This window comes from Bombina bombina, chromosome 2 (genome assembly GCF_027579735.1).
Source record: "Bombina bombina isolate aBomBom1 chromosome 2, aBomBom1.pri, whole genome shotgun sequence".
In the NCBI taxonomy this organism is placed as follows: Eukaryota; Metazoa; Chordata; class Amphibia; order Anura; family Bombinatoridae; genus Bombina; species Bombina bombina.
Window position 1 is genome coordinate 102964049 of NC_069500.1, and position 288358 is coordinate 103252406.

Consider the following 288358-nt stretch of genomic DNA (forward strand, 5'->3'; position numbering starts at 1 on the left):
AATCTGGAAAAAAGCTCCCTCTCCCCTGTTACAAGAGTAGTGTTCTTAGGGTCCATAATAGATTCTCTATTGATGAAGATTTTTCTGACAGAGGTCAGGAAAAACAAAATAATTTCCTCTTGCCTCTCTCTTCAGGCTACTGCTCATCCTTCAGTGGCTCAATGTATGGAGGTAATCGGTCTTATAGTGGCTTCCATGGACATCATTCCTTTTGCTCGATTCCAAGAGTTCTCCAGTTTTGCATGCTCAGACAATGGAATGGCAATAATGCAAATCTATCTCAGAGAAAAGAGGTAGATCAGTCATCAAGGGACTCTCTCCCATGGTGGATTTCTCAGGAACATCTATCTCAGGGCACATGCTTTCGGAGACCTTCCTGGGTGACCATGACCATGGACGCCAGACTGCCAAGTTTATTAGGTTCCAGTCAGACAACATAACCTCTGTGGCTTACATCAATCATCAGGGAGGAACTCGCAGTTCCTTAGCCATGAAGAAGGTTACTCGGGTTCTTAAGTGGGCAGAGATCCACATATAACCTCAGGCACCTCTATATCTTGTATTACTCCTTTTTCTCAATTTCCCTATGGTCAAATGACTAGGGGTTGTGGGTAAGGGAGTGAAACTTAGCAGTTTAACTGTGGTGCTCTTTGCCTCCTCCTGCTGACCAGGGGAGATATTCCCAACAGTAATTACTCAAGCCGTGGACTCACCATATCCAGAAATAAATGTATCAGGTAAGCATAAATTTAGTTTTTTAACCGTCACCCGCATTTTTCACTCCCATAAACTAACATAGAACTGGTACGCAATTTGGTATTCAATATACAGCGCAAGGACTTACATGCGCAGAATTGAGAAAATCTACTCCATTTTTATCACGCCACACATGGCAGGCGCAGCAACCCTTGCACTGACTAAACAAGCAACGTAACTCCATGGAAGCCTTAACAAACACATACATTTAAGCAGCATCTCAAATAGTTAAAGGGACAGTATACTATAAAATTGTTTTTCTCTTTCCAATTACTTCTTTTACTAGCTGCAGAATATAACATGTATGAGATTTGCTTTTTAAGGTTTATTTGTGTATTTGAAATAGCTGATTTTGTGTTTTGAAGTCACAATCTAATAAAATGGGTTTAGTTTGTAGGTATCAGCTCTCATAACTTTATCACATTGTGTACATATACTTGCTTCTTTATTTTATATCTGTTCATAAACCAATCACCAATACTTGGAGAGAATAATGGACAATTATCATTTTATTATCTTATCTCTTCTAAAACCCACTGGGAGTGTAATTTATTCTACTGGCTTTGTTAACACAGCTTGGCCTTGAGGGCAAAATATTTAAGGATGGGTAAGGATACCACAGGCTAAATAAAATATTTAAAATGCAATCATAAGGGTAAAGGAAGTACTTGTAAACAATGTAATACACTCCAGCAGGTAAAGTGGATCATTGGGAACAAATTAAAGGGAAGAACATTTTTGAGTAAACTGTCCCTTTAAACCTTGCTGCCTACTTAATTATTAAAATCAATTTTCCTCCTCTGCAATTGTGTCAAACCAATCACAAACAGCACATCCTCTCACCTGCAGCCTTTGAACACCTGACAATGCACACCCTATCAGTAACATCAGTATTATATATACCCATGTGTCAATTTATATTGGATGTAAGATACATTGATTTACATCTTAGTGAATATTACTATATGTACCCTTCATACACAACTATGTGGATGTGAGTTATAGTACAAAAATATATCATAATAATAATATTACCTGGTTTTTATTACCATTTCAACACAGGTCATATTATATGTTTTAACAATAATAGTGTAATAAAACACACCTCATATGGATGTGTATGACAATTACATGGTAAATAACAGAGGACAAGGTTTATGGTGAACTACAATAATATTTATTTATTTTTTGGCTTCTTGGATGAGGGAGCTGAGGTGCCTGTAGTGGATTGCCTTTTTCTCCTTGTTCTAGCAGATTCTGGTGTTCCTGCTGGTGCGCTGGCCACAGATGATAGGCTGGAGGCAGTGTCCTGCTGATGTGTAAAGTGCTCAACCAACGCACCCAAAAGTTGATTTTGTTCTCTCCATCTATTGTCCATCTGCATATCAGACAGAATTTGCTTAATCTGTGACTGGTTTTGAACGCTTGCCCTTAACGATGCTGAAATTTCCCTCTGCAGCTCTATGCTAGGTTTGTGTAACCCCTCTTGGTCCCTGAAGAATCTCTCGTGGCCCCTGAAGAACCTCTCTTGCCCTCTTTGTATACTCTCAGTGCTTGTGACGAGCCTCCTCTGGAGTGTAATGTATTCCTCACCCAGGGGAGAATACAATGTATCTACAGGCTCTTGAGCAACAGGGCTGGCAGTTGCTTGAGGGCCACAATGTTGGAGAAGAGATGATGCTTGTTGATGTGCTTCTGTTGCTTGAGGGGCAGCTGTAGTTCCTGCTGGTGGTGCTGCTGGTGCTGATGGTGGAGCTCGTCCTAGGGAAGAGGATGGTGGAGCTCGTCCGAGTGAATAAGATTGTGGAGCTCGTCCCAGTGAATAAGATGGTGGAGCTCTCATAGATGATTGGTATTCCCACTGATGACCAGTGTGTGACCACTCATCCTCTACAATAGGCACATCCTGTGACATAGTCTGTGGGTAATATCCATGACTGACATGAGACTGTGATTGTGTTGTGGGGGGTATAAACAGGAATGTTGCCAGGGGTCATATGGCAATGCCGGTGGCATCACTCCTGGGTCCTCAACTGAAGCCATCCAACCAGGCTCATGCCTGGGAGCACACTGTTCATGCAGCTGCCTTAAGGCTTGTGGTGGTGGTGGTGGTTGTGGTGGTGGCATGGCTGTCTGTATCCTTGTGACAGGTGGTTCTGTGGAGGAGATAAAGGATGAGAGGGATTAGTACAGTCAGATATATGTCCATGTGGGCATACAATGTACATTGATACATGTTAGGGCCTATACTGATTCACATCAAACTCTATAACATGCATGTGCACATTGTGAGTTGGTCTATGAGGGATTTGAATATGAGCAGTATTCAGGGATGTGTTTCATACAATAGTTATGTGTACATGTCAATGAAATGTGATATAAGATTAAAAGAAATGGCAGAAAAATTTAAAAGAAGAGGATACCCAGAAGAACTAATCACAAAACAATTAGAGTACTGTAAAGATGAGGAAGATTGTAATACGAAAAACAAAACAAAAGAAAACAGAATGGTTTTTGTAACTCAATACAATATTTTAGGATCTAAAATTTCACATATTATTAATAAACACTGGCACATACTTCGTGAATGCAATCCCCAAGTTGAAGAACTAAAAAATATACCTATTGTAGCTTACAAAAAAACCAAGAACCTGAGAGATTTATTAGTAAGAGCAGATATTGGTAGCAAAAAGAAAAGCATTCAAACATCTATAGGACCTGACAATAGAGGTTGTTATCCTTGCCTACATTGCAGCCATTGTAGCTCCATAATAAAGGGGAAAGAATTTTTCCACCCTATTAAGGGGACTAAATATCCAATCAAAAAATATCTAACATGTAGAAGCACATACTCTATATACCTCATTAAATGTCCGTGTGCCAGGATTTATATAGGTGAAACTAGTAGGGAGGTAAGAACAAGAATCACTGAACACAAATCCAACATCAGGAATAAAAATACAGAGGCACCTGTTTCCTGTCACTTCCTCTCCATGGGTCATAACATCAGTCAACTGAGATTTCAAGTCATTGAACAAGTTGACAGACCCAGGAGGGGAGGTGACAGAGACCAATTGCTCAAAAGAAGAGAGATGTTTTGGATTAATAAGTTAAATACCATGATACCTGAAGGCTTGAACAAAGATTTTGAATGGTCATTATTTTTCTAATACATAACTGTAGCATTTATCTGTAGTAGCTAATATGATTCTAATATCTTATGTGTATAGGTTTTATTTGTAAATATAGAAAAATTTGGTTTTAATGTTGCATGTGATAATCATACAAAAATTAAGAAAAAGAGGGTAACTAGCTTAAAAAATTCAATCTAAAGATGTACAAGAAGCTGAATAACTCAAGTTTTTTATTTATCGCTTGTAATTTTAAATTTTGACCACATGATGGCACTGTTGTGTAATCTTATAGGAAATGGACAGGTATAAAAGACACACCTGTACACTATTCTATAAACATGATTAAGAACCTGGTATAGGTTCGAAACGTCGTTGTTACAATGGACCCTGTAAAAAACTAATAAAGGTCTTTTAAAAATCTACTGGAGGCTGGAAAATTACCTTTTTGAAATTGACATTGGGGTTTGGCTAACCCTTTCCTGTGCCCCTGTTTGAAAAGGAGCTGTCTCTCATCACTTATTTACATGTCAATGATGAAATGATGTGTTCTTTATGTGACACTATGGTCACGAGCCACTGGAAGTCCACAGACTGCTGTGATACTCAGGAACCTGCTTATCATCTCCTGCCAGGTGTTGTACTCCATTTCCAGGGCTGCCCCACAGCTTGTTCCCTTCTGGTGGATAGCTTCCTGCCCCATCTTCTCTTTGACCCGCCTCTTACAATCATTTTGTCTCTTTATAAAGCCCTCTATGGTCCTCATAATAAAGGTAATGTGTGAGAGATTAGATTACCAATAAATGTCTCCAAAAATAGAGAATTGAGGAGAGTGCTCAGTGTAAAAATTAAAGTAGTAATATTATGTACAGGAAAGATACACCATAAAGAGCACTCGCTTAAATACAATCGGCTAGATTTAGAGCTTTGCGGCCAAAGGGGTGCGTTAGCTACGCGTGTTTCCCCCCCTCCCGCACCTTTTAAACAAAGCTGGTATTTAGAGTTCTCTGAAGGGCTGCGTTAGGCTCCAAAAAGGGAGCGTAGAGCATAATTTACCGCCACTTCAACTCTCAATACCAGCGTTGCTTATGGACGCGGCCAGCTTCAAAAACGTGCTCATGCACGATTCCCCCAAAGGAAACAATGGGGCAGTTTGAGCTGGAAAAAAACCTAACACCTGCAAAAAAGCAGCGTTCAGCTCCTAAAAACACCCCTAACCTTACACTTATTAACCCCTAATCTGCCACCCCCGCTATCGCTGACCCCTGCATTTTATTATTAACCCCTAATCTGCCGCTCCGTACACCGCCACAACGTACATTATACCTATGTACCCCTAATCTTCTGCCCCTAACATCGCCGACCCCTATATTATATTTATTAACCCCTAATCTGCCCCCCCCCAACGTCGCCGCTACCTACCTACACTTATTAACCCCTAATCTGTCGACTGGACCTTGCTGCTACTCTAATAAATGTATTAACCCCTAAAGCTAAGTCTAACCCTAACCCTAACACCCCCCTAACTTAAAGGGACAGTCTAGGCCAAAATAAACTTTCATGATTCAGATAGAGCATGTAATTTTAAACAATTTTCCAATTTACTTTTATCACCAATTTTGCTTTGTTCTCTTGGTATTCTTAGTTGAAAGCTTAACCTAGGAGGTTCATATGTTAATTTCTTAGACCTTGAAGCCCACCTCTTTCAGATTGCATTTTAACAGTTTTTCACCACTAGAGGGTGTTAGTTCACGTATTTCATATAGATAACACTGTGCTCGTGCACGTAAAATTATCTGGGAGCAGGCACTGATTGGCTAGACTGCAATTCAGATTCAAGTTCAATCCGATTGGCTGATCCAATCAGCCAATCAGATTGAGCTTGCATTCTATTGGCTGATCGGAACAGCCAATAGAATGCGAGCTCAATCTGATTGGCTGATCAAATCAGCCAATTGGATTGAACTTGAATCTGATTGGCTGATTCAATCAGTCAATCAGATTTTTCCTACCTTAATTCCGATTGGCTGATAGAATCCTATCAGCCAATCGGAATTCGAGGGGCGCCATCTTGGATGACGTCACTTAAAGGAACCTTCATTCGTCGGGAGTCGTCGGAAGAAGAGGATGGATCCGCGTCGGCTGCTTCAAGATGGTCCCGCTCCGCGCCGGATGGATGAAGATAGAAGACGCCGCCTGGATGAACATGTCTACCGGTCCGGATGTCCTCTTCTTGCCAGATAGGATGAAGACTTCGGACCCTCTTCTGGACCTCTTCTTGCCGGATAGGATGAAGACTTCGGACCCTCTTCTGTATGGATCGGTGATACCCGGCGTGGTGAAGATAAGGTAGGGAGATCTTCAGGGGCTTAGTGTTAGGTTTTTTAAGGGGGGTTTGGGTTAGATTAGGGGTATGTGGGTGGTTGGTTGTAATGTTGGGGGGGTATTGTATGTTTTTTTTAAATGCAAAAGAGCTGTTTACTTTGGGGCATGCCCCGCAAAAGGCCCTTTTAAGGGCTGGTAAGGTAAAAGAGCTGTTAACTTTTTTTTTTTTTTCAAAAGCTTTATTGAACATAAAATCATTGCATACAAAGCAGAATTAAAACAGTTACATATGCAACAGTGTGGTAACAATGATTCCATATACATGATACATTTTTTCGACATATATGAGTTGTGGGTATATTTCAATGGACAAATTTAGATTGCATAAGTGAGTTATTTAAACTAGATAAGAAAAAAAATTAATGCAATTAAGTGAATGAGAAAATATAATGAACAATTCAAATGGATGTATAAAATATATATTCATACATACATGGTTCCTGCAGAGGCGTAAATTGTTGTCAGTGATTATCGGGCACTTAAATTGACCTTCTGTTCAAGTTAAGGTAATAGAAGAAGACGTCCAGTCTGTCAGCTAAGGGTGGTCAGTGGATATGAGTTTAAGAAGTGGATGTTCGGGTGGTGGTTTTGAGTGTGGGGGGTGTCTGATTAAAGTATTCCTCCCACAAAAAGTATATTGAGTGATAGTCGGCTATTCGTTTGTTACGAGTGAAGCGATATTTTTCTAGTTGGAGAGACTGAGTGGTTGTTTCTCTCCAGACCTGGATAGATGGAAGTGTATTACTTTTCCAGTTTTTGGGAATTAGTCGTTTTGCTGAGTTTGTCATGATAGTCAGTAAAGCTAGTCGGAGTTTACAAGTTATTTTGGTAAATTTATTAAAGATGAAGAACCAGATGTCAAGTTTGAGACTTAGAGATAGAACTTTTTCGAATTCGACTCTGATAGCTTCCCAATATGTTTGGGCTGTTGGGCACGTCCACCAGATGTGTGTGGGGGTGCCAATGTTTTGGCAACCTCTCCAACACTCCGGCGAGTGTGTAGGGAAAATGGTGTGAAGCCGGTGGGGTGTGTAGTACCATCTATATAGTAACTTAACATTCATTTCCATTACATATATGGATGAGGAAGATTTTGTCATGCAGGAGAAGATTTTTTGCCATTCCTTAGGGGTTTGTGTAATGCCAATCTCTGTTTCCCACTTTTGTGTGTACGAGGGGAGGGACGTGCTGCTCGGCTGCATAAGTAATCGGTATGTAAAAGATAGAAAGCCCCTGTGCAGGGTCTCATAAATACAGCTGCTTTCGAAACCCGTATGGGAGCGAAAAAGTTGTTGCTTATGTGGATGTTTGGTAAGGAAGTCTGTTAGTTGATGGTATTTAAGCCATTCTATATGTATTTTGTCCAGGATGGGGGCGAGTTCGGTTAAGGGTTTGATTTTCCCGTTTTGAATGACTGTAAGGCAGGGAGAGGAGTTTATAATGTGAGGTGTTTGAGTTGTGTGGGTGGGGAATGGTATTGGAGAATCTGGGTTTTCACAAAGGGGTGTTAGTGGGGAGGGTACAGTTGAGATATGGTTATATTGTTTTATGGACGTGTCCCATAATTTTAATGTTTCTCTAGTGATTGTTGGTAGATAAGTAGGTAAGTTTCTTTTAGAGGGATGTAGCCAGCATTTGCTGCCCAGATGTGAAGTATGTGACAACGAGTGTTCTAGAAGAACCCATTCTTTGTGAACTGAATGTCTGCACCAGTGTATTATTCTGGTGTAGAAGCTAGCCAGTCTATATTGGGTAAGATTTGGGATCCCGAGGCCGCCCAACTCTTTGGAGCGATAGAGAGTGGCAGTAGCTATCCGAGGTCTTTTGTGTTGCCATATATAGGAGATTAAGGATTTTTGAAGGTTGTGTATCACGGATTTGGGGATTGGGATCGGTAGTGTTTGGAAGAGGTATAGTAATTTGGGGAGAAGAGTCATTTTGACCGAATTAATTCTGCCCAACCAGGAGATTGGTTTATTGTTCCAGGAGCGCAGTGTATTTTGGATTGAGTCGGTTATGGCTTTATAATTGGTGTCCAGTGTGACTTGTGTATGGTGGGAAATATACACACCAAGGTATTTTATAGCGCGCGGTTGTATGCGAAAGTGTGCGAGTGCTTGTATTGCAGTGATTACCCCCGCCTGCAGTCCAAGTGGGAGCAGTTCTGATTTGGTAATATTTATTTTGAAGTTTGAAAATTTGCCGTATAGGTGTAGTGTTTGAATGAGGGGGGGAAGTGAGTTATGGGGTCGTGTCAATGTGAGAAAGAGGTCATCAGCGTATAAGGTAGCTTTATATTCCTGATGAGCAATTGTGAACCCCTGTATGTCTGTATTGTGTCGAATATGTGATGCTAGGACTTCCATTGCAAGGATAAATAATATAGGGGAAAGGGGGCATCCCTGTCTCGTTCCGTTTGTGATTGAAAATGGTTGGGACAAGGTATCGTTCAGCTTTATTTTGGCTTGGGGGCTGTTATAAAGGGAGAATATTTTTCCAGTGAAGTTTGAGTCGAAGCCGAATTGTGTAAGTGTCTCCTTCAGAAATTGCCAGTTCAGCCTATCAAAGGCTTTCTCCGCGTCCATAGAAATGAACACGGAGGGGATGTGGTTGTGAACTGCGTGTTCCATTAGTAATAGAATCTTGGTCGTATTATCTTTAGCTTCTCTAAGAGGAGTGAAGCTGGCCTGATTAATATGTACAATTGTTGGGAGTATTAAGTTAATGCGGGTGGCCAATATTTTAGCATAAAGTTTGATGTCTATGTTAAGTAGGGAGATTGGGCGAAAGTTAGCGGGCGTTGTAGGGGGTTTACCTGGCTTTGGGATCACTACTACTTGTGCTTCTAGCATTGATTGGGGGAACGGGTTAGTGTCTGTTACCTCGTTGAATAATTGAGTGAGATAAGGGGAGAGGTGCGAAGAGAAGGTGTGATAATACTTTCCAGTGAAACCATCCGGCCCTGGGCTTTTCCCGTTGTTGAGTGATTTTATGGCCGTGAGGAGTTCCGTTTGGGTAATGGGTTTGTTAAGGGTGTTAAGTTGATCAGTTGTGATAGTGGGCAGATGTGCATTGGAGATATAAGAAATCAGATCTGGGGTAGGGTCTTGAGAAGGTGCATTTCTATGAATATTATATAGGGTGGAATAATAGTCATGGAAGGATTGTAGAATTTCTTTAGTAGTTTTTAGGGTGTGGGGACAATTAGGTGTTTGTATTTCGTTAATATAAGATTTCAATCTCTTTTTTTTCAAAGCTCTAGCTAATAACTTGCCCGATCTGTTGCTTTCGTAATAAAACATGCTGTTAGTTTTTGCGCGAAGCGTCTGGTATTCTATTTGTAGGAAACCGTCCAATGCTTGTTTAGCGTTTTGTAAGTCAGTCAGTATATCAGGGTTTGTAGGGGATTGTTTATGGGCCAAATCCATTCGGGCAAAGGTGTCTAATAGCTCATTATATTGTTGTCGGTGCAGTTTTTGGAAATGAGCCTTTAATTTAATTAATTCGCCCCTGAGCACGCACTTATGTGCTTCCCATATTGTTTATTTGTTGCCCGTTGACGGGTGATATTCAATCTAAAATATTCTTCAATGGTGCTAGTGAGTTTCTTAATTGTGTCTGGATTGTTAAGAAGGGAGTTATCTAATTTCCATTTATATGATGTTAGTGGGGTAATTGTCCATGATATGTTTAGTTTTACTGCTGAATGGTCTGACCATGATGTGGGGGAAATAACGCATCTGTTGACTAAAGCTAGGGCTGGTTGATTTGTGAAGATGTAGTCTATACGACTATATGTTCTGTTAGGATGGGAGAAAAAGGTGTAGTCCCGGGTGTCCTGGTGGATAAAACGCCAGGTGTCATGAAGGTTAAGGTTTCTCAAACCTGTCCATAGTACATTAGTGACCTTTTTTGGTATCGTTATTGTGGGATTGGAGCTGTCCTTAGTGGGGTGAATGGGGACATTAAAATCTCCCGCTACAAAGATAGGTCCTTTTGCGATGTCTACAATGCGGTTAAATATTTGTTTAACCCCTTAATGACCACAGCACTTTTCCATTTTCTGTCCGTTTGGGACCAAGGCTATTTTTACATTTCTGCGGTGTTTGTGTTTAGCTGTAATTTTCCTCTTACTCATTTACTGTACCCACACATATTATATACCGTTTTTCTCGCCATTAAATGGACTTTCTAAAGATACCATTATTTTCATCATATCTTATAATTTACTATAAAAAAAAATATAAAATATGAGGAAAAAATTGAAAAAAACACACTTTTTCTAACTATGACCCCCAAAATCTGTTACACATCTACAACTACCAAAAAACACCCATGCTAAATAGTTTCTAAATTTTGTCCTGAGTTTAGAAATACCCAATGTTTACATGTTCTTTGCTTTTTTTGTAAGTTATAGGGCCATAAATACAAGTAGCACTTTGCTATTTCCAAACCATTATTTTTCAAAATTAGCGCTAGTTACATTAGAACACTAATATCTTTCAGGAATCTCTGAATATCCATTGACATGTATATATTTTTTTTTAGTAGACATCCCAAAGTATTCATCTAGGCCCATTTTGGTATATTTCATGCCACCATTTCACTGCCAAATTCGATTAAATACAAAAAATCGTTCACTTTTTTACTAATTTTTTCACAAACTTTTGGTTTCTCACTGAAATTATTTACAAACAGCTTGTGTAATTATGGCTTAAATGGTTGTAAATGCTTCTCTGGGATCCCCTTTGTTCAGAAATAGCAGACATATATGGCTTTGGCGTTGCTTTTTAGTAATTAGAAGGCTGCTAAATGCCACTGCGCACTACACGTGTATTATGCCCAGCAGTGAAGGGGTTATTATGGAGCATGTAGGGAGCTTTTAGGGATAATTTTAGCTTTAGTGTAGTGTAGTAGACAACCCCAAGTATTGATCTAGGCACATTTTGGTATATTTCATGCCACCATTTCACCACCAAATGCGATCAAATTAAAAAAAACGTTAAATTTTTCACAATTTTAGGTTTCTCACTGAAATTATTTACAAACAGCTTATGCAATTATGGCACAAATGGTTGTAAATGCTTCTCTGGGATCCCCTTTGTTCAGAAATAGCAGACATATATGGCTTTGGTGTTGCTTTTTGGTAATTAGAAGGCCGCCAAATGCCGCTGCATTTCACACGTGTATTATGGCTAGCAGTGAAGGGGTTAATTATGTAGCTTGTAGGGAGCTTGCTTAATTTTAGCTTTAGTGTAGAGCTCAGCCTCCCACCTGAAACATGAGACCCCCTGATCCCTCCCAAACAGCTCTCTTCCCTCCCCCACCCCACAATTGTCCCCGCAATCTTAAGTACTGGCAGAAACTCTGCCAGTACTAAAATAAAAGCTATATTTGGGCTTTTTTGTGTGTTTTTTAGCATATTTACATATGCTGCTGTGTAGGATCCCCCTTAGCTCCCAGCCTCACTGATCCCCCACCAAACAGCTCTCTAACCCTCCCCCTCTGCCTTAATGGGCGCCATCTTGGGTACTGGCAGCTGTCTGCCAGTACCCAGTTTAGTAAAAAAATGTGCCTTTTTATTAAAAAAAATACCCTTTTCTGTAGTGTAGCTTCCCCCCCCACAAGATCAAGCCCCCACCCCTTCCAGGTCCCTTAGCTGTTTATTTACAGCTTTTAAAACTTTTTTTTTTTTAACTTTTCCCAGTTTATTTTTCTGTAGTGCAGCGGTTCCTTCCCGCTCCCGCCCCGTGCACGCGCCCGCCCGCCGCCCCCCGTGCACGCGCGCGATCCCATGCGTGCTCCCGCCCCCCCCCGCTCCCGATCCCGCCCCCCTCCACTCCATTCGGCACATCGATGGCCGCCCACCCGCCTCCCAGACTTGCTCCCACCCACCAACGTTACCGGCCACCGATGTCCGGTGCAGGGAGGGCCACAGAGTGGCTCTCTCTGCATCGGATGGCCAAGGGGGGTTATTGCAGGATGCCTCGATATCGAGGCATCACTGCAATAACCGGAAAGCAGCTGGAAGCGTGCAGGATCGCTTCCAGCTGCTTTCCAGACCAAGGACGTACGCCACACGTCCTCGGTCATTAACTGTATTTTTTTTGAGGACGTGTGGCGTACGTCCTTGGTCATTAAGGGGTTAAAGAAAGGGGCTTGCTTTGCATTTGGGGCGTAAATATTTATCAGGGTGATGGGTCTACCATAAAGTAGACCCACTAGGCCTAGAAATCGGCCTTCAGTGTCTCTAGAGGTTTGGATATGTGTGAAGGGAAGAGACTTATGCAGTAAAATACTGACTCCACCTCTTTTTGAGGTGTTGGAGCTGTGATAGTGAGTGGTGAATGTTTTCCCAAGATATTTGGGTTCCTTGCTTTTCTTAAAATGAGTCTCTTGTAGGAATAATATGTCTACCTGTCTTTTTGAAAGGTCTAAAAGGGCTTTAGATCGTTTGTGGGGTGAGCTGAGTCCCTTAGCATTTTGTGTGAGAAGGGTCAGTTTACGAGTTTCATCGTTCCTAATTTTGGGCGACATGATATGTTTGCTGGGGTATGTTGTTTGGTTGTGTGTATGAGGTCATAAAGGGCCCATTACATATATGTATCTTACAAATGGGTGGGTACACCTCTGCAGGAGAAAGACATTCATTTGACAGGTGATAACGTAAACAGTATCTCATTACAAACATTATAACATTGTAAACCGTGAAAAACATTAACATATTAACAAAAAACAAAAAGTCTCTCTGCCTATCATAGGTCATAACTGAGAGTAAATTGGGGGCAGTACCATAAAGTGCCCTATAAATTTGACATATTTTAAATGATATTAAGTAGGAATCCTGAAATGGGGAAGATGAGGGAGGTAGGTAGGTTGGAGAGGTGGGTAGGGAGGAGAAAGGATGGGTGGGAAGGGGGAAGAGGATGAGTTAGGCATGGTAGGAGAGGGGTTATCTAAATCTGTCTTTGCTCACATTCTGATAATAGCAGAAGGTTCTAAATTGCTGAGTTGCAAGAAGACAAGACTAATTAATGATGACCTGTACTTGCCTGTCCCAAGGGGGCTACATTCACCAAAGTGGCAATCTATTTGTTCAGTATTACTGAATTAGATGTAAAAGAGTTCACAAAGGTGAATTTTCAGAGGAGGTCAAGCTGGTAGTGGGTTGCCTTATTGTGGTGGCTTCTTTTGACTTGGCTTTCTTAGGAAGGGCTGTATGCCAGAACTCATTTGGATTGAATCGTCTCTTGGAGATTTGGGAGTTCTGTGGCTCAGGTAGAGTTTCCGTTGGTGGTTCAAGTCCAAGTGCTGTACAAAAGGTTTGAGTGTCCTCTGGAGTTTTGCAGATCACACGGGTGTTATTGCTTATGGTCCAAAGATGTGTTGGAAAACCCCATCTGTAAGGGATTCTCTTATTTCTTAACATGGTAGTAAGTGGTGAAAATTCCATTCTGCGTTGTAAGGTGCGGGTTGATAAGTCCTGGAAGAACTGTAAGACATTACCTCTAAATCTTACAGGCTGAAGTTTGCGGGATTGTCGTAAGAGCATTTCTTTTTCTTGAAAGTTCTTTAAACGGATCACAATATCCCGTGGAGGAGCTGAGTCAGGGGGTTTTGGTCTCAAAGTTCTATGGGCTCTGACCCATAGGATATCCTCAGTGTAGGAAGATTCTTTCAGATGTCGAAATAAATCCTGCAAATAAACCGGGAAATCCCTGGGTAAGACTGACTCTGGTACTCCTCTGATATGCATGTTTTTGCGCCTGCTTCGATTCTCGAGGTCGTCGAGCTTATCTTGGAGAGAAAGTATGGTCTCCTGTTGAGAGGTTACTTGGTCAGTTAGTTGCTGTACATCTTCTTTAATGGTTTCTTGGTTACTTTCAAGAGATTCAACTTGAAAACCTAAGGTGTGGATGTCCTGTTTTAATTCAGCCAGTTCCTCTCTAATACAGGAATGGACTACAGGGAGTGCAGAATTATTTGGCAAATTAGTATTTTGACCACATCATCCTCTTTATGCATGTTGTCTTACTCCAAGCTGTATAGGCTCAAAAGCCTACTACCAATTAAGCATATTAGGTGATGTGCATCTCTGTAATGAGAAGGGGTGTGGTCTAATGACATCAACACCCTATATCAGGTGTGCATAATTATTAGGCAACTTCCTTTCCTTTGGCAAAATGGGTCAAAAGAAGGACTTGACAGGCTCAGAAAAGTCAAAAATAGTGAGATATCTTGCAGAGGGATGCAGTACTCTTAAAATTGCAAAGCTTCTGAAGCGTGATCATCGAACAATCAAGCGTTTCATTCAAAATAGTCAACAGGGTCGCAAGAAGCGTGTGGAAAAACCAAGGCGCAAAATAACTGCCCATGAACTGAGAAAAGTCAAGCGTGCAGCTGCCAAGATGCCACTTGCCACCAGTTTGGCCATATTTCAGAGCTGCAACATCACTGGAGTGCCCAAAAGCACAAGGTGTGCAATACTCAGAGACATGGCCAAGGTAAGAAAGGCTGAAAGACGACCACCACTGAACAAGACACACAAGCTAAAACGTCAAGACTGGGCCAAGAAATATCTCAAGACTGATTTTTCTAAGGTTTTATGGACTGATGAAATGAGAGTGAGTCTTGATGGGCCAGATGGATGGGCCCGTGGCTGGATTGGTAAAGGGCAGAGAGCTCCAGTCCGACTCAGACGCCAGCAAGGTGGAGGTGGAGTACTGGTTTGGGCTGGTATCATCAAAGATGAGCTTGTGGGGCCTTTTCGGGTTGAGGATGGAGTCAAGCTCAACTCCCAGTCCTACTGCCAGTTTCTGGAAGACACCTTCTTCAAGCAGTGGTACAGGAAGAAGTCTGCATCCTTCAAGAAAAACATGATTTTCATGCAGGACAATGCTCCATCACACGCGTCCAAGTACTCCACAGCGTGGCTGGCAAGAAAGGGTATAAAAGAAGAAAATCTAATGACATGGCCTCCTTGTTCACCTGATCTGAACCCCATTGAGAACCTGTGGTCCATCATCAAATGTGAGATTTACAAGGAGGGAAAACAGTACACCTCTCTGAACAGTGTCTGGGAGGCTGTGGTTGCTGCTGCACGCAATGTTGATGGTGAACAGATCAAAATACTGACAGAATCCATGGATGGCAGGCTTTTGAGTGTCCTTGCAAAGAAAGGTGGCTATATTGGTCACTGATTTGTTTTTGTTTTGTTTTTGAATGTCAGAAATGTATATTTGTGAATGTTGAGATGTTATATTGGTTTCACTGGTAAAAATAAATAATTGAAATGGGTATATATTTGTTTTTTGTTAAGTTGCCTAATAATTATGCACAGTAATAGTCACCTGCACACACAGCTATCCCCCTAAAATAGCTATAACTAAAAACAAACTAAAAACTACTTCCAAAACTATTCAGCTTTGATATTAATGAGTTTTTTGGGTTCATTGAGAACATGGTTGTTGTTCAATAATAAAATTAATCCTCAAAAATACAACTTGCCTAATAATTCTGCACTCCCTGTATGTCCGCAATGTCCTTTTTCGATGGTAAATTTTGTAAAAATGAAGGAGAGAGCTGGCTTTCAGCCGGTAAAGTTCTGTTTGGTTGAGATTCCTGTGACAGGGTTTGAGGAGTTTTGTCACCAGTTTTAAGGGAGGCAGGAGAGGTATTCGTTGTGTATGAACTATGTAAAAAAGAGGACATAAGGCTTGATTTCCCTGTGATAGACTTTGACATTTTGTCGTGTTTGACATTGCGTTTAGTCGTCATGTTGGGCCAGGGATACACGTGGCGTGACTCTTGGGTTTCTTGTGACAAAATTTTCTTATGTCGAGTAATACTTATGAGGTATATGGAGGTGTAAGATCTAGCCCCCAAAACAGGCAAAAGAATCTTATAATCACTGGCAGTAAATAAAAGATGCACAGCGGTGGTATTTTACAGATGGAGGGGTTAAGGTCTGCACTTGAATCACAGCAACGAATTATGGAAAGAATGGTTGTATCTCCAGGCTGGGTTTAAAAGCCAAGCAGTGAATGTTATTGAGGATTTATGTTTCAAAAGAGCTTTAGTGTCAGTAGTTAAAGGCAGCAAAACTGTTATTTATTTCCTCTGATGGACATAAAGATATTTGAAATATTAGAGCTGCAGATCCTGTTTCATTAATTAGGCATGGAAATTAGATTAGATAGTGCAGCTGGTCTGTATCTGGAGCTGTTCCTGTAGTAGGCCTAATCCCTAGGATCAAGTGTGGCAGAAGCTTGCACAGGCCATGCAGTTGCTGATTATTTGTTGTGGCCAGGTTACAGTTAGGGAATGTACCTGTCTCTGTATAGTATAGTAGGGTATATGAAAAGTTCTTACCCTGAAGAAAGTGGAGTTCCGGTGTAGGCCCAATCCCCGGGCTAAATTTATTTTCCGGTCCGACTCGAAAATCGGGTGTTATTTTTCAGTCCTGGGGCCCTTCATTTTAGATTGTGGGCCTTCCTGGGAGCTTAGTTGTGGCCCCTGATGACCAGCAAGGGGAAATAGTTGTGGCTTGATGGTAGATGCGGCCTTAATTCGGTCCGGAGTGCTGGGTATCTCTGGTTCAGGGGGAGATGAAAGGATTATCCCCCTAAGTTGTTGTCACAGGCTCTAAAGGTGCTGGGGAATGTTGTAGGAGAGTTTAGGAGCAAGGATGATGAGGATTCCTAATGATATAAGGGCCTTTACAGTGGAGCTCCGGAGTTATGCTGCCATCTCTGCAGCTGCCGGCTCCGCCCCGCCTAAAAGAGCTGTTAACTTTTTATTTTAGAATAGGGTAGGGCATTTTTTTATTTTGGGGGGCTTTGTTATTTTTTTAGGGGGCTTAGAGTAGGTGTAATTAGTTTAAAATTCTTGTAATCTTTTTTTATTTTTTGTAATTTAGTTTAGTTGATTTAATTGTAGATAATTGTAGGTAGTTTATTTAATTAATATATTGATAGTGTAGTGTTAGGATTAATTGTAAATTAGGGGTGCGTTAGCTACGCGTGTTTTTCCCCCCCGCACCTTTTAAACAACGCTGGTGTAATTAGTTTAAAATTCTTGTAATCTTTTTTTATTTTTTGTAATTTAGTGTTTGTTTGTTTTTTGTAATTTAGTTTAGTTGATTTAATTGTAGATAATTGTAGGTAGTTTATTTAATTAATTTATTGATAGTGTAGTGTTAGGTTTAATGGTAACTTAGGTTAGGATTTATTTTACAGGTAGTTTTGTAATTATTTTAACTAGGTAGCTATTAAATAGTTATTAACTTTTTAATAGCTATTGTACCTAGTTAAAATAAATACAAAGTTGCCTGTAAAATAAATATAAATCCTAAAATAGCTACAATATAATTATTCGTTATATTGTAGCTATATTAGGGTTTATTTTACAGGAAAATATTTAGCTTTAAATAGGATTAATTTATTTAATAAGATTTATTTTATTTCGTTAGATTTAAATTATATTTAACTTAGGGGGTGTTAGGGTTAGAGTTAGCTTTAGGGGTTAAGTGTAGGTAGGTAGCGGTGACGTTGGGGGGCAGATTAGGGGTTAATAAATATAATATAGGGGTCGGCGATGTTAGGGGCAGCAGATTAGGGGTACATAGGGATAATGTAGGTTGCGGCGGTGTGCGGTCGGCAGATTAGGGGTTAAAAAATGTAATTATAGTGGCGGTGATGTGGGGGGACCTCGGTTTAGGGGTGCATAGGTAGTTTATGGGTGTTAGTGTACTTTAGAGCACAGTAGTTAAGAGCTTTATGAACCGGCGTTAGCCCAGAAAGCTCTTAACTCCTGACTTTTTTCTGCGGCTGGAGTTTTGTCGTTAGAGTTCTACCGCTCACTTCAGCCAAGACTCTAAATACCAGCGTTAGGAAGATCCCATTGAAAAGATAGGATATGCAATTGGCGTAAGGGGATCTGCGGTATGGAAAAGTTGCGGCTGGAAAGTGAGCGTTAGACCCTTTCCTGACTGACTCTAAATACCAGCGGGCGGCCAAAACAGCGTTAGGACCCCTTAACGCTGGTTTGGACGGCTAACGTTAAACTCTAAATCTAGGTGTATTGTAATGTAAAGGAGTCAATGACATACAACATAATAGGGATGGAGGTATAAAATATAACTTTTATTAATATGAAAAATAAAATAGGGAATTATCCCTCAAACAAAAAATAAAACATGTTTAAAAATAGGTGTATAACGATAATCTGTAGTGAATACAATATGGGTGGGGAACCCAAATCAATATCAGTAAGGAGACTGGGCCATATATGTACTATCAATATCGAAATAGGGGCACAGTCCCACTAATTCAAAGCTACAGTACCACTCAGATATAAACAGTATTGAGGCTAGAGAAATTTTAAATTCACAAATAGTAAATCACTATGGAACATATTTCACACAGCATACTTAAGCATAGGGTAATAACCCCAACACAATATAGTAAACTTGCTAGCAAAGGGTAAAAGACCAAGACCGTTAAGTCAATATATATCATACGGTTGTAGGACCCAGTACCATAAAGTAAGTTACCAGAGAGAGCAATAGTAATTTAGATAGGGGACACAGTCCCAGATACGGTAACAATAACCTAAGACCCAGTCCCCAAAGAGGCAATAAAATTATACCATGATTATCGCTAAGTATATGTGGAACATCGCCTTGATGCGCATTTCACCTGGTGTAAGTTACTTGCGACTACAGAAATGTGTATTTGTGTACATTTTTGAAGATCACCAGTTTGTCCTACTTACGCCAGTCTAGCATCTAACGGCACCGTATATGTAATACCCCGATGTGCAAGGTGAAATTACGGGGGGAGTGGGTTTCAGGGCTTGCGCTGAAGCCTGTGCCGTATATGTAATCTCGCCCCTGGAGTGCGTTTAGCCATTGATTAGTAAGTTTGTTTGCATGAATGAGCTTTATTCACCGAGAAGAAAGAACATGCACATACAAAAGAATCAACAGTTGCTTATGACAATGTGTAATGCACAATATGCATGAAAAAAACAACAGCCATTTTAATGCATATATATTGCCAATATAATTAAAACAGCATATTTCTCAAATGTCAAAATATTTAAAGAGACAGTAAACGTTTCCTTCTTTTCATGTAATTTACCTTTGAAATATATGGAATTTCTAATTCTCATAACTTTTCAAGGCAAACCTTCACTAATTGACCTGAGCAGAAAAACACTGCGAAGCTAAGTGCTTTTTTTTTTTTTTTTTTTTTTAAATTCTCTTTATTGGGGGTGAAGCTGAAAAAAATACATTACATTCCAAAAGCAAAACCTAATACATCTAGCTCTAATACAATCAGTATGAGATTACATCTTAAATGCTATACATAAACACATTCCCGGTTTACTTGCACTTTACAAATCTTTCTAAATATTACAAATCAAATTTGCTAGAATATCTTAGCTTCTCGCTCCATTCCCATTTTTCTCTTCTCTCACATTCTTTATAGAAACACCTATTTGCACACAAATACACCTCAAATGATTTAAGCTGTTCCTTAACCAATTTCTTGAGTTCTCCTGTTCTGTATTTGTCTTATTTATCTCATTTTCCTACAGGGATGCTAGTCGTAGCCTTCCTGTCATGTGTTGAATCTTACACAGGAATCACCCAAAAGAAATAAAAAATGTTAAAAAAAATACCGGGGGGGGTAAGGGGGAGGAGGAAAAAAAATAAAAAATGTCCCTTCCTTTACTTCCTTTCATTGTAAAACTACCAATAAATTCCTTCTAATATCGCGCCTATTTTTACTCATGCCATATTAGCAACGTATCCAGTTTGAAGGTAATGAACCATCGAAAATTAATTCTAGGAAGGGTATAGAATCATAAGATGTGATATTGGACTGTTGTAGGTAATCCATAGATATACTTTTTCCACTTCTTAAAAAATGTTATAACCTGTTTCTCTGCCCCTTTATCCAGTCCTGTGGTCTCTATCATAATCTGACTTCTCATGTGATTTACGAATTTAGTTAGAGACGGAGAATTTCTGTGCTTCCACATTTTACATATGTCATTTCTTTCAAAATCGCTATATTTATAAATAATCTGACTCCTATGTTATGTGTTGGGTGCAAAAAAAATACATGCTTTGCATCCAATTCTATCGTGTCCCTTACATTTCTATTTATCCAATATTGGATTTTACTCCAAAATTGCGCGATCTTTGGACAGCTCCAAAAATAGTGCAACAGATCCGCATTTGCCTTATGACATTAAGGACAAACCGTATAGAGTTGAGACCATTTAGCCATTCTGGCTGGGGTTAGATAGAAATTGTTAATTTACCTTGTATTGAGACTCTCTTAGATTAATTCTATCCGTTGCTTCTACTGTTCTCCTTAGACTATCTGTTATGTCTTTATCTTGCAGTTGTGGAAAGTAATTTACATATTTCTGTTTAATCTGATTAATATGAGATTCTCCTTCCTGGATCATGATGTACTGATATCAGATTGATATTGATCGGTTGCCCGCTTTATGTAATCTAATGCCTGACTCAATGTTTGTGCCCAGTTCTCACCAAACCTTTTTTCATAATCATTTATAAGATGGCGAACCTGCAGATATGCATAAAAATGTTTAGATGGCAAATTGTATTCACTTGCCAGGTTTGCAAACGATCTGATTGGCCCTATTTGTGAGTTTTTCAGTTGTGATACATATATCAGCCCTTTGCTTTTCCATACATAGAATAACTCATTGCTGTACCCAGGTAAAAAAGCTGGGCTACCACAGATCAGGAGCAGGCTGGAGATCTGAAATTCTATCCCCAATAATTTGCAATATTTCTGCCACGCGATTGTAGTTAATCTGCTTACATTGCTTGGTAGTTGTTTATATGGATAGTGAAGAATAGCCTGCAGGTTAAATGGTTTTATTAATTCCGTTTCCTGATCGTAATAGGTAACGTAATCTGTTCTACTGAGCCAATCTATCCCAAATTTGACCAAAGACATTATATTATAATACTTTATATTAGGACACGATAAACCCCCAAACTGCTTCTCCTGGGCCAACAAAGCAAAGTGCTTAATGCTAACATAAAAACTGTAGCCTTGTTGTCTGCATACTCAACAACAGATTGGCTCCTCCCTTTAAAAACTATCTGCTAGATTACGAGTTTTTGTCAGTAAGGCTTGCGGGGCTAACAAGCCTTTTTTACCCACCGCTCCTTTAAGACAACGCTGGTATTACAGGTTTTTTTAAACCTGGCGTTAGCTGCAAAAAGGTGAGCGTAGAGCAGAATTTAGCTCTACATCTCACCTCAATACCAGCGTTGCTTACGGTAGCGGTAAGCTGGCTAAACGTGTTCGTGCACAATTTCCCCATAGGAAACAATGGGGCTGAGCCGGCTGAAAAAAAACCTAACACCTGCAAAAAAGCAGCGTCCAGCTTCTAACACAGCTCCATTGTTTCCTATGGGAAAGTAAAAAATATGTATACACCTAACACCCTAACATGAACCCCGAGTCTAAACACCCCTAATCTTACACTTATTAACCCTTAATCTGCCGCCCCCGACATCGTCGCCACCTGCATTATACTAATTAACCCCTAATCTGCCGCTCCGGACACCGCCGCCACCTACATTATAATTATGAACCCCTAATCTGCTGCCCCCAACATCGCTGACACCTACATTATAGTTATTAACCCCTAATCTACCCCCCAATGTCGCCGCAACTATATTAAATTAATTAATCCCTAATCTGCCGCCGCCAATGTCGCCACCACTATAATAAAGTTATTAACCCCTAAACCTAAGTCTAACCCTAAGTCTAACACCCCTCTAACTTAAATATAATTTAAATACATATAAATAAAATAACTACAATTAAATAAATTATTCCTATTTAAAACTAAATACTTACCTGTAAAATAAACCCTAAAATAGCTACAACATAACTAATAGTTACATTGCAGCTATTTTAGGATTTATATGTATTTTACTGGCAACTTTGTATTTATTTTAACATTTTAACTAGGTACAATAGTTATTAAATAGTTATTAACTATTTAATAACTACCTAGCTAAAATAAGTACAAAATTACCTGTAAAATAAACCCTAACCTAAATTACAATTACACCTTACACTACACTATCATTAAATAAATTACCTAAACTACCTACAATTAAATACAATTAAATTAAATAAACTAAATTACGAAAAAAACAACAACACTAAATTACAGAAAATAAAAAAAGAATTACAAGAATTTTAAACTAATTACACTTAATCTAATCCCCCTAATAAAATAAAAAAGCCCCCCAAAATAATAAAATTTCCCTACCCTATACTAAATTACAAATAGCCCTTAAAAGGGCCTTTTGCGGGGCATTGCCCCAAAGTAATCAGCTCTTTCACCTGTAAAAAAAAATACAATACCCCCAATATTACAACCCACCACCCACACACCCCTACTCTAAAACCCACCCAATCCCCCCCTTAAAAAACCTAACACTAACCCCCTGAAGATCAACCTACCGTTAGCCGTCTTCACCCAGCCGGGCACAAGTGGTCCTCCATACGGCAGAAGTCTTCATCCGATTGAAGTCCTAACGAAGAATGAAGGTTCCTTTAAATGACGTCATCCAAGATGGCATCCCTTGAATTCCGATTGGCTGATAGAATCCTATCAATCGGATTGAGCTGGCATTCTATTGGCAGATCGGAACAGCCAACAGAATCCGAGCTCAATCCAATTGGCTGATTGGATCAGCAAATCGGATTGAACTACAATCAATTGGCTGATTACATCAGCCAATAGGATTTTTCCTACCTTAATTCCGATTGGCTGATAGGAAGCTATCAGCCAATCGGAATTCAAGGGACACCATCTTGGATGACATCATTTAAAGGAACCTTCATTCTTTGTTAGGACTTCGTTTGAAGAGGATGCTCAGCGTCGGCTGGATTGAAGATGGACCCGCTCCGCTCCGGAAGGATAAAGATAGAAGATGCCGCCTGGATGAAGCCTTCTGCCATCTGGAGGACCTCTTCTGCCCCGATCGGATGAAGCCTTCTGTCGTATGGAGGACCACTTGTGCCCGGCTGGGTGAAGACGGCTCATGGTAGGGTGATCTTCAGGGGGTTAGTGTTATGTTTTTTTAAGGGGGGATTGGGTGGGATTTAGAGTAGGGGTGTGTGGGTGGTGGGTTGTAATGTTGGGGGGGTATTGTATTTTTTTTTACAGGTGAAAGAGCTGATTACTTTGGGGCAATATTCCGCAAAAGGCCCTTTTAAGGGCTATTTGTAATTTAGTATAGGGTAGGGAAATTTTATTATTTTGGGGGGCTTTTTTATTTTATTAGGGGAATTAGATTAGGTGTAATTAGTTTAAAGTTCTTGTAATTCTTTTTTTATTTTCTGTAATTTAGTGGTTTTTTTCGTAATTTAGTTTATTTAATTGTATTTAATTGTAGGTAGTTTAGGTAATTTATTTAATGATAGTGTAGTGTTAGGTGTAATTGTAATTTAGGTTAGGGTTTATTTTACAGGTAATTTTGTACTTATTTTAGCTAGGTAGTTATTAAATTGTTAATAACTATTTAATAACTATTGTACCTAGTTAAAATAAATACAAAGTTGCCTGTAAAATAAATATAAATCCTAAGCTAGCTACAATGTAACTATTAGTTATGTTGTAGCTATCTTAGGGTTTATTTTACAGGTAAGTATTTAGTTTTAAATAGGAATAATTTATTTAATTATGTTAAATTTATTTTGTTTAATTTAAATTATATTTAAGTTAGGGGGGTGTTAGGGTTAGGTTTAGACTTAGGTTTAGGGGTTAATAAATGTAATATAGTAGCGGCGACGGGGATGGCAGATTAGGGGTTAATAAATGTAAGTAGGTGTCAGCAATGTTAGGGACGGCAGATTAGGGGTTAATAAAATTGAACTAGTGTTTGCAAGGTGGGAGTGCGGCGGTTTAGGGGTTAATATATTTATTACAGTGGCGGCGATGTCCGGTCGGCAGATTAGGGGTTAATATATTTATTTAAGTGTTTCCGATGTGGGGGGGGGCTCGGTTTAGGGGTTAATAGGTAGTTTATGGGTGTTAGTGTACTTTTAGCACTTTAGTTAAAGGGACAGTCAACACTTCCGTTAACATTATTTGATATTGAAAAATAAAAAATGAAGATCCGCCTGCACTATACCCCTTCTGCCTTGCCGCCTTGCTTCTGTACTAATCACTGTCGCTAACTTCTCTAATACCGGGAAATATGGCAGCCAAACTCCCCCCACCGTTACGTAACTGCCTTCCTCTTCAAATGATCAGCAAATCAGAATCCAATCCTCGGTCAGAAATTGTGCGCGCTTGCAATTTCTGACCAAGGATTGGATTCTGATTTGCTGATCATTTGAAGAGGAAGGCAGCTACGTAACGGTGGGGGGAGTTCGGCTGCCATATTTACCCGGTATTAGAGAAGTTAGCGACAGTGATTAGTACAGAAGCAAGGCGGCAAGGCAGAAGGGGTATAGTGCAGGCGGATCTTCGGTTTTTATTTTTCAATATCAAATAATGTTAACGGAAGTGTTGATTGTCCCTTCAAGAGTTTTATGTTCCGGCGTTAGCCCATAAAACTCTTAACTACTGACTTTTAAATGCGGTAGAAGTCTTGACAGGAGAGGGTCTACCGCTCACTTCTTCCAAGACTTGTAATACCAGCGTTAGGCAAATCCCATTAAAAAGATAGGATACGCAATTGATGTAAGGGGATTTGCGGTAGCTTCGAGTCGCGGAAGAAAAGTGAGCGGTAGACCCTTTCCTGCCTGACTCGTAATACCAGCGGCCATTAAAAAGCAGCGTTGGGACCTCTCAACGCTGCTTTTTAAGGCTAACGCCAAACTCGTAATCTCGGTGTATGGTTTGTATTTGTTTTGTCTCCATATATACAGTAACATGTTTAGTCAGTGCAGTTATGAGAATACAATTTATAAACTGTGTGAATGTATATTTCTATTTTATAATATTGCATACGATAGTATAACTCTGTAATTATGCATGTGCTTGGCAGAAAGTAGACATGGTTTGGGAATAAGAAACCATGAATAGCTGAAGTGCAAAACCTGTCCCAGTGTCTTCAGGATTTTAAACTTATAGAAGCTATAACCTTTGAAATTCTGCCAGGTTGTCAGACAACTGCACAGTGACAGGGGTCAGACAACACAATATTAGTGAACATAATTACCTACCTATTGTTAAAAGATTTTTACTGAATTACAGTAACACCACAAAATGGTACAGAACAGGAGTTTTCTTACTTTATTAAAAGATAGACGCAACATTCCATAGTTCAATCCCAGTGCATAGTGACATATTGTGCTCTCCAAGTTATGTAATATCATGTCAACAAAGACTGGAAATTGAATCTAAACAGATGACAAACTCAAATAGCATTTAAAGAACTATACAGTGAGCAAATGGTCTCCAAATGGTATTTTATCCTACAGGGCTGATTCATTAATAAATCAAGGGCTAGCAAGGCAAGTTTTAGTGAATTACCTCCATAGGATGTTATAAGCATTAGAGATATTTTCTCACAGGAGAATGAGACCATTGTAGCTTTAATTTATAAACATATTTACTATATTAATTTATTTTTATATCATTTGTCTCAAATTTTTGCTTTGATTATTTTATCAATTATTTTATGTTTTTGTTTCTCTTTTTGACAAAAATTGAATAATTATAATAATAACAATAATATAAACTCAGAAGGTAAAAAAAACCTGTGAAAGTGTAAAGTTCTATTGAAAAATAGATTGCAGTAAAAATGTCAGATACATTATCTGTGGACTGTTAAATGTTTTATTTAACGGGATAGTAAAGTCCAAATTAAACTTTCATGATTCAGATAGGTCATGTCATTTTAAACAACTTTCTATTTTACTTACAAATTTGCTTTGTTCTTTTGGTATTTTCTGTTAAAAGCTTAAATCTAGGTAGGCTCATATGCTAATTTCTAAGCCCTTTCACTGCTAGTGGGTGTTAGTTCATGTATTTCATATAAATAACATTGTGCTCATGCATGTGGAGTAATTTAAGAGTCAGCACTGATTGCCTGAAATTCAAGTCTGTCAAAAGATCTGAGATAAGGAGGCTGTCAGCATAAGGTAAAAAGTATATTTCTATTATCTATCATTTTAAACAATAGCATTTTTGGTGTTTACTATCCCTAAGGTATGCAAATACTTTAAAATATTATCATGTACTCTTTTATAATACAGCACCTACATATAAATAAATACAATAGATAATTTCAAGTGCAGATTCTGTCAAGAGAAGTGTAGTAAGCTTGATCATGTCAATCTTTTTTCCAAGCACTAAGCATGAAGCACTGAGCAGATGTTTCAAACGTGTCAATGGGATTTATTTTGCAGCATTCAAATGTGTTTTTATCACATAACATTCCTCTCAATTATATACGTGGGTCGAAAAGACTAGTCAACTATAGGATGCCTTTTCAAACTGCCTTGTAAGCATAACATATCCAAGGGCTTTACTATATTGAACAGAACCTGTTATCTCATTCTCTACCTGTTGATTGGCAGGTTGTGGTGAGATGCCACAGTATGCATTTATGAATCTTCTTTATCTTCTTTGCAATACTATTTTTGAAAGTAAACATATAAAGCAAAGTATTCTATATAAATAAAAAAAATAGATGAACTTTATTATTTTTATAAAGAAGCAAAGAAAAAAGTATATTATTTATATGGGCAAAGGAAATAGAATATTTATTTGGTCCCTGAATTTCTTTTTGATAGTGATGGTCGCTTTCATGCAGCCTGAGTAAAATCCACTGCATTGTTAGAGCCTGTAATAGGATATAATGTTACTCCATATGTGTGTTGACCAATTTTCTCATTTTAAAACTATACAGACAGAGATAATATAAAGAAGCATGTGTATGTACAGAAAGTAATAAAATAAGGTGATTTGATTTTCCTGCAAGATCAACCCCTTTTAAAAAGGTTGCGGTTTCAAAGAATAAAACCAGCTATTTTATATGCACAAATAAACCTAAAGACACAACTCTTCATACATTTTATAACCTGCAGCTTGTACAAGTTATTGGAAAAACATTAAGGAAAAAACTATTTTACAGTACACTGTCCCTTTAAAGAACAGTTTCTGTTTTGTGTGAACCCACTGTCCTAGGAGACCCTTAAATGAGATTGTGCCTTCAGGACAGTTCGTTTCAAAATGCTTCTACATTATTCAACTTAATGAACATATGGTATGGTCATGATGGTGCGTCCCAGCTTACAAGTTCAATAATGTAGATGCAAGAATTTTGAAACGCACTATTGTGATGCTGTTAGGACTTAGCACGCATGCCCCCTTTAAAAACCCAATCACATAGGGCTGATTATATTTCAGGGTCTCCTAGGCAGACACAATGTTGCAAAACAGCGGATTCACACATTCAAGTTTACAGTAAGTCATTTTAAAATCCTGTATAAGAAAATATTATGTCCTTTTAATAGAAACTCATAGGTGCCATCTTGTTTTCAACTCACCGCAAAATGGTTCTTTACGAAACATTAAAAAAATGGTGCCAAGTCTGCCCATCATGACAACATAAAAGAAGCATTCAGTGTTGCGATGGAAACGGATTGCCATAGGCTCCTATGAAAGTCGCAATTGCATGATCCCCTTTTAAACCCTAATTTTAAAGATGCCATTTCTATTAGAATCACGACAGTGCGAGTGTGATTTCTAAGTTTGAATCAAATATTAAAAAAATAAAAACACACCATTTGTAGATATTGGGGTCCTGGAGTGAATTTTCCTGCAGATCCTCTTAGCTGCACTGGATATCAACACATATACATATGTAAATGTGTGCCCTGCCCACAGTATACAGCCTCTATACTTAAGATGATTGGAGCTTTAATGAATCTATACCATTTATGTTAATAGACCTATCTTTGCCTTCTGTTGCCATTTTAGAGAGTTTAGCACAAGTACAAGATAACAAACTTTTCCCAAATAGCTTTGAAATCATTTTAAAAATGTCCAAAATGCCCTTTCAAGGACTAGAATGACTAAAGGTGTCAAATTAAAAAAAAAAAGAAAATTGGCCTCAAAAAGATGTTGAAAATTGACTCAAAAATGAATTGTGATTATCAAGATTTTTTTTGGCCACATAGGTTAACTAGTTCTAGTGATCCGAAAACATTTTTGAAAGTGCAGGAAAGAGTCAAAAAGGCACTATTGGGATTGCTTCAAATCGAATTGCAGCCAATAGATTCTGATAGTTAAAGGGACAGTCAAGTCCAAAAAATAACTTTAATGATTTAAATAGGGAATGTAATTTTAAACAACTTTCCAATTTACTTTATCACCAATTTTGCTTTGTTCTCTTGGTATTCTAAAATGAAAGCTAAACCTAGGAGGTTCATGTGCTAATTTCTTAGACCTTGAAGACTGCCTCTAATCGGAATGCATTTTGACCACTAGAGGGCATTAGTTCATGTGTTTCATATAAATAACATTGAGCTCATGCACATGAAGTTACCCTGGAGTGAGCACTGATTGGCTAAAATACAAGTCTGTCAAAAGAACTGAAACAAGGGGGCAGTTTGCAGAGGCTTAGATACAAGATAATCACAGAGGTAAAAAGTGTATTTCTATAACAGTGTTGGTTATGCAAAACTGGGGAATTGGTAATAAAGGGATTATCTATATTTTTAAACAACAAAAAATCTGGTGTTTACTGTCCCTTTAAAGTCATCTCCAGAACAGCAATACACTACTTGGAGCTAGCTGAACACATCTGATGAGCCAATGACAAGAGGCTTATGTGGGGACCACCAACTACCAGTTAGCTCTCCGTAGTGCATAGCTGCAGCTGAGCATGTGAACATATACTTTTCAACAAAGTATACCAATAGAACAAAGTCAATTTGATTAAAGAAGTGAATTAAAAGTGTATCAAAATGACATGCTCTGGATAATGAAACATTTATATTGACTTTCATGATCCTTTAAAGCCAGCATGTTTAGGCCCCTCTGTATGAACTTTCTATTGGGACATGTATGTTCTATAACGTCTGCATGAGCGTTCTATTGGGACATGTGACCCTGTTCATTGTGCGTTTTTATGAAACGTTTTGCTAAAGAGAAGCATAGATTGTCACATCTTATATCTATGAAGGGTTCTCTAATTCAAGTACAATTGTGCCTAGTGGTGCATCCACTGCATTTTACAAAGGGTACAAGTAATCAGGTTATGAAAGAAGATGAGGAAATAATGTAGCAATCAATTATTTAAAGGACATAAAATGAATTATTTTGTCTTTCATGATTCCTACAATTTTAAACAACTCTCTTATTTACTTATTTTATCTACTTTACTTTGTTTACTTCATATCCTTTGTTAAAAAGTATACCTAGGTAGGCTCAGAAGCTGCAGGCTAGCGGCTGATTGGTGGCTGCACATAGGAAATATATATAAAGTTTTCAGTTTACTTCTATTAGCAAATTTGCTTTCTTCCCCTGATATTCTGTGTTAAAGAGATACCTAGGTAGCATCTGGAGCGCTACATGACAGGAATCAGTGCTGCCATCTAGTGCTCCTGCAAATGGATAACATTCTTGAAAAACTGCTGCCGTACAGTGCTCCAGAAATGGGCCAGCTCCTAAGCTTATGTCCCTGCTTTTCAACAAAATTAACCAAAAGAACAAAGAAAAAGTAATAATAGAAGTAAATTAGAAATTTGTTTAAAATCGCATGCTCTGTCTGAATAATGAAAAAAAATGTTGGACTTCATATCCCTTTAAGTTTCACATCAGCTGCCAGTGTGAAATTCTGTCAAGCTCTTCCCTTGCCCTTTTTATGACTTATGCCCCCTCCCCTTTGCCTTATGTCTCTCTGTCATATCTTTTGATTGCAATAGACAAGTCTGTCCCTTTGCCACCACGTGGGGACGGAAATCAGATACTTGCATGCATTAGAGTAATATATATAATCAGTTCACGATAAGTCAAAGGCTCAGCTGTTCTCTTAAACATGCCTGTGAGGGTAAAATAAATATATAGATTTTTTTTTATTGCTAAACTTAAATGGAGGGGGGGGGGGGGGGTTTAAAAATACGGCTTGTTTAATGCATGGATAAATTCTATAGTATGTTGTTCATTAAGAAAAGTTATCAGATTAGCATTTATACATAGCAGCATTTCCTTTGACACAATGTTTCCCCAATTAAAATATAGGTTACTCCCATGGAGAGCCTATCAAACTCCCACGGAGCGCCAATTTATACGTCATATCTTGCTAATAAAGACAAAAAACAAAACCTTCCTATTAAACCTTTTGGAAATCAGCTCTCAACATAATTCCATTCTCTCACCCCCTCAAATCCTCTCAATCGACCACAACCCATATAACCATAAACTTAGCTCATTCTCCCCTGTTACTGAGGAAGAAGTTTCGGCACTTATACTGCGCTCTCACCTCACTACCTGCCCCTTGACCCTATCCCCTCCCAGCTACTCCCCTCCCTCTCTGCTACCATTACCCCTATACTCACACACATTTTCAACCTCTCCCTCAGCACCGGTATATTTCCCTCATTTCTTAAACATGCACTAGTCACACCTATCCTCAAAAAAACCTTCCCTTGATCCTACCTCCCAATCCAACTTCTGCCCTATTTCCCTCCTCCCTCTTGCCTCAAAGCTTCTTGAAAAACTAGTATATGCACACCTATCCCATTTCCTTACATTAAACTCCCTCCTTGACCCACTGCAATTTGGATTTCGTCCCCATCACTCCACAGAGACAACAATTGTTAAGGTTTCCAACAACCTACTTAAAGCAAAATCAAAAGGCCACTTTTCTCTGCTTATCCTCCTTGATCTGTCTGCAGCCTTTGACACCCTCTTTTGCTCCAAACCCTCCAATCCTTTGGCATCTGTGACACAGCCCTCTCGTGGCTCTCTTCCTACCTGTCAAACCGTACCTTTAGTGTAGCCTTCTCTGGGGCCTCCTCTGCCCCGTCACCACTTTCCGTCGGAGTACCGGAAAGGCTCTGTCCTCGGCCCCCTTCTCTTCTCAATCTACACGTCATCATTAGGTTCTCTAATAAAGTCCCACGGTTTCCAATATCATTTTTATGCCCACGACACCCAAATCTACTTCTCTGCACGAGACATATCTCCTTCTTTGCTAACCCGTGTCACTAACTGCCTTTCTAACATCTCTTCCTGGATGTCCTCTCACTACCTCAAGCTAAATCTCTCCAAAACTGCCCTCAATGTCACTGCCACCTAAATTACAGTTATTAACCCCTAATCTGCTGCCCCCAAAATCGCTGCAACCTGCATTACTGTTATTTAACCCTAATCTGCTGCCCCCAAAATCGCTGCAAACTAACTACACTTATTAACCCCTAATTTGTTGCCCTCAATGTTGCCGCCACTATACTAAAATTATTAACCCCTAAACCTAGCTCTAAGTCTAACCCTAACCCTAAAGTAACCCTAACACCAACTAACTTTAACATAATTAAAATAATTCCAAATAAATATTACAATTAATACCTAAATTATTCCTATTTAAAACTAAATACTACTAATAGTTATATTTTATCTAGCTTATGTTTTATTTTTATTTCACAGGTAAGTTTGTATTTATTTTAACTAGGTAGACTAGTTATTAAATATTTCTTAACTATTTACTAACTACCTAGTTAAAATAAATACAAAGTTACCTGTAAAATAAAACCTAACCTGTCTTACAGTAAAACCTAACATTACACTAAAATTAAATAAATTACATTAATCAAATACAATTAACTAAATTACAAAAAAATTAAACACTAAATTACACAAAAAAAAAAGAAATGATCAAATATTTAAACTAATTACTCCTAATCTAATAGCCTTATCAAAATAAAAAAGCCCCCCAAAATAAAAGAAAACCCTAGCCTAAACTAAACTGCCAATAGCCCTTAAAAGGCCTTTTGCGGGGCATTGCCCCAAATATATCAGCTCTTTTACCTGGCAAATATAAATACAAACATACCCCCCAAACGTTAACCCACCACCCACACAACCAACCCCCCCAAATAAAATTCTATCTTAAAAACCTAAGCTACTCATTGCCCTGATAAGGGCATTTGGATGGGCATTGCCCTTAAAAGGGCATTCAGCTCTTTTACATGCCCAAAACCCTAAGCTAAAAATAAAACCCACCCAATAAACCCTTAATAAAACCTAACACTAACCCCTGAAGATCCACTTACAGTTTTGGAAGACCGGACATCCATCCTCATCCAGCCGGCGAAGTCCTCATCCACGCGGCAAAAGTCCTCAATGAAGCCGGCAGAAGTCTTCATCCAAGCAGCAAGAAGTCCTAAACAAAGCCAGGAGAAGTCTTCATCCAAGCGGCAATATGTCATCATCCAGTAGGGCAGAAGTCTTCATCCAGACGGCATCTTCTATCTTCATCCTTTCCGTCACGGAGCGGGTCCATCTTCAAGACATCCGGCGTGGAGCATCCTCTTCATATGGTCCCAGCCGTACACTGAAGGTTCCCTTTAAGGGACGTCATCCAAGATGGCGTCCCTTGAATTCCGATTGGCTAATAGAATTCTATCAATCTATCTATGGGATTGAGCTCGCATTCTATTGGCTGTTTCCAGTCAGCCAATAGAATGCAAGCTCAATCCTATTGGCTGATTGGATCAGCCAATAGAATTAAAGATCAATCATATTGGCTTGGATGACATTGGGGGCAGCAGATTAGGGGTTAATAAGTGTAGTTAAATTGCGGCGATTTTGGGGGCAGCAGATTAGGGGTTAATAACAGTAATGTAGGTTGCAGAGATGTTAGGGACAGCAGATTAGGGGTTCATAAGTGTATGTAGGTGGCGATGACATTGGGGGCAGCAGATTAGGGGTTAATAATATTTAACTAGTGTTTGCGATGCGGGAGTGCGGTGGTTTAGGGGTTAATATTTTTATTATAGTGGAGGCGATGTCTGGAGCGGCAGATAGGGGTTAATAATTTTATTTTAGTGTTTGCGATGCGGGAGGGCCTCTGCTTAGGGGTTAATCGGTATTTTATGGGTGTTAGTGTACTTTGTAGCACTTTAGTTATGAGTTTTATGCTACAGCTTTGTAATGTAAAACTCATAAATACTGACTTTCGATGGCGGTACCGATCTTGTAGTTATAGGCTGTTCCGCTCACTTTTTGGCCTCCCAGACAAAACTCGTAATACCGGTTCTGTGGAAGTCCCATTGAAGAAGGACTTTTTAAAAAGTGCGGTACTTACGTTGCGTGACAGCCAAAAAGGTGTGCGGTACAGCTATACCTACAACACCTGTAATACCAGCGGTAGTGAAAAAGAGCCATAACGATGCTTTTTCACTCATAACGCACAACTCGTAATCTAGCTGTGTATTTTTTTTTTATATATTGCAAAGATAAAGAAATGCAGTTACGTAAAACTAGAAAGTCACGGATACTGTCTTCTATGACATATTAAAACCACGAAAAATAGAGCCCTAAAACTTTACACTTATTTTGTCAATATTGAAACAGCTTATTTAACTTTAAAAAAATACATCTACATATTATTCTTTTTTTAATGCATCAATCTATCTTGCATTTATTAAGGGCTAAATTACAAGTGGAGCACTAATTTATTGTGCACCCGCAAACAGCAAATTTGTCCGTTTGTGGAGTGGCGATAAATAACCAGGCTTGTGGTAGCAATTAGCATTCTGAAAAGTAACCAGAGGTCAGACCCCCAATTTCCCCCAAAATAAAGTATATTCTTTTTTTATACATTTAGACTAATAACCCCTAAACCGCCACTACCCAATCACAATAATCCCCTACTCTACTTAATGCCTATGCCTCCACTACCCTCATCATAATAACCCCTACTCTATTAACTTCTAAACCACCACTAACCTCACTGCAATAAACCCTACTCTATTAACCCCCTAACAGCTAACCCCCCAAGACCCATAACCTAAGACCCCCCATAAGTTACAAAAAATAAAAAACACTACCAGTAAAAAATAAACATTTTGCAAAAATAAAAAAAAACAATCAGTAAAAGCTCTATCCTCAAAAATGGCCTGAAAAGGGCATAAGTGATTTTATCTCTTTTGCTAAAAAAAAAAAATGCCCCCCCTCCTTTGGGGGCAGCGACGGCCCACCCAATCTGTCTTCATGCTGTTACCTCTCCAAACTGAAGATTGAATTATATAGGGGTGTCCTTGCTTTTATTTTGGCTGATTTTTGTATTCTAATTCAAAATAGAAAAAGCCAATAGAAAAGCAAGTGCACCCCAATATAAAGAGGGAACCTTCAATTCAATCTTCAGTGTGTGGCATTGACCGCAATGAAGAAGCATCGGGTTGAAGAAAAGAAGAGGATTGAATGTAAGAAACGAAAGGACAGCCCCAACGCCTTGAATGAAGACGACCAAAGAGGAGCGCCACCATGGAACCACAATTGCCCCCTTAAGGAGCCAGATTCAAGTTAGTGAGTTCAAACATTTGGGGTTAAAATGTAGTTTTTTTTGGGGGGGACAGGTTAGTTGCAAAGAGCTAAATCACTTATGCCATTTTCAGGGCATTTTTTTAGGAAAGTTTTATTTAAGTTTAGTTTTTTTTTAGGATAGGTTTTTATATTTTAATGTAAAATAAATAAATCACTTATTTTTATTTAGGATAGGTTTTTATATTTTAATGTAAAATAAATAAATCACTTATTTTTATTTAGGATAGGTTTTTATATTTTAATGTAAAATAAATAAATCACTTATTTTTATTTAGGATAGGGTTTTTAGATTAGATTTTTTTAGATTGTAATTTTAGATAGTTTTTTTATTTTAGCACAAACGAGCTGTGATTACTTCAGGCATTGCCCGACAAATGCCTTTTTCAGGGCAATTTTTAAATATAGTTTTTTTGGGACGAGGGGGGCTACTTTGGTTTTAGGATAGGGTTTGTTGTTGCAAAGGGGCTGTGATAACTTCAACTAGGGCACTGATCGACAAATGCCTTTATAGTAGGTTTTAGCATATATTTTTTTTTTTAGTGAGGGGCTTTTTTAAAGGGACAGTCTAGTAAAAATTAAATTTTCATTAATCAGATAGTGCATGCAATTTAAATAAAACTTTTCAATATACTTTTATCATCAAATTTGCTTTGTTCTCTTTATATTGAAAGCTAAATCTAGGTAGGCTCATATGCTAATTTCAAAGCCTCTTATCTGAATGCATTTGACAGTCTAGAAGGCATTAGTTCATATGTGCCATATAGATAACATTGTTCTCACGCTCATGGAGTTACCTAGAAGTCAACACTAATTGTTTAAAATGTTAGTCTGTCAAAAGGACTGAAATAAGGAGGCAGTCTACAGAGGCTTAGATACAAGGTAACCACAGAGGTAAAAAGAATATTACATAACCGTGTTAGTTAAGCAAAACTGGGGAATGGGTAATAAAGGGATTATCTATCTGTTTAAAACAATAAAAATTCTGGAGTAAACTGTTCCTTTAAGGGGACTTTACTTTTAGGATAGGACTTGGTAGTATATATATATATATATATATATATACACATACATACTAATGGTAGTGTTTATTTTATTTTTTGGATCTTAGTGGGTATTAGGTTAGGGGTCTTGGGGAGTTAGTTTTTAGGGGGTTAATAGGTTAGGGGGTTTGCAATGGCGTTGTGATGGCTTAATGGTTAAAAGAGTATGGGTTATTATGGTGGGGGTAATGGGGGTTCATTCATGTAGTGAGGTAGTTTGCATTGGGGATGTGCTGGTTTAGGGGTTAATAGTGTAGTAGGGTTCAAATAGTAGGGGGGGTGTCAGTTTGGGGTTATTAGAGTAGAGGAGTATTGTGATGAAGGTTAATGCACAAGTATAGTTGCTTTTTAACATCGCTTTTCTATTGAATTCAATGGGGTGAATATGATAACGGAAATACGATATCCTCTGTTTAACTTTTCGAGTGCGTAAGGGTTCGTGCAAGCACAACATTTTTATTTTCAATAACATTTTTACTTTCAATACCAACTCTACCCTTCTAGCGATGTTAACTCACTATAATTACCGCTCCACTTGTTATCTAGCCTTTTACCAGGTTCTTGATGTGAAGGAGAAACACCTACATTGTAATTTAATGCCAAATGGCACATATATTTTGCGCGGTTTCTTGCAATGTCAGTGATATCTAGATCACCAGGCCTTACAAGATAAACAATACATAAATCTAATTATATCCTTTGATCTTATTGTCTACGTAATCATTTATATACTAGTTAATTTTTTCGGAAAGACAAATAATGGAACTGAATAGTTCTTGTCTTAGTAAATAACTTATAAAACTTATTGTGGCTCAAAACTCCTCTCAAAAGTTCTCTGTAACTTAGATAATGTTAGAAAAGTGCTTCCTAAAATGAAGAAATGTAATGTAATAAGACTCAGCAACCCACACACAAATGCACATTACCAGAGAAGTATCATGTAATCAAAAACTCATCCAGAAGATAATATTTCAAAATTGAATTAATTGAAAAGACGCTTCATCATCATTGCCATCTGTAACATGAAAACATCTTCACATCATTTTGCTAAATAATAGCATAACCTTTACTGAGATAATAAGTCACTTAACCTTCATAGGTAATAGCAACCCCGCAATTGTAGATAAATACACATGTAGTTAAATGAATATATTTATTCTGTGGCTTAAATACATTTTCCTGAATCGAAAATGTTCTCCATTAAGTCATCAATTAAAATCAACAAATCACTTAAAAATTCTTTAAACTTAAAGGGACACTGTACACTAGATTTTAATTTGCATAACTGTTTTGTAGATTATCCATTTATATAGCTCATTTGGGAGTATTTTTGTAACAATGTATAGTTTTGCTTATTTTTTAATAACATTGTGCTGATTTTCAGTCTCCTAACCAAGCCCCAAAGTATCAGATGAAGACCAAAGTCTACAGACTCCTGCTTGCTCTTATTTGTGTAATGGGTATTTTCATATGCAGGGGATGGGGGAGAGGGGGAGGCTCTGCTCTTCCTGCTTTCTCACCCCCTTTCAGTGAGTGTACCAGCCTTACCCCATCAACAGTGGGAGCTTCTAAGTAAGTTTTTAAAAGGTTTTATACTGTATTTTTCTATCAGTATCTGTGCATATTCTTCTTTATAGTAGTGTCTATTACATGCAGATATATGAAAATTGATTCATATGTTCCCTTTAAACTATAAGCTATACTAGGAAAATGTTGTCACAGATAGCCATTACATTTTTAGAATAGATGACAATTGTGTCATCTATCTATCTATCTATCTATCTATCATTTACATATATAAACATGTGTGTATGGTAGGCAAATCATAATTTCAGGCAAATAGTTATTTTATCTTTAAAAACCATTTGCCTAACTAGTACTCAGGAAAATAGTTTTGCACATTTCTTTCAGTTTTTTTTCAGGTTTCAAAGCCATTTCCCTAGGAAATAGGTGCCCAGGATACTTAGGAAAATGGCCCATGCTCACCAATAGCTGCCCGTGCATTCCATTAAAGTGGCCCTGCTCACCAATAACTACCTGCCTATGAACCCTCAAGTAAAGTGGCTCCGGCTCATTTACAATATTTGCCGAAACACCCAGGGAAATGGCCCCTGCTCACCCATAGGTCCCTAGGTACTACTGGATAGTGCTCATGCTTGCCAATAGGCAGTGACGTGACAGTGGACCCTGCTCACCAACAGACACCCAGATACCCCTGGAAAGTGGCCCCTGCTTGTCAATATGCACCTAGTTACCCAAGTAGAATGGCTTACCAATAGTTACCCAGGCACCCTGGGAAAGTGGCCCCTGCTCACTAATAGCCAAATAAGAACCCTCAAGGAAAATGGTCCATGCTCACCAATAAACTCCCAGGCACTACGAGAAAGTGTCTCCTTGCCAATTAACACCAAGGTACTCCTGGAAAGTTGTCCCTGCTTACTAATATACAGTGGCAGGGGCCCTGATCAACAACAGATGGCCATATACCCCAGGAAAGTGAGGTGCATGGGAGCCTATTGGCAGGCAGGCGGTGCATTTTGGTGAGCAAGGGCACCTTTTGTTTAATGCCTGGGAGCCTATTCGGAGCAGGGGACACTTTCTCAGGGTGCCTGGGAGCATTTTGGGTGTTCCTAATTGGAGTTCCTGTGTACCTGGCGAGCAGAGGCCACATTCCTGGGGTGCCTAATCTTGAGTAGGGGTCACTTTCCCAGTGTGCTTGGGTGAGTTTTGGCGATCAGGGGTCACATTTCTTAGGTTCCTAGGAGCCTATTAGCAATGACCAGTTTCCCAGGGTGCCTGTGAAATTATTAGCGAGCAGAGGCAAGTTTCCGGTGCCTGTAAGCCTATTGACAAGCAGGGGCCACTTTCTTGGGGTGCTTGGGTGCCTATTGGCAAGAAGGGGCAACTTCCCGGGTTATCGAATGGTGAGCAGGGACCACATTCCTGGGGTGACTGTGTGCCTATTGGCAAGCAGGTACAACTTTCCTGGGGTACATGGGTGCCTATTGGGGAGCAGGTATCACTTTCCCGGGGTGCCTGGGTGCCTATAGGCAAGTAGGTACTACTTTACCGGGGTGCATGTGTGCCTATTGGCAAGCAGGGGCCAATTTTCCTGGGGTTTCTGGACATCTATTGCCAAACAAGGGCCACCTTCCTATGGTGTCCTGGTGCCTAATACAGAGCAGGGGCCACTTTCTTAGGGTGCTTGGGTGTGTTTTGGTGAGCTGGGGACACTTTCCCAGGATTCTGGGGAGCCTTTTGGTGAGCAGAGGCTACTTTCCAAGAGTGCCATGGCTTTGAAAGCTGAAAATAAGTCGCACAGATAATTTGAATTTCTGAAATCTATTTTCCTGGCTACTAATTAGGCAAAAGGCTTTTGCCTAGCCAATTTTATTATTCATTTCCAATCTTTTTGAAATTCTCTTACTATGAGTCAGATTACAAGTTTGCGCTAATGCAAGTGCAGGATGCTATAAGCAGTATCGCTGGACTGCGCTAATATTACAAGCCCATGGTAAATCAGATTTACCAAATATTTGCTTTCTGTTCATTTCAAGGCCGCACAAAATAGTCTTGATATTACAAGATGATAGATTTGGGTTACACTCAAGCGAAAGAATTAGCGCAACCTGAGACCTGATGTGTAGCGGTTACAGTTTTATTCTCACAAAGCATTTATGCTGAGTATAATGTTTTAAAAGGGTTAACAATGGATATGGTATATGATGCATATATATATATATATATATATATATACTATATATATATATATATATATATATATATATATATATATACAGTATATATATATATATATATATATATATATATATATATAAGTAAGATATCCAGATGCACACTTAGCCTCAGTGTTTAGAAGTATCCGGAAAGAAGCAGGCAACACAGGAATTTCATTCAAAGAAAAAGGCTTTATTCCAATCCTTGGAACAAACAGCAGGGCCTTAACCCATAACGTTTCGCTCTCACATGGGCTCCATTTGATAAAGGTCTAGGTGTAGACCGAAACGTTATGGGTTAAGGCCCTGCTGTTTGTTCCAAGGATTGGAATAAAGCCTTTTTCTTTTGAATGAAATTCCTGTGTTGCCTGCTTCTTTCCAGATACTTCTAAACACTGAGGCTAAGTGTGCATCTGGATATCTTACCTACATACTACATTCTATTTGCAGTGCACCGGGTAGTTGCTATAGTAGTGTGTGCCACTTTTTTGCATTTGTATATATATATATATATATATATATATATATATATATATATAAAGTGTATATATACAGATATATATGTCTAAATATGTGTATGTGTGTAAAAACAGTGTATAAATTTGTATTTATATTTTTAGATGTGTAAAAATGTATGTAAATACATTTATACACACACACATATACTGTAAATAAATATATATATATATATATATATATATATATATATATATATATAACACAGAGAGGAACTTTGGCACTCACTTGCAAGCACTCAGCTAAGATTAAAAGCAAAACTGGAAGCGTTAGTTACCACACCTGGTCAAATAGGTATATATTTTATCAGGGTTAAAAATTTCAAGCCCTAAGCTACTTTCCAGCACAAAATGTTACTCTCCACATTTTATTCCACCCACTTCCCCACCCACACCACACCCATTAACCCCCTCCCCCGTCTTTGCATCTGTTTAGCCAATGTGAAACACCTTATTGTACAGTAATTTTTTACTATTGTTTTTGTTTTATACCATACATTAAATAATACTACATACAGTACTAAATTAACAAAAATAAGTGCATAGCAGTTAGCAACATCAACTAGAGGTTCTGGAGAAGACAACAGCTGGACAGAAAAAAATAGTTGTTGAACTGAGAAAAAGCAGACAGTGTGGATATTAATGTGAGTTCATAGCAGACCTGGAAAAATCTCTCATATTTCTTTCTCCACTCCTGCCTCTCTTTAATCTCTAAACAGAACAGATAATAAAAAAAAGCTAGCTCAACTATAATAATATATAATTCATACTAAAATATATACTAAGGGAGGTGCAACCTGGAAAAAGTATATGCATAAAATGTAGAAGAAAAGTGGATATGCCAAAATAAGGTATATCCAAAAGTCCAGGTGTACAGCACTCTCACTATCTAAAAAGATTTACAAAAACAAAGACAGTAGACAGTAGGGTAATGTGAAAAAAGTAATCATTTTATGTGGTTATAAATACATATAACATTATGTTACCAACATTAGTAAAAACAACAATATGGCCAAACACATGGAGAAAAACAGACGAACCAACATATATGACACATGGGCCCCTCACATAAAAACAAAGAGCAAAGCTGGTCACTCAGCTGATAAAGTTTATATGGTGCACCATAAATATTAAAGCAAGTCAGCGTTAGAATGCAGAAAGCAATGATCAATGGATAGTTCTGCTGAACAGAAATAACAAATGCCAAAGCTGAATGCCAAATGTTAATTATTCCCAAAATCTGTTGACAAATATCCCACGCAGACCAGAAATGCTCAATATAATAGTTCCATATACACCAATGGTGAAGTTCCTTATCAGCACTAGCAAGGTATACACAATACGGACCCTCGTCAGCTTTTGCCGACTCCAAAGGTCAGACCACCGTCAGCACCACAGCCGGCTCCTCCGGTCTATGAGATTTTACCTTTTCTTCCTTATTGTGGGATATTTCTTCTACATTTTATGCATCTCTTTAATCTCTCTTTTTACCGCCTCCCTTCTCTCAGGCCACATCTTCTCTTTACACTCTCTCTTCTCTCTCAAATCTCTTTGCTCTTTTTTTTCTCTCCACTTTTTCTAAAAAATATCTTTTTCTCCACTTCACTTCTCCTCTCCACATATAGTGCTCAAGTAACATGCATGCTCCTGAGACTACCTAGGTATGGTTTCATGACAAGGATACGTTGAGAAAAATAAAATTTAATAAAGTAAGTCAATTAAAAAGATATATTTTTTAATGCCCACTCTATGGTATATAAATTAAGAAAATTACATTTCTGCTTTTATGTCCCATTTAAGTCTTTGGGGCCTATCTATCAAGCTCTGTACGGAGCTTGATGCCCTGTGTTTCTGGTGAGCCTGCGGGCTCACCAGGAACACTAGTTATGAAGCAGCGGTCTAAAGACATCGCTGAATGCGGAGAAAGACCGCTGCTCCATAACCCTGTCCGCCTGCTCTGAATTGCCGGAATTCAACACGATTGAGTACGATCGGGTTGATTGACAATCGCGATTGGCCGCGAGTCTGCAGGGGGCGGCATTGCACCATCAGCTCACAAGAGCTGCTGGTGCAATGCTGAATACGGAGAGTGTATTGCTCTCCGCATTCAGCGATGTCTGTCGGACCTGATCCGCACTGTCGGATCAGATCCGACAGACATATGAAAAATAGGCCTCAGTGTAACTGAATTTATGTTTTCAAGATCATTACTTTTTAAACATTGTGTATGATAATCTATTTGACAGTGGTTATATGCTGTTAATAAGAATTATTTACCCAAGTTATGTGAAAATTGATAATATTCATAAAATACATTTTCACATAGAGCTTAAAGGACCAGTCAACACATTAGATTTGCATAATCAACAAATGCAAGATAACAAGACAATGCAATAGCACATAGTCTCAACTTCAAATGAGTAGTAGATTTTTTTATAACAAATTTCTAAGTTATGTATATTTCCACTCCCCTTCTACCATGTGATAGCAATCAGCCAATCACAAATGCATATACGTATAGTCTGTGAATTCTTGCACATGCTCAGTAGGATCTGGTGACTCAAAAATTGTAAATATAAAAGACTGTGCACATTTTTTTTAATGGAAGTAAATTGGAAAGTTGTTTAAAATTACATGCTGTATCTGAATCATGAAAATTTAATTTAACCTGAGTGTTCCTTTAATTAGTGGCATATAGTTAATATTTATTTTTAGAGAAATTATGCCCATTTATAATGGTAAACAAAGGTTAAAAACATAAAGGTTAATTACTGAGTGATGTTGACAATGTTGTAAACGATATATATGAAACATAAATAAGCAGTAATTTTAAATAGTGATGAAAAATGTGTAGAATATATCTTAAAAAAAGTTGTAGCAGACTTATGAAATAAATCAAGATCATAAATCACCATATTTAGAAAACAACATGAATCTATTAAAATGTTGCAATACATGTTTATTAAAACTCATGATTTGAATATATTAATTAAAAAGTTTGCTATCTAGTTATAAGTAAATGCAGAGACTTGTCTCTCTCAGTTCAATTGTTATTAAAACTGATTTTAGAAAGAATGATACAATTAAATTGTATTGTTCTATTACGCCCTTTTGGAAATTATTATTTACTTATTTCATAGAACTGAATAGGCTTGACAATTCAAAGAAATATAGATAGATTGATAGAGGATTGATAGATAGATAGATAGATAGATAGATAATTCACTTAATAGATTAAACATTCAGGATGAAGGACAAAGAATTTAGGATTAGCACCAAGCATAAAATGCCGAATAGAAAAAATGTTCTGCCTCTGGGGAAGGCAGAAGCACTTGTAATTTATATTGAGCACTTTATTGGTATAGAAGGTAGGGACTGAGGATTAGTGATGTCGCAAACCTAAAAATTTGAGTTCGCGAACTGCGAACGCGAACTCCCGCAAACGTTCGCGAACCGGCAAACCGGGCAAACCCCCATTGACTTCAATGGGCAGGCAAATTTTAAAACCCACAGGGACTCTTTCTGGCCACAATAGTGATAATAAGTTTTAGTTTTTGTTTTTTAAAAGCATTCTCTATAGTGATGTCACAAACCTAAAAATTTGGGTTCGCGAACTGCGAACGCAAACTCCCGCAAAAGTTTGCGAACCGGCAAACCGGGCAAACCCCCATAGACTTCAATGGGCAGGCGAATTTTAAAACCCACAGGGACTCTTTCTGGCCACAATAGTGATGGGAAAGTTTTTTCAAGGGGACTAACACCTGGACTGTGGTGTGCCGGAGTGGGATCCATGGCAAAACTCCCATGGAAAATTACATAGTTGATGCAGAGTCTGGTTTTAATCCATAAAGGGCATAAATCACCTAACATTCCTAAATTGTTTGGAATAACGTGCTTTAAAACATCAGGTATGATGTTGTATCGATCAGGTAGTGTAAGGGTTATGCCCGCTTAACAGTGACAGACCAAACTCCCGCAGCGGGTACAACATCATCATCATCACACCGTACGTCCATGTGTGTAATGCTGCCTGACTGAGACATATCCCTGTTATCTACATCCTCTGGCAATAATGGTTGCGCATCACTCATTTCTTCCAACTGATGTGTAAATAACTCCTCTGACAGATCAAGTGAAGCGGCTGTGGTGCTAGTGTTGGTGGTGGTGGAAGGCGGGCGAGTGGTAACTTGAGAGGTGCTGCCCGAAGATAAGCTAGAGGAGGATGGTGCATCAAGGTTCGGAGTGGAAGCTATAGAAGATTGGGTGTCCTGTGTTAAAAAGTCAACTATGTCCTCAGAACTTTTCGATTTCATGTTACATGGCCTCTGAACACTGGGCATTATTCTAGGGCCAAAGGGAATCACAGCACCACGACCATGACGGCACCTGCGGGGTGGCCTGCCTCTGCCTGTAATTTTTTTTTTAATGTACACTTATACTACTATTAAACAAGATATGAGTGGTGCCACTGGGCAAGTGGGCACAGTATACGCTGTGAGCCTGACACAAAAAAGCAGACTGATGTTTCACAGTCCAAAAAGTTTTTCTTTTTTTAAATGTACACTTACACTACTATTAAACAAGATATGAATGGTGGCACTCGGCAAGTGGGCACAGTATACGCTGTGAGCCTGACACAAAAAAGCAGACTGATGTTTCACAGTCCAAAACTTTTTTTTTTTTTTAAATGTACACTTACACTACTATTAAACAAGATATGAGTGGTGGCACTGAGCAAGTGGGCACAGTATACGCTGTGAGCCTGACACAAAAAAGCAGACTGATGTTTCACAGTCCAAAAAGTTTTTATTTTTTTAAATTTACACTTACACTACTATTAAACAAGATATGAGTGGTGGCACTGGGCAAGTGGGCACAGTATATGCTGTCAGCCTGGCACACACGCTGGCAGGCAGGCAACTGCAATTAGATTACACTAGCATACTGATGTTTCACAGTCAAAAAAGTTTGTTTTTTTTAATTTACACTACTGTTACACCAGATATGAGTGGTGGCACTGGGCAAGTGGGCCTTGCACACACGCTGTCAGGCAGGCAACTGCAATTAGATTACACAAGCAGACTGATATTTCACAGTCAAAAAAGTTTTTTTTTTTTAATTTACACTACTGTTACACCAGATATGAGTGGTGGCACTGGGCAAGTGGGCCTGGCACACACGCTGGCAGGCAGGCAACTGCAATTAGATTACACTAGCATACTGATGTTTCACAGTCAAAAAAGTTTTTTATTTTTTTTTAATTTACACTACTGTTACACCAGATATGAGTTGTGGCACTGGGCAAGTGGGCCTTGCACACACGCTGTCAGGCAGGCAACTGCAATTAGATTACACAAGCAGACTGATATTTCACAGTCAAAAAAGTTTTTTTTTTTTAATTTACACTACTGTTACACCAGATATGAGTGGTGGCACTGGGCAAGTGGGCCTGGCACACAGGCTGGCAGGCAGGCAACTGCAATTAGATTACACTAGCATACTGATGTTTCACAGTCAAAAAAGTTTTTTTTTTTTTAAATTTACACTACTGTTACACCAGATATGAGTTGTGGCACTGGGCAAGTGGGCCTTGCACACACGCTGTCAGGCAGGCAACTGCAATTAGATTACACAAGCAGACTGATATTTCACAGTCAAAAAAGTTTATTTTTTTTAATTTACACTACTGTTACACCAGATATGAGTGGTGGCACTGGGCAAGTGGGCCTGGCACACAGGCTGGCAGGCAGGCAACTGCAATTAGATTACACAAGCAGACTGGTGTTCCACAGTCAAAAAAGTTTTTTTTTTAAATTTACACTACTGTTACACCAGATATGAGTGGTGGCACTGGGCAAGTGGGCCTAGCACACACTCTGGCAGGCAGGCAACTGAAATTAAATTACACTAGCAGACTGATGTTTCACAGTCAAAAAAGTTTTTTTTTTTTTAAATTTACGCTACTGTTATACCAGATATGAGTGGTGGCACTGGGCAAGTGGGCCTGGCACACATGCTGGCAGGCAGGCAACTGCAATTAGATTACACAAGCAGACTGATGTTTCACAGTCAAAAAAGTTTTTTTTTTAAATTTACACTACTGTTACACCAGATATGAGTGGTGGCACTGGGCAAGTGGGCCTGGCACACACGCTGGCAGGCAACTGCAATTAGATTACACAAGCAGACTGATGTTTCACAGTCAAAAAGTTTTTTTTTTTTAAATTTACACTACTGTTACAACAGATATGAGTGGTGGCACTGGGCAAGTGGGCACAGTATACGCTGTAAGCCTGGCACACACGATGGCAGGCAGGCAACTGCAATTAGATTACACTAGCAGACTGATGTTTCACAGGCAAAAAAGTTTTTTTTTTAAATTTACACTACTGTTACACCAGATATGAGTGGTGGCACTGGGCAAGTGGGCCTGGCAAACACGCTGCCAGGCAGGCAACTGCAATTAGATTACACTAGCAGACTGATGTTTCACAGTCAAAAAAGTTTTTTTTTTTTAAATTTACACTACTGTTACACCAGATATGAGTGGTGGCACTGGGCAAGTGGGCCTGGCACACACGCTGGCAGGCAGGCAACTGCAATTAGATTACCCTAGCAGACTGATGTTTCACAGTCAAAAAAGTTTTTTTTTTTATAATTTACACTACTGTTACACCAGATATGAGTGGTGGCACTGGGCAACTGGCTTGGCAGGCAGGCAACTGCAATTAGATTACACAGGAAAAAAAAAGAAAAAAACAGACTGATGTTCTAGCCCTAAAAAGGCCTTTTGGGGTGCTGTCCTTACAGCAGAGATCAAATGAGTCCTTCAGGACTGTAGTGGACACTGAATACACTAGCCTAGCTATCAATTTCCCTATTAAATCAGCAGCAGCTACACTGTCCCTCCTCTCACTAAGGCCTAGATTTGGAGTTCGGCGGTAAAAGGGCTGTTAACGCTCCGCGGGCTTTTTTCTGGCCGCACCATAAAAATAACTCTGGTATCGAGAGTTCAAACAAATGCTGCGTTAGGCTCCAAAAAAGGAGCGTAGAGCATTTTTACCGCAAATGCAACTCTCGATACCAGAGTTGCTTACGGACGCGGCCGGCCTCAAAAACGTGCTCGTGCACGATTCCCCCATAGGAAACAATGGGGCTGTTTGAGCTGAAAAAAAACCTAACACCTGCAAAAAAGCAGCGTTCAGCTCCTAACGCAGCCCCATTGTTTCCTATGGGGAAACACTTCCTACGTCTGCACCTAACACTCTAACATGTACCCCGAGTCTAAACACCCCTAACCTTACACTTATTAACCCCTAATCTGCCGCCCCCGCTATCGCTGACCCCTGCATATTTTTTTAAACCCCTAATCTGCCGCTCCGTAAACCGCCGCCACCTACGTTATCCCTATGTACCCCTAATCTGCTACCCCTAACACCGCCGACCCCTATATTATATTTATTAACCCCTAACCTGCCCCCCACAACGTCGCCGACACCTGCCTACACTTATTAACCCCTAATCTGCCGAGCGGACCTGAGCGCTACTATAATAAAGTTATTAACCCCTAATCCGCCTCACTAACCCTATCATAAATAGTATTAACCCCTAATCTGCCCTCCCTAACATCGCCGACACCTAACTTCAATTATTAACCCCTAATCTTCCGATCGGAGCTCACCGCTATTCTAATAAATGGATTAACCCCTAAAGCTAAGTCTAACCCTAACACTAACACCCCCCTAAGTTAAATATAATATTTATCTAACGAAATAAATTAACTCTTATTAAATAACTTATTTCTATTTAAAGCTAAATACTTACCTGTAAAATAAACCCTAATATAGCTACAATATAAATTATAATTATATTATAGCTATTTTAGGATTAATATTTATTTTACAGGCAACTTTGTAATTATTTTAACCAGGTACAATAGCTATTAAATAGTTAAGAACTATTTAATAGTTACCTAGTTAAAATAATAACAAATTTACCTGTAAAATAAATCATAACCTAAGTTATAATTAAACCTAACACTACACTATCAATAAATTAATTAAATAAACTACCTACAATTACCTACAATTAACCTAACACTACACTATCAATAAATTAATTAAACACAATTCCTACAAATAAATACAATTAAATAAACTAGCTAAAGTACAAAAAATAAAAAAGAACTAAGTTACAGAAAATAAAAAAATATTTACAAACATAAGAAAAATATTACAACAATTTTAAACTAATTACACCTACTCTAAGCCCCCTAATAAAATAACAAAGCCCCCCAAAATAAAAAATTCCCTACCCTATTCTAAATTAAAAAAGTTACAAGCTCTTTTACCTTACCAGCCCTGAACAGGGCCCTTTGCGGGGCATGCCCCAAGAAGTTCAGCTCTTTTGCCTGTAAAAAAAAACATACAATACCCCCCCCCCTAACATTACAACCCACCACCCACATACCCCTAATCTAACCCAAACCCCCCTTAAATAAACCTAACACTAAGCCCCTGAAGATCTTCCTACCTTGTCTTCACCATCCAGGTATCACCGATCCGTCCTGGCTCCAACATCTTCATCCAACCCAAGCGGGGGTTGGCGATCCATAATCCGGTCCAGAAGAGGCTCCAAAGTCTTCCTCCTATCCGGCAAGAAGAGGACATCCGGACCGGCAAACATCTTCTCCAAGCGGCATCTTCGATCTTCTTCCATCCGGAGCGAAGCGGCAGGATCCTGAAGACATCCAGCGCGGAACATCCATCCGGACCGACGACTGAACGACGAATGACTGTTCCTTTAAGGGACGTCATCCAAGATGGCGTCCCTCGAATTCCGATTGGCTGATAGGATTCTATCAGCCAATCGGAATTAAGGAAGGAATTTTCTGATTGGCTGATGGAATCAGCCAATCAGAATCTAGTTCAATCCGATTGGCCGATCCAATCAGCCAATCAGATTGAGCTCGCATTCTATTGGCTGATCGCTTGGGTTGGATGAAGATGTTGGAGCCAGGACGGATCGGTGAACCTGGTATGGTGAAGACAAGGTAGGAAGATCTTCAGGGGCTTAGTGTTAGGTTTCTTTAAGGGGGTTTGGGTTAGATTAGGGGTATGTGGGTGGTGGGTTGTAATTTTGGGGGGGGGGTATTGTATGTTTTTTTTTACAGGCAAAAGAGCTGAAATTCTTGGGGCATGCCCTGCAAAGGGCCCTGTTCAGGGCTGGTAAGGTAAAAGAGCTTGTAACTTTTTTAATTTAGAATAGGGTAGGGAATTTTTTATTTTGGGGGGCTTTGTTATTTTATTAGGGGGCTTAGAGTAGGTGTAATTAGTTTAAAATTGTTGTAATATTTTTCTTATGTTTGTAAATATTTTTTTATTTTCTGTAACTTAGTTCTTTTTTATTTTTTGTACTTTAGCTAGTTTATTTAATTGTATTTATTTGTAGGAATTGTGTTTAATTAATTTATTGATAGTGTAGTGTTAGGTTAATTGTAGGTAATTGTAGGTAGTTTATTTAATTATTTTATTGATAGGGTAGTGTTAGGTTTAATTATAACTTAGGTTAGGATTTATTTTACAGGTAAATTTGTTATTATTTTAACTAGGTAACTATTAAATAGTTCTTAACTATTTAATAGCTATTGTACCTGGTTAAAATAATTACAAAGTTGCCTGTAAAATAAATATTAATCCTAAAATAGCTATAATATAATTATAATTTATATTGTAGCTATATTAGGATTTATTTTACAGGTAAGTATTTAGCTTTAAATAGGAATAATTTATTTAATAAGAGTTAATTTATTTCGTTAGATTTAAATTATATTTAACTTAGGGGGGTGTTAGTGTTAGGGTTAGACTTAGCTTTAGGGGTTAATCCATTTATTAGAATAGCGGTGAGCTCCGATCGGAAGATTAGGGGTTAATAATTGAAGTTAGGTGTCGGCGATGTTAGGGAGGGCAGATTAGGGGTTAATACTATTTATGATAGGGTTAGTGAGGCGGATTAGGGGTTAATAACTTTATTATAGTAGCGCTCAGGTCCGCTCGGCAGATTAGGGGTTAATAAGTGTAGGCAGGTGTCGGCGACGTTGAGGGGGGCAGATTAGGGGTTAATAAATATAATATAGGGGTCGGCGATGTTAGGGGCAGCAGATTAGGGGTACATAGGGATAACGTAGGTGGCGGCGATTTGCGGTCGGAAGATTAGGGGTTAATTATTTTAAGTAGCTGGCGGCGACGTTGTGGGGGGCAAGTTAGGGGTTAATAAATGTAATACAGGGGTCGGCGGGGTTAGGGGCAGCAGATTAGGGGTACATAAATATAACGTAGGTGGCGGTCGGCAGATTAGGGGTTAAAAATTTTAATCGAGTGGCGGCGGTGTGGGGGGACCTCGGTTTAGGGGTACATAGGTAGTTTATGGGTGTTAGTGTACTTTAGGGTACAGTAGTTAAGAGCTTTATGAACCGGCGTTAGCCAGAAAGCTCTTAACTCCTGCTATTTTCAGGCGGCTGGAATCTTGTCGTTAGAGCTCTAACGCTCACTTCGGAAACGACTCTAAATACCGGCGTTAGAAAGATCCCATTGAAAAGATAGGCTACGCAAATGGCGTAGGGGGATCTGCGGTATGGAAAAGTCGCGGCTGAAAAGTGAGCGTTAGACCCTTTAATCACTGACTCCAAATACCAGCGGGCGGCCAAAACCAGCGTTAGGAGCCTCTAACGCTGGTTTTGACGTCTACCGCCGAACTCCAAATCTAGGCCTTAGAATGCAGCTTCCAAATGAATCTAAAATGGATGCTGTCCAGGAGGTGGGAAGGTCTGGGAGGGAGTGTCTGCTGCTGATTGGCTGTAATGTGTCTGCTGACTGTGAGGTAGAGGGTCAAAGTTTACTCAATGATGACGAATAGGGGGCGATTCAAACATCGCATATGTTGGTGAACGCGAACATGCTATGTTCGCCGGGAACTATTCTCCGGCGAACTATTCGCGACATCACTACTGAGGATCTGTCATGCTCCTTGAGGGAGCAGGTTCTGGGTCTGGGAGCTGTTGTGCGGAGGTGTCAGGTTCTGGAGCTAACAAAATGTGTGATGTCTACGTGAGCATAATGAATCAAGTGCAATGCACTAAAATTAAAGGTACAGGGTTGATTAATTATTAGCAATGCAGATACTGGAGGTAAGACAAGAGACAGTGCAGAAAAGTATAAAAGACAGGTAACAAAGTTCAGACAGTCGCAAAGCTGGCAGGCAGGACATGAAGGCAAAAGGCCCAATATATAGAAGACTCAGTATTGGTAAATTTTGAACTTCTAATCAGGATGCGTAGACAGATGGTACAGGAATATATTTGGGAATGCAACAATGAGAAATTCAGATGCAGATAGGACTTGGCAAACAGGACACTTGCAGTACTGTAGACAGGATACAAGATGCAGGTAGGAAATGTAGACACTTGACAATCAGGATAGGTTAGTAGGCTACAACAAGGAGTGTTGAGCTCCACAGCTTCCAGGACAAGTATTAATAGAGCAGCTAAGGTTAACCAACAGTACACAAGCAAGTATAAAGCAGAGCAGTCCCGGGTAATACTTGCTGTGCCGCACAGATAGCAGATGCAGGCAAGATTGCAGCATAAATCAAGCAATCCGTCATCTGGCCAAAGGTCAGTACCAGGAATGCGGAGAAGAAACAAGCTATAGTACCTAAAACAGTCCTTAGAGATTATCAGGAAACTAGCCAGGGTCAAATGCCAAATCAAATCAAAGCCACAGTGCCAAGGGGATAATCTAGCAGATAAGTCACAAACAAAGCAGAAGTCAGGCACCAGGAAATCCAACAGATCAGCAGACAAGGTAACTGGCACAGCAGCTCAGACATAGTAGAACTCCTTATGTCAGGACACAGGACCAGGCCTGGATTGGTCATAGGGCACACCGGGCAAATGCCCGGTAGACCGACCAGGTTTTAAGCCCTGCCCACAAGGACAATGATATGCCACAAAGTTCCTTGCACTTCTTTTTTTTTTTTTCAAATCTTTTTATTTGAGTTTCAAAGAAATAGGTTCAATACATACAGAAAATAGGAATGACCCGTTAAACACTCAACATAAAATAATACAATATAACCTTGAAAATTACCATACATCTTTTACCTTTCCTAGCTTTGCACCTTACTCATCATTATTCCATTTAGTCTTCTGAAGGGTAATGTAAATTTAATATATATAAGCACAAAAATTGGACAGTCTGGTTCTGTGCCCATGAAATCTATGAACCCTGAGCTTAGACCTTTGTCCAAATACACCCATTCTATTGTTTATCTAACAGAATTAATTTCCTATTGAATTTTCTTCCTATTTAAGCATGTCTTGCTATGCTTAGGGAAATCTTAGGATTCTACCTGCTTTAAGAAAACCTGCGGGGTCTTGTGCTCCCCCCCCCCCCCCATTCCCCCGTATTTCAATGTTCATTCTCCCACTGTATGCCATTTTTTATCTCGCTTATGATTATATTATGCTATTTCTATCCTGGACACAAATCCTGGACACCAATATTTATATAATTGTTGCACTTCTTACTAGGAACAGAGTGGACTGACATCAATGAGGACAAATTGGGGCAGTCTGGACAGGAAGTGTGCACCAGTGTTTGCACACCTATTGTTTTCATCCAATATATAATATATTGCAATGCACAGCCGCATCCTTACACATCCTGGGATGGGAGTGGCAGCACAGTGCTTCTTACGCAAGTGACCTGCTGGGGCTGGACTGCACAGACTGAGTTTTCCTCTGCGTGCGGCAAATAACATGTGGAACATGCAGGTCCATGCTATGGGTGAGTGACTTCAGCAGTAGCAGAATGTAAAGTTTGCATTTATCCCACTCAGAAAAACAAAAACTGCAGTTGTGCACTATCTGCCTGCTACTCTTCAAGGGAAATCTCAGTTCTGTGAAATGTGGGGCCCCAGCTGACACTTCCCCCTGCAACAGTGGCGTCACTAGGGTTGGTGTCACCCGGTGCGGTAAGTTATGGTGTCACCCCCCCCCCAGAAAGCAGACACACACAAAAACACAGGCAAACACACATACAAACACTCAGACACACTTAAAACATACTCAGATGCACACACAAACACTCGGAAACACACTCAGACACACACACAAAAACACACACACAAAAACACTGAGACACACACACACACACAAAAACTCAGACACACACGTACAAAATATGTAAACTGCACTGCATTAATTATAAAGCTCATGCCTAGAGCTGCTCCCTGGCTCAGCAGAGCATCAAATGAAAGATAAACAGAGCACTCTAAAAATAAATCACTAAAGAAAAGTTTTAGGTGCAAACTATGAAAATTCTGCTCTCTGACTCTGTTCCAAGTCTGTCAGTGCACAGCCCCGGGCCGCGTGCCTACCACTTCTTATGGCCAATCACCTCTGCACTCTGCCCACCCCCAGACCCCCGCCCGCCCTCCTACCTGTTCAGTGTGCACTTAGTGTACCATAACCGTAATGGTCTGGTGGGCATCATACGTGGCTCCTTCACATTAAAGACAGTGTCAAACAGTCATGCGGTCAGGTGCAAGGCATCCCCTCATGATTTGCCAGTTCCCGTTTAGAGAGACAGCACAGCAGTGAGTGACTCCACTGCTCCACATGTCACTGAGCAGTGAGCACAGATAGGCAGGCAGGTTTAGGCTAGCAGCGCAACTTTGCAAGCCCCACGGCATGCCCACAACATTCATAGCGAAATTGGGCAGGGGAGAAGCAAAGTACAAACAAGCAAAAGCAGCCGGGAAAACTATTTGTTGAAATTGCAGCACTGGCTCAAGGGGCAAAAAAATTGTGTGTCTACATCTTCCCCAGTCCCACCAATGTTCACAAATGCCAGCCCCTCTAATAAAAAAAAATCCATGCATATCAACATTGTATTTCCTTGAATTTCAATAAAATTTAAAAAAAAAAAAAAAAAAAAAATTTTTTTTTTTGGTGTCACCCCCTGGTGGGTGTCACCCGGGTGCGGCCCGCCCCCCCCCGCCCCCCCCTAGTGACGCCACTGCCCTGCAATGGACTAAGAAAAAAAACATTGTAACAGGCAGATCACAATTTAACTCATTAGCTCCCATAAAGGACTGCAGTTATTCTCAAGCAGTGTATTGCAGCCCTTTTTGGTAGCCATTGGGTTAAATTGTGCTCTGAAAGCTATCTTGTTTTATGTACACTGCAGGGCAGGAAATTATTTTGGAGGGGCTGATCAGTGTTTAGTTTGTCCGTGAGATGCTACCAGTTAAGATTACAACTCTCAGCAGGGCACTTAAACTCACAGACAAACTTCAGATTGTTGAAGTCACTTAAATTCTCTAGAAAAATTTGTAGTAGTGTGTGTGTATATATATATATATAGTGTGACAGGGTGAGAGAAGGAGTGTATATTAGCAGGAGATTGGAAAGGTCACTTTTGACCCTCTAACAAAGTGTTAATTTGTTAGTGTCACTACAGCTGATTCTGGTTAAATAATTTGGATCCTTTATAAGCAGTTTTGTAGAGGAAATCAGTGTCTTATTGTGCAGGCTACTCCAGAGAGGCCTCTGATGAAGCGCACATGCGCATGCGTGAAACTCATCAGGCGTTCTTTGACTGTTTACCTGATACCTAAGCAACATTGTTGAATAAACTACTTGAATTCAAGCTTTTTGGCTCAGTTTGTTGCTCCTTGCCCTTTTGGAATTATTTATACATGTAGCCGATGGGAATACCACTTTCCTGCTTACCGAAGCCTCAAGTCCTGCTCACAGCTGATTGGTGCACCCCACTTTTGATTTTTGCCTACCCCATGATCCGGTGCCTATCGTAGGTGTGCACGCTCGGACGTCAGAACAGGTGGAGAGCCAACCCAGAAGAAAGACGTGTTTGTACATCGTGGACATTCCCTGCTGATGAGACCAGAGGGATTAATCGCTTTGCTGGAATCGCCAACAGAAGTTGTCCAGAGCATATTAAATGGCACATACCAGGCAGACATAAAAAGGGGAATAACGGCTGACACACATGCTACTGAAGCGTATCAACAGCACCTGCATCCAGCTGGAGGGATATGATAAGTACTTACACTGTCTGTATGCAAACTCTGCCTCACTATTTGTGACTCTTGGCTTTTGCATATTATATGCCAGGCATCTACTGGTCTGATTAAATGAATAAGAGCAGAGGCCACTAAGAGGTGGGTATGCTCAAAAAAAGCTTTACTTTTATGTACTATCTGTAAATACTAGAGAAATGGTAAATAAAAATGTAACTTTTAATTGAATTTTCAAATTAAAAAAGCAGCAAAAACTGGAAAGAGCTGCTTGTTTCTCTCACACACACTTATAAACACACCACCAGTGTAAGTATATAGAAAAATTAATAAATTATACTGTAACTAGTGTGCTATTAGAATGAATTGCTAGAGAGAGAAAGTACTTGTGTCTCTAAGTAACTGATCAATCGCTCAGTGTTAGCTTTGTTTTACAAATTTAAATCAACACAGTAACAACACTTGGAGTGTTATCAATCCTAGCTGTACTAGGAGAGTACCGATTAGTCCACCCTTCTCTAATGGAAAAGTATTTTCCAATATTTTATCTTTTTAAACTAGTTCAACATTTTAACAAATAGTCATATTGCAACAACTAGAGGACAATTAAATATAAAGAATCCCCTGAGGCGGTCGCGTTTCACATACGCTTCCTCAGAGGGGTATGCGTGGCTGCAAGGTGATCTCTTTTATGACATAGTAAGTACATGCCCCTAAATGCTGATAGGTTACCAGCATGTGTGTTCATAGGCTGTTAAAGATGTCAGTCACCGTTTTAATGATGTCATATTTCCTGATTGTTCAATACAAAGAAAAATACTGTTTGTTACTTGTCATATTAAGTTCTATGTAATGAACCTACCTGACCTTAAAGGCTTTAACTCAGATCTGTGGTTACCTAATATGACTTTTTGATGGATCTTGGTATATTAGACATATCATATGAATGAGACGCCCACTGTGTTTACATATTAATAGCCTGGTTTCTGCACACACGCCTCTTTTCAGTTGAAAAAGTGTAAGATCTTTATCTAATACACTATGTGGCGAAAAAAACTATAGCTACACAATGGCAATATAATCATTACATATAATGTACTCTGTCAGCTCGCAGTTTGTGAAAGTATTATTGTTTTAAAACTGCTTGTCATAATAACGTGTATGATTAACCAATGTACACAAAAAAGTGAAATTATAGTTATAATAATAATAGTGAAACTAAGTGGCTTTTCATTTGCTTTAGTTGAATACCACTGAATGCACTGAATCTGATGTGATATTGGGGCATATTTATCAAGCTCCGTATGGAGTTTGAAGCCCCGTGTTTCTGACGAGCCTTCAGGCTCATCAAAAAACAAAACAAATTATGAAGCAGCGGTCGATCGGGTTGACTGACACTCAATACGATCGGGTTGATTGACACCCCCTGCTATTGGCCGATTGGCCGTGAACCTGCAGGGGGCGGCATTGAACCAGCAGCTCACCAGAACTGCTTGTGCAATGCTGAATGTGGAGAGCGTATGCTGTCCACATTCAGGGATGTCTGCCAGACAAGATCTGCTGATCGGATCATGTCAGACAGACATTTGATCAATAGCCCCCATTGTGTTTTCGATGTGTTGTTTTTTTTTTTTTATATATAATACTTTTTATTGAGAAATAAATATCAATACAGTGTATAAATAACACAGTTAATTCACACATATATTCCACATGAGCCCACAATAAGTAAACATCAGAATTGACAAACAAAGGCATTCTGCCTTGAACAATTGAGCTTCAAAAATGCAGCAGATCCCCCCTAGGCAGAACACCAGGGGGTTTAAAGCCACCCGTCACCTTTTAAGATTGAGAGAATTGTTTTCTCACCCAATAGGTCCCAGGGCTCCCATGCCAGAGTGTACAAGTCTGTTTGTTGACGAGAGCTGTAGACATAACTTTCCATGGAATGAAAATAGGAAATGAGATGAACCAAGTGGGGCAGTCAGATTTCTTCCAATTCATTGCAAGTGATAATTTGGTAGCCATCATGATTGTTATTAGCAGAATGCGGTTTGGCGTGGGGAAAGAACGTAGACCTTCATGGACAAGAGCCATCACTGGGGTTAAGGAGCTAATCAGCCCCAATCGTTGGCACAGTCTCTCAACCCTGCCTGCATCACAGCGGGGCAATTGCGGGTCACGACCACCATATATGATGAGGGTCGCCCACCCGCTGACAACCTCTCCAGCAAAGGGATGAACTGCTTGGAAATATTTTGTGCAGCTTAGAAGGGACATAAAGCCATCTGGTCAGAAGCTTGTAAAACAACTCGAAGAGTGTAATACAATGGATAGATGATTTAGTGTGTAGTATCGCGTCCGACCATCTATTGGTAGAGCCACTCCCCATTCTCTCTCCCACTCCTCCATATGCCTCGTTTTAGTGAGTTCCGTGACATCTTGGAGTATTTGGTAGTGGAAGGACAAGGGGTATATTTGCTGTGAATCTGTGGATAATCTATTCTCCCAAGGAGTCAATGATCTAAGGGGAGCATTGAGAAAACCCCATGATTTCAGTATGGAGGAAAGTCTAAGCAAATCAAATCTAAATTTGGGGGAGATGTTACAATTCTGGGCCAGAACATCTAATGCTACTTGTTTGTCTCCTGAGATAAAGCCTGTGATTTGTACAGTGGACAGAGCACGACAGGCTGCTAGACCTGTAGAGGGGAGACCAAGTAAGAGACACGACATTGAATGGCAAGGTGAAGAATGTGGAGAGACTTGTTTATGGTGACGGAGGCGCAGCCAAGAGTTTCTGCCGTGCAGTATTATTTTATTGTGGATCGGATATTCCGAATGGCAGTGGGCCGGAGTCCAAATCAAGTCCAGTAGCTTTATATTGGCCGGTAAGGAAGCCTGTTCCAACTCCATCCAGCAAGGGAGGGCTTCCTTTGTGTTCCATTCTGAGATATGGGTTAAAAGGGTGGCTTCATAATAGAGTCTAATGTTCGGGAGGCCCAGGCCCCCCCACTAAAACTGGGCGTTGTAACAAGGAAGCAGTGATACACGGCCTCTTCCTGTTCCATATATATCTGTTGATCACCGCCAGAAATTTATTCAGCAGTGAGAGTGGAACTTTTACCGGTAAGCATCGGAAAAGGTATGTTAATTTGTGGAGCTGCATCATCTTGACTGCTGCTATTCTCCCAAACCAGGAGATTTCATCATATTTTCTAGAACACAGATCTGCCTGGAGTTGGGAAAGGAATGTGTGAAAATTTTTCGTTAAGACTGTGCCTATCTCATGGGACAGATACACTCCGAGGTGCTTTAGGCCAGTTATGGACCAACGAAAATGATACTTCTTCTAGAGTGAGTTCAATTCATGGTAGTTCTGAATATAACTGGGCTAAGGGTTTGCCCGAGAGCTTACGTTTCAAGGACGCCTGTTTCATGAAGTGACCCCTCATAAATGCCTTCAGGGTAGCCCATAACACCGAATCGTCAGTCGAATCGTTATCATTAATGGTTAGGAATTCTGAGAGAACCCTAGAGGCTTCGACTCCGGCCGGTCCAGAAATCAGTGATGGGTGCAGTCTCCAACAAAAGGGCGGGAGCCCTTGAAACTGAGGATCCGGCAGAGTAATGGAGACCATGTCATGGTCTGACCAGGGACAAATCCGTATGGTGGGGTGGGACAGCTTATCCAAGAGGGGGGAACGGCACCGCAGATAGTCTTCTGGTGTAACATAAGTGTGGGTTTGAATAGAAGGTGAAATCCTTCTCAGAGGGAGACAAACGCTGCCAGGCATCATACAGGTCGTATTGGTACATTAGTGATCTTATCTGGTTTGAGACCCGCTTGACTGCAGGGTCCCGGGGCTTGTGCTTGGGGGATTTCCTATCTAGAATCGGATCCCAGACTAAGTTAAGTCCCCCCCTATTAAGAGTGTGCTTCTGCAGAGTTGTTCAACGAGAGGGAGAACCCTTTTAAGGAAGGCCAGTTGACCAACATTAGGTGCATATAAAGAGACAAGGGTGTATTGAACACCTTCCAGGGTGCAGATCACTATCAAGAATCACCTCTCCACGTCCTGCACCGCAAATGCAATTGACTTATGAACCATGATGGCAACACCACTTTTTTTTTTTTGTAGAATGAGAGGCAGATATAAAGCCCTTCTGTAGTCAGACAGTTCGTAATAGAAGTTTGCAGAATCTGCCCTGAAAAAACCTAACTTAAAAACAAAAAAGCTGAGACTTTTTACTGAGCTCTTTCACTGTGCTACCTTCTAGCTAGGCAGTTAGCTCTGCCCCCTTGTTTTCGATGTGTTTAATCAAATACTATAAAGAATTTCAAATATATTTAATATATTTGAAATTCTTTTTAGTATTTGATTGCCATACTTTATGATGTTGTGCAGCGTATTACTGATCAGGAAAGTGAAACTGCTAAAAATGTTCCCTGTGAACTAGACATTATTAACAGTAGCCTTGGGTGTGAACAAGCTAATGATCCCTTGCTACACCATGCAAGGAGCAGGGTAGTAGAGGTTAAACACCTGTAGAAGGTAAAACAAAAAGTGTATACCCCTATTTAATGGTTAAAAATTACCTTCTGTACCAAGTAATATCACAGGAAAATTAAGAGCTAGAAAAGCTAGTTGTGCCTTTCTCTCATACTAGAAAGGTGTTAGAGTTTGCCCATTCACATCTTTTGGGTGGACATCTGGGGTAGAGAAAACTCAGGAAAGGGTCCTAAGGAGGTTCTTTTGGCCAGGGGTTTACAAAGAAATAAAGAGATATTTTGCTTCCTGCCTAGAGTGCCAACTGTCATCCTCAAAACCCAAGTTAAGGGCTCCACTTATACCCTTCCCAATTATTGATGTACCATTTGATAGAATTTGGATGGACTTAGTAGGCGCATTAAAGAAATCAGCTCGTGGTCACCAATACGTTCTTGTTATTGTCGATTATGCAACTCGATACCCTGAGGCCATTCCGCTAATGCTAAAAATATAGCAAAAGAATTGGCACAAGTATTTTCATGGGTTGGGATCCCAAAGGAAGTTTTAACTGACCAAGGTACTCCTTTTGTTTCCTGTCTCATGAAAGAGTTATGCCAATTATTCAAAATACAGGCTTTGAAAAACTCGGTATATCACCCACAGACAGATAGGCTAGTAGAGAGGTTTAACCACACACTTAAGGGGATGTTAAAGAAAGTTGTTGGTAGAGATGGGAAGGATTGGGATCAACTGCTTTCTTACTTATTGTTTGCAGTCCGAGAAATTCCCCAGAGCTCAACTATTTTTTCTCCTTTTGAACTTCTGTATGGTTGAAATCAGAGACGTATGTTGGACATACTAAAGGAAACTCGGGAGGAACAGGGAGTACCAGGTACTAATGTGGTGCAGTATATAGAGAAAATGCAGGAGCGAATGGCTCATGTTTTTTCCCCTGGTTTGCCAATATATGGGAAAAGCTCAGGATGCAACTAACAAACACAACTTAGTCAATGGTAAGGAAGGTTTATATGAGTTTAAATTCATACATCTTTAGCACAAAATAATGCAGTGATACAAAAACAAACTATGGAAACGGAAGAAAAGAAGCAGTGGTCATAAGACCGCTGCTCCTTAACTAGTCCGCCACTGTTATGATCAGGATGATTAACAGCCCCTGCTAGTGGCTGATTGGCTGCCAGTTAGCAGGGGGCAGCATTGCACAAGCATTTAACTAGAAATGAACTACCCCCAAATGTTCCCACGGAAATAGGGTCTTCAATTCCTCCTCTATTTGTTCGATAAATTTTGTCCTATCTCATAAAAATATTGTATCATTTTTGTACTTTTATCTTTTGTACTAATAATAATATTATATAAAAAAATAATAATAATATATACAGTATATATATGGAGCAGCTAACAAAATCTTATTCATATCACTAAAATCACAGTTAATATATTTTAGATGGCTTTGAATATAAGGCCTAGATTTGGAGTTTGGCGTTAGCCGTGAAAACCAGCGTTAGAGGCTCCTAACGCTGGTTTTAGGCTACCTCCGGTATTTGGAGTCACTCAAAATAGGGTCTAACGCTCACTTTTCAGCCGCGACTTTTCCATACAGCAGATCCCCTTACGTAAATTGCGTATCCTATCTTTTCAATGGGATTTTTCTAACTCCGGTATTTAGAGTCGTGTCTGAAGTGAGCGTTAGACATCTAACGACAAAACTCCAGCCGCAGGAAAAAAGTCAGTAGTTAAGAGCTTTCTGGGCTAACGCCGGTTTATAAAGCTCTTAACTACTGTACTCTAAAGTACACTAACACCTATAAACTACCTATGTACCCCTAAACCGAGGTCCCCCCACATCGCCGACACTCTATTAAATTTTTTTAACCCCTAATCTGCCGACCGCCACCTACGTTATACTTATGTACCCCTAATCTGCTGCCCCTAACACCGCCGACCCCTATATTATATTTATTAACCCCTAATCTGCCCCCCACAACGTCGCCGCCAGCTACCTACACTTATTAACCCTAATCTGCCGACCGCAAAGCGCCGCCACCTACGTTATCCTTATGTACCCCTAATCTGCTGCCCCTAACACCGCCGACCCCTATATTATATTTATTAACCCCTAATCTGCCCCCTCAACGTCGCCTCCACCTGCCTACACTAATTAACCCCTAATCTGCCGAGCGGACCGCACCGCTACTATAATAAAGTTATTAACCCCTAATCCGCCTCACTAACCCTATAATAAATAGTATTAACCCCTTATCTGCCCTCCCTAACATCGCCGAACCTAACTTCAATTATTAACCCCTAATCTGCCGACTGGAGCTCACCGCTATTCTAATAAATGTATTAACCCCTAAAGCTAAGTCTAACCCTAACACTAACACCCCCCTAAGTTAAATATAATTTACATCTAACGAAATTAATTATCTCTTATTAAATAAATTATTCCTATTTAAAGCTAAATACTTACCTGTAAAATAAATCCTAATATAGCTACAATATAAATTATAATTATATTATAGCTATTTTAGGATTAATATTTATTTTACAGGCAATTTTGTAATTATTTTAACCATGTACAATAGCTATTAAATAGTTAAGAACTATTTAATAGTTACCTAGTTAAAATAATTACAAAATTACCTGTAAAATAAATCCTAACCTAAGTTACAATTAAACCTAACACTATACTATCATTAAATTAATTAAATAAAATACCTACAATTACCTACAATTAAAGCTAACACTACACTATCAATAAATAAATTAAATACAATTCCTACAAATAACTACAATGAAATAAACTAACTAAAGAACAAAAAATAAAAAAGAATTAAGTTACAAAAAATAAAAAAATATTTGCAAACATATGAAAAATATTACAACAATTTTAAACTAATTACACCTACTCTAAGCCCCCTAATAAAATAACAAAGACCCCCAAAATAAAAAATGCCCTACCCTATTCTAAATTACTAAAGTTCAAAGCTCTTTTACCTTACCAGCCCTGAACAGGGCCCTTTGCGGGGCATGCCCCAAGAAGTTCAGCTCTTTTGCCTGTAAAAAAAAACATACAATACCCCCCCAACATTACAACCCACCACCCACATACCCCTAATCTAACCCAAACCCCCCCTTAAATAAACCTAACACTAAGCCCCTGAAGATCATCCTACCTTGTCTTCACCTCACCAGGTATCACCGATCCGTCCTGGCTCCAAAATCTTCATCCAACCCAAGCGGGGGCTGGCGATCCATCATCCGGTGGCTGAAGAGGTCCAGAAGAGGCTCCAAAGTCTTCATCCTATCCGGGAAGAAGAGGCGATCCGGACCGGCAACCATCTTGATCCAAGCGGCATCTTCTATCTTCATCCGATGACGACCGGCTCCATCCTGAAGACCTCCACCGCGGACCCATCTTCTTCCGGCGACGTCCAACTGAAGAATGACGGTTCCTTTCAGGGACGTCATCCAAGATGGCATCCCTCGAATTCCGATTGGCTGATAGGATTCTATCAGCCAATCGGAATTAAGGTAGGAATATTCTGATTGGCTGATGGAATCAGCCAATCAGAATCAAGTTTAATCCGATTGGCTGATCCAATCAGCCAATCAGATTGAGCTTGCATTCTATTGGCTGATCGGAACAGCCAATAGAATGCAAGCTCAATCTGATTGGCTGATTGGATCAGCCAATCGGATTGAACTTGATTCTGATTGGCTGATTCCATCAGCCAATCAGAATATTCCTACCTTAATTCTGATTGGCTGATAGAATCCTATCAGCCAATCGGAATTCGAGGGACGCCATCTTGGATGACGTCATTTAAAGGAACCGTCATTCGTCGTTCAGTCGTCGGCCAGGATGGATGTTCCACGTCGGAGGTCTTCAGGATCCTGCCGCTCCGCTCCGGACGGATGACCATAGAAGATCCCGCTTGGATGAAGACTTCAATCGGATGGAAGACCTCTTCTGCCCCGCTTGGATGAAGACTTCAGCCGGATCATGGACCTCTTCAGCCCCCCGCTTGGGCTTGGATCAGGACATCGGAGGAGCTCTTCTGGATCGATCGGTGAACCTGGTATGGTGAAGATAAGGTAGGAAGATCTTCAGGGGCTTAGTGTTAGGTTTATTTAAGGGGGGTTTGGGTTAGATTAGGGGTATGTGGGTGGTGGGTTGTAATGTTGGGGGGGGGTATTGTATGTTTTTTTTTACAGGCAAAAGAGCTGAACTTCTTGGGGCAAGCCCCGCAAAGGGCCCTGTTCAGGGCTGGTAAGGTAAAAGAGCTTTGAACTTTAGTAATTTAGAATAGGGTAGGGCATTTTTTTATTTTGGGGGGCTTTGTTATTTTATTAGGGGGCTTAGAGTAGGTGTAATTAGTTTAAAATTGTTGTAATATTTTTCTTATGTTTGTAAATATTTTTTATTTTTTGTAACTTAGTTCTTTTTTATTTTTTGTACTTTAGATACTTTATTTCATTGTAGTTATTTGTAGGTATTGTATTTAATTTATTTATTGATAGTGTAGTGTTAGGTTTAATTGTAGATAATTATAGGTATTTTATTTAATTAATTTATTGATAGTGTAGTGTTAGGTTTAATTGTAACTTAGGTTAGGATTTATTTTACAGGTAATTCTGTAATTATTTTCACTATTTTAGCTATTAAATAGTTCTTAACTATTTAATAGCTATTGTACCTGGTTAAAATAAATGCAAAGTTACCTGTAAAATAAATATTAATCCTAAAATAGCTATAATATAATTATAATTTATATTGTAGCTATATTAGGATTTATTTTACAGGTAAGTATTTAGCTTTAAATAGGAATAATTTATTTAATAAGAGTTAATTAATTTCGTTAGATTCAAATTATATTTAACTTAGTGGGGTGTTAGTGTTAGGGTTAGACTTAGCTTTAGGGGTTAATACATTTATTAGAATAGCGGTGAGCTCCAGTCGGCAGATTAGGGGTTAATAATTGAAGTTAGGTGTCGGCGATGTTAGGGAGGGCAGATTAGGGGTTAATACTATTTATTATAGGGTTAGTGAGGCGGATTAGGGGTTAATAACTTTATAATAATAGCGGTGTGGTCCGGTCGGCAGATTAGGGGTTAGTAAGTGTAGGCAGGTGGAGGCGACGTTGTGGGGGGCAGATTAGGGGTTAATAAATATAATATAGGGGTCGGCGATGTTAGGGCAGCAGATTAGGGGTACATAGGGATAATGTAAGTAGCGGCAGTTTACGGAGTGGCAGATTAGGGGTTAATAATAATATGCAGTGGTCAGCGATAGCGGGGGCAGCAGATTAGGGGTTAATAAGTGTAAGGTTAGGGGTGTTTAGACTCGGGGTACATGTTAGAGTGTTAGGTGCAGACGTAGGAAGTGTTTCCGCATAGCAAACAATGGGGCTGCGTTAGGAGCTGAACGCGGCTTTTTTGCAGGTGTTAGGTTTTTTTTCAGCTCAAACAGCCCCATTGTTTTCTATGGGGGAATTGTGCATGAGCACGTTTTTGAGGCTGGCCGCTTGCGTAAGCAACTCTGGTATCGAGAGTTGAAGCTGCGTTAAAAATGCTCTACGCTCCTTTTTTGGAGCCTAACGCAGCCTTTATGTGGACTCTCAATACCAGAGTTATTTTTATGGTGCGGCCAGAAAAAAGCCGGCGTTAGCTACGCGGGTCGTTACCGACAAAACTCCAAATCTAGGCCATAGTGTTTTGCAACCTATTACTAAGAAACGGACGTTTAGGGGTCAATTTATCATGTCCGCTGCACAGCATACATTGTCGGCATTTATCATTCCACCAGCAGTTCTTGTGAACTGCTGGTGCAATACCGCCCTCTGCAGATTTGCAGCCGCTAGCAGGGGTGTCAATAATCCCGATCGCATTCGATCGGGTTGATTTCTGTCTGAGCAGTACGGTTCTTGATAAATTGACCCCATTATGTCATCTGATTACTGTTTAAAATTAAAAATAGTACTGAATGTGTTAGACAATAGAATCTAGGCACAGTCTGGTGTTATAGAATTAAATGTAATTTTAATTTTGTATAATAATACACATATAATATCATATACATTGTTTTATATTATCACAAAAGGTTCAGTTTATCAATGTATCTAAGAAGCAATATATTTTAATTATTTATCCTGATCGACGGACTTGCAACTGCTGGAAGTATGAAGATGAATTACTTATAAGATTCCTACAAGTTAGTTATTACTAAAATGAGCAAACAAATTGTTCAACAGAATTGTTCAACAGAACAGTCTATAATTTAGAGACACGATACATTACTGAGTGGAAAATAATTCCAATGAATGCGGGGGTGACAAGATTGGTGGATCTATATAAATGGTTCCAATATGTGCTCATGCCAAAATTTGATTTAAAAAAAAAAAATGGCATCAATTACCTCTGCACGCCGTCCCTTATTGTTGGTTGCCTGTAGACTATGGCCTGCAATCTTTAAACATGACGAAATATATAGCAAAGTGTTACTATTTTTTAAAAGATAGGTTTATTTAGCGCCGCATTATAAATGGCATAGGCAATATTGCTTATTAAAGCAATAGTATTTAAGCAGTAATATTAACACTGCCTATCATAGTCTTAAATAGTTATAGCTAGATTACAAGTGGAGTTTAAAAGGATTCATGCAATGTTGCTTTAACATAGCTAGAGCGCAATTAATATTGCATTTAGGGCGAGCATACAATTAATTGAGAACAATGTAGAAACATTATTGCGGCTACATTAACACACAAATCACAAGTTGAAAGAAAAAGTTAGCACAAGAGCAAAAAAAAATAATAAACTGGAGGTTGTAACCCGAGCGCTAGTAAATACGCCTTAAGCTCACTTTCAAAAGTCCCCTAGCAGACTTAAAGGTAACATATGCGATATGGGTGAGGAAGGGAGCGCTAAAAGCTAAAAAGGCTAAAGTGACTAAAAGCAGTACAATTTATTATGATGATTCAAATATATAAAAAATACAATAGCGCAATAAAACAGTGGCTAAAACCTACATGGATCCATGATTTGTCTAAAAGAATATGATAAACCACGTGCTATACCATAGGTGATAGTGTACAAAGAGTTTATGCACAGCAAGTATATAACACAGCAAAGGTAAAATACAAATGTAGGTTAATAACCACTCGAGTGATGTATGTGGCAATTACAATAATTTAAGAGGAGGTGAGTAAAAAACCACAAAGTTCACAAAAATGTAAAAGTGTCCAATATAAATAAATAAAGTCTAAAGTGTCCAATGATAAATATCCAAACGCTGATGTGTAGTAGTCAATCCACTTTCAGGCCCCTATGTATCAAGCCGTCAACTTACCTGCATTCGACGGCCCCAATACGCTCGCCTAACATCGCCGCTGTGGACCTGAATACGTTCGCCAAAGTTATCAAAAAAGCTGTCAAGAAGTCGCGCACCAAGTATGGTGCGATGAGCAGGGGACTGTTGTTAACTAACAGTCATCGATCTCGCTGCTCATCGGCTTCTTCGCAGCTTTCTTGCTAGCCTGTCACTAAGCACCCATACTATACTATACAGTTTTATATATAAAATATATAAAAAATACAATAGCGCAATAAAACAGTGGCTAAAACCTACATGGATCCATGATTTGTCTAAAAGAATATGATAAACCACGTGCTATACCATAGGTGATAGTGTACAAAGAGTTTATGCACAGCAAGTGTATAACACAGCAAAGGTAAAATACAAATGTAGGTTAATAACCACTCGAGTGATGTATGTGGCAATTACAATAATTTAAGTGGAGGTGAGTAAAAAACCACAAAGTTCACAAAAATGTAAAAGTGTCCAATATAAATAAATAAAGTCTAAAGTGTCCAATGATAAATATCCAAACGCTGATGTGTAGTAGTCAATCCACTTTCAGGCCCCTATGTATCAAGCCGTCAACTTACCTGCATTCGACGGCCCCAATACGCTCAACTAACATCGCCGCTGTGGACCTGAATACGTTCGCCAAAGTTATCAAAAAAGCTGTCAAGAAGCCGCGCACCAAGTACGGTGCGATGAGCAGGGGACTGTTGTTAACTAACAGTCATCGATCTCGCTGCTCATCGGCTTCTTCGCAGCTTTCTTGCTAGCCTGTCACTAAGCACCCACACTATACTATACAGTTTTACCCCCTAAACCGCCACTCCGGGAGCCCCCCGCAACTAAATAAACTTATTAACCCCTAAACCGCCGCTCCCGGACCCCGCCGCAACTCTAATAAATATATTAAACCCTAAACCGCTGCTCCCAGATCCCGCCTCCACTATAATAAATATATGAACCCCTAAACCGCCGCTCCCGGACCCCACCGCCACCTACATTATACCTTATTACCCCTAATCTGTCACCCCCTATACCGCCGCCACCTACATAAAGTTATTAACCCCTATCCTGCCGATCCCAGACCCCGCCGCAAATAAATTAATTGTTTAACCCCTAAACCGCCGCACCCGGAGCCCTCCGCCACCTACATTATATTTATTAACCCCTATTCTGCCCCCCCTACACCGCCGCCACCTACAGTACATTTATTAACCCCTAATCTACCCCCTACACCGCCCCCACTATATTAAATGAATTAACCCCAAAACCTAAGTCTAACCCTAACCCTAACACCCCCCTAACTTAAATATTATTTAAATTAATCTAAATAAATATTCCTATAATTAAATAAATTAATCCTATATAAAACTAAATACTTACCTATAAAATAACCCTAAGATAGCTACAATATAATTAATAATTACATTATAGCTATTTTAGGGTTTATTTTTATTTTACAGGCAACTTTGTATTTATTTTAACTAGGTACAATAACTATTAAATAGTTAATAACTATTTAATAGCTACCTAGTTAAAATAATTACAAAATTACCTGTAAAATAAATCCTAACCTAAGTTACAAATACACCTTACACTACACTATCAATAAATTAATTAAATAAATTAACTACAATGATCTAAAATAAAATACAATTAAATAAGGGCCTTTTGCGGGGCATTGCCAAAAGTAATCAACTTTTTTACCAGCCCTTAAAAGGACCTTTTGCGGGGCATTGCCCCAAAGTAATCAGCTCTTTTACCTGTAAAAATAAATAAATACAATACCCCCCCAACATTACAACCCACCACCCACAAACCTCTACTCTAAAACCCACCCGATCCCCCCTTAGAAAAACCTAACACTACCCCATTGAAGATCACCCTACCTGAGCCGTCTTCATCCAGCCGGGCCGAACTCTTCATCCGATCCGGGCACAAGTGGTCCTCCAGCCGGGCAGAAGTCTTCATCAAAGCGGCATCTTCTATCTTCATCCTTCCGGCGATGAGCGGCTCCATCTTGAAGACCTCCGGCGCGGAGCATCCTTCCAGCACGACGGACTAACGATGAATGACGGTTCCTATAAATGATGTCATCCAAGATGGCGTCCCTAGAATTCCGATTGGCTGATAGGATTCTATCAGCCAATCGGAATTAAGGTAGGAAAAATTTGATTGGCTGATGTAATCAGCCAATCGGATTGAAGTTCAATCCGATTGGCTGATTAAATCAACCAATCGGATTTTTCCTACCTTATTTCCGATTGGCTGATAGAATCCTAACAGCCAATCGGTATTTGAGGGACACCATCTTGGATGACGTCACTTAAAGGACCAGTCATTCGTCGTGTAATCGTCGGCCGAGGAGGATGTTCCGCGCCGGAGGTCTTCAAGATGGAGCCGCTCATCGCCGGAAGGATGAAGATAGAAGATGCCGCTTGGATGAAGACCTCTGCTGGAAGAAGGACCTCTTCTGCCCCAATCGGATGAAGACTTCTGCCCAGCTGGAGGACAACTTGTGCCCTGATCGGATGAAGAGTTCGGCCCGGCTGGGTGAAGACGGCTCAAGGTAGGGTGAGCTTCAATGGGGTAGTGTTAGTTTTTTTTAAGGGGGGGATTGGGTGGGATTTAGAGTAGGGGTTTGTGGGTGGTGGGTTGTAATGTTGGGGGGGTATTGTATTTATTTTTTTACAGGTAAAAGAGCCGATTACTTTGGGGCAATGCCCCGCAAAAAGCCCTTTTAATGGCTGGTAAAATAGCTGATTACTTTGGGGCAATGCCCCACAAAAGGCCCTTTTAAGGGCTATTTGTAATTTAGTTTAGGGTAGGGAATTATATTATTTTGGGGGGCTTTTTATTTTATTAGGGGGCTTAGATTAGGTGTAATTAGATTAAACTTCTTGTAATATTTTTTTATTTTTTGTAATTTAGTGTTTTTTTTTTTTTACATATAGCTTAGTTTATTTAACCCCTTAAGGACAAGGCCATTTTTCAATTTCTTTCCCTTAAGGACCAAGGCTATTTTTACATTTCCGCGGTGTTTGTGTTTAGCTGCAATTTTCCTCTTACTAATTTACTGTACCCACACATATTATATACTGTTTTTCTCGCCATTAAATGGACTTTCTAAAGACACCATTATTTTCATCATATTTTATAATTTACCATAAATTTTTTTATAAAACATGATGAAAAAATGGAAAAAAACACACGTTTTCTAACATTGACCCAAAAAATCTGTTGCACATCTACAACCACCAAAAAACACCCATGCTAAATAGTTTCTAAATTTTGTCCCGAGTTTAGAAATACCCAATATTTACATGTTCTTTGCTTTTTTTGTAAGTTATAGGGCAATAAGTACAAATAGCACTTTGCTATTTCCAAACCATTTTTTTTTTCAAAATAAGCGATAGTTATACAGGGAGTGCAGAATTATTAGGCAAATTAGTATTTTGACCACATCATCCTCTTTATGCATGTTGTCTTACTCCAAGCTGTATAGGCTCGAAAGCCTACTACCAATTAAGAATATTAGGTGATGTGCATCTCTGTAATGAGAAGGGGTGTGGTCTAATGACATCAACACCCTATATCAGGTGTGCATAATTATTAGGCAACTTCCTTTCCTTTGGCAAAATGGATCAAAAGAAGGACTTGACAGGCTCAGAAAAGTAAAAAATAGTGAGATATCTTGCAGAGGGATGCAGCACTCTTAAAATTGCAAAGCTTCTGAAGCGTGATCATCGAACAATCAAGCGTTTCATTCAAAATAGTCAACAGGGTCGCAAGAAGCGTGTGGAAAAACCAAGGCGCAAAATAACTGCCCATGAACTGAGAAAAGTCAAGCGTGCAGCTGCCAAGATGCCACTTGCCACCAGTTTGGCCATATTTCAGAGCTGCAACATCACTGGAGTGCCCAAAAGCACAAGGTGTGCAATACTCAGAGACATGGCCAAGGTAAGAAAGGCTGAAAGACGACCACCACTGAACAAGACACACAAGCTGAAACGTCAAGACTGGGCCAAGAAATATCTCAAGACTGATTTTTCTAAGGTTTTATGGACTGATGAAATGAGAGTGAGTCTTGATGGGCCAGATGGATGGGCCCGTGACTGGATTGGTAAAGGGCAGAGAGCTCCAGTCCGACTCAGATGCCAGCAAGGTGGAGGTGGAGTACTTGTTTGGGCTGGTATCATCAAAGATGAGCTTGTGGGGCCTTTTCGGGTTGAGGATGGAGTCAAGCTCAACTCCCAGTCCTACTGCCAGTTTCTGGAAGACACCTTCTTCAAGCAGTGGTACAGGAAGAAGTCTGCATCCTTCAAGAAAAACATGATTTTCATGCAGGACAATGCTCCATCACACGCGTCCAAGTACTCCACAGCGTGGCTGGCAAGAAAGGGTATAAAAGAAGAAAATCTAATGACATGGCCTCCTTGTTCACCTGATCTGAACCCCATTGAGAACCTGTGGTCCATCATCAAATGTGAGATTTACAAGGAGGGAAAACAGTACACCTCTCTGAACAGTGTCTGGGAGGCTGTGGTTGCTGCTGCACGCAATGTTGATGGTGAACAGATCAAAACACTGACAGAATCCATGGATGGCAGGCTTTTGAGTGTCCTTGCAAAGAAAGGTGGCTATATTGGTCACTGATTTGTTTTTGTTTTGTTTTTGAATGTCAGAAATTTATATTTGTGAATGTTGAGATGTTATATTGGTTTCACTGGTAAAAATAAATAATTGAAATGGGTATATATTTGTTTTTTGTTAAGTTGCCTAATAATTATGCACAGTAATAGTCACCTGCACACACAGATATCCCCCTAAAATAGCTATAGCTAAAAACAAACTAAATGAGTTTTTTGGGTTTTGGGTTCATTGAGAACATGGTTGTTGTTCAATAATAAAATTAATCCTCAAAAATACAACTTGCCTAATAATTCTGCACTCCCTGTATTGGAACACTGATATCTGTCTGGAATCCCTGAATATCCCTTGACATGTATATTTTTTTTTTTAGTAGACATCCCAAAGTATTGATCTAGGCCCATTTTGGTCTATTACATGCCACCATTTCACCGCCAAATGCGATCAAATAAATAAAATTGTTCACTTTTTCACAAATATCAGGTTTCTCACTGAAATTGTTTACAAACAACTTGTGCAATTATGGCACAAATGGTTGTAAATGCTTCTCTGGGATCCCCTTTGTTTAGAAATAGCAGACATATATGGCTTTGGCGTTGCTTTTTGGTAATTAGAAGGCCGCTAAATGCCGCTGCGCACCACATTTGTATTAGGCCCAATATGGAGCTTGTAGGGTTAATTTTAGCTTTAGGGCAGTGTAGTAGACAACCCAAAGTATTGATCTAGGCCAATTTTGATATATTTCATGCCACCATTTCACCGCCGAATGCGATCAAATAAAAAAAATTGTTCACTTTTTCACTAACTTTGGGTTTCTCACTGGAATTATTTACAAACAGCTTGTGCAATTATGGCACAAATGGTTGTAAATGCTTCTCTGGGATCCCCTTTGTTCAGAAATAGCAGACATATATGGCTTTAGCATTGCTTTTTGGTAATTAGAAGGCCGCTAAATGCCGCTGCGCACCAAACTTGTATTATGCCCAACAGTTATTTAGGTAGCTTGTAGGGAGCTTGAAGGGTTAATTTTAGCTTTAGTGTAGAAATCAGCCTCCCACCTGACACATCCCACCCCCTGATCCCTCCCAAACAGCTCTCTTCCCTCCCCCACCCCACAATTTTCCCCGCCATCTTAAGTACTGGCAGAAAGTCTGCCAGTACTAAAATAAAAGTTTTAATTTGTTTTTTTTTTATTATTTAAAAAAATAATAATCATATTCTGCTGTGTAGGATCCCCCCCTTAGCCCCCAACCTGCCTGATCCCCCCCAAAGAGCTCTCTAACCCTCCCCCCACTAACTATTAGTCACCATTTTGGGTACTGGCAGCTGTCTGCCAGTACCCACTTTGCAAAATAACTTTTTTTTTTTAAACCTAACATTTTCTGTAGTGTAGCTGCCCCCCTCCATACCCTACACCATCCCCCTCCCAGATCACCCCCAGATCACTCTTTGATCACCCCTCCTCTGTACCCACCATCCCTCTTCCAGCAAAAAAAATTCACAACACAATTGACTTAGATCGTGATCGCGATCGCGCACGCGCCCCTCACCTCCAGAGCGCGCTCCCGCGTGCACCCGGCATAGTAAACAGCCGGAAGGAAGTTCCCCAGTGATGGGCCACCCACCTCCCGGCAAAGGCTCCCACCCACCAACGATCGGCACCATCACTGGCCGATGCAGAGAGGGCCACAGAGTGGCTCTCTCTGCATCAGTGTGCCTAAAAAGGTATTGCAGTGATGCCTCAATATCGAGGCATCACTGCAATACCTTGAAAGTGTCTGCAAGCGATCAGGATCACTTCCAGTCACTTGAAACCCTTAACGACGTACAGGGTACGTCGCTGGTCTTTAAAGACCAGCTTGTGTAAGACGTACCCTGTATGACATGCGTCGTTAAGGGGTTAATTGTATTTTATTTTAGATCACTGTAGTTAATTTAATAAATTAATTTATTGATAGTGTAGTGTTAGGTGTATTTGTAACGTAGGTTAGGATTTATTTTACAGGTAATTTTGTAATTATTTTAACTAGGTGGCTATTAAATAGTTATTAACTATTTAATAGCTATTGTACCTAGTTAAAATAAATACAAAGTTGCCTGTAAAATAAAAATAAACCCTAAAATAGCTATAATGTAATTATTAATTATATTGTAGCTATCTTAGGCCTAGATTTGGAGTTTGGCGGTAAAAGGGTTGTTAACGCTCCGCTGGCTTTTTTCTGGCCGCACCATAAAATTAACTCTGGTATCGAGAGTTCAAACAAATGCTGCGTTAGGCTCCAAAAAAGGAGCGTAGAGCATTTTTACCGCAAATGCAACTCTCGATACCAGAGTTGCTTACGGACGCGGCCGGCCTCAAAAACGTGCTCGTGCACGATATCCCCATAGGAAACAATGGGGCTGTTTGAGATGGAAAAAAACCTAACACCTGCAAAAAAGCAGCGTTCAGCTCCTAACGCAGCCCCATTGTTTCCTATGGGGAAACACTTCCTACGTCTGCACCTAACACTCTAACATGTACCCCGAGTCTAAACACCCCTAACCTTACACTTATTAACCCCTAATCTGCCGCCCCCGCTATCGCTGACCCCTGCATATTTTTTTAACCCCTAATCTGCCGCTCCGTAAACCGCCGCCACCTACGTTATCCCTATGTACCCCTAATCTGCTGCCCTAACATCGCCGACCCCTATATTATATTTATTAACCCCTAATCTGCCCCCCTCAACGTCGCCGACACCTGCCTACACTTATTAACCCCTAATCTGCCGAGCGGACCTGAGCGCTACTATAATAAAGTTATGAACCCCTAACCCGCCTCACTAACCCTATCATAAATAGTATTAACCCCTAATCTGCCCTCCCTAACATCGCCGACACCTAACTTCAATTATTAACCCCTAATCTGCCGACCGGAGCTCACCGCTATTCTAATAAATGTATTAACCCCTAAAGCTAAGTCTAACCCTAACACTAACACCCCCCTAAGTTAAATATAATTTTTATCTAACGAAATAAATTAACTCTTATTAAATAAATGATTCCTATTTAAAGCTAAATACTTACCTGTAAAATAAATCCTAATATAGCTACAATATAAATTATAATTATATTATAGCTATTTTAGGATTAATATTTATTTTACAGGCAACTTTGTAATTATTTTAACCAGGTACAATAGCTATTAAATAGTTAAGAACTATTTAATAGTTACCTAGTTAAAATAATAACAAATTTACCTGTAAAATAAATCCTAACCTAAGATATAATTAAACCTAACACTACCCTATCAATAAAATAATTAAATAAACTACCTACAATTACCTACAATTAACCTAACACTACACTATCAATAAATTAATTAAACACAATTCCTACAAATAAATACAATTAAATAAACTAGCTAAAGTACAAAAAATAAAAAAGAACTAAGTTACAGAAAATAAAAAAATATTTACAAACATAAGAAAAATATTACAACAATTTTAAACTAATTACACCTACTCTAAGCCCCCTAATAAAATAACAAAGCCCCCCAAAATAAAAAATTCCCTACCCTATTCTAAATTAAAAAAGTTACAAGCTCTTTTACCTTACCAGCCCTGAACAGGGCCCTTTGCGGGGCATGCCCCAAGAATTTCAGCTCTTTTGCCTGTAAAAGAATAAATACAATACCCCCCCCCAACATTACAACCCACCACCCACATACCCCTAATCTAACCCAAACCCCCCTTAAATAAACCTAACACTAAGCCCCTGAAGATCTTCCTACCTTGTCTTCACCATACCAGGTTCACCGATCCGTCCTGAAGAGCTCCTCCGATGTCCTGATCCAAGCCCAAGCGGGGGCTGAAGAGGTCCATGATCCGGTCAAAGTCTTCATCCAAGCGGGGCAGAAGAGGATCTTCCATCCGATTGAAGTCATCATCCAGGCGGCATCTTCTATGGTCTTCCATCCGGAGCGAAGCGGCAGGATCCTGAAGACCTCCAGCGCGGAACATCCATCCGGACCGACGACTGAACGACGAATGACTGTTCCTTTAAGGGACGTCATCCAAGATGGCGTCCCTCGAATTCCGATTGGCTGATAGGATTCTATCAGCCAATCGGAATTAAGGTAGGAATTTTCTGATTGGCTGATGGAATCAGCCAATCAGAATCAAGTTCAATCCGATTGGCTGATCCAATCAGCCAATCAGATTGAGCTCGCATTCTATTGGCTGTTCCGATCAGGATATCCCCTTATTTTGTTGTCTATTTCAACTTTAAAGTGTTCCCGGTAATGTGCCTCACTTCCGGTATTTTATGTCACTTCCGGTTCCGGTTTATGTGTGTATTATGTCACTTCCGGTTTCGGTATGGCCGGATGTTATGTCACTTCCGGTTTCGGTATAGCCGGATGATGACATCTGTCAGACTTCAAATTATAGGATCTGAGAATTCAGTTTTATCAAAGTGTATGAATGGCCAACCTATTGGGATATCGACCATCTAAGGGTATATTCAAATAGGTGGTATGCAAATATATGATACTTGCTCATGTATGAATACTGCAAAGGGGTATATGTGTACAGATGTAATTTATCAAACCATTTATATGTATATGACTCGTGATATTACAATAAATACAATCTAAAAAGCAGTTTAAAACAATAACACTGTCGTAAATATCGCTGTCATAAAAGCCAGACATTTACACAAAAGTATGCATCAGGGTGTATATGAGCATATAAAAAAGGGTTATAAGTTATTTTGAAAAAATTTAAAATATTCTAAAATATTTTAAAATATTAAAAATGTCAATTAAAAACTATAAAAAGATGGTAACATTTATATCAAAAATCTATACAGACCAATGTTGTTCATCATAAATATAATCTATATTTTGTATATATATAAAAATCTACACACTTTGCACATTTCAACTAATCTGCCATCCCTAACATCGCCGCCACCTACCTACATTTATTAACCCCTAATCTGACATCCCCAACGTCGCCGCCACTATACTAAATGTATTAACCCTTAAACCTAAGTCTAACCCTAACCCTAACACCCCCTAACTTAAATATAATTAAAATAAATCTAACTAAAAATTCCTATCATTACCTAAATAATTCCTATTTAAAACTAACTACTTACCTATAAAATAAACCCTAAGCTAGCTACAATATAACTAATAGTTACATTGTAGCTAGCTTAGGGTTTATTTTTATTTTACATGCAAGTTTGTATTTATTTTAACTAGGTAGAATAGTTATTAAATAGTTATTAACTATTTAATAACTACCTAGCTAAAATAAATACAAAAGTACCTGTAAAATAAAACCTAACCTAAGTTACAATAACACCTAACACTACACTATAATTAAATAAATTAACTAAATTAAATACAATTACCTAAATTAAATTAGCTAAAGTACAACCCCCCCCCACTAAATTATGGAAAATAATAAACAAATTACAAGATATTTAAATTAATTACACCTAATCTAATACCCCTATCAAAATAAAAAAAATCCCCCCAAAATAAAAAAAAAACCTAGCCTAAACTAAACTACCAATAGCCCTTAAAAGGGCCTTTTGCGGGGCATTGCCCCAAAGTAATCAGCTCTTTTACCTGTAAAAAAAAATACAAACAACCCCCCGAACAGTAAAACCCACCATCCGCATAACCAACCCCCAAATAAAATACTATCTAAAAAAAACCCTAAGCTCCCCATTGCCCTGAAAGGGCATTTGGATGGGCATTGCCCTTAAAAGGGCATTTAGCTCTTTTGTGGCCCAAAGTCCCTAACCTAAAAATAAAACCCACCCAATACACCCTTAAAAAAAACCTAACACAAACCCCAAGAAGATCGACTTACTGTTCTGAAGATTCAACATCCATCCTCAAGGAAGCGGCAGAAGTCTTCATCCAACTGGGTCGAAGTCCTCAACGAAGCCGGGCGAAGTGGTCCTCCAGATGGGCAGAAGTCTTCATCCAGACGGCATCTTCTATATTCATCCATTCGATGCGGAGCATCCTCTTCATCTGACGACTAAAGACGAATGAAGGTACCTTTAAGTGACGTCATCCAAGATGGCGTCCCTTAGACTCCAATTGGCTGATAGAATTCTATCAGCCAATCGGAATTAAGGTAGAAAAAAATCAGCAAATAGGATTGAGCTTGCATTCTATTGGCTGATTGGAACAGCCAATAGAATGTGAGCTTAATCCTATTGGCTGATTGCATAGGATTTTCTCTACCTTAATTCCAATTGGCTGATAGAATTCTATCAGTCATTCGGAATCTAAGGGATGCCATCTTGGATGACATCACTTAAAGGTACCTTCATTCATCTTTAGTCGTCAGATGAAGAGGATGCTCCGCGTTGGATGTCTTGAAGATGGAGCCGCTCTGCGTCGGATGGATGAAGATAGAAGATGCCGTCTGGATGAAGACTTCTGCCCGTCTGGAGGACCACTTCACCCGGCTTAAATGAAGACTTCTCCCGGCTTCGTTGAGAACTTCGGCCGGGTTGGATTAAGACTTCTGCCGCTTCCTTGAGGAAGGATGTCGGATCTTCAGAACAGTAAGTCGATCTTCAGGGGGTTAGTGTTAGGTTTTTTTAAGGGTGTATTGGGTTGGTTTTATTTTTAGGTTAGGGACTTTGGGCCGCAAAAGAGCTAAATGCCCTTTTAAGGGCAATGCCCATCCAAATGCCATTTTCAGGGCAATGGGGAGCTTAGGTTTTTTTAGATAGTATTTTATTTGGGGGGTTGGTTGTGTGGGTGGTGGGTTTTACTGTTGGGGGGGTTGTTTTTTTTTTTTTTTTTTTTTTTACAGGTAAAAGAGCTGTTTACTTTGGGGCAATGCCCCGTAAAAAAGACCCTTTTAAGGGCTATTGGTAGTTTAGTTTAGGCTAGGGCTTTTTTTACTTGGGGGGGGGGGGTTATTTTGATAGGGCTATTAGATTAGGTGTAATTAGTTTAAATATCTTGTAATTTGTTTATTATTTTCTGTAATTTAGTGGGGGGGGGGGGTTGTACTTTAGCTAATTTAATTTAATTTAGGTAATTGTATTTAATTTAGTTAATTTATTTAATTATAGTGTAGTGTTAGGTGTTATTGTAATTTAGGTTAGTTTTTATTTTACAGGTATGTTTGTATTTATTTTAGCTAGGTAGTTATTAAATAGTTAATAACTATTTAATAACTATTCTACCTAATTAAAATAAATACAAACTTGCCTTTAAAATAAAAATAAACCCTAAGATAGCTACAATGTAACTATTAGTTATATTGTAGCTATCTTAGGGTTTATTTTATAGGTAAGTATTTAGTTTTAAATAGGAATTATTTAGCTAATTATAGTAATTTTAGTTTGATTTATGGTGCAAGGTTAGGCTTAGACTTAGGTTTAGGGGTTAATACATTTAGTATATTGGCAGCGACGTTTGGGGCGGCAGATTAGGGGTTAATAAATGTAGGTAGGTGGCAGTGATGTTAGGGATGGCAGATTAGGGGTTAATAATATTTAAATAATGTTTGCGAGGCGGGAGTGTGGCAGTTTAGGGGTTAATATGTTTCTTATAGTGGTGGCGACATTGGGGTGGCAGATTAGGGGTTAATAAGTATAGGTAGGTGGCGGCGACATTGGGGGCGGCAGATTAGGGGTTTATAAAAATAATGTAGGTGTTGGCAATGTTGGGGGTAGCAGATTAGGGGTTCATAAGTATAATGTAGGTGGCGGCGGTGTCCGGAGTGGCAGATTAGGGGTTAATAAATATAATGTAGGTGTCGGCGATGTCGGGCGGCAGATTAGGGGTTAATAAGTGTAAGATTAGGGGTGTTTAGACTTGGGGTTCATGTTAGGGTGTTAGGTGGTTCATGTTAGGGTGTTAGGTGTAGACATAAATTTTATTTCCCCATAGGAATCAATGGGGCTGCGTTAGGGAGCTTTACGCTGCTTTTTTGCAGGTGTTAGACTTTTTCTCAGCCAGCTCTCCCCGTTTATTCCTATGGGGAAATAGTGCACGAGCGTGTACAACCAGCTCACTGATGACTTAAGCAGCGCTGGTATTGGAGTGTGGTAAGGAACAAAATTTTGTTCAACGCTCACTTCTTGCCTTTTAACGCCAGGTTTGTAAAAACCTGTAATACCAGTGCTGTAGGTAAGTGAGCGGTGAGAGAAAACTGCTCGTTAGCCACGCACAGCCTCTAACGCAAAAATCGTAATCTAGACGTATATTTGCTAACCACTCAATATAAGGTTTTTCTAAAAAATCGTAATTGACATGTTTTCAGTATAAATAATACCTGATGAGATATATAATACAATTTGCATTCATGGTAACACTTTGGCTTGATATTCACTTTAAAAATACCTTTTAGTATATTTTAGAATATGTGGTCACAATATGGTGATTTTGTATATAATAGCATTGGTCACAATGTCTGGGTTGGATAGTTTGTTATTTGTTTAGGTATCTGTTGATGATATATCATGTTTATATGTATTATGATTTTAGATTGTCTTGAGAAAGGCTACTTGTGTAGCTGAAACGTCAATTTACACACTGTTTTATGATGAATATTTGAAATAATGAAAGTTTTTCTACAGTCAAGCCCTGTGAGTGCCCTTTCTTGCAGTTTCTTATATATATATACATAAATATATATTTATTTTAAATAGTAAAAACTAGCGTGGGAATTAGCATACAGGTAAAAGCAAAATAAGCACGGTATAATCCCCAATCTGATGCATTTCGGGATTAACCCGTACTCATAGAAAACAAAAAATCAACACATAAATTAATTGCAGCAGCATAAATAACCATCTTTTTCACATGATTATTCACAAGCAATCTAATCAATAACTGATCCATAACATAGGCTAAATGTGCTTATTTCTGACATGAAATATAAGCAGAATGGCAATTTCTGAAATCAGTTCACACAACTTGTTGAAGCCTCTTGTAGCCCATAATAATACATTTTATAATATATAGATATTTAACCACTATTAGCGACAAAAAGGTTTTGCTGATAGTGAAATGAAGATACCCTGCAAACTCAGGCTTATTAATTGTATCCTCTGTTATAGATGTCTGACAGAGGAGTCTAACAGTGTGTATATGGTGTTTTCAGCATTTTTCTGTGCTTGTAGCAAGAATGCACTGTATTTAGTAACTAGTACAGCAGAATAAAACACATATTGCTGGTTAATAGAGACAAACAAGTGATCTTGTTTGATGCCAGCATAGTGACATATTACTCTTAAACCACAGTGCAGCTTAGAGTGCTGAGCAATCATTGCTCTGTCTAAATCAAAAGTGCCCAAAATATAGATCATGGTCTGTCACCGCATATTTTATAGCTGACTCACATCACAAAATTGAAGTGCTCAACACAGCTGAATAAAAAGAATAAAAAAAACAGCTGCTGAAAATGATGTTTTCTGATGGAATATTGCTGTTAATTGTTTCAGTGCAACATTCATTTCACAAATGCATTTGAAAAAAATGTGGGTCCTGGTGGTGTTTTTATTGGGTTGGCTTCCCATATTCTTTAGAAACCATATGAAAAATATTGACTCTAACCTATAAAGCTCACATCCACCAATATTTCCTCACTAATCTACAAGACCTCCCAAAATTGTCATTTTTGACCAATCCGACCTACATCAATCTGCTTCTGTCATAACTAGATGGTATTTTACCTAGCAAGCTTCAAATGGTTTATATTAATCCACCTCTTATTACCTATTCTGTGGAATTCATCTTCATCATAACTCCAAAATAAATCTTCAACCACCTTGGATCACTTTGGCAACTACATTCCACATGACAATAATGATCCCATACTTTCTGTTTAATCTTTTAAATTGTAGAATTAGAGCAATTAATTGGTTTGCTTAGACTTTTTTATGTATCTGTATTTCTATTTTAACATGAAACAGTGTTAATGTAGAGATGGTGTCATAAAAGGGACATTAAAGTATAAAAAGAAAATTGCCTAATGTCTTAGAACATTTTATTATTGCACTATTACTTCACGTATTCCCCATAGCATTCACGTATTCCCCATAGCAGTCAATGGAGCAAAAAAAGTGGATGAAACACATTACTCTTCTGCAAACCTGATCGAAGTTCTCATGTACACTAACCCAACATGAAAATATAAATATTTCACATTCTAATATTCTTCACATAGCAGAATATGTTCTATTTATTCATTATGAATTATGTTTTTTTGGTACAGTTTATATCTATACCCAGTGCTTTTTTTGTAAAAGAAAAGGTGCCGGTACTCAAAAAAAAGAATGCGGGACCTGCGTCACTTCTGGTGACGTGACATCAGCTGTGCATGTGCATGCACCAGAGGCCCAACCTCCTAAAATCAGCTGTTGAAGCCTACGCAATGGGTCGAGCAATTGTATGGGCAATATACTGAATTGTGCAGGCGCACAGAATTACCACGCATACGCACATGGCCTGACTCCTCACGTGGCCTAGACAAGCGTTACATTTTGTGGGGCCACATGACACTGTACATGAAAGTGTTGAATATAATCCACCATATACAGTAAAAGTTTAAAATTTGGGCTTCTCATATTTATTTTATTTTTAATAGTTGTGTTTGTTTTTTACCCCCAGTTTACGACAGTGCGCGCATGCACACTGAAGGCAAATCACCTGTAGAAATTATGGACCCTCTGATGCGTGAGGAGTCGAGTCGTGTGCGCATGCGCAGTATTCTGCTTGCATGCGCAATGAAGTATACTGTCCATAGAATTCCTTGTCCCATTACGTAGGCTTCCACAGATGATTTTAGGGGGTTGGGTCTCTTGCGCATGCGCAGTGACCGCCACACACCTTCAACAGCTGATGTCTTGTCCCGCATTCTTATAAGTCGAGAGTAATTTTAGAACACCGGTACTCACTGATTATTGATTGATAAATTCTGCTCAGTAACTTTGAGAAAAACAAAGGGACAACATTATTTACCATTTATGATGTATTTTGCAGCCCCCTCTTATGAAAACTATTAAAATAGTATTTAAATGATGATTACAAATATTACCTGTTATGAGTCAGTACCGGTGAGTACCCCCCAAAAAAAGCCTAGGGGGCCTATTTATCAAAGGTCTTGCAGACCTGATCCGACAGTGCGGATCAGGTCCGCAAGACCTCGCTGAATGTAGAGAGCAATACGCTCTCCACATATAACATTGCACCAGCAGCTAACAAGAGCTGCTGGTGCAACGTTGCCCCCTGCTGACTCGCGGCCAATCGTCCGCCAGCAGGGAGGTGTCAATCAACCCGATCGTACTCGATCGGGTTGATTTCCGGCGATTCCTGTCCGCCTCATCAGAGCAGACGGACAAGGTTATGGAGCATTGGTCTTTAGACCGCTGCTTCATAACTGGTGTTTCTGGCGAGTCTGAAGATTTGCCAGAAACACGGCCCTTCAAGCTCCCCCTAGGTCTATACACATATATATATAGCGATGATTAAATATAGGTATAAATATATACACATCTATATAGGACTATCTATTTATAAATAGTATTATAAAAATATTTATAAATACTATTATAAACAAATTCTGCTATGTGCAGAACATTGGAATGTAAAATATCTACATAAAAAGATAGTTAAAATCTTTGTTAAAAATGAATAATGCATAAATATGATTTTACATGTTTTTATATAAAAGTTGGATGTTTTAACCTAAGCCTGCCTGGAGATCCTTTCTCATTTACTTTCTTCATATGGTGATTTTGGACGTCTATGGACTGAGCGCTATCTCCTTTTGTATTATCTATATAGACATATACATACATATACATCTTTAGAGCTGTATATGTATGGATCTCTTTCCTTTGCCTGCCTTTCTCTTCTTCTAACACCTGAGACCTCATATCTTTGAGCCGTTATAACTTTTTTTTTGTGCAATATTTTTTTGTAATAATTTGTATTAGTTAATGTTATTATGAGTGCAACTGTACTTTGTAATGCATTTTTTATGTGCTTTGTGCAACCTTTTAGTTTAGCAAAACAGTACAAAGAGCTCTGAAGTTGTAATCATTCTAGCGTAAATGGTGATTGTGCTCAATCGATCGACAAGCGCAAACCCCCAAGATAAACCCCTTATCACTCCCGCAAATGTTTGTGCTCTACTCGTTATCTAGCCCATTATGTTTTATTTTCATACAAAACAATTTCTTTTCTTGACAGAGTTCAATGCACAAACTCTTTCATTCTAATTTTGTTATTTTGCTCTTTGTTGCTGTAAGGAAAGTAATCCTTGCATATATAGACTTTAGCTAAAGTCGGTATATCATTTGAGTATTAGTTGAAGTGTTGAACGTCTGCATGGTAACAGCATTATTTATGTCCGTCTCCTTTTTTAATCCTGTTAATGTCTAAGCAAGGCTGCTTTCCTTTCTTGCGATATGTCTCCTGCTTTTACAGCCTATTTGTTGGATGGATATTTTATATTCTTTGGGTAAAATTATGGTTGTCAGCTTATTAAATTATTGCAGCATAGCTTTATGATACCCTCTGTGTTTCATGGGTTCTTCTGTAATTCAAAGCCATCAATACTTTTCTAATTCTCTCACTGTGGCTCTTAAGGTTTATTTTTTTTTTATTTGTGATTGGGTTTGGTGGGGTGAGTACTGTGTCATTAATGCTCTCACTTTCATTAACTGGCTCAGCCATTTATTGCAACTGGGTCATGCACTTAAAAGGATTGCAGCTAGGATTAATTACAGTGCAACATGGTAACACTTTTATTTTATTGTGTTGGGACAATGTGTTGGATAGGGTTAATGAGCTATAACACTGCAACCTATGTAATAGTAGCAGAGGTCAGAAGCTCTTTGGAAACTGGTCATAGTGACCAGCTGTAAGGAGTCATTATATAATGACTTAATAAAGGTTTGTTTCACTGAATAGCTATCTGGATATAAAACTTGCTAAAATAAAAGTTGCTGAGAAAATCTGCTGTAGCTAATATTTCAATAAAAACCCGTAGTAGTCATCTTGTTTTCAGATTACGCTAAAATGGAAATGTTCTTTAGCAAACAATCAGCAAGATTAAAAGTTTTGGGGTACAGCTATACCGCTGAAAAATTGGCCATTGTGCACGGAATATGCAGGTCTCCCGTATTACAAGTCGCGGCAGTACGGCTATACCACTAGAATTTTAGCCTTTACGCAACTCTCCATTCTGCACTCAAAAAATGGCTTTTGAGTGCAGGATTTTCATTGCGCCCGTATTACAGGTTGTGCGGTCCAATAGAATTCAAGCAGCTCTCATCCTATTGACTGATTTGAATATTTCAGCCAATAGGAATGCAATGGTACCCCAATATAAAAGGTGTACCTTGTATTCAAGCTTGAGTGTGTGAAGACCTCCGACTACGGAAGAGGACCCGCGCTCCAGATGACGACCATCGCTCCGGATCTGCGCATCGCAGAAGACCACTCTGCACCTCCGGGAAGATAGAATGTGGTGCTGCCCTAGAAGAAGATCTTCACCGCCTGGGTGAAGACTTTGCTCAGCCTGGACTTGTGGACTTCAGGAACGGTGAGTACATTTTCAGGGGCTAATGTTAGAAGTTTTTTTTTTGTTTTTTGGGGGGTGTTTTTTTTGTTTTGTAGATTAGGGCTTTTTTTATTTTAATGGGCACACATGAGCTGAATGCCCTTTTAAGGGCAATGCCCATACAAATGCCCCTTTAGGGGCAATGGGTAGCTTAGGTTTTTTTCTAGACTTTTAGGGAGGAATTTGTCATTTTTGTAGGTAAAAGAGTTGTTTAACTTAGGGCAATGCCCTACAAAAGGCACTTTTAAGAGCTATTGGTAGTTTATTGGTAATTTATTGTTAGGGGGGGGGTTTATTTTGGGGTGGCTTTTTTGTATAGAGCTATTAAATTAGGTTTAATTTTTATTATTTTGGATCATTTCGGTTATTATTTTTTGTAATCAGTGTTTTTTGTTATTTTTTTACTTTTTAGTGTTTGTTTATTTTGGTAATGTTAGATTTTTTTTATTTTTTCATAGTGTTAGGTTTTTTAATTTTGCAATTTAGGTTTTTTATTTTTAGTTTATTTTATTTTCTTAAAATAGTTATGTTTGGTTTATTTATAGTTTAATCTTATTTTTTTTTATTTATAAGATTGTAATGTAAAATAGTTTTATTATCTCCATAGTTAAAGGGACACTGAACCCAATTATTTTCTTTTGTGATTCAGATAGAGCATGACATTTTAAGAAACTTTCTAATTTACTCCTATTATCAAATTTTCTTAATTCTTTTGGTATCTTTATTTGAATTGCAAGAATGTAAGTTTAGATGCCGGCCCATTTTTGGTGAACAACCTGGGTTGTCCTTGCTGATTGGTGGATAAATTCATCCACCCCTAAAAAAAATGCTGTTCAGAGTTCTGAACCAAACAAAAAGTTTAGATGCCTTCTTTTTCAAATAAAGATAGCAAAAGAACTAAAAAAAATTGATAATAGGAGTAAATTAGAAGGTTGCTTAAAATTCCATGCTCTATCTGAATCACTAAAGACAACATTTGGGTTCAGTGTCCCTTTAAACATATCTATATACATATAAATCCATGTTTCCCTATGTATGTGTATATATGTCAATGTATGTAAAATCCCTTCATCTGCTTTTTGATAGCTTATGGGGAGCGTTGGCAGACAGGTTCCCTGTCTCCGAACCTTGCACATCCACAGCTACTCAAAAGGAGTCCATTGTGTGCAAAAGTCAGCTTGGAAGCCAGAATGCTTTGCTGGACCTTAGCTGAACAGATATATTTGTTGTGAGAGAATTTATTTAAAGGGACAGTCTAGGCCAAAATAAACTTTCATGATTCAGATAGGGCATGTAATTTTAAACAATTTTCCAATTTACTTTCATCACCAATTTTGCTTTGTTCTCCTGGTATTCTTAGTTGAAAGCTTAACCTAGGAGGTTCATATGCTAATTTATTAGACCTTGAAGCCCACCTCTTTCAGATTGCATTTTAACAGTTTTTCACCACTAGAGGGTGTTAGTTCACAAATTTCATATAGATAACACTGTGCTCGTGCGAGTGAAGTAATCTGGGAGCAGGCACTGATTGGCTAGACTGAAGTCTGTCAAAAGAACTGAAAAAAGGGGCAGTTTGCAAAGGCTTAGATACAAGATAATCACAGAGGTTAAAAGTATATTATTATAACTGTGTTGGTTATGCAAAACTGGGACATGGGTAATAAAGGGATCATCTATCTTTTAAAACAATAAAAATTCTGGTGTAGACTGTCCCTTTAATGCACTGTTATGACACAGGTAGTCTTACATACGTTTACCAAGCCCTGGCTAAGATTTTGGAATATGTAACAAATTTTATATGCATGATCAGTTAAATTTAAAAAAAGGAAATAAAAAATTGTATTACTTGCAAGGAGTTAAAAACAACAAAAAAACAAACAAACTGTTGTTTTAATAATCGTGTATGACAGATGCACTCAAATTAATAGATGGCAAAATTCAGAAAACAAATTAGTACCACTTCCTTGACCGATCAGTGAGACAGATTTATCTGTATTCATTGGCCTTGTAATGCATGGGCTGAAAAACTGCCCTTTATGATTTACTGGAACAGGAGGCTGTAAATGAGAGCAGTGATGAATTACTTTAAAATAATAATTTATTCAGCACAAGAGTCTCTCAATGAATAAAATCAGCATCCAATCTAGCTTTGGCAATAGCCCATGACGGATTACCCTTGGTCTTTTAGAGACATGCCTTGCAAACTGCAGCTTTATCACACAAATATGACCTAGTTTCACTCATTTTCGTTTAGTTCATTATCACATTGAAAAATCCTATTCCCACACCTTCAGCAGCGGATCTTATTAACAGAGGGTTCTAGTGCATATTTTTTTTTTTTTTTGGTCCATCCGCTTTAATCAATAGTAATAATCTAGAGATAGATAGATGATGGATAGATAGATAGATAGATAGATAGGCATCCCCCTGCATTAGGATTGTACACATTCTGCACACACCTATAGTATAGGCTGGCAGCTAAGGCCCCCCAGCACTTGGATCCTAATGCCACTGCACGTTCTGTACCAATGGTAGTAACTTCTGCCCCTTCACACCTTTCAGTACCTTTTAGTAAGCATTCTTTATCTACTGTATATAGAGCAAAGAATATGTGCAAAATGTTCCCATACCAGAATGCACTTTTCTCTGAAACTGAAGGGCCAGATTATGAGTGGAGTGCAAATTAACACTCCCGCTTGAACGTTAAGTGCGCTAGAAGTAAGATTTTTGAAAGTAAACTGTTTTTGCTCTCGCTGTAACCCAACTAGCACAAAAATAAGGTTAGAATATTGAGTGCGCGTTCACTTATCCCCCCATAGAAGTCAATGAAGAGAAAAAAAGTGGAAAAAAACACTCCACTCTTGTGCAAACACGATTGCACTGTCATTCACACTAACCCAACACGCTTCACATTCCAATGTAGGGTGACAGCAGAAGTAGGAAGGCAGTCTCAGCAATTGGCACTTAGACTATCTGGTCCCTCATCCTAGCGGTGGATGAAGGAGTGAATTAAATATGTGTAGAGTGTAGTATCTTTAACAAACTCATGGTGTGGAAGGCAGGTAGCTTGTGGACACAGGAGCATAATAGTACTATCGTCAAAGTTTCAGTAATTAGTGCTGAGACCTTGGATCCTTCACCCTAGCAGTGAGCAAAGGATTGAATTAAATGTATGTTTGTTAAACAGAAGCAGACAGTCACAACAAGAGTGTAGTAGCTTCTTCCTCTTCTAAAGTGAAAGCTTTGTCCGTACATATTTGGGCAGTGGTGGGAGTGACACTGGCATCTAACACTTGCTTAGAGTTGCGCATGCGCATTGCATCAAGATTAGTGAGTTCAGAGCACGGGAGCATGCAGGCTCAGTTTTACATGGGGCGCATGGTGAGGCTATGATTGGATAGAACGTATGTCACTCAAAGCAGTACCTTCGAAAATTTAAGAGAGACACTGAATATAAAAGTGTAACATTACAGGACAAAAATTTAAAGGGACACTGAACCCAAATTTTTTCTTTTGTAATTCAGAAAGAGCATGCAATTTTAAGCAACTTTGTAATTTACTCCTATTATCAATTTTTCTTCGTTCTCTTGCTATCATTATTTGAAAAATAAGGCATCTAAGCTTTTTTTTGTTTCAGTACTCTGGACAGCACTTTTTTATTGGTGGATGAATTTATCCACCAATCAGCAAGGACAACCCAGGTTGTTCACCAAAAATGGGCCGGCATCTAAACTTACATTCTTGGATTTCAAATAAAGATACCAAGAGAATGAAGACAATTTGATAATAGAAGTAAATTAGAAAGTTGCTTAAAATTTCATGCTCAATCTGAATCACGAAAGAAAAATTTTGGATACAGTGTCCCTTTAAGTTATTCAGTATACTGATGTTTTTAATAATAAAAAAGCATATCGATATGCTAGTTAGGATAAGAGCTTTTAAAATATGTTGAGCAGTTGGGCTGAATTTACATAGTAACATAGTAACATAGTAGATGAGGTTGAAGAAAGACCGAAGTCCATCAAGTTCAACCTATACAAATCTAAAATATATACAAAAAGCTCCAGTTAAGCTTAAATAATCCATCACCTTAACTCGAAACAAATATGTCCCTTTAAGAGACACAACCAGTCCACCAGCAACCGCTAGCAGCAATGCAACAAAAGGTAAGAAGGACTTTTTCAATTTACAAGTAATATAGCATAGTAAAAAAAAAAAAAAAAAAAATTAACTATAAATTTAGTGCTGAAAACAAATATGTCCCTTTAAGAGACACAACCAGTCTACCAGCAGTCGCTAGCAGCAATGTAAGAATAACTTACAAGTAATATAACTTAGTAAAAAAAAAATGAGAACTTGTTTTTTTAATTAATAATTTACTTCGTATAGATTATATTCTTCTAATCTAATATCTCTTTAAAGCAAGCAGTGGCATAAGCATTAGTATATTATATATTATTAGCATACGCTGTCAGCATTTATCATTGCACCAGCAGTTCTCTGGTGCAATGCCGCCCCCTGCAGATTTGCGGCCAATCAGCCACTAGCAGGGGGTGTCAATCAACCCAATAGTATTCGATCGGGTTTATTTCTGTCCGCCACATCAGAGCAGACAGACAGGTTATGGATCAGCGGTCTTCTGTTTCCGGCGAGCCTGAATATTTTAGAAATATTACAAATAATATATTTTATCATGTTACCTTTTTGTAAGAAAGTAATCTCTCAAGCAAGGAAGGTCTATCATCATTATCCTGTTGTCAATATTCTTATTCATAATTGTAGTTCATGTATGAAAAAATGCATTCATATAGAAAACAGCAGTAATTATTTCTATTGAGTACCCATGATGAAAATTATTTATTGCATACACTGCAATTCCATTCATAGGGGATAATGCATTGTGACTGAATCTAGGACATGCTTAAGCAGAAACACAGCGGCATCTTTATTAAAGCCGTATTTCATGCTGAATCTTATGGAAGCTAATAATTTGTTAATGAAGAAGGTTCATTTATTAGTGATGTGAATGTATTATCTATTCTATGAATAGAAAATAATGAATCAACTCAGTTTTCTTTTATAGAATTCTACAAAGATCTGCATAAACAGGAAAAAACAGCATGTAATAAAAAGTCAAATTTTCTGTGCCAACTAAGGGCTAGATAATGTTTACGAGTGGTGCACTGTAGCGTACGAGGGATATGGGGTATTTCCCGGCTCTTTGCACGCAATATAATAGAGCACGTATTACAGGTTAAAAACTAAGCGCATTTACTTGAGCGCAATCAACTTTAATGCTCATTGGGTTAGCACAACTTCAGAGCTCTGGTTCTGTTACACGAAACTAAAAGTTTCACAAAACACATCAAAAATACATTTAACAGTACAGTTACACACATATTAACAATGTCTGAATGAAAAAACAATTTTATAAAATGGCATTAAAAAGTTATAAGGGCTCATAGATATGAGGGCCTCTATTTAATAAGCTCCGTACTTACCTGCGTTCGCCGGCCCCAATACGCCTGCCTAAGTTTGCCTAACCTCGCTGCCGCGGACCTGAATACGCTCGCCAAATTTATCAATAAAGCTGTCAAAAAGCCGCGCACCAAGTACGGAGCGATGAGCAGCGGACTGTGTTATTTATCAGTCATCGATCTCGCTGCTCTTCGGCTTTTTTCCCAGCTTTATTGATACCCCTGTCACTAAGCACTCACACTATCATATACTGTTTTACCCGCTATACCGCCGCTCCCGGAGCCCCCCGCAACTAAATAAAGTTCTTAACCCCTAAACCGCCGCTCCCAGACCCAGCCGCAACTATAATAATATATTAACCCCTAAACCGCCTCTCCTGGACCCCGCCGCAACTATAATAAATATATTAACCCCTAAACTGCCTCTCCCGGACCCCGCCGCAACTATAATAAATATATTAACCCAAAACCGCCTCTCCTGGACCCCGCCGCAACTAACTATCATAAATATATTAACCCCTAAACCGCCGCTCCCAGACCCCGCTGCAACTATAATAAATATATTAACCCCTAAACCGCCGCTCCCGGGCCCCGCCATCACCTATATTATACTTATTAACCCCTAATCTGCCGCCCCCTATACCGCCGCCACCTACATAAATTTATTAACCCCTATCCTGCGGATCCCGGATCCCGCCGCAACTAAATAAATTGTTTAACCCCTAAACTCCTGGAGCCCCCCGCCACCTATATTAAACTTATTAACCCCTATCCTGCCCCCCTATACAGCCGCCACCTATATTAAACTTATTAACCCCTATCCTGCCCCCCCTACACCGCCGCCACTATATTAAACTTATTAACCCCTAAACCTAATTCTAACCCTAACACCCCCTAACTTAAATATTATTTAAATAAATCTAAATAAAAATTACTAATTTTAACTAAATTATTCCTATTTAAAAATAAATACTTACCTATAAAATAAACCCTAAGATAGCTACAATATAACTAATAGTTATATTGTAGCTATTTTAGGATTTATTTTTATTTTACAGGCAACTTTGTATTTATTTTAACCAGGTACAATAGTTATTAAATAGTTATTAACTATTTAATAACTACGTAGCTAAAATACTTACAAAATTACCTGTAAAATAAATCCTAATCTAAGTTACAATTAAACCTAACACTACACTATAATTCAATTAATTAAATAAATTAACTACAATTACCTAAAATTAAATACAATTAAATAAACTAAACTATAGTACAAAAAACCCCCACTAAATTACAGAAAATAAAAATAAATTACAAGAAGTTTAAACTAATTACACCTAATCTAAGCCCCCTAATAAAATAATAAAGCCCCCCAAAATAATAAAATGCCCTACCCTATCCTAAATTACAAAGTAATCAGCTCTTTTACCAGCCCTTAAAAGGTCTTTTATCGGGGCATTGCCCCAAAGTAATCAGCTCTTTTACCTGTAAAAAAAATACAAACCCCCCAACATTACAACCCACCACCCACATACCCCTACTCTAAAACCCACCCAAACCCCCCTTAAAAAAACCTAACATTAACCCCCTGAAGAGCCGTCTTCACCCAACCGGGCCGAACTCTTCATCCAAGCGGGGCAGAAGAGGTCCTCCATCCAGTAGAAGTCTTCATCCAAGCGATGTCTTTTATCTTCATCCATCTGGAGCGGAGCCATCTTCCATCCAGCCGACGCGGAGCCATCCTCTTCAACCGACGGACTAACGACGAATGAAGGTTCCTTTAAATTACGTCATCCAAGATGGCGTCCCTCGAATTCCGATTCCGCGGGAGGTTTCTGTCCTCCCTGAGCTCTCCTTAGGACACCTGCGTTACGGTTTGACAGGTGTACCGCCCCAGTCAAACTCCCCACCTGCCACTGTCCTCGGAGCGGGTCGGAACAGCCAATCGGAACAGCCAATAGAATCCAAGCTCAATCCAATTGGCTGATTGGATTAGCCAATCGGATTGAACTTCAATCCGATTGGCTGATTGAATCAGCCAATCTTGGATGACGTCATTTAAAGGAACCTTCATTCGTCGTTAGTCCGTCGGTTGAAGAGGATGGCTCCGCGTCGGCTGGATGGAAGATGGCTCCGCTCCGGATGGATGAAGATAGAAGACGCCGCTTGGATGAAGACTTCTACCGGATGGAGGACCTCTTCTGCCCCACTTGGATGAAGAGTTCGGCCCGGTTGGGTGAAGACGGCTCAAGGTATGGTGATCTTCAGGGGGTTAGTGTTAGGTTTTTTTAAGGGGGGTTTGGGTGGGTTTTAGAGTAGGGGTATGTGGGTGGTGGGTTGTAATGTTGGGGGGGTTGTATTTTTTTTTACAGGTAAAAGAGCTGATTACTTTGGGGCAATGCCCCGCAAAAAGCCCTTTTAAGGGCTGGTAAAAGAGCTGATTACTTTGTAATTTAGGATAGGGTAGGGCATTTTATTATTTTGGGGGGCTTTATTATTTTATTAGGGGGCTTAGATTAGGTATAATTAGTTTAAACTTCTTGTAATTTTTTTTATTTTCTGTAATTTAGTGGGGGGTTTTTTGTACTATAGTTTAGTTTATTTAATTGTATTTAATTTTAGGTAATTGTAGTTAATTTATGTAATTAATTTAATGATAGTGTAGTGTTAGGTTTAATTGTATCTTAGGTTAGGATTTATTTTACAGGTAATTTTGTAATTATTTTAGCTAGGTAGTTATTAAATAGTTAATAACTATTTAATAACTATTGTACCTGGTTAAAATAAATATAAAGTTGCCTGTAAAATAAAAATAAATCCTAAAATAGCTACAATATAATTATTAGTTATATTGTTGCTATCTTAGGGTTTATTTTACAGGTAAGTATTTAGTTTTAAATAGGATTAATTTAGTTAATACGAGTAATATTATTTAGATTTATTAAAATAATATTTAAGCTAGGGGGGTGTTAGGGTTAGGGTTAGACTTAGGTTTAGGGGTTAATAAGTTTAATTTAGGTGGCGGCGGTGTAGGGGGGGGGCAGATTAGGGGTGTTTAGACTCGGGGTACAAGTTAGGGTGTTAGGTGCAGACATCTTCCATAGAAATCAATGGGATATCGGGCAGCAGCGAACATGAGCCTTCGCTGCTGTCAGACTCCCATTGATTCCTATGGGATCCGCCACCTCCAGGGCGGCGGGTTGAAAACCAGGTATGCTGGGCCGGAAAAGTGCCGAGCGTACCTGCTAGGAATTTGATAAATTCCAAAAGTAGTCAGAGTGTGCTGAACTTGCGTTCGGCACATCTGGAGTGACGTAAGAATCGATCTGTGTCGGACTGAGTCCGGTGGATCGTAGCTTAAGTCACAATATTCTACTTTTGCCGGTCTGTAGGGCTTGATAACTACGGCGAATCAGCCTCGCCACAAATACGCTGCGGAATTCCAGGGTATTTGTGGTTGACGGCTTGATAAATAGAGGCCGAGGTCTCAGGTGTTAGAAAAAAAAAGGCAGGTAAAGTGCTTTAAAGGGACATGAAACACAATTTCTTTCTTTCATAGTTCAGATAGAGAATACAATTTTAAACAAAATTCCAGTTTATTATCTAATTTGATTAATTCTTTAGATATCCTTTGTTGAAGAAATAGCAATTCAGATGGTTGAGCCAATCACACGAGGCATTTCTACGCGTAATATGGATCTTACTTTATACATGTAGTGTGATTCTGACTTTATATATTTAAGGGTCGATTTATCAAGCTGCGGCGGACAGAGGAGCACATACCCGCCCCTGTTCACCGCAGCTCGCCTCTGGCGGGCTGAATTCTGCTGCCTGAATTCAGCATTGCACACGAGTGGTATTTTGCGCTTGCGTGCAATCTCGCGCACAGCCAATTACTTGTGGACAGGAGCTGTCAATCTCCCGATTCAGACAAGACCAGAGAGATTGAAATGATGACTGCTTGTTAAATGTGGACTGTAGGTTCTCTTGTTAGAACCTGCAGCTGTAGCGGGGCGAAGGGGTCGATAAATCGACCCCTATATATGATTCTGACTTTATCTGTGTAATATGATTCTGACTTTAAACATGTAAAATGATTCTGAATTTACATGTGTAATATGATTCTGATTTCTTACTTGCAATCGACACTTTATATGTGTAATATGATTCTGACTTTATACAATGATTCTGACTTTATATGTAATATGATTCTGACTTTCTATGTGTAATATGATTCTGACTTTATACGTGTAATATGATTCTGACTTTTTACTTTTTAATATGATTCTGACTTTATGTGTAATATGATTCTGACTTTATATATGTAATGTAATTCTGACTTTATATGAGTAAGATGATATGACTTTGAAAATGTACATTTAATTTACTTTTAAATACTTTATTGAGCACTAACTACCCTATATGTATATATCTCACATCACAGAAATGTAGTTTATACATTTAGCAACTAGTGATGTCGCGAACCTAAAAATTTGGGTTCGCGAACAGCGAACGCGAACTTCCCCAAAAGTTTGCAAACCGGCGAACCGGGCAAACCCCCATTGACTTCAATGGGCAGGCAAATTTTTAAACCCACAGGGACTCTTTCTGGCCACAATAGTGATGGAAAAGTTGTTTCAAGGGGACTAACACCTGGACTGTGGCATGCCGGAGGGGGATCCATGGCAAAACTCCCATGGAAAATTACATAGTTGATGCAGAGTCTGGTTTTAAGCCATAAAGGGCATAAATCACCTAACATTCCTAAATTCTTTGGAATAACGTGCATTAAAACATCAGGTATGATGTTGTATCGATCAGGTAGTGTAAGGGTTACGCCCGCTTCACAGTGACAGACCAAACTCCCGCAGCGGGTACAACATCATCATCATCACACCGTACGTCCATGTGTCTAATGCTGCATGACTGAGACATATCCCTGTTATCTACATCCTCTGGCAATAATGGTTGCGCATCACTCATTTCTTCCAACTGATGTGTAAATAACTCCTCTGACAGATCAAGTGAAGCGGCTGTGGTGCTAGTGTTGGTGGTGGCGGCAGGCGGGCGAGTGGTAACTTGAGAGGTGCCCGAAGCTAAGCTGGAGGAGGATGGTGCGTCAAGGTTCCGAGCGGAAGCTGTAGAAGATTGGGTGTCCTGTGTTAGCCAGTCAACTATGTCCTCAGAAATGTTCGAGTTCGGGGTACGTGGCCTCTGAACACTGGGCATTATTCTAGGGCCAAAGGGAATCACAGCACCACGAACACGACGGCCCCTGCGGGGTGGCCTGCCTCTGCCTGTCATTTTTTTCCGATTAGTGGTACTATGCGTGCAAGCTACTGTGACAACAGATATGAGTAGCACTGTGCACTGGCAGAAGTTGGCAAATCTATTACAGTCAAAATTGTATTTTTTTTTTTTTTTTTAAATGTACACTACTGTTACACCAGATATGAGTTGCACTGTTGTGACACTGTGCCCTGGCAGGCACTGAAACGCACACGTGTGAAGGAAACTGACTGCTATTATTTAACACAGTCAAAAAAGTGTTTTTTTTTTTTAAATCTACACTACTGTTACACCAGATATGAGTTGCACGGGGTGACACTGTGCCCTGGCAGGCACTGAAAGGCACACGTGTGAAGGAAACTGACTGCTATTATTTAAGACAGTCAAAAAAGTGTTGTTTTTTTTAAATCTACACTAATGTTACACCAGATATGAGTTGCACTGGGGTTACACTGTGCCCTGGCAGGCAGGCCCTGAAACGCACACGTGTGAAGGAAACTGACTGCTATTATTTAACACAGTCAAAAAAGTGTTGTTGTTTTTTAAATGTACACTACTGTTACACCAGATATGAGTGGTGGCACTGGGCAAGTGGGCACAGTATACGCTGTGAGCCTGAGCTGGCAGGCAGGCTGCAATTAGATTACACAGGAAAAAAAAAAAAAAAGCGGACTGATGTTCTAGCCCTAAAAAGGGCTTTTTGGGGTGCTGTCCTTACAGCAGAGATCAGATGAGTCCTTCAGGACTGTAGTGGACACTGAATACACTAGCCTAGCTATCAATTTCCCTATTAAATCAGCAGCAGCTACACTGTCCCTCCTCTCACTAACAATGCAGCTTCCGAATTAATCTAAAATGGATGCTGTGCAGGAGGTGGGAGGGTCTGAGAGGGAGTGTCTGCTGCTGATTGGCTGGAATGTGTCTTCTGACTGTGAGGTACAGGGTCAAAGTATTACTCAATGATGACGAATAGGGGGCGGATCGAACATCGCATATGTTGGCCCGCCGCGGTGAACGCGAACATGCTATGTTCGCCGGGAACTATTCGCCGGCGAACTATTCGCGACATCACTATTAGTAACATATACAGTTCACAGTATAAAATGTGTCTTACTAAAAATATTATACTACTTCACTTATTTTGGGTCTTGAAAAAGAATATGGGCTCTATTTAACAAGCTCCGTATGGAACTTGATGGCCCCTGAAACAGCAGTTATGAAGCAGCGGTCACAAAGAGCAGGTGGACAGACATCGCCAGATCGGGTTGATTGACACCCCCTGCTGGCGGCCGATTGGCCACAAGTCTGCAGGGGGCGGCGTTGCACCAGAGTATTGCTCTCCGCATTCAGAGAGGTCTGGCGGACCTGATCCGCACTGTCGGATCAGGTCCGCCAGACTTTGATAAATATAGGCCAATGACTTCAGATTTTTTTTATTAGTTCTAGTTTTTGAGATACACATGTGCTTAAGTAATATAGTCATAGTGAAAAGCAATGTTACAACAATTTGATGATTTCTTGATACAACATAAATGAAAGTTGTTTTCATTCAATCAATTGCAAATAACAACACAAAACAAAAAAACATACAATTGAAAGTACTGTCTGAAATAGTGGCATCTCTCCTCACTGTCCAAACGTAGTCAGCAAGCATAGAAGTGTTCTACCTACCCTGATATCTTTGTTCCATTGCTGAAATGTCTTGGTGGAACCGCTCACCGTGCTCATCACTCACTGCACCGCAGTTGTCAGGGAAGAAGTCCAGATGAGAGTTGAGAAAGTGGATTTTGAGTGACATGTTGCAGCCTAATTAATATTTTTTCTAGAAGGTTGTTCGCAAAACAAGCTCAATATAGTTTCCTGCTCTTCGGTTACCCAAGAAGCCATGAACAACACCATTAAAGGCTTCCTAAGCCGCTTTCTCATTACCCTTTGCTATATCTTGTAACTAAGAGCTAACTGGGAGATCCAAATGTCATTCATTTTTTGCATTTTCAAGTCAGAAACATTTTAATTATTGAGCAGTGATCAATTATCAGCATGTACACATGTTCCTAAAACACCAATATTCTGATCTACAGGTTTTTTTACGTTATATGTTTTATACACAGACTGATTATATATTATCTTACCACTGATAACTGCTGGATTTTTTTTTCATATTTAGAATAAATCTCTTGAAACATACTGAGGTTATTACATACATTATCAGCTTGTATATACAATTTTCTATATCTGACAGTATAAGGAAGATTTAACATTTCCACAAGTCATTTGAATTCATTTTTTCAGTAACCAATGTGGAAGTAGCTTGTTTAAGGTCAAATTCAGTGTTTGTAAAACGTTGAAAATGAAGCACACTGAGATAAAGTTTGTTATAGAGGGGCCTATTTATTAATGTGTGAGTGGGCATAATCCGATATTGCGGATCATGTCCGCTGCACACCGATAAATGCCGACAGCATACGCTCTCTGCATTTATCATTGCACCAGCAGTTTTTGTGAACTGTTGGTGCAATACCGCCCCCTGCAAATTCGCTGCCAATCGGCCGCTAACAGTGGGTGTCAATCAACCCGATCGTATTCGATTGGGTTGATTTCTGTCCGCCGCCTCAGAGCAGGCAGGCAGGGTTTGGAGACCGCTGCTTCATAACTTCTGTTTATAAATATGCCCCTTAAAGTGATGGTAGTGATGAAGTTGCAACGTTTTGTGCGCTTATCTAGTTAGCCTATTTGTTTATGAACAAAGTCGCTAAGTTTGTTTTGTTTTTTTGTATGGTTTCTAAATAATAAATGACTAATCTAAAAAATCTGTGTTTCTGTACCTTGCTCCTCCCTGCTCTAATATATATATAATGTAGAGAGCGGTCCCACCTGCTCTCTACATCAGCATCTAGGCTCGCTCCCAAGACAGTAAGCTGTGCGCATGCGCAAGTCTTATCTCTCCATCACAATGTAAACAATGAAGCACGCTATTCATTCTTTACTATTGTGCTACAGAGCTGCGTTGCATATCGTTGCGCTGTAATCGTGATCCCCTTGACCAAACGAGCGTTCAAAATAAAGTATTAGATGGGATTCCTAGTATGAGTGACGCGCATGCGTCACACGGGAGCGCACTTTTACTTTGCAAGGCAGAAAAATAGCTTGCACATGCGCTATAGATAAAGTTGGCGGATTAGCTAAAGTCCTGGTCACCTAACGGCCAGGATTTCAACTGGAGGAAAAAGAAAACAATGACACAGAGCCGGGTGGAAAATGGTAAGAACTTCAATGTCATTGCTAAAAAAGAGAGGAAAAATATTTTTGTATGGTATATCATTCATAGGGGTAAATTTCTAAATGTCTGCCCGCCATCGCTAAATGCCGGCAGTATACGCTGTTGGCATTTATCATTGCACAAGCATTCCTGGTGAAATGCTTGTGCAATGCCGCCCACTGCTCACTGGTGGCTAATCAGCCACTATCAGGGGCTGTCAATCATCCCGATTGGATCATCAGAATTTTAATCTGCAAATATCACAAATTTGCAAATCCAGTGGAGTTCAGGGATCAACCCCTTGAAAACACTCTTATGTATGTTTACTTGACATCATTTGATCTGGCCAAACAGGGAGCAAATACAATTAGTTCCTGTACTGATCTATGCAGTGGGTAGTATGTAGCAAGACTTATGCACACTGGGTGTTCCTTAGTCTTTCTGGGGAAGTGGAATAAAGCGTAGTTGGAATTATAAAGAAAATCAGGCAAAGTAAATAATAAATGTATACTGCATTGTCTCTTTATTATTAATAATGCTTAAGATAGAGTTTTCCTTGAGATTTAATTTTAAGTTCACTCTTTTATTGAAAGCTTACTTAGGCATTTTATGTTAAAGAGACATTAAAGAGTTTTTTTGTTTTTTTTTTTAATCAGGAATGTGCATTACAAAAGATCTGGATACAAATATAGCAACATTTATATTGTTGTGCAGTCCAGGGACATACCCCTTAAAAAATGTATCTCATGATGTTTACTAGATGTTCATTTCATACTCTTAACATTTTCAATATTTAGAAATAGATGTATTTTTTTTATTTATTGGGAAATAAACTCAAAATTGCATCACTCACAAAATGTTTAAAGGGGCAGTCTACTCCAGAATTGTTATTGTTTAAAAAGATAGATAATCCCTTTATTACCCATTCCCCAGTTTTGCATAACCAGCACGGTTATATTAATATACTTTTAACCTCTGTGATTACCTTGTATCTAAGGGGCCCATTTAACAAGCTCCGTACGGAGCTTGTGGGCCCCTGTTTCTGGCGAGTCTTCAGACTCGCCAGAAACAGCAGTTATGAAGCAGCGGTCACAAAGACTGCTGCTCTATAACGCTGTCCGTCTGCTCTGAGCAGGCGGACAGACATCGCCGGAAATCAACCCGATCGAGTACGATCCGGTTGATTGACACCCCCTACTGGTGGCCCCCCTGCACAGCTCTTGTGAGCTGCTGGTGCAATGGTAAATGCGGAGAGCGTATTGCTCTCCGCATTCAGCGAGGTCTGGCGGACCTGATCCGCACTGTCGGATCAGGTCCGCCAGACCTTGTTAAATAGGGGGCCTAAGCCTCTTTTGACAGCCACCTGGTCACATGGCTATTTATTTATTATCTATTGACTTGCATTTTAGCCAATTACTCATAAATAACTCCACGGGCATGAGCATAATGTAATCTATATGGCCCATATGAACTAGCAGTCTCCTGTTGTGAAAAGCAAATAAAAAAGCATGTGATAAGAGGCTGGCTTAGAAACAGGCAGAAATTTAGAGGTTTAAATGTTATAAAGTATATTAATATAACAATGTTGGTTGTGCAACGCTGGGAAATGGGTAGTAAAGGCGTTATCTATCTTTTTTAAACAATAACAATTTTGTTGTTGACTGTTCCGTTAATTAAGGAAAATAAACATTATTTTAGTATACATTCATTGTCTAGATTCATTAAAATCGCTTTGTTAAACTAATATTTTACTGAATAAAAAGTTCACACTTCTCAATGCATAGAATGTGTTTCATTGTGAAAGATACAGGTATCATAAAAAAAGCTTTCAAAACATTATAAAACAAGTGATTTCAAGAAAAATAAACGGCAGCAACAGCACCTTCTATAAAACAATTGTCTCTAATATAAGTAAAACATGAAAAAGTTAAACAAAAACAAGAAAACCTCAGCTTTGAATTGGACGCAAACGCTAGACGCCTTGAGAACATCTAAGAACACCCCGAACAGTGCATTTTCAGCCCCTCTTGGTGTATGTGAAATTGCTTAGACATATTTCATTCTATCTAGTGAGATTACCATAAAAAAATAGATACACATATATTTAATTATTACAGGCATTTACAGAATCTGTATTTCCAAAGTCTTGCAGTTATAAATATTTTACTCATATGATGTGCAAGACATGAATTATTGGGCACATCATGCAGTTATACATGTTAATGTCAGTAACACCAAGAGTTTATAGACTTTAAAAGATAGATCAACTGGGGCTTAATGAATGTCAAACATGATCTTATCTGAACAAGATCACTCAGCTGTCTATCAAGTGTCCATGAACCTAATCCATTATTTATTTTGCAATTATATCTTTTTAAATATATATATATATGATTTTTTTTGTAAAATATATATCTGTACTTATATATCTATATGAATATATACATGTATAGATATATACATATACAGTATATATATATATATATATATATATATATATACATATATATGTACAGCAAATGCTGATGCCTATCATGGATTACGGGGACGTAGTATATGCACCTGCACCACAAACTCACCTTAATAAACTTAATACAATGTATAACTCGTTCTGCCGCTTTGTGCTACAATGTAACTACAGGACCCACCATTGTGACATGCTAAAATAACTAAACTGTCTGTCACTGGAATCCAGGCGCACCCTCAATCTTTCCTGCCTTGTGTTTAAGAGCCTTTGTGGGAAGCTCCCACCCTACCTGAGCAGAATGCTCTCCCCGGCTATTCCCACCTCCTATAACCTCCGATCCAGTACCAGCACATTATTTAGCTTGCCTCAATACAAAAAGAGAGCAGCTCGAACCTCTTTTTCCTACCGAGCGCCACAATTAGGGAATGACCCCCCGCACACTTTTAAACCTTCCAAAAGCCTAATATCCTTAAAGAGATCCCTCTCTACATATCTCAAAACAGAATGCTCCTGTCATTGTTGATTATATATTTCCTACCTGTTCTATGTTAAATTGTTGCATATATTGTATCAATGCAATGTTTTGTGGACCCTGGACATACTTGAAAACGAGAGAAATCTCAATGTATCCTTCCTAGTAAAATATTTTATAAATAAATAAATAAATATATATTTTGTACAAATGAAGGATTATAAGTAGATTATAGCCAGCACAAACTTATTTCCAGCTAATTACTCCACATACTGTGTCATAATAAGGAGAGACATACCCAGATAGTGTTCAAAATCAAATTATTTTATGTAGCAAACACCAGACACATTTGACAGTCTGCTTTTTATAAATACAAAGAAGCAAGGACTAAGTGCAAATAATGGGGTACCCCAAGACCTAGTTCCATATATTAATCATGCATTAAACTTACAATAAGAATGCAATACAACATGGTATATGGGGGGTATAACCATAACCAAAATTTAAAGAACATATGAGCTGAGTATAGAGATATGTTAGTTCAGCGTCCCAAATTGACGGTGAAATCAAGCAACCGCTCAGAATACAGTCCTATGGACATACAGTTAAGAAGCTCATTATCAGATATCCACAGTCCCGTAAGGAAAAGTAGCCAGTTAGGGAGTCATCAGAATAACAGTTTGTCTCACCAATGTGTCAGTAGATCTCCTCTGATTCTGTAGCCTCCGGCTACTCTTACCACACTTTGTTAGTGCACACCTCCGGATCCTTGTGCTGCAGTCGGCTATGCCTGCCGTCAACCTAATAGTTGGATACTGCACACTGATCTCCTTTTTTACGCAGTCGGCTCAACACGCCGTTCACCAAAAATCTTGGATGCTGCTAGATGCTGCTGGCGTTTCAAAGTAGATGTGACCGGGCGGGATTCTGTGTTCAGCGGTTAGTATATCCCATATACTTTGCAACAAAGTTACCAAGCTTCAAAAATCAAGGTGCTACTGCCCACATTGAGTTTCCAGTGGGCGTAGCAATTGCTGTGGATATCTGATAATGAGCTTCTGAACTGTATGTCCATAGGACTGTATTCTGAGCGGTTGCTTGATTGCACCGTCAATTTAGGACGCTGAACTAACATATCTCTATACTCAGCTCATATGTTATTTAAATTTTGGTTATGGTTATACCCCCCATATACCATGTTGTATTGCATTCTTATTGTATGATTAATATATGGAACTAGGTCTTGGGGTACCCCATTATTTGCACTTAGTCCTTGCTTCTTTGTATTTATAAAAAGCAGACTGTCAAATTTCTCTGGTGTTTGCTATATAAAATTATTTGATTTTGAACACTATCTGGGTATGTCTCTCCTTATTATGACACAATATGTGGAGTAATTAGCTGGAAATAAGTTTGTGCTGGCTATAATCTATTTATAATCCTTCATTTGTACAAATTATCAATTTTAAATTACCGTGCACTAATTGGGTCACATCCTCAAACAAAAGTGTGGAAAACAGCACCAAGAGATATGTGGCTTGTGGGGCACGGAACCCAGGATCTGCCTTATCCTGCAAGCACTCCAAACAATGAAATAATTTGTTTCAGCCACCAGTAGTAAAAAGACCTTTATTCTTTCATCAGCTAGGGTCTTAGACAAACATACAACGTTTCAGGCCTGCTATAGGCCCTTAGTCATGTATTGGGTCACCACATGATTCATAAAGGGGTCCAATTAATACTTAGTAGCAAAGACACTATTACCTTAAGCTGGCAACCTATTTAAACAAATATATATATATATATATATATATATATATATATATATATATATATACACAAAAGATTCCAAGAAAGGGCACTTACAGGACTTGACAGTAGAAAAAAATATTTTTTTCATATATTCACCATAGAAAAGTGTGTCAGTCGACAGCATTTCCCAGCGCCATTACATGACAGTGTATCACATGATACACTGTTTTGTAATGGCACTGGGAGACACTGAGTTGTTGCTATAATTGATTAACATTGTCTTGAAAAAGGCTAGATGTATAGCCGAAACGTCGACTGACACACTTTTCTATGATGAAAATATGAAATAAAGATTTTTTTCTACTGTCAAGTCCTGTGAGTGCCCTTTCTTGGAATCTTTTGTACATATGTTTTGAGGAGTCACCCAGGCGCTGGATGAGCTACGGCTAAGGGAGTGAGTGTGTATGTATATATATATATATATATATATATATATATATATATATATATATATATACACTATGTGAAGAACATTGGAATGTAAAATATTCACATTATATACACAGTAAAATCATATCTTGTCATATACCATATACCTTTTAAACCTTATAAGAACATTTTAATAATATAATTTTAAATGAATATTTTTTTATCAGATAGCGTATATATGAGTGTAACACTTAGGGGTAGATTCATAAAGCAGCAGATGCTGCTTTCTACCCCTGAAGTTTCCAGCTCGTAAGAACACTGCTCCTTAACTTGAAAGGTGAAGAACGGAAATCACCCCGATCCGATAAGGATGATTGACACCCCATGCTAGTGGCCGATTGGCTGCGAATGTGCAGGGGGCAGCATTGCACAAGCATTTTGATAGAAATGCTTGTGCAATGTTAAATGTCAACAGTGTATGTTAAATTGACCCCTAAATGTCAATGTATCTATGTTGTGTTTGGTGCACATTTTTTTAATCCTTTGTGGCCGATTTATTATAGTGCGAGTGGACATGGGGGCATATTTATCAATGTGCGAGCGGAGATGATACGAAGTAGCGTATCATGTCCGCCGGAGATCGATAAATGCAGACAGCATACACTGTCGGCATTTATTATTGCTCCAGCAGTTCTTGTAAACTGCTGGTGCAATGCAGCCCCCTATAGATACACGGCCACTAGCAGGGGTGTCAATCAACCCAATCGTATTCGATCGGGTTGATTTCTGTCCGCCACCTCAGAGCAGGCGGGCAAGTTATGAAGCACTGGTCTTTAGACCGCAGCTTCATAACTTCTGTTTCCGGCAAGCTTGATAAATATGCCCCATGATCCACTCGATAAATGCCGACAGCATACTCTGTCGGCATTTATCATTGCACAAGCATTTTTCATGAATGGCGCCCTCTACACATTCACGGCCCCTAGCATGGGGTGTCAATCAACCCGATTGAATCCTATCTGGCTGATTACTGTTCGACGCTTAGAGGTGGCGGACGAGTTAAGGAGCAGCGGTCTTATCCGCTTCAGGCGGACCTGAAGCAGAGTGGGTCAGAAGCAGCATCTGCTGCTTCATAAATCGACACCTTAGACTTTACACTAGGGGGTACATTTATTATGCAGCGAATGCTGCATTCTATACTCATCGTTTCAGGCTAGCCTGAAACGGAAGTTAAGACGCAGTGGTCGTAAGACACCTTTTAGGTGGTGGACTGAAATCATCCTGATACGATCAGGATGATTGACATCACCTGCTAGCGGCCGATTGGTCGTGAGTGAGCAGGGAGCAGCATTGCAAAAGCATTTCACTAGAAATGCTTGTGCAATGTTCAATGCCGCATAAGCTGCATTTAGCGAGGTCGAGCAGACATGATTCGCTACAGTGAATCATGTCTGCTCGACTATAGATAAATCTACCCTTTGGTCTTCACTTGAGCAAACCTGACGTGTGCTAGTTTAGTTTGCATTTGATAAAATGCTTTTACTTTCAAATTGTATTGTACACGAAAGTTTGCATGGTCGCAATATTGCTTATCGCAACTCGTGCTAACCAATGCCGTGCAACTTGTAATCTAGCCCTATGCAGTGGAGGCTCCTCTATAGGAGCACAGGCGCATGTGAACTCACTCAGAGAGGAAAAAAAAAAATTGGCTTGATAAATATAATTTTTCCAATTGCCCCCTATTGGAAAATTTATATTTATACAGACAAAAAAGTTCCAGTCCTGTTTTGTTTTAAAAAAAAAAAGCCCTTATTATTTCAAAGTGCCGGCAGCGCCCCCCACAACCCAGCCCTATACCTTGTTAATCACACCGTTTTTGATGTGCAAGTAGAGGCGCCTCTCCAGATGGAGCTAAACAAAACAGCCAATCGGTGGTGCCTCTCTTGTCTTGGGAGGCGTGGCCAAGGGCAGACAAGTTTGTGCAGTAGAGGGCTGGGGGACATTGTCGGGTGATGTCAGGGCAGTTTTTAGGTGCGGCAAAGCGGGCAGCTGCCCGGGGCACCAAAGGTAATGCTGGAGAACACATAGCACGGCTTAAAAACCCCACATGACTGGTGTGAATTAAAAGAGCCTGGCTTGCTGTGAAACTACAGTTCCCATGCAGCCACACAGCACTTATTTATGGTTGTTATAGCGCCACCTAGGAGCACACCGGATGGATCAGGGAAGCTGGGATCCTACAGGCTGCAAATGCTGTCAAATAATAATCCCCTCCTAACAGCTAGGATGCATATAGGCAGCAAATGCAGACGGAGAAAAGAGGCGACATAAAGCAGACTCCTTTTGAACTCTGTGTGTATCAGGTACAATAAATTTCCAGAGGCTATTTGTCCACACACGTGTCTGCAGTAATTGCTGTCACTCACTTACATTGGGTCGGGTGTTGAGGCTAAGAGGAGTACTTTGAATTCTTTTACTTTTTTCTGCTTGAGTGCATAACTCCCTCCTTTTGAAGTTCTCAATACAGCCAATAAATTCACATCTCTGCTCCAAATGAAATCCTAAACTTTTTATATGCATTTTATTACAGACACATTTTTTACTTCAACAGGGAAGTTGTGTACTCAAGTAAAACAAAAATAAGAAATTAATGCAGGGGTGCAGCCTATTATAGGGAAATTATGATGTTTCCAGTGTAAAACTATTTTGAGTTTAGTCTTATAAAATTATATGGTGTTTTTGTAAAAAATGAAACTCCAAAATATTACATAATATTGCTGTAAAATATGTTGAATTGTATATCACATAAGACAGTGCTATGTAGCACTCACTGGCAGCCATAAACTAATGTAATAGAATGCTGTTATGAGGGCCCAAGAACTTCTGGCATCTAGATCTCAAAGAAATTTGTCAAGCCCTGACTGAGCCATATATTTATGCTCATGGGGCTAAAAAGTGAGCATGCAAGGTGAGAAAAAAACCTGGTTGTGATTGTTAAACATATTCACTTAGTACTGCACATTTTAACTACTCCACATTGAGAGGGAAATGACTGTGTTGTAAAATAGTGGTCAGAGCATTGGCACTGCAGCACAAGAAGCTAGAGATAATAACTAACACAATTCTGTATTTGTTATTTAAATTTGGAGGCATTCATTTTAGGGATTCCTTCACACACTTCTGATAGGGTTTAGGGTTTGCATTTCTGATTACATAATTAAGGGGGGAATTAAAAGATGCACTGAGGGATAATAATGTAGAATGCTAATTATGTTGCAGTTGACCCCATGATATATGAAATATATGTATGTGTATATATACAGTTGTATGCAAAAGTCCTGACAATTTCCATGATTTTTATTTATAAATAATTGGGTGTTTGGATCAGCAATTTCATTTTGATCTATCAAATAACTGAAGGACACAGTAATATTTCAGTATTGAAATGAGGTGTATTGGATTAACAGAAAATGTGCAATAAATTAGACAGGTGCATAAATTTGGGTACCCTTGTAATTTTGTTGATTTGAATACCTGTAACTAACTAACACTGATTAATTGGAACACACAATTGGTTTGGTGAGCCCATTAAGCCTTAAATTTCATAGACAGGTGCATCCAATCATGAGAAAAGGTATTTAAGGTGGCCAGTTGCAAGTTGTTGTTGTTCTCTTTGACTCTCCTCTTAAGAGTGGCAACATGGGGCCTCAAAACAACTCTTAAATGACCTGAAAACAAAGATTGTTCAACATTATGGTTTAGGGGAAGGCTACAAAAAGCTATTGCAGAGATTTAAGCTGTTAGTGTCCACTGTGAGGAACATAGTGAGAAAATGGAAGACCACAGGCACAGTTCTTGTTAAGGCCAGAAGTAAAATATTGGAGAGGCAAAGGATGGTGAGAACGGTCAACAGCCAACAGACCACCTCCAAAGACCAAAAACATCATCTTGCTGCAGATGGTGTTAATGTGCATTGTTCAACAATTCAGGGTATGGGAGAGTGATGCGGAAGAAGCCTTCTCTGCACACATGCCACAAACAGAGTCACTTGAGGTATGCAAACGCACATTTGGACAAGTCAGCTTAATTTTGGAAGAAGGTGCTGTGGACTGATGAAACAAAGATTGAGTTATTTGGTCATAACAAGGGGCGTTTTACTCACTGGAGTTAGCTCCTTTACCTTTATTTTGTCATTTGAAGTAGTTGTTTTTGCCTGTAAAAGCCACCACCTATACAGATAACATGAATACTGCTATATTGCTCTATCGCCACTGCTATAGTTGAAACTAATTATAAAATACTTGCTAGGTGGTATTTAGCCCCAGTTCATGTATTGTAAACCCCCATTTGAAGAACCCACGAGCCGCCACTGGCCCTATGTATCCAGTTTAAAAACTAGGTGATTTTTATTATTGAAACCTCTTTCTCTGTTACAAAAAAGAAGTAACAGAGAGTTTCCTTGATAGATTGGTAGTGCGTGAAGTTGCAGGTAGATATAGGAGGGAGTTAAAGATTGAAAACAGTCTCTTGGTACATGGTCTAAAAAATAGAACTTACAACAAAAGATTTCATGATGTTAAAGGGGCATAGAGGTACACATGGAGATTTCTCTAAGGTATTAGAGTATTTTCTAATCACAGTATTTGTTATACAGAACAATGAAGTTGATCAGTCTATCATTTGATAATTATCTGCATGGTAATGGTTGTCAAAGAGCCTTTTTGATGTTGAAATTATTACAAACAGTTATTATCATTCTATTTCTGTAGCACTTTTTTCACTAGAGGTTCTGGGAAAAATGGTCCTATACTTAACATACTTAACAACACATTTACAGGTCCAATTTCCCCAGTTAAAAGGACTTGGGTAACACACAGACAACAATTCTCAATTTTTTTTCAAATGTAACACTTGTTTTATGCATGTACAAAACACTTTAGAAAACAATAAATACTAACTGCTTATTATTAATACGTTATTTTAAACTAATAAAAATTAGCCACATAACCCAACAAAAACACTTGCCCACTATTTTGATAATGCCCCATTTTCAAATCCCTTAGAGAAAAATACACACATATCATTATGGTTTAGGAGCACAAGTTAATTGCACACATCACCTGTTAGTATCGCTACACACATATAAAAGGATCAATCAACACATAGGCCCTATAACCTGAGATGTAGTCTCTAAACCACCAAAATCGATTATGTAGATTTAGGGCTAGATTACAAGTGGAGCGATAATTTATCGTGCACCAATAAACTGGCAAATTTACCCGTTTACGGGCGCACAATAAATAACCAGCCATTACAATGGCTGGTTAACACTATCGTGAGCTTGCAGTAGCAATTAGTGCTCCGAAAAATAACCAGATCTCTAAAAATGTCCCCCAATTGCCCCAAAATAGGTGTATTGTTTATTTAATTAAATAAAAATTATGATCATCTTTATTTTATTTATTTTTTTAAATAACTGCACAAAGCAGTTTTAATGTGTTAAAGTGTGCGGATGTGGGGTCTTTAGAAAAAAGAAAGGTTTTTACATTGTGGTCTATGGGGACTGTGTTATTACACTTAATATATATGAAAATGCTTATATGCATATAAATATATATGTATATAATCATATACATATATATTTAACCTTTGCTGCCCATCGCTGCGCAACTTACCCCCTTTGCTGCGCTAGATTCTCTGTCATGACTACCGGCATGAGAACAAGGCTCCCATTAGAGCCTATGGAAGCGTGCTCGCATTCGCATTGCGCTAAAACTTGTAATACCAGTTTAATGCAAGTCAATGCAAGTCAATAGACACGTTATTTGAGCATACTACTGGTAATCCAACTTTACATACGACTCTATTCAACCAAATTTAAATTTATGAAACACTCAACTGGTACTTTTGCGTCTTGATTGACGCCGCAAACCTGCTTTTGCACCACGTTTGAGAATGCAAATGCCATAGGAGTCAAAGGGATGTTACAAGACTATAAAAGATTGTGTCTTCGAATACAGAAAGGTTTAGTTATATGTTACTTGTCCTCTCATACAGTCATTAACAATGAACATAATTAATGTGCTTTACATTTGCAATAAACCTTCAAGCAAAACAATAATTACAAAAAATTATATATATGTATATATATATATATATATATATATTCTGCACTCCATGCACTCCAGCCTTTCTTCTCTTTCTGTAATGCCTGGGTGACTCCTCAATCACTCTTTATACGTATCCATATGAAAAATAGAGGGCACTCACAGGTCTTTTTATAGTTGATTCTTTATTTATTCAGTAAAAAATGACATAATTCAGGTCGACGTTTTGGCTCCACAATTGAGCCTTTTTCAAGACAATCTACAATGTAAATATTTATACATAAGTAAACATATCATATTTGTTAAAATACAAAATGTGAAATACAAAAAACAAAAATAAAAAACAAAAAAACACTGTTTTATTCCCTTTACTATCACCATTATAGTGCTCACAATCGCCTAGATTTAGAGTTCTGCGGCCAAAGGGGTGCGTTAGCTACGTGTGCTTTTTTCCCCCCGCACCTTTTAAATACCGCTGGTATTTAGAGTTCACAGAAGGGCTGCGTTAGGCTCCAAAAAGGGAGCATATAGCATAATTTACCGCCACTGCAACTCTCAATACCAGCGGTGCTTACGGACGCGGCCAGCTTCAAAAATGTGCTCGTGCACGATTCCCCCATAGGAAGCAATTGGGCCGTTTGAGCTGAAAAAAAAACTAACACCTGCAAAAAAGCAGCGTTCTGCTCCTAACGCAGCCCCATTGTTTCCTATGGGGAAACACTTCCTAAGTCTGCACCTAACACCCTAACATGTACCCCGAGTCTAAACACCCCTAACCTTACAGTTATTAACCCCTAATCCGCCTCACTCCACTATCAATAAATTAATTACATACAAATACCTACAAATAAATATAATTAAATAAACTAACTAAAGTACAAAAAATAAAAAAAGAACTAAGTTACAAAAAATAAAAAAATAATTTACAAACATTATAAAAATATTACAACAATTTTAAGCTAATTACACCTACTCTAAGCCCCCTAATAAAATAACAAAGCCGCCCCAAAATAAAAAAATGCCCTACCCTATTCTAAAATAAAAATTAAAAAGCTCTTTTACCTTACCAGCCCTTAAAAGGGCCTTTTGCAGGGCATGCCCCAAAGAATTCTGCTCTTTTGCCTGTAAAAAAAACCATACAATACTCCCCCAACATTACAACTCACCACCCACATACCCCTAATCTAACCCAAACCCCCCTTAAATAAACCTAACACTAAGCCCCTGAAGATCTTCCTACCTTATCTTCATAACGCTGGGTATCACCGATCCGTCCAGAAGAGGCTCCGAAGTCTTCATCCAAGCACAAGTGGGGGCTGAAGAGGTCCATCATCCGGCTGAAGTCTTGATCCAAGCGGGGGCTGAAGAGGTCCATCATCTGGCTGAAGTCTTGATCCAAGCGGGGGCTGAAGAGGTCCATCATCCGGCTGAAGTCTTGATCCAAGCGGGGGGCTGAAGAGGTCCATCATCCGGCTGAAGTCTTCTATCAAGCGGCATCTTCAATCTTCTTTCTTCCGGCTGCATCTTCATTCCATCCTGGCCGACGACTTCCCAACGAATGACGGTTCCTTTAAGGGACGTCATCCAAGATGGGTCCCTTGAATTCCGATTGGCTGATCAGATTGAGCTCGCATTCTATTGGCTGATCAGAACAGCCAATAGAATGCGAGCTCGATCTGATTGGCTGATTGGATCAGCCAATCGGACTGAACTTGAATCTGATTGGCTGATTCCATCAGCCAATCAGAATTTTCCAACCTTAATTCCGATTGGCTGATAGAATCCTATCAGCCAATCGGAATTCGAGGGACGCCATCTTGGATGACGTCCCTTAAAGGAACCGTCATTCATCGGGAAGTCGTCGGCCAGGATGGATGTTCCGCGTTGGCGGAATGAAGATGGAGCTGGAAGAAAGAAGATTGAAGATGCCCCTTGATAGAAGACTTCAGCTGGATGATGGACCTCTTCAGCCCCCGCTTGGATCAAGACTTCAGCCGGATGATGGACCTCTTCAGCCCCCGCTTGGGCTTGGATGAAGACTTTGGAGCCTCTTCTGGATGGATCAGTGATACCCGGCGTGGTGAAGATAAGGTAGGAAGATCTTCGGGGGCTTAGTGTTAGGTTTATTTAAGGGGGGTTGGGTTAGATAAGGGGTATGGGGGTGGTGGGTTGTAATGTTGGGTGGGGGGTATTGTATGTTTTTTTTTTACAGGCAAAAGAGCAGAATTCTTTGGGGCATGCCCCGCAAAAGGCCCTTTTAAGGGCTGGTAAGGTAAAAGAGCTTTTCAATTTTTATTGTAGAATAGGGTAGGGCATTTTTTTATTTTGGGGGGCTTTGTTATTTTATTAGGGGGCTTAGAGTAGGTGTAATAAGCTTAAAATTGTTGTAATATTTTTAGAATGTTTGTAAATTATTTTTTTATTTTTTGTAACTTAGTTCTTTTTTTTTTTTTTTTTAGTTAGTTTATTTAATTGTATTTATTTGTAGGTATTTATATGTAATAAATTTATTGATAGTGTAGTGTTAGGTTTAATTGTAGATAATTGTAGGTATTTTATTTAATTAATTTATTGATAGTGTAGTGTTAGGTTTAATTGTAATTTAGGTTAGGATTTATTTTACAGGTAATTTTGTAATTATTTTAACTAGGTAGCTATTAAATAGTTATTAACTATTTAATAGCTATTGTACCTGGTTAAAATAAATACAAAGTTGCCTGTAAAATAAATATTAATCCTAAAATAGCTACAATATAATTATTATTTATATTGTAGCTATATTAGGGTTTATTTTACAGGTAAGTATTTAGCTTTAAATAGGAATAATTTATTTAATAAGAAATAATTTATTTCGTTAGATAAAAATTATATTTAACTTAGGGGGGTGTTAGGGTTAGACTTAGCTTTAGGGGTTAATACATTTATTAGAGTAGCAGCGAGGTCCGGTCGGCAGATTAGGGGTTAATACTTGAAGTTAGGTGTCAGTGATGTTAGGGAGGGCAGATTAGGGGTTAATACTATTTATTATAGGGTTTTTGAGGCGGGAGTGAGGCGGATTAGGGGTTAATAACTTTATTATAGTAGCGGTGAGGTCCGGTCGGCAGATTAGGGGTTAATAATTGTAGGTAGGTGGCGGCGACGTTGGAGGCAGCAGATTAGGGGTTAATAAATATAATATAGGGGTGGTGGTGTTAGGGGCAGCAGATTAGGGGTACATAGGGATAATGTAGGCTGCGGTGGTGTGCGGTCGGCAGATTAGGGGTTAAAAAAATGTATTATAGTGGCGGCGATGTGGGGGGACCTCGGTTTAGGGGGTGCATAGGTAGTTTATGGGTGTTAGTGTACTTTAGAGCACAGTAGTTAAGAGCTTTATGAACCGGCGTTAGCCCAGAAAGCTCTTAACTCCTGGCTTTTCTCTGCGGCTGGAGTCTTGTCGTTAGATTTCTAATGCTCACTTCTAGCGAAGACTCTAAATACCGGCGTTAGAAAGATCCCATTGAAAAGATAGGATACTCAATTGACGTAAGGGGATCTGCGGTATGGAAAAGTCGCGGCTGGAAAGTGAGCATTAGACCCTTACCTACACGACTCTAAATACCAGCAGTAGCCCAAAACCAGCGTTAGGAGCCCCTAAAGCTGGTTTTGACGGCTAACGCAGAACTCTAAATCTAGGCGAATATTTGCAAAACTTTTTTAAAAAAGCTAATTTTTAAACTTACAATGAAAAAGTTTCCCTATTATATGGATTGAGTTTTACTGGTTATTGAGTAAGTTACACATTTGAAAAAATCTACAAAAATTTAAATTGATAAAATAGAGTCAGAAAAGCTACGTTGTTTAACAAATGACACCAATGAAGATTGGGTGACAAAACTCAAGGTGCCGGTTGATAAATACAAACAAGAGCTGATTAATTTCAAAAATAAAAATATAAACTCAGTTGGATTAGACTATAAGGAAAAGCGAGTATACCCATGGCTAAGCGGGAAACCAATACACTATAGAAGGAGATTCCAAGACAAACGAACCAAGCAAAACATGTTAACAATAAACACTAGCGGTGGTGAGTCCAGTGGTTCAGAGCATAACAGTATAGAGACTAACACTAACAGGGAAACAAAACAAAGTACAAACCAGGTCCCAAAATAAACCACCTCTGTATTCAAAAAAGGAATTAGGCAAAGACACAGAAACCATGCCAGAAGGGGTGGGTGAAGTAAAAACAAAAGCAAAAACGTAGATGAATGTGTGGTCATCAATCTTAGTCAGAAAGTACTAAGTGATGATGAAATATCTCTACTCAGTAAAGGACTTAATTATGTACCTACACCAAAAATTGATGATTTTTCCAATCAAGTAGATTTACATAGATTACAAAGACATTTAAAACTCAAGGACTTATTTCAGAAAACTAATACAAATCAAACTACATCTCAAGTAAAATTTAAAACCAAATCCAAATTTGAGCCCCCTAATACTCATCCAGCTATTAAGACTAACACAAACATATGTAGTAGAGAAATACAACAGGAATGTAAAGAAATCCCTAGACAATTTAGAAACATCAGTAGCAAAGAATGGGTTGCATTAAAACATTTAAAAGATGATACTTCTATAGTCATTTGCAGTGCAGACAAAGGTGGCGCTGTTGTTATTCTAGACCATAAGTATTAACGTACTGAATTATTACAACTTAGCAGCACATACTTAACTTTACCAAACAACCCCACTAGAGAATATAAGAAAGCATTAGATTATACTCTTAATTTAGCATTACATAATAGGTTTATTGATGATGAACATATATTTAAGTTTTTGATGACAGAATTCCCTAAATATCCATTTATATATACTGTTTCAAAAGTACATAAGGATGCAAAAAAGAAAACAGGGTGTCCGATTGTTTCGGCAATAGGTTCCCTATACCAGAGTGTGGCACAGTATGTGGATTACCATCTACAGGATACTGTTAAAAAAACAAGCTTATTTACTTGACTCAGTGGAACTGCCGTCCTTAACATCGCCGCCACCTACCTACATTTCTTAACCCCTAATTTGCTGCTCCCAACGTCGCCACCACTATACTAAAATTATTAACCCCGAATCCTAAGTCTAACCCTAACCCTCACACCCCCTAACTTTAATATAATTAAAATAAGTCTAAATAAAACATATTATTAATAACTAAATAATTCCTATTTAAAACTAAATACTTACCTATAAAATAAACCCTAAGCTAGCTACAATATAACTAATAGTTATATTGTATCTAGCTTAGGGTTTATTTTTATTTTACAGGCAAGTTTGTATTTATTTTAACTAGGTAGAACAGTTACTAAATAGTTATTAACTATTTATTAACTACCTAGCTAAAATAAATACAAATTTACCTGTAAAATAAAACCTAACCTGTCTTACACTAACACCTAACATTACACTACAATTAAATAAATTAAATTAATAAAATACAATTACCTAAATTACAAAAAACAAAAAACACTAAATTACACAAAATAAAAAAAGAAATGATCAGATATTTAAGCTAATTACACCTAATCTAATAGCACTATCAAAATAACCCCCCCCCCAAAATAAAAAAACCCTAGCCTAAACTAAACTACCAATAGCCCTTAAAAGGGGCTTTTGCGGGGCATTGCCCCAAAGAAATCAGCTCTTTTACCTGTAACAAAAAAAATACAAAACCACCCCCCACCAGTAAAACCCACCACCCACACAACCAACCGCCCAAATAAAATTCTAACTAAAAAGCCTAAGTTTCCCATTGCCCTGAAAAGGGCATTTGTATGGGCATTGCCTTTAAAAGGGCATTTAGCTCTTTTTCAGCCCAAAAGCTCTAATCTAAAAATAAAATTCACCCAAAAAACCCTTAAAAAAACCTAACACTAACCCCCGAAGATCCACTTACAGTTTTGAAGACCAGACATCCATCCTCAACAAAGCCGGGAGAAGTCTTCATCCAAGCGACAAGAAGTCCTCAACAAATCCAGGAGAAGTCTTCATCCAAGCCGGCAGAAGTGGTCCTCCAGACGGGCAGAAGTCTTCATCCAGACGGCATCTTCCATCTTCAAAACATCGGGCGCGGAGCATCCTCTTCTTCCGACGACTAACGACAAATGAAGGTTCCTTTAAATGACTTCATCCAAGATGGCGTCCCTTTCATTCCGATTGGCTGATAGAATTCTATCAGCCAATCGGAATTAAAGGTGAAAAAATTCTATTGGCTGATGCAATCAGCCAATAGGATTGAGCTTCAATCCTATTGGCTGATCCGATCAGCCAATAGGATTGAGCTCACATTCTATTGGCTGTTCCAATCAGCCAATAGAATGCAAGCTCAATCCTATTGGCTGATTGGATCAGCCAATAGGATTGAAGCTCAATCCTATTGGCTGATTGCAACAGCCAATAGGATTTTTTCACCTTTCATTCCGATTTGCTGATAGAATTCTATCAGCCAATCAGAATTAAAGGGACGCCATCTTGGATGACATCATTTAAAGGAACCTTCATTCGTCGTTAGTCGTCGGAAGAAGAAGATGATCCGCGCCCAATGTCTTGAAGATGGAGCCGCTCCACGCCGGATGGATGAAGATAGAAGATGCCGTCTGGATGAAGACTTCTGCCTGTCTGGAGGACCACTTCTGCTGGCTTGGATGAAGACCTCTCCTGACTTCGTTGAGGACTTCTTGCTGCTTGGATGAAGAATTCTCCCGGCTTCATTGAGGATGGATGTCCAGTCTTCAAAACTGTAAGCGGATCTTCGGGGGTTAGTGTTAGGTTTTTTAAGGGTTTATTGGGTGGATTTTATTTTTAGATTAGGGGTTTGGGCAGTTTAAAAAGAGCTAAATGCCCTTTTAAGGGCAATGCCCATCCAAATGCCCTTTTCAGGGCAATGGGGAGCTTAGGTTTTTTTAGTTAGGTTTTTATTTGGGGGGTTGGTTGTGTGGGTGGTGGGTTTTACTGTTGGGGGGTTGTTTATATTTTTTTTACAGGTAAAAGATCTGATTTCTTTGGGGCAATGCCCTGCAAAAGGCCCCTTTTAAGGACTATTGGTAGTTTAGTTTAGGCTAGGGTTTTTTATTTTGGGGGGGCTTTTTTATTTTGATAAGGCTATTAGATTAGGTGTAATTAGTTTAAATATCTGATCATTTCTATTTTTATTTTGTGTAATTTAGTGGGGGGTGGGTTTAATTTAGGTAATCGTATTTAATTTAGGTAATTGATTTAATTGTAGTGTAAGGTTAGGAGTTAGTGTAAGACAGGTTAGGTTTTATTTTACAGGTAAATTTGTATTTATTTTAGCTAGGTAGTTAGTAAATAGTTAATAACTATTTAGTAACTATTCTACCTAGTTAAAATAAATATAAACTTGCCTGTAAAATAAAAATAAACCCTAAGCTAGATACAATGTAACTATAAGTTATATTGTAGCTAGCTTGGGTTTTATTTTACAGGTAAGTATTTAGTTTTAAATAGGAATTATTTAGTTAATGATAGGAATTTTTATTTAGATTTATTTTAATTATATTTAATTTATGAGGTGTTAGGGTTAGGGTTAGACTTAGGTTTAGGGGTTAATATGTTTATTATAGTGGTGGCGACGTTGGGGGCAGCAGATTAGGGGTTAATAACATTATGTAGGTGTCAGCGATGTTGGGGGCAGCATATTAAGGGTTAATAAGTATAAGATTAGGGGTGTTTAGACTCGGGGTTCATGTTAGGGTGTTAGGTGTAAACATACATTTAGTTTCCCCATGGGAATCAATGGGGCTGTGTTACGTAGCTTTACACTGCTTTTTTGCAGGTGTTAGGCTTTTTTTCAGACGGCTCTCCCCATTAATGTCTATTGGGAAATCGTGCACGAGCACGTAAAACCAGCTAACCGTGGCTTTTAGCAGCGCTGGTATTGGAGTACGGTATGGAGCACAATTTTGCTCTACGCTCACTTCTTGCCTAATAACGCCGGGTTTATGTAAACCTGTAATACCAGCACTGTAGGGAAGTGAGCGGTGACAATAACGTGCAAATTAGCACCGCACCTCTCTTACCACAAAACTCGTAATCTAGCCATAAGGTATTTAATAGTGAACTATTGGATAATTGTAAGCTAAGTGTAAACTTAATACTTTGTAAAAACTTAACATAAAACTCATAACTTAAGTGCTAAAAAGTACACTAACACCCTGTCAGGATGCCAGAAATCAGACTGAGACGAGAAGTGCAAAAATAATCACACTTTTATTAATAGCAAAAAATAATAAAAGTCCACTAATCAAATAACAAGCCAGGAATCAAAACCAGAGCTGGTAGTCAGACGAGCTAAGTCATGGGCCCAAAGCAAATAGTCAGACGAGCCGAGTCAGGAGCCAAAGCAAGTAGTCAGACGAACCGGAATCAGGAAAAAGGAGAACAGCAGAGTCAGGAACAAGCCAGGGATCAGAAACCAGGAGGGACGTCAGACAGCCAGGTAATACACAGGAGCTCTCACAAACAGGTATGAGACAACGCAAGGGCAAAGCATACTGAACAGAGGCCTTTAAATAATAAGTGATGACATCACAATTCTGAGACTGCATCCTGTCTCACACGGATGATGTACAACAGTCTGGCCATAAAAGGAGGTGCAGGAAATGAGCAGCATCACACAGTATGCACCAGAGTCAGCAAGAGAGGTGAGTAAAATGGCTGCCAGCAGCACATGGCAAACATAACAGAGAAAAAACCCTGACAGTACCCTCCCATTAACGACCCCTCCCCCGCGGGAGGACAAAAAACTTATTGGGGAAACGGGCATGGAAGGCACGGAGGAGGGTGGGAGCATGAACATCAGAGGAGGGAACTCATGAATGCTCCTCCGGACCGTAGCCCCTCCAGTGAACCAAATACTGTACGAGGCCCCTGGACATACGAGAGTCAATAATGCTGCTGACCTCATACTCCTCATGGTTGTCAACAAAGATAGGACAGGGACGAGGCAACACAGTGGTAAACCAATTACAAACCAATGGTTTCAAGAGGGAGACATGAAAAACATTGGAGATGCGCATTGCAGGAGGAAGGTCAAGAGCATAGGCCACAGGATTGACCCATCGGAGTATTCGAAAAGGACCAACATAACGGGAGACAGTTTATTGGAAGGCACATGAAGGTTCAAGTTGCGGGAGGACAGCCAAACTCTCTCACCAACCTGGTAGGAAGGCGCGGGCAGACGCCTACGATCAGCCTGGAACTTTTGGTGCTGCATAGAACGATGAAGGCAATCCTGAATCTGCACCCACGTGGAACAGAGTTGGCGGAGATGCTCCTCCAAAGCCGGAATATCCAGAGACATGAATTAATCGGGCAACAAAGATGGTTGAAACCCATAATTCGCCATGAACGGGGATAACTTGGAGGAAGCATTAATAGCACTATTATGAGCAAACTCTGCCCAAGGTAACAGTTCAGACCAATTATTGTGGTGATCTGAGACATAGCAACGGAGGAACTGTTCCAGAGCTTGATTAGACCGTTCCACAGCCCCATTGGATTGAGGGTGATATGCCGAAGAGAAGGAAAGCTGGATCCCCATTTGAGCACAAAAGGAATGCCAAAATCTGGAGACAAACTGGCTACCCCAGTCCGACACTATCTCCTTGGGTAACCCATGTAAACGGAAGACCTCCCGGGCAAAAATTGAAGCAAGCTCCTGAGCGGTAGGCAACTTCTTCAAGGGAATGCAATGTGACATTTTAGAAAAACGGTCAACCACCATATCTACGTTTTTTTCTTAACACCTTAGACCTCATATCTTTGAGCACTTGCAATGTTAGGGGGTGTTAGGCTTAGACTTAGGTTTAGGGGTTAATAAATTGAGTATAGTGGTGGCAACGTTGGGGGTGGCAGATTAGGGGTTAATAAATGTAGGTAGGTTGCGGCAACATTGAGGACGGGAGATTAGGGGTTAATAAATATAATGTAGGTGTCGGTGATGTTGGAGGCAGCAGATTAGGGGTTAATAAGTATAATGTAGGTGTCGGCGATGCTAGGGGCGGCAGATTAGGGGTTAATAATATTTAACTAGTGTTTGCGATGCAGGAGTTAATATGTTTATTATAGTGGCGGCGACGTTGGGGGTGGCAGATTAGGGGTTAATAAGTGTAGGTAGGTTGCAGGGACATTGAGGACGGGAGATTAGGGGTTAATAAATATAATGTAGGTGTCGGCGATGTTGGGAGCAGCAGATTATGGGTTAATAAGTATAATGTAGGTGTCGGCGATGTTGGGGGCAGCAGATTAGGGGTTAATAAGTATAATGTAGGTGTCGGCGATGTCAGGGGCGGCATATTAGGGGTTAATAAGTATAATGTAGGTGTCGGCGATGTCGGGGGTGGCAGATTAGGGGTTAATAAATATAATGTAGGTGTCGGCGATGTCGGGGATGGCAGATTAGGGGTTAATAAGTGTAAGATTAGGGGTGTTTAGAGTAAGGGTTCATGTTAGGGTGTTAGGTGTAAACATAAATTTAGTTTCCCCATAGGAATCAATGGGGCTGCGTTACGGAGCTTTACGCTGCTTTTTGCGGTATGGAGCACAATTTTGCTCTATGTTCACTTCTTGCCTGATAACGCCAGGTTTCTGAAAACCTGTAATACCAGCGCTGTAGGGAAGTGAGCGGTTACAATAACGTGCAAGTTAGCACCGCACCCCTCATAACGCAAAACTTGTAATCTAGCCGTTTGTTAGTAGATTATAATTTAATTTTTATACAAATAAGCATGCAGAACTGTGTTAGTAGAATGAAATATAAATGCTTGCTTTAAAAAATACTATTAATAAAATTGGAGTAGCATGCATAATTTACAATTTTTAAGATTTTTGTTTAACATTTTTCAATGTTAATTCTTTTTTGAAGTTTTGATAAAAATTTTTAAATTTATATCTTTATAGATATGCGAAGTAAGAAAAGAAAGGGTAAACAGCCACCACGCTACCTTCGGTCAATGTTGGTGGAAACACCCAGGAGTGAAGCTTTATCTCCACCTATGCCACTAACACTATTGGATATTTAATTATCTCCCAATCCATATCAAGGTTTTCAACAAATGAGTGTAAACACAGACAAGTAATGGTTAGATGACATCTAATTTATATTTTTAAAATATTTGTTGGCTTCATAGTTGTTTATGTATCTCTTTTGTAACATAGATATTACCATGGAAGACCTAGAAAATATGGATGAAATAGATAGGGTGCCATTAGGTGAAGGGTTGAGTTCAGATGATAGTCAGCCAATAATTTTTTTTTTAAGAACAATTATGGAAGATAAAGGTATGTTTCATACTTATTACTCATAAAACAAAAAACAAAAAAAAAGTGTACAAAAGTGTAGAAGCCAATATAGTCGTTGATACAGATAATACACTAGCAGGAGGTAATAACTGTGAACAGATAATCATATTACAAATTCAATATGGATATGTAAAGTTAAATACTCATTGTTTTGTTTTTGTTATTCTACAGATGTATCTTCAACATCCACTACTGAAACTGAAGACAAAAGCACTCAGAGTTGTCTTGAAGATAATGTTAAACTTAAAATCTCTAAAATTAGGGCAACTTTGGGAATGTTATTGAAGCAAGTCGATTTACTGTACTGAAAATATGCTATTTGATTTTATTCTGTTTCTTTGTTTATAAAAAATTATTGAATATAATTTTCATAAGAAAATTGTTGGGCATCTCCAAATTCATCTAGAAAATCTGGAGTCTGACTTCCATCCTGACGTCCGGTATTTTCTTCTGAATTTGGATTTTCTTCTCTTATTGGTAATAGATTTATGGTTATCTCCCTTGATGAGTTTTTTTCCTCTAGATCAAAGAATATAAAATTTAAGAAAATTGTAAAATAAAAGCATTAACAGACGATTTAATAGATGGAATTGAAAGAGAGAGAGATTATAATACAGTCATCGCAAAAAATGTACATATTAACCAATGTAAAAAATAAATAAATAGGTAAATGAGAAATAACAGATATATCATTGATACATACCATCAAATAATGGCGATGAATGTCCAGTCAAACTATGGAACAAACATCCCAAATCAGCTATAAAAAAAAAAAAATTGGGCTTCTCTTGCCGCCTGACATACAATTACCGACATACACCGACGCATGGAATAGAGACCTTAACAATGTGGTTGGAGAGGAAGAATGGCTCAAGTCATTTAGATTGATTAAGCACTGCTCTGTTTCCGCAGTGGTTCAAGAGATACAACTTAAATTACACACTAGATGGTACTATACTCCTTCCCGGTTACGCCGATTCTTTCCGACTGCCTCAGCGGCATGTTGGAGAGGATGCGGCGAGATAGGAACACTCTCACATATATGGTGGTCCTGCCCTAAGTTGACGACATATTGGACAATAGTCATAGAGGAGATGTCTAGAATTTTGAATGTACACATATCAAACTCCCTTGAGACCATTTTGTTTTTGCATTTACCGGACTCCATGGGCAGGCAGGGTCGGGCCCTTCTTTTGATCATGCTAACAGGAGCGAAAAGATTGATCCCCAGATTATGGAAATCGGGGGAGTTACCTACTCTCGCAGAGTGGAGATCTGCCGTGAATGAATTGCTAATACTAGAAAAATTACATTATCTCCAGAGCAATCAAATTGACGTTTATGAATCCCTGAAGGCTATGTGGAAATCCCCCCTTCCTGATTAAACTATTTGCTGATCTCCGAGCATGTAAACAGTCTACCACTGAATAACTTGGGTTTCATCCTGGGAATCCTTCTTCCCCCTCTTCCCCCCTTCACAAATTCTCCTTTGGTTTATTTTTTTTTTTTTTTCTCTCTCTCCTTACTCTCTTTCTTTATGGGCCTGGTGTATATGGGCTTCTCCGATTGGAGCTTTTTTCTTTTTGTTATTATTTTTTTATTTTCTTTACTAATGCTAAAGGTTCTAATATCTCCACATGTTACGCAATATTGTTACAAAAAACCAAGCTTTGATCCCCCAACATATATGGACAGTTGAACTTGTAATTGAGCATCTAGTACGCCCTTAGGAGCGGGCAGGAATCATATATGAAGACTTGAGAGAACTTTTGAACTGCCACACTGATGTAGATGTTATTTTGACCTAATTGTAAGACAAATTACATTTCAAAAGCGATACTTATATCCCTAAATGTATGTTTTCGGTTTATACATTGTCCATGGATTGTAATTGCATATCTTTAAATAAAGCTTGTTTGAAAAAAAAAAAAAAATTGGATAATTAAAATTGAATTCATTTTAATAATTGACATCCTATAATATAAAAGGCCAGGTATGTTTGTCCGATGCAGTCATGCGCAGTACAGACTGCACCGCAAGACAAACATTCCTGGCCAGAGGAAGGATCAGCAGTGACCGCCGTGAGGATCAGACAGCAGAGAGGGTGGGGGATGCAGGGGCATGGCCGGGCTTGATTATATTCCCTTTAAATTAATTTTAAAATTACATTTATTATCAATTAATTTTGAGATTAATGACAAGCTCAGCTCATTAGTATATGTCATTCACCTGCCATTCCTATCTCTAAACTATATCGAAGTAGATTTAATGTAATGTCAATACTATAATTGTTGTACCTTTAATTTTTTTTCAACCATTTTTTTTATACATAGATAAATGATAGTGCTAATTTGTGATTTTGTTAGAAAGAATAATTTACTTACCAGTTCCTCTTCCAACACCGGTATCTGGAGTGCTGGTCCTTACATCAAGGAGTGTATCCGCAGATGAAGAACTGTGTGTGACAGTATATTTCGACCTTATAAATTGACCATGAGCTGCACTTGTAGATGGTCTCGAAACAGCTGCAGAAGATCTTGAAGAAGTGGGCGCTTCATTGGTACTCCTCCCTGGCTGTGGTTGTGGTGTCGGTGTAGCTTTAAAATTTAAAAAAAAAATGAATATTGTTATTAATCAATTGTTTTTTTCTTTTTTCTTTTTTTTAATTTACAGTTCAATAAGAAAGCTAATACTGGTAATACTCTGATCACACCAGTGGCTGTTGGCACAATCATTAAAGGGACATGAAAACAAACTTTTTCTCTTTCATGATTTACAAAGAACATGCAATTTTTTATTTTGTTATTTACTTCTATTATCTATTTTGCTTCATTCCATTGATATACTTTGCTGAAATTTTTAGGATAAGTGTACCTTTAATTGTGTAAAATGAAAGTCAATAGATAATAAATAAAAAAAGGCATGTGATCATGGGGCGGTCAGAATATGCTGAGATCAAAGTAAATATCATATTATTTACTTGTATCTAAGTATATTAGAAAATAAACATGGTCACATGGCATTTAATTACATCACAATTACAATTAAATTGGGCCTATTCTTTAAATTTTTTGACAAATTTTTATTGCAAAGGCACGGCATGAGCACAATTTTATCTTTAGGGATCACATTACATAGTTCTCCCCTATATTTATAATAAACTAATAAAAAAAGGTTTATATGCGTCATAAAAAGGTCTTTTACTATCGAGTAAGAATTTATTGCTTAGCTTTTGAATAAACTATTGTATGCATGAATAATACAGTAGATTTATATCCAAATTTTTCTTATATTCCCGTTATAGCTTCATACAACAGATAATTAGAGAAACCCGGTTATTGTTTAAACACATATTTTTAAAAATGTATTTGTATTATATATATATTTATTTAAAAAATCGATAGTAATACATTTTTTTAATAATGCGTCATAATTTATATGAATCAAAATCGTTGGGGCCTATGTGCGACTTAACGTACGTAAGCAGCTAATTTTTCATCCATAATATTGGACAAATAGAACTATCGTTATTTCACAAGCATTTGGCGTCAATTATTACGATAATACATTTACCTCTCAAATCACTGTCACAGTCGTCCATTATGCTGGTGATGATCTCAGGCCCTAGATGCTGAACAAGCTTCTGCTCATAGTCATTTAAGTCGGCCACATATGCTGGTCCACCCCCCGGTAGCATGTGCAGAATTTTTTTCTCTGGCCAATTTTGCCTTGGCGAAACGTTTGATGTTGTTATAACGTTTCTTGAGCTGTTCAACATCCTTTTTTCCAGGAGCCTGGGCACTAACTGCATCGCTTATCCGTTGCCAGATTATCTTCCTCCTTGAAAAATTGGTCTGTTTGACACAACATCCAAATAAATAATCATAAAGAGTCAATAATCATATCAATCAAAACTACGTTTTGCTGATGAGAAAAGTGAGGATTATTGGATTTTGAAGTGGTATCTGATCCAGATGAAGCCATATCAAATTTGTAAATAAATATTACAAAAATAACGCACTGTATGAACTGATCAAAAAATATTGAACAATAATAAAGTTGTTAAGAAAAGTTGCACTTTTATAGTAGACAAATTCTGTTCCTGCGACTACTATGACGTTTCTGACACCTTGCATGTCACGTGTTAATAATTGTCCATACAATTCTACTGACATTTAAGTACATTAGCTTAGTTGTGGCGAGCGAGGCATCAAATGTATCAATAATCCTCCACTGCTCACAGCGTGCTAGACGCCTCTATTTCTGGGTGGATTTTTAGTACATAATGACAGTGGACATCATTTCGCCCGCGGCGAGTAACAACAAGTTTATCCGCGTCTATAATGTCGAATTAGTTGACGGCTTAGTATATGGAGCCCTAAATCTCCACTCCTCTAGCCTTCAATTGTGACCTCTTATAACAAGCATTTTCTTGCAATAAACAGAGCTTCTGCCATCTCTGTATACGGGCCTTGAATATATTTATATAAAGTAATCATGTCACCTCTCAAGCTCTTCTCTGAACTTGTTGTAAGTCTGCAATGTACTTATTTAAGATTGGTCCCCAGAACAACACAGGTGAGGTCTTACCAGGAATTTATATAGTGACAAAATTATACTTTCCTCCCTTACATTAATGCCTCTTTTAACACATGCTAGTATCTTATTAGCCTTAGAAGCTGCTACTTTGCATTATGCACCCATCTTTAGCTTGTTATCTAGAAGTACTCCAAAATACCAATCCTCCTTTGTTATGCTAACTTAGTCCCATTTAAATAATTTGTTGTCTGCTTATTTTTACTTCCAAAATGTAGAACCTTGCATTTTTCCTTATTTAATTTTCCATTTACCTGCCAATTCTTCTATCTTTTTTTGTACATCCCCTAGTAAAGCAAGTTTATCCTGCAATGACCTTATAATACTTTGTATTATCTGCAAAAATAGAGATGTTGCTAATCAATCCTTGCTCCATGTCATTAATAACAATATAAAAAGAAAAGTACTGATCCATGGGGGACTCATCTGATACCTTTTAGTTTTGAATTGCTTTTAGGGAAGGTATATTAATGCAAAATGCGGAACTTTACACATTTCATTGCTACACTACAAAGATAATCAACACTATGTGCATGTTTTAATTAAAACCATTTTTTCTTGTTTGCCTTTGGTTATTGGCTTTTTGTCATTTCTGTACACTAAGGGCATTTGCTGAATGTACATGGTACGGTACGCTAAAACACAGCAGTACATGGTTTATGTAAGTAGTAAGTTAATGGAAATAAAACACTTAACTTAAAAACACTCGGCCAGATTATGAGTGGAGCACTAATTAACGCTCCCGCTCAAGCGTTAATTGGGCTACAAGCAGGGGCGGTTCTACACAGGGGCCCACAGGGGCCAGTGCCCCTATAAAAATGTCCCTGGCCCCCCCTGTGGCCCCCCTGAGCTGGCCACTGCGCTGACTGAAAAATACCGGAGAAGATCAAGGCTATTTATCTGCTTCCCTGTCCCTGAAACGCTGTCTAGTCACAGCGTGGGGTTAACAAAGTGAAGTAAAACGTGTGCAAACTAACCTAACGAGTGCAAAAAGCTGAACTTAGAATACTGCATGCACATTCATGTATTCCCCATAGAAGTCAATGGGGAAAAAAAGTGCATAAAAACACCTTACTCTCGTGCAAACCCTATTGCATATTCTCGTGTGCTAATCAGACATGAAAATATGAATATTTCACATGCCAATGTTCTGCACATAGCATTTATTCTGGAATACATTGTTCTTTATATATATATATATATATATATATATATATATATATATATATATATATAAATGATGTGTTTTTTGGTACAATATATATTTATAGAGGATTTAGGTATATATATATATATATATATATATATATATAGGTATGTATATATATAAATACATAGAAATGAAGGGGAACTGAAGGAAGGAAAGGCAAATGAAGTTCAAAGTATGTGTTATTGCATAATTAGACGTGCACAGACATACTGTACGTCATGAACACATGATTCATTCCTGGGTTATTTCTGTTTTTGCTAAATTTGACAACATTATTCATTCATTAATGGAAATTTGTTAACCACTTCTTGCCTCCAGGGAAAATCTTCAGGGCAGCTAGATAGCAACTTAAAGGGACAGTCTAGTCCAAATGAAACATTCATGATTCAGATAGGGCATGTCATTTTAAACAACTTTTATCATCAAATGTGCTTTGTTCTCTTGGTATTCGTAGTTGAAAGTTAAACCTAGGTAGGCTCATATACTTATTTCAAAGCCCTTGAAGGCTGCCTCTTTTCTGAATGCATTTGACAGTTTTTTACAGCTAGAGGGCATTAGTTGACATGTACCATATCGATAACATTGTGCTCATGCCCATGGAGTTACTGACAATGAAATTGATGGATATAGTTATTCAATAGTATGTATTTTAACCTTTGAAACCTTTCCTACCTGAATAGTGTAAAGCTAAACTTTGGAATGGTTTCTTGCCAGCATAAAGCCTTTTTTTGCCTTTAAAGTAATGGCACAAACAAAGGAACTAATGTTTTGCTGCACTATCATTTGTTCCTAGTTTTGTTCCTTAGTTAATTAACCTATTAACTCCTAAACCACCAACCCTTACATCACAATAAACCTAATTAACCTATTAACCTCTAAACCGCCAAACCCCCACATCATAATAAACCTAATAAACCTAATTAACCTATTAACTCCTATACCACCAACCCCCACAACGCAAATAACTAATTACTAAGCCCCCTATCCTAACACCCCCTAAATTAACCCCAATACTAAGTTACACTTAAAATAATAAAACCTAACATTAAAGGGACAGTCTACACCAGAATTGTTATTGTTTTAAAAGATAGATAATCCCTTTATTACCCATTCCTCAGTTTTGCATAACCAACACAGTTATAATAATATACTTTTAACCTCTGTGATTATCTTGCATCTAAGCCTCTGCAAACTGCCCCTTTATTTCAGTTCTTTAGACAGACCTGAAGTTTAGCCAATCACTGCCTGCTCCCAGATAACTTCACGTGCACGAGCACAGTGTTATCTATATGAAATACGTGAACTAACACCCTCTAATGGTGAAAAACTGTTAAAATGCATTCTGAAAAGTGGTGGCCTTCGAGGTCTAAGAAATTAGCATATGAACCTCCTAGGTTAAGCTTTCAACTAAGAATACCAAGAGAACAAAGCAAAATTGGTGATAAAAGTAAATTGGAAAATTGTTTAAAATTACATGCTCTAACTGAATCATGAAAGTTTATTTTGGCCTAGACTGTCCCTTTAAGTTACAAAAACAAAATCTAAAATTACAAAAAATTAAAAACTTTAAAATTACAGAAAAAAATAAACAAAATGATCAAAAATAAAAAAAAATTAAACCTAATCCCTATGAAAATAAAAAAGCCCTTCCAAAATAAAAACACCCCCAATTTAAACTAACTTAAAAGGGCCTTTTGTAGGGCATTGCCCTAAGTTAAACAGCTCTTTTACATTTAAAGGGACAGTCAACACCAGAATTTTTGTTGTTTAAAAAGACAGATAATCTCTTTATTACCCATTCCCCAGTTTTGCATAACCAACACAGTTATAATAATACACATTTTACCTCTGTAATTATCTTGTATCTAAGATTCTGCTGACTGCCCCCTTATTTCAGTTCTTTTGACAGACATGCAGTTTAGCCAATCAGTGTTCACTCCTAGGTCACTTTACGTGCATGAGCTCTATGTTATCTATAGGAAACACGTGAACTAATGCTCTCTAGTGGTCAAAATGTATTCAGATTAGAGGCAGTCTTCAAGGTCTAAGAAATTAGCATATGAACCTCCTAGGTTTAGCTTTTAACTAAGAATACCAAGAGAACAAAGCAAAATTGGTGATAAAAGTAAATTGGGAAATTGTTTAAAATTCCATGCCCTATTTAAATCATGAAAGTTTTTTTGGACTTGACTGTCCCTTTAAAAAAAGAAGTCCCCCTAACAGAACACTAAAAAAACCTAAAGGCGCATTTATATGGGCATTCAGCTCTTTTGCTGCTCTTAAAAGGGCTATCAGCTCTTTTACAGCCCATTAAAGCCCTAATCTTAAAAAAAAAAAATATATCTAAAACTAAGCCCCAAATAGGTACTCACCGTTCCTGAAGTCCAGTGGAGAAGTTCTTCTTCCAGTGGCGCGGAGCGGAGGTGCTGGCTTCCCCGATGCACGGATCCTCAGCGGCGTACCTTGCCTTCATATCAGCCAATAGGATGAGAGCTACTGAAATCTTATTGGCTGATTTGAACAGCCAATAGGATTTCAGTAGCTCTAATCCTATTTGTTGATTTAAAAATTTCAGCCAATAGGAATGGAAAATACCCCAAATTTAATGCGGTACCTTGCATTCAATCTTCAATGTACGACAGACATCAGATGATGAGGAGCCTCCACGCCACCAAGGAATGCCGCCACCGAGTACCGCTGCCATTGAGGACCACCGCTGAGGACCCATGCATCGGAGAAGACAGCTCCACACCTCCGCTCTGCACCGCCATTGTTCCAAATGAAGATAGAAGATGATTGAGCCGCCTGGAAGAAGACCTTCTCCGCCGGACTTCAGTAACGGTGAGTACCTATTTGGGGCTTTGTCTAGGCTTTTTTTATTTTTTGGGGTGGCTTTTTTTTCTTAGATTAGGGTTTTTTGTGCTGGAAAAGAGCTGATTGCCCTTTTAAGGGCAGTAAAAAAGCTGAATGCCCATTTAATGGCAATGCCCATACAAATGCCCCTTTAGGGGCAATGGGTAATTTAGTTTTTTATGAGTGTTAGTTTTTTTTATTTTGGGGGGTTTGGTGGGTGGGGGTTTTACTGTTAGGGGGTAATTGGTAATTTTTTTAGGTAAAAGAGCTGTTTAACTTCGGGCAATGCCCTTCAAAAGCCATTTTAAGGGCTATTGATAGTTTAGTATTAGATTAGGGGGTGTTTTTATTTGTGGGGGGATTTTTTTTTATAGGGGTATTAGTTTAGGTTTACATTTTTTATTTTGGATAGATTTGTTTATTTTTTTCTGTAATTTTACATTTTTTATTTTGTGTAATTTTAGCTTTGGGGTTTGTAGTTCTTTTAAATAGACTATATAGAGGGGCAAAAAAGTATTTAGTCAGCCACCAATTGTGCAAGTTCTCCCACTTAAGAAGATAAGAGAGGCCTGTAATTTTCATCATAGGTATACCTCAACTATGAGAGACAAAATGTGGAAACAAATCCAGACAATCACATTGTCTGATTTGGAAAGAATTTATTTGCATATTATGGTGGAAAATAAGTATTTGGCCACCTACAAACAAGCAAGATTTCTGGCTCTCACAGACCTGTATCTTCTTCTTTAAGAGGCTCCTCTGTCCTCCACTTATTACCTATATTAATGGCACCTGTTTGAACTTGTTATCAGTATAAAACACACCTGTCCACAACCTTAAACAGTCACACTCCAAACTCCACTATGGTGAAGACCAAAGAGCTGTCGAAGGACACCAGAAACAAAATTGTAGACCTGTACCAGGCTAGGAAGACTGAATCTGCAATAGGCAAGCAGCTTGGTGTGAAGAAATCAACTGTGGGAGCAATAATTAGAAAATGGAAGACATACAAGACCACTGATAATCTCCCTCGATCTGGGGCTCCACGCAAGATCTCACCCTGTGGGGTCAAAATGATCACAAGAACGGTGAGCAAACATCCCAGAACCACACGGGGGGACCTAGTGAAAGATTTGCAGAGAGCTGGGACCAATGTAACAAAGGCTACCATCAGTAACACACTATGCCGCCAGGGACTCAGATCCTGCAGTGCCAGACATGTCCCCCTGCTTAAGCCAGTACATGTCCGGACCCGTCTGAAGTATGCTAGAGAGCATTTGGATGATACAGAAGTGGATTGGGAGAATGTCATATGGTCAGATGAAACCAAAGTAGAGCTGTTTGATAGAAACACAACTCGTCGTGTTTGGAGGAGAGAGAATGCTGAGTTGCAACCAAAGAACACCATACCTACTGTGAAGCATGGGGGTGGCATGCTTTGGGGATGTTTCTCTGCAAAGGGAACAGGACGACTGATCCATGTACATGAAAGAATGAATGGGGCCATGTATCGTGAGATTTTGAGTGCAAACCTCCTTCCATCAGCAAGGGCATTGAAGATGAAACGTGGATGTGTCTTTAAGCATGACAATGATCCCAAACACACCACCCGGGCAATGAAGGAGTGGCTTCGTAAGAAGCATTTCAAGGTCCTGGAGTGGCCTAGCCAGTCTCCAGATCTCAACCCCATAGAAAACCTTTGGAGGGAGTTGAAAGTCTGTGTTGCCCAGCGACAGTCCCAAAACATCACTGCTCTAGAGGAGATCTGCATGCAGGAATGGGCCAACATACCAGCAACAGTGTGTGACTACCTTGTGAAGACTTACAGAAAATGTTTGACCTCTGTCATTGCCAACAAAGGATATATAACAAAGTATTGAGATTATCTTTTGATATTGACCAAATACTTATTTTCCACCATAATTTGCAAATAAATTCTTTCCAAATCAGACAATGTGATTGTCTGGATTTGTTTCCACATTTTGTCTCTCCTAAGTGGGAGAACTTGCACAATTGGTGGCTGACTAAATACTTGTTTGCCCCAATGTATATATATATATATTTATTTATATATATATATATATATATATAAAGGGCTCAAAATTTCCACTCGACCACTCAACCTGGGAGATTAGAAATTTAAAAAGGGGAGAGTTATATTGTCAGAAGGAGAGACTATATATCTTATTTTAAAATGTTACTTTTATCTGCACATAATAAAAAACACCACTGTGGTTGGTAAATTATACTAATAAGATATTCATATATTTGCACTTTCAACCTTAATTAAAAACACATTGCTCCAGCATATATAATTTGTTTGTATATTCATTAGTAAACTATTTGTTCTTTGAACATTTGAGCTATTACTCAGTGTTTGATTGTGAATAATAATAATAAATAATAACGCCTGGACTAAGGCTAAGATCCTACAATCCAGGTGCTGATTTACATTTATCACTGTCAAATGGGTAATATTATACAGCAAAACTATAGTAAATAATACATTTCATAGGTTGTAAATTATCACATGCTAGTGAAAGCAGATGGTAATGGAGACATAGCTCTGGCATTATACCCTTGACACGCGTTTCGCAAGCACTTCTTCAGAGGGGGTGCAATGTGTTTTTAATTTAAGTGCAAATATATAAATATCTTAATAGTGTAAGTTACCAAGAACACAAGTGCTTTTTTTATTATGTATAATAAAAGTTACATTTTAGAATAAGCCATTTAAGATGCGCAATAAAATAGTATTGTGTTTAGACTTACTAACAAGTCTCTCTTTCAGACTTAGTCTAATACACACCTCCACTTGCTATAGCTAAGTGAAGAGAATAACTATTTGTAACAATTCATTATACCTTTATTAATACACTTTGGTCTAGATTACAAATGGAGCGCAATAGCGATAAGGGTTATATTGCGAGGGTTTGTACTTATCAGGTTTACCTGAAGGTACATTTCTTTGCTGTCTTTTAAATATAACATAATACAAGTTACTTTTTATGTCTGATTATAACTACTGATCATCATATTTCTAAATTGTGCAGAAAAGTATTTTTTTTGAGTAAACCTATATGTTAGTAGGTGAACCATATTTGTTCATTTAATGCTCATGCTTTTAGCACAACTATATGTATTGACCTAAGTACAAATCTGAATCAAGGTCTACACGTAGATAATAGCATTCATATATATATTTATTCCCTCTTTCTTTTTTTAATATATACAAGTGCATTTGAGCCTTTTGCTGTTAAGTAGTTGAAAACATGTAAAAAACATATTTATACAATATTCATATTTAATAAAGGTTTCAACAATGTATTTACTGTAAATATTTCACATTCCAATGTTCTGTACATAGCATAATATGTTCTTTGTATTATTAAATAGATATTCCTATATATATCTGTAAAAATCTATACCTATATATAATCATCTATATACTTAGGTAAATATATATATATATTTGTTTAAAAAAACATCAGATATATGTAGAAATATTTATTTATGAATAAATAGCTAATATTCTCTTACGTAAAAAACATTTGAATATGAAATATTCATAATTTCATGCTGGGTTAGCACTAGTAATGAGCATATGTGATGGTGTTTGCGTGAGAGTGGTGTGTTTTTTTTTACTTTTTTCTCCATTGACTTCTATTGGGGAATATGTGAAAGTGAACGCGGTATTCTTATGATTTTTACGATATACAGGTTACCGCTAGAGCAGTTTACTTTCCACTTGTAATATGAGCGCAACCCCACTAGCGCCAAAATCTTAATTCTAGCAAAGTTATCGCTATATGGGAAACGCAAAATACATCTCCACTTGTGATCTAGCCCTTTATGTATCAATATAAATGCTGTGTATACACTGTGCAAAATGACCAGCAAAATATATATATTTGTAATAATTGTATTAAAAGGACTTAATTTGTTGTTATTAAAATAAAAAAAAAATATGAAAAGCTACTGCACAATAAGGTTTTTCCTAATGGCTAAACATAGGCAAAGAGGAGGTGGGGTAGTGGGTGTGGTGTGGCTGAGTGATTGGTGGGATCAGAAGTGGCGAATGACATCTTTGCTTGGCTAGTATTTTATGACTAGGGATGGCCGAACGTTTTGCAAAATTCAAAAAATTAAACTAATTTTAACACATTGTTCATTTTGAAATTTGAATGTTTGCACAACATTCTAACATTTGTTTATGTAATAGTATTTCTAAAGCTATCTTTAAATATAATACTCAAATTATGCAATATTCAAAATAGAAAAAATTAAATTGATATATTGTGTTTGATTTATTAAATGCCTGGCGGGTAATAATTCGCTGTAGCGAATCATGTCCGCCCGACATCGCTAAATGCTGACAGCATACGCTGTCTGCATTTACCATTGCACAAGTATTTCTTGTGAAATGCTTGTGCAATGCTGCCCCATGCACATTCGCGGCCACTAGCAGGAGGTGTCAATCATTTCTTGTGAAATGCTTGTGCAATGCTGCCCTCTGCACATTCATGGCTGCTAGTAAGAGGTGTCAACCATCCTGATCGGCTCGAGATGATTGCAGTTCACCACCTAAAAGGTGGCGGACAAGTTAAGGAGCAGCGGTCGTATGACCGCTGCTTCTTAACTTCCGTTTCCGCATCCGCTGCTTGTTGTATCTATTATGTATCAATTTACTAAATTCCCTACCACATAAACTATTGCACTTCTGAATAGTATTTGTTAAATGTTACATTTTAAATTTTGAATGTGGATATTCGATCTAATTATGAACATTTGAAAACTAAAGTAACATTTTGAAAACCGGAAATAACATTTGATTACCGAATTTTAATGGATTTTCATTCTTAACATTCATAGAAACATAGAAACATAGAATTTCACCATAGATAAGAACCAAAAAAGCCCATCAAGTCTAACCATATTGCATGTTACTTTTTCCTTAGGATAGCCTTATGCTTGTCCCAGGCATTTTTTAATGACTTTACAGTTTTTGTGTACCTCAAATGGAAGTTTAATGTCAATGTACAATTGAGACTATAATTGGCCTTTGGGTTTTTGGATCCTATATGCATAATTTTGCTCTTGGTAATATTAAATTTCAGATCGCATTTATTTGATCAGTCCTCTAGTTTTTTAATATCACAGTTCATTTGATCAACCCCTCCTGTAACATCTACCCTGTTACAAATTTTTGTATCATCAGCAAACAAGAAAACCTTCCCCTTAAGCCAACATTCTACCCACTTAACAATCTTAGCATATATTCCAAGGCAATACATTTTGTGAATAAGTTTGTTGTGTTGGAGAGTGTCAAATGCTTTGCTAAAGTCTAGATATGCGTCATCTATGTCTCCTCCCTAGTTCATAATTTTAGTTACATGGTCAAAGAAATCAATTAGATTAGTCTGACATGATCTTCCAGCAGTGAAGCCATGCTTTCCTTTGTCTTCTAAATTGTTTGTCTGAAGGAAAGATACAAGTCTTTCCTTTAAAAGAGTTTCCATTAATTTCTCTGTATATACACACATTTTGTGTTTGCTCATATATGAATTCATGTTTAATAAATTAACTAAGCAGGACCAGTGCTAGGTATTCTACCCTCTATAACACCATACACATGTGCAAAGGTTGCATTCCTACACAGCATCCAGTTTTTGTTTAATGCCCCTTTAAAATAATTCTACATGATACATTTTCAAACAGGTGAATGCTGCTCAGCATATGCTGCAAAAATGGTCTGTAAATAGCAGCTTCCGCAATGGATGCTATCTACGTGCCCCAAAACTACCGTTTAAACCAAAGGCCTGCAAGTAAATGTACCTCCCCCTGCAGATAAAATTCTTTAGGACCTTTTGTTGTGCTTCAACAACAACCAACAATCAATGCACCACAACTTTATCCATAGAGAGGTAAAAGGACAAAGCCTGCATTACTCCATGGTTTAAATATTGCATTTGTTTATTCATTTAGTGACAAGCTTGTGACAGTGTCTAGTAGGCAGCACTCCAGCTTTCCTTCTATGAAGTTATATTGCAGTTTGATCATTAACCCTTTATGCCTCGAAGAACATTTAACTTTTTTTTTTTTTTTTTAAATTGTACACTTCATCATGAAAGTTAAACTTTGACGTCTATGTCCCTTGATATGTCAGTTTAATATTTAAATAATTTATGTGGATCATGGGGGTGCGGAGGAATCTGTCTATGGATACCTTTGGCTATAAATCTGGCATTATATCAAATTTTCTTTGCTCTAAATAAATTTGTCCTACTCAAGGTTTTCCTATGATCATTAAATCATTCATTTATTTTAACCTATGACAACCTTTAAAGGCACACTGTACTGTACAGTTTGTTTCTCCCTAATGTGTTACCTGTTACTCCATTTGAGATGTCACGTGTGACGCTCCTCATCATGGTCTTGTGTTCCAGAGGGTGTGTTTGAGTCAGCCGAGCAGCTCTGAAGGCTCGGCTTGCGCTATATTGCACTGGATGTGTAAGGACGTTTGTGAGTATTCTGCAAATCTTTAATCATCGTTTTTTTCTTGTTTTCCCACGATATCACACCATGAGGCGTCTCTTTCATCTTGTCTTATAGGATATCGCTGCTGATCTTCCCATCATTTTAGGAGTGCTGCCTGCCGTTTTTCACTGTTTTATGGACTCACTAAGACCTGTATCACAAAGTTTGGACTTATCACCAAGTTTGAATTCACAATTATTTTATTTTTTATTTTTTATTTTTTTTTAAATATTAATTTTTTTCTTAAATTTACAAAGCTTTCATTTTTATAGTATAAGTTATATATACTGTCTTGTAGCATATCACATTTTATCACATTTATATACACATTCTAACACACTTATACACACACTAATACAGGCACAGCCTGATTGTTATATTACGTATATACATTGGCTACATATAATAATTCGTATATGCTGCTTTGTGCACTTTATTGAGTCTAGAGTCTCTCACTTTTTGCCGCACCTCCCTCACACAACTAGGGATGGGCGAATGTTTCTAAAAATTTAAAATTAATTTTTATACATTTCGTTCAAATCGAATTTCGAATGTTTATATAACATTCTAACATTCTATTTTCGAATTTTCATTTTCGAATTTTTCAATAATATTCGAAAATATTCGTTAGAATAATAGAATGTTTAGCTATGTATTCATTCAATTTCGAAATGTAATATTCAAATTCGAATGCAACATTCAAATTCGAAATAGTATTTCTAGTCTACAACTGTGTTTAATAAATGTAATATTCGAATTCGAATGCTACATTTGAATTTAAAATAGAATTTCTAGTCTAATACTATGTTTTAAATGTAATATTTGAATTTGAATGTGACATTCGAATTCGAATGTCACATTCGAAATTCGAATGTCACATTCGAATTCGAAATAGTATTTCTAGTCTAATACTCTGTTTTTTAAATGTAATATTCAAATTTGAATGTGATATTCGAATTCGAATGTCACATTCGATATAGTATTTCTAGTTTACAACTGTGTTTAATAAATGTGATATTCGATTCAAATGTGATATTGGATTCAAATGTGACATTCAAATTCGAACTAGTATTTCTAGTCTAATACAGTGTTTTATAAGTGTAATATTCAAATTTGAATGTGATATTCGATTCGAATGTGATATTTGATTTGAATGTGATATTCGATTTGAATGTGATATTCGATTTGAATGTGACATTTAAATTCGAAATAGTGTTTCTAGTCTACAATTGTGTTTTATAAATGTAATATTCGAATTTGAAAGTGACATTCGAATTTGAATGTGACATTCGAAAATCAAATTTTTAAGAATATTCGTTCTTATCAACATTCTATTACGTAAATCAAATTTCTACAATAACATTTGTTCTAACATTCGAATTTGAATATAAACACATTCGCCATCCCTACACACAATACTGTATTGTGGTATTTCTTTTGATCTGTATTTAAAATAGCTGTTTTTGCTAATTAAAACCATAATCCATTGATCTCATGGACATGTCAGTTCAGATGAGTTGATCCTGTAAAACCAGCAGGCCTGCTTATGTTATATCTCTATATATACACAAATCCCAATAGTAAGGTTTGAAATAGTAATTAGCGGGGGAGGGGGGCAATGAGCAAAACAATCTATTTCAGATATTAAAAATCTCCCCCCCCCACTGAGAGGTTAATTTATGCTGCTGGATCAGGGCAAACACCATAAAAGGAAGAACGTTTTACTGTACAAGGTCCCTTTAATATCTCTTAACCTATGAAAACCATTAACATATTTCCTGCCAATATTTAGAGTTAAATTTAAAGGGACAGTAAGGTCAAGCTTAAATATTTATGATTTAGACAGATCAGGCAATTTTAAGCAACTTTATTTCTATTATTAATTTTGCTTAGTTCCTTGAAATCTTTTGAGAGTAATCCTAGGTGAGCTCAGGAGCATGCATGTGTCTTTAGTCATCTGGCAACATTGTTTGTAAAAATGTTTATAGCAATGTTATACATAGTTACAAACTCTGCTGCCTTGGAGTGTCTGCTGCATTGTATGGCAGCAGTGTTTCTAACTATGGCCTAGATTATGAGTTTTGCATTAGCCTTAAAAAGCAGCGTTAAGAGGTCCTAACGCTGCTTTTTAATGCCCGCTGGTATTACGAGTCTTACAAGTACAGGTGTACCGCTCACTTTTTTGGCCAGACTCGGAAATACCCCAAATACACTTACGTCAATTGCGTATCCTATATTTTCAATGGGACTTGCATAACGCCGGTATTACGAGTCTGACCAAAATATATACACACACACATACATAAATACAAAAGTAGCAGGGGAGGCACTTTCCGTTTTCAATAACTTTTATTTGAGTGGAGGTAAGATAAAATAAATTAAGGTGTTTTGTGTCATTATGTAAGTGGTCTGAGAATGGGGGAGACCCTGAAAACGTTTACCCAAATAAAAGTTATTGAAAACGGAAAAAAAAAAAACAATTAAAAGTTATTGAAAATGTAGAGTGCCTCCCCTGTTACTTTTGAATATTAATGTTATTGGAAGTGCACCCCGGAGGTTGGTGTGTATGGAGTGCTGGTTCCCTTTCTTTATTACATTATATATATATATATATATATATATATATATATATATATATATAATAACTCATTGTGTAGTTCATTAACAAATCTAGACAGGCCCAGAGGCTTGTTTTCCCACAGAAAACCTCTGAATTACATTGTTTCCAATGCAGCAAAGGATTCTGGGTAAGATATGCAAATCAAGTACACAATGACACACCTTTTTACTTCAGTCTGCTTTTCAGCAGGTTCCCTTTACGCCAAAGTATCGCTGTTCACACAGCTTATAAACTTAGCTAGGGTTAGTGCAGTGATTCATAACCATCCCAGGACAGACTGTTTCGTGGTTTTTGCCACTCATCAGCTGAGAGAAGGTTAGAATCTCTGCTAGGTGAAGTTGATTCCAGGCAGAATACAACAACAGCAATATTTTGGCGTAAAGGGAACCTGCTGAAAAGCAGACTGAAGTAAAAAGGTGTGTCATTGTGTACTTGATTTGCATTTCTTACCCAAAATCCTTTGCTGCATTGGAAACAATGTAATTCAGAGGTTTTCTGTGGGAAAACAAGCCTCTGGACCTGTCTAGATTTGTTAATGAACTACACAATGAGTTATTTTTTCTATATTTTGTGCGTAGTGGAGTATTTTAAACTCGCCTTTTATCTCCACCTAATTTAAAATGTTGTTGTATTCTGCCTGGAATCAACTTCACCTAGCAGAGATTCTAACCTTCTCCCAGCTGATGAATGGCAAAAACCACGAAACAGTCTGTCCTGGGATAGTTATGAATCACTGCACTAACCCTAGCTAAGTTTATAAGCTGTGTGAACAGCGATAATTTGGCGTAAAGGGAACCTGCTGAAAAGCAGACTGAAGTAAAAAGGTGTTTCATTGTGTACTTGATTTGCATATCTTACCCAGAATCCTTTGCTGCATTGGAAACAATGTAAATCAGAGGTTTTCTGTGGGAAAACAAGCCTCTGGGCCTGTCTAGATTTGTTAATGAACTACACAATGAGTTATTTTTTCTATATTTTGTGCGTAGTGGAGGATTTTAAACTCGCCTTTTATCTCCCCCTAATTTAAAATGTTGTTGTATTCTGCCTGGAATCAACTTCACCTAGCAGAGATTTTAATCTTCTCCCAGCTGATGAGTGGCAAAAACCACGAAACAGTCTGTCCTGGGATGGTTATGAATCACTGCACTAACCCTAGCTAAGTTTATTAGCTGTGTGAACAGCGATACTTTGGCGTAAAGGGAACCTGCTGAAAAGCAGACTGAAGTAAAAAGGTGTGTCATTGTGTAGTTGATTTGCATATCTTACCCAGAATCCTTTGCTGCATTGGAAACAATGTAATTCAGAGGTTTTTTGTGGGAAATCAAGCCTCTGGGCCTGTCTAGGTTTGTTAATGAACTACACAATGAGTTAATTTTTCTATATTTTGTGCGTAGTGGAGGATTTTAAACTCGCCTTTTATCTCCCCCTAATTTAAAATGTTGTTGTATTCTGCCTGGAATCAACTTCACCTAGCAGAGATTCTAACCTTCTCCCAGCTGATGAGTGGCAAAAATCACGAAACAGTCTGTCCTGGGATGGTTATGAATCACTGCACTAACCCTAGCTAAGTTTATAAGCTGTGTGAACAGCGATACTTTGGCGTAAAGGGAACCTGCTGAAAAGCAGACTGAAGTAAAAAGGTGTGTCATTGTGTACTTGATTTGCATATCTTACCCAGAATCCTTTGCTGCATTGGAAACAATGTAATTCAGAGGTTTTCTGTGGGAAAACAAGCCTCTGGGCCTGTCTAGATTTGTTAATGAACTACACAATGAGTTATTTTTTCTATATTTTGTGCGTAGTGGAGAATTTTAAACTCGCCTTTTATCTCCCCCTAATTTAAAATGTTGTTTTATATATATATATATATATATATATATATATATACATACACACATACACACACAGCTGCCAAAATATTTTACATAACATTCAAATGTGGAATTATAGTGCAAAAATTGCATGGTCTAATTCATTTATTGCACTACTTATAATAAAACTTTATTTGCTTGGCCCCTGCAAAGAGCTTAAGCACTTAAATAAAGTCCTGCTCAGTTGCCACAAAGAGTTGCTGGTCTAAGCAGGAAACAGCCGCCTAGTCAATCGGGAGTCACATGACCCTTAAATCCAAAGAGCCTTTACATACTTAATCCCCTTTGTTGAGGTTAAACAAATAGAATTTCCCAGAAATATAGTATGCAATTTGTGTGCTACAGTGTCCCTTCAAATCTTCTTTTTTTTACTAATATGCTATTTTACTAAATGACCTCAGGGTGTTCTCCATGAAGTTTTGTTTTTTTTTACGCCAGAGACGAGGATAATTTGTCAGCTTGGCTACTGAGTCTATAATCACAATAATATGTTTATACAGTGGCATTGTGTCACAATTATTCCACAGCTATGATCTTACTAGTCCTTCTAGAATGTTTCCTGTCCACTTACAAAAACTGTTTGTGACCTTGGTTGCCTTAATGACATCCTCTCATGGAACGAGCTTTGAGTGGTTTAGCCGGTGTTGTTTCGCCCTATTTCTTTAATATTTTGGAGGTGTGTTAAGCCATGAATTGAGAAATACTAATTCATTGTGTAATTCCACACCAAAAAAAAATAAAATTGCTGCCTAAGAGACTTGAAAATATGTCAGATAGTAAAATGTTTTATAGACATGTTTCTCTGGGTCATTAACTCCCAGGAAGAGAAAAATAAGCTGAGTCTGTCTAGTATATATAAAAACTGCTGGGTGGTTAGTGACCTATGAATTGCATTAGCAGTACTTTTTTTAAAGGGGCAGAATACAGAGCGTTTATATGTAAAATGTTAAGTAAAAGATGTGTGTTTTAATTTATTTTTGTTTAATTGCATTAGTGGTAGATGGTGACATACCTCAAACCCTTACATTTTTTTTATTTCAACATATGTATGTGTGCGTGTGTATGTATGTGTCTGTGACTGTGTGAATGTGTGTGTGCATGTGTGTTAGTGTGATTGTGTGTATGTGTGCATGTGGTAATGTGTGTGTGTGTGTGTGTATGTATGTGTCTGTGAGTGTGTGAATGTGTGTGTGTGTTAGTGTGAGTGTGTGTATGTATGTGTTAATGTGTGTGCGTGTGTGTATGTATGTGTCTGTGTGTGTGTGTATGTGTTAATGTTTGTGCATGGGTGCGTTTGTATGTGTGTGTGTGTGCATGTGTTAGTGTGTGTGCGTGTGTTAGTGTGTGTGTATTAGTGTGTGTATTAGTGTGTGCTTGCATGTGTGTGCATATGTGTATGTGTGTGAACCGTGCATGTGTGTGTGTGTGTGTGAGTCGAAGTATATTCCAACAAAGGATACAAAGAGAACAAAAATAGATTTGATAATAGAAGAAAATAATATTTTTTTTTCATTGGTACGTTCTATCTGACCCATGGATGTTTAATTTTGATTTCCATGTCCCTTTAAAGCATAGCTACATTTCCTGTTAACAAATTAAACAATTTTAACTTAAAGGGACATAAAACCCAAAAGTTTCATGATTCAGATAGAGAATACAATTTTAAACAACTTTCTAATTTACTTCTATTATCTAATGTGTTTTATTCTCTTGGTATCATTTGCTGAAGTAACAGCAATGCACTACTGGTTTCTAACTGCTGACATGGGTGCACAAATGACACTCGGTATACAGGGAGTGCAGAATTATTAGGCAAGTTGTATTTTTGAGGATTCATTTTATTATTGAACAACAACCATGTTCTCAATGAACCCAAAAAACTCATTAATATCAAAGCTGAATATTTTTGGAAGTAGTTTTTAGTTTGTTTTTAGTTTTAGCTATTTTAGGGGGATATCTGTGTGTGCAGGTGACTATTACTGTGCATAATTATTAGGCAACTTAACAAAAAACAAATGTATACCCATTTCAATTATTTATTTTTACCAGTGAAACCAATATAACATCTCAACATTCACACATATACATTTCTGACTTTCAAAAACAAAACAAAAACAAATCAGTGACCAATATAGCCACCTTTCTTTGCAAGGACACTCAAAAGCCTGCCATCCATGGATTCTGTCAGTGTTTTGATCTGTTCACCATCAACATTGCGTGCAGCAGCAACCACAGCCTCCCAGACACTGTTCAGAGAGGTGTACTGTTTTCCCTCCTTGTAAATCTCACATTTGATGATGGACCACAGGTTCTCAACGGGGTTCAGATCAGGTGAACAAGGAGGCCATGTCATTAGATTTTCTTCTTTTATACCCTTTCTTGCCAGCCACGCTGTGGAGTACTTGGACGCGTGTGATGGAGCATTGTCCTGCATGAAAATCATGTTTTTCTTGAAGGATGCAGACTTCTTCCTGTACCACTGCTTGAAGAAGGTGTCTTCCAGAAACTGGCAGTAGGACTGGGAGTTGAGCTTGACTCCATCCTCAACCCGAAAAGGCCCCACAAGCTCATCTTTGATGATACCATCCCAAACCAGTACTCCACCTCCACCTTGCTGACGTCTGAGTCGGACTGGAGCTCTCTGCCCTTTACCAATCCAGCCACGGGCCCATCCAACTGGCCCATCAAGACTCACTCTCATTTCATCAGTCCATAAAACCTTAGAAAAATCAGTCTTGAGATATTTCTTGGCCCAGTCTTAACGTTTCAGCTTGTGTGTCTTGTTCAGTGGTGGTCGTCTTTCAGCCTTTCTTACCTTGGCCATGTCTCTGAGTATTGCACACCTTGTGCTTTTGGCCAATCCAGTGATGTTGCAGCTCTGAAATATGGCCAAACTGGTGGCAAGTGGCATCTTGGCAGCTGCACGCTTGACTTTTATCAGTTCATGGGCAGTTATTTTGCGCCTTGGTTTTTCCACACGCTTCTTGCGACCCTGTTGACTATTTTGAATGAAACGCTTGATTGTTCGATGATCACGCTTCAGAAGCTTTGCAATTTTAAGAGTGCTGCATCCCTCTGCAAGATATCTCACTATTTTTTACTTTTCTGAGCCTGTCAAGTCCTTCTTTTGACCTATTTTGCCAAAGGAAAGGAAGTTGCCTAATAATTATGCACACCTGATATAGGGTGTTGATGTCATTAGACCACACCCCTTCTCATTACAGAGATGCACATCACCTAATATGCTTAATTGGTAGTAGGCTTTCGAGCCTATACAGCTTGGAGTAAGACAACATGCATAAAGAGGATGATGTGGTCAAAATACTCATTTGCCTAATAATTCTGCACACCCTGTATATATTAAGCCACCAATCAGCAGCTAGAACCTAGGCTCTGTGATGCTCCTGAACTTGCCTAGAAAAACATTTCAGCAAAGGATAACAAGAGAAAGAAGCAAATTAAATGGTAGCAGTCAAATGGAAAGTGGTTTAAAATTGTATTCTCTATCTGAATCATGAAATCATTTTTTTGGGTTTCATGTCCCTTTAACTTAATTGTAATTGCTCCTCTGTAACTGAAGACTATGCTTCTGTGCAATAAGAAAAGACACTAGCCAAAAATTGTTATTGCATTATCTTTTCTATTATGCACTTATTAATTATGTAATTTACTTATATTACCTAATTGTTTTTGTTCTTTCTATATTATTTGTTGAAAAGGATACCTAGGTAGGCTCAAGAGCTACTGATTGGTGACTGCACAAACAGGCCTCATGTTATTGGCTCACTCAGTGCTCGCAGTAGTCCATTGTTGCTTCTTCATCAAAGGATACCAAGATAACGAAGCAAATTTGATAATAAAAGTAAAGTGGAAAGTTGGTTATCATCATATGCTCTATCAGAATCAGGAAATAAAAAAAATGGGTTTCATGTCCCTTTAATGTAACATTTACTTAAAGGAACAGTAAAGTCAAAATTTTACTTATTGGGGTAGATTTACAGACATGAGTCGCTGTAGCGAATCATGTACCACCGACATTGCTAAATGCCGACAGCATACGCTGTTGTCATTTAACATTGCACAAGCATTTCTTGGGAAATGCTTGTGCAAAGCCGCCACCTGCACATTCGCTGCCAATCAGCCGCTAGCAGGGGGTGTCAATCATCCTGATCCGTATCCTAAAAGGTGGCGGACGAGTTAAGGAGCAGCAGTCTTATGACCGCTGTTTCTTAACTTATGTTTCCGGCGAGCCAGAAACTACAGGCGGAGAAAGCAGCATCCACTGCTTATTAAATCTCCCCCAGAGTTCAGACAGAGCATGTGATTTTAAACAGCTTTCTAATTTACTTCTATTATTGAATTTGCTCTGTTCTTTTTGTATCCTTTATTGAAAAACATACCCACGTATCCTCAGGAGCAGCAATGCATTTCTGGCAGCTAGCTGCTGATTGGTGGCTGCACGTATATGCCGTATGACATTGACTCACCTATGTGGTCAGCTAGATACCAGTAATGCATTTCTGTTTCTTCAACAAAGGATACTAAGTAAATGAAGCAAATTTAAAAATAGAAATAAAATAGAAAGTTGTTTCCCTATTTGAATCATAAAAAATATATATTTGGGTTTTAATTCCTTTTAAAGGTATAGAAGGGTCAAAATTGAAATGTACATTCCAGTTTGAAATAGAAGCATTTTTCCAATATACTTCTGTCAGCAAAAATGCTTCTAGTAAAAGATACCACTGTTTTTCCCAATGGCATACACAGATAGTGCACCAGTATTCAAACACCATTCTTGCTCACAGAGATGGGTATGGTATATATTGCTTCTGTTAAAATGTAATTTGTGTCATACAAGTCACTGATGGATATATCTGTGTAGCATGTTTAGCAGCTAGCATATAAAGTACATGCTAGTCAATATATGAGTAAATGTCCCTTTAAAGTTAAAATCTCAGCTTTTTTATTTGTGTGCTAAAATATAATTGTCCATATGTGTCAGTTTCCTTATAATTTAGTCAAGGCTCCTAAATGAGTTTGCGCATATGAATTTATGTAGTACCTAGCTTTTATACGCGTCTTTAAACAATCTTAGGTTATAGTTTCCTATAGGCAATTAAAAAGCAGAGCATGTGCGAGAAATGTGCTTCCTATAACTTAAACTCCACTGCTGGGAATAGCATAACAAGTTCCCTGACAGCTTCTGTTTAAGCCCTTTGAGACAACAGCTGCCTGGACATCTTAATAAGAATTCTTCACTTGTTACAGTAAATGGTATAGTTCCTGTGGGAATGGTCTTTCCTTCATTATCTGAAGTGGTCAATTTATACATGTATATTGTCTGAATGATCTAGTCTGGGTGGCCGGATTCCCTAACTCTGCTTTAAATTGTCACGGTTGCTCCTAGGCATTGCCTCAGTTTGGAGACAAACATTTTCCATTTTATTTTCAGAGGTTTATCTGACATTTTAGGTAACTCCATTGTGTGATTCTTTAACCAAGATTTCCACTTAACATTGAATCAATAAGTAATTATGTGGGGTTTGTAAATTAATATCAGCAAATCACATATTTTACTGAAACAGTAAAACTGAACAGTGATGAAGTCGGAGATATAAGTGCAATAAAGTAAGAAATAAAAGAAAGACTAAGGGGCTGATTTATCATGGCCCGAATGCGGCCAAATACCCCTGATTCCACGCAATCCTTCAGGCTCACTGGAAACAGGAGTTAAGAAGCAGTGGTCTTAATACCGCTACTCCTTAACTTGTCAGCCTCCTCTGAGGCTGCGGACATCAATCCGCCCGATGGCATACAAACACCCCCTGCTAGCAGCTGATTGGCTGCAAATCTGCAGGGGCGGAATTGCGCAAGCAGTTCACCAGAACTGCTTGTGCAATGATACATTTATCGATGTCTGGAGGACATGATCGCTACAGTGGATCATGTCCTCCAGACAAATGATAAATCGGCCCCATAATATCAAGTCTAAATAAATATGCAGTGTTTATATAGCTTTAATGTCTGGAGCATATGCCTATACTGCTCATAGTAAAGGGTCAGGGCTTATAATACAGTGGTAAATGATTAAAGGGACAGTCAAATCCAGAATTTTTATTGTCTAAAAATATAGACAATCCCTTTATTACCAATTCCCCTGTTTTGCATAACCAACACTCGGCTAGATCACGAGTTTTGCGTTATGAGGGGTGCGGTGCTAACTTGCACGTTATTGTCACCGCTCAATTCCCTAGAGCTCTGGTATTATAGGTTTTCATAAACGGCAAAAAAGTGAGCGTAGCGCAAAATTGAGCTCCATACCGCACTCCAATACCAGCGCTGCTGAAAGTTGCGGTGAGCTGGTTTACGTGCTCGTGCACGATTTCCCCATAGACATCAATGGGGAGAGCCGGCTGAAAAAAAGCCTAACACCTGCAAAAATGCAGCGTAAAGCTCCGTAACACAGCCCCATTGATTCCTATGGGGAAACAAAATTTATGTTTACACCTAACACCCTAACATGAACCCCGAATCTAAACACCCCTAATCTAACACTTATTAACCCCTAATCTGCCGCCCCCGACATCGCCGACACCTACATTATACTTATTAACCCCTAATCTGCCTCTCTGGACATCGCCGCCTCTATAATAAACATATTAACCCCTAAAACCCCGCACTCCCGCACCACAAACACTAGTTAAATATTATTAACATCTAATCTGCCGCCCCTAACATTGCTGCCACCTACCTACATTTAATAACCCCTAATCTGCAGCCCCCAACGTCATCGCCACTATACTAAATTTATTTACCCCTAAACCTAAGTCTAACCCTAACCCTAACACCCCCTAACTTTAATATACTTAAAATAAATCTAAATAAAACTTACTATAATTACCTAAATTATTCCTATTTAAAACAAAATACTTACCTATAAAATAAACCCTAAGCTAGCTACAATATAGCTAATAGTTACATTGTAGTTAGCTTAGGGTTTATTTTTATTTTACAGGCAAGTTTGTATTTATTTTAACTAGGTAGAATAGTTACTAAATAGTTATTAACTATTTACTAACTACCTAGTTAAAATAAATACAAAGTTACCTGTAAAATAAAACCTAACCTGTCTTACACTAACACCTAACCTTACACTACATTTAAGTAAATTACCTAAATTAAATACAATTACCTAAATTACAAACAAAAACAAAACACTAAATATAGCCCTATCAAAATAAAAAAGCCCCCCCCAAAAAAAAAAAAAAAACCTAGCCTAAACTAAACTACCAATAGCCCTTAAAAGGGCCTTTTGCGGGGCATTGCCCCAAAGAAATCAGCTCTTTTACCTGTAAAAAAAAATACAAACAACCCCCCAACAGTAAAAACCACCACCCACACAACCAACCCCCCAAATAAAATCCTAACTAAAAAAACCTAAGCTCCCCATTGCCCTGAAAAGGGCATTTGTATGGGCATTGCCCTTAAAAGGGCATTTAGCTCTCTTTAAAGTGCCCAAACCCTAACCTAAAAACAAAACCCACCCAATAAACCCTTAAAAAAACCTAACACTAACCCCCGAAGATGTCCAGTTTTGAAGACCGGACATCCATCCTCAACGAAGCCGGGAGAAGTCTTCATCCAAGCGACAAGAAGTCCTCAACGAAGCTGGGAGAAGTCTTCATCCAAGCCGGCAGAAGTGGTCCTCCAGACGGGCAGAAGTCTTCATCCAGACGGCATCTTCTATCTTCATCCTTCCGACGCGGAGCGGCTCCATCTTCACGACATCCGGCGCGGAGCATCCTCTTCTTTCCACGGCTAACTACGAATGTTGGTTCCTTTAAATGACGTCATCCAAGATGGTGTCCCTTGAATTCCGATTGGCTGATAGAATTCTATAAGTCTATAAGTCAATCGGAATTAAAGGTGAAAAAATCCTATTGGCTGATGCAATCAGCCAATAGGATTGAGCTTCAATCCTATTGGCTGATCACATTCTATTGGCTGTTCCAATTTAGGTAATTTATTTAATTGTTGGCTGATTCGCCTTAGTTATCAAGCCCTACACACCGGCAAAAGTAGAATTTAGTGACGTAAGCTTCGATCCGCCGGACTCAGTCCGACACAGATCGATTCTTACGTCACTCCAGATGTTCCGAATACAAGTTCGGCACAATCTGACTACTTTTGCTAGTTATCAAAAAACTAGCAGGTACGCTCGGCACTTTTCCGGCCCAGCGTACCTGGTTTTCAATCCGCCGCCCTTGAGGCGGCGAATCCCATAGGAATCGATGGGAGTCTGACCATAGCGAAAGTTCATGTTCGCTGCTGCCCGACATCCCATTGATTCCTATGGGAGCTGTTTACACCTAACACCCTAACATGTACCCCGAGTCTAAACACCCCTAATCTGTCCCCCCCCTACACCGCCGCAACTAAATAAATATATTACCCCCTAAACCGCCGCTCCCGGAGCCCACCGCCACTCTAATAAACTGATTAACCCCTAAACTGCCGCTCCCGGACCCCGCCGCCACCTACATAATACCTATTAACCCCTATCCTGCCCCCCTACACCGCCGCCACCTATAATACATTTATTAACCCCTATCCTGCCCCTCCACACCGCCGCCACTGTAATAAAATTATTAACCCCTAAACCTAAGTCTAACCCTAACCCTAACACCCCCCTAACTTAAATATTAATTAAATACATCTAAATATTATAACTTTTATTAACTAAATTAATCCTATTTAAAACTAAATACTTACCTTTAAAATAAACCCTAATATAGCTACAATATAAATAATAATTATATTGTAGCTATCTTAGGATTTATTTTTATTTTACAGGCAACTTTCAATTTATTTTAACTAGGTACAATAGCTATTAAATAGTTATTATCAGCCAATCGCAATTAAGGTAGGAAAAATCTGATTGGCTGATTGGATCAGCCAATCGGATTGAACTTCAACTATTAGTTATATTGTAGCTAGCTTAGGGTTTATTTTATTGGCAAGTATTTAGTTTTAAATATGAATAATTAAGGTAATGAGAGTAGGTTTTGTTTAGATTTTTTTAATTATATTAAAGTTAGGGGGTGTTAGGGTTAGGGTTAGACTTAGGTTTAGGGGTTAATACATTTAGTATAGTGGCGGCAACGTTGGGGGCGGCAGATTAGGGGTTAATAAATGTAGGTAGGTGGTGGCGATGTTAGGGGTGGCAGATTAGGGGTTAATTATATTTAACTAGTGTTTGTGATGCAGGAGTGCGGCGGTTTAGGGGTTAATATGTTTATTATAGTGGCGGCTATGTCGGGAATGGCAGAATAGGGGTTAATAATTTTATTTTAGTTTTTGCGATGCAGGAGGGCGGCGGTTTAGGGGTTAATAGGTAGTTTATGGGTGTTAGTGTACTTTTTAGCAGTTTAGTTATGAGTTTTATGTTACAGCTTTTTAGAGTAAAACTCATAACTACTGACTTTAGATTGCACTACGAATCTTGTGGGATAAGCTGTACCGCTCACATTTTGGCCTCCCAGAAAAAGCTTGTAATATCGGCACTATGGAAGTCCCATTGAAAAAATACTTTACGCAAATTGCGTAAGTTAATTTGCGTTACGGCCAAAAAAGTGTGCGGTATAGCTTTTTTGTTTTGACAAGACTCGTAATAGCAGCGGTAGTGAAAAAGCAGCGTTATAACCCATAACGCTGCTTTTTCACTCATAACGCAAAACTCGTAATCTAGCCGAATGTTATTTTAATATATTTTTTACCTTTTTGATTACCTTGTACCTAAGCCCCTGCTTAACTTGCATTTTAGTAATTCAGTGCTAACTCATAAATAACTCCACGGGCGTAAGCACAATGTTATCTATATGGTACACGTGAACTAATGCCCTCTAGCTGCGAAAAACTGTCAAATGCATTCCGATAATAGGTGGCCTTCAAGTAGCTTTAGTTGTCAACAAAGAATACCAAAAGAACAAAGCAAAATTGATGATACAAGTAAACAGGAAAGTTGTTTAAAATTAAATGCCCTATCTGAATAAGGAAAGTTTCATTTTGACTAGACCGTCCCTTTAACATTGAGGACCCGATGTTCAAAAATTGGCAGGTCCACCAACAAATACTCATTTCAATCTCGTTAAGATACCACTCCATGAAATGTTATTAAAAAACAACTGCGTTTAAATATTCCTTGCACATTGCCAGTCAGGGGCGGAACTACCATTGGTGCCAGATGCAGTGGCAGTGCTGGGGGCCCATAACAGCCAGTCTATACATAGGTGTGTACAGGAGCGACGATGTATAGGATACGTCTTGCAAAAAACGGTCCTTAACGACCAAGGACATACCCTGTACGTCGTTGGCTAATCTGAACGTTGGAAGCTATCGAGATTGCTTCCAGCCACTCTAACAGTATTGCAGTGATCCCTCGATGCTGAGGCTCCCTGCAATACTGTTCCCGACTGTCGAGACCTGGATTGATCACTCCCCCATGAGTGATCACTTCGATTTCGCTCCATGTGGAGCCCGGCCAGCAGTCTAGCAGAGCATCAGAAGCGATCGGACAGGCTTCCGATGCTCTGCTTGTGTGCTTATTGCCTCGGTGGGTCAAGGCACTTAGTTAGTAATCATTTAATTTTTTTAAATTATGTAGAAATAGGTTTTTATATATAAAATAAAAGCCCCATATAGCCCCCCTCCCCCACCCCCATGAGGCTTCAAAGATGGCGATGCCCAGTGCATCATGGGGCCTCTGGGGGTGTCCCTAGTCTGCCTCATCATAGGGGCAGGTTAGGGTCATTCAATCTGAGCTTGCCATAAAAAAAAATATCCCATTTGTCTGATCATGTCAAAAATATTAAATAAATATTGACACTGATCAGTGTGGATCTCCCTCTCTCTCCTCACTTGCGTTTTTGTTGGAGAGAGAGATCTGTGTTTAGGAGAGAGAGATTTATTTCATATATTTGATAAAAAAAAAAAAATCGTTCTCTTCAAAGCGATTAACCCCTAGCTTTCCATTGATCACTATAAATCACTTTTTTAGGAGTTCATTTTTTTTAGTAATTTCTTTGTGAGACCCAAAAGGCTCTTTCTTTTACAAGATATGACGAGTCCACGGATTTCATCCTTACTTATGGAATATCGCCTCCTGGTCAGCAGGAGGAGGCAAAGAGCTGCATAAATAGCTCCTCCCTTCCTCCCCAATCCAGTCATTCTCTTTGCCTGTGTTAGTGATAGGAGTGAGGTAAAGTGAGGTGTTAGTTTGGATTCTTCAATCAAGAGTTTTTTATTTTTAAATGGTGCCGAGGGTACTATTTTTCTACAGAGAAGCGTCTGGAAATAGCCTGTCAGGTTATGGGAACTAGTGGATTTTTAGCTTCACTGCGCCTCCCATACTTGTGCTGCTTCTCTGTGTATGGTCATAGAATACTGACTAAGACCCTTCTACCTTACAGGACCTCAGGAGGAAGAGTGGACCTCTTGGCACTGTAAGATTTTCATGCTGTTCCTCAGCATGGAGGTAAGTGCAGTCCTTTGTTCTCTGGGGCTCTGCAACTTATCCCAAAACCGACTGTACTCTGCCTTTTTTTCCTGTGAGGGGCTCGGGTAAGGGCTTCCCTTGGTAGCATATGTGGGCTGTCTTTTTATTGTAAATGGGATCCCAACATGTTACACTTTCCCAACTGATCTGGCACGAACAAATAGGCTTAGATGCACTGGGAGCTGCATTAGATACAATTGCTGACGCAACGGGCGAGTCACTTGTTATGTTAAGTGTGGAGATCACTACATGTCCTATGTTTTAACTTTCATGGGGGACCTTGTGAATATGAGGCTGACGCTGGGAGTAGTACCGGAGTCGGAGGGAGATAAAGTTACTCTCTATCTGGCTCCGGTATATGGCGGTACTCAGTTGTTTTTCCCGGGGTATGTTGTGTACGTCCACAAAGGGCGGGGCTAATATTCACGCCTTCAGCCGCGCAATTAGTTTTACTGAGACGGACAGCATTCCTTATGGCTCCTAAGTCCGCTTTTGATAGTATAGACAAGCGATCTTAGGCACGCCGTTTTAGAGGAGAATTCTTGGTCAGTGGAGCCAGGTAGGAGCCGCAGCGGAGCCAGGTAGGAGCCGCAGCAGAGCTGCGGTGAGGTGACCGTTAAATTTGTGTATCTGTGGACTTTCCTTAGAAAATTGGGATAAAAATTATACTCAAATTGTATTTTTGTTTAAGTCAAACGCTAAGCTAAAGCTGGGACAGTTTCTTTTTAAGGATACAGTGCACACGTTTTTCTTAGCTATACGTTTAGCTTTTTATTGTTAAAGACACGATCAAGCTAACTTTTCATTTCTGTTAACATGGATGATCTTGAACACACTACATGTTCTATGTGTTTAGATGCCATTGTGGAACCCCCGGTTACGCTTTGTCCCTCATATATTGAGAGGGCTTTACAGTGTAAATTTCTTTAATAAAGATATATCTAATGAATGTCCTCAGACTGATGAAATTCAGGGTATGCCGCATCTTTCTCCCCGAGCGTTACAGCCTTTAATGCCCGCACAGGTGACGCCATGTTCTTCAACGGCGTCTGCTTCATTTACTCTGCAGGATATGGCTGCAATTATGTCATCCACTCTTACAGAAGTTTTATCTAAGTTGCCAGTGTTACAAGGCAAACGTAGCAGGACAGAGACCCACATGGTCCCTGCAACTTTTGATGCTTTAATGGCTATCTCCGCTATACCTTCCCAGGGCTCTGAATTGGGGGTAGGGAGGCCCTGTCTGAGGGGGAACTGTCTGACTCAGGAAGTGCATTACCCCAGACAGATTCGGACATTATGTCCTTCAGATTTAAACTTGAACACCTCCACCTTTTGCTACGAGAGGTTTTGGTGACTCTGGACAACTGTGACTCGATTGTGGTCCCACCAGAGCTGCCTTTTGGTTTGACGCTCTAGAAGAGTCCCTTAAGACTGAGACTCCTTTAGAAGAAATAATGGATAGAATTAAGGCCCTTAAGCTGGCTAATTCTTTTATTACGGATGCCGCCTTTCAGATCGCCAAATTGGCTGCTAAGATTTCAGGATTTTCCATTTTAGCACGCAGAACCTTAGGGTTAAAGTCTTGGTCTGCGGATGTGTCCTCTAAATCAAAGCTCTTAGAGATTCCTTTCAAGGGTAAGACCCTGTTCGGGCCTGATTTGAAGGAGATCATTTCTGACATTACGGGAGGTAAGGGTCATCTCCTCTCTCAGGACAAAACAGCTAAGCAAAGGGGACGACAGAGTAATTTTCGTTCCTTTCAAAACTTCAAGGGAATCCCCTCTTCCTCTTCCGTTAAACAGTAAGTGAATTATTCTCAAGCCAAAGCCACCTGGAAACCTAACCAGGGTTGGAATAAGGGTAGACAACCCAAGAAGCCTGCTGCTGCTACCAAGACAGCATGAAGGGGCGGCCCCCGATCCGGGATCGGATCTAGTAAGGGGCAGACTTTCTCTCTTTGTCCAGGCTTGGATGAGAGATGTTCAGGATCCCTGGACACTAGAAATCATGTCTCAAGGGTATCAGTTGGAGTTCAAAAATTCCTTCCCAAGGGGAAGGTTTCTTCTTTCATGATTGTCTGTAGACCAGATACAAAGAGAGGCGTTCTTACGTTGTGTTAAAGACCTCTCCACTATGGGAGTAATTTGTCCAGTTCCAAAACAGGAACAGGGGCAGGGGTTTTACTCAAACCTTTTCGTGGTTCCCAAAAAAGAGGGAACGTTCCGACTTATTTTAGATCTCAAGAGTCTAAACAAGTTTCTCAGAGTTCCATCATTCAAGATGGAGACTATTCGGACAATTCTTCCATTGATCCAGGAGGGTCAATATATGACTACCGTGGACTTAAATGATTCATATCTTCATATTCCTATCCACAAAGATCATCACCAGTTCCTAAGGTTTGCCTTCCTGGACAAACATTTTCAGTTTGGGGCTCTTCCTTTTGGGCTGGCCACGGCACCCAGGATCTTCACGAAGGTTCTAGGGTCTCTGCTGGTGGTTCTCAGACCGCAGGGCATTGCAGTGGCGCCTTATCTGGACGATATTCTGATCCAGGCGTCGTCTTATCAACTGACAAAGTCTCATACCGACATGGTTCTGTCCTTTCTAAGTACTCACGAGGGGAAGGTGAATCTAGAAAAGAGCTCACTAATTCCACAGACAAGGGTTCCTTTCCTGGGAACTCTAATAGACTCTATATCCATGAAAATCATCTTGACGGAAGTCAGAAAGTTAAATATTCTGAATACATGCCGAGCCCTTCAGTCCAATCCTCGGCCATCAGTGGCTCAGTGCATGGAGGTAATTGGGTTGATCGTGGCAGCAATGGACATCATTCCGTTTGCTCGTTTTCATCTCAGACCTCTACAACTGAGCATGCTCAGACAGTGGAATGGAGATTATGCAAATTTGTCTCCTCAGATAGATCTGGATCAGGAGACAAGAGACTATCTTCTTTGGTGGTTGTCACTGGATCATCTGTCCCAAGGGACGTGCTTCTGCTGACCTTCATGGGTGATAGTGACAATGGACGCCAGTCTACTAGGATGGGGTGCAGTCTGGAATTCCCTGAAGGCTCAGGGTGTGTGGACTCGGTTGGACTCTTTACTTCCCATCAATATTCTGGAATTGAGAGCAATATTCAATGCGCTTCAGGCTTGGACTCAGTTGGCTTAGGCCAAATTCATCCGATTTCAGTCGGACAACATCACGACTGTGGCTTACATCAATCATCAGGGAGGAACAAGGAGTTCCTTAGCGATGACAGAAGTATCCAAGATAATTCGGTGGGCGGAGACTCACTCTTGTTATCTGTCAGCAATATACATCCCAGGAGTGGACAACTGGGAGGCGGATTTTTTGAGCAGACAGACATTTAATCCAGGGGAATGGGAACTCCATCCGGAGGTCTTTGCCACCCTGATTCTCAGGTGGGGCAGACCGGAATTGGATCTGATGGCGTCTCGTCAGAATGCCAAGCTACCAAGATATGGATCCAGGTCCAGGGATCCTCAGGCCAAACTGATAGATGCCTTGGCAGTGCCTTGATCGTTCAAACTAGCTTATGTCTTTCCACCGTTTGCTCTCCTTCCCTGGGTGATTGCTCGAGTCAAACAGGAGAGGGCTTCGGTGATCCTCATCGGTCCTGCGTGGCCTCGCAGGACTTGGTATGCCAGACTGGTGGACATGTCCTCTCTGCCACCGTGGAAGCTTCTATTGAGGCAGGACCTTCTCATTCAGGGACCCTTCCATCATCCGAATCTAATTTCTCTGCAGCTGACTGCTTGGAGATTGAACACTTGATTTTATCTAAGCGGGGGTTCTCTGATGCGGTCATTGATACCTTGATTCAGGCACGCAAGCCAGTTACTAGAAAAATTTACCATAAGATATGGCGTAAATATCTTTATAGGAGCAAATCCAAGGGCTACTCATGGAGTAGGGTTAGGATTCCCAGGATTTTATCTTTTCTCCAAGAAGGATTGGAGAAAGGGTTGTCAGCGAGTTCCTTAAAGGGACAGATTTCTGCTTTGTCTATTTTGCTACACAAGCGTTTGGCAGATGTTCCAGATGTTCAATCTTTTTGTCAGGCCCTGACTAGAATCCAGCCTGTGTTTAGACCAACTGCTCCTCCTTGGAGTTTGAATTTAGTTCTTAATGTTCTTCAAGGGGTTCCGTTTGAACCTATGCATTCTAGAATGTTGGATAATGCGCCTGAACCGAGCACCAATAGCTTCAAACAGAGGTCGCCTAGCCGGCCAATGAGATAGAGTATAGTAATGGAATGTTCGAAGCGCCAGAGGCAGGTGCAGTGTGATAAATATGTAATTTATATGTAATTGATTACAAATACAAAGGAATAAAACAATATATAAATGAATCAATGTATAAAATAAAACTAATGGATCCAACTAGTGATAACAATAAATATAAATCTCAAAAAACAAATATTCTAAAAACAATAATTCTTGGTAGCTGGATAAGTGGTTAAGATGGACTGATATACCAGAAAATGTGGAACAGAAGGTGCTAACCAAACTGTTTGTGGAGTCCCTCGGTGGGGAGCAATATCACACGTGTTAACAGTGTAAAAAATATATAAGTGAAAAGATGAAAAAATATGAAAAAATGACAAAAATTGTGTAAAAAAGTGCAACAAATAGTGCAATAAAAGCTGTTTGCAAAAAGAAAAATCAAAAAGGCAATTAAAAACCAGAAAAAAGCAGAAAAAACAAAATATTCCTGTAGGTGGGTGTCACAATCCTAATAAAGTGGTAAAATACTCCAAATTAAAAAGTCACAATGAATAGTGATGTCGCGAATAGTTCGCCGGCGAATAGTTCCCGGCGAACATAGCATGTTCGCGTTCGCCGCGGACGGCGAGCATATGGAATGTTCGGTCTGCCCCCTATTCCTCATCATTGAGTAAACTTTGACCCTGTACCTCACAGTCAGAAGACACATTCCAGCCAATCAGCAGCAGACCCTCCCTCCCAGAGCCTCCCACCTCCTGGATTCATTCGGAAGCTGCATTCTTAGTGAGAGGAGGGACAGTGTAGCTGCTGCTGATTTAATAGGGAAATCGATAGCTAGGCTAGTGTATTCAGTGTCCACTACAGTACTGAAGGACTCATCTGATTTCTGCCTTTTTAGGGCTAGAACATCAGTCTGCTTTTTTTTTTTTTTCCTGTGTAATCTAATTGCAGTTGCCTGCCAGCGTGTGTGTTAGGCTCACAGCGTATACTGTGCCCACTTGCCCAGTGCCACCACTCATATCTGGTGTAACAGTAGTGTACATTTAAAAAAAACAACACTTTTTTGACTGTGAAATAATAGCAGACAGCTGCCAGTACCCAAGATGGCCGCCAATAAGGCAGATGGGGAGGGTTAGAGAGCTGTTTTGGGGGGATTAGGGAGGTTGGGGGCTAAGGGGGGATGCTACACCACAGCATATGTAAATATGCTAAAAAAATAATAAAAAAAATTAAAAACCTTTTATTTTAGTACTGGCAGACTTTCTGCCAGTACTTAAGATGGCGGGGACAATTGTGTGGTGGGGGAGGGAAGGGAGCTGTTTGGGACTGATCAGGGGGTCTGATGTGTAAGGTGGGAGGCTGATCTCTACACTAAAGCTAAAATTAACCCTGCAAGCTCCCTACAAACTACCTAATTAACCCCTTCACTGCTAGCCATAATACACGTGTGATGCGCAGCAGCATTTATCGGCCTTCTAATTACCAGAAAGCAACGCCAAAGTCATATATGTCTGCTATTTCTGAACAAAGGGGATCCCAGAGAAGCATTTACAACCATTTGTGCCATAATTACACAAGCTGTTTGTAAATAATTTCAGTGAGAAACCTAAAATTGCGAAAAAATTTAAGTTTTTTTTAAATTTGATCGCATTTGGCGGTGAAATGGTGGCATTTCATATACCAAAATGGGCCTAGATCAATACTTTGGGTTGTCTACTACACTACACTTAAGCTAAAATTAACTCTACAAGCTCCCTACATGCTCCCTAATTAACCCCTTCACTGCTGGGCATAAAACATGTGTGGTGCGCAGTGGCATTTAGCAGCCTTCAAATTACCAAAAAGCAACACCAAAGCCATATAAGTCTGCTATTTCTGAACAAAGGGGATCCCAGAGAAGCATTTTTACAACCATTTATGCCATAATTGCATAAGTTGTTTGTAAATAATTTCTGTGAGAAACCTAAAGTTTGTGAAAAAGTGAACAATTTTTTTTTATTTGATCGCATTTGGCGGTGAAATGGTGGCATTAAATATACCAAAATGGGCCTAGATCAATACTTTGGGTTGTCTACTACACTACACTTAAGCTAAAATTAACTCTACAAGCTGCCTACATGCTCCCTAATTAACCCCTTCACTGCTGGGCATAAAACACGTGTGGTGCGCAGTGGCATTTAGCAGCCTTCTAATTACCAAAAAGCAACGCCAAAGCCATATAAGTCTGCTATTTCTGAACAAAGGGGATCCCAGAGAAGCATTTACAACCATGTATGCCATAATTGCATAAGTTGTTTGTAAATAATTTCTGTGAGAAACCTAAAGTTTATGAAAAAGTGAACAATTTTTTTTTATTTGATCGCATTTGGCGGTGAAATGGTGGCATTAAATATACCAAAATGGGCCTAGATCAATACTTTGGGTTATCTACTACACTACAATTAAGCTAAAATTAACTCTACAAGCTGCGTACATGCTCCCTAATTAACCCCTTCACTGCTGGGCATAAAACACGTGTGGTGCACAGTGGCATTTAGCAGCCTTCTAATTACCAAAAAGCAACGCCAAAGCCATATAAGTCTGCTATAATGGCATGTCTGGCACACAGTGTTGGGGCAAGGGTGCATCTGACCACTGATACCTGGTCTGCAAAGCATGGTCAGGGCAGGTATATCACCTACGCTGCGCACTGTGAAGCGGGCGTAACCCTTACACTACCTGATCGAAACATCATACCTGATGTTTTAAAGCACTTTATTCCAAACAATTTAGGAATGTTATGGGATTTATGCCCTTTATGGATTAAAACCAGACTCTGCATCAACTATGTAATTTTCCATGGGAGTTTTGCCATGGATCCCCCTCCGGCATGCCACAGTCCAGGTGTTAGTCCCCTTGAAACAACTTTTCCATCACTATTGTGGCCAGAAAGAGTCCCTGTGGGTTTTAAAATTCGCCTGCCTATTGAAGTCTATGGCAGTTCACCTGGTTCGCCCGTTCACGAACATTTGCGGAAGTTCGTGTTTGCCGTTCGCAAACCCAAATTTGTATGTTCGCAACATCACTAACAATGAATGTTAAACACAAACTTGTTTCCTGGTGGTGAGAAGTGTCGTGGTGTAGCAGGCTTGTTTCCTAGTGTAGAGAAGTTTCGTAGTGTAGCAAAAGTTTGCTTCCTGATGGTGAGAATTCTGTGATGGTGATCCTGTTGATCCTAGTGCTTCCTTTTCTTTCCTCAGTGATACTGTCCTGTAAAAATAAAATAACGTGCAAATTGTCCAAACTAGTGTTAGAAGATTGGAAAAAAGCTTACCAGCTGCTTGTCAACGCGTGGGAACTTACAATCTAGATGGGTAGGATGGGAAACAGGAGGTGGGGACTGCAAAGGTGAGAATAATATTAGTGAGGAGGTAGAGGGCAGCTGTTAGTTAAGTGAAGTTAGTATGTTAATAAGTCGGGTGATAAGCTTCCCTGAACAGAAAGGTCTTTAGGGAACGTTTAAAGGAGGAGAAGTTAGGGGCATGTCTGACAGCATGAGGAGGTGCGTTCCAGAGGGTTGGTGCAGCCCGAGAGAAGTCCTGTAGTCTAGCATGAGAGGAGGTGTTGGTAGAGGATGCAAGAAGCAGGTCATTGTTGGATCTTAGGGGGTGGGCAGGAGTGTATTTGTTGATAAGTGAGGACAGGTAGGGTGGGGCAGCATTGGTGAGGGCTTTGTAGGTCAGGGTGAGAATTTTGAATTTAACTCTGTTGTGAATGGGAAGCCAGTGAAGGGACTCACAGAGAGGTGCAGCAGAAACAGAGCATCGAGAGAGGTGGATTAGTCTGGCAGATGCATTAAGGATGGATTGGAGGGGAGAGAGGCGGGAGAGATGGAGGCCAGTTAGTAAGTTGTTACAGTAGTCAAGTCGGGAAATTACCAGGGAGTGGATTAGCTGTTTAGTAGTTTCAGCACTTAGAAACAGACAAATTTTGGAGATATTGCGTAGGTGGTTGCGGCAGGATGAAGAGAGCAATTGGATGTGGGAAATGAAGGACAGATTTGAGTCAAGCGTGACTCATTTCAATCTCGCTAAGCTACCACTCCATGAAATGTTATTAAAAAACAACTGCCTTTAAAAATTCCTTGCACATTGCCAGTCAGGGGCGGAACTACCATTGGTGCCAGATACAGTGGCAGTGCTGGGGGCCCATAACAGTAGTCTATACATAGGTGTGTACAAGAGCGACAATGTATAGGATACGTCCTGCAAAAAACGGTCCAGATGCCTCTATGTCTGACTCAGACCCCAATTTAGACCCTGCCATATGCTCAGATACATCATTAGATGCAACTAATAGTGATGTATATGTGGCTGCTAGCCCCCCTGCTAGCCCCCCTGCCAGTAGGAGGCGTGTTGCTCCCATTGCCAGTGAAGAGTGGGTAACGCCTCATTTCCAGAGACCAGATATCCGACCCTTCACATCAAATCCTGGCATCAATATAGATGTTGCAGGATTTAGCCCCCAAAGGTTTCTGGAGGTGTTTCTGGACGATGAAGAATTTGTGAACATTGTCACCCAAACTAATTTATATGCCCATCAGTTCCGTGCTGCAAAGCTTGAAACATATTTGGCAAAGCAGCAATGGGCCCCTATCAATGTGCCAGAATTTAAAAAATTCTGGGCATTGACTATGCTGATGGGCATCATAAAGAAACCCTCCATTCGCTCCTACTGGAGCAGTAGCCACATCTGCTCTACCCCCATTTTCTCCCAGAGTATGAAGAGGTAGAGGTATGAAATGATTCTACATGCACTTCAGCGACAACAGCCTGTGCCCCCATAGTGAGCATCGCCAATTTGACAAGCTGTATAAAATCCGCCCCCGGATTACCCACTTTGCTGCCATGTTTGCAGAGACTTATACACCTGGAAGGAATATATGCATGGATTAATTCCCTTATGAAGTATAAGGGAAGGCTGGGATTCAAGCAGTTTATTCCTTCGAAGCGCTCCAGGTATGGGGTAAAGGTGTATAAGCTCTGTGAGAGCGAGACTGGGTATTTTCAGGCCTTCCGGGTGTATGAGGGAAAGGATAGCCACCTTGACCCTCGAGGTTGCCCAGAACATATGGGAACCACTGGAAAGATTGTCTGGGACCTGATATTACCCCAAATGAACAAAGGGTACCACTTGTACTTACTTAATTATTATACAAGTGTCCTTTTGTTCAAGCTACTGTATTGCTTTGATACAGTAGCTTGCGGTACAATTAAAAAGAACCACACAGGTTTCTCAGGACAACTTGCACGCACACGGCTATGAAGGGGGGAGACCTCAGCTCTGTACCTAAAGGATCTGTTGGCACTTAAGTACAGAGACAAGAAGGCTGTATACCTTCTTACCACCATCCACAATGAGAGGACAGTGGAGGTCTCTGTATGTGGCAGAGCTGAGATCATAAGTTAGCCAGTGTGCATCAAGGCTTATAACCGACATATGGGTGGGTTTAATCTGGCAGATCAGCTGCTGCAGCCCTACCTAATTATGTGGAGGACAAGGGCCTGGGACAAAAAGGTTGCAATTTATTTAATGCAGATTGCAACCCACAACGCTTTTTTGTTGTTCACAACATTTTGGGGATTTTGTACCAAGATGCACCTGCTCCTTGGGCGGTGATGGCAGAGAGCAGAGAGCAGAGTTGGGGCTACCCATTTTATTTTTAAAATCCCCCCCTACTGCCGCAAAGCAGAAACCACAAAAAAATGCAGAGTCTGTACCAAGAGGGGGCAGAGAAGGGACACCATATATTACTGTCCTGATTGCCCTGGACAGCCTGGACTCTGCATTGGGGACTACTTCAAGCGGTATCATGCAATGGTCAATTTAAAAAAATAATAATAATAATAATTTGCTGTTATTCTTTTTTTGGTTATGTTCACTGTTAAAGGGTTTTTTTGCATTTATTTTTTACTTTTACTGTGCCAGATTTTTACATTTCACTAATTTTTTCTAAAATTGGGGCTGTTTTTTTTTTTTTACCCAAACCCCTGTCAAACCTATGCATGTGGGGCATAGGTGTACTCAGTGTGCCTTGCAGAAAACAACCTGGTGCCTTGCAGAAAACAAAAGTCTCTCCTAAATCATAGTCAAAAAGCAATCGGCTAGATTACAAGTTTTTGTCAGTAATGGTGTGCGTGACTAACACACAGTTTTCCCTCACCGCTCACCTTCAAATAACGCTGGTATTACAGGTTTTTTTAAACCCGGCTTTAGCCGCAAAAAGGTGAGCGTAGAGCAGAATTTAGCTCCACATCTCACCTCAATACCAGCGCTGCTTTTGGTAGCAGTGAGCTGGCTAAACGTGCTCATGCATGATTTCCCCATAGGAATCAATGGGGCAGAGCTGACTGAAAAAAAAACTAACACCTGCAAAAAAGCAGCGTTCAGCTCCTAACGCAGCCCCATTGATTCCTATGGGGAAATAATTTTATGTCTACACCTAAAAACCCTAACATGAACTCTGAGTCTAAACACCCCTAATCTTACACTTATTAACCCCTAATCTGCCGCCCCGACATCGCCGACACCTACATTATATTATTAATTGCATCAGCCAATAGGATTTTTTTCTACCTTAATTCCAATTGGCTGATAGAATTCCATCAGCCAATCGGAATTAAAGGGACACCATCTTGGATGACGTCACTTAAAGGTACCGTCATTTAGTGTTAGTCGTTGGATGGAAGAGGATGCTCCGCGTCGGATGGCTTGAAGATGGATCTGCTCCGCTCCAGATGGATGAAGATAGAAGATGCCGCCTGGATGAAGACTTCTGGCCGTCTGGAGGTCCTCTTCTGCCCGGATCGGATGAAGACTTCTGGCCGTCTGGAGGACCACTTCTGCCCGGTTGGGTGAAGACGTCTCAAGGTAGGGTGATGTTCAAGGGGTTAGTGTTAGGTTTTATTAAGGGGAGATTGGGTGGGTTTTAGAGTAGGGCTGGGTGTGTTGGTGGTGGGTTGTAATGTTGGGGGGGTATTGTCTTTTTTTTTACAGGTAAAAGAGCTGATTACTTTGGGGCAATGCCCAGCAAAAGGCCCTTTTAAGGGCTATTTGTAATTTAGTATAGGGTAGGGATTTTTATTTTTTGGGGGGGCTTTTTTATTTTCTTAGGGGGATTAGATTAGGTCTAATTAGTTTAAAAAAACTTGTAATTATTGTATTACTTTCTTTAATTTAGTGGGGTTTTTTTTCATACTTTAGTTTATTTAATTTTATTGTAATTAATTGTAGTTAGTTTAGGCAATTATTGTAATTATAGTGTAGTGTAGGTGTAATTGTAACTTAGGTTAGGGTTTATTTTACAGGTAAATTTGTACTTATTTTAACTATTGTACCTAGCTAAAATAAATACAAACTTGCCTGTAAAATAAAAATAAATCCTAAAATGGCTACAATGTAACTATTAGTTATATTGTAGCTATTTTAGGGTTTATTTTATAGGTAAGTATTTAGTTTTAAATATGAATTATTAAGTTAATAATAGTAATTTTACTTAGATGTATTTAAATTATATTTAAGTTAGGGGGTGTTAGGGTTAGGGTTAGACTTAGATTTTGGGGTTAATTTGTGGCAACGTTGGGGGCGGCAGATTAGGGATTAATAAATGTAGGTAGGTGTCGGCGATGTTAGGGACATTGCCCTTGCGTTACCTCTGATCTCTTTGTGAGTTCCTGCCTCTGTGTAGAACCTGGCTTGTTTGACGTCCCTTCTGGTTACTGATCCCTGGCTAGTTCCTGACTACTCGCTTTGGTTACTGACCCGGGTTTTCTGACTATCTGCTCTGGCTTTGACTCCTGACTTTTGGCTTTTTGACTCGCTATAATTTTTTTTGTTATATTTTTAATAAAGGTGTGATTAATTTAGCATTTTATGTCTCTGTCTGGTTCCTGGTACCCTGACCGTCTTGGAGTTAGCGTGCATCGGTTTACGTTTTTTTTCTCTCAACTTGTAATACGTGCAACAACCTGCCCTCGTTAAAAGTTTACTTTCAGCACAGTTAGTGCGAGAGCCACTTGTAATATGGCCCATAGTAAGGCTACATAAGTCAAAATAAAAATAAAAAAAGACTCATTGCATTTGCTGTTATGTTCATGTGTAGCACAAAATCAGAACATTATGTAATAGCAAATAAGCGTATGCTAAAATATTGGCAGAAAACACAGAGAAACATTTAAATGAAGATAATACTTTTAGAGGAAATGACATAACCAGATAAGTACATGTTTTTCTTCTCCCATGGAAAAAGTTACTTTATTTAACATTATCCTTAGTAACACTTCTTGTGGGGGTTCCATGAGTATATTGGAAACTACAAATATACAACAATTAAGAGCGCCCCATCAGGTTGTACGTGAAAAAGGATATATGGTAAAATGCCTCTGACGAAGTGGGGAGATTTCCTACGAAACGTTTAAGGCCACGCCACTACGATCAGCTGTATCTGAGCCAGCTGCACATCGAACAGCTGGTGTGGTATTGTGACGGTTTTCTTGTTGCATTTTATTCTCTGATTGTGAAACTCTTTTATTGCAGACCAAATAGGACTCCTCCATCTCATATGGGACGATCACCATTGATTGTGGGAGACCGCCTGGAAAACTTTTCATCCTGAACTCCATTGTTAGATCTTATTGTTTGTACGTGCTTCAAACATACCTCACACTGTTTGAGGTTGAAAAGTGTGGGTTTGCATTTGGATTTCGAATTTGCTTGCTTGCACCCTGGTAGCTGTTCTGGAGGTGAGAGTGTGCTCTGCTGGAGTACTTATATATATATATATATATATATATATATATATATATATATATATATATATATATATATATATATTTATATATACACACTTCCCAGACAAATACGTTTAAAAATTAATATTTACAAAATTTTTATATTTTTTATGTTTTACTGTGCTTTACTGTAAATATTTCAAATTCTAATGTTCTGCCCTTTTTTTTTTTTTACCTTAGCCAATGAGCTTGATTGCATTTATATACGACTATAAATGCACCTTGTGAATGACCGTTAGTAGCGCTCATTGACAACGTACGCAGTCCATTTACAACTTCACGCTAACCCACTCATCTCCACTTCCCTCTGGTAATTTGACAGCTCGCCACTTCATATTGTGGACAATAAGCTGCTTCATTTCAAGAGTTTTAAAGGGCTCTTTCAGCTACCTACAACATTATGTGAGACGCAGTAAAACATAGTTAATGCGCATTAGAGGGCGCACACTCAAGATACCAAATAAATTGCATAAAGACAGTGATTGACTAACATTAGCAGCATGCAAAAGAAGAAGCGGCAAGTTTTTCATTAGGGGCATTTTGAAGCTTACTGAGACGCATTCTAAAAAACAATATGAGTGAATAAAAGCAACATTTTATGTTTAATAAATTGTTTTCTCCACATCTCTAATAAAGATAAATGTGTGACTTCTCTGCAAAAAGTTTAACCCCTTACTGACCAGACCTTTTTTCAATTTTCTTACCGTTAAGGACCAGGGCTGTTTTTACATTTCTGCTGTTTGTGGTTAGCTGTAATTTTCCTCTTACTCATTTACTGTACCCACACATATTATATACTGTTTTTCTCGCCATTAAATGGACTTTCTAAAGATACCATTATTTTAATTAAAAAAATTCTAACTTTGACCCCCAAAATGTATCTACAACCACCAAAAAACACCCATGCTAAATAGTTTCTGAATTTTGTCCTGAGTTTAGAAATACCCAATGTTTACATGCTCTTTGCTTTTTTTGCAAGTTATAGGGCAAAAAGTACAAGTAGCACTATTTCCAAACAATTTTTTGTCAAAATTAGCAATAGTTACATTGTAACACTGATATCTTTCAGGAATCCTTGAATAATCCTTCACATGAATATATATATATATATATATATATATATGTATATATATATATATATATGTATATATATATATATTAGAAGACAACCCAAAGTATTGATCTAGGCCCATTTTGGTATATTTCATGCCACCATTTCACCGCCAAAATGCGATCAGATAAAAAAAAAACGTTAACTTTTTCACAAACTTTAGGTTTCTCACTGTACTTGTCCAATCATGGCACAAATGGTTGCAAATGCTTGTCTGGAATTATATGGCTTTGGCATTGCTTTTTGGTAATTAGAAGGCCGCTAAATACAGCTGCGCACCACACTTGTATTATGCCCAGCAGTGAAGGGGTTAATTTGGTAGCTTGTAGGGTTCATTTTAGCTTTAGTTTAGAGATTAGCCTCCCAGACTTTCTACCAGTAAAAAAATATTTAATTTTTTTTAATGATTATTGTTTCCCTTATTTTAAGATTCCCCCCTTAGCTTTCCACCTCCCTGATCCCCCAAACAGATCTCTAACCCTCCCCTTCTGCCTATTAGTCGGCTTCTTAGGTACTGGCAGCTGTCTGTCAGTACCAACTTTGCTATACTTTTAAAAAAAAAGTAAAATCTATTTTTTCTGTAGTGTAGATGCCCCCCCCCCTATTACCCTACCCCCCTCCCAGTTGCCTTTCCCTCATGGCCCTCTCTGCATCGGTTACTGCCTAAAGGATATTGCATGATGCATCGATGCAATACCCTGAGAGCGGCTAGAAGTAATTGCGATCGATTCCAGCGCTCAATTTGACCGAGGACGAGCCAGGTACGTGCATGGTCATTAACAGACGTTTTTTTGGAAGACGTACCTGGCACATCCTCGGTTGTTATGGGGTTAAAAAAACCCACAGTGGAATGTCCCTTTAACAAGGTCATAATATCCGAAGTCCTGAAGTTAGTGCAAATACAGTTACATTTAGAATTATAACCAATGGGAGAAAAAAACTGCAGTCAATTAATCTGAATATCATTAAGAGTCTGAATTACCAGCTAATGGAATGGCTGCTGGAATAGAAAACATAAGGTTAAACGAATGGTTGTAAAGAAAACTGAGACCTTCGGGGAAATAAAATAATAAAAAAATAATTTATATGCAAAAAATGGATCAACGTTGACTAATGAACGTTTGATGACTGAGTATTACAAATGACTATTTAAATATTTATGTGAAATCCCATTTTGCAGCCAGCATGCCAATTCCTTGGTGTGTTTAGAGGCCTTCAAATGTGGTTTAGCTCCAATATTTCACTGTATGAGACATGATTAAAAAACCCAAATGTTGTGCTGCATGCTTGACATTTTGCAAAGGCTTATTTCAAGAAATGAGCTTGCGTGTTATACTACCTGGCTGTCAAAAAGGGATAGTGTGCAATGTGTTTGGGTTTATTAGTGATGACAAGAAGATGGAAAAAATACAAATATGTGTAAAGCATGAATAAATAAATATATTATGCTTCTTGTTCTACATCCAGGATTTGAAGAAGATCTTTCAGAGATTCCATGTTAAATATAATAAGCCAGACTTAGTGGAAGAAACTCAAAATTATTAGCCAACATTCAGAAATGGTAAATATTTTTACATATGTAGGTATCATGTTACCTTAATCTGAGTGAATCAAATGTATCAAAATGATAATTTTTCCCAAGCTGCTAAATTATTTTAGCCTGTTTCTCAATCTACTGAAAAAGGACATATATTTCCTAAATAAAGCAGCAACACATTTTCTATGGGAAGGAAAAACATTTTTTTATCCTCATTAAACCATATAAACTGATAAGTGCAGGAAGGCTAGGCTTACACTAAAATCTACAGTTAGGCACCCCTTATCAAATACACATCAAAGGGACAGGAAAGTAAAAAAATTCACTTGCAGGATTCAGAATGTAATTTTAAGACACTTTGAAATCACTTCCATTTTCAAATGTGCTTTGTTCTCTTGGTATCCATGGTTTAAAAAGAATATGCAAATATCCAACACTTGTGCTGCTGATTGGTGCCAGCACACATTTGTTTCTTGTGATTGGCTAGCTAGATGTGTTCAGATAGCTGTCAGTAGTGCAATGCTGTTCCTGTTCCTTCAGCAAAGGATAATGAAGCAAATTTGATAATAGAAGTAAATTGGAAAGCTTTTTTTAAAATTGCATGTTCTATTCAAATCATGAAAGACAATTTGGGGGTTTTAAGATCAGGACACAAATCCTTTCACTTGGTTTATACCTGTGTTGCACATTTCCTCGCACATACACTAATTAACTTTCTCTAAAACAAAAGATAAAAACAATCTGTGGTTTCTTCCCATTAATATTCAACCCAGATTTTCTACCCAGAACAAGTAATACTTTTCTACCCAGATGACTAATATTTAAAATATGGAAAGAGAGAGTATTAATTGTGATCACATGAATCCTCTTTCCAACTAACTACTCACATGACAAAACCTACACAAATGCAAACTTTCTCAAATGTATCCACTACTAGGCACAAATAATTTTTATAAAGAGAAAATATGAAAACATATGGCTAAAAACAATGTTTTTCATACTTTTCTTTATTTTTAGATAAGGTGTATATGCTATTATTTCCATTAGACATGTGCACGGGCGAAACATTTTGTTCAGATGAATCTTTCGGACAAATATTCAGAAATTGTTGTTTTATGAATATTCGACTGCTGTGCTATTTGGCATTTGTTTAAAATACATGAATACTGAATATTCCTCTAGCATGCTGGAGAGCTGCACTAATCCCGACTCTTCCTCACAGATCCCTGGTGTGTGTTAAAAGGAGACTTAAAAAGTGTGACAGACAGGGGCATATCACTACACCAATACACCTCTGCCCTGAGACTCTACAAGAGCAAGGGGTAACAAGGGGTTGATTACTCCTAAACCCCTATTCACTATCACCATTATCATTTGCCTGTTTAATCCCATCCTATACTAAAAATTACATAATTAAGTCTTAGCTATGGAAAAGTTATTTAAACATAACCAGGAGAAGAAATTACAACCCCAGTGGAAGGTAAGAGAGATAAGTACTAAAATATTCATTCTAAGGGGCCGAATTATCAAGCTCCCAAATGAACTTGATGCCTCTGTTTCCATGTGAGCCTTCAGGTTTGCCGAAAACAGCAGTTATGAAGCAGCGGTCTTAAGACCGCAGCCTCTGAGGCTATGGTCTGCAATCCGCCCAATCCTGTATGATTGGGCTGATTGACACCCCTGCTAGACGCCGCGAATCTGCAGGGGGCGGCATTGCACAAGCAGTTCTCATGAACTGCTTGTGCAATGTTAAATTCCGCCAGCGTATGCTTTCAGCATTCAGAGATGTCTGTTAGACATGACACGCTACAGCGTATCATGTCGTACAGACATTGATAAATTAGCCCCTAATTGTTTTTGTTACATTTTACTGGAAATAGCAAATCCAGCTAGTTTATATAAATATATAAAACCCCTAAAGAAACATTCCTATACATTTTTATACTCCACAGCTATTATAACAAGCCATTGGAAACGCCTTAAAGGAGAATCCATATTTACAGTACAATGTCCCTTTAAATAGAATTCATATTGAAATATATATGGATTATGTTGGTATTTTAAAACTTGTCTTATACATTATAAAATAGTTGTTTTTTGGTATTGATTAATATAATTCCATTAAAAAAAATAACATATAAAAGTTATTGTTGATTGTTAATTAAATTAGTCACCTATTCCTTATAGTATAATTTGGGACACATTAAGTTGTATAGTACAGAATTACATATGTGGCACATACCATACCTCCAGCTAAATGTATTCAGAATCATTATAAATTGCTCTGTATTTTTGCAATATTTTGTGTTATAGTTTCATATTAAATGTTATAATGCACTTGAATATGAAGAGAACAAAATGAGCTTATTAAAATGTTTATTAGGCACGTGCATTACTAATTGGATGAATGCATTTAACCCCTTAAGGACGGGGGATTTCAGACTAAGGGGCCAATTTATCATTCTGCGGGTGGATATGATCCGCTATAGCGGATTATGTCTGGCACACATCGATAAATGCTGACAACATACGCTCTCGTAAAATGCTTGTGCAATACCGCCCCCTGCACATTTGCGGCCACTAGCAGGGGGTGTCAATCATCCCGATCGTATCTGATCGGAATGGTTGCTGTCCGCCGCCTCAGAAGTGGAGGATGAGTTATGACCGCTGCTTCTAAACTCCTGATTCCGGCGAGCCTAAAGGCTTGTGTGGAATTAGCAGCTTTACATGTTGATAAATCGACCCCATGAACTTCCCCAAAAGACCAGAGCATTTTTTTCTTTTTTGCCATCACTACATTTAAACAGAAAAAGAGCCTTTTTTATATTTACCTCTCAAAACTATATATATATATTTTTTTAGTAGACAACCAATAGTATTGATCTACTTCAGTTTGTTTGCCATGTGCTGCTGGCAGCCATTTTACTCACCTCTCTTGCTGACTCTGGTGCATAGTGTGTGATGCTGCTCATTTCCTGCATGCCCTTTTATGGCCATACTGGTGTACATCATCCATGTGAGACAGATTGCAGTCTCAGAATTGTGATGTAATCACTTATTATTTAAAGAGCCTCTGTTCAGTATGCTTTGCCCTTGCGTTGTCTCAGATCTGTTTGTGAGAGTTCCTGTTCCTGTGTATTACCTGGCTGTCTGACGTCCCTCCTGGTTCCTGATTCCTGGCTTGTTCCTGACTCTGCTGTTCTCCTTGTTCCTGATTCCGGCTCGTCTGACTACTCGCTTTGGCTCCTGACTCGGCTCGTTTGACTACCAGCTCTGGTTTTGACTTTTGTCTTGTTATTTGACTTGTGGACTTTTTATTATTTTTTCTATTAATAAAGGTGTGATTATTTTTGCACTTCTGTCTGTCTGATTCCTGGCACCCTGACATTACGTGAGGGCCATGGATCCTGATGGTGCAAATAATCCACCTTTACCTACCATCATTTCTAGGATGGATGAACAGGATCAGCGCTTGGATCAATTTGCACTAGCCCTGCAAACCCTGCTGACTCAAACTGCACATTTGGACCAAAGTGTTCCGCAAATTATGGCTGCTCCTGTTTCCGCTGCTGCATCTAGTCCTACCAGAAGCATGTCCGGTTCTGCACCTCTACCTCAGCAATATGGAGGTGATCCTATTCAGTGCAGAGGGTTTTTGAACCAGGTGGGCATTTACTTTGAGATGTTACCTCAGGCGTTTCCCTCTGACAGAGCTAAGGTGGGATTTCTCATCTCGTTACTCTCTGACACAGCTCTTACCTGGGCTAATCCCTTGTGGGAGTCTAATAAACCTGTGATTTCAAATTACCCTGAATTTGTGGCCTGAATTTGTGTTCCGGCTCTCTTGTCCATTCAGCAAGGTACGAGATCTGTTGCTCAGTATGCCATTGAGTTCCGTACGCTTGCCGCAGAGGTAGGTTGGAACAATGAAGCCCTTGTTGCCGCCTTCTTTCATGGGCTCTCTGATGCGATTAAAGAGGAAGTTGCTGCCTGAGATTTACCAGAGGATCTCGAGGCTTTGGTGTCTTTTTTGATCCTAATTGATATCAGACTCAGAGAGAGGCCCTCTTTCAAAGAGCGCTTGCAAAAGCCTCCTGTTCCGTTGTCTCCTACGTGTTCATTCCCACCCATGTCTCCCTCTCCTCCCATGCCTCCTCGTCCCGAGTAACTAGGTACTGTTGAGCCGATGCAGTTGGGATTCATGCGTCTCTCCGCTGCGGAGAGGGCCTTTAGGAGGAGGGAGGGTCTCTGCCTCTATTGTGGGTTACAGGGCCACCTTTTGAAGTCTTGTCCTACATGGCCAGAAAAATGCTCACACCTAAGGTCCTGTTGGGGCAGACCTTGGTTGGTTTATCCTCTTCCCCGGAACCGCTAAAGTTGAAACCTTTGGTCACAGTTGTCCTTTCCTGGGTGGACTTTTCCATAGTCACCCAGGCTCTTGTTGACTCCGGTGCTGCGGGCTATTTCATCGACAGTGCTTTTGCATCAAAGCACTCCATTCCTGTTTTGCCTTGGTCCGTTCTGCTTGCTATTGAGGACATTGATGGCAGGCCTCTTCAGCCCGCACTCGTTACTCACGAGACCGCTCTGTTATCCATGGCTGTTGGGGCTCTCCATTTTGAAACCCTCTAGTTCCAGGTGATAAATTCTCTGCATTTTCCAGTTGTTCTGGGTTATCCCTGGCTCCAAAAGCACAATCCCAGTCTCGACTGGCGCAGGTCCGAAATTTTATCGTGCTATCCGCAATGTATTTCCACCTGACTTCGGAAACCAGTTAAAGTCTTGTGCACTTCTTTCAGTATCTCAATTGGCAGAGGAGTACCGAGAGTTCCTAGACATTCCTAGACAAGGTGCATGCCGGTACGTTGCCTCCTCAATGGTCTTACAATTGTTCCATAGACCTGCAACCCGGAGCCATTCCTCCTCGGGGCCGGGTTTACCCTTTGTCTGTTGCGGAGAATTGTGCTATGGAGGAGTATGTTGCTGATGCTTTGTTGCAGGGGATAATCTGCAAATCCTGCTCTCCTGCAGGGGATGGGTTCTTCTTTGTGAAGAAAAAGGGTGGCAAGTTAAGACCATGCATCGATTATAGGGGTCTTAATTGTCTTACCATTAAGAATGCTTACCCTATTCCGCTCATTACGGAACTCTTTGACTGCCTCAAGGGAGCTACCTTCTTTTCTAAACTTGATTTGAGATGAGCGTACAATCTCGTTAGGATCAAGGAGGGCCACAAATGGAAAACAGCATTTAACACCAGGAGCAGGCATTATGAGTATCTTGTAATTCCCTTTGGCCTATGTAATGCTCCTGCTGTTTTCCAGGAATTTATTATTTATGTCCTACGAGATATGTTGCAACAGTGTGTTGTGGTGTATTTAGACGACATCCTCATACACTCACCCACGCTTGAGGCTCATCGTTCTGATGTTACACAGGTTCTTCAGAGACTACGTGAGAACGGCCTGTTTTGTAAACTCGAGAAATGTGAGTTCCATCAAATTAAAGTAACATTCCTAGGTTATGCTATCTCTGTTGCAGGGTTCTCCATGGATCCTGACAAGTTGTCTGCAGTTCTGCAGTGGCCTCGCCCAGTTGGTCTTCGGTCTATTCAATGGTTTTTGGGGTTCGCCAATTACTATAGAAAGTTTATTAAAAACTTTTCTTCCTTGGTCAAACCTATCACAGACATGACCCGTAAAGAGAATGATCCACTCCATTGGTCGCCTACTGCCATTAAGGCCTTTGATAGTCTTAAAACTGCCTTTGCTGCCGCTCCAGTTCTGGATCATCCTAACCCTGAAAAGTCCAAAAAAGGATAGCAGCAAAATGTGGTATATAGTAATTTATTGAGCACAAAAACAGCAACATTTCGGGAGCTAACCTCCCTTAATCATGCAAAAAAAAAAAAAACACTGATACAAAGTGTGTTTATATACCCTACCACCACAAGAGGTCAGTAATGAGTATTTACAAAGTTAACTATTTCATATACTTAACACTAAACAATCCTTAAAACAGTGTTAAATGAACTTAACAGAAAACAGAAGCATATGTAGATATTTCTTGTAAATCATGTACAAATTATAGCCAAAAATGTATATACAGAGGTTACAGAGGTTACAGAAATGCACTCCTCCAGATTCACATATCCTTAAAATTAAAAGGAATTCAAATATGGTTTACCTGAAATTTTATCAAACCAATACCTTCAGCGTGAAGTAATTCTAGCAAGAACAGGGAAAATATCATGAAATGTCAAAGAGTATATATAAATATGGAGACATAAAAAGGAATGTATATTTATGTTTTTGCAATTTTTACAAAAATACAGAAAGATCCCAATCCCTATTCATCCCATCAGGTTCCCTAGTACTTAATTCATAAATCCAAAAGCATTCCCTTTGTTTAAATAATACATTTCTGTCCCCACCCCTCCTTGGTCTAGGAACAACGTCAATGATCTGAAAACGTAGCTGATTAACAGCATGTCCCATTTTTGAGAAGTGACACGAGATGGGGGCAAGTAAATTGTTATTCCTAACGGAACTCTTGTGTTTAATAATTCTATCTCTGACAGAGCGAGTAGTCTCGCCCACATAGCCACACCCACAAGGGCATTTAACAAGATATATCACATATTGGGTATTACAAGTATGGAAGCCCTTAATTTCATATCTTTTACCAGATTTAGGATGGAAAGAATGACCCTTTGGTCATATTTCCACAACAGGAACAACCAAGACAGGGAAAGCAGCCATTGTTTTTAGCAGTTAAATATCTTTGCTTATCAAGCACGTTTACAGGCCCAATATCATATCTTATTAGCTTTTGATGGATGTTAGCCCCTCTTTTAAAGGCTTGCATTGGTATATCAGCAAATTCTAATACATTGGGGTTACATTGTTTTAAAATCCCCCAGTGTTTTTTAATGATGTTTTGTATTAAGTGGCTTTGAGAATTACACTCAGAGACAAAGACTATCTGCTGACTCTTGGACTTTTTGTCCCTTTTGGAGCTTAAAAGGCTCTCTCTTGGAATGTGTGATATAGCATCCATTTCATTTTCAATAAGAGTCTGGGGGTAGCCTCTCTCAATAAAGTGATCCCTCATTTCCCTCAATCAGAGGTCAAATAAATTTTCATCAGTTACAATTCGCCAAACTCTCAATAGCTGACTTCTTGCTAAAGCATATTTGAATTCCTTTTAATTTTAAGGTTATGTGAATCTGGAGGAGTACATTTCTGTAACCTTTGTAACCTCTGTATATACATTTTTGGTTATAATTTGTGCATGATTTACAAGAAATATCTACATATGCTTCTGTTTTCTGTTAAGTTCATTTAACACTGTTTTAAGGATTGTTTAGTGTTAAGTATATGAAATAGTTAACTTTGTAAATACTCATTACTGCCCTCTTGTGGTGGTAGGGTATATAAATACACTTTGTATCAGTGTTTTTTATTGTATGATTAAGGGAGGTTGGCTCCCGAAACGTTGCTGTGCCAAAAGTTCCAGGCTGATCCTACCAGGTTGGTGACAGGGTTTTGCTGTCCTCCCGCAACTTGAACCTTCGTGTGCCTTCCAATAAGCTGGCTCCCCGTTATGTTGGTGCTTTTCGAATACTATGACGGGTCAATCCTATGTCCTACTCTCTTGACCTTCCTCCTGCAATGCGCATCTCCAATGTTTTTCATGTCTCCCTCTTGAAACCATTGGTTTGTAATCGGTTTACCACTGTGTTGCCTCATCCCCGTCCTATCTTTGTTGACAACCATGAAGAATATGAGATCAGCAGCATTATTTACTCTCGTATGTCCAGGGGCTGCGTACACTATTTGGTTCACTGGAGGGGTTACGGTCAGGAGGAGCATTCATGGGTTCCCTCCTCTGATGTTCATGCTCCCACCCTCCTACATGCCTTCCATGCCCATTTCCCCAATAAGCCTTTTGTCCTCCCGCAGAGGAGGGGTCATTGAGGGGAGGGTACTGTCAGGGTTTTTTCCCTGCTTTGTTTGTTATGTGCTGCTGGCAGCCATTTTACTCAGCTCTCTTGCTGACTCTGGTGCATAGTGTGTGATGCTGCTCATTTCCTGCATGCCCTTTTATGGCCAGACTGGTGCACATCATCCATGTGAGACAGGTTGCAGTCTCAGAATTGTGATGTCATCACTTATTATTTAAAGGGCCTTTGTTCAGTATGCTTTGCCCTTGCGTTGTCTCAGACCTGTTTGTGAGAGTTCCTGTTCCTATGTATTACCTGGCTCTCTGACGTCCCTCCTGGTTCCTTATCCCTGTCTTGTTCCTGACTCTGCTGTTCTCCTTTTTCCTGATTCCGGCTTATCTGACTACTCGCTTCGGCTCCTGACTCGGCTCATCTGACTACCAGCTCTGGTTTTCACTCCTGGCTTGTTATTTGACTTGTGGACTTTTTATTATTTTTTGCTATTAATAAAGGTTTGATTATTTTTGCACTTCTGTCTCAGTCTGATTCCTGGCACCCTGACATCATTTTGGTATATTTCATGCCACCATTTCACCACCAAATGCGATCAAGTAAAATAAAATAATTAACTTTTTCACAAACTTTAGGTTTCTGTTTACAAACAGCTTGGGCAATCTTGGCAAAAAGGTTGTAAAAGCTTCTCTGGCATCTCCTTTGTTCAGAAATAGCAGACAATAAGGGAGGTTGGCTCCCAAAACGTTGCTGTCCTTGTGCTCAATAAATTACTATATACCACATTTTGCTGCCATCCTTTTTTGGACTTTTCTGGATTCTATTTGGTCTTGGTGGTGGAGACCTGGTTGGCGTGCAGTGGTCTGTTGTGCTGGACTGTCCTTGCTTATTTTTACGTTACTCATCCTAACCCTGCCCTGACTTTTGTTCTTGAGGTCGATGCGTCTGAGACTGGAGTAGGTGCCCTCTTGTCTCAACGTCCTACACCTGATGGTTCCTTGCATCCATGCGGTTTCTTCTCTAAGAAATTATCTCCAGCGGAGTGCAATTATGAAATTGGCGACAGGGAATTACTGGCCATAATATTGGCACTCAAGGAATGGAGGCATCTTCTCGAGGGTACTATCGTACCAGTGCTCATTCTTACTGCCCAAAAGAATTTAACTTATCTATTTGAAGCAAAACGTTTGTCACCCCAACAGGCCAGATGGGCGCTATATTTGTCTCAGTTTAATTATGTGGTCTCCTACCTGCCTGGTAGTAAGAATGTTAGGGCTGATACCCTTTCTCAACAATTTTCACCTCTGTCCAAGGAGGAGTCTGTACCTACTCCAGTTATACCTCCTGACCATATTTTGGCTACCATACGTACTAATTTGACTTCTCCCTTGGGGGAGGAGATCCTGGCTGCACAAACCAATGCACCTCCTGAGAAACCTAGTGGTAAGTGTTTTGTTCCTGAGAATATTCAAACTAAACTTTTGCAAACTTACCACTATCCTAAATCCGCAGGTCACCCAGGCAAGAACCAAATGATTTGATCTGTCACTCGACAATTCTGGTGGCCAGGTCTTCGTTCTACTGCGTATGTTGCATCCTGCTCAGTTTGTGCACAGAATAAGACTCCTCGACATCTTCCTGTGGGTCTACTTCAACCTATTGCTAATGGTGAGCGTCCTTGGACACATCTTTCCATGGACTTAATTGTTGAGCTGCTGTTTCCAAAGGCAATACTGTTATCCTTATGGTGGTTGACCGTTTTTCTAAAATGTCACATTGCATTCCCTTGAAGAAGCTGCCTACCGCTCAGGAGCTTGCTTAAATTTTTGTCCGGGAGGTCTTCCGTTTACATGGGTTAAACAAGGAGATAGTGTCGGACCAGTTTGTCTCCAGATTTTGGAGTTTCTTTTGTGCTCAAATGTGGATCCAACTTTCCTTCTCCTCGGCATACCCTCAATCCAATGGGGCTGTGGAACTGTCTAATCAAGCTCTGGAACAGTTCCTCCATTGCTATGTCTCAGATCACCACAATAATTGGTCTGAACTGTTAACTTGGGCAGAGTTTGCTCATAATAGTGCTATTAATGCTTCCTCCAAGTTATCCCTGTTTATGGCGAATTATGGGTTTCAACCATCCTTGTTGCCCGATTCATTTATGTCTCAGGGTATTCCGGCTTTAAAGGAGCATCTCCGGCAACTCCGTTCCACGTGGGTGCAGATTCAGGATTGCCTTAATCGTTCTATGCAGTGCCAAAAGTTCCAGGCTGATCCTACCAGGTTGGTGACTGGGTTTTGCTGTCCTCCCACAACTTGAACCTTCGTGTGCCTTCCAATAAGCTGGCTCCCCGTTATTTTGGTGCTTTTCGAATACTATGACGGGTCAATCCTGTGTCCTACGCTCTTGACCTTCCTCCTGCAATGCACATCTCCAATGTTTTTCATGTCTCTCTCTTGAAACCATTGGTTTGTAATCGGTTTACCACTGTGTTGCCTCGTCCCCGTCCTATCTTTGTTGATAACCATGAAGAATATGAGGTCAGCAGCATTATTGACTCTCGTATGTCCAGGGGCTGCGTACACTATTTGGTTCACTGGAGGGGTTACGGTCAGGAGGAGCATTCATGGGTTCCCTCCTCTGATGTTCATGCTCCCACCCTGCTCCGTGCCTTCCATACCCATTTCCCCAATAAGCCTTTTGTCCTCCCGCGGAGGAGGGGTCGTTGAGGGGAGGGTACTGTCAGGGTTTTTTTCCCTGCTTTGTTTGTTATGTGCTGCTGGCAGCCATTTTACTCACCTCTCTTGCTGACTCTGGTGTATAGTGTGTGATGCTGCTCATTTCCTGCATGCCCTTTTATGGCCAGACTGGTGTACATCATCCATGTGAGACAGATTGCAGTCTCAGAATTGTGATGTCATTGATTATTATTTAAAGGGCCTCTGTTCAGTATGCTTTGCCCTTGCGTTGTCTCAGACCTGTTTGTGAGAGTTCCTGTTCCTGTGTATTACCTGGCTCTCTGACGCCCCTCCTGGTTCCTGATCCCTGGCTTGTTCTTGACTCTGCTGTTCTCCTTATTCCTGATTCCGGCTCATCTGACTACTCGCTTTGGCTCCTGACTCGGCTCATCTGACTACCAGCTCTGGTTTTCACTCCTGGCTTGTTATTTGACTTGTGGACTTTTAATTATTTTTTGCTATTGATAAAGGTGTGATTATTTTTGCACTTCTTGTCTCAGTCTGATTCCTGGCACCCTGACACCATTTTGGTATATTTCATGCCAGCATTTCACCACCAAATGCGATCAAGTAAAAAGAAATCATTAACTTTTTCACAAACTTTAGGTTTCTGTTTACAAACAGCTTGGGCAATCTTGGCAAAAAGGTTGTAAAAGCTTCTCTGGCATCCCCTTTGTTCAGAAATAGCAGACATATATGGCTTTACCATTTCTTTTTGGTAATTAGAAGGCTTCCAATTGCAGCTGTGTATCACACTTTTATTATTCCCAACATTGAAGGGGTTAATAAGTTTCATTGTAAGGTTAATTTTAGCTTTAGTGTAGAGATCAGCCTCCCATCTGACATTCCTCACCCCTTGATCCCTCCTTGATCCCTCTTAAACAGCTCTCTTCCCTACCCACACCCTAATAGTTACCCCCATCTTAAGTACTGGCAGACAGTCTGTGTAATGCTCATGGGATATTTCCCTATCAGACCAAACTTGGACAGTAGTCTTCTTATCCCAGTGTCAAGTGGAAGGATAAGGAAATATCCCAGAACAAAGTGAGAGGTAAGAAATAAGGTAAGCAACATTCACGGTAGACAGGGCAGTCCTTCACAGCAAAAAAGGGTAAGGCAGAGGATGATCAGAGACAAGCAGAGTCCAGCAAAAAGTAGGCTATCCAGGTATCAGCAGTTCAGGTATTAAACAGGAGAGTGGTCAGAGGCAAGCATAGTTCAGCAACAATTAGGCAATCCAAGATATCAGCAGTTCAGGGGTTAAACAAGAGTGTAGTCAGAGGCAAGCAGAGTTCATAAACAATTAGGCAATCCAATGTATCCGCAGTTCAAGGGTTAAGCAAGAGAGTAGTCAGAGGCAATCTGGGTTCAGCAACAATATAGGCAATCAAAGTATCAGGAGTAAATAAGCACACAGGAGCACACAATGTAAGTCCAATACTTGGACAGCGTAGGTATATAATGCAGGTATTTACATATGCGCATATTCACACCAAGGAAGACTCAGAGGATCCGATCATCATGAGAGGGGAATTTGTGTGCGGCAAAGACGTAAACATTGCACACCCACAGCAACCGTTGCGTCCCTAGCAACAGCCATAGCAACAGAGCGGCACAAGGAGGAGCGTGAAGAGCGGCGTGACATAGCCCCCCAATCAAGGGTTCCCTCCGGGAAGCAGAGTTGGCTTCAAATGGTGAGCAGCATGGAACCTGGATACCAAAGATGAAGCATGCACATCGCGGGCAGGGACCCAGAAATGCTCCGCCACAGAGTAACCCTTCTAGTGCACAAGGTATTGGAATTGCCTGCCTGATTCTGGAGTCCAGGATCTTAGCAACCTCATACTCCGGTTCACCATGAATCAGGAGTGGAAGAGGAGGACGTCTGAGTCGAATATATCTATTTGTGATGTAGGGATTGAGCAGGGAGATTTGAAAGACCGGCTGAATGTGCAAGGCCTTAGGCAAGGCCACTCTGTAGGCAACAAGAGAAAGTCTTTTGAGTACTTTATAAGGACCAATATCTTGAGGTCCTAATTTTTTAAAAGGTTGGTGTAAGTGATTATGTCGGGTAGAGAAGCAGAAACAATTACCTTTAGAAAAGGCACAAATATTAGCTTGATTATAGTCGGCAAACCTCTTATATCTAGAGACAGTTGAGTTTAACTGAGAGCGTATTCATTGCCAATGGGTAGTGAGGTCAGTGAAGCGATGTTCTGTGGCAGGGACTCCTGTAGACTGAGTAGAAAGAGGAAAAACATGAGGTTGATAACCAGCTGCGGCCTGGAAAGGAGAGCATTGTAGAGAAGAATGCGAATGACTGTTCTTTGCCAGTTCAGCTAGGGGCAACAACCCAGCCCAATTAGTATGCTGTGAATTTGCATATGCTCTGAGATAGGCTTCAAGATCCTGATTTGTTCTCTCCGTCTGCCCGTTAGTCTGGGGATGATTACTAGAGGAAAAGAAACAGTGGTTCCAAGCTATTTTCAAAGGCTTGTCCAAAAGTCAAAACAAATTGAGGTCCTCTGTCAGAGACAATATTTACAGTTATACCATGTGTAACGTCTGCAATTCTTGGGCTGTAGGTAGATTAGGTAAGGGTACAAAATGAACAAATTTGGAGAACTGATCCACCACAACCCAGATTACTGTATGATGGTCAGAAGAAGGGAGATCTACAACAAAATCTATCGCAATGTGTGTCCATGGTTGTTTGGGTATGGACAATGGTTGAAGTAGGCCATGAGGTAGGGATCCGGGAGTCTTATTAACAGCACAAGTCTGACAAGCCTTGACATACTCCTGAGAGTCCGACTTCACGGTATGCCACCAAACATGTTGGGAAACAAGTTTAAAGGTTCTTGTCAAACCAGGATGACCTGATAGCTTGCTGTCATGAACCCAGGATATCACAGGAGTGCAAAAGTTAGGAGGAACATAATGGATCTCAGGATCTGCAGGGGCTTCAGAAGGTTTTCTTGACTGGGCACGTTGCAGCCTTTGAAGAAGAGAGGTGTTAAGCTGAGCAACCACACAGGAGGGAGGAATGATGTGTTCGATAGGAGCTTCAGAAGAGTCATTATACTGAGGAAACTGATGGGAAAGACATCAGCCTTTTTATTCTTGGTCCCAGGAAGGTAAGAGTCTATAAGGTTAAAACAAGAAAAGAATAAGGCCCACCTGGCCTGTCGAGGATTGAGTCGATGAGCAGTTTCTAAGTGTAATGCACACCAGGGAGGGCACCCAGCTGCAATCAGGACTGGCATCAGAGTAACTTGATGTGCAGTGATGATGTCATCACAGCTCACCAGAAGCAACCGCCCTCTCCAAGGCAACGGCTGCCGTGTCCATGGCAATGGCCATAGTAACAGAGGGAAGCGGCGGCCGGAACTGTAGCGGCTTGACACTAAGTACTTGATGGCTAAGAGTTCACAATTTCCCACATCGTAATTTCAATTAGCAGGAGAAACTCGTTTAGAGAAAAAGGCTAGAGAATGCAATTTGGAGATTGAGGGGTCTATTTGGGTTAAGACTGCACCAGCTCCTATTTCAGAGGCATTAACCTCTAAGGTGAACTGCAAATCAGGGTAAGGATGATGTAGCATAGGAGCTGTACAAAAGGCCATTTTAAGATTAGAGAAAGCGTCCACGGCTACTGGAGGCCAATTATTACAGTCTCCGTTTCCTTTAGTCAGATCAGTGAGTGGAGCAATGATTCTGGAGAAATTCTTTATAAACTTGCATCAATAGTTGGAAAACCCCAAGAATCTCTGTAGTTCCTTCAATGTGGTGGGTTGAGGCCATTTCAGAACTGCTGTTAGCTTAGTGGGATCCATGGCAAAACCTTCTTTGAGATGATATATCCAAGGAACTGAATCCGACTTGATGGAAATCACATTTCTCCAACTTGGCTACCAGAGAATTGTTTCAGAGATGAAGAATTACCTGTCTCACATGCTCATGATGCTCCTCCAGGGTGGTGGAGAATATGAGGATGTCATCCAAATAGACAATGATAGTACGATTAAGGAGGTCACAGAATACCTCATTGACAAAAGCTTGAAAGACAGCAGGGGCATTGCACAGCCCAAAAGGCATTACGAGGTATTCATTATGCCCTGATCTCGTGTTGAAGGCAGTTTTCCACTCATGTCCCTGGAAGATATGAATGAGATTGTATGCCCCACGAAGATCCAATTTTGTAAAGTAGCAAGCATTTTGGAGTGAATCATATAATTCAGTGATCAATGGAATAGGATAACAGTTCTTGATCGTAATGTTGTTTAGGGCTCTGTAATCTATAGAGGGTCTCAGACCACCATCTTTTTTACTGACAAAAAAACCCTGGCCCCCGCAGGAGAGGAGGAAGGGCGAATAAAGCCTTTAGCTATGTTCTATTGGATATATTCCTCCATGGCCTTGGTTTCAGCTTTGAAAAGCAGATAAGTCCTTCCTTTAGGAAGTGGGGCACTAGGAAAGAGGACAATTTTGCAGTCGTAAGGGAGGTGAGGTGGTAGCACATCAACTGCTTTCTTTTCAAAGACATCCATAAATTCTGCATATCTGAGGGATGTGAAGTAGCGTAGTAACCTTAGCAAGGCAGGAGTGAAAACAGGATTTACTCCAGGAGGCCAACTGTCCCTCAGTCCAGTCGAATTGAGGATTGTGTTTACGTAGCCAAGGAAGACTACGGATAACTGGTCGTGCAGGAGAATGAATGACATCAAATTGCAACTGTTCAGAATTAAGGACTCCCACAGTCATGGTTAGGGTTGCTGATTCGAAATGGATTAAACCTGATCCAAGGAGAGTGCCATTTTAAGACATTGTTTTCTCTGAAGAAGAGGCAACCCTGCATGAATCTTTAAATGGTGATCTAGGAAATTTCCAGCTGTCCATGAACCAACAAAGGCCTGAGCATGGACAGAGTTCTGGAGAAAGGTAATGGTAACAGGTACCAGTATCCAAGAAGAGTGAAGGGAATTAGTAGTGGCCATACTTAGAGGTACCCCACTTTTGTCCTCTAAGCATTGGCTTTTCCCGGATTTACTCCAGGAGGCCAACTGTCCCTCAGTCCAGTCGAATTGAGGATTGTGTTTACGTAGCCAAGGAAGACTACGGATAACTGGTCATGCAGGAGAATGAATGACATCAAATTGCAAATTTTCAGAATTTAGGACTCCCACAGTCATGGTTAGGGGTGCTGATTCGAAATGGATTAAACTTGATCCAAGGAGAGTGCCATTTTAAGACATTGTTTTCTCTGAAGAAGAGGCAACCCTGCATGAATCTTTAAATGGTGATCTAGGAAATTTCCAGCTGTCCATGAACTAACAAAGGCCTGAGCATGGACAGAGTTCTGGAGAAAGGTTACTGTAACAGGTACCAGTATCCGAGAAGAGTGAAGGGAATTAGTAGTGGCCATACTTAGAGGTACCCCACTTTTGTCCTCTAAGCGTTGGCTTTTCCCGGTAGTATATCACAATTCTGTGGTTGGTGTGAATTAGAACCACAATAGAAGCACAGTCATAACCTCCTTCTTCTCTGTCTTTCAGATTCAGAGGACTTAAGGGAAGAGAGATCCATGGGTTCCTCTTCAGAGGTAACTGGAGGTGCTGGAGGGGTAGAGGACAGTCTAGTGGCTAGACGGAAAGGAGGATGAGAGGGAAGGATTCTGCAAGTTCTCTCTCTTTCAACTTGTTTCTTCTGAAAGTGAGAATCCAGACTGATGCACAGTGCTATAAAATCATCCAGGGAAGACGAAACATCACAATAAGTGAGCTCATACTTGATGCGTTAATGCAGGCTTCTCCGGAAGGCTGCCTTAAGAGCACTGCAATCCCAACTGGTCTCATGTGCCAAGGGGCGAAATTCAATGGCGTATTGTGCCACAGATCTATTGCTCTGGTGGAGATCCAAGAGAGAGTACTCTGCAGCAAGTGAGGAGAGCATAGTAGTAATAGTCTCCAGTTTGGAATCCAAACTTTGCAGGTGTGAGGCGTGGGTTCCCAATATTTGTCCCTGAAGAGATATTGCTCTAGCTACCTCATTTGGGTCCATGGCCCAAGTATAATGTAATGCTCATGGGATATTTCCCTATCAGACCAAACTTGGCCAGTAGTCTTCTTATCCCAGCATCGAGTGGAAGGAAAAGGAAATACCCCAGAACAAAGTGAGAGGTAAGAAATGAGGTAAGCAGTACTCACGGTAGACAGGGCGGTCCTTCACAGCAAAAATGGTTGATGCAGAAAATGGTTTGAGACAAGCAGAGTCCAGCAACAAGTAGGCTTTCAAGGTATCAGTGTCGCGCCGCTCTAGCCATTGCTAGGGGCGCAGCATCTCCTTCCCTGCTTGTTGCCAGGGGTTGTGTTGGGTCCAGATGCGTGCGGCACTGACGTCATCGCTGCACGCTCCTCTCTCCCTGATGCCGGTCCGGATGACTGTGGCCTATGTAAGTCCTGTTACAACGATCTATCACTGCCCAAGTATAGGTGTTACTTTGTGTGCTCCTGGGTGTGATAGATTGTTGCTTCAATTAGCCTATTTGTGTATGATCCCTGCCTGTCTGACTACTCTGCCTGTTAAACCCCAAAATTGCTGGATTTATATACTGCTGCTGAACTCTGCTTGTCTGACTACTCTGCCTGCTTTACCCCTTAATTGCTGGATTGATTTACTACTGCTGAACTCTGCTTGTCTGACTACTCTGCTTTACCATTGCCAAACTCTGCCTGCCTGGCCATTCTAATGGTTTGCACTTGGACTGATTTACTGTTGCCAAACCCTGCATGCCTGATCATTCCAGTGATTTGCCTTGGACTGCTTTGCCGTTGCCGCTGGGGATTGTCCTGCCTGTGGTAAATGTCACCTTCCTCATCTTACTAACTTGCTCTGCTCTGGGATATTCCCTATCATTCCGGCTCGACGCCGGGATAACAAGACACTGGCCGAGTTCGGTCTGATAGAAGATTATCCCATGAGCATTACAATCAGCAATTCAGGGGTTATACAGGAGAGTGGTCAGAGACAAGCAGAGTTCAGAAACAATTAGGCAATCCAAGATATCAGCAGTTCAGGGGTTAAACAAGAGGGTAGTCAGAGGCAAGCAGAGTTCAGCAACAATTAGGCAATCCATGGTATCAGCAGTTCAAGGGTTAAAGCAAGAGAGTAGTCAGAGGCAAGCAGAGTTTAGCAACAATTAGGCAATCCAAAGTATCAGCAATTCAAGGGTTAAGCAAGAGAGTAGTCAGAGGCAAGCAGGGTTCAGCAACAATATAGGCAATCAAAGTATCAGCAGTAAATAAGCACCCAGGAGCACACAAAGTAAGTCCTACACTTGGGAAGTGTAGATAAGTAATGCAGGTACTTACATATGCGCAGATTCATGCCAAGGAGGACTCAGAGGATCCGACTGGCAAGAGAGGGGAATTGCTGCATCCCTGGCAACAGCCATAGCAATGGAGAGGCGCAAGGAGGAGCGTGATGCAGTATTAAACATTTTTGTCTGCCAGTACCCAGTTTTCCAGTTTATTAAATAAAATTAAAATAAACCACATTTTTTTCTGTAGTGTAGCTGCCCCCCTCATTTCCCCCCTCCCAGATCGATTTCCCACCATCTTATTCGACCTCCTCAGTATCATTCCCTTCTCCTTCTTCCCCCCTTCCTCCTTCCCCCTCCCTGCCGCTCTGAGTTTTTTTTTTCTATAGTGTAGAGGTTCTGCCCCTCCCACCCCCCTCCCGCCCCCTCCAGCGATGGGCGGGAGGGGGGCTACAGGGTACGACGCTGGGACTTAAGGGCTTATCGACCAACGTCTTATCGACCAAAGTCTTACAGGGTACAGTGCAGGTCCTTAAGGGGTTAACAAAACCATAATGGACGAATGCAGCTACAAAAAAAAGACAGTTAACGCCTGAGGACGTACCCTGCACGTCCTCGGTGTGGAAAGCAGCTGGAAGCGATCTTGCTCACTTCCAGCTGCTTTCCGGTTATTGCAGTAATGCCTCGATATGGAGGCATCCTGCAATAACCTTGCATGGCCATCCAATCCAGAGAGAGCCACTCTGTGGCCCTCTCTGCACCGGAAATCGATGGCCAGTATCGTTGGTGGGTGGGAGCCAACTTGGGAGGCGGGTGGCAGCCATCGATGGCCCTGGTGATGTGGAGGGGGGCTGGATCGTGGGCGGGGATGGCCGGGGGCGCGCACGGATGCACGCGCATGCACGGGAGGGCGGGGGCGGGCGCGTGCATGGGGAGGGAGCGGGTGGGAACCGCTAAACTACAGAAAAAGGTATAATAAAATTGGGTAAAAAGGGGGATTCAAAGTTTAAAAAAAGACATCAGTCAGTTGATTGCAGCTGCCAGTACCCAAGATGGCCCCCAATAAGGCAGAAGGGGAGGGTTAGAGAGCTGTTTTGGGGGGGATCAGGGAGGTTGGGGGCTAAGGGGGATCCTACACAGCATATGTAAATATGCTAAAAAAATATATATATTTTTTAAAATATAGATATATATATTTTTAAAAATAAAACTTTTATTTTATTGTGTGGTGGGGGAGGGAAGGGAGCTGTTTGGGGGGTGGAATGTGTCAGGTGGGAGGCTGATCTCTACCCTAAAGCTAAAATTAACTCTCCAAGCTCCCTACAAACTACCTAATTAACCCCTTCACTGCTAGCCATAATACACGTGTGATGCGCAGCAGCATTTAGCGGCCTTCTAATTACCAAAAAGCAACGCCAAAGTCATATATGTCTGCTATTTCTGAACAAAGGGGATCCCAGAGAAGCATTTACAACCATTTGTGCCATAATTGCACAAGCTGTTTGTAAATAATTTCAGTGAGAAACCTAAAATTGTGAAAAAATTTAAGTTTTTTTTAATTTGATCGCATTTGGCGGTGAAATGGTGGCATGAAATATACCAAAATGGGCCTAGATCATTACTTGGGGTTGTCTACTACACTACACTAAAGCTAAAATTAACCCTAGAAGCTCCCTACATGCTCCCTAATTAACCCCTTCACTGCTGGGAATAATACAGATAAGCCTTTGAAACCATTTATGAAATAATTGCATAAGTTGTTTTTACATAATTTCAGTGAGAAACCTAAAGTTTGTGAAAAAATTTGTGAAAAAGTGAACAATTTTTTTTATTTGATCGCATTTGGCGGTGAAATGGTGGCATTAAATATACCAAAATGGGCCTAGATCAATACTTTGGGATGTCTTCTAAAACATTTTTTATACATTTCAATGGATATTCAGGGATTCCTGAAAGATATTAGTGTTCCAATGTAACTAGCGCTAATTTTGAAAAATAGTGGTTTGGAAATAGCAAAGTGCTACTTGTATTTATGGCCCTATAACTTGCAAAAAAAGCAAAGAACATGTAAACATTTGGTATTTCTAAACTCAGGACAAAATTAAGAAACTATTTAGCATGGTTTCTTTTTGTTGGTTGTAGATGTGTAACAGATTTTGGGGGTCAAAGTTAGAAAAAGTGTGTTTTTTTCCATTTTTTCCTCATATTTTATTTATTTTTTTATAGTAAATTATAAGATATGATGAAAATAATGGTATCTTTAGAAAGTCCATTTAATGGTGAGAAAAACGGTATATAATATGTGTGGGTACAGTAAATGCGTAAGAGGAAAATTATAGCTAAACACAAACACCACAAAAATGTAAAAATAGCCTTGGTCTCAAACGGACAGAAAATGGAAAAGTGCTGTGGTCATTAAGGGGTTAATAGATGCCAGCTATTTTATGAGTATTTCTAGATGGAATTTTCCACTATTTTCTTTAGCATATATTTTAGTGATTTTTAGTATATTTTCTATGTTACCTTTTTTTTTCTACTGGTTGATACAAATAAATATGCTGTGTGAGTCATTTACAATACTTAAAGGGACACTGAACTCAATTTTTTTATTTTGTGATTCAGATAGAGCATGACATTTTAAGCAACTTTCTAATTTACTCCTATTATCAAATTTTCTTCATTATCTTGGTATCTTTTTTGAAATGCAAGAATGTAAGTTTAGATGCCGGCCCATTTTTGGTGAACAACCTGGGTTGTTCTTGCTGATTGGTGGATAAATTCATCCACCAATAAAAAAGTGCTGTCCAGAGTACTGAGCCAAAAAAAAGCATAGGGGCGCGATCCGATATACGGCGCAGGTTTCGGCACAAGCTTGGAAACCTGCGCCGCCCGTAGTTTCAGCTCGCACATCGAGCTATCACATATACGGTGCTGGCAGTTGCTAAAGTGCCGTAAGTCGGACAAACTAACAATGTCCAGAAATCAGCGTAAGTACAAATTTCTTGAGTCGCCAGTGACTTCCGGCACTTTAGAAACTGCCGCCGCCTACAAAAACTGACTAAAATATTAAATCTCCCGTTACTGTCTAACATGCCTCCCAAACATCATCCTGACAAGTATACCCCTCTATCCGCAATCCCCCCTCTCACTCCTAACAATAACCCCGCCGCCACCTATATTATATGTAGTACCCCCTAATCTGAGCCCCCTACACCACCGCCACCTATATTAACTCTATTACCCCCTAATCTGATCCCCCTACACCGCCGCCACCTATATTAAATTTATTACCCCCTAATGTGAGCCCCCTACACCGCCGCCACCTATATTAAATTTATTACCCCCTAATATGAGCCCCCTACACCGCCGCCATCTATATTATATGTATTACCCCCTAATGTGAGCCCCCTACACTGCCGCCACCTATATTAACTATATTAACCCCTAATGTGAGCCCCCTACCCCGCCGCCACCTACATTAACTATATTAACCCCTAATCTGAGCCCCCTACCCCGCCGCCAGCTATATTAAATTTATTAACCCCTAATATGATTCCCCTACACCGCCGCCAGCTGTATTAAATTTATTAACCCCAAATCTAATCCCCCTACACCGCCGCCACCTATATTAAATATATTAACCACTAAGCCTAAGTCTAACCCTAACACCCCCTAACTTAATTATTATTTAAATAAATCTAAATAATATTAATATTATCAACTAAATTATTCCTATTTAAAACTAAATACTTACCTATAAAATAAACTCTAAGATAGCTACAATATAATTAATAATTACATTGTAGATATTTTAGGGTTTATATTTATTTTACAGGTAACTTTGTATTTATTTTAACTAGGTACAATAGCTATTAAATAGTTAATAACTATTTAATAGCTACCTAGTTAAAATAATTACAAAAGTACCTGTAAAATAAATCCTAACCTAAGTTAACATTACACCTAACACTACCCTATCAATAAATTAATTAAATAAACTACAAATATCTCAACTAAAATACAATTAAATACACTAAACTACATTACAAAAAAAAACAAACACTAAATTACAAAAAATAAAAAAGATTACAAGAATTTTAAGCTAATTACACCTAATCTAAGCCCCCTAATAAAATAAAAAAGCCCCCCAAAATAATAAAATGTCCCTACCTTAAACTAAATTAAAAAAGTAATCAGCTCTATTACCAGCCCTTAAAAGGGCCTTTTGTGGGGCATTGCCCCAAAGTAATCAGCTCTTTTACCTGTAAAAAAAAGAACAACCTCCCCCCCATTACAACCCACCACCCACACACCTCTACTCTAAAACCCACCCGATCCCCCCATAAAAAAACCTAAGTCTAACCCCCAAGTGCTCCTTACCTGTCCTGAAGACCGGCAGAGAAGGTCCTGTTCCAGGCAGAGAAGTCTTCTTCCAGGCGGCGACCTCTTCTTCTTCCAGGAACCAGCCGGCCCGGAGCGGAGGAGTTGAAGACCGATGACCGCGGAGCTGAAGACCGTCCACTCTGGAACTGAAGATTGGCGACGCTGGAACTGAAGACCGGAGCCATGGAGCGTGGAGGATCCTCTTCATACGATCTCCACCGTACACTGAATAGGAATTCAAGGTACGCGATTAAAAACGGCGTCCCTTGAATTCCTATTGGCTGATTTGAGCCTTCAAATTCAAATCAGCCAACCGGATGAGAGCTACTTTAATTTTATTGGCTGATTTGAATAGCCAATAGAATAAGAGCTACTGTAATTCTATTGGCTATTCTAATCAGCCTATAGAATTTTCAGTAGCTCTTATTCTATTGGCTATTCAAATCAGCCAATAGATTTAAAGTAGCTCTCATCCGATTGGCTGATTTGAATTTGAAATCTCAAATCAGCCAATAGGAATTTTTAATCGCGTACCTTGAATTCCTATTCAGTGTACGGCAGACATCGTATGAAGAGGATCCTCCACGCTCCATGGCTCCGGTCTTCAGTTCCAGCATTGCCAATCTTCAGTTCCAGCATCGCCGGTCTTCAGTTCCAGAGTAGACGGTCTTTAGCTCCGCGGTGATCGGTCTTCAACTCCTCCGCTCTGCGCCGGCTGGTTCCTGGAAGAAGAAGAGGTCGCCGCCTGGAAGAAGACTTCTCCACCTGGAACAGGAACTTCTCCGCCGGTCTTCAGGACAGGTAAGGAGCACTTGGGAGTTAGACTTTTTTTTAAGGGGGGATCGGGTGGGTTTTAGAGTAGGGGTGTGTGGGTGATGGGTTTTAATGGGGGGGTTGTTCTTTTTTTTACAGGTAAAAGAGCTGATTACTTTGGGGCAATGCCCCACAAAAGGCTTTTTAAGGGCTAGTAATAGAGCTGATTACTTTTTTAATTTAGTTTAGGGTAGGGAAATTTTATTTTTTTGGGGGTCTTTTTTATTTTATTAGGGGGCTTAGATTAGGTGTAATTAGCTTAAAATTCTTGTAATCTTTTGTAATTTAGTGTTTGGTTTTTTTTGTAATATAATTTAGTGTATTTAATTGTATTTTAGTTTAGATATTTGTAGTTTATTTAATTAATTTATTGATAGGGTAGTGTTAGGTGTAATGGTAACTTAGGTTAGGATTTATTTTACAGGTAATTTTGTAATTATTTTAACTAGGTAGCTATTAAATAGTTATTAACTATTTAATAGCTATTGTATCTAGTTAAAATAAATACAAAGTTACCTGTAAAATAAATATAAACCCTAAAATAGCTACAATATAATTATTAATTATATTGTAGCTATCTTAGGCCTAGATTTAGAGTTGGGCGGAAGCCGTGAAAACCAGCGTTAGAGGCTCCTAACGCTGGTTTTTACCGCCCTCTGGTATTTGGAGCCAGTCATTAAAGGGTCTAACGCTCACTTTCCAGCCGCGACTTTTCCATACCGCAGATCCCCTTACGTCAATTGCGTATCCTATCTTTTCAATGGGATCTTTCTAACGCTGGTATTTAGAGTCTTGGCTGAAGTGAGCGTTAGAAATCTAACGACAAAACTCCAGCCACAGAAAAAAAACAGGAGTTAAGAGCTTTCTGGGCTAACGCCGGTTCATAAAGCTCTTAACTACTGTGCTCTAAAGTACACTAACACCCATAATCTACCTATGTACACCTAAACCGAGGTCCCCCCACATCGCCGCCACTCGATTAATTTTTTTTAACCCCTAATCTGCCGACAGCCACCTACGTTATCCTTATGTACCACTAATCTGCTGCCCCTAACACCGCTGACCCCTATATTATATTTATTAACCCCTAACCTGCCCCCCACAACGTCGCCGCTAGCTAACTACAATAATTAACCCCTAATCTGCCGAACGCAAAGCGCCGCCACCTACGTTATCCTTATGTACCCCTAATCTGCTGCCCCTAACACCGCCGACCCCTATATTATATTTATTAACCCCTAATCTGCCCCCCACAACGTCGCCGCCAGCTACCTACAATAATTAACCCCTAATCTGCCGAACGCAAAGCGCCGCCACCTACGTTATCCTTATGTACCCCTAATCTGCTGCCCCTAACACCGCCGACCCCTATATTATATTTATTAACCCCTAATCTGCCCCCCACAACGTCGCCGCCACCTACCTACAATTATTAAACCCTAATCTGCAGAGCGGACCGCACCGCTACTATAATAAAGTTATTAACCCCTAATCCGCCTCACTCCCGCCTCAATAACCCTATAATAAATAGTATTAACCCCTAATCTGCCCTCCCTAACATCGCCGACAGCTAACTTCAAGTATTAACCCCTAATCTGCCGATCGGAGCTCACCGCTACTCTAATAAATTGTTTAACCCCTTAAGCTATTTATAACCCTAACACTAACACCCCCCTAAGTTAAATATAATTTTTATCTAACGAAATAAATTAAGTCTTATTAAATAAATTATTCCTATTTAAATCTAAATACTTACCTGTAAAATAAATCCTAATATAGCTACAATATAAATTATAATTATATCTTAGCTATTTTAGGATTAATATTTATTTTACAGGCAACTTTGTAATTATTTTAACCAGGTACAATAGCTATTAAATAGTTAAGAACTATTTAATAGCTACCTAGTTAAAATAATTACAAAATTACCTGTAAAATAAATCCTAACCTAAGTTACAATTAAACCTAACACTACACTAGCAATAAATTAATTAAATAAAATACCTACAATTATCTACAATTAAACCTAACACTACACTATCAATAAATTAATTAAATACAATATCTACAAATAAATACAATTAAATAAACTAACTAAAGTACAAAAAATAAAAAAGAACTAAGTTACAAAAAATAAAAAATATTTACAAACATTAGAAAAATATTACAACAATTTTAAACTAATTACACCTACTCTACGCACCCTAATAAAATAACAAAGACCCCCAAAATAAAAAAATACCCTATTCTAAATTACAAAAGTTCAAAGCTCTTTTACCTTACCAGCCCTGAAAAGGGCCATTTGCGGGGCATGCCCCAAAGAATTCAGCTCTTTTGCCTGTAAAAAAACCACATACAATACCCCCCCCAACATTACAACCCACCAACCACATACCCCTAATCTAACCAAAATCCCCCTTAAATAAACCTAACACTAAGCCCCTGAAGATCTTCCTACCTTATCTTCACCTCGCCGGGTATCATACCGATCCGTCCTGGCTCCAAAATCTTCATCCAACCCAAGCGGGGGCTGGCGATCCATAATCCTGCAGCTGAAGAGGTCCAGAAGAGGCTCCAAAGTCTTCATCCTATCCGGGAAGAAGAGGCGATCCAGACCGGCAACCATCTTGATCCAAGCGGCATCTTCTATCTTCATTCGATGAGGAACGGCTCCATCGTGAAGACCTCCAGCGCGGATCAATCTTCTTCCTCCGACGTCCAACTGAAGAATGACGGTTCCTTTAAGGGACGTCATCCAAGATGGCGTCCCTCAAATTCCGATTGGCTGATAGGATTCTATCAGCCAATCGGAATTAAGGTAGGAAAATTCTGATTGGCTGATGGAATCAGCCAATCAGAATCAAGTTCAATCCGATTGGCTGATCCGATCAGCCAATCAGATTGAGCTCGCATTTTATTGGCTGATCGGAACAGAATTTTCCTACCTTAATTCCGATTGGCTTATAGAATCCTATCAGCCAATCGGAATTCGAGGGACGCCATCTTGGATGATGTCCCTTAAAGAAACCGTCATTCTTCAGTTGGACGTCGGAGGAAGAAGATTGATCCGCGCTGGAGGTCTTCATGATAGAGCAGATCCTCATCGGATGAAGATAGAAGATGCCGCTTGGATCAAGATGGTTGCCGGTCTGGATCGCCTCTTCTTCCCGGATAGGATGAAGACTTTGGAGCCTCTTCTGGACCTCTTCAGCCGCAGGATTATGGATCGCCAGCCCCCGCTTGGGTTGGATGAAGATTTTGGAGCCAGGACGGATCGGTGTGATACCCGGCGAGGTGAAGATAAGGTAGGAAGATCTTCAGGGGCTTAGTGTTAGGTTTATTTAAGGGGGGTTTGGGTTAGATTAGGGGTATGTGGGTGGTGGGTTGTAATGTTGGGGGGGGGGTATTGTATGTGTTTTTTTTACAGGCAAAAGAGCTGAATTCTTTGGGGCATGCCCCGCAAAGGGCCCTTTTCAGGGCTGGTAAGTTAAAAGAGCATTGAAGTTTGTTAATTTAGAATAGGGTAGGGCATTTTTTTTATTTTGGGGGTCTTTGTTATTTTATTAGGTGGCTTAGAGTTGGTGTAATTTGTTTAAAATTGTTGTAATATTTTTCTAATGTTTGTAAATATTTTATTATTTTTTGTAACTTAGTTCTTTTTTATTTTTTGTACTTTAGTTAGTTTATTTAATTGTAGTTATTTGTAGGCATTGTATTTAATTAATGTATTGATAGTTTAGTGTTAGGTTTAATTGTAGGTAATTGGAGGTATTTTATTTAATTTATTTATTGCTAGTGTAGTGTTAGGTTTAATTGTAACTTAGGTTAGGATTTATTTTACAGGTAACTTTGTAATTATTTTAACTATTTAATAGCTATTGTACCTGGTTAAAATAAATACAAAGTTGCCTGTAAAATAAATATAAATCCTAAAATAGCTATAATATAATTATAATTTATATTGTAGCTATATTAGGATTTATTTTACAGGTAAGTATTTAGTTTTAAATAGGAATAATTTATTTAATAAGAGTTAATTTATTTCGTTAGATTTAAATTATATTTAACTTAGGGGGGTGGTAGTGTTAGACTTAACTTTAGGGATTAATCCATTTATTACAGTAGCGGCGAGATTCAGTCGGCAGATTAGGGGTTAATAATTGAAGTTAGGTGTCGGCGATGTTAGGGAGGGCAGATTAGGGGTTGATACTATTTATTATAGGGTTATTGAGGCGGGAGTGAGGCGGATTAGGGGTTAATAACTTTATTATAGTAGCGGTGCTGTCCGCTCGGCAGATTAGGGGTTAATAAGTGTAGGCAGGTGGAGGGGACGTTGAGGGGGCAGATTAGGGGTTAATAAATATAATATAGAGGTCGGCGGTGTTAGGGGCAGCAGATTAGGGGTACATAAGGATAATGTAGGTGGCGGTCGGCAGATTAGGGGTTAAAAAAATGTAATCGAGTGGCGGCGATGTGGGGGGACCTCGGTTTAGGGGTACATAGGTAGTTTATGGGTGTTAGTGTACTTTAGAGCACAGTAGTTAGGAGCTTTATAAACCGGCGTTAGCACAGAAAGCTCTTAACTACTGACTTTTTTCTGCGGCTGGAGTTTTGTCGTTAGATTTCTTACGCTCACTTCAGACACGACTCTAAATACCGGCGTTAGGAAGATCCCATTGAAAAGATAGGATACGCAATTGACGTAAGGGGATCTGTGGTATGGAAAAGTCGCGGCTGGAAAGTGAGCGTTAGACCCTTTAATGACTGACTCTAAATACCGGCGGTAGCCCAAAACCAGCGTTAGGAGCCTCTAACGCTGGTTTTGACGGCTACCGCCCAACTCTAAATCTAGGCCTTAGCTAGGGTGTGTTAGGTTTAGTGGTTAATATATTTAATATAGGTGGTGGCAGTGTAGGGGGATTAGATTAGGGGTTAATAAATTTAATACAGCTGGCGGCGGTGTAGGGGAATCATATTAGGGGTTAATAAATTTAATATAGCTGGCGGCGGGGTAGGGGGCTCAGATTAGGGGTTAATATAGTTAATGTAGGTGGCGGTGGGGTAGGGGGCTCAGATTAGGGGGTAATACATATAATATAAGTGGCGGCGGTGTAGGGGGCTCACATTAGGGGGTAATAAATTTAATATAGGTTGCGGCGGTGTAGGGAGCTCACATTAGGGGGTAATACATTTAATATAGGTGGCGGCGGTGTAGGGGGATCAGATTAGGGGGTAATAGAGTTAATAAAGGTGGCGGCGGTGTAGGGGGATCAGATTAGGGGGTAGTAGAGTTAATATAGGTGGCGGCGGTGTAGGGGGCTCAGATTAGGGGTTAATATAGTTATTATAGGTGGCGGCGGTGTAGGGGGATCATATTAGGGGGTAATACATAGAATATAGGTGGCGGCGGAGTCCAGGAGCAGCGGTTTAGGGGTTAAACACATTATTAGGGATTGCGGTGGGGGATTGCGGTTGACAGGTAGATAGACATTGCGCATGCGTTAGGTGTTAGGTTTTATTTTTAGGTAGTTTAGAGAGTTACAGGGCTCCAATACTCAGCATAAGGCTTACTACGCCTGCAGTTTGTGCCGAGGTTAAAATGGAGTAAGATTTCTCCATTTTCACCACGTAAGTCCTTACGCTGTATATTGGATACCAAACTGCGCGGGTTTGGTATATCACTCTATGGGCCAAAAAACTACGGCCGAAGGGTGAAATATACGAGCATAACTTCTAGGTTACGCTGTATATGTGATACCAAACCAGCACAAAATTTGCTGTTGCCGGCTTTTGTGGGCGACACTGCATATCGGATCGGGCCCCAGATTCCTTCTTTTTCAAATAAAGATAGCAAGAGAACGAAGAAAAATTCATAATAGGAGTAAATTAGAAAGTTGCTTAAAATTGCATGCTCTATCTGAATCACAAAAGAAATGAAATGGGTTCAGTGTCCCTTTTAGCATGACACATATTGCTTCACCCTGCAACATGCTTTTATAGTGATTACTTAGGACTAGATTACAAGTGAAGCAGTAGCTTGTGCTCACGTTCGAATGTTAAAACTGCTAGAATTTTTTTTTTCTCTCTGCGATTTGCACTCGAATTCTGAGTTGAAAATAAAAAGTTTGTGCTCTCGCGTTAGCAAAGTCACGGTAACAAAGAGAGTTAGAGAAGTCTAAGGGGCCAAATTATCAAGCTCTGAATGGAGCTTGATGCCCCTGTTTCTGCACGAGCCTTCAGGGTTAATTGACACCACTGCTAGCGGCCGATTGGCCGCAAATCTGCAAGGGGCGGCATTGCCCAAGCAGTTCACTAGAACTGCTTGTGCAATGATAAATGCTGACAGCTTATGCTGTCGGCATTTATCGATGTGCGGCGGACATGATACGCTACATCATATCATGTCCGCTCGCACTTACATAGATCGGCCCCTAAACTCAAAATGGCATTCCCTCATAGACTTCAAAGGAGCCGAAAAAGTTGAAAATAAACACCCACAAGTCAAGTCACGCAAACACAATTGCGGTTATTTAAAAGTGCAACATAAGAAGATAATCCTATATAATAAAAGGCCAAGTGTGTTTGTCCGAAGCTGTCATGCGCAGTAGACAGCACAGCACGAGGACAAACACACCTGGCCTTTGAGAGTCCCTAAGTCTCTGCTCTTCAGTGCGAGCAGAAGTGTGCGTGACCGAGCGTGGCCAGGGGCGTGGCCGAGCGCGAGGGCCGCGAGGGGACGTGGCCAAGTGTGAAGGGGCAGGGTCAGGCGGCCCGTGAAAGGCTGTGCAGATAACCTACGTTATCCTTATGTACCCCTAATCTGCTGCCCCTAACACCGCCGACCCCTATATTATATTTATTAACCCCTAATCTGCCCCCCACAACGTCGCCGACAGCTACCTACAATAATTAACCCCTAATCTGCCGAATAGAATGCGAGCTCAATCTGATTGGCTGATCGGATCATCCAATCGGATTGAACTTGATTCTGATTGGCTGATTCCATCAGCCAATCAGAATTTTCCTACCTTAATTCCGATTGGCTTATAGAATCCTATCAGCCAATCGGAATTCGAGGGACGCCCTCTTGGATGATGTCCCTTAAAGAAACCGTCATTCTTCAGTTGGACGTCGGAGGAAGAAGATTGATCCGCGCTGGAGGTCTTCACGATAGAGCCGTTCCTCATCGGATGAAGATAGAAGATGCCGCTTGGATCAAGATGGTTGCCGGTCTGGATCGCCTCTTCTTCCCGGATAGGATGAAGACTTTGGAGCCTCTTCTGGACCTCTTCAGCCGCAGGATTATGGATCGCCAGCCCCCGCTTGGGTTGGATGAAGATTTTGGAGCCAGGACGGATCGGTGTGATGCCCGGCGAGGTGAAGATAAGGTAGGAAGATCTTCAGGGGCTTAGTGTTAGGTTTATTTAAGGGGGGTTTGGGTTAGATTAGGGGTATGTGGGTGGTGGGTTGTAATGTTGGGGGGGGGGTATTGTATGTGTTTTTTTTACAGGCAAAAGAGCTGAATTCTTTGGGGCATGCCCCGCAAAGGGCCCTTTTCAGGGCTGGTAAGTTAAAAGAGCATTGAAGTTTGTTAATTTAGAATAGGGTAGGGCATTTTTTTTATTTTGGGGGTCTTTGTTATTTTATTAGGTGGCTTAGAGTTGGTGTAATTTGTTTAAAATTGTTGTAATATTTTTCTAATGTTTGTAAATATTTTATTATTTTTTGTAACTTAGTTCTTTTTTATTTTTTGTACTTTAGTTAGTTTATTTAATTGTAGTTATTTGTAGGCATTGTATTTAATTAATGTATTGATAGTTTAGTGTTAGGCTTAATTGTAGGTAATTGGAGGTATTTTATTTAATTTATTTATTGCTAGTGTAGTGTTAGGTTTAATTGTAACTTAGGTTAGGATTTATTTTACAGGTAACTTTGTAATTATTTTAACTATTTAATAGCTATTGTACCTGGTTAAAATAAATTCAAAGTTGCCTGTAAAATAAATATAAATCCTAAAAGAGCTATAATATAATTATAATTTATATTGTAGCTATATTAGGGTTTATTTTACAGGTAAGTATTTAGTTTTAAATAGGAATAATTTATTTAATAAGAGTTAATTTATTTTGTTAGATTTAAATTATATTTAACTTAGGGGGGTGGTAGTGTTAGACTTAACTTTAGGGATTAATCCATTTATTACAGTAGCGGCGAGATTCGGTCGGCAGATTAGGGGTTAATAATTGAAGTTAGGTGTCGGCGATGTTAGGGAGGGCAGATTAGGGGTTAATACTATTTATTATAGGGTTATTGAGGCGGGAGTGAGGCGGATTAGGGGTTAATAACTTTATTATAGTAGCGGTGCGGTCCGCTCGGCAGATTAGGGGTTAATAAGTGTAGGCAGGTGGAGGGGACGTTGAGGGGGGCAGATTAGGGGTTAATAAATATAATATAGGGGTCGGCGGTGTTAGGGGCAGCAGATTAGGGGTACATAAGGATAATGTAGGTGGCGGTCGGCAGATTAGGGGTTAAAAAAATGTAATCGAGTGGCGGTGATGTGGGGGGACCTCGGTTTAGGGGTACATAGGTAGTTTATGGGTGTTAGTGTACTTTAGAGCACAGTAGTTAGGAGCTTTATAAACCGGCGTTAGCACAGAAAGCTCTTAACTACTGACTTTTTTCTGCGGCTGGAGTTTTGTCGTTAGATTTCTTACGCTCACTTCAGACACGACTCTAAATACCGGCGTTAGGAAGATCCCATTGAAAAGATAGGATACGCAATTGACGTAAGGGGATCTGTGGTATGGAAAAGTCGCGGCTGGAAAGTGAGCGTTAGACCCTTTAATGACTGACTCTAAATACCGGCGGTAGCCCAAAACCAGCGTTAGGAGCCTCTAACGCTGGTTTTGACAGCTACCGCCCAACTCTAAATCTAGGCCTTAGTTAGGGTGTGTTAGGTTTAGTGGTTAATATATTTAATATAGGTGGTGGCAGTGTAGGGGGATTAGATTAGGGGTTAATAAATTTAATACAGCTGGCGGCGGTGTAGGGGAATCATATTAGGGGCTAATAAATTTAATATAGCTGGCAGCGGGGTAGGGGGCTCAGATTAGGGGTTAATATAGTTAATGTAGGTGGCGGTGGGGTAGGGGGCTCAGATTAGGGGGTAATACATATAATATAAGTGGCGGCGGTGTAGGGGGCTCACATTAGGGGGTAATAAATTTAATATAGGTTGCGGCGGTGTAGGGAGCTCACATTAGGGGGTAATACATTTAATATAGGTGGCGGCGGTGTAGGGGGATCAGATTAGGGGGTAATAGAGTTAATAAAGGTGGCGGCGGTGTAGGGGGATCAGATTAGGGGGTAGTAGAGTTAATATAGGTGGCGGCGGTGTAGGGGGCTCAGATTAGGGGTTAATATAGTTATTATAGGTGGCGGCGGTGTAGGGGGATCATATTAGGGGGTAATACATAGAATATAGGTGGCGGCGGAGTCCGGGAGCGGCGGTTTAGGGGTTAAACACATTATTAGGGATTGCGGCGGGGGATTGCGGTTGACAGGTAGATAGACATTGCGCATGCGTTAGGTGTTAGGTTTTATTTTGCAGGTAGTTTAGAGAGTTACAGGGCTCCAATACTCAGCATAAGGCTTACTACGCCTGCAGTTTGTGCCGAGGTTAAAATGGAGTAAGATTTCTCCATTTTCACCACGTAAGTCCTTACGCTGTATATTGGATACCAAACTGCGCGGGTTTGGTATATCACTCTATGGGCCAAAAAACTACGGCCGAAGGGTGAAATATACGAGCATAACTTCTAGGTTACGCTGTATATGTGATACCAAACCAGCACAAAATTTGCCGTTGCCGGCTTTTGCGGGCGACGCTGCATATCGGATCGGGCCCCAGATTCCTTCTTTTTCAAATAAAGATAGCAAGAGAACGAAGAAAAATTCATAATAGGAGTAAATTAGAAAGTTGCTTAAAATTGCATGCTCTATCTGAATCACAAAAGAAATGAAATGGGTTCAGTGTCCCTTTTAGCATGACACATATTGCTTCACCCTGCAACATGCTTTTATAGTGATTACTTAGGACTAGATTACAAGTGAAGCAGTAGCTTGTGCTCACGTTCGAGTGTTAAAACTGCTAGAATTTTTTTTTTCTCTCTGCGATTCGCACTCGAATTCTGAATTGAAAATAAAAAGTTTGTGCTCTCGCGTTAGCAAAGTCACGGTAACAAAGAGAGTTAGAGAAGTCTAAGGGGCCAAATTATCAAGCTCTGAATGGAGCTTGATGCCCCTGTTTCTGCACGAGCCTTCAGGGTTAATTGACACCACTGCTAGCGGCCGATTGGCCGGGAATCTGCAAGGGGCGGCATTGCCCAAGCAGTTCACTAGAACTGCTTGTGCAATGATAAATGCTGACAGCTTATGCTGTCGGCATTTATCGATGTGCGGCTGACATGATACGCTACATCATATCATGTCCGCTCGCACTTACATAGATCGGCCCCTAAACTCAAAATGGCATTCCCTCATAGACTTCAAAGGAGCCGAAAAAGTTGAAAATAAACACCCACAAGTCAAGTCACGCAAACACAATTGCGGTTATTTAAAAGTGCAACATAAGAAGATAATCCTATATAATAAAAGGCCAAGTGTGTTTGTCCGAAGCTGTCATGCGCAGTAGACAGCACAGCACGAGGACAAACACACCTGGCCTTTGAGAGTCCCTAAGTCTCTGCTCTTCAGTGCGAGCAGAAGTGTGCGTGACCGAGCGTGGCCAGGGGCGTGGCCGGGGGTGTGGCCGAGAGAGAGGGGAATGGAGGGAAAGAGAGAGGGGAGGGGGAGTCAGAGAGAGAGGAGGGAGATAGAGAGGGAGAGAGGGGAGAGAGAAAGGAGAGAGAGTGGGGAGAGAGAGAGGGAGAGAGAAAGGAGAGAGAGGGGAGAGAGAGAGGGGAGAAAGAGAGAGAGGGGGAGAGAGAGAGAGAGAGAGAGAGAGGGGGGAGAGAGGGGGAGAGAGAGATAGAGGGGAGAGAGCGCAAAAGAGGAGGGGAGAGAGCGCAAAAGAGGGGGGAGAGAGAGAGCGCAAAAGAGGGGGGGAGAGAAAGCGCAAAAGAGAGGGGGGAGAGAGAGCAAAAGAGAGGGGCAGGGAGAGAGCGCAAGGGTTGGGACTGCTGTACCCTGCAAAAAATGGCCCGTGTGAACGGGCTTTAGGACTAGTAATGTATATTTCATAATCAAATTTTCTGCACATAGCAGAATATGTTCTATTTATTTTTAAAGAGCATGCAGAACATTATAATATATAAAACTTACAGTACATACACAGTATAACATGTTATTAAAAATCATTATTGCTTTAACGTGATCTTTCATGTTTTGATCCACTTGACTACAAAGGGATTCAATGCACTTAGATATATGTCTATACTGTATATGTATACTGTACGTATGTGTTTATATGTGTATATATATATATATATCTGTACATATGTGCTCACATATAAACATAGTTAGACAAGTATATGTATGTATCTCTATGGTAAAGCCCTTTGCAGTACTTTTTTTCTTCTTATATTGCATTATTTTTTTAAATGAGTTTTTTTAGATTATTTAGTGTTATTATGAGTGTAACTGTACTTTTCAATGTGTTTTTAATGTGTTTTGTGCCACTTTTTTGACTATCGTAACAGTTAACCAGAGCTCTAAAGTCATGGTAATAATTCTAGTATAAATCATCGTGATTGCACTCATGCATTCGCATTTACTTGCAACTTGTAATACAGACGTAATTTAACTTGAAGGGACAGTCAAGTCCAAAAAAATATTTTCTGTTTCAAATAGGGCATGTCATTTTAAACAACTTTCCAATTTACTTTTATCACCAATTTTGCTTTGTTCTCTTGGTATTCTTAGTTGAAAGCTAAACCTAGGAGGTTTATGTGCTAATTTCTTAGACCTTGAAGGCCACCTCTAATCTAAATGCATTTTGATAGTTGTTTCACCACTAGAGGGAATTAGTTCACGTGTTTCATATAGATAACATTAAGCTCATGCTCGTGAATTTACCATGGAGACAGCTCTGATTGGCTAAAATGCAAGTCTGTCAAAAGAATTGAAATAAGGGGGCAGTCTGCAGAGGCTTAGATACAAGGTAATTACAGAGATAAAACGTGTATAATTATAACTGTGTTGGTTATGCAAAACTGGGGAATAGGTAATTAAGGCATTATCTATCTTTTAAAGCAACAAAAATTCTGGTATTGACTGTCCCTTTGAGCGCAAGCGGCCTCAAAAACCCAATGTTGATCCACTCGTAAGCTAGATCATAGCGCAGGTGCTTATTATATCAAGCTTTGGTTGGCCAAAGAATAAATAACAAGAATTTAAGTTGTGTGTCCCTGGAATGTTTTAACACCGCAAACAGTTTCAAAATTCAAATAAAATGACTATTGGCAATGTAGTGATATCCTACAAATATATACTATGCATAGAACTTGCCATCTCCACTAGCCATGGAATAAAGCAGGTAAAACAGCTGTATTGATTAGGTACTTTATTTTTAGTAATTGGGACAGACCACTGACGGAGATCTGGGGGCAAATTTATCAAGCTCCTGCTTTGAGGCCGCGGACAGAAATCGCCAGAAATCAATCCAATCGAATACGATCAAGTTGATTGGCACCCCCTGCTAGCGGCCGATTGGCCACGAATCTGCAGGGGGCGGCATTGCACCAGTAGTTCCCAAGAACTGCTGGAGCAATGATAAATGCCGAGAGCGTATGCTGTCGGCATTTATCAATGTGCAGCGGACATGATCTGCTATATTGGATCATGTCCGCACACACAATCATAAATATGCCCTATAGTCTTATTCAACTTATAATAGTGCTTTGTGCATCAAATTTTTTTTATTATTTTAATACACAGCAAATGTTCCTGTACAGAGAAAAATAAAAACACCAACAACATGCTTGAAGTGTGTATTAATATCCAACAATAGCCATGGGAGCTTTGCTTATCAGCCAGTAAGGTTCTAATACAAAACAAAAAAACTGATTTAATTTAAAATGTCATATAAAAAAAGGTTAAACATACATAATATCAATTTTGTTTAGTTTGACGTCCCTTTAAGATCATTATGCCAAGCATATGTATTTTCTGAAACTGTGCACACAAGAGGCTTAAAAAATAATATGCTTAAAATATGTAATCTTTTATAGATGTTGAATAATAACTAAATAAGGGCTGAATGTCTGGGCATGGCAACTAACCAACTTTAACTGATGTATTTGTGTCTTCATTCTTTCCTATTAGGGGAATGTCAGGGGTATAAAGACAGAATTGTACATGATAAACCACCATCCTAGTGTTCGATTCTACATTTCACAGAAAGCTGTCTTGGCTAGACATCTCATAACTATTACAAAAGCTGTGAGTGAAGTATTTTTTTATTTTATTTTCTTTTATTGAAAACAGACTTGGCAAAATAAGAATTTTGTTTTTAACATTTTTTTATAAAGCTATTTTTATACAGTGCTTCAGAGTGGTATCAAGCAGAACATAAAACATAAAGGAATGTTCTAGCTTAAAGGGACACTGAACCCAATTTTTTTCTTTCGTGATTCAGATAGAGCATGCAATTTTAAGCAACTTTCTAATTTACTCCTATTATCAATTTTTCTTTGTTCTCTTGCTTTCTTTATTTAAAAAAGAAAGTCCAGAACCTTGGAGAGTACTTGTTTATTGGTGGATGAATTTATCCATCAATCATCAAGAACAACCCAGGTTGTTCACCAAAATGGGCCGGCATCTAAACTTACATTCTTGCTTTTCAAATAAAGAAAACAAGAGAATGAAGAACATTTGCTAATAGGAATAAATTAGAAAGTTGCTTAAAATTGCATGCTCTATCTGAATCACAAAAGAAAAAATTTGGGTTCAGTGTCCCTTTAACAATAAATAAGAGAAAATAATTTTTATTTACAGTGGCTTCTTGACATTAAAATGCAAAACTAAAGAATATATGCAAATCCAGAAAAAGATGCCAGCAAGGAAATTGTAAAACCCTCTTTAAAAAAAATTGATAAAATTGGGGGGGCGGAGCCGACTATGAAGCCGAGCAGACGCAGGTATTGAGAGGTCCTGCTCCAACAATATATTAAACTTCACTAATGACCTTCAAAATCTAAGCTTTAAACAACTTAAGTGGACTTAAGCCTCACAGTTCACATGGGAGCACCATCTAGACGTTGCTAATAACCTGGTGACCCAGCTTCTCATCCCGTTCATAGAGACAGCCCTTAGAAGAGGCGAGTAGTCGCCATTACAGCAATGGTGTCATGGACAGAGAGTGAAAGGCCCGTGATCTCTACTGCCACGGTCGATGCTACTCAATACTGGGATATATCAGCACCTAAACCCTGGTCTCTCTTTGATACTTGCCTACCAGGACCAAATGAGATTATTTAACTATTGGAGAAGAAGGACTCACAAATCAGGACTGCACTTGCCGCTCTGGAGCTCCGCATGGATGCACAGTTTGCTTCTCTTGCCCGATGCCTCTCTTCTGACGGGGAGGACTCAACAGATGTTTCAGAAGATGATCCTATCATAGCTGATGGCATACCAGCAGAAGACCATCACCTACAACACTCCAGTTCCCATGGCGAGAGAAAAGATCAGCAGTGCTCTATCTATTCCTTTTGAGAGGCCTATTGACGTTGATTCCCGTATCGCTTCTCTTCCGACGCCAGATACCTCCCCAGATCTTCTTATGATACACGCAGCTTTATGCTCTGCTCCTGTCCCGAGGCAGCCAATCGGAATGGAGCTGGAGAGAAATAGATCTGCTGCTATCCTCACTAGGGGCGCCTACATGCTCAGTCACTATAAGGTGGGTGTCAGGGGAAAATTTTGGGGACATACAGGGAAGCTGAGGACTGTGCCACAGGTGTACTCTGCCAGATCCACAAATTCATGTACCAGCCTCCATACTCATTGCTCACTTACACCTCTACTACTGAGGTCAAAATGGAACTTTCTGTTACCGGATCTCTCAGAAGTCTTCCATAGAAGAGACACAAAATATTCTACTGGTTCACTACAGGACCCTTTTGATCTGGGTGAATAGCGTTACCGGTCATGTATATGATAAGCGTAGCTGGATCGTATATCTGCCTCATGGTTGGACTATTTGTAGTTATACAGCTACGTCTGTGTACAGAGTTTTCTAGTTCTTTAAACAGCCCTACTATTATTCATTTCAGTCATTCAATTCCTGAGGCGTTTTAATGAGTGCCAACAGATTTGATAACAAACCCCCTTTGCATTATACATGCTGACAGTTCCATTCTGCAATGTTCTCAAAGCATAAGAATGGCATGATCTGACACACTAAGGTCTGGAGAAATGGGGCTTCATTCTTTTATTATTGACTATACATGTAAGCATATGTTCAAGAACTACATATACAGGCCCTCTCTGACCGGCATGTAGTGATGAGGATTTTTAAACTGAATGCGCGATGTCACGCAGCAACTATCCATTCTTCCCCTGCCAGCAAGATCTTTTCTGGGTGGACAGAATCTTTGTGTTTGAATGGACTGGAGTTGGGTAAGGTGAATAAATGGACTGGGACTAGTACAACGCCATGCCCACAGACATGTGCCCCATAACTCTACCAGATCTGCATTACTCCTTTGGCCAGCTCCTTATTACTACTGACTCAAACACAGTTTACCCTTGAATATGTTCAGCCCTGCATGATCTTATACATAGCAAACTAAGTGCAATATACCTGAAGACTTTATTAAGTCTGAATATTTTTCCTTATACTGGCTAGCTGGGCTGCTTCTTACATTATTTCAAATATTACCCTAGGTTATTAATGTTTTACACAACTGATACTGATTAGATTTATTTACTTTCAACGCCAGAAAAGAATTGTAGGCTCCACTGTTTTGCTTTTCTTGTGTACACATCATGGGTGCGATCCGATATCCGTCATAGTTTTTGGCGCAAGCGAGGGAACCCGCGCCGCCCGTAATTTCACCTTGCAACTCGAGCTATCCAATATACTGCGCCGTCAGATGCTAAACTGGCGTAAATATGAAAAACCGCCGATCAACTAAAATGTGTGCAAATACACATTTTAGTCATCGCAAGTACTTTTTTTCACGTAAAGTCTCAATAAAGTGTAGTTTTATGCAAATTAGGCTATGAATCATAAAAAACAACGGCGAGTTCTAAAAGATGCGACACGTAATTACGCCATTCAAAATTCATACATAAACCCATGCGCAGCAGCCATTTTCTTTAGTGTGTTTGGTTGGTTCTTGGAGCTACAGCACACTACAGTGAGTAGAGATTAGTGGTAAGAGCAGTGAGAGAGGAGCATTTCATTCAGTTAGTTAGGTCGGATTGTTGGATTTGTGTTAAGCCTGTACATTTACACTTATTTTTACATATTGCACACATTTTGCATACACACATATATACAAAATACACAACACTTTTTTTATAACACCTCACAAATTTTATTTATCTTTTACAGTGTGATAGGCTGAGTGTATGGTTGTGATTGAAGAGGGAGTGAGTGTGAGTGTGTGAGTGTGTGTAGTTTTAGGATGACAGGGAGAGCTAGGGCGAGGGGGAGGAGGGAAGGGGAGTTGCACGGAGAGGATTATGGACAGGAGGAGCAGCAGGGTCCCCGTCAGGGAGTGAGTGGAGTGGGGAGAGTTAGAAGGGAGGATGGGAGTGGGGTTGCCCCAAGATCAGGCACACTCAGAAGAGGGATCGAGGGTGCACATGGGGATAGGAGGGGGGAGGAGGGAGAGGATAGGGAGGAACCCACTCCAGGGACATCCCAGGGAGGGAGCCAGGCGGCCCAGGACGAGGAGCGCATGAGGTGCCCCAACTTCTCTTTTGCCGAAAACCTTGCGCTTGTCCAGGCCATCATGGAGAACCACACTGCCCTCTTTGGCCAAGAGAAGGGCAAAGGAGTTGCCCGAATGCATAAAGATGCATGGCTGAGGGTCGAGGAGGCAGTCAACAGCGTGGCCCAGCAGAGAATGAATGTGGATGGGCTCAAGAAAAGGTGGAATGACTGCAAGAGACGGGTGAAGGAGAAAATGGGCCAAGAAGCCATGCACCAGAGGGGAACAGGTGGTGGTCCTCCCCAGGAGGCGGAATATAATGAGTGGCAGGAGATCATTCGCAGGTCCCTGAGCATCACAGCAGTCCGTGGACTTCCAGGGGCTCGTGACTCAGGGGCTGCAACATCAGCACAGCATGCTGGTGAGTAACATCCCACTCACCAGTATTATATGTATTTGAGATATAACATCCTTTAATGTCACACATTCATGTACACAATGAGGAGCATGGTATTTGGCCTAAAAACAAAAACATCTACAATTATATTTCACATTAAAGGGACATTAAACCAAAGCTTTTTATGTCATTATTCAGATAGAGAAAACAGTTTTAAACAACATCCCAATTTACTTCTATTATCTAATTTGCTTCATTATTTTGTTATTCTTTGTTTATTAAATATCAATGCACATGGGTGAGCCAATCACATGAGGCATTGATGTGCAGCCACCAATCAGCAGCTTCTGAACATATCTATATATGCTTTTCAGCTAAGAATATCAAGAAAATGAAGCAAATTAGGTAATGGAAGTAAATTAGAAAGTTGTTTAAAATTGCATGCTCTAGCTGAATCATGAAAGAATAAAAATGGGTTTAATGTCCATTTAATGCTACTTAACACATTGAAATTCATGATATGAGGTGGAATAGTGAAATACTAACATGTCTCGGAGGAACACAGGCCACAAGCCACATGTAGAGTTTTCAGTAAATGGACACTCTAGCCATCACAATACTTTTAGCTCAAGAAAGCACGTTATGTGCCTACATCAGGCTAAAGAAAATTGTGTGACCATAGTGTCACTTAAAGAACACATTTTCTCCATCACTGACATGTACACAGAACTATTGTATGTAACACATACATGTATACTTTGCATATTAAAATCCCTCATATCACAAATCACAATGTGCACATGCATGTTATAGAGTTTGACATGAGAATGAGTATAGGCCCTAGCATGTATCAATGTACATTGTATGCCCACATGGATATATATATATGATTGTACTAATACCTCTCATCATTTGACTCCTCCACAGAACCTCCTGTCACCAGGGTGCAAACGGGCATGCATCCACCTCAACCACCAGGCCAGAGAATGCCTCCACCGCAACCACCAGGCCAGAGAATGCCTCCACCGCAACCACCAGGCCAGAGAATCCCTCAACAGTATGATCCCAGGCATGAGGTGGGTTGGATTGCCTCTGTTGAGGACCCATACGTCATGCCACCAAGTTTTGAAGAGGAGCCCTGGCCGGAGGACTATTCTTTTGGTTATGAGGGGCAGCCAAGGCATCCCCAAAGGGTAGATATCTTTACCCCCCTCCCAATATCAGGCCAGTCAGGACTTTTAGCAACAGGACATACAAACTGGACAGGCTGAGTGGTCGCACACCAGTCGTCAATGGGACTACCAGTCCACCCGGAGAGCTCCACCATCCGCTTCCCTTGGAAGAGCTCCAGCATATGAAGAGGAGCATATAGCTGTGGTAGTTCCTCCTGCAGCACCAGCTGTCATAGTTCCTCTTGAAGCACCAGCTGTTGTAGTTCCTCCTGAAGCACCAGCTTTTGTAGTTCCTCCTGAAGCACCAGCTCTTGTAGTTCCTCCTGAAGCACCAGCTCTTGTAGTTCCTCCTGAAGCAACAGCTGTCATAGTTCCAGATGCAACAGCAGCTAGAGGTGAACCTGCGCCTATAATCCCTGCTGGTGAACAGCCTGTAGATCCTCTGACTTCTGCCCTGGGCGATGAATACATTGCCCTCCAGAGGAGGCTCACAGCAACCTGCGAGAGAATGCAGAGAGACCAATGCAGGTTTTACAGGAGCCAACAGACTTTACTCCAGCATTCCATCAAGCTGCAATGGGACATGGCAGCATCTTTAAGTGGCATAGTCCAGAACCAATCTCAGATGATGAGAGTTATTTTGTATATGCAGATGCAGACTGACAACAGATGGCAGGAACAAAACCAACTGTTGGGTGTGTTGGTGGAGCATTTCACACACCAGCAGGACACTGCCTCCAGCCTCTCATCTGTGGCCAGCACTCCTGCAGAATCCTCTGAATCCACACAACCCAGGAGACCCAGGAGAGCCACTCCAGGCACCTCAGCCCCCTCATCTAAAAAAAATAAATATTGTTATATTTCAGCCTAAATCTTGTCCTCCGTTATTTACCATATAATTGTCATCCACATCCATGTGAGGGGTGTTTTAGTACACTAATATTTTTGAAAAATATAATAAGGCCTGTGTGGAAATGGCCCAAAAAAGGTAATATCATCATGTTTATGACATATTTATGTTCTCTAAACCACATCACATAGTTGTGTATGAAGGGTACATATAGTAATATTCCCTTTTAAGTTGTAAATTAAGGTTTCTCACATCCAATAGAAATTGACCCATATGCAGGGATAGGCACGAGCCAAGGCTGTGGCGGACATTTTCTAAGGTAAAGACTTTTAGTGAAGGACACCTTGCCTATCCCTGCACATGGGTATATATATATATATAATTATCCAAACAGGTGCACTCACTGTGACACAAGGCATCCGCCGGGGTGCTGCGTAGAAAACATATAGCAATATCCATTCAACCCCAGAAGGTAGAGAAAACGCTTCACTCTCCGGTCTTGTCAAATATCCTTTATTAGGAATCCAGCATCAATCAATTTGGGGGATTTGTTGATTGATGCTGGATACCTTCTGGGGTTGAATGGATATATATATATATATATATATATATATATATATATATATATAAATAATAATGTTTTACAGAAGGTGTGAACATAAGGTATAAACATCCATTTTCATTCCACAAAATGATAGTCAATAAATCATAGTGACCAAAACATGAATTAAACTAATGATATTTTTTCAGTAATTAGGGTGGTTAAGGGAATGGGGGTGGGATGTAGTAGTTTCACTTACATGCAGTGGAAATCTGCAGTATGTAATTCGATGACCAGCTGCAGCATGGGCAGCACCATCTCCATGGACCTCAGCAGTAACTATAGAATCAGCATGTGTAGACGGAACAACAGGGGATTGTAGGGCTTCCAGCACCCCTTGTGCCCCATGATGCACCCCTTGTGCCCCATGATAACCCCTTGTGCCCAATGATGACCCCTTGTGCCCCATGATCCACCCCTTGTGCCCCATGATGACCCCTTGTGCCCCATGATGACCCCTTGTGCCCCATGATGACCCCTTGTGCCTCATGATGCACCCTTGTGCCCAATGATGCACCCCTTTGTGATTGGTTTGACACACTTGCAGGGGCAGGAATAATAAATGCTTTGAAGAGGTTAACTATTTGTGATCAAGCTGCTGATATGTATGTTGTTAAGCATGCATTTGTTAGGCCTTCAGAGAGTTACGTTGGTTTCTAAGTCAGTGCAAGGGTTGCTGCGCCTTCAATTTGTGGCGAGATGAGAATGGAGTAGATTTTCTGAAATCTGCGCGCGTAAGTCCTTACCAAACTGCGCGTGTTTTGTATGTCAGTCTATGGGCCAGATAACGATGGGCGAAGGCAGAAATATACGCGCGTAACTTCTAAGTTACGCCGTATATAGGATACCAAACCCGCGCAAAATTTGGCGTCGCCGGCGTCTGCGGGCGACAATTTATATCGGATCGAGGCCCATAAGTCTATTATGTTTATACTATATTTTTATGCACCATTTATTTGTACACTGAAGTGTGAATATAATTCTGTCTAAGTGTCTCTGTCAGCTCTATTTCCAGCATATAAGACTATCCTAAACTCTGCTGGAGACGGTAAGGTTGAGTATTCTCTATATAATTTACATGGGACTCTCTAATTTACTCTCTGAGTTCAGCAATTCTCACTAGATGATGGCAAGAATTGTTTGCCTTTCCATGAATGTGGCTGTTTGTTTATAAGTGTTCTAGAGATACTGTTAGTGCTGGAAATATCACTGCTATTTAAATCTAGTCTCACAGAGTTATATGTTCTTAATAACCTTATAAGGAAAGATTGCAGTCCCTATACTATAGCATAAGCCCTTTCTGTCCTAATATAAGGCCAACTTTATTGAAGTTAGCTCAACGTTTAATGTCTTAGATATCGAGTGTAACCTTTTAGCTCCCTATTGGTGGCTTTTGTTCATATCATTTTTTTAATTTTCATATTTGTATCTTGGCCCAGAACTCAACACAACTGTCATGGTCATGCAGTTCTCAGAGTAGCTTTTCATGTGTTCTATATATGGGAATCTTTAGAGTTTCAAGTCCTACTTTTAATATAAATTGCAGAGTCCAAATGTATGTTAGTAGGCACTAATATATGCTCTGGCTTTTTCTTATAGACAAGTCTATGTGAATTAGTCCTTGCCTTTGTTACTATTTTTCTCTGCCAGATTTCAGGTGGGCGAATGTAGCCCTGCATGTTGGTGCAGTATTGATAATGTTATTAGTGTATGATGTTTGAGTTAAGACTGAACTTTATTCTATTTTAATATGCAAAACTGTGACAGTGACCACTACCTTCAACCTTCTCACCCATTGATATGGTATCTTCGGCTTCTTAAAGGAGCCACAACTAGCTCAATACCAGAATATACATTATCTAAGCCTCCATTAAGGTCTTTCTCGTGACTAACACAATATCATATAATACTCCTTATGTGAGTTAAAATCAATAATAGCTCCTTCATATGGGAATAGGTCAGGTTATGTCTTTATTGCATGTGATTGATTTTCAGGTCTCTTAAGTGATTATACCCCTTAACTGTTGCATTTTTTGTAATTTCACCGTTTTTTCCCTCACACATTCATGGGAAGTACGCCTGATTCCCCCTAGACCCTATTTGGCCCTTTATCATGACCAATACAAAGAAATAATTAATTAATGTCACAATTCAAAAGTACATTCTTCATGCAGACATTGCCTGTATGTATGTTTATTCAGGATGCTATCTAGAAGACGGCCCAAATTATGTATACTGCCATTATCAAACTTAACATTTTTGGATACTCCTGTATACTATAATGCTATCTTAATAGGCTCCGTCCCCCCATCATTCTCCCCCCTTATACCGAGTGGCTCTTGCCCGCTGAACCCTCCCCCCCATAAACTCTGGCCCACATGAGGCCAGACAAAAGCCAACTCCATATCTTTTACCATTTTTAGTTTATAGAGTACCTCTTATCTCAGGGTAGGGATCACTAGTTGTATGATATAAAAATCGAGGTTTCATTGTTATGTGTTCCAGTCACCTGTGTTTTCCATATATTGTTTTACATTTTATGTTCATGGTCTCAGGGGTGGTGCTATAACTCATGTCAGCTGTTATTTTCCTGCTATTAAATTTGCTACATTCCATGACACTGGCTCTTATTTATATATATACATAGCACTACTACTACTGGTTGGATATTGTGATAACAACTGCTACACTGGTACTCCAATGCTTCAGCTCACGTTTACTTCCTATATGAGAAATGTATAATTGTCTTTATTACTTCTGTTCCGTGCCTGGACATATTTTCTGTTTTATTGTTATTACTCACTACCTCAATAAAAAAAATTATTAAAAAAAAAAAAATTTGATAAAATTGTTTAGACTAGAATGAAAGTGGTAAGGCCATTAACTGTTAAGACACCCTGGGCCCGATCACATACGTTGAGACATACGCAACTGGTGATGTCATAGTGAGGGGAGGTCTTGTACATGTAAGGACTTTGGCTACTATATGGATACATTGGCCTCTATTTATCAAAGTCTGGCGGACCTGATCCGACAGTGCAGATCAGGTCCGCCAGACCTCGCTGAATATGGAGAGCAATATGCTCTCCGTATTCAGCATTTCACCAGCAGCTCACAAGAACTACAGATTGGCCGCCAGCAGGGGGTGTCAATCAACCCGATCGTACTCGATCGGGTTGAATTGCATCGATGTCTGTCCACCTGCTCTGAGCAGGCGGACAGGTTATGGAGCAGGCTCGCCAAAAACACGGGGCCTCAAGCTCTATCCAGAGCTTGATAGATATGCCCCATTGTTTTAATCCGTTGCCATCCTCTTCATAGACTAAGTGTAAATTGTAAATTGTAACAGTTTGACACTGTAGCCCTGAATGACTGTGCTATCCAAGTTGCATTTTTAATCTACATATGTTTTAAAAGTTTTAAAATAAATAATTATTTTCTGGAAGCGGTTCCTGAATCTTTCAGTGTGGCTTTACTTGACAGCCCAAAGATCGTCACTAACTGTCTTTCTCACATCTCTTCCTGGATGTCATCTCACTACCTCAAGCTAAATCTCTCCAAAACTGAGCTCCTTATTTTCCCCCTTCTTCCAAAATCTCCACCCCCAATCTCTCTATAACTGTCGACAACTCCATCATTACCCCTACCCCACATGCCTGATGTCTTGGGGTCGCATTTGACTCAGAACTTTCTTTCACTCCTCACATTGAGGCCCATTTATCAAGCTCCGAACAGAGCTTGAGGGCCCGTGTTTCTGGCGAGTCTTCAGACTCGCCAGAAAAGCAAGTTATGGAGCAGCGGTCTAAAGACGATCGGGTTGATTGACACCTCCCTGCTGGCGGCCATTTGGCCGCGAGTCTGCAGGGGGCAGCGTTGCACCAGCAGCTCACAAAAGCTGCTGGTGCAATGCTGAATACGGAGAGCGTATTGCTCTCCGCATTCAGTGATGTCTGTCGGACCTGATCCGTACTGTCGGATCAGGTCCGACAGACATTTGATAAATAGGCTTCATTCAGTCCTTTGAAAAGAAAAAGAAGAAAACCAATGGCACTACTTATCGGTTCAAAAAAAGCTCTAAATCTCTCTGATCCGTAATGTATGCTAGATCACTATATATTGTGTATTGGAGTCAGTGGTGCTGTGTACTAATTATAGACTTCGACAAATAAATAGTGGTTAAAGAGATAACCACTGAAAAGAGTACACCTATAGCACTCAAGAGCTATATGTATATAGTTAGTTGTGCTTAATTATTAGATAAGACTAGTTGTTTGGCTTGAAAATATCACAGATCTCTAAATAATCTAATACCTAGCTAACATTAAAACTTAACGTTTATTAATCTAACTATGCTTAAAATATGCGGAAAAGAAAGTGTAGTTTAAAAACACAAACTAAAGTTGGTGAAACGATATCAAATAGGTCGAGTAACAGGCTAGTGTGGTCGTTATGGAGTTTAGATCACACCTATGTAAAGGTTATGAACTAAATTACAAAGTCAATTTCAGTATATTCAGGAGAGTTAGGGTAATAGCTATATAGGTTGTTTACTCCGAAAGTGAGTCATGTTAAACAATAGGTATATCTAATAACCAGTTATACCAGGTTGACTTGCAAATATATTGTGAATAAATATCAGGCCATACTGGAGATAATAGTAATGGAATATTGGTTATAGGATTATATAGGTTATGCAGTTACCTACTGTTATTGTCCGTTAACAGGTTATAAAATTATGGATTTAGAATAGTGGATAGTATGAATATCCTTTGTTGAACATTGTTGTGAATACTCAGTGTTTAATAATATAGAAAAAAATTTATTAGTTGAATTATATTAATATAAACACTCTGAGTTATTGAGAATGTCCTTCCCTTTTGTTATTACCAACTATTGACTGATGTAAAAAAGTATTATTATAGTTTCATTCAGTCCTTGGCTAAAGCCTGCCGCTTCCACCTTACAAACATCTGTAAAATTAGACATTTCCTTACGCAAGACACAACTAAGATTTTAATCCACTGTCTCATCCTTTCCTGCCTCGATTACTGCAACTCTGTCCTCTCTGGTCTCCTCAGCTGCTGCCTAGCACCTTTACAATCCATAATGAATGCCTCTGCCAGACTCATCTTCCTTACATGTCGCTCTTCATCTGCTGCTCCTCTTTGCCAATCCCTTCACTGGCTTCCTCTTGCCTCTAGGATTAAACACAAAATTCTCAACTGCACTGCTCCCCCTTATATCTCAGACCTTTATCCAGATACTCTCTCTCTCGCCCCTTTCGCTCTGCTAATGACCTCCTACTCTCCTCCTCTCTTTGTTACCTCATCACACTCACTCCCATTTACAGGACTTCTCCAGACTGGCTCTCATCTTATGGAACTCTCTGCCTCGCTCCACAAGACTCTCCCCTAGTTTTGAAAGCTTCAAGCGCTCCTTAAAGAATCTACTGTTCAGGGATGCATACAACCTACACTAACCTTTCTTTATACCAGTTCCTCTCCTCCATGGATATCCCCTGAACCCCCTTAGCATGAATGCCTAAGAGTTCAGTTGTTTGCAGATCACCTTCTTAAGAGCTGACTACAACCGTGCGACTCTTGGCAGGGCCCTCTACCCATTTGATCCCTATAATTGTTTTGTTGTACTCTGCCTTTGTTTATAGTGCTGCGGAATCTGTTGGTGCTCTACAAATAACCGATAATAATAATAAAATCAGGTCTGCAATCTTAGTTGGGCTTATGATTAGCTTCCATAAAGTGTGAGTAAAACTTTAATATTTTCAGCATTTATATTGGTGTTATGCCATATCACACTCTTTTGATGTTTTCTTTTCTCTGAGACCCCGGAGATCATATGCACTAAGTAGCTGTGCCGGACAGCCTTATTTTTAGGACTGCATTTTTATCTGAGCTGATGATAGCTCAGGTTTATGTGAGTAGTCACTTGGCACTTATATATCAATATTAAGTTTATGTAAACAATATCACACTATTTGTGTTTTCTCTCTTTTATTCTGAGTGATTGAGGATCGCCATACACAATATCCTTTTACATCACATTAATTTGCATTATTATTTTTGATTGTGATTGAAGTTATTTGTATTTACATACGCAACATGTACTTCTCAACCGCCATCCCCCACCGCAATAACTAATAAATGTATTAACCCCTAATCTGCCAACCCCCACATCGCAAAGTATCTAATAAAGTTATTAACCCCTAATCCGCCACCCACCCATAACGCAAAGTATCTAATTACACTATTAACCCCTAATCCACCAACCCCCCACAATGCAAACTACCTATCAAAACTATTAACCCCTAATCTGACAACCCCCTACAACACAAAGTATCAATCTAATCACTAAACCCACTAATCTAACACCCCTTAAATTATCCCAAATTAACTACAATTACATAACATTAAAAAATACTATCTCTCTAAAAAATAATAATAAAAAAATTACCAAAATAAAAAAATACTAGCATTATAGTAAAATAAAAAACTTTACATTACAGTAAAAAAACAACACAAGATTACATGAAAATCAAAAAAAAATGTAATATTACAAAAAAAATAAAAAATCTAAGAATAAAGAAAAAAATTAACACAATTATACAAAATAAAAAAATTAAACCTAAGCTAATACCCTTATAAAAGCAAAAAGCTACCCCAAAATAAAAATACCCCCTAATCTAAGAACAAACTACCTTCTAGATGCTGTGGCTCCTAAGGCCTCTGTTTCCTCATACCGTGCTATCAAGTTTTCTGCCCCACCCACCGTCTCTTTGCCATGGTGAAGTGGCTTCTGTGCCACATGGGGTGCAGCACAAGGGAATAGAGGCCACAGATAGGGCAGGTGAGGAGAGAATCCAGGGCACTGGGGTGGGGATGTAATAGGTGCCAAGGGTGGGAGTCCCTGGCAGTGGTACTGTGTACATGGAGGTAAGTGGAGGACATGTTGTGGCAGTTTCTGGATCATTCTGAGCATTAGGAAGGGAGTAGGGCTGAGACTTCTGGGCTAGGTGTGGATTAGCAGGAGCAAGTGAAGAAATTAGTGTGAAAATGGATGGGTACAGGAGTTTATCAGCAGGGGTGGAGTCGGGATGCATTTGGAGTGTGGTGAGCCATCTGGGATTTCCCCAATTTGCATTGCATGAGGATGCATTGCAGGATTGCAGGATGATGTGATGCGTGCTTGTGTGGATGGGAGTTTGGGCCCTGAATTCCTTCCTCTATATCTATATAGCAGGAGGAGATGGGTCGTGGTTTGCAACATCCTATTAGCCAGCAAAGGGAGGCAGTGGAAGTTTACCAGGAGTCAGGGCCTTTAACATCAGGCGCGGTGGATGTAGTAAGGCCCAGAGGACTGATGGGTGACAGTGACTCTTAGGGGCATATTTATCAATGTGCGAGCGGATATGATACAAAGTAGCGTATCATGTCTGCCGCACATTGATAAATGTTGAAAGCATACGCTGTCTGCATTTATCATTGCACCAGCAGTTCAGCCTTAAGCAGGGGGTGTCAATCAACCCGATCGTATTTTATCGGGTTGATTTCTGTCCGCGGCCTTAGAGCAGATGTACAAGTTATTTAGCAGTGGCCTTTAGACCGTTGCTTCATAACTTATGTTTCTGGCGAGCCTGAAGGCTCGATGGAAACAAGGGGCATCATACGGACTTGAATTCTGAAAGAAAAAAGCGCAAAGAGAGACTCAAGTGCAATAAATAACACAGACGCTGCTGCTCTTAAAAAAATGCACTTACAATGTTTATTAATAATAAAGCAGGTATAAAACAGTTTTCTCCTTCAAGGTAATTAATCCAAATACTCAGCTGCTCCGGTCTGTTTTCACAGCCTTACAATGTCCGCTCCCTTCTGATGTCCACCGGAACTTTCAGTGTAGGGGAAATCCTTGTTGATGGGGCTACGGTAGCCCTGAGAGTCCAAAAAGCAGAGTGTTCTATTCTTAGAACTACGGCTCCTCTGCAGATCCAAAATTCAGTCCTGTGGTACCTCTACGCGTTTCTTCTGCTATCGTGCAGACTTTCTCAAGAGGATGAAGAGTCTAATGCTGAGTGGATTCAATATCCATCCCAATAAAAACCCTCATAGTAAATCCTATTGGTTGAAATTTCCTCTGTGTAATATGGGTAAGAAATGCTCACTGGGTCCTAGAGACCAAGTTATAAAATGCTACGTTCCTTTTGCACATAACAAATAATGTGTACAGTTAATTACAACACATCTATAGTTAATAAAAGCAAAAGACAAGGGACAATTATTTTGCACAAAAAATTATAACAATAATACAAAACTCCTACCACTAGGTAAAATTTAATAAAGCAAAAAATATATTAAAAGTTGATACAACGTGTGTTAATGCATATACTAAAAATCCCTGCAAACTAAACAATATTCATCTATGTATACTTAATATCTACACATCCAAAATTAGTATATGTTGCAATCCCAAAAAACAAATAATTAACCCAACAAATGTAACAACAATACTCTGATCCTACAACTAGGTTTAATTCGATGAAGCAAAAAAAAATTAAAACAAGATATATTAATGCGCATATCCTTGCAGCTTAAGCAAGATTCATCTCTATATATGATGAGCATTCACAATCTGGAAAACACATTTTTATTCTCTATGTATATATATGTGTATACCTTTCCTACTAAAAAGGAGTGATTTAATCCTAAGTATCCAAGTTGATCTGGAGTATAGAGGGATGGATCTACAAAAATGTGTTTAGAAAATTTGATAGTATGTACACTGTCATCTCTATTTAGGTATCATCCAATTAATTCTATACAATTATTAAAGGTTGTTTAAAATTTATTTAAAAGTTGTTTAAAATGGAAGGGAAAAGAGGAGGAAATAATTATTATATAAACAAGAATTATTAAAGGAACCTTAAGAATATCTAAAAAATGTCAGATTTTTTTATATATTAATTACATAAAAGCTGCTATGTCAATGTCTATGTTCAATCCTTTTGGATGTAAACTATTGAGCTTTTGGATCCAAAAAGTTTCTTGTTTTCTTAGGCTCATCAACCTATTGCTACAACTCTTAGGTATCCAATCAATTGCTTGAATTTTTAGAGACCTAGAGTCTCCCCCATGATGTTCCAGAAAATGTAATGGTACACTGTGATTAACTACTTTCTCTTTTATATTATATAGATGTTCTGTCAGTCTACTTCTTATCTTTCTTTTGGTGCGCCCTACATAAATTTTATTACACCCACAAGTTAGGAGGTACACTACATATGTGGTGTCACATGTACACCTACTCTTGATATTAAAAGACTTAATGCCTTCGCTGTCTTTAAAATGACTATCCTTATTGATATGTTTACACATACTGCAAATTTTCTTTCCACACTTGTATGTGCCTGGTTTTAGACTCAGCCAATTACTCTTCCTATCAATTTCTATTATTTCCGACTTCCTCAATTTACTGGGAGCTAGCAGATTTTTCAAACTTCTCCCTTTCTTAAAAGTAAACACAGGTTCTTCTGTCAAGATAGGGGCCAGTACAGGGTCCGTCTTAAGAACTCCCCAATGTTTTTTAATTACATTCTTGATGATCTTATGACCCTCGTTGTAAGTAGTAATAAACCTTAAAGTATCCTTATTATCTTGAGTTGATTTATCCTTTTTAGGTTTTAAAATAGAGTCTCTATCAGTTTCTTGTGCCCTATTATATGCTTGTTCTATTGTATTTCTGTTATAGCCCTTTTCTATGAACTTAGTACTCATATGTTCAGCCTCTTTTTTAAACATCTCTATATCTGTACAGTTACGTCTGAGTCTTAAGAACTGCCCATAAGGCACATTGTCTTTCCACCTCTTAAGGTGGGCACTTCCATTGTCTATGTAACTATTTCTATCAGTAGGTTTACTAAAATTACTCACCGCTGTTTTTAAGTTGGCATCTACATATAACCAAAGGTCTAAAAATTCAATTCTTGTTCGTGAATGTTTACCTGTAAAATTTAAGTTAAAATCATTATTGTTCATATGTGTTAAAAAGCTATTAATCAATGATTCGTCACCCTCCCAGAGGATGATTACGTCATCTATGTAACGATAATATTTTATAATGTTGTTTATAAACGGATTATTGTTCCAAACCTTCTCAATTTCAAATCTGTGCATATAAATATTAGCATACGATGGGGCAAATGTAGTCCCCATCGCTGTTCCTTTGACCTGTTTATAGAACACATTTTCAAAAATAAAATAATTGTGCTCTAAGATAAATCTCGTGCAATCTAGGATAAAGTTTAATTGCTCTGCTGAAAATTTCCAATTCAACAGTTCCATTTCAAGGGCCTTCAATCCTTTCTCATGGGGGATAGAGGTATAAAGCGCAGACACATCGCACGTTACCCAACAATAATTTTCTTTCCAGTTTAAACCTTCAAATATATTGATGGTTTGTGTGGTGTCCTTGATATATGATTTAGTATTCTTGACTATTGGTTGTAGATAAAAATCAATATATTTAGAAACTTTATCGCTCAGGGAATCAATCCCTGAGATTATAGGTCTCCCAGGTGGCTTATGTATATCTTTATGCACCTTTGGCAGGTGGTAGAATATGGGGATCCTAGGTTCATTTTCCTGTAAGTATCTAAACTCATCATTATCATGGACTCCTTCCGTTTTTGCTAGCACTAATATTTTATTAAGCTTATTTTGGTATTGTTTCGTGGGATTCCCATTGATAACTTGGTATGTGTCTATATCTTTTAATAGATTATAAGCTTCTGCTAAATAGTCTTCCCTCTTCTGTATAACAATCCCACCCCCCTTATCTGCTGCCCTAAAAATGATATCTTTATTGTCCATCAATTTCTTAAGAGAGTTTCTCTCCTGGGAGGTTAAATTGTCATTATACTTATTAACTAAATTCTTTCTTTTCTTGTGGAATAGATTAAAAACCTCGTCCATAACCATCTTTGTGAAGACTGGAATTTGGTCCCCCTGTGTTCCAACTGGATAAAATGTGGAAGGTCTTTTCAAATTACTATGGTGAATCTTAGATTCTTCCTCATATATGGAAATATTAAACAATTCCTCTATTGTATCGATACTCTCATTAACATCCTGGCTATCAACACCCATATCTTCTAGGGATTTTAGAATGGTTAAAGTTTCTATATCTTTCCCTTCCAAGTGATCTTTATTAACCGCTGATTTTAAATTGCATTCTTTTTTGGCATAAAATCTTTTTAAGACTAGCTTTCTAACAAATTTCTGAATGTCGATGAAAACTTCAAAATCATTCGGTAGTGTTTTGGGTGAAAAGTTGAGACCTTTATTTAAAAGTTTAATATCATTGGCATCTAACTCTATATTAGCCAAGTTAAAGATGTCTAATTCCTGTCTTCTTCTCGCCTCTGCCTTCTGTTTGGTTGTTGTAACTCTGACCCCTCCTCTCTTTCCTCTCCTTGTTCTAAACCTCTTTTGTTTTGTCTTTGTCTGGTTTCCCACGCTCCTTGTTGTGTGTACCTCGGTTCTGGTTCTAATCGTTGGTTGTGGGGTAATGGTGTTTTCCCTAAAAAATGATTCTGATGATTGGTATTTCCCTCTTGTCTTTGATTATTTCTCCATTCATTATTCTCTGATCTATGGTTATAATCTTGATAATCTGATTTAGGGCGAGCCCCCAAAACAGGCCAACTTAATTCATTCTGATGCTGATTAAGCACTTCAAATCTATTTGATGTATTGATATTAAGACCATTTGAATTTTCTCTGGAATTGTCCCTCCTATTAGAATTAGATGGGCCATCTCTTTCCTCTCTCCTTCCCTTCCATTGCTCATTGTTACCATAGTAATTACGGTTTTTATTAGGATATTCATAATGTTTATCCATCCAAAACTGCCTGTTAGTGTTATCATTATAGGGTCTCCTATAGTTCCCATTCCTATTATGGTTGTAATTATCCATATGTACTCTATTAGTTTGTGGAGCCACCCTATTATTATTACTAAAACCTACTTCATTTCTATTCATACCTCCTTCAAGTTTTTCCTCAGCATTATGATAATAAGTACCTATTTGAGTATTCCCTCCTCTTCTAAAATCGTTTCCCTGTGGGTTTTTACCTCTATTTATCAAGCGCATATTCTCTGTCTTCTTTTTAAAATTATAAACCTTGTCCTCCTTAAAATCTTGTATATCCCTAGTTAACTTTTGTTGTTTACTCCTCTTAAGATCTATTTCCAATTGTTTGATTCTATTTTGGATACTGTTATTCCTAGTCACCCATTTCTCTTCAGTTTTAAAAACCTGTATTTTGGGAAGTATCTCATCTAGATCCTTCTTAATCCTATTCAGCTTGAACTCTCTATACTTAATGAGTACCTTAATTAGTTTGAGAGAACATTCTTGTAGAGCCTCCTCCCACTCACTAGTATATTCCACATCCTCCAAATCAAATGCAGGATATTTAAAAATGCGGAGGCCCCTTGGAACAACATTATGAAGTACATAGTTGTCTAGCAGTATTAAATCCTGCCATTCACGGGTATCTTGTTGTAATAACTTCTCTAATTTTTTAAAAAGCATATCAGGTGATTCTGTATTATTGTTAATGGAATTTGGAATGTCATTAGTAAGATCTAAGTCCCGTTTTCTATTATTCCTAGCACTATAATCCCCAAAGGTCTCTGGGGTTTCAACATTATCTATCAGGGTAGTCATGCTGCCTATTTATAAAAAGATTCAAAAAATAACACACACAGAAAATAAATGACAGTGGCGCTAACACCCTCTTTAAATATAATAAAAACACTAATGTCAATTCTTACAACCACATGTATAATTTCTAAAAAATAGATAAAAACCTGTATACAATTATATGATATTTAAAAGACTATAAAAATTAAAAATAGAACAAATGGAATAACAAAAACGTTTTACCACTTTCCAAAGAAATGTCAGTCCATAAACCACTAGAGTCCTCTGCTGCTTGTTAACCAAATGGATCCTTCACACCAAATGAAGTAGGGCAAAAAACTTGAATTCTGAAAGAAAAAAGCGCAAAGAGAGACTCAAGTGCAATAAATAACACAGACGCTGCTGCTCTTAAAAAAATGCACTTACAATGTTTATTAATAATAAAGCAGGTATAAAACAGTTTTCTCCTTCAAGGTAATTAATCCAAATACTCAGCTGCTCCGGTCTGTTTTCACAGCCTTACAATGTCCGCTCCCTTCTGATGTCCACCGGAACTTTCAGTGTAGGGGAAATCCTTGTTGATGGGGCTACGGTAGCCCTGAGAGTCCAAAAAGCAGAGTGTTCTATTCTTAGAACTACGGCTCCTCTGCAGATCCAAAATTCAGTCCTGTGGTACCTCTACGCGTTTCTTCTGCTATCGTGCAGACTTTCTCAAGAGGATGAAGAGTCTAATGCTGAGTGGATTCAATATCCATCCCAATAAAAACCCTCATAGTAAATCCTATTGGTTGAAATTTCCTCTGTGTAATATGGGTAAGAAATGCTCACTGGGTCCTAGAGACCAAGTTATAAAATGCTACGTTCCTTTTGCACATAACAAATAATGTGTACAGTTAATTACAACACATCTATAGTTAATAAAAGCAAAAGACAAGGGACAATTATTTTGCACAAAAAATTATAACAATAATACAAAACTCCTACCACTAGGTAAAATTTAATAAAGCAAAAAATATATTAAAAGTTGATACAACGTGTGTTAATGCATATACTAAAAATCCCTGCAAACTAAACAATATTCATCTATGTATACTTAATATCTACACATCCAAAATTAGTATATGTTGCAATCCCAAAAAACAAATAATTAACCCAACAAATGTAACAACAATACTCTGATCCTACAACTAGGTTTAATTCGATGAAGCAAAAAAAATTAAAACAAGATATATTAATGCGCATATCCTTGCAGCTTAAGCAAGATTCATCTCTATATATGATGAGCATTCACAATCTGGAAAACACATTTTTATTCTCTATGTATATATATGTGTATACCTTTCCTACTAAAAAGGAGTGATTTAATCCTAAGTATCCAAGTTGATCTGGAGTATAGAGGGATGGATCTACAAAAATGTGTTTAGAAAATTTGATAGTATGTACACTGTCATCTCTATTTAGGTATCATCCAATTAATTCTATACAATTATTAAAGGTTGTTTAAAATTTATTTAAAAGTTGTTTAAAATGGAAGGGAAAAGAGGAGGAAATAATTATTATATAAACAAGAATTATTAAAGGAACCTTAAGAATATCTAAAAAATGTCAGATTTTTTTATATATTAATTACATAAAAGCTGCTATGTCAATGTCTATGTTCAATCCTTTTGGATGTAAACTATTGAGCTTTTGGATCCAAAAAGTTTCTTGTTTTCTTAGGCTCATCAACCTATTGCTACAACTCTTAGGTATCCAATCAATTGCTTGAATTTTTAGAGACCTAGAGTCTCCCCCATGATGTTCCAGAAAATGTAATGGTACACTGTGATTAACTACTTTCTCTTTTATATTATATAGATGTTCTGTCAGTCTACTTCTTATCTTTCTTTTGGTGCGCCCTACATAAATTTTATTACACCCACAAGTTAGGAGGTACACTACATATGTGGTGTCACATGTACACCTACTCTTGATATTAAAAGACTTAATGCCTTCGCTGTCTTTAAAATGACTATCCTTATTGATATGTTTACACATACTGCAAATTTTCTTTCCACACTTGTATGTGCCTGGTTTTAGACTCAGCCAATTACTCTTCCTATCAATTTCTATTATTTCCGACTTCCTCAATTTACTGGGAGCTAGCAGATTTTTCAAACTTCTCCCTTTCTTAAAAGTAAACACAGGTTCTTCTGTCAAGATAGGGGCCAGTACAGGGTCCGTCTTAAGAACTCCCCAATGTTTTTTAATTACATTCTTGATGATCTTATGACCCTCGTTGTAAGTAGTAATAAACCTTAAAGTATCCTTATTATCTTGAGTTGATTTATCCTTTTTAGGTTTTAAAATAGAGTCTCTATCAGTTTCTTGTGCCCTATTATATGCTTGTTCTATTGTATTTCTGTTATAGCCCTTTTCTATGAACTTAGTACTCATATGTTCAGCCTCTTTTTTAAACATCTCTATATCTGTACAGTTACGTCTGAGTCTTAAGAACTGCCCATAAGGCACATTGTCTTTCCACCTCTTAAGGTGGGCACTTCCATTGTCTATGTAACTATTTCTATCAGTAGGTTTACTAAAATTACTCACCGCTGTTTTTAAGTTGGCATCTACATATAACCAAAGGTCTAAAAATTCAATTCTTGTTCGTGAATGTTTACCTGTAAAATTTAAGTTAAAATCATTATTGTTCATATGTGTTAAAAAGCTATTAATCAATGATTCGTCACCCTCCCAGAGGATGATTACGTCATCTATGTAACGATAATATTTTATAATGTTGTTTATAAACGGATTATTGTTCCAAACCTTCTCAATTTCAAATCTGTGCATATAAATATTAGCATACGATGGGGCAAATGTAGTCCCCATCGCTGTTCCTTTGACCTGTTTATAGAACACATTTTCAAAAATAAAATAATTGTGCTCTAAGATAAATCTCGTGCAATCTAGGATAAAGTTTAATTGCTCTGCTGAAAATTTCCAATTCAACAGTTCCTCTATCCCCCATGAGAAAGGATTGAAGGCCCTTGAAATGGAACTGTTGAATTGGAAATTTTCAGCAGAGCAATTAAACTTTATCCTAGATTGCACGAGATTTATCTTAGAGCACAATTATTTTATTTTTGAAAATGTGTTCTATAAACAGGTCAAAGGAACAGCGATGGGGACTACATTTGCCCCATCGTATGCTAATATTTATATGCACAGATTTGAAATTGAGAAGGTTTGGAACAATAATCCGTTTATAAACAACATTATAAAATATTATCGTTACATAGATGACGTAATCATCCTCTGGGAGGGTGACGAATCATTGATTAATAGCTTTTTAACACATATGAACAATAATGATTTTAACTTAAATTTTACAGGTAAACATTCACGAACAAGAATTGAATTTTTAGACCTTTGGTTATATGTAGATGCCAACTTAAAAACAGCGGTGAGTAATTTTAGTAAACCTACTGATAGAAATAGTTACATAGACAATGGAAGTGCCCACCTTAAGAGGTGGAAAGACAATGTGCCTTATGGGCAGTTCTTAAGACTCAGACGTAACTGTACAGATATAGAGATGTTTAAAAAAGAGGCTGAACATATGAGTACTAAGTTCATAGAAAAGGGCTATAACAGAAATACAATAGAACAAGCATATAATAGGGCACAAGAAACTGATAGAGACTCTATTTTAAAACCTAAAAAGGATAAATCAACTCAAGATAATAAGGATACTTTAAGGTTTATTACTACTTACAACGAGGGTCATAAGATCATCAAGAATGTAATTAAAAAACATTGGGGAGTTCTTAAGACGGACCCTGTACTGGCCCCTATCTTGACAGAAGAACCTGTGTTTACTTTTAAGAAAGGGAGAAGTTTGAAAAATCTGCTAGCTCCCAGTAAATTGAGGAAGTCGGAAATAATAGAAATTGATAGGAAGAGTAATTGGCTGAGTCTAAAACCAGGCACATACAAGTGTGGAAAGAAAATTTGCAGTATGTGTAAACATATCAATAAGGATAGTCATTTTAAAGACAGCGAAGGCATTAAGTCTTTTAATATCAAGAGTAGGTGTACATGTGACACCACATATGTAGTGTACCTCCTAACTTGTGGGTGTAATAAAATTTATGTAGGGCGCACCAAAAGAAAGATAAGAAGTAGACTGACAGAACATCTATATAATATAAAAGAGAAAGTAGTTAATCACAGTGTACCATTACATTTTCTGGAACATCATGGGGGAGACTCTAGGTCTCTAAAAATTCAAGCAATTGATTGGATACCTAAGAGTTGTAGCAATAGGTTGATGAGCCTAAGAAAACAAGAAACTTTTTGGATCCAAAAGCTCAATAGTTTACATCCAAAAGGATTGAACATAGACATTGACATAGCAGCTTTTATGTAATTAATATATAAAAAAATCTGACATTTTTTAGATATTCTTAAGGTTCCTTTAATAATTCTTGTTTATATAATAATTATTTCCTCCTCTTTTCCCTTCCATTTTAAACAACTTTTAAATAAATTTTAAACAACCTTTAATAATTGTATAGAATTAATTGGATGATACCTAAATAGAGATGACAGTGTACATACTATCAAATTTTCTAAACACATTTTTGTAGATCCATCCCTCTATACTCCAGATCAACTTGGATACTTAGGATTAAATCACTCCTTTTTAGTAGGAAAGGTATACACATATATATACATAGAGAATAAAAATGTGTTTTCCAGATTGTGAATGCTCATCATATATAGAGATGAATCTTGCTTAAGCTGCAAGGATATGCGCATTAATATATCTTGTTTTAATTTTTTTTGCTTCATCGAATTAAACCTAGTTGTAGGATCAGAGTATTGTTGTTACATTTGTTGGGTTAATTATTTGTTTTTTGGGATTGCAACATATACTAATTTTGGATGTGTAGATATTAAGTATACATAGATGAATATTGTTTAGTTTGCAGGGATTTTTAGTATATGCATTAACACACGTTGTATCAACTTTTAATATATTTTTTGCTTTATTAAATTTTACCTAGTGGTAGGAGTTTTGTATTATTGTTATAATTTTTTGTGCAAAATAATTGTCCCTTGTCTTTTGCTTTTATTAACTATAGATGTGTTGTAATTAACTGTACACATTATTTGTTATGTGCAAAAGGAACGTAGCATTTTATAACTTGGTCTCTAGGACCCAGTGAGCATTTCTTACCCATATTACACAGAGGAAATTTCAACCAATAGGATTTACTATGAGGGTTTTTATTGGGATGGATATTGAATCCACTCAGCATTAGACTCTTCATCCTCTTGAGAAAGTCTGCACGATAGCAGAAGAAACGCGTAGAGGTACCACAGGACTGAATTTTGGATCTGCAGAGGAGCCGTAGTTCTAAGAATAGAACACTCTGCTTTTTGGACTCTCAGGGCTACCGTAGCCCCATCAACAAGGATTTCCCCTACACTGAAAGTTCCGGTGGACATCAGAAGGGAGCGGACATTGTAAGGCTGTGAAAACAGACCGGAGCAGCTGAGTATTTGGATTAATTACCTTGAAGGAGAAAACTGTTTTATACCTGCTTTATTATTAATAAACATTGTAAGTGCATTTTTTTAAGAGCAGCAGCGTCTGTGTTATTTATTGCACTTGAGTCTCTCTTTGCGCTTTTTTCTTTCAGAATTCAAGTTTTTTGCCCTACTTCATTTGGTGTGAAGGATCCATTTGGTTAACAAGCAGCAGAGGACTCTAGTGGTTTATGGACTGACATTTCTTTGGAAAGTGGTAAAACGTTTTTGTTATTCCATTTGTTCTATTTTTAATTTTTATAGTCTTTTAAATATCATATAATTGTATACAGGTTTTTATCTATTTTTTAGAAATTATACATGTGGTTGTAAGAATTGACATTAGTGTTTTTATTATATTTAAAGAGGGTGTTAGCGCCACTGTCATTTATTTTCTGTGTGTGTTATTTTTTGAATCTTTTTATAAATAGGCAGCATGACTACCCTGATAGATAATGTTGAAACCCCAGAGACCTTTGGGGATTATAGTGCTAGGAATAATAGAAAACGGGACTTAGATCTTACTAATGACATTCCAAATTCCATTAACAATAATACAGAATCACCTGATATGCTTTTTAAAAAATTAGAGAAGTTATTACAACAAGATACCCGTGAATGGCAGGATTTAATACTGCTAGACAACTATGTACTTCATAATGTTGTTCCAAGGGGCCTCCGCATTTTTAAATATCCTGCATTTGATTTGGAGGATGTGGAATATACTAGTGAGTGGGAGGAGGCTCTACAAGAATGTTCTCTCAAACTAATTAAGGTACTCATTAAGTATAGAGAGTTCAAGCTGAATAGGATTAAGAAGGATCTAGATGAGATACTTCCCAAAATACAGGTTTTTAAAACTGAAGAGAAATGGGTGACTAGGAATAACAGTATCCAAAATAGAATCAAACAATTGGAAATAGATCTTAAGAGGAGTAAACAACAAAAGTTAACTAGGGATATACAAGATTTTAAGGAGGACAAGGTTTATAATTTTAAAAAGAAGACAGAGAATATGCGCTTGATAAATAGAGGTAAAAACCCACAGGGAAACGATTTTAGAAGAGGAGGGAATACTCAAATAGGTACTTATTATCATAATGCTGAGGAAAAACTTGAAGGAGGTATGAATAGAAATGAAGTAGGTTTTAGTAATAATAATAGGGTGGCTCCACAAACTAATAGAGTACATATGGATAATTACAACCATAATAGGAATGGGAACTATAGGAGACCCTATAATGATAACACTAACAGGCAGTTTTGGATGGATAAACATTATGAATATCCTAATAAAAACCGTAATTACTATGGTAACAATGAGCAATGGAAGGGAAGGAGAGAGGAAAGAGATGGCCCATCTAATTCTAATAGGAGGGACAATTCCAGAGAAAATTCAAATGGTCTTAATATCAATACATCAAATAGATTTGAAGTGCTTAATCAGCATCAGAATGAATTAAGTTGGCCTGTTTTGGGGGCTCGCCCTAAATCAGATTATCAAGATTATAACCATAGATCAGAGAATAATGAATGGAGAAATAATCAAAGACAAGAGGGAAATACCAATCATCAGAATCATTTTTTAGGGAAAACACCATTACCCCACAACCAACGATTAGAACCAGAACCGAGGTACACACAACAAGGAGCGTGGGAAACCAGACAAAGACAAAACAAAAGAGGTTTAGAACAAGGAGAGGAAAGAGAGGAGGGGTCAGAGTTACAACAACCAAACAGAAGGCAGAGGCGAGAAGAAGACAGGAATTAGACATCTTTAACTTGGCTAATATAGAGTTAGATGCCAATGATATTAAACTTTTAAATAAAGGTCTCAACTTTTCACCCAAAACACTACCGAATGATTTTGAAGTTTTCATCGACATTCAGAAATTTGTTAGAAAGCTAGTCTTAAAAAGATTTTATGCCAAAAAAGAATGCAATTTAAAATCAGCGGTTAATAAAGATCACTTGGAAGGGAAAGATATAGAAACTTTAACCATTCTAAAATCCCTAGAAGATATGGGTGTTGATAGCCAGGATGTTAATGAGAGTATCGATACAATAGAGGAATTGTTTAATATTTCCATATATGAGGAAGAATCTAAGATTCACCATAGTAATTTGAAAAGACCTTCCACATTTTATCCAGTTGGAACACAGGGGGACCAAATTCCAGTCTTCACAAAGATGGTTATGGACGAGGTTTTTAATCTATTCCACAAGAAAAGAAAGAATTTAGTTAATAAGTATAATGACAATTTAACCTCCCAGGAGAGAAACTCTCTTAAGAAATTGATGGACAATAAAGATATCATTTTTAGGGCAGCAGATAAGGGGGGTGGGATTGTTATACAGAAGAGGGAAGACTATTTAGCAGAAGCTTATAATCTATTAAAAGATATAGACACATACCAAGTTATCAATGGGAATCCCACGAAACAATACCAAAATAAGCTTAATAAAATATTAGTGCTAGCAAAAACAGAAGGAGTCCTTGATAATGATGAGTTTAGATACTTACAGGAAAATGAACCTAGGATCCCCATATTCTACCACCTGCCAAAGGTGCATAAAGATATACATAAGCCACCTGGGAGACCTATAATCTCAGGGATTGATTCCCTGAGCGATAAAGTTTCTAAATATATTGATTTTTATCTACAACCAATAGTCAAGAATACTAAATCATATATCAAGGACACCACACAAACCATCAATATATTTGAAGGTTTAAACTGGAAAGAAAATTATTGTTGGGTAACGTGCGATGTGTCTGCGCTTTATACCTCTATCCCCCATGAGAAAGGATTGAAGGCCCTTGAAATGGAACTGTTGAATTGGAAATTTTCAGCAGAGCAATTAAACTTTATCCTAGATTGCACGAGATTTATCTTAGAGCACAATTATTTTATTTTTGAAAATGTGTTCTATAAACAGGTCAAAGGAACAGCGATGGGGACTACATTTGCCCCACCGTATGCTAATATTTATATGCACAGATTTGAAATTGAGAAGGTTTGGAACAATAATCCGTTTATAAACAACATTATAAAATATTATCGTTACATAGATGACGTAATCATCCTCTGGGAGGGTGACGAATCATTGATTAATAGCTTTTTAACACATATGAACAATAATGATTTTAACTTAAATTTTACAGGTAAACATTCACGAACAAGAATTGAATTTTTAGACCTTTGGTTATATGTAGATGCCAACTTAAAAACAGCGGTGAGTAATTTTAGTAAACCTACTGATAGAAATAGTTACATAGACAATGGAAGTGCCCACCTTAAGAGGTGGAAAGACAATGTGCCTTATGGGCAGTTCTTAAGACTCAGACGTAACTGTACAGATATAGAGATGTTTAAAAAAGAGGCTGAACATATGAGTACTAAGTTCATAGAAAAGGGCTATAACAGAAATACAATAGAACAAGCATATAATAGGGCACAAGAAACTGATAGAGACTCTATTTTAAAACCTAAAAAGGATAAATCAACTCAAGATAATAAGGATACTTTAAGGTTTATTACTACTTACAACGAGGGTCATAAGATCATCAAGAATGTAATTAAAAAACATTGGGGAGTTCTTAAGACGGACCCTGTACTGGCCCCTATCTTGACAGAAGAACCTGTGTTTACTTTTAAGAAAGGGAGAAGTTTGAAAAATCTGCTAGCTCCCAGTAAATTGAGGAAGTCGGAAATAATAGAAATTGATAGGAAGAGTAATTGGCTGAGTCTAAAACCAGGCACATACAAGTGTGGAAAGAAAATTTGCAGTATGTGTAAACATATCAATAAGGATAGTCATTTTAAAGACAGCGAAGGCATTAAGTCTTTTAATATCAAGAGTAGGTGTACATGTGACACCACATATGTAGTGTACCTCCTAACTTGTGGGTGTAATAAAATTTATGTAGGGCGCACCAAAAGAAAGATAAGAAGTAGACTGACAGAACATCTATATAATATAAAAGAGAAAGTAGTTAATCACAGTGTACCATTACATTTTCTGGAACATCATGGGGGAGACTCTAGGTCTCTAAAAATTCAAGCAATTGATTGGATACCTAAGAGTTGTAGCAATAGGTTGATGAGCCTAAGAAAACAAGAAACTTTTTGGATCCAAAAGCTCAATAGTTTACATCCAAAAGGATTGAACATAGACATTGACATAGCAGCTTTTATGTAATTAATATATAAAAAAATCTGACATTTTTTAGATATTCTTAAGGTTCCTTTAATAATTCTTGTTTATATAATAATTATTTCCTCCTCTTTTCCCTTCCATTTTAAACAACTTTTAAATAAATTTTAAACAACCTTTAATAATTGTATAGAATTAATTGGATGATACCTAAATAGAGATGACAGTGTACATACTATCAAATTTTCTAAACACATTTTTGTAGATCCATCCCTCTATACTCCAGATCAACTTGGATACTTAGGATTAAATCACTCCTTTTTAGTAGGAAAGGTATACACATATATATACATAGAGAATAAAAATGTGTTTTCCAGATTGTGAATGCTCATCATATATAGAGATGAATCTTGCTTAAGCTGCAAGGATATGCGCATTAATATATCTTGTTTTAATTTTTTTTGCTTCATCGAATTAAACCTAGTTGTAGGATCAGAGTATTGTTGTTACATTTGTTGGGTTAATTATTTGTTTTTTGGGATTGCAACATATACTAATTTTGGATGTGTAGATATTAAGTATACATAGATGAATATTGTTTAGTTTGCAGGGATTTTTAGTATATGCATTAACACACGTTGTATCAACTTTTAATATATTTTTTGCTTTATTAAATTTTACCTAGTGGTAGGAGTTTTGTATTATTGTTATAATTTTTTGTGCAAAATAATTGTCCCTTGTCTTTTGCTTTTATTAACTATAGATGTGTTGTAATTAACTGTACACATTATTTGTTATGTGCAAAAGGAACGTAGCATTTTATAACTTGGTCTCTAGGACCCAGTGAGCATTTCTTACCCATATTACACAGAGGAAATTTCAACCAATAGGATTTACTATGAGGGTTTTTATTGGGATGGATATTGAATCCACTCAGCATTAGACTCTTCATCCTCTTGAGAAAGTCTGCACGATAGCAGAAGAAACGCGTAGAGGTACCACAGGACTGAATTTTGGATCTGCAGAGGAGCCGTAGTTCTAAGAATAGAACACTCTGCTTTTTGGACTCTCAGGGCTACCGTAGCCCCATCAACAAGGATTTCCCCTACACTGAAAGTTCCGGTGGACATCAGAAGGGAGCGGACATTGTAAGGCTGTGAAAACAGACCGGAGCAGCTGAGTATTTGGATTAATTACCTTGAAGGAGAAAACTGTTTTATACCAGCTTTATTATTAATAAACATTGTAAGTGCATTTTTTTAAGAGCAGCAGCGTCTGTGTTATTTATTGCACTTGAGTCTCTCTTTGCGCTTTTTTCTTTCAGAATTCAAGTTTTTTGCCCTACTTCATTTGGTGTGAAGGATCCATTTGGTTAACAAGCAGCAGAGGACTCTAGTGGTTTATGGACTGACATTTCTTTGGAAAGTGGTAAAACGTTTTTGTTATTCCATTTGTTCTATTTTTAATTTTTATAGTCTTTTAAATATCATATAATTGTATACAGGTTTTTATCTATTTTTTAGAAATTATACATGTGGTTGTAAGAATTGACATTAGTGTTTTTATTATATTTAAAGAGGGTGTTAGCGCCACTGTCATTTATTTTCTGTGTGGGCATCATACGGAGCTTGATAAATATGCCCCTCAGGGTCTTCTTTTTCTGAGTTTTAGGATGATAAAGCAGTTAGTCTCTGTGCAGGAAAAGGGTAGAGGGTCTTCTGCTTGAGCTAAGGATGTGGAGCGGCTGCCAGCTCAGAGTGCATTAAGAGAGCCTTTTGGGGGTTAGGTTCAGAATGTGGGGGGCTTGTAAGTCTGTATAGTGGTGTAGGTTCTGCAACAAAGGTTGCAGTCCATGAGGATACCATTCCTTGTTCAATTCATTCCCTGAACAGTAACTTAAAGTCTAAAGTAATCAGGAAAATACGTATGTGAATATGTTTCAGAGGAGGCTTACAAAGTGAAGGAGCTTAGTAAAGCCAGGACTGGTCACAAAAAGGTTGAGCACCCTGACACCTTTGAGGAATGGTAGAGATGTTTCAGGATGCTTGCTCTTGCTTTATGTTACACAGGCCTGACCAGGCTATTGCTGTCCTGAAGAATATGGACATGATGCATTGGTGTGCAGCGGCGTTGATCCTTGAGGGGTTGATTCAGGTTTGTGATTCCCATGTTGAGGCTGGTGAAAGGTTCTTTGACACACTGAAATCTGCATACTAATTCCCTCAGGTTGTGCTAGAAACGTTGAAAAGGAGATTACACTTGGCAGGGTTGTTGGTCCATTTAAGGATTCTGCTCTTCCTAATTTGACGATCTCCCCTCTTGAGGTGGTTCCAAAGAACTATTGCAGCATTCCGCACCTATCCTATCCCAAGGGCATGTCAGTCAATGGAGCAAATTGATCCGGCAGTAAGTTCAGTAAATTATCAGTCTTTTGATGACACCCTAAGGATAGTTAGGGCTGCTGGTCTGAACACCCTTTTAGCAAAGTTGGAGGCGGAGTCTGCTTCTCACTGGTTACCCATTCACCCCAATTTTTTTCATCATATAGGGATACAATTTAGTGGTTGCTAATATGTGGACAAATGCCTGCCTATTGTCAGGAACACATTTATTTAGAATTTGATCACAACTGCAGAAATGTAGAATGTGTCCCTTTAAGAATTAAATCATTACTTTAGGAGCAGCACAGTCCCTTTAAAGCTGAAAGACTTTATTAAAAAGCACACAGTCCTTTTGCAGGTTAAGTTATATTTGATAAGGAGCAATGATATTACTAAATAGAAAGAGAACATGTCGCTTTAAGTATTTGCCACATTTGAAGAAGACAACACTATCCCTTTAAAAAATTTGAAAGCAGCACTGTTCCCTTAAGGGTTTGAAAGTAATACTGTCCATTAGAGGTTTACTCACATTTTAAGAAAACAGCACTGTCACTTTAAGGGTTTGTTATAGTTGAATGAAGCAACACTGTCCCTACTAAAATGTAAGGATTGGTTAGAAAAGAGAGTTCCTTAATTAAATCTTAATAGTTACTGAGTAGCAGAAAGTCTCAGAAAACACTGAATATAATTAGTAGTTACAAAAGTAACAGTTCAGTAAATACTATGAAATCACTTGTTATACAAGCAGTAGGTTAGGTGTAAAGATGCATACCTTTGTATCCTGTGTTTGTTGTTTAAGAGTGTCTGGTAGCAGCGTCTGCAGTAGAAATGCTGACTTCCTCTGAGAAGCAATAGAGCAGAGTGGTTGGTTTGCTGAATTCACTGAAGACATTCTGAGAGGCTGTGAGTTGGAGACACTGATCATATTTAGCACAGGTGGTGAATCCCAGACACAGATGGATGGAAATGTCTCTTGTGTTCACGCTAACAGCAGCTGTTCAACAGATACAAAGGTTGAGGGAAGGAATGTCTCTGGGACTTTGCTGGATGGAAGCAGTAGAGTTGTAATAAGTTTCCTCTCACGCAGCATTGGTGTGAGAGGAAGATGTAGCAACATCTCAGATTCCTGTGGCAAGCAAGATGCATGCAATTAGAATAACTAAGCACTGATGATTTAGTGAGTTGAGGCTATACAGGTAAGTTCCTAATAACTCCTCCTATATATTTCTTCTGTTTAAATGTTCTTAAAGAGACAGTACTCTTTTTACCTATGGGGTGATCTGTGTGTTTCGCTTTCTTTGAGGCCTTTAGGATGAGTTCTTGTTAGTGAGTCTTGAGGATTCGGGAGAGTGCCCTAGGCTGCTGTGTCTCAAGAGTTTGCTTATGGAGAGGTTTAGGGTTCCTCTGGTCAAGAATAAAATGCAGGAACCTTGTACTATGTTAACATATTTGGGAATTTAAATTCACACTGTGGATTTCCTGTGTAGGTTGCAGAGGACAAGGTTAAGAGGTTGCTAGTTGCAATTTCAGCAGCTGTGATGTCATTGTTTCTCCCACTGTGGGATCTTCAGTCCCTTTTGGGATTGATGAACTTCACCTGCAGAGTGATTTTGTTGGGGAGGGTGTTTAATAGGAGGCTAGAGGAACCGTTAAGAGGAACGACTGGGCCAAATATTAAGTGTAGAATGACTGAAAAGATGAGAGCTGACTTGGAGATTTTTGTCAAGGAGTGTTGCTGTTGAGGTCTCCCCATTGTCTAGTCAATCACTTCACATTTTTACTGATGCAGCGGGGCAAATGGTTATGGGGAATACCTTAATGGCAAGTGGAGTGCGGCTCTTTGGCCCATATCGTGAGTTGAGCAGGGCTTCAGAAAAAAGTTATTCTGCAATGCCAAGGCTAGGCTGGAGGTAGTTGCTGGTCAGGTAATGTTGCATTGTTTGGTGCAGTTGTGAGCTAAAGGGGTTAATAAAGAGGCATTGCAGACCCAGTTGGCTGCTATGGCTTATTTCTTTAAGCTCCAGGGCATTTCAGATCCCACAGGTTCATTTCTCCTGAAGCAATTTGTGCGCAACTGGAGCAGGTGTGAGGTAAAGGTGGCACACTTGAGGGAACCTATTACAGTGCAGCGGCTGTCGCATGTGTTAGTTTTTTACTATTTATGAGGTAGTATTGTTAAGGGCAGCACTTGCACTTACCTTTTATGGGGCCCTTTGGAATGGGGTGGCCCCTTCAATGCATTCAGTAGGTAGTGGGGTCCACTTGCTCCATGTGTGTTTTATTGAGGTGACGATTATACCCAGGTCCAAGACAGATCAGTTTGCAAGAGGTGAATGGGTGCAAGACCTGAGTGTTTGCCCTGTTAAGATGATTAGTATTAGTAACTATTGTAGGGCTAGAATGGAGCCTTTGCAACCTCCCCGAGGTATCATTTTAGGAAGATTTTAGGATAAGTGGTCTATAGGGCTGGTTTAAAACTTTAGATATTACTTTCCAAGCGGGGGCAGGTCTGAGGTAAAGGTGGCAGACTTGAGGGAACTTATTACAGTGCAGCAGCTGCCACATGTGTTAGTTGTTTACATCTAGTTATGAGGTGCTATTGTTTAGGGAAGCATTTTCACTTACATTTTATGGGGCCCTTAGGATTGGAAAGTTGGTGACCCCTTTAAAGCATTCAGTATGTAGTGGGATCCAGTTGCTCCATGTGTGTTTTATTGAGGGCACAAATATACCCCAGTCCAAGACAGATCAGTTTGCAAGAGGTGAATGGATGCAAGACCTAAGTGTTTGCCCTGTTAAGGTGATTAATGATTATTGTAGGGCTAGAGTGGGGCCTTTGCAACAATTCCTGATCGATGAGTATGGATCCTCCTTATTGAGGTATCAGTTTAGGAAGGTTTTAGGACAGACAGTGTATAGGGCTGGTTTAGATATTACAAGGATTGCCCATTATTCATTAAAAATTGGGGCCGCAACAAGCACAGCTGCAAAGCGTATATCAAGTGCGTGGGCAGTTAGCGCTCGCATAGGTATTCACTCTCCTGTTAATATTTTTCAGCAAAAGGGTTAGTTCTTTTCATGCTATTAATTATTTACGTTAAATAAACACGACCATTTATGGTATTCACCCCACCTCTGAGTTGTGTTGTTATTTATTTATTGTTTTTTTTTTGTTTTTTGTTGGCAAGGCAATTGCATACATTGGGTGGAATTAAACTTTACATTTTTTTGTAGAAGAATAAAAACGGCTGAACTTAAGAGTTGTCAAAATGGACATTAAACACCTTGGGGTCGATTACAATCTATAAGGGATTTGCTCCAAAAATAGCTTTTTCCTTTCTGGCCGAACTAGGCGTTGAGTTTTTAGAGTGATCACAATGCAAAATGAATCCAGGCATTTAAAGCTTGCAGCCCTGAACACCTTTACAACAGAAAAGTTTTCAGAAAAGGCCTAAAAATGTCAATACAGTGCTTTTCATAGTGCTTGCACCTACATTAAAGTGAAAGTTAATTTCTCACATTGAAAACCCAGCATCTCATTATACCAATGTATATGAACATAATTGCTTTTTTAATTTTCATTAAAAATATTAATCTTTTATCTTATTTACTAACGTTTTATTCATCTGTTTGCTTATTGACTCCTCCCATCTTCTTCTTCCTGGTTTTTCATCCTTTACGTATAGAGCGGTCCCACCCGCTCTATACGTATCATCTCTGCGTGTTCACAACGATTGAGTGCATTTGCGCATGCACGATTTCAGTCTGGTAACCGCAATGCGCATGCGATTGACCAAACTGCTGTACTCCAATGCGCATGCGTCTCCCGCAACTCGCAACATAGTAATGAATGGATCACGACATTGTATTCATTCATTACTATGCAACTTGCGAACGAAACAAGACGCGAATAAGCAGCAGCGTTGTGGAACCGGAGGAATCGTAATCGAACATCATAATTATATACCTATCGTAAGTTGTTACTTATATCAATATCAAGAGAATATATATTTTTTATAATCCTTTTATTTGATGCAATGCCAAAAAAATTGTATAATACTACAATGAGAAAGAAAATGTTTTTTACTATTCAACGTTCATTTTTTTTCCTATCTACGATAGTCCATAATTATAATGAATATGATACAGTTAGGCATACAAATTAAAGATAAAAAAAGGAACAATAATTTATGATATTTGTGATAAATAAATGGGACCGCCCATTCATGAAAGTAAATAATGTTGGCCGCAAGCACTGTAAAATGCACTGTTGTAAATGTGTTTGGGATTAGCATGCATGAAGGCATGTCCCCTATAAAAACATGCGGCTAGATTACGAGTTTTGCGTTATGAGTGAAAAAGCTTCATAACGCTGCTTTTTCACTACCGCAGCGTAACGCCACGTAACTACCGCAGCTTTCAAAAAGTCCTTGGCGCCGGTATTACAAGTTTGCCTGGGAGGCCAAAAAGTAAGCGGTACAGCCTATAACTACAAGATCCGTACTGTAAACAGAAAGTCAGTAGTTATGGGTTTTATGCTACAAAGCCGTAACATAAAACTCATAACTAAAGTGCTATCAAGTACACTAACACCCATAAACTACATATTAACCCCTAAACCGAGGCCCTTCTGCATCATAAAGCACTAAAATAAAATTATTAACCCCTAATCTGCCGCTCCAACATCGCTGCAAAATATAATAAACCTATTAACCCCTAAACCGCTGTACTCCCGCAACGCAAACACTAGTTAAATATTATTAACCCCTAATCTGCTTCCCCCAAAATCGCCGCCACTATACTAAAGTTATTAACCCCTAAATCTAACGCTAAGTCTAACCCTAACACCCACTAACTTTAACATAATTAAAATAAATCTAAATAAAAATTACAATTAATATCTAAATAATTCCTATTTAAAACTCAATACTTACATATGAAATAAAACCTAAGATAGCTATAATATAACTAATACTTACATTGTAGCTATCTTATGTTTTATTTTTATTTCACATGTAAGTTTGTATTTATTTTAACTAGGTAGACTAGTTAGTAAATAGCTATTAACTATTTACTAACTACCTAGTTAAAATAAATACAAATTTACCTGTAAAATAAAAACTAATCCGACTTACACTAACACCTATACACTACAATTAAATCAATTAAATTAATTAAATACAATTAACTAAATTACACAAAATAAAAAAGAAATGATAAAAAATATTTAAACTAATTACACCTAATCTAATAGCCCTATCAAAATGAAAAAATGATATTGGCTGATCCAATCAGCCAATAGGATTGAGCTTGCATTCTATTGGTTGATTGGAACAGCCAATAGAATGCAAGCTCAATCCTATTGGCTGATTGGATCAGCCAATAGGATTGAGGCTCAATCCTATTGGCTGATTGCATCAGCCAATAGGATTTTTTCAACTTAAATTCCGATTGGCTGATATAATTCTATCAGCCAATCGGAATTCAAAGGACACCATCTTGGATGACGTCCCTTAAAGGAACCTTCATTCTTCAGTACCCGTCGAAAGAAGAGGATGCTCTGTGCCGGATGTCTTGAAGATGGAGCCGCTCCGCATCGGAAGGATGAAGATAGAAGATGCCGTCTGGATGAAGACTTCTCCTGGCTTCGTTGAGGACTTCTGCCCGCTTGGATGAAGACTACTCCTGGCATCGTTGAGGATGGATGTCCGGTCTTCAAAAACTGTAAGTGGATTTTCTGGGGTTAGTGTTAGGTTTCAAGGGCAATGCCCATCCAAATGCCCTTTTCAGGACAATGGGGAGCTTAGGTTTTTTGAGATAGGATTTTATTTGGGGGGTTTGGTTGTGTGGGTGGTGGGTTTTACTGTTGGGGGGTTGTTTGTATTTTTTTACAGGTAAAAGAGCTGATTTATTTGGGGCAATGCCCCGCAAAAGGCCATTTTAGGCTATTGGCAGTTTAGTTTAGGCTAGGTTTTTTTATTTTGAGGGACTTTTTTATTTTGATATGGCTATTAGATAAGGTGTAATTAGTTTATATATTTGATAATTTCTTTTTTTTTTTGTGTAATTTAGTGTTTATTTTTTTTTGTAATTTAGTTAATTGTATTTTAATGTAATTGATTTAATTGTAGTGCAATGTTAGGTGTTAGTGTAAGACAGGTTAGGTTTTATTTTCCAGGTACATTTGTATTTATTTTAACTATGTAGATAGTAAATAGTTAATAACTATTTACTAACTAGTCTACCTAGTTAAAATAAATACAAACTTAGCTGTGAAATAAAAATAAAACCTAAGCTAGCTACAATGTAACTATTAGTTATATTGTAGCTATCTTAGGGTTTATTTTACAGGTAATTATTTAGTTTTAAATAGGAATTATTAAGTTAATGATAGTAATTTTTATTTAGATTTATTTTTATTATGTTAAAGTTAGTGATGTTAGGGATACGTTAGGGTTAGACTTAGGGTTAGGTTTAGGGGTTAATAAGCAGCAGATTAGGGGTTAATAAGTATAATGTAGGTGGTGGCGGTGTCGGGGGCAGCAGATTAGGGGTTAATAAGTGTAGGTAGGTGTCGGCGATGTCGGGCGGCAGATTAGAGGTTAATAAGTATAATGTAGGTGTCGGGGATGTGGGGGGCGGCAGATTAGGGGTTAATAAGTGTAGGTAGGTGTCGGCGATGTTGGAGGGCGGCAGATTAGGGGTAATAAGTGTAATGTAGGTGTCGGTAGTGGCAGATTAGGGGTTAATAGTAATGTAGGTGGCGGCGATGTTAGGGGAGGCAGATTAGGGGTGTTTAGACTCAGGGTTTATGTTAGGGTGTTAGGTGTAAACATAACTTTTCTTTCCCTATAGGAATCAATGGGGCTGCGTTACAGAGCTTTACGCTCCTTTATTGCAGGTGTTAGGCTTTTTTTTAGCCGGATCTCCCCATTGATGTCTATGGAGAAATCGTGCACGAGAACGTAAAACCAGCTCAAATCAACGCTGGTATTTGGGTGCGGTATGGAGCTCAATGGAGCTCAACGCTGACATATTACCTGCTAACGCCGAGTTTTTGCAAACCTGTAATAGCAGCGCTATAGGGAGGTGAGCGGTGGAGAAAACTTGCAAATTAGTACCGAGCCGCTCATAATGCAAAACTCGTAATCTAGCCGATGGTCTTCTATGCAGATAGCATGTTGCAAGGGAACAAGTTTATGCCTTAAAGTTTCAGTACTTTTAATATCCAGTATAAGAAGAACATATCATAAGTTCTTCCAATAAAAACCCGTAGTCTTACAGTACATTTACAAACAATAAATATAAATATTATAACAAACAATACTTTTTCAAATATTAATAGTGACAATATAGCGTTTGAGCAATTGTGCACAGTATGCCCATTATATCAAGATACAAATAGCATTAAAGGGACAGTCTACCATAGAATTGTTATTGTTTTAAAAGATAGATAATCCCTTTATTACCCATTCCCCAGTTTTGCATAACCAACACAGTTATATTAATACACCTTTACCTCTGTGATTACCTTGTATCTAAGAACCTTCTTCCAGCCCCCTGATCACATGACTGTGACTGTTTATTATCTACTGTCTTGCAGTTAGCATTGTGTTGTGCTATATCTTAAATAACTTCCTGTGCATGTACACAGTGTTATCTATATAACCCACGTGTACTTTGTCTCTTTGTGTTGAAAAGGAATTTAAAAAGCCTGTGATAAGAGGCAGCCCTCAAGGGTTTAGAAATTAGCATATGAGTCTGCCTAGGATTAGTTTAAACTAAGAATACTAAGAGAAAAAAAGCAAATTTGATGATAAAAGTAAATTGGAAAGTTGATTAAAATTGCATGTCCTATCTGAATAATGAAAGTTTAATTTTGACTAGACTGTCCCTTTAAGGTGGTTATGCAGTGATGAGGATGAAAACGGACTGCAATAGGGTTTTTTTTAAACTCACAATTGCGCAATCCCATTTGAAAGCCTATTTATGAAGATGCCAGTTCTGTCAGTGATCAAGGGCCGAATCGCCCCTCATGCCCCTGTTTCCGTGCAAACTTTTAGGCTCACCGGAAATAGCAATTATGAAGTAGCAGTCTTTAAGACGATGCCTCTGAGGCATTCAGCGATGTCTGTCGGACTGTCGGACATGATAGGCTACAGCGTATCATGTCGGATAGACATGGATAAATCGGCCCCTTAGAATCAAACATTAACAGAAAGAAATTACCAAATACAAAAAATTGTATTGTTTAGTCGTATTAAAAATTGTAATAAATTTGTTTTGCAAAAAACATTTTATGAAAAAAATTAAATTCATATTGAAATTGTGCAGGAACAAAATGATTTTAGGTGAACAGTAGAAATCGTGATAAAATGACACTGCACATGCAAAAATAATGCTTTGAAATTTGTATTTATAATTATTTTGTTTTTATTGTTAAATTAGTTTCCCTTGTGCATCTGAAAGTATTCTGTAAACAGAGCTTTACGCTCCTTTATTGCAGGTGTTAGGCTTTTTTTTAGCCGGATCTCCCCATTGATGTCTATGGAGAAATCGTGCACGAGAACGTAAAACCAGCTCAAATCAACGCTGGTATTTGGGTGCGGTATGGAGCTCAATGGAGCTCTTGCAAATTTTGCATTTTTTTCCTGCAAACTAAAAGGTGGTGAGATTGTGTAAAATAGAAAAACATATATAACTAGCAAAAAAGAGCAATCTGATTCATATTGGCTGCAGGATTTAATTTTTCAAGTCCACTCCCTGCTAACTTTGCTCTCACCCGGGAAGTCTCCCTTTCCATCGAGCTTCATTACTTTCAATGAGAGACATCTTACAACTAGTAAGGACAGCCTCTTTTTTATAGAATTAGCTGAGGGCAGCCCCTGTGAATGTTGACATTGAAAACTGCGTCTGACCCAGGAAAGTTTTTAGAATGGATCCCCAAGTTTGGATGGCAGAGCAAATAAAGGTGGTAAAACTTAGGGGCCTATTTATTATGGTGAGAGCGGACATGATCCGATATAGCGGATCATGTGCGCTGCACATCGATAAATGCCGACAGCATACGCTCTTGGCATTTATCATTGCTAGCGGTCGCGAATCTGCAGGGGGTGTCAATCAACCCAATCGTATTCGATCGGGTTGATATCTGTTGATTTCTGTCCGCCACCTCAGAGCATAACTTCTGTTTCCGGCGAGGCTAAAGGCTCGCCGGAAACACAGGGCATCAAGCTCCATACGGACTTTGATAAATATGCCCCTAAATGTGTGCTAAGAAGTGCAAGAAGCCTGAAAGGTAAAATAGGGGACCATAACTGAAACCTCTATAGAAGAAGATGCACAACCTCAACAGTTTACATTTTGGGTTATAATTTCTGTAAAAAGAAAAGGAATTATGAAATTGTGAGAAAAATAATGTTATTAACCCCTATTCTGCCGCTCCCCGAACCCCTCTGCCACATAAATAAACTTATTAACCCCTATCCCACCACTCCCGACCCCGCCACAAGCTAAATAAACTTATTAACCCCTAAACCTCTGGCCTCCCACATCACCACTACAAACTAAACCTATTAACCCCTAAACTGTCAGCCCCCCACATCGCCAAAAACTAAATTAAGCTATTAAAGGGACAGTCTAGGCCAAAATAAACTTTCATGATTCAGATAGAGCATGTAATTTTAAACAATTTTCCAATTTACTTTTATCACCAATTTTGCTTTGTTCCTTTGGTATTTTTAGTTGAAAGCTTAACCTAGGAGGTTCATATGCTAATTTCTTAGACCTTGAAGCCCACCTCTTTCAGATTGCATTTTAACAGTTTTTCACCACTAGAGGGTGTTAGTTCATGTATTTCATATAGATAACACTGTGCTCGTGCACGAGAAGTTATCTGGGAGCAGGCACTGATTGGCTAGACTGCAAGTCTGTCAAAAGAACTGAAAAAGGGGCAGTTTGCAGAGGCTTAGATACAAGATAATCACAGAGGTTAAAAGTATATTATTATAACTGTGTTAGTTATGCAAAACTGGGAAATGGGTAATAAAGGGATTATCTATCTTTTAAAACAATCAAAATTCTGGTGTAGACTGTCCCTTTAACCCCTAAACCTAACAACCCCTTAACTTTAAATTAAAATGACATCATCCCTATCTTCAAATAAATTAAAACTTACCTGTAGAATTAAAACTAATTTTAAACTATTAATTAACCTACCCTAACTATTATACTACTATTACATTAAACTACCATGAAAATAAATTACATTAATGAAAATAAATTACATATTAAAAAAACCTAACCCTACTAAAATTATTTAAATATACTATTAAACCTTATTAAAAGTACTTAATTACAAAACAAAACAAACAGTAAGTTACAAAAATAAACAAATACTACATTTCTAAAAATAACAAACCAAATTATCAAAAATAAAAAAGAATTACACCTATTCTAATAGCCCTATCAAAATAAAAAAGCCCCCCTAAATAAAAAACCTTAGCCTACAATAAACTACTAATGGCCCTTAAAAGGGCCTTTTGTGGGGCGTTGCCCCAAATTTATCAGCTCTTTTACCTGTAAAATAAATTCAAACACCCCCCTAACAGTATTTATCATTGCACAAGCATTTCTTGTGAAATGCTTGTGCAATGCCGCCCCCTGCACATTCCAATCAACCGCTAGCAGGGGGTGTCATAATAAAAGGTGGTGGACGAGTTAAGGAAGGAGCAGCGGTCTTAAGACCGCTACTTCTTAACTTGTGTTTCCAACGAACCATAAAGTTTGCGCGTAATTAATCAGCATCCATTGCTTGGTAAATATGCCCCTTAATGTGACGTTTGTTTAAATAGAAAAGCTCATTAGCTGTGCTGTCTTTATTGCTTATGTATTGTAATAGCTTTATAAAGTTAAAAACTAATCATAACCTGAATATAAAACCTTCCATTGACCTATACATTAGTTTACTTTGGGTTTGATGTGGCAATGAGACTGATTTTTTTTTTTTTTAATAATCAAAGTTTTTTATTGAGGCAATATCAAAGATACAAAACATCAGACAGTATACATTCAACAGCTTGTTATAAGACATAACATATGTTATTAATAAGACATTGGCTGTAAATGCGAAGTACAACTTTTACATTCTGAGTTTACCTCTTTTCTATTTCGTTTCCTATGTCATGACATAAAGATAATCCTTCAATAATTCAAACATCCTGAATAACTTATACATCCTATAGAGTGATAGACTAAACATAATGAAAAGGTGTATTTATTATCTAAAACTGTACATAATAAAGGAAAACAAACTATGTTGCTCCTAATTAATATATACGGTAGGTAACCAGGTTATAAAATATGTCGTTTTTCTCTACAAGTGAGCTCATGTCTGGGTTATAATATGGGGATGAGGAAAAAAAAAAAAAAAAAAAAGGGGGGGGGGGGAAGGGTAAGTGGGGGAGGGTGTTAAAAAAAAAGGGGGGGGGGGGTTTAGAAGATAGGGGTGTAGGGTGAGCATAATGGGGGGAAGAGGATAGGAGGTGAAGTCAAGGAGAGCGGGTCGGGATGATATCGGCCAGAGCTAGTACTTCAAATTAGATTACTCATGTCTTCCCGTTATTATTCCCCATACAGTTCCACCCAACCCTCCCATACCTTAATGTGCAAGTCCGACTTCCCAATTACATTATATACATATTTTTCCATTTGCTTCATATATGTGAGTTGTTCTATAACATTTTGAATAGAGGGAGATGATGTTTGTTTCCAGTTTCTGGCAATTATTAATTTGACTGCTGTAAAAAAATAAATCAGGAAGACCCTTCTCGGCAAAGATATATTAAAGGAGCCCAAATGCAACAGACAAAGAGCAGGAGAGTCAGGGAGAGTGTAGTGTAGATCTCTTAATAGTTTCATACATATCCTCCAAAAGGACCTAATGCGGGGGCAATCCCACCATATATGCAGCCAAGTACCTATTTGACCGTAATTTCTCCAACACATCATAGAAACAGATGGATAGATCTGATGTAGACGCTTAGGTACTAGATGCCACCTACAAATCATTTTATAATGGACTTCCCAGAGTGTTGAACAATGAAGATATTTCTTAGCGAACATCATCTCTTTGTGCAAGTTCCCTAAATCTATGGACTCGGACAAGTCTCTCTCCCAGGCGAGATGAGACGGGGACTTCATTATCACCCGTTCCCCCATTAGAAGAGAATAAAGGAATGACATCATGCCCCTAGGCTTGTGATCGGAGGTCCAGCAGACCTCCCATTTGGCTCTTTCCCTCCACTTATGAGCTTGTAGACCCCAGCTCTTTAAAAAGCTGAGCAATCGAAGAGACTCAAAATAGAATCTCTTCGGGATATGGTGTTTTGACATGAACGAATCAAGAGAAGGACAATATATTCCCTCACCAATATCAGCAGCCAGCATGTTTCTAAATTCTAGCCAGAAAGTCATATGTACTTCCTGGAGGCACCAGGCAACACTCACCACAGAATGAATGGGGGATGGGTGGTGGGCTATATGTGGTCTATGTCTATTGGCATCCCAAAACCTAAGAGCATCCAATATTATTGGCTGAGTTATTCCGAGCTTTTCTCTGTAGTGAACAGGAATCCAGATCAGGTCTGCGAGCTTCATATTTATTGGAAGGGTGTCACTCTCAACCTCTTGCCATCTGAGATTAGGGTCTGTAATACTCCAACCCATTATATGAGATAACCTAGCTGCATCATGATACGCTAAGATACATGGGACCGATAAACCTCCCTGCTTAATAGATTTTTGTAACGTATGGCTTGCGACCCTCGGCTTTTTACCCCTCCAAATATATGTGGTTATCATACTTTGTAATTTATTAATTATTGATCTGGGTATTCGGGCAGGGATACATCGAAAAAGGTAAGTGATTTTCGGAAGAAACGACATTTTGACAGAGGCAATCCTGCCCGTCCAGGAAATCTCAGAGTAGTCCCATGATTCAAGAATCTGTTTAAATTCCTGTAATCTATCAGTGAAATTTCTATCTATCATTGTGGTTATATCAGAATTCAAATATACCCCTAAATGTTTAACGCAATTTTCCATCCATTTAAAATCGTATCTACGTTTGATGTCTGAAACTACTGAGTCCGGGATCTCGATTGAAAGGGCTTCCGTTTTAGATAAATTTAACTTATAATAACTAAGGTACCCAAATTGTTTAATAACATCCATGAGGGCGGGCAAGGAGGTCTTGGGTGAGGTCAACAGTAGAGTGACATCATCCGCGAAAAGCGCAATCTTATGTGTAGATTCTCGAAGTGTGATTCCTTCTATCTTATCATTTCTTCTAATAGCTTGAGCCAACGGCTCTATAGCTAGCGCGAATAGCAAGGGTGACAAGGGGCACCCTTGTCTGGTGCCGTTGGATACCCTAAATCGTTCGGAATGAAAGCCTACTCCTGTCACTACTGCTGTAGGATGAGAATATAAAGCCCCTACTGCCCTAACAAACTGAGCTGGGATACCAAAACTTCGAAGTGCTTCCCATAAATAAGCCCACCTCACCCTGTCAAACGCCTTTTCCACGTCAAGTGACAGGGCGAGGAGGGGAATCTCCCTACGTTTGGCCTCTGACATTATGTGAACTAATCTTCTGGTGTTATCTGGTCCCTCCCTACCTGGTATGAAACCTACCTGATCTTCATGTACCAGTATCGGCACTACCTTAGCTAAACGATTAGCTAATATTTTGGAGTATAATTTGGTGTCGAAATTTATCAATGATATGGGTCTATAACTCCCACATTCCATAGGGTCCTTATTTGGTTTCAGTAATGTGACTATATTTGCTTCTAAAAATTCTGGGGCTACTGTCCCTTTTGTCATCATATCATTAAAGAATCTATGTAATACAGAAATTACAAGATGAGAGAAAGTTTTGTAAAACTTTCCCCCAAAACAGACTGATTTTTTTAAATATTTACATAATGCGTTCAACAGTTGTACAGGGCTGTAAATACTAATTAGTATTGTAAAATGTTATTTTTAGCTTATGGCCATAGTAATTTAATTAAAAATGTAAAATGGAATGTTATGGTTCCTAGGCTCTTAAAAATCACAGTTTTTATTAAATACAGATTTAAAATTCTCAAATAGCAATTATCTGCACATAAATCAAATGGAACTTCTGATGTCATAAATTTAGCTTGAAAATAAACTTTAATAAATACATTGCTAATATTATATATCCCTCAAACAGTTTAATTAAAGGGACATAAAAGTCAATTTAACCCCTTAAGGAGGAAGGATTTTCTATTTTTAAAGGGACATCAACGCCCCCCCCCCCCCCCCAAAAAAAAAAAAAAAAAAAAATTAATTGTGATTCTGACAGAACATTCTCCTCAAGGTCATCATCCACATAGTGTTTTTAGTGCAGATGGCAACCAGATGTTGTGATCCCGGGGGAGTAAGAGTGGCACTTTCAGAGCCTATCGTGCCCACTGCTCTTACCTCCACATCCTTCATGATCTAGTGACCTGGCATTGCTGGGGGATTTAGGGGAAACCTGAGAGTGCCAAGTTGCTGCAGAGAGCTTAAGGAATCAGGAAGAAGGGGTAAAGGTTTCAACCACACAATCTTAGTTATTTTAGTCCTAGACACTCCAAAGATCTATTGTTATTGCTCTTTTAAATGGTCAGTAACCAAGAGGAAAGACAAATTAATTGTTTTAAACATTTACAAAATAAAATACACATTTTGTAGATAGGGAGTCTCTATGTGCATATAACAGCTCATCAAACAAGCCTAGAGACTTTCAAGACCCCTAGATTTAAAGCTCAAAAGCCCCTCTTTAAAAACATGCCTCTGTATAACTTTTAATAGCTAGGTAGTAGCTAGTTGATCACTGCACATTTATTTGAATAAACGCCTCATGTGCACTTTGCGAAGATCAAAGCTATATACATAAACCAGTGTTATGGAATTTTGTGGCACTATACAAATAAATAATAATAATAATAATATATCCAAAGGCCCTTTCTATGTGGGAATAACCCCTACTTTTTACTAGACATGTGCGATTCGGTTCGGTTCGATTCGGAAATTCGGAAAATTCAGAAAATTCGGAGATTCGGATCGAACCGAATCTCCGAATTAAATAGTGTCGAATCTACCGAATAAATCCGAATAACTTCGGATTTATTCGGATTTATTCGGATTTATTCGGTAGATTCGGATGGCCATGGATCACTAGTATTGTACAGTATATTAGGTTATATCACTCTGCTATGGGTTACACCTAATGTACAGTACATAATACTAGTCTAATCCCACCTAACACTTACCGAAATTCCGAATTTCCGAACCGAATCCAGCCGAATTTATTCGAATCCGAATGAATCCGAAACAAATCCGGACCGAATTTATTCAAATCCGAATGAATCCGAAACAAATCCGAACCGAATTGGTTCAAATTTTTCCAAATTCGAATCGCTCCGAACCGAAATTAGAAAAAATCAGAATCGATCCGAACCAAACCGAATTTTTTCGCCATGCACGTCTACTTTTTACATAGTTTGAAAAAAAACTTGTTTATTATAATTTTAATAACATTATGCATTTACTTACACATTTAGTTGTATATTTCTTATTTTTCATGACATATAATAGTATAGTTGGAATCTGCTAAGTCTGCTGAAAAAAAAATATAATTTGTGCAGGTTTTTTACAAAAAAAATACCTACAATAGAACTTAAATGTGAGCAGCACCTAAAATGCCAAAGAAATCTCAGCACAGGGGTTAAAATGGCTAACTAGTTAATAGCAGTCACCCAATCCAAAACCGCTACACACCGCTGTTTGTAGAAACAAGACACAAAAGGTATTTAATCAGAAGCATTTTGACAATTTTATCATCAAAGGCAGAAAATGTAACGTAGGTGAAAAATGACACTATTGAAATAAAGTTATAAAAAATACACTTTATTAAAATAATTTTATATAAGAAAATACACTTTGTTAAAAATTATTTTAACTATTTGTATCAGATAGGTGCTGACAGAGAGAGAGGATGTGTCAAGACAAGCCAGTGACAAACAATGGTTTGTCATTTATGAAGTGATCACTGTGACTGGCTCCCTGATATTCAAAACCTCTCTGCTCAGGTGAGATAATCTAACATATTCCTTCACCGTTTCTGTGTAAATTTATCAAATTAGGCTCATACTTTGTATGTTTATGTGTATCTTTTACAAATTAGATTGCACTTTGCATGTTTTTTATTTAAATTAAAACTAAAAAACTGTCAGATTCAGTTTCCCAGAGAGTGTCATTACTTTCTATGGGCCATTTTCTAGTTTGGAGATAAATCATAGTGTTGACTTAACAGGGGCAGAATGCACTAAATTTTCTAAGAAAAGGGGATGAACCTAGAAATCCCAGAGAAATGAGAAATACCTTCCATACATGTAGATTACGAGTTGTGTGCTATAGAGGGTAGTTAACGAACGCAACAAAAGTTGCGTTATTTCATCCTCCAAAGCGCTGCCGTTACAAGTTTTTAAAAAGCAAGCTTGTGCGTGCGATATGGTCGCGTTATGCTCCATACCGCACAAAATACAAGCGCTGCTTTGACGTGCTCATGCCCGCTTTCCCCATAGACATCAATGGGGAGAGCGTGTTAGAAAAAAACCTAACACCTGCGAAACACAAAGCTCCATAACACAACCCCATTGATGTCTATGGGGAAAAAAAGTTACGTTTAAACCTAACACCCTAACATAAACCCCAAGTCTAAACACCCGTAATCTGCTGCCTCCGACATCACCGACACCTACATAATGTTATTAACCCCTAATTTGCCACTCCCGATATCGCTGTCACCTAAATAAATATATTAACCCTAATCTGCCGCTCCCGATATTGCCACCACTATACTAAATCTATTAACCCCTATTGCCCTGCACCCCAACATCGTCCACACTATAATAAATGTATTAACACCTATTCCGCCGCTCCCCGATATCATCGCCACTAAATAAAGTTATTAACTCCTAAACCTCTGGCCTCCCACATCACTACCACTAAATAAACCTATTAACCCCTAAACCGCCAGCCCCCCACATCACAACAACCTAAATTAAACTATATTGACCCCTAAACCTAACCCTAACCGTAACCCTAAACCTAACCGTAACCCTAAACCTAACCGTAACCCTAACCCTAAACAACCCCTAACTTTAACATAATTAAAATAGAGCTAAATAAGCTAAGTTACAATTATTAACTAAATAATACCTATTTAAAATTTAATACAAACTTACCTGTGAAATAAAAATAAAACCTAAGCTAGCTACAATATAACTAATAGTTATATTGTAGCTAGCTTAGGTTTTATTTCACAGGTAAGTTTGTATTTATTTTAACTAGGTAGACTAGTTAGTAAATAGTTATTAACTATTTACGAACTACCTAGTTAAAACAAATACAAACTTACCTATGAAATCAAACCTAAGCTGCCTTACACTAAAACCTAACATTACAAAAATAAAAAGCATCCATTACAAAAAATAAAAAACACTAAAATTACAAAAAATTAAAAAACTTACTATTAAAAAAAATAACAAACAAAATTATCCAAAACAATAAAAATTATTCTTATTCTAATACCCTGTTGAAAAAAAAACCCACCCCCAAAAAAAAACCTCCATTGCCCTGAAAAGGTCATTTGTATGGGCATTGAGCTCTTTTGCTGCTCATTAAAAAAAAAATGGCTAATCTAAAAAAAAAAAAAAACCACCCCAAAATTAAAAAAAATTACACAAAATGACAAACGAATTATCCAAAATAATAGAAATGATTCCTATTCTAATAACCCATTTTAAAAAATTTGACTAGCCAATAGAATTTCAGTAACTCTCATCCTAGTGGCTGATTTCAACAGCCAATAGGATTTTAGCAGCTCTAATTCCTATTGGCAGATTTACATTTTTCAGTCAATTCAATAGTACCCCCAGTATTAAAGGGGTACCTTGCATTTGAATCCTCAGTGTGCGGCAGACGATCACATGATGAGGACCTCCACATTGGATCGATGGACCTCCGCCTGGACCTCTGCCTTGGACCTCCGCCTGGACCTCCTCCTTGGACCTTCGCCTGGATCTCCGCCTTGGACCTTCGCCTGGACTTCTGCCTCCGTGCATCGACTGCTCCGCCTCCACAGGGATGAAGAAGATGCCGGTCCCGCAATGGATGAAGATGGAGCTGCGTGGATGAAGATGGAGTCGGTGGGATGAAGATCGTTCAAGCAGGACTTCAGCAACTGTGAGTACCTAAAGAGGGGTTAGTGTTAGGTTTTTGGGGTGTTTTTATTTTAGGGTTTGGGCATTTCTTAAAAGAGATGAATGCCCTTTTAAGGGCAGGAAAAAGAGCTGAATGCCCTTTTAAGGGCAATGCCCATACAAATGTCCTTTTCAGGGCAATGGGTAGCTTAGGTTTTTTTTAGAGTTAGGTTTTTTATTTTGGGGGGTTGGTTGGGTGGTGGGTTTTACTGTTGAAGGGGTCTTTGCAATTATTTTTACAGGTAAATAGATTTATTTTTTATTAGTAGGTTTAGGTTTTTTAATTTGTAATTTAGTTTATTTAATTTGTAATTTAGTTTATTTATTTTGTAGTTAGTTTAATTTTAGTCTAATAGTTATGTTAGTTTAATTAGTAGTTTATATTTAGTTTGTTTTAGTTTTACAGGTAGGTTTTTATTTATTTTAAGATAGGGATCTTGTAATTTTAATATAAAGTTAGAGGGGTGTTAGGTTTAGGGGTTAATAGTTTAATTTAGTTTTTGGCAATGTGGGGGGCTGTTGGCTTAGGGGTTAATAGGTTTATTTAGTGGCAGTGATGTGGGATGCCAGAGGTTTAGGGGTTAATAACTTTAGTGGCGGCAATGTTGGGGAGCGACAGAATAGGGGTTAATAACTTTAGTATAGTGTTGGGGCGATGTTGGGCAGCGGCGGAATAGGTGTTAATAAATTTTATTAGTGGCGACGATGTCGGAAGTGGCAGATTAGGGGTTAATAACTTTTAAAATAGTGTTTGTGATGCGGGAGTGCCTTGGTTTAGGGGTTTATAGGTAGTTTATGGGTGTTAGTGTACTTTGTAACACTTTAGTTTTGAGTTTTATGTAATAGTTTTGTTGCGTAAAACTCATAACTACTGCTCTCAGATGGCGGTACGGATTGTGTCGGTATAGGCTGTAACGCAAGCTTTTTAGCCTCACCGCAAAACTCGTAATGGCAGCGCTATGGGAATCCCATGAAAAATCTTAATTTTTTTCGAGTGCGGGACTGACGTTGCATTACAGGCTAAAAGGCTTGCGGTACAGTTATACCGACAAAACTCGTAATGGCTGCGTTACTGTTTTAAAGCTGAAATGGCCATTTTTTCCGCGTTAAAACACGAACGCAAAACTTGTAATCTACCTGATAGAAAATAATGAAGCTCTCTTGTATACAAAATTTCACATGGGAGAGAGAAGGTAATTGGAGAACCCCTGGGACTGATATAAAGGCTCAGTTTGCATTAATTCCAAATTAAACTGAAATGCTTTCACAACAATTTAACTTGCTTTTGTCTTTATGTATTTATATGTCTATATATGTCTGCAAATACATATATACACAAATAAATACATAAATACATAAATACATATAAATACATTTGTACGCACATATACTGTATGCACTCTCACACACAGACATACATATATATACACATACATATTTAGAGATGTATATGTATGTATCTCTATGTTAAAGACCTTTGCAGCCTTTACACCTGAGACCTCATATCTTTGAGCCCTTATACATTTTTATGCAATATTTTTTAATCATTTTTTTTAGACAGTGTTATTATGAGTGTTTCTGTAGAAGGAACTTTATTCCCTGCAACTGTGTATAAGGGGTTTTGCAATTGTAAAGGGGAATTATAGCCTGGGAATAATCCAAGAATTACATGGAATAAGATGAAAATCCTAATTGTAGTACCATGGACAGGGACTTATTCTCACTGTTACATAATTGATTTATGGATGGTTCAATATTGATCACTATGTTGATCAATAAATGTTATTTGTGATGCAGTCTTGTTTGCCTAATGTGTGATGGTTTGTTATTTAAATAGGCTGATTTATAATTAGATTGTTTCGATGTAGGGTGACCACATGTCCCGGATTGCTTGTGACAGTCCCGCATTTTGCAGGTCTGTCCCGGGTCCGGGGCACCTTTATTCCAGGACAATGCAGTGGGGTTTTTAATGTAATGTTAGGTTTTTGTTTAAGTAATTTAGGTTTTTTATTTTTAGTGATTTGTTAATAATTTTTAATGTAGTTATTTTTTTATTTTATGTAATTGTAATTTAATTGGGGTTAAATTGAGGGTGATAGGTTATTAGATTAATACTTTGCGTTGTGGGGCGTTGGTGGATTATGGGTTAATAGTGTAATTAGGTAGATTGCAATGTGGGGGGTTGGCGGTTTAGAGGTTAATTATTTGTTTGCGTTGTGGGGGGTTGGCGGTTTAGGTGCTAATAGGTTAATTATGTAGTTTGCGTTGTTGGGGGTTGGCGGTTTAGGAGTTAATAGGTTTATATAGTGATTGCTTTATAGGGGGGATGGTGGATAAGGGGTTAATACTTTTATTAGGTACTTTCGAATGTGGGGGTTGGTGGATTAGGGGATGGCGGTTTAAAGGTTGATATTGCGCATGCGTTAGGTGTTTGTTACAGCTTCCAGGGAGTTACGGTATTTTCATAGCGAGGGGAAAATGGAGTTGCAATGCCAGTTCTATGTTGGTTTATGGGAGTAAAAAATGTGGGTGATGGGTAAAATATACTCGCGTAACTTTATTCTGCGCCATATATGTGATCGTTAGATTTGACGCCGGGCTTTGTGCCCAATGCCGCATATGTAATCTGGCCCTAAAGCATAGGACGCACTTAAAAGTTTTGGCTGTGTTTATATGTTTTGTTTAAAATATTTACCATCCACTTGCAACACCAGACTGTGCTTTATTATTTGCTCAAGTTCAGGCAAAATATAATGCACCAAGCACTATCAATTACACTTTATTTATAATCTAACCCATAGTAAGGGCCCAATTATTTAAAAGTCTCTGTGCTGGCGAGATTATTAAAGAATGCTCTCCATTTTTTTCTCTGGTGGAATTATCTAAAGCCACTTTTTACTCTGAAAACAAGGTATCTCACTAGGTCGTATACTGCATTTTCATATGGGAATGAGATGAATACATTACAAAAGTGCACATTGAAAATTGTAAATTTAACTACACTGGATGTGCAAAAAACACACAGAAATTTGTACTTATAAGTACAAAATACAAATTGTAATTGTTGGTTTATCGTAAAATGGGCCAAACATGCGCGTGTATGAAATTTTCTCTCAAATCCCAGTGTAATTATCTAAACGTTTCCACCCTACAGATCTTACGTTTTTTTTCTCGCAAACCTAAAGGTGTTGAGGATTTGACAAAATATGCAAAATACTTAATACCCTAATAGGAAAACACATGCATTTGAAAATAGAGGTGATTGAAAGATGCTATACGCAGAAAGAAAAGCAATGTGTTTATTTGTTTATGCAGGATTTAATATTTAAAGTGCATCCCCTGCTCATTGCTATCTTTTCCCTATATAATGGTTTCCCTTTCCAGCGAGCTCCATTAATTTCTATTGGAGACATGTCGCCACTAGGGTGACCACGTGTCCCGGATTGCCCGGGACACTACCGCATTTTGCAGGTCTGTCCCGCGTCCCAGACACCTTCATTCCAGGACAATGCAGTCTCCCGGAATAAAAACTGCAGTTACACAGCCTGTTCCCTCTAATGATGACCCGCGCATGTGTCAATTAAGGCCGCACATCACAGGGGGCTTTATAATCTTGGAGCACTTAGCACACCAAAAGCCTCTCAGCAGAGCTCAGTTGTGTAAGCAAAGCTGATAATGACAGCAGCGGTAGATGTCTGGGGAATCACATGCGCATGTTGTTGGGTCCAGAGGTGGCACTGCAGGAGCATTCTAATACGTAAGTTTGGGGACCAAAGAATTGACATGTATGTAAGCTTATGTGTAGATGGTTGTTCAGCAGGCACGGCAGCTATTTTGCAAAAATCCTGGTTCCTGTTTTCGTCCTCCAATTATGTATTGCCAGCACAGTTTTTCAGCACAATAGCAATCAGCTACCAGGACAACTTTATTCAGCTTCATAGGATGGGAATTCTGGATCCCCAGTCATTTTATTTCTGTAACATATTATAACAGTACACAACTACTAAAAGCCATCTTGTCCTGTAAATTGTATTGTAATGCCCAACCCTTTGACTGCCTTACTGCAGCTGTGAAATTTTCACATCGCTCCTGGGTTCCTTATAGTCCTTGTATCAATATTTGGCAGGTTCCAGCTGAACAAGTACATTATTACCCCATAACATCTTATTATGATAACCAAGCTCTTGAGTGTCTTAAGATTCGATTCCTATCGCACTTTATTAGTGACCACTCTCCCAGAGCAAACATGGCTTTTCTTCAGAAAGAAGATTCAATGATGCTCCAGAAATGCATTACTGCAGTAAGAGACAACAGCAGAACTAATACTCAGAAAGCAGGATACTGTAATATTTATACCGCAAAGTAATTTTGGGTTCCTGCAATAAAATCTTTTATGGATCTGCCATCCTTGTGTCCTTTTGAAAGAAACCAGAAGAATGATATACTATGTGTATAATAAATAATTATGCATAGGTACAGGATTAGTCATGGCGTGGGCTCCAGCAGATAGGTTCCCTGACAGTCCCTTGTCACTTCATATAAAGTGTTATTAACCTTAACTGCGTATATGACATACAGTTTTTTTTCTTATATATTAAGAGCTCAGGGTCATGTGACAGCCCCTTATCCCTTGTGTCACCTCTCATATAAAGTGTGTGTATATATATATACAGTTTTATATTATATATTGAGATAAGAGCTCAGGGTCATGTGACCAGTGTTTGCTTTTTTCCCATTTTCTTTCAAAAATTGGCGGGGGGAAAAAGGGATCAAAGTCATCTTTTGTTGTGTGTGTGTGTGTGGGGGGTCCCTGAATTGCACACTGGTAACGTGGTCACCCTATTTGGATGGTTAGTGCCACTACCATATAAATTCTGCTGGGTCCTAGGTAGGTAAGGTTTCTATTTCTTTCCTAAAATATGGTGAGTCCATGGAATCATCAATTACTAGTGGGAATATCACTCCTGGCCAGCAGGAGGAGGCGATGAGCACCACAGCAAAGCTGCTATATATGCTACACTGTTCGTGCAATCTGATTTATATAGGTCATACTTCTAGACTTCTAAAGATCAGACTGAATGAACATATTTATAATATTGAAAAGGGGTATCAGAATCACACAGTATCTGCACATTTCGACAAAGTACACAAAAGGAATATTAGTGACTTGGAATTTTTAGGGATAAGAAAAATAGAGCAAAATTGGAGGGGTGGTGATATGCAAAACCAATTGGGACGATTAGAGATGAAGTGGATACACATTATGGATAGCTTCATACCTAATGGTCTCAACAAAGATTTTGAGTTACACCATTTCCTGTGAAAAAAGTTTCCAACTATGATATAATACAATATCAATTTTCATCTGAAATAAAAACTATATAATAATAACAATGACATCCATTATTGTTAAAACACTAAATAGATAGAGTAAAATTGTTACATCTATGAACGCTTGGCAGGTTCTTAGAGGTTTCTCTGAAATAATTTCATCTACAAAAATTCTAAATCGTAGAGATACATATACCTATAGATGATCTATAAGAATGCAGGCTCTAGTATTAGAGAATAACTATAAGCCAAGGGTCCCTTTCTATCAATTGTAATACTAATGTAAACTTCACCCTATTAGCGCACATCGTCCTAACGTCAGTGAGAAAGGTCACTATAAGTAACTATGGACATAACACAAAAGCAGAATGAGACAATGTTTATTTTTATTTTGATGCTCACAGATGTGGTGACGATAGTTAATGCACTAGGGAATAGTATGATTGGAATGTATGAAGATTATATATATTGTTTCAATAACAGATAATTCGAATGTATATTTTAAGTAATGATTGAATTACATTTAGAGCAATGTTAGTTACTATAATGTAACGATACCTTTATATCATGTGTTTGGAAATAATATTATGGCTTATTGTATATATACAACAGTTTTCCTCAATAGACATAATATGGACTTTATACATAAGAAACTGTATACATAAGGACTTGAGTACTATAGGGCACTCATGCCCTTTTCCAAAATGGAGGAGAAGATTCCGGATATCCATTTTAGGATCAAGTGATGGTAGAAAAGACCACACGGACATGCGCACATCATTTCCTTGAGAAAGCTTACATAGCGAAACGATCGTCAGAACTATTAACTCTCCTGCGCGTCTTTACACTTGCTCGTGCACCGGAAGGAGGAGCAACTCACATCTGTGGTCAGGTTGGACGGTTTAGCGGTTAAGTTTCTGCTGCCCGAATCCACTTGCATCCTTCAGTGGAGTTTGCTTTTGTGAGCAATAATAAGAATTTACTGCTCTATTAACCTCTATAATAAGTGTACTATAAGCATTTGTGGTGCTTTTTATCACATTTTAATAATTTTTTTATATTATATTGCCGTGAGAGTAACCCACCAGTGTAAAGTGGGTGTGTGCATTTCCTTGAGCTTAGGTATAAGCTCCAACACATGTGAGTAGGCATTTGGCCACAAGCTTGATATATATATTCTGGGTAGTGTTACAGAATTACACTATGTTGCATTTTCTCTTCCTTTTCTCTGAGAATTTCTAAAGATACAAAGAAACAGAAGATCCCAAGCAACAATACGCATATCCTTACAAGAACTTACAATTTTATTTCACTTGTTTTTTCTTTTTCATTGGTGCTTTCATGACCTTTGATTATGTTATCACATTTATTTCATATGTCCCTTTGCTTACCCATAACCTCCAGTCATTCTCTTTGCCTGCGGTAAAAGGAGGAAGTGAAGTTTTGGTGTCTGATCAACAAACATGTAGGTTTGCTGTGATCTTTCTAAAGGGTCTAGCATTAGCCCATGTCAGTCTCTTCAGTAGGGCAATGGAGGCTTTTAAGCAATTGGGAACTTGTGGGGTACAATCCTCACTGCGTTTTCCCAAAACATTTTGCTGCCCTATTTAACCTGAGTAAGTTTATTCAGTCTTTCTGTATTTCCACAGGTCCATGTGAGGGATGGCATGCTCTCAAACCAGGTGAGCTGTCTTGCTGCCGGTGTTCTGTTAAGGGGCCGAACTTTTGAAAAGAGCGAACCATGTCACTTCCTGTGTACACATTTTCACCCTAATGCGCATGCGTGCCAGTGTCATCACATACCTGGCCGCATACGTCACTGTGAAACTATTTAGACTTGCGAAATTCAGAAGCCTTTCTATAGCGCATGCGTGGGATTTTCTATCACAAATGGGGGGGTTATGGAACGCTGTTTATTCATCCCTGCATGACAAACATCCACTCGGCTATCGCCACTGCTTCTGTTGGAAGATCCATTTACTTTAGTAGAAAGTCTGGTCACGTTGTCATTGCTTTACCAACAAAAATATAATTTTGCAATGTCGTATTTTAAACTAAACATAAAGTGAAGTGCTTTGAATGCATGCCTTCTTGTTTGTATGTATTTTTGTTCCATCCACACCCAAATAAATTGTTCTGTGTTTTAATATTTTTAAATAAGTATACATTTTCCTATCCTTACATTTATATTGATTTTACACCATAATTCACATATACTGTATTGTTGAATAAACAGAGTTCCATAAACCCCCCATTTGTGATAGAAAATCCCACGCATGCGCTATAGAAAGTCTTCTGAATTTCACAGGTCTAAATAGTTTCACAGTGACGTATGCAGCCAGGTATGTGATGACGCTGGCACGCATGCGCATTAGGGCGAAAATGTGTACAACAGCTGATGTAACGTCACAGGAAGTGACATGGTTCGCTCTTTTCAAAACTTCGGTCCCTTAACAGAACACCGGACAGATAAATATTGAGGTAAGTGCCAGTTTTATTTTTCTATGTAGCAGGGAAAAATTTGGCACTTATTCAGCTAAAATGCTGCAGGGGGACGTTTTTTATTATTCCTGTCAGGGTGCAGGTTTTTATGGCAATTTTTGCAGGCACTGTTAGTGGAGGAGTTATTTATTTTATTGATGGCTCAGTGAGGATCCGTTTTTAGTAACAGATTATGTACTTTTTGGGGGGTTTTATTGTTTGTTTTTAAGCCTGTTTTTCAAGAAAGTTGTTCAAGAGACTTGCTGTACTAGCCACCGGGCATTGTGGCTGAAATTTATGGTCAGCTGAGAAGCCTACCTGTGGTTTAGTGATACAGCCTAGGCTTTATAGTTCTGCAGTTGCAGATTCAATTCTTTCTGTTTTCTCTAAATACATGCTTCTAGTGTCTCCTTTTAAGGATGAGACTTTTTTTGGGTCATGCCTTTTCAAGTCCAATCTAAGTTTTCCTCCCGGGCAGATTTCTCTTTCTAGAGTATCTGCAATCCAAGTAGGATGAGAGGCATTCCTTGAACTGGCTTCAGGGTCTTCATCTCTGGGAGTGACAGTACCAGTCCCAGTTTGGGAACAGGATATAGGTATTTACCTCATATATTTCAGATTCTGTCCTTCAAAGTAGTATCCTTTCTCCTTTGGTTCTAGTGGGCCTGTTCATAATGAACTTAGACCTGAGAGATGTATTGTTTCCTTAATCGGAATCTTCTCTAGTTTTCTTAGTTTGCGCCATCCCAGTCAGACCTTTAGGTCTTGGGATATTGCAAGTGTGTTTTTCTGGACAATATATAGTTCAGGTATCATCCTGACTTTGAGCTAACTCTCTTTTAAGAGATCTTGTCCAATCTTCTTTTCCGGGGGTGGGAAATTAATCTGGAGAAGAGTTCTCTTGTTTTATCCACAAGGGTAATTTATTTGGGACTACCGCCACAATACCCTGAATGCGATTTCGTTTGATCTCGGAAGTTATGCAGGGTCAGGTCTGGTCAGTACCTGGATGGGAGACCGCCTGCGAACACCAGGTGTGGTATGCTTTATTCCTTTTCCCCACTCTGCAGTCTTCTGTCTGGCCAACAGTAAGTTTTAGTGGCCGGTGGATAGCTTAGCCATCTTGCAACCAGGAGGTTGGGAGTTTGGATTTAGATGCAGTTGATTTTTCTTCACTTTTCTGTGACCCTGTGTATGGAGGGAATTGGTCTGATGGTATTCCATGGACATCATTCCTTTTGCTATTTTCCATGACATGGAGAACTTTCGGATCTGTCTTAAAGGATAAATTTACATCAGATGACTAGAGACTTTCTTCCGTAGTATCTATCTCCGGGCGCGTGTTTCTGGAGATATTCCTGGGTGATGTGAACATGGATGCCAACCTGCTGGGCTGGTAAGCTGTCTGGGTCTTTAAGGATTATGGACTCGGAAGTGAAGAGGATGCAGAGCTTCACTAACTGATAATTGTATGGGGCTAAAATAATAGAACAGCTTAGAAGGAAAAGTAACCCTGATACTGTAGTTGTACCCAGCAGTGTCAATTTATACAGTGTTCTACAGATCTGCCATTTTTTTAAATCATCCAAAGTAGCAGTAAACCTGCCGTATATCTTGTATATGCAGCTCTCCCGCCATAATGTGTACCTTGATTTTAAAAACTCTGAGCATCAATACATTATTTAAAGGACTTGAAAATCTGTCTGTGTAAGAATTGAAGCAGATCAGCAGGTCAAGCTTCCATACTGCACAAAGTCTTGTTTCTTAGTTTTTTTTATAAAAACTTCAAATATATTTACTACTTTTTTGAAAAGCTTAGCTCATCTCAATGAGAGCATACTGAGATAGACTCAGAAGTGTGCACATATATTAACCCCTTCACTGCCATGGATTCCAGAGACAGAAATTGAGCCTTTGTTTTTTATTTACCTATGAAAACTATATATATTTTTAAAGTAGACAACCCAAGGTGTTGATCTAGGCCCATTTTGGTATATTCAATCCCACTATTGAGTCTCTAAATACAGTCATATAAACAAAAATCTTAATTCTTTTCCCAAACTTTGGTTTTCTCACTGAAATTATTTGCACACAACTATTGCAGTCATAACAAATGGTTGCAAAAGTTTCTCTTTGGTCCCCTTTGTTCAGAAACATGCATGGCTTTGCCATTGGTTTTTGGCAATTAAAAAGCTGCTTATTGCAGCTGCGACCACACTTTTCCTGGCAGTGAAGGGGTTAATCCAATTTTAAGGTACATTTTTTGCTGCAGTGTAGAGATTAACTCCTGAACCCTACCTTATCCCTCCCAGACAGAATTCTTTCCCCCCTTACTGGTCACCACCATCTTAGGTACTGGCAGACAGTCTGACAATATGCATTTTAGGGCTTTTTAAAATATATTTATTTATTAATTTCTGATTCAACGCCCACATAGATAGATAAATGAGAGATAAATAGATAGATAAATAGATAGATAGATAAATGAAAGATAGGTAGATAGATAGATATAGATGGATTAGATAGATGATAGTTAGATAGATAGATAGATAGATAGATAGATAGATAGATAGATAGATAGATAGATAGATGATAGATTTGGATTAGATACATATTGAATAGATAGATAGATAGATAGATAGATAGATAGATAGATAGATGATAGATAGATAAATATGAATTAGATAGAGAGATGATTGATTGATTGATTGATTGATTGATAGATGATAGATAGATATGAATTAGATAGATAGGTGATAGATAGATAAATATAAAGGGATTAGATAGATAGATAGATAGATAGATAGATGATAGATTTGGATTAGATACAGATTGAATAGATAGATAGATAGATAGATAGATAGATAGATAGATAGATAGATGGTAGATAGATATGAATTAGAGAGATGATTGATTGATTGATTGATTCATTCATTGATAGATAGATGATAGATAGATATGAATTAGATAGATAGGTGATAGATAGATAAATATAAAGGGATTAGATAGATAGATAGATAGATGATAGATAGATAGATAGATAGATAGATAGATAGATGATAGATAGATAGATAGATAGATGATAGATAGATAGATAGATAGATAGATAGATAGATAGATAGATAGATATGGGATAGATAGATTATATTGAGTGATCTGAAAATACGTACAGACTAGTTCCCTAAATTGATCAAAAATGTAAAAAGCCTCCTATTCAGTAGACAGAACAGCATCACATGCAGTAACTGACTAGTCACATTTGCTATGGCATGCCAAATAAGCTAACAAGTGAACTGGGAATGCAATTAGTATTCTTATTTTACAAGATGAGCTATTGCCTTGGGACATTTGCTTCCATTTCAGTGTATCAAGAGATTGAATGAAGATCATTGCGTGACTGTACCCTCTTGCAACTCTGACTCAGGCCTGGAATTTACAATACTTAAATAACAACACTTTTCGTAACAAGGACTTCTTTCTAACCATGTTGTAATACCAAATGTTAGGAAATAAAGATGGATTATTATGTTATATATCTGTATTTAAAGGGTTATACATTCACCAATGTATCGTTCACAATAACACATAATGGGCCAGATAACAAGTGGAGCGCTAGAGTTAGCGCTAGGGGCGTAAACGTGATTGCGGTGTACTCTACACTCAAATCCTTTTTACAAGTGGCACACTGTTAAAATTACCTAAAAATTCTTTGCGTAAACCTGCAGTAAATTACGCTCCCCATTTTTTCTATGGGTAACGTTGAGCGGTATAACATGCTCTCGTATTACAAGTTGAAAGTAAATGTGACTGCTCAAACACAATTGCATTTACCTCTCAAACTTTTTACGCAACCTAAAAGTTTGCGTAAAGAGTTTGTCCGGAGGAAACAGTTGCACTAAACTACCCTATTAACCCCTAAACCGCCAGCCCCCCACATTGCAAACTATGTACACTATTAACCCCTAAACTGCCAACCCCTCACATTGCAAAGCCTGCACTACACTAATAACCCCTAAACCGCCAGCCCCCACATTGCAAAATACCTATGTACTCTATTAACCCCTAAACCGCCAGCACCCACATCACAAAGTCTGAACTACACTATTAACCCCTGAACCGCCAGCCCCCGAATGCAAAGTAACCCACTAACATCTAAACCCTCTAACCTAACATCCCCTTAGTTAACCCATAAAAGTCTTACCCTAGCTGTACAAAAAAAACTAAATAGATTTAAAAAAAAAAACAACTTACCTTTTTAAACAAAACAAACTAACATATCTATCTGTTTAAAAAAAAAAAACTACCATTTTAAAAAAAAACTTTTTTTTCCCCTGTTGTTGTTGTTGTTTGTTTTGTGTTTATTTTGTGTTTGTTTTTGTGTTTATCTGTCTGGGTGTGCAGAAATTTTTTTAAAAACACCCAACAGCATAAGATTACATGAAATGGATCGACTGGTTATAATTCCTGATAGTTTTAAGTTCAGGTTTAAGAGGATGCTTTAATCTTAGATATATTTTTTCATAAATACCCTTTGGATAGATTAACAGATTAACCAGAGTGTAGGGGATTAGTGTATTTAGGGATTTTGTCTTTTGATATAGGGCTAAGTTAATAAATTATGGGAAAAGTAGAATTTCTTCTATTTATCTATTTATTTTTCCTCCTTCATGTTTTTTTTCTTTTTACAATAACCTGTGTTTTTCTATTGGAAACTTGCTAATTGCAAAAGGAGTGTATTGTTTATTATGTGCAACACACCCTGCGAGATGAAATGAATATGTGAAACTAACTTAACCTACTTCTATTTTCTGTTTCTTTTTGTTTGTTGTTGTTATGATGTTGGTTTATAAATAAAAAAGTAAAAAGAAAAAAAAACTAACATTACAAAAAAAACTGATTATAAAAAAATAACAAATTACCAAAAATAAAAAACAATTATGCCTATGCTAATACCCCAAAATAATAAACAAAAACTATTCTAAAGCTAAACTACTAATAGCCATTAAAAGAGCCTTTTGTAGGGCATTGCCCTAACGTAATCAAGCTCTTTTTCTGAAAATGAAAACCTGCAACCCTGTAATATTAAATCCCCCTATTCCCCCATCCCCAAAACACAAAAAAATAACTAAAAAAACTTACTCTAAAAAGTGCCTTGAAAAGGGCCTTTGGCTTGGTGTTGCCCTTAAAAAAGACATTTAGCTTTTTTGCTGTCCAGATAAAAATAAAAAATAAAAAAAAAAAATATCTTTTGGGGTGGGTTTTTTATTTTGTTGCACTAGAATAATCATACTTTTGGGGTAATTTGTTTGTTATTTTTTTGTAATCTTAGGGCTAGATTACAAGTGAAGCGCTAAATTATCGTGATCCTGCAAATGAGCAATTAGCACTCAGAAATTTTGTTAACAATGCCCCAAATGCCCTCAAAATAGAGGGCATTATAGTTTTTTTATGTAAAAAAAAATCTTGCATTCTTTTTTAATAAAAAAATGGTACTAGGAAGGTTTGAGGCTTTAAAGTTGGCGGAAGTGGGGTGTTAGACAAAAACGGCACTTTAAAGTGCCTTAACATTGCGGTCTATGGGAACTGTTTTTTATAATGTTCAGGGTTTTTTTTTTTTTGTAATGTTAGGGATTGTTTTATTGTAATGGTAGGTTGTTGTTTTTTTAACAGAAATGTTATGTGGGTTTTTGTTTTTTTTAAGGTAGGGTTAGACTATTTTAGGTTAATTTAGGGGATAGTAAGGGGGCTTAGATGTTAGTGGGTTACTTTTGCGTTGGGGGGTCTGGTGAATTATGGGTTAATAGTGTTGTGTAGTCTTTGCGATGTGGGGGGCTGGCGATTTAGGGGTTAATAGTGTACATAGGTAATTTGCAATGTGGGGGACTGCAGTGTAGGGGTTAACAATGTAGTGCAGACTTTGAGGTGGGCTATATCACGGTTTTGGGATTATTAGAATAGGGGTCTTATGGCGATTCTGGTTAGCGCTCGAGTAGAGTGTTACTTTTCTCCTCACTTTTTTGGTTCAATTGACTTCTATGGGGCATTTGGTTATCGCGCACACGATAGCGTAAGTTCGGCTTTTTGCGCAAGTCTAGTTAGCGATCGGATCGATAACTATTTATTTTCAACTTGTAATACCAGTTCAACACGACTTGCGCAAAAGGTATATCTAGAGAAAGTGCTAGTTAGCGCTCCACTTGTAATCTGGCCCAATGTTAAATAATGCTGATTTTTTCTTTTTCTTTTTTATAATTTCTAGTGTCATTTTGACATGAGGTACTAGATAAAGAATAACTACTTAAACTTTTAGCTGATTTTATTTTAAAAAAGTATTATTGCCATGCCAATAATATTTTATAAAGACAATATCAATATCAATTGTGCATCTATTTATACAAGAAGAATGGTGTCAATTTCCTGTTTATATTATATGTATCTATGGGACAGTGCACATCATAGAGACACTGAGAGAAAACAATAACAATGTAGAGATTCATTTAAATGTAAGTTTGCTAGTTTGTTTGTCACATAGCATTAACCCCTTCACTGCAATGGGCTTATCTACTAAGCAGTGAAAGCTGATTTGGAGCCATAATTATTAGGCGCATTAATGTGAGTCTGCTTACAGTAACTTAAGAAGCAGTCGTCATACAAATACTGCTTCTGAGGCCCTGATGATCAAAGTGCTACGAGGGGGCGATATATTCAAATGGGATCCAATACAATGTTGATAATGCCGGCGAAATATTAAAAAGTGCCGACAATACTGTTTAAAGCCGCTTTGCAGAGGGGTGTTTTACAATATATCGCAATGGGTGGCAATGCTGGCGAAATATTCCTAACAGCATCAGCACTGACATTAGCGATCTAAAGTAAAGGATCCCTTTTAAATATATAGCCTGTCTATTGGGGGAATTTAAGGTTGAGTCAATCACAGGTGAAAGCTGCAAGAGCAAAACAAGTCTTTTACATCATCTTCATGTAACATACTGTGAGATGCTAATTTTCCTATGAAAATTGCAAAATTGCTGGACATTAAATGAACACGGGGAATCACTACAATTAAAACATTTTGGGCTAAATTACAAGTGGAGCACAAAATATCGCTTTTGCAAAAGCGGTATTTGCACTCCACTGAGAAATACCAGTGCATGCAAATGTGCGCTGGTATTACAAGTTAAGCGCAATCGCGTTTGCATTGCTGGGAAGCATTGCACTCATGAGAGCGCCTCTTCCATAGGCTCCAATAAGTGAGATATGGCATGAGAACTAAGCAAAGGAGGAAAGTCGTGCAGTGATGGCAGCAAATTGTAAATATCTATGTATATGACTTTATAGAAAAAAAAAACGGTTCTGAAAAGTGTCTTTACATAGCGGTCTATGTAGGGTTGTCACCTCGGCCATGTTTTCCTGGACACTTATGAGTTACACATGCTGCAGGCATCAATAGAGTTTTATTCAGGATCACTATTCGTGTGCTGTCCCAGGGTACATTTTATGTTCCCTTCTGCACACCCTGCAGCATGTGTAACTCATAAGTGTCCAGGAAAACGTGTCTGAGATGGCAACCCTACATAGACCGCTATGTAAAGGCACTTTTCAGTGCAGTTTTTTTTCTAGCACTGCAAACCCACAAACTTTAAATCATCATAATTGCTTATAGCAATTATTTTATTAAAAAAAAAAAGATTCTACTATCTTTATTTTTTTAATAAAGTATATAACACTTGTTTTTGGGGGGCATTTGGTGGATATTTATAAAATTAACCAGAGATCTAATCTCTGGTTAATTTTATAAGCGCTAATTGCCACTAATAATGGCTGTTTATTGATTGCACATCCGCAAATGGGCAAATTTGCCCATTTGCGGGCATATGATAAATTAGTGCTCCACTTGTATTCTAGCCTTTTATACCATCCGCATGATTTGAAGGAATAGTAAAATCTAAATAAAACATTCATGATTCAGAAAAAGCATTCAATTTTAAACGACTTTCGAATTTACTTTTATAATCAAATGTTCATAGAAAAAGTTCCAGAATATTAGAGAACAGACTAGAAACTACCTCAAGCAGTCCACTCTTACATATGCAAAAATTTGCAACCATGTTACCGAAGTATAAAAATATCAGATCATTTGGCAAGAGCACATACAATGAACAACCTAATATTTGAAGGGCCACTATTATCACTAGTATTAAAGTTTCATGATTCAGATAAAGCATGTAATTAAAAAATATTATATATATTTATATATATATATATATATATACAAGCCAAATCAGGAAAAAGCTGGGACAGTATGGAAAATGCCAAAAAAACAACATTTATAACAATTGTTATATTTAATATATTTTTGAAAATATACACGCATTTCAAATCTGATAACTGCAAAACACTCCAAACAAAATGGCACATTCAACTGTTTACCACTGTGTAACATCACCTGTTATTTTAATAACACTGAAGACACCAGTTGATTAAGTTTAGCACGCAGAATTTTCCCCTATTCATCCATTATGCATGTCTTCAGCTGCACAACTGTACAGGGCCTTTGCTGCTTTATTTTGTGCTATATAATGCGCCACAAATTCTCAATCGAAGACAGGTCAGGACTACAGGCAGGCCATGCTAGCAACCACACTCTCTGCTTACGCAATCATGCGCTTGTAATCCGGGCAGAATGTGGTTTAGCATTGTCCTGCTGTAAAATGCAGACGCCCCTGTAAGAGACGATGTCTGGATGGCAGCATATGTTGCTCCAAAATGTTTATATATCTTTCTACTCTAGTGGTGCCATCACATATGTGCAAGGTACCCATGCCATTGGTACTGACACCCCCCATACCATGACAGATGCTGGATTTGGGACCTGACACTGATAACAGCTTGCATGGTTCTTTTCCTCTTTGACCCAGCGAACACGACAGCTGTTTTTTCCAAAAATATTTGAAACGTTGACTAATCAGACCACAAAACACTATTCCATTGTGCTACTGTCCATCTCAGATAAGACCAAGCCCAGAGACGTTGGCGGCGCTTTTGGACAGTGTTGATGTATGGCTTCTGCTTTACATAGTAAAGCCTTAACTTGCATCTGTGGATGCAGCAGCAAATGGTGTTGACTGATAAAAGGTTTACCAAAGAATTCCCGAGCCCATGTCAGGATATGTATTACAGACTCATGACAGTTTTTAAGACAGTGACATCTGAGGGATTGGAGATCACATGCATTCAGAAGTGGGTTTTCCGCCTTGTCCTTTACGTTCCAAAATCTGACCGGATTCCTTGAATCTTTTAATTATATTCTGCACTATAGAAGGTGAAATGCCTAAAATCCTATCGATTTGTCTTTGGGGAATGTTGTTCTCAAAGTGTTGGATTATTCACTGATGCATCTGTTGGCAGATTGGCCAGCATAAACTCATCCTTTCTCTTAAAGGACTAGGCCTTATTTGGAGGCTCTTTATATATTATGATTACACGATTGCCTCACCTGTTTCATATCACCTTCTTATTTCAACTTGTCATATCGCTATTAGTCCTAAGTTGCCAAACATTTTTGGAGTGTGTTGCAGTCATCAGATTTTAAATGAGTGTATATTTTTAAAAAATACATTAAATACGCAAAGTAAAAATTTAAATAATGTGTTAATATTATTTTTTCAATATAATACCGGGTGAATTGAATTTTCAAATGACTCTTTTTGTTTGTTTTTTTGCATTTTCCATACTGTCCCAACCTTTTCCGAATTGAGGTTGTATATATACAGAATATATATATATATATATATATATATATATATATATATATATATATACTGTGTAGAGTGCTGTAATACAATCGAATGATGCTTCAACAAAGTCTTAGTTTACGGGTGCACACTTATGCAACCATATTATTTTTATTTTTTTATTTTTACTTCCCTCCACCTAAAAGATTTCAGTTTGTTTTTCAATTGAGTTGTATAGTTCATAGGTCTTATTAAAGGTGGAAAAAGTTCTGAAATGATTTATGTTTGTCTCATTTTTTTACATCACAGAAACCTGACATTTTAACAGGGGTGTGTAGAGTTTTTATATCTACTATATATATATATTCTTCAATTATTAAAACATGCACATTATTCTTGTATGCACTCTTTCTGTTGCTCCAGCTTCGACTGAGAATGTGTAAAAGTACACAGAATGTAGGTATTTGTATTTTGTGATTGGCTGATGGCTGTCACATGATACAGGGGGAGGGAAATTTGGATTAACTTTTAAATTTGCTAGACAATATTCTACTCATTTCAGATTCAAAGTAAGTGATATTGCATTTTTTTTTTATTGTGTATTTGTCAATCATTCAGTTGTCCTGTATTCAGTGGTTCTTTAACCTTTTAAAGCCGTTATGCCGTTCCATTCCGTCATAATTAGACTGGGCTTTAAAGCCGTTATGACGGAATGGAACGTCATAACTAACGGCTGTCCTGAAGCCTTCTGTGCTTCAGGGATTTAATCGCGGTCTGGAGGGCGTTCCTAGGATTGTAGGGACGCCCCCCAGATGCGATCCAATAATTGAAATCTCGCGATCGTATGCACGATCGCGTAGTTTCAATTTGTCTACATCGGAACAGTTGTTCCGATGTAGGCACTTTAACCCTGTCACGAAAGGGTTAAGTCTGAAGCATTGTACATTGTATACATTTACGTAAAGAAAGAGAAGTGATTTGCCAGGAATGAACAACAGCTTAGTGGCTTGTTCTATGACCTGGATACAATCTAGGAGTAGCTTCCTTTAGCCCCATTGCGCTTTTTAAAGAGGAGAACTTTTATACATTCAAACAAATACAGGATCAACATTTCTGATTAACTATAAAAAATATACTGTACCAAAAAGTTGTTTTACTAATTTTTAAATATTTTTTTTTACAAAAACATTGTCTAAGTTTACAATAAAAACATCACTATATAATATAGGTAAATGCAAAATGATTTTAACAAGGAATTTGTTAAACATATTTAGGAATACATTTTAATAAATTTACACACACATTTAACACATAAAACTGAAGCACATTGGCTGCAAATCTTACAATATATTGTTGTTCTACATAGCACAGGCTACTGGAAACCTCTCCCATGGGGACAAAGCATATCCCTGCAGTATTTGTTAGTTGTTTGCTGCTTTCCAGGTACATCAATAACACAATATAGCAGCATTATAGCTACACTACATGCCTGAAAATGTGAACTGCATGTTTCAAATTAATGTTTGTATATATTTTGTGTCATGTTGCCCTATTTTTTTCTTTGTTTCTCAAAACTAGGAAGGAATTGGTGGCAATTTCTATTTTATCAATTGTATAAAAAATAAAAATATATATAGTGTATTATTTCATTATTTTTTAATAATCTAATCATTACATTTTAAGTAGGTACATAATGTACGTTTGCCCTATTATACTGAAGGACACCTGCACTTATAAAAAGGCCACTTCTTGCAAGGTTTTTTTTTATTTTTTATAAAAAGGTCACCCGAGCTTAGTTGGCACAGAGCAATACTTAATCCTCATTGGTTTTGCTTGTTGAACACAAGGCTGTTTCCTTGGCAACACAGCTGCAGTTGCTACGGCATGAAGTGGCGCACATAATGTCAAGGCTGAAGGAAGGCCTGGCCTGAAGTGTATTACTTAATAGGGTTTGTTTTAAACCTTCGAGATTAGATACAATGTATAACAAAATGCACAGATTTCCAGTTTGTTCTAGAGATAAATTAGTTTGCAGATAAACCATAAAGGGTTGTGCACCTGACAGCTTTATATTTCTTGTTGTCTTTATGATACCATATGAACTTGTCCTGTCAATTTCATTACTTGATCTGATGTGACATCTGGAAGACAAATAATTTTATTTGTTTTTTTTTTTTTACTTTTCAGTGGTTCAAGTATGATTTTTAAAGAGTGTTTGTTTTAACAGAAAAAGTTGCAATACTCCTTTAAGCAAATCCAATGAACTTTTTTTATTATTAAATATATTAATGGATAGACTTTCATCTTCATAGCATACATTAGTCTCATTATATATTTAGTATAAGAATAGGTAAGGCATTAAGAAATATACCTTATGTAATCTACAAATATATTTTTGTCATACCATTAAAACTAGGAAATGCACACATTAATCAATTATTTAGTATTACTGTTATAGAAAATCATGTTAACCTTAAAGGGACATTCTGGTCAAAATTTAAATGCACATAGATGAATTACACATTTGTATAGACACATATTTACAATATACATGTACTGGCAAAAATGCTTCTAGTAAAAACTATCCCTGTATAAGTGTTAGTATTTTCCTCTGCACATGCATGTGAAGCATAGCTAGATATTCTCTGTGCACCAGCATTTTAAATACTGCAGCTGCTCAAAGCACCAGTGTGGTTTGTATCATGTCAGCAATTAGCAAATGGAGTCATTACCAGATAACACAAGCACGTTAGGCTCTCTGAAGAAGCATTCGGCTAGATTATGAGTTTTTGTCAGTAATGGTGTGCGGTGCTAACGCACAGTTTTTCCTTACCGCTCACCACAGACAACGCTGATATTATGGGTCTTTAGAAACCCGGCGTTAGCCGCAAAAAAGTGAGCGTAGAGCAGAATTTAGCTCCACATCTCACCTCAATACCAGCGCTGCTTACGGTAGCAGTAAGCTGGCAAAACATGCTCGTGCACGATTTCCCCATAGGAATCAATGGGGCTGATTTGGCTGAAAAAAAGTCTAACACCTGCAAAAAAGCAGCGTTCAGCTCCTAACACAGCCCCATTGATGGGGAAACAAAAGTTATGTCTACACCTAACACCCTAACATGAACCCCGAGTCTAAACACCCCTAATCTTACACTTATTAACCCCTAATCTGCCGCCCCCAACACCGCCGCCACCTACATTATACTTATGAACCCCTAATATGTCGCCCCCAACATCGCCGCCACTATAATAAAGTTATTAACCCCTAAACCTAAGTCTAACCCTAACCCCCCCTAACTTAAATATAATGTAAATAAATCTAAATAATAGACTTGTGCATGGCCGAAATATTAGTTTCGGTTCGGATCGATTCGTAAGTTTTTCGAATTTCGGTTCGGATCGATTCGAATTCGGAAAAAAATCAAATTAATTTGTTTCAGATTCGTTTCGGATTCATTGGGATTCGAATAAATTCGGCTGGTTTCGGTTCGATTCGGAAATTTGTCATTTCTGTATTTTTCGGTATGTGTTAGGTGGGATGTGCTGTGTATTAGACTAGTATTATGTACTGTATATCATAGCAGAGTGATATAACCTAATATACTGTACAATACTAGTGTAATCCATGGCCATCCAAATGTAACAAATAAATCCGAACTAATTTGGATTTATTCAGTAGATTCGGTACTACGTAATTCGGAAATTCGAATCGATCCGAATCTCTGAATTTAAGAAATTCGTCCGAATTTCGATTCGTTCTGAATCGAAACGCACATGTCTACTAAATAAAATTACTATTATTAACTAAATTATTCCTATTTAAAAATAAATACTTACCTATTAAATAAACCCTAAGCTAGCTACAATATAACTAATAGTTACATTGTAGCTTGCTTAGGATTTATTTTTATTTTACAGGCAACTTTGTTTTTATTTTAACTAGGTACAATAGTTATTAAATAGTTATTAACTATTTAATAACTACCTAGTTAAAATAAATACAAATATACCTGTAAAATAAACCCTAACCTAAGTTACAATTACACCTAACACTACACTATAATTAAATAAATTACCTAAGATAACTACAATTAATTACAAATAAATTAAATAAACTAAATTACGAAGAAAAAAAACACTTAAATTACAGAAAATAATGAATTAATTACAAGTTTTTTAAACTAAGTACACCTAATCTAATCCCCCTAATAAAATTAAAAAGCCCCCCAAAATAATAAAAATCCCTACCCTATACTAAATTACAAATAGCCCTTAAAAGGGCTTTTTGTGGGGCATCCAATTGGTTGATAGAATTCTATCAGCCAATCGGAATTAAGGTAGAAAAAATCCTATTGGCTGATCTAATCAGCCAATAGGATTGAAGTTCAATCCTATTGGCTGATTAAAACAACCAATAGGATTGAGCTTGCATACTATTGGCTGATTGGAATTGGTAATAGAATGTGAGCTCAATCCTATTGGCTGATTGGATCAGCCAATAGGATTTTTTCTACCTTAATTCCGATTGGCTGATAGAATTCTATCAGCCAATCGGAATTGAAGGGACGCCATCTTGGATGACGTCACTTAAAGGTACCGTCATTTAGTGTAAGTCGTCAGAAAGAAGAGGATGCTCCGCGTCAGATGTCTTGAAGATGGACCTGCTCCGGATGGATGAAAATGAAGATGCCGGCCATCTGGAGGACCTCTTCTGCCCAGATAGGATGAAGACTTCGGACCGTCTGGAGGACCACTTCTGCCCGGTTGGGTGAAGATGTCTCAAGGTAGGGGGATCTTCAAGGGGGTAGTGTTAGGTTTTATTAAGGGGGGATTGGGTGGGTTTTAGAGTAGGGTTGGGTGTGTGGGTGGTGATTTGTAATGTTGGGGGGTATTGTCTTTTTTTTTTACTGGTAAAAGAGCTGATTACTTTGGGGCAATGCCCTGCAAAATGCCCTTTTAAAGGCTATTTGTAATTTAGTATAGGGTAGGGATTTTTATTATTTTGGGGGCTTTTTTATTTTATTAGGGGGATTAGATTAGGTGTAATTAGTTTAAAAAAACATGTAATTATTTTATTTTCTGTAATTTAGTGGGGGGTTTTCTCGTAATTTAGTTTATTGTATTTAATTGTAATTAATTGTAGTTAATTTAGTTAATTTATTTAATTATAGGGTAGTGTTAGGTGTAATTGTAACTTAGGTTAGGATTTATTTTACAGGTATATTTTTATTTATTTTAACTAGGAAGTTATTAAATAGTTAATAACTATTTAATAACTATTGTACCTAGTTAAAATAAAAACAAAGTTGCCTGTAAAATAAAAATAAATCCTAAGCTAGCTACAATGTAACTATTAGTTATATTGTAGCTAGCTTATGGTTTATTTTATAGGTAAGTATTTAGTTTTAAATAGGAATAATTTATTTAATTGTAGTAATTTTATTTCGATTTATTTAAATAATATTTAAGTTAGGGGGTGTTAGGGTTAGGGTTATACTTAGATTTTGGGGTTAATAAATTTAATATAGTGGCGGCGACATTGGGGTCGGCAGATTAGGGGTTAATAAATGTAGGTAGGTGTCGGCGATGTTAGGGACAGCAGATTAGAGGTTAATAATATTTATCTAGTGTTTGCGAGGCGGGAGTGTGGCGGTTTAGGGGTTAATACATTTATTGAAGTGGCAGCGATGTCCGGTTAGGCAGATTAGGGGTTAATTTTTTTTATTTTAGTGTTTGCGATGTGGGGGGCCTCAGTTTTGGGTTAATAGGTAGTTTATGGGTGTTAGTGTACTTTTTAGCACTTTAGTTAAGAGTTTTATGTTACGGCGTTAGCCCATAAAACTCTTAACTACTGACTTTTAAATGCGGTATCAGTCTTGACAGGAAAGGGTGTACCGCTCACTTTTTCCAAGACTCGTAATACCGGCGTTATGCAAGTCCCATTGAAAAGATAGGGTACGCAATTTACGTAAGTGGATTTGCGGTATGCTCGAGTCGCAGAAAAAAAGTGAGGGGTACACCTGTACCTGCCAGACTCGTAATACCAGCGGGTGTTAAAAAGCAACGATGGGACCTCTCAATGCTGCTTTTTAAGCCTAATGCAAGACTCGTAATCTAGGCGATAATGTTTAAAATACTGGTTCACAGATACTTAAATACACAATTGAAACAGCAATAGCTTTTGTAAGAAGCATTTTTGCTAATACATGTATATTACAAAAATGCTTCTATTCAAAACTAAAATGCATCCATGTGGATTCTAATTTTGGCTGGAATGTTCCTTTATTGTACATGGAAAAAACAATTCAAATGTTAAACTATTTGTTTTAAGTAAAGTCTGTTTCAATTTAATGTGAAACTAGCAGTAAGTGCAACTCATGCATATTGCTTATATTGGTGAAAGGGACAGTTCCCACAGAAAAAAAGTTGGTTTATTCAGCAAGAAATACCCATTGATCAATAAAGAATGGATGGAAATACATTTTTAAATACTTTATTTTTAGATGTGACAAAAAAATGTTTGAGGATAACATCCCTTTAACTGTTTGAATACCTTCTGTCCATGTACATTTAACACAAAATCCTGGGTTGTACAATATTGATGAATATATATTTCCAAATAGTCTAAAAATCTGTAGAAGACCTTTTTATCATAGCCAATCAGCTACCTTCTTCAGGAAGCCTGTAATATGCACAGCATCATTTGTAGTGTTGATGTGCAAATTAACCTGATCCTTAAAGGGGTGGGTTAAAACAAAAGAAAAGAGAAATAAATAAAATGGAAAGAAAATAAATATAAAATGGTGAGAAAAACCCAGTTGAAAGCAAGATTTCTGACCTAAACATTTCCACATACAAACAAAACCTTTAGCAGCTTGTGATTGCAGACAGAGCATACAATATTTTAAAAACATAATAACAAAATTTGCTTAAATTTCATAGTATTCTTTGTTGAAGAGCATACCTAGATAGGTAACATGCACCTACATATAGAAAGAGAAGGAAAGAACGACTGAAGCACTATGTGGCAGAAAACACTGCTGCCATCTAGTGTTCTTGTTAATGTATAACTTTTTAATTAAATATTCTTGCAAAACTGCTGCCATATAGTGTTCCTCCCTACCTACTTTTCCACAAAGGATACCAAGAGAACAAAAGTAAAATTGAAAACAGAAGTAATTCGGAAACTTTTTTTGTTTTGTTTGTGTCTCTCATTTAAATCCAGAACCCTACATAGCGAGATAGACACCTGTCAGGCTAAAGCTTGTAAAATTCTTTGAGACCTTGCAGTACTGATAAGACTTTTTACATACCTCCCATGGGATAAGCGTACTGGTTGGCATGAGGAAATGTCTGGTGGGGCATGGGCATCCCTGGATGGGTTGCATGCGTGACACTATTAGTCCCTTAACCCCTTAATGACCAGCAACGTACTGTTACATCATTGGTCTTTTTTTATAGTGCGGTCTCTCTGCCAGTGGTGAGACCATGCTATTTCAGGAGGCCTGAAGGAGGTAGGGAGGTCATAATAGAGTGGTTTTGCTGGTGGAGTCGAGACCCTCACTATCAAGCTCCGAAATACCCTTAAAAAAACATTGATGTACAGGGTATGTCGTGGTCGTTAAGGGGTAAAAACCAGGACACAGAAGGGCTGCCGTCAGGAAGTGGGCAATACCTTCAAACCCATTACAATACTGGTTGAAAGGTATGTATTTTAGAATTTTAGAGCATTGGCCCCAATATAAGAGCAGTAACAGAACATAGTTAAAGAGATACTCAAGTCAGAATAAAAATGTATGACTCAGAAAGAGCAGCAGTTTTAAGACACTTTCCAATTAACTTCCATTATCAAAGTCTTTTTCTATACACACTTTCTGGGGAACAAGGTCCAACTGAGCATGTGCACAAGCTCACAGGGTATTTGTATACTAGTCTGTGATTGGTTGATGTCTGTCACATGATACAGGGGGGCCGGAAAATGGGGGGGAGAAATAAATTTATAAGAAAAAAAATCTACTGCTTATTTGAATTTCAGAGTAGGTGTTAAATCATTGTCTTTTCATTATGCACTTGTTAATTATGCAATTCTACTGCATTGAGTGGTCCTTTAAGTAATTCCTGTTGGCTCAAAACATTTTTAGGATTTTTTTTCACCAAGGACAGGGAGTTTTCTGAATATATGAGATCTGATTACATTAGTTTGGGGTGATCTAGACAATTCACTCTGATGTGAGCATTATAGAAAGGAACATAAGCTTTTAAATTGTAATATAAAATATTTTTTAAAAAAATTCAGGGTAGATTTATTATTCATGTATTGCTTGCTTTTACTGTAAAATACCTTACCTTTGTATAAAAGTGTGCTTGTCTCAGGCTCTCTAGTGAAGTTAAAATGTAAATCCTGTAACCTAGGATTCCTCCAAAAGTTTACCAATTATTTAAACCAGCTGCATACATGGCAGTAATTGCTTAGAGCAGTGGGCAAATTCATTAAATTTGTCAAATTAAGAGATATACATTTTTAGTACTGGTTCATTGCCTCTTGTTGTGAAAGCCATATAAAAGTTTTTCAGGCCCATTTATCAAAGGGCTTGCGGACCTGATCCGACACTGCGGATCAGGTCCGCAAGACCTCGCTAAATGCGGAGAGCAATACGCTCTCCGCATTTAACATTGCACCAGCAGCTCACAAGAGCTGCTGGTGCAACGCCGCCCCCTGCTGACTCGCAGGGAGCTGTCAATCAACCCGATCGTATTCGATCGGGTTGATGTCCGGCGATTCCTGTCCGCCTGTTCAGAGCAGGCGGACAGGGTTATGGAGCAGCGGTCTTTAGACCGCTGCTTCATAAGTTGTGTTTCTGGCGAGTCTGAAGACTCGCCAGAAACACGGCCCTTCAAGCTCCGTACGGAGCTTGATAAATGGGCCTGCACGTCTCTATAATTTGAAGAGTTCTGATTTTTAAATGATGTTTGATGCCATAAAAACCTGTAATTGATGTCTGCAAAAGAATGGAGAATGTTCCCCTCGCTTTAAGCATATTTTCGATTTCCCTCACTTTAAGCGTATTTAACCTACCTAGATATCTCTTCAAAAAAGAATACCATGCAAAACATTTCATTAAAACACTTAGCAATATACTTTGTATTATTTATTTTGTCTCATTTTCATGGAATTTAATTCTGAAAATTGTGGGATTTCTGATTCCTGTTAGAAGTAGAATTGCAGACATCTGACTAATACTACTATATTCCACAACTTCACTGGTTTCAAACACTAATGACTTATTTATAGCCTTGGTTTACAACATGTTTGTACCTACTACTTTCAATATTTAAACAAGCAAATTTGGGAACAAATTACATGTGCATTATTTCTATCTAGCATTTATTAAGGGCCAGGTTACAAGTGGATCACTAAATTATCATGCGCCCGCAAACACGCGTGATAATTAATCAGCCATTACAATTGACTGGTTATTGCTACTGCAAGCTCATGGTAACAATTAGAGCTTTTAAAATTAACCAGAGAACAGATCTCTGGTTAATTTCATAATTGTGCCCCAAATGCCCACAAATTACTGTGTAGTGCATGTTATAAAAAAATAAATGGAAAGATTACAAGTTGTGTGATTTGGCTATACCGCTGAAAAATTGTCCTTTGCATGCGCAATGGCAAGTCTCCCGTATTACAAGTGACGGCGGTACAGCTATACCGCAAGCGTTTTAGCCTGTACCGCAACTCTCCATTCCACACTCAAAAAATGTCTTTTGAGTGTGGAATTTTCATTGCGCCCGTATTACAGGTTATGCGGCCTAGCTATAACGCTAGCATTATAGCTTTTACCACCACAATCTATTCCTCTATCAGAGACCAGTAGTTATGGATTTTGCCAAACAAAAATGTTTCACAAAACTCATAACAATTTTTTTTACAAAGTATACTAACACTCATAAACTACCTATTGACCCCTAAATCGCATCCCCCCGCATTTCAAATACTATAGTAAACAAAATAGCACCCTAATCTGCCGCCCACCCACATCGCCAACACTAAATTAAAGTATTAACCCCTAAACCGCCGAGCCCCAACATCGCCAACAGTAAATAAACCTTTTAACCCGTAAGCCGCTGCCCCCCACATTGCAACTACTAAACTAAAGCTATTAACTTCTAAACCGTCGGTCCCCCACATCGCAACTACTATAATAAAGCTATTAACCACTAAACCGCCACCCCCCACATTGCAACTACTATAATAAAGCTATTATCCCCTAAATCTCTGGCCCCCAACATCGCAACACACTAAATTAAACTATTAACCCCTGTGATGAGAGTGGGAAGTGATGTCACCAGATTGGGGGCGGGGCTTAGGCCCGTTTGTCTGTGTCGCAGTTAGTTAGTGAGATCAATGCTACCAGATGTATGTTTCCATGCTCTACAATAAAATATAGTTGTACCATCTTTGCTGTGTCCTGCATCTCATGACATGGTGTCAGAAGTTCTTGTCTGCGCTACTGTTTCTGAAGCGAAAGTGTCAAAGTTTACCCCACCTGAGCCTTTTGACTTCTCTCAACCTGCAGCTTGGCCCACATGGCATCAGCGGTTTCAGCGCTTCAAGATTGCTTCCAAGCTGGACAAGGAGAGTGGTGAAGTACAAGTTAATTCTTTTACTTTCCAAGAAGGGGAAGAATTTGACTTTGAAATAGTTATGAACAAACTCAGTGCTCACTTTGTGCCCAAAAGACATGTGATTCATGAGAGGGCTTGTTTTCACAAACGTGCTCAGCATGTGGGAGAATCTGTGGAGTCATTTGTGTGCAGCCTGTATGAACTAACGGAATTCTGTGAGTTTGGTGTTGCTAAAGAAGAGCAAATCAGAGACAGAATAGTTATTGGAATTGCAGATTCTGAAGTCTCACTGAAGCTACAGTTAGAGTCTGATTTAACATTAGATGGGGCTATTAGGATGGCCCGCCAGAGTGAACTGGTAAAAAAGCAAAGTGCTGATCTGAGGTCTGAGAGTATTGTGGATAAAGTGCAGCAGTTCAGGAGAGCTGCTAGTGAAAGGCACAGTGTGAGCGGTAGACATAGGGCAACAGATAGGCCCAGAAGTGGATGGGCGCAGCATGCCCGATGCACACGGTGCAACCGTGCCCATGATCAGAATGTCATATGCCCTGCCAAAGACAAAAGATGTAGAAAATGTAACAGGATGGGCCATTTTAAAGTGGTGTGTAAGACTGAATATATTAAGGAGATGCAGGTGGATAGCGACCGGGAGGGTCAAGAAGTGCCATGTGGGTGCTTTTGATTAGAGGTCAGTGTGTTAAGTGTGTTAACAACTTATTGAGCAGAAAAGCAGCCTGTGGTTTGGGCCTAGTGGCCAGAGTGGATGAGATCTCAGAAGATATGTTAGTTTAATTTGGGCCTATTGAATTGCAACTCAGTCCGTATATCACTTAAAGGTGACGCAGTCCCATACAGCACTACCACTCCCCATAGAATTCCGTTTCCGCTCATGACTCAAGTGGAGAAGGAGCTTCTGCGTATGAAGAATATGGGGTTTATTGAAGAGGTTGTTGAAGCAACTGACTGGTGTGCCCCCATTGTACCCATTGCAAAGAAAAACAGGAAGGTACACATCTGCGTAGACTTGAAAAGGCTGAATGAGGTGGTGAAGAGAGAGAGAGAGATTTGTGCTGCCGACATTTGAAGACATAGCTCCGAAATTGGTGGGGGTGAAGTTCTTCTCTACATTGGATGCTTCTAGCGGCTTCTGGCAGATACCTCTAGATCCAAAGTGCCGCAAACTAACTACCTTCATTACACCAGTAGGTCGGATTTGTTTTTGCAGACTCCCCTTTGGGATAGACTCTGCTCCTGAGATCTTCCAAAGAGAAATGAGTTCTCTCCTAAGAGACCACGTGGGCACGGCAGTCATCATGGACGACATCTTAGTGTATGGGTCTACATTGGAGGAACATGATCAGCGATTGAGCTGTGTGCTGCAGACTATCAGAGAGTCCGGGCTGAAGCTAAACAAAGAGAAATGCCATTTTGGGAAAGCTGAGTTATGTTACTTTGGGCATATCATCAATGGGGATGGCATCAAGCCAGACCCCGAGAAAATTTGTGCTATTGAACAGATGAAAAATCCTTTTGATGTACATGAGCTGAGACAAATATTGGGCCTTGTAAATTATGTGGGCATGTTCCTTCCAGATTTATCCACAATACTACACCCTATCACGGAGTTGCTAAAGAAATATGTTGCCTGGGTCTGGGGACCTTCACAGGAAGAATCTTTTATGCAGGTCAAGTCCCTGCTGGGGTCTGCCCCAGTGTTGGGGTTCTACGACCCTTCCAAAAAGATTGTGGTTAGTGCTGATGCGAGCAGTTATGGGTTAGGGGCCACCCTCCTACAGCTGAATGAAAACAAACTTCAGCCCATCGCCTATTGTTCCCGTACACTGACGGCTGCTGAGTCAAAAATACGCCAAAATTGAGAAAGAGTGCCTGGCTGCAGTTTGGGCCTGTGAGCGCTTTCAGGGTTACCTAGTGGGTTTAGAGAAATTTAGGCCTAGATTTGGAGTTCGGCGGTAGCCGTCAAAACCAGCGTTAGAGGCTCCTAACGCTGGTTTTGGCCGCCCGCTGGTATTTGGAGTCAGTGATTAAAGGGTCTAACGCTCACTTTTCAGCCGCGACTTTTCCATACCGCAGATCCCCCTACGCCATTTGCGTATCCTATCTTTTCAATGGGATCTTTCTAACGCCGGTATTTAGAGTCGTTTCTGAAGTGAGCGTTAAAGCTCTAACGACAAAACTCCAGCCGCCTGAAAATAGCAGGAGTTAAGAGCTTTCTGGCTAATGCCGGTTCATAAAGCTCTTAACTACTGTACCCTAAAGTACACTAACACCCATAAACTACCTATGTACCCCTAAACCGAGTTCCCCCCACATCGCTGCCACTCGATTAAAATTTTTAACCCCTAATCTGCCGACCGCCACCTACGTTATACTTATGTACCCCTAATCTGCTGCCCCTAACCCCGCCGACCCCTATATTACATTTATTAACCCCTAACCTGCCCCCCACAACGTCGCCGCCAGCTACTTAAAATAATTAACCCCTAATCTTCCGACCGCAAAGCGCCGCCACCTACGTTATCCCTATGTACCCCTAATCTGCTGCCCCTAACACCGCCGACCCCTATATTATATTTATTAACCCCTAATCTGCCCCCCTCAACGTCACCGACACCTGCCTACACTTATTAACCCCTAATCTGCCGAGCGGACCTGAGCGCTACTATAATAAAGTTATTAACCCCTAACCCGCCTCACTAACCCTATCATAAATAGTATTAACCCCCTAATCTGCCCTCCCTAACATCGCCGACACCTAACTTCAATTATTAACCCCTAATCTGACGACCGGAGCTCACCGCTATTCTAATAAATGTATTAACCCCTAAAGCTAAGTCTAACCCTAACACTAACACCCCCCTAACTTAAATATAATTTACATCTAACGAAATAAATTAACTCTTATTAAATAAATGATTCCTATTTAAAGCTAAATACTTACCTGTAAAATAAATCCTAATATAGCTATAATATAAATTATAATTATATTATAGCTATTTTAGGATTAATATTTATTTTACAGGCAACTTTGTAATTATTTTAACCAGGTACAATAGCTATTAAATAGTTAAGAACTATTTAATAGTTACCTAGTTAAAATAATAACAAATTTACCTGTAAAATAAATCCTAACCTAAGATATAATTAAACCTAACACTACCCTATCAATAAAATAATTAAATAAACTACCTACAATTACCTACAATTAACCTAACACTACACTATCAATAAATTAATTAAACACAATTCCTACAAATAAATACAATTAAATAAACTAGCTAAAGTACAAAAAATAAAAAAGAACTAAGTTACAAAAAATAAAAAAATATTTACAAACATAAGAAAAATATTACAACAATTTTAAACTAATTACACCTACTCTAAGCCCCCTAATAAAATAACAAACACCCCAAAAATAAAAAATTCCCTACCCTATTCTAAATTAAAAAAGTTAGAAGCTCTTTTACCTTACCAGCCCTGAACAGGGCCCTTTGCGGGGCATGCCCCAAGAATTTCAGCTCTTTTGCCTATAAAAGAATAAATACAATACCCCCCCCCCCCCAACATTACAACCCACCACCCACATACCCCTAATCTAACCCAAACCCCCCTTAAATAAACCTAACACTAAGCCCCTGAAGATCTTCCTACCTTGTCTTCACCATCCAGGTTCACCGATCCGTCCTGAAGAGCTCCTCTGATGTCCTGATCCAAGCCCAAGCGGGGGGCTGAAGAGGTCCATGATCCGGTCAAAGTCTTCATCCAAGCGGGGCAGAAGAGGATCTTCCATCCGATTGAAGTCATCATCCAGGCGGCATCTTCTATGGTCTTCCATCCGGAGCGAAGCGGCAGGATCCTGAAGACCTCCAGCGCGGAACATCCATCCGGACCGACGACTGAACGATGAATGACTGTTCCTTTAAGGGACGTCATCCAAGATGGCGTCCCTCGAATTCCGATTGGCTGATAGGATTCTATCAGCCAATCGGAATTAAGGTAGGAATTTTCTGATTGGCTGATGGAATCAGCCAATCAGAATCAAGTTCAATCCGATTGGCTGATCCAATCAGCCAATCAGATTGAGCTCGCATTCTATTGGCTGTTCCGATCAGCCAATAGAATGCGAGCTCAATCTGATTGGCTGATTGGATCAGCCAATCGGATTGAACTAGATTCTGATTGGCTGATTCCATCAGCCAATCAGAAAATTCCTACCTTAATTCCGATTGGCTGATAGAATCCTATCAGCCAATCGGAATTCGAGGGACGCCATCTTGGATGACGTCCCTTAAAGGAACAGTCATTCGTCGTTCAGTCGTCGGTCCGGATGGATGTTCCGCGCTGGAGGTCTTCAGGATCCTGCCGCTTCGCTCCGGATGGAAGACCATAGAAGATGCCGCCTGGATGATGACTTCAATCGGATGGAAGATCCTCTTCTGCCCCGCTTGGATGAAGACTTTGACCGGATCATGGACCTCTTCAGCCCCCCGATTGGGCTTGGATCAGGACATCGGAGGAGCTCTTCAGGACGGATCGGTGAACCTGGAGGGTGAAGACAAGGTAGGAAGATCTTAAGGGGCTTAGTGTTAGGTTTATTTAAGGGGGGTTTGGGTTAGATTAGGGGTATGTGGGTGGTGGGTTGTAATGTTGGGGGGGGGGGTATTGTATTTATTCTTTTATAGGCAAAAGAGCTGAAATTCTTGGGGCATGCCCCGCAAAGGGCCCTGTTCAGGGCTGGTAAGGTAAAAGAGCTTGTAACTTTTTTAATTTAGAATAGGGTAGGGAATTTTTTATTTTGGGGGTGTTTGTTATTTTATTAGGGGGCTTAGAGTAGGTGTAATTAGTTTAAAATTGTTGTAATATTTTTCTTATGTTTGTAAATATTTTTTTATTTTTTGTAACTTAGTTCTTTTTTATTTTTT

At 38.9% G+C, this 288358-nt stretch overlaps 1 protein-coding gene across 4 annotated transcripts; it reads right to left on the reverse strand.

The window, feature by feature from the left end:
- Nucleotides 1-1910: 1910 nt before the first annotated feature.
- Nucleotides 1911-237793, reverse strand: LOC128648497 (histone-lysine N-methyltransferase SETD1A-like). Of its 4 annotated transcripts, XM_053701204.1 has the most exons (5): nucleotides 237678-237790; nucleotides 137033-137332; nucleotides 125559-125839; nucleotides 124370-124582; nucleotides 1911-2912 (listed from the first exon to the last, which is right to left on the reverse strand). In XM_053701204.1, exons 3-5 carry the CDS (start codon nucleotides 125794-125796, stop codon nucleotides 2647-2649), a joined length of 717 nt encoding a protein of 238 aa, XP_053557179.1. In that variant the 5' UTR covers nucleotides 125797-125839; nucleotides 137033-137332; nucleotides 237678-237790; the 3' UTR covers nucleotides 1911-2646. The 4 variants fall into 4 exon arrangements, with proteins under 4 accessions (XP_053557179.1, XP_053557177.1, XP_053557180.1 ...); XM_053701202.1 differs by lacking the exons at nucleotides 124370-124582; nucleotides 125559-125839; XM_053701205.1 differs by lacking the exons at nucleotides 125559-125839; nucleotides 137033-137332; nucleotides 237678-237790 and adding an exon at nucleotides 210348-211256.
- Nucleotides 237794-288358: the final 50565 nt, after the last annotated feature.

What these genes read in the sequence shown, in the direction of transcription:
- LOC128648497 (XM_053701203.1), bottom strand. Translation starts at nt 2,671, where the DNA reads ATGTCACAGGATGTGCCTATTGTAGAGGATGAGTGGTCACACACTGGT.